Genomic DNA, 288358 nt, shown 5'->3' with positions numbered 1-288358 from the left:
TTTCTTTCATTTTTTCTTCTCCCCGCCCCCCCCCCCCCCCCCCCCCCCCGCCAGTGCTATGCAGATTGTGGGATCTTTGTTCCCTGACCAGGGACTGAACCCAGGCCAACTATAGTGAAAAAACTGAGTCCTAACCACTGGACAACCAGGGAATTCCCCGAATTTATTTCTATATATACTGCTAGGTATTTCTATATATACTGCTTGGCACTTTCATTTGAGAATATACATCTTTCTTTAATTCTAGAAATTTTTAAATTATTATTATCTCATCAAATATTGCTTCTCCATAATTCTTTCCATTATTTAGAGAGAAACACACTCCACATACAGAGTGTGGGCCATCTCAGAAGGTGAGAAAGGCCTCCCTCCATTCTTTTCTTCTGGAACTCCTATTAGATATGCCCAGGGACTTCCCCAGTGGCGCAGTGGTTAAGAATCTGCCTGCCAATGCAGGGGGCATGGGTTCAATCCCTGGGCTGGGAAGATCCCACATGCTGCAGAGCAACTAAGCCTGTGGCCACAACTACTGAAGCCCACGCACCTAAAGCCTGTGCTCCACACCAAGAGAAGCCACCGTGATGAGAAGCCCATGCACTGCAAGGATGAGTAGCCCCTGCTCACAGCAACTAGAGAAAGCCCATGTACAGCAATGAAGACGGAATGCAGCCAATAAATAAATTAATTTTTTAAAAAAAGATATGCCCAAAGCCTCCAAAATGTATCCTTCACATCTTTAACTGATTGTTCATATTTTTCTTTATATTGAATGCTGGGTGAACTCCTTAGCACACTTTTTCAATTTACTAATTCTCTAATTTTTTCTGATCTAGAGTTTGTCCCAGCTATTGATTTTTCTTTCAAGAGCTGTTTTTGTTTCTGCTTGTTTTGTTCCTTTTATGGATATCATTCATGTTTATCCTTTCGAAAAAAATGACATTTATATTGAGAAACTGGAAACCACATGAAGTGGAAGGTATAGAACATTCTAGGCAGAAAAAGCAGCTTTGGGACCTGATCCCCCACCCCCACCCACCCCCCACCCCCCCATCCAAAAACTCTGTCTGCTCCTTAACCAGCATTTATTTTCAACTTGGCCTATCATATAAGCCTAGCTGATAACTCAGCATTTTTTACTAAATCTAGAGGCTTTTGGTGCTATATCTGTGCACTTATTACCTAAATTTGGGGTGTAAATAATTTGATGCACAGAACTCCTGAGTTGCTGACTGGGTCTTGGCCTCACTGAGTAAGTGTACATTCTCTGACATACAGAAGCTTTACTTCCAGTAGGTCAATTGTGCCATATTGCATCCCAGGAATAAATGTGGCTAAGAGCTTGCTGAGCAACAGACTGCATGGTTTTAGTTGGAGTAAGTAACAAAATACAAATTTTAAGTTAATCATGTGCTTTATGGAAAACAATAAAATAATCCTATAAATATAAACAAAACAGTTAAATGTCATCACTTAGAACCATCCTGATTATATGTAAAAGTGCAAACTTGGGCATTAAAAGCATGTGGCAATACTCACTTTCAAAGGTGTCACATACATGCTTCAAATATTCCAAACTATGCTTATACTAATATTTTTTAGAATTTGATTTAATTTGCAACAACAACAAAAAATTTAATCGTGGTTAGAATCTGAATATCCCCAGTTATAAAACTATTGCTGCCACTCCCTAAATTTTGGGTGGTGGTGGAAGTAGATAACCCTGATAGTCTTTTGCTCATGTCATATCACCTTTGATGATGCAGTCATATGTCTCTTCTCTCCCTCTTCTCTTCCTCCTTCTGTCCAAGTACCATTCTTATAGCTGCCTATTTCAAACCAGAGTCTAACATTGTACTTTTGACTGGAAAACTAACACATTCACATCTCTTGCATTATCTGATGCAGTGAGCTTGACCATCATCAGCCTGTTAGATTGTCACTTCTCTAGCTCAGGGTGCTGATGAACAGGTAGGCAAGGCAATCTCCTTGGCACAACTACTGGCTCTGTGCTCACCATTGGCCAACCATGGGGTCGCATTGAATGTTTTCCTTTTATAAACTTAACAGTTTTGCCTTTGTCTAGCATTCACCGTCCTCATTTCTCACAGTGCTTCTAAAGTAAGAAATATTTAGATCAAAAAGGCTGACTAGGGACTTCCCTGGTGGTCCAGTGGTTAAGACTCTGTGCTCCCAATGCAGGGGGCCTGGGTTCGATCCCTGGTCAGGGAACTAGATCCTGCAGGCCGCAATGAAGATCCCATCTGCTGCAACTAAGACCTGGTGCAGCCAAATAAATAAATAATTTTTTTTTTTTAAAAAAGGTCGACTACATTGAGTTTTAAATTTTTAACTCTCTTCTGAAATTCCTTGACAAAGTATAAGTGACGTTAAGTTTTTTACAGTGCAGAAGACGAACAATCATACTTTGGAGCTTGGCTAATTCCAGTAAGCCTTCTTTCTGGATGAGGTAATTCAAATACAGAAGTCACCTTCATGAAAAGAGAAAGCTCTCTCCAACTTCTCCTTAGGAGGAGGTAAGTGCCTTGAACGTGCTGTTCACTTCCTTCAAGAGAACAATGGCCAATATAAGTGGAAATGTTTTTCAACAAAGAACCTGCTGTTTCAATTCAACATCCTGCTTCAATTCACTACCAAATGCCCATATAGAAAGGTTTAATGCCAAGGAAATCTGTGGTCTCATGAGCTAACAGAGCAAATCAATTAATATGAAAGAAACTTCACATTTTAAAATAGTTCTTCCATTTGTTTGAAAGCTAAGTATAGGTACAGATAATTTCAACAAAATTTATTTTAAAATAAGGGCAACCTGTTAAGATAGGTGAGAGTTGTCATTAGCAAACTTCCCATGACCTTTGAGGTTTCCCATGACAGGCCTTCAGGGCTGGCGTGATGTGGTCCCTGGCATCACCTCCAACCACAACCCATGCCTTATGCCACTTGCCAACTTTGTTCTAGTTGTGCCAATTTTCTGTTAGCAACTAGAAATGCCAAGGTATTTCCCATCACTGGCCTTTTGTACATATTTTCTTACCTGCCCAGAATATGCTTCTGTCTCTTCTTATCTTAACTATGAAGACTTCCCTGACCGCCCTATCCAAATTAAGTCATCCACCGTAGTCCCTGTCACAGCACTCTGTTGATTTCCTGCACAGCACTAATCACAGGCTGCAACTTTCTTATTTATTGATGATTGGTAGTCTGTTTCCCCATACTAGAATGGAAGCCCCATGAAGGCAGGGGATCTAATTTGTCTTATGCTCCATCCCTAGACCTTCCATGCCTGGCATAGAATTCTACTAGCCTATGACATCTTCTTGATTTAGAAAACTAACCATTGTGATTCAAACAGTAAGTACACAGATGACTATCTGGATTTCATGCAGAATTGACATAAAATGGAATTTAAGGTATTCTGAAAGCCACAAACTATAGCCTTTTGGTTTGAGGGTTTTGAATTCGTTTTTGTTAATTCTTCAGGATAGCCACTAGAGGGAGATATAGTCAAATACTACACTCAAGTTCTAAGGTTCTTTTTTTCCCCCTTTAGAATTTTGGAAGTCCAGCAGCCCAACCCTCCTCTCAGCTTCCCTGAAAGATGTCCATCCATCTAATTCCTTTTTAAAACAAACCAGAAAAGTTACAATGAGGAGTTCACTACCCCGTGGGGCAGACTACACTACAGCTAGGCACCAACTCATTTAGAAAGTTTTCTTACTGATCTGTGCGTAGCTACCTGCCTTGCCCTCCTCCTTGGCTAGATCATTAAGAAACTGACACTGTCTTGGGCCCCATCTTTGGCCTTATTCAATCCCAGCATGCCTCACACATTTCCCATCCTTGGTCGTGGCTCAAAATGGAAAGTTCTTGTGTTTTCTCTCCTTCGAGCCGCCTCTTCATCCCCGAAGTTTTACACTATACCCCGTTCCACAGGAAATGCACTCCCCAACATTATCAACTTCCCCCATCCCAGGAAATGCCTCCATCCCTTCGCCAGGAAAGCTGGCTCTCCTAAAGGGCTGGTTACCCTGCATCTGCCTCTAGTGAAGGTGCTGGTTCTCTGAAGTCCCCAGGACCATAAGCAGGGTTGGCACTCACTTAGCTGCCAGTGCCACTCTCAAAGCATCACTTCTGCCTTCAGATTTGTGCCATCCTGTTGCTCCACTGTCATCTGTTCATCGACTGGTCAAGCCAACGTAGAAGACTTTGGGGTCTCATTATTACCCAGCACCACCGATTTTGTGTGGCTTTAGCAAGCATGTAGATAACCAGTCCGTCACCCTAACACCTTCACTCCACCCAGACCTGGGACCTTCCATTGGACCTCAAATTTACCCTGATTGTCTCTCCAGCTCACTCAGTACCCCTTTCACCACATGCATCCTTCATTCTCATTAACATGTCCACTGCATTTTCTCCCAGTAGTTCAGACTTGTCGCTTCCTTTCCTATCCAGCCTACACTCCCCCTATTAATTTTCCACCTTTCTACCCTCGTCCAGTTACATTTCGTCCCCAACCTTTCTTACAGCCAAAATCACAGCTGAATAAATCCAACTGTTCTCCTTTTCTGTTCCATACAAATCACTGCTAATGAAGATATCAGTAGCAAATATACTGACAACAACTGTAGGAGGTAGTACTATTACGACCCATGTATTACAAATGTGAAAAATAAAGCCCAGAGGAAATAAGTAAATTGCCCTAGATCACACAGCTAGAAAGCCAGACAGTAGGCCTTAATCAGATGTCTTTAAAGTATAAAAAGTAAAAATTGTTAAGACTACAGGGAGACATTGACAAGTTAATCATTAAAGTGGGAAATTTCAATTTACCTCTCCAAATTATTGATAAGTTAGGCGTTCCAAAACTTAGTAAAGATATACATGCTGAGAACACTTAGCAAGTTTGATTTAGTGGGCATATATGAAACCCTGACCCCAATAATTAGACAGTATATGTGGTAATATTTACCAAACTTGCCAACGAACTAGACCAGTGAGTCAACATTTTTGCTGTCAGGACCTCTTTATACTATTTTTTTAAGAAATTTCTTTCTTTCTTTGTTTTTATTGGCTGTGTTGGGTCTTCGTTGCTGCACGCGGGCTTTCTCTAGTTGCAGAGAGCAGGGGCTACTCTTTGTTGCAGTGCGTGAGCTTCTCAGTGCGGTGGCTTCTCTTGTTGCAGAGCACAGGCTCTAGGCATGCGGGCTTCAGTAGTTGTGGCTCGTGGGCTCTAGAGCGCAGGCTCAGTAGTTGTGGCACATGGGCTTAGTAGCTCTGTGGCATGTGGGACCTTCCCGGCCCAGGGCTCAAACCCGTGTCCCCTGCATTGGCAGGTGGATTCTTTTTTTTTTTTTTTTTAAATAAATTTATTTATTTATTATTTTTGGGGGGTACACCAAGTTCAATCATCTGTTTTTATACACATATCTCCGTATTCCCTCCCTTCCTTGACTCCCCCCATCCTCGAGTCCCCCCCACCCTCCCCGCCCTAGTCCTCTAAGGCATCTTCCATCCTCGAGTTGGACTCCCTTTGTTATACAACAACTTCCCACTAACTATCTGTTTTACAGTTGGTAGTATATATATGTCTGTGCTACTCTCTCGCTTCGTCTCAGTTTCCCCTTCACCCCCCGCCCCCTCCCATACCTCGAGTTCTCCAGTCCATTCTCCGTATCTGCGTCCTTGTTCTTGTCACTGAGTTCATCAGTACCATTTTTAGATTCCGTATATGTGAGTTAGCATACAATATTTGTCTTTCTCTTTCTGGCAGGTGGATTCTTAACCACTGTGTCATCAGGGAAGCCCAGGACCCCTTTATACTATTAAAAATTCCTGAAGACTCCAAAAAACTTTTGTGTGTGGAGGTTATATTAACTGATATTTACTATATTAGAAATTAAAACTGAAAGATGACTTATGTGTTTGTTAGCTTAATAAATAAAATATTTATTTAAATTAACAATAATACCAATGTACGTTAACATAGACAACACTTATGAAAAATAGTTTTTAATTAGTGAGAAAAATGGCATTGTTTCACATTTTAGCAAATTTCTTTCTTGACTGGCTTAATAGAAAACAGCTGGTTGGTGACATCCTCCAAGGGTGGGATAAGAAGGGTGGGAGAGAGGTTCAAGAGGGAGGGGATGTGGGGATATATGTACACATATAGCTAATTCACTTTGTTGTACAGCAGAAACTAACACAACATTGTAAAGCAATTATATTTCAATAAAGATCTGAAAAAAAAGAAAAAGAAAACAGCTGGATTCTCCCAGCAGCTTCCTTTTTCCATTTGTTGTGATAGGTTGTTTTGGTTGAAGTCTGTGAAGAAAGTCCAGCCTCACCCGTGAGAATGAGAAAAGCAGCCCCCGAGGTCCAGCAGGACTTGGTTGTTGCTAGGAACTGGACTGGCATTCACATCCCCATCAGACAGAGTCACTCTGTGACCATGATGGACCGAGAAGAAAACAAAATCATGAACTTGTCTAAGCCATGCAAATGACCAAACATCTCCTTATTCTGGCTGAGTAACCGCTGCTTCTTTACCAACTACAGTGTTGCTCCAGTCGGCCCGTCTGTATTAGTTTCCTGTGGCTACTGAAAGAAATTACCGCAAACTTGGTAACTTAAAAGAACAGAACTTTATTCTCCCCCAGTTCTGGAGTCAGAAGTGCGAAGGCAAGGTGTCGGCAGGGTCGTATTCCATCTAAATGCTCTAGGGGAGAATCCTTCCTCATCTCTTCCAGCTTCTGGAAGCTCCAGGATTCCTTGGCCTGTGGTCATATCATTCCAGTGTCTGCTTCTGCCCTCCCATGACCTTTTCTTTGTGTCTGCCTCAAATATCCCTCTGGCTTTCTCCTCTTCATGGAGTTAGGACCCTCCAGGATAATCCAGGATGATCTCATCTGGAGATCTTTAACTTAACCACAACTGTGTGCAAAGAACTTTTTTTCAAATAAGCTAACACTTACAGGTTCTTGGGTAAGGATGTGGATATACCTTTTAGGGGTCAACCCACTATACATTCTTATAGATAAGATTTATCAAGAAACCCAATCATAGAATTACCCCCACATCTGGACAGTATCTAATCCAGAATAAAGCTCACTTTCTTAAACCCTCCTCCCAAATCATCCAACCAAACCCAAATCTTATGTCTTTTCTAAAACTATCTTACAAAGACTATAGACAATTTCCACTGGTGTATATGCTCCTTCCCTGCAACAAATAATAAACCCAACTTGTTCAATTACAGCTCTGTTTCTTGGCAGGTGTTTGGTTGGAAAGCACTGACACATGGATACATGGCTAAAAAAGGGAGGAGTATTTTAACAGCCCATTCAGATCATTGTGAATGTTCTTCTCTGATACTACACCCAAATTCAATAAGTGATTATTTCTCAAAGATTACCTGACTGTGGAATATGAAACCAAATCAATGAAAATCGCATGCAGCAGGTTCACACCCTGCTACATGAAAATCCATCAGTCTCTTCTGCACTTTGAGTCAATCTTTCGCTCATGCATAATTTTGGACAACATTCATTGATCATTTGGAAAATAATGCTTCACGGAGGTATATATATCTTCCAAGGGTTCTCATTACATTATATAATGAGTATTTTTAAAAATCACACTTGTCGATATCACCAATCCCATTAGAAAAGTCCTTATGTATTAGGAAGCTGTCGTGTTTACAGTGGTGGATATGAGATTTCCTAAATTTGAATTTTCCCTTGAAGTTCAAATGCTATCACTGACAATAATTTTCATAGTTTTTCCTCAAAGTGGCAGGCTTACTACAACCATTTTCAAGAAAATATCTGCCAAATACCCAAGTCTGAATAACCAAGGTTTGTTTGTCAGTTGTTCTCTCCAGTTCAAAAGAAAAAAGAAAAAAAAAGTATTTCATTTAAAAAAAAAAGCTGATTCTGCTTTCAACTTATTCACATAAGTGCTTTTCCACAGGAAACCCATCATACCTTGGAATGTAGCAAAAATGCTTTATGTGTACTTTCCATTTTGTCAAACAGAATAATAAAAAAAAAGATGTGTTCTCAAGGTTTAAGACTTATTAAAAGTGTAACTTTTTTTACTGCTTCATCAAGGACATTCTTAACTGAAACTGACTTTTTTTCCCCCTGCAACTTCATGGCAGTAAAGAATACAATGACTGCTCGTACAGTTTGAGTCACTGCCTGAACTCATGCTAGGGCACCAGCAGTTTTACCCACCACATGCAAAAAGCAACACAGTGAAAACAATCAAATAATGCCCAGTATTGTTATGAAAGTAGTTTTGACGTCATAGTTCTCCTAAAAGGGTCTTGGGAATTCCCAGGAATCTGTAGACTACACTTGAGAACCGCTGAACTAGCGTGTAAAGCAAGTCTCAACAAATTGAAAAGAATAGGTATCAATCATACAAAACAAAATCTCTGCCCACAATGCAATTAAATAAAACTCAATTTATGCACACACACACACAAATGTCGCCTTTGGGAAATTTTAGAACATTTTTTAAACAATCCGTGGTCAAAGGAGAAGTCATCACAGAAATTTTAAAAAACATGCTTAGAACTGAATGATGACAAAAATACAATATGACAAAACTTGTGAGACGCAGCAGAAATGATACTTAAGGAAAATTTGCAGTCTTAAATGCTTATATTAGAAAAGAAGAAAATTAATCACCTAAATACTTACGTTGAAAGCAGCAACAGAATGGGCCCAAAAAACACAGAAAGAAGATAATGATAAGGGTAAGAGGAAAAAATTAAAGAAATAGAAGGAAGAAAGAAATGATAGGGAGGATCAATAAATCCAAAATTTGATTCTTTGAAAAGATACAAACTTCCAAAAAGGGAATTCGCATGCATTGTTGGTGAGATTGTAAACTAGTGCAGCTACTATGGAAAACAGTGTGGAGATTCCTCAAAAAATTAAAAATAGAACTACCATATGACCCAGCAATTTCACTTCTGGATATTTACTAAAGAAAACAAAATCACTGATTATAAAAGGTATATGCACTCCAATGTTCATTGCCGCATTATTTGCCATAGCCAAGATATGGAAGCAACCTAAGTGTCCATCAACAAATGAATAGTAAAGAAGATGTGATACACACACACACGCACACACACACACATATATATACACACAGTGGAATGGTACTCAGCCATAAAAAAGTGAAATCTTACCTCGCTATTTGGAACAATATGGATGGATCCAGAGGGTATTACACTAAGTGAAATGTCAGACAGAGAAAGACAAATACTGTATGATATCACTTATATGTGGAATCTAAAAAATAAAAACACAATCAAAACAAATGAAAACAGACTCAGATACGGAGAACAAATAGGTGGTTGCCAGAAGGGAGAGGAATGAGAGGTGAGGAAATAGGTAAAGGGGATTAAGAGGTACAAACCCCCAGTTATAAAATAAATAAACCACAAGGATGTAATACATGGCATTGGGATTGTGGTCAATAATATTGTAATAACTTTATATGGGGACAGACGGTTACTAGACTTATCCTGGTCATCATTTCATAATGTATACAAATGTCAAATCACTATATAGTATACCTAAAACTAACATAAATTGTTCATCAATTATATTTCAATTTTTTTAAAGGGGAAAAAAGTACAGTTTAAGAAAAAAAATTTTTTTAAAGCTATAAACCAATAAAATAAACAGCAGAATGGAGAGAACAAAGCAAAGAATCAGTAAAATGACAAAATATTTCAATTCTTTCTGATTTTAATTCTTTTGGATAAATGTATTTTTGGGAAATCAGGATCTCTAAGAGCTATTTGCACCCTCATGTTCATTGCAGCATTATTCACAACAGTCAATATACAGAAATAACCTAAATGTCCATTGACAGATGAATGGATAAAGAAAATGTGGTATATACATGCAATGGAATATAATTCAGCCTTAAAAAAGGAAGGAAATCCTGACATATGTGACCACATGGATGAGCGTGGAAGACATTGCTCTAAGCGAAGGGAGCCAGTCACAGAAGGACAAATACTGCATGATTCTGCCTCTGTGAGGTATCTAAAACAGTCAGACTCAGAGAACAATAGCAGAATGGTGGCTGCCAGAGGTCAGGGTGGAGCGGGGTGGCGTAGAGTGGGGGGAGCGGGGAGTGGTTGTTCAGTGGGTATGAAGTTTCAGTTACGCAAGATGAGTCAGTTCTAGAGACGTACTGTATCACATAGTGCCTATAGTTAACAACACTGTATTGTGCACTTTAAAAACATGTTAAAAGGGTAGATCTCATATTGTGTTCTTATCACAAAAAATAGTGGGAGCACAAGGAAACTTTTGGAGGTGATGGCTATGTTTATTACCTTGTGGTGATGGTTTCATGGGTGTATGCATATGTCCAAACTTATCAAACTACGTACATTAAATTTGTGCATTTTTTTGTGTATCAATGATACCTGTATAAAGCTGTTAACTAAAAAACATGAAAGAATAAAACAGGGGCAATCCTACAGACCCTGAAGACATCAAAAGGATAATAAGGGAATACTAAAAACAAACAAACAAAACGAACAAAAAACTCTAAACACCTACATGTGACAACTCAGGTGAAGAATTAATTCCTTGTGGTGGTTAAGAATCCGCCTATTGGCAGGGGACGCGGGTTCAAGCCCTGGTCCGGGAAGATCCCATATGCTGCAAAGCAATTAAGCTCGTGTGCCACAACTACTGAGCCCACGTGCCACAATCACTGAAGCCCAAGACCCTAGAGCCCGCACTCCACAACAAGAAAAGCCACCACACTGAGAAGCCCGCACACCACAATGAAGAGTAGCCCCCGCTCTCTGCAACTAGAGAAAGCCCACCCGCACGCAGCAACAAACACCCAACACAGCCAATAACTAACTAAATAAATAAACAAATTTATTTTTTTAAAAAAAGGATTAATTCCTTGAGGAACACAAACTACAATAACTTACCCAATATCAACTAGATCATTTGAATAGCCCTATAACTATTAAGGAAACTGAATTCATAATTTTACAACTCCCAAAAAAAGAAATCTCCAAGCCCAGATGGCTTCACGGGAGAATTCTCCCAAACAATTACAAAAGAATTAACATCAACTCTACAGACTCTTTTCCAGAAAATAGAAGAGGACACTTCCTAATTCATTTTATGGAGCTCGTGTTACCCTGATACCAAAATCAGTTAAAGATCGTGCAAAAAAAGAAAACTGCAGACAAGCATCTTTCGTTAACTTAGATGCAAAAATCCTCAACAGAATATTAACAAATCCAACTCAACAACGTATAAAAAGAATTATATACCATAACCAAGTGGAATGTATTCCAAGTATGCAAGACTAGTTCAACATTTTTTTTTATACTTTTGTTTTTGTTTTTGAAATTTATTGGCTGTGTTGGGTCTTCGTTGCTGCAGGCAGGCTTTCTCTAGTTGCTGTGAGCGAGGGCTACTCTTTGTTGTGGTGCACAGGCTTCTCACTGCGTTGACTTCTCTCGTTGCAGAGCATGGGCTCTAGGTGCATGGACTTCAGTTGTTGCAGCACATGGGCTCACTCGTTGGGGCTCACGGGCTCTAGAGCACAGGCTCAGTAGTTGTGGTGCACGCGCTTAGTTGCTCTGCGGCAGGTGGGGTCTTCCTGGACCAGGGCTCGAATCCACGTTCCCTGCATTGGCAGGTGGATTCTTAACCACCAGGGAAGTCCCATCGATTTTAAAAACAATCGATGTAAACCACCTATCAACAAGCTGAAGAATAAAAGTACGTGATCAGATTAATAGATGCAGAAAAAAATCATTTGACAAAATTCAATACTGATTTATGATAAAAATAGGAATAGAGGGGAGTTGCCTCAACTTTTTAAGAGCATCTACAAAAAACCCATAGCTAACATTATTGTTTATGATAAAGGAATGAATGCTTTCCAAGATCAGAAACAAGGCAAGATGTCCCTTTCCACCTCTTTTATTCAGCATAGGGCTAGATGTTTACAAATAATGGTTTGTCTTATGTTGATGTATCTTGGAAGTGACAAAACACCCATTGCTGAGATCAAACACTCATAAGTTGTCCAACACGGAGGAGCTGCGGGTGGTAGGTTAAGGTGGCCAAGGAGGAAGAACCTTCCATGAAGCCCACCTCTCCTCCACATCTGTCTGTTCCAAAGGAATATCTCTGGAATGCAAAGTGTACATATCACACCTGAAACCCACAGGTCCCAAGAGGCCCAAACAAGTGTCCAAACAAGTGAAAAAAGGCTACTATAACTTCCTGTACCAGGAGGTTATTGCATCCAGGATTGTGACCACACAAATATCTGGCCCCTCTAAAAGTAAACTTTCTTATTTTCCAGATTTACTATTTCCTTAATAATATGATTTGTAATGTGTTTCAAAGGTGAAATATTCTAGACGCCTCAAATCATTTTTTAAACCAAATTCGATTCAAAAATTAATACATAATCCCCTTGGTTCTTGTCAGCTCGACAGTCCTGCCCAGGATGTACTGCTGAAGAGATGTAGCAGGTCACCTGGTCCTTCCTTAACATTTCTGTGCCTCAGTTTCCTCACCTGTAAAGCCATGATCATAATAATTCTCATCTTGTAGAGATGTGGAAAGGATTACACGAGCTAATTCTGGTGAAGCATTTAAGAGTGCTTGCACCTGGTAGGCCTCCTGAAGAGACGAGAAGTGCTCCTAGCCTCCTGCCCACAGTTACTGGGGAGTCGGTCTTTTTGGAAGGGCAAAGGAGAGACTGCCTTCTATAAACCTCATTCTGCATCCAGAAGTGATGAGTCAACTCCGTAGTTGTTCATCACCATTCACTGAAGGCTGATGAAGGGAGACAGCATTAGGAAATGAAGCCGAGATCACCCACTGACTGCCTGAAACTGCATCCATTTATGTTTTATTCGGCCTGATTTTCTTCACCTGCCTCACCCCCTGAGGCATTTGAGTTTGTGATGTCTGACGTTTTGCTAATCTTCTGCATTAGAAAGTTCCCCACCACTTCAGCTAAACAGCCATGGTTGAACAGCTGAGAGAGAGCAGTCCTCTCAGAGGTAAGGGAATAAAGGAACGATTTTAGCATTTGCCATCACTTTAAGATAAGTCACTTATTTAAAGCTTCCTGTGTGAAACCTCAAGACTAAGTGGAGGAGGGCCAAGGGTGGATTTCAGGGACGTTTCAAGGGTACTTTGGGTTATCTGCTGTCTCCTGTTTGCCCTCCTAATCCTCTCTCCACCTTCCTCACCACGCTCTGCGCCCAGTACGGCATCACCAGGCGGCGTTGCCCTCTGTCTTCCAGTTGAGTTCAGCCAAAGGGTGGGGGTGGGAGACCAGCAGAGATGGAGGGGCAGGAGAACAAGGTTGGGGTGTTTATTTCCCAGCAGGGTCACCTCAAAGGTTTCGGCTCCTGTCAGGTGACCGTGTCCAAACAGCTCTGTCTCTGGGTTCCTGTGACTACGCCCTCGCATGGCCCCTGAAGGTCTAGGAGTGGAAACAGAGCCGGCTGTTACATGCGCTGGGTACCTACTCACAGCTGACACCTTGGTAAATAGTCTCTGTGAAATAATAAGAAATATATACTGGTCTCTGACCCTGGTTCCTGACACAGAGCTCCTAAAATCCTTGTAAATAGGGGTGCTAGGAAAATCTTTTGCTCCAATATTCAGTCTTTAGTCCCAGTTCCTGACCCAGAGCTCCTAAGGCCTTTGTAATTTTCTGGGTGATAGGAATGCTTTTTTGTTCTAATGAGGCAGTGATTGGTGGGCTCCTGGATGGAAGCTGGTCACCAGAAAGCCCAAGTGATGATTAGAAGCTTGGAAATTTCAGCTGCCCTGTTTCCCCAATTCTCTGGCGAGGGGAGAAGGGCTGAAAGTGCAGTTAATAACTGATCATAGCCAAGGGATGACGCCTCCACCACAGTCCCCAAAGTACAGGATTCAGAGAGCTTCTGGGTTGGTGGGCACATCCATGTGCCAGAAGGATGGCACACCCCAACTGCACAGGGACAGAAACCCTTACACTCAGGACCCTTCCAGACCTTGTCCTGTGCATCTCTTCATATGTACCCATTAAAATAGTCTTTTATTTTAATGAATAAATAAATCAATAATAAATCGGCTATGGTAAGTAAACTTTCTCCTGTTTCTAAGAGACACTCTAGCAAGTTACTGAACCCAAGGAGAGGTTTGTGGGAATCTCCAATCTGTAGCCAAGTCAGACAGAAGTTGTACGTAACCTGTGGACCTGCTTCTTGGGATTGGCCTCTGATGTGAGGGGCTCTCTTGTGGGAGTGAGCCCTTTACCTCTAGAGTCTGCAATAACTCCAGTTAGTGTAAGAACTGAATTGGTAGCAGGACATCCAGCTGGTGTCCGAGAATCAGTCATTGCAGGAAGAACCCACGACATGGGGTCAGAAATGTGTGAGAGTGAGGGAAAACACAGTGAGTTTTTCCTAGACATCCTCTTATTAAACTCTCTTCAGATACCTTCCTTTGACATTGACATCTATTTCCTAGCACTGTGTCTGCATATATGTGAGTATATGGCACGTATATATCTAGCTTCACCTTCCTCATCTCTGAACCTAACCCCCAGGTCAAATATGATTGAACCAAGGCCCAGGGTCAGTAAGGATGGTAGATTCAAACCTCAGCCTGAAAACTCTCAAGTGTACAGAGAATACAACTTTTTCTACTTTTCTATAACCCAACTTAATTTCTATTTCAGCCCTAATCCTCCAGGGTTGCGGAAACATAAGCTAAATCAGTTATGGGTTTCCCCTGACAATTAAAATACAATTAATAAGTATAAGAATAGAACTACCCACTAGGAATTTGGGAGGCAAGAAGAGGGACACCTAACAGGGCATCAAAGGAGGGACAAAGGAGTGCCAGGGAAATTCCTAGAGAGTGTGGTGTCAGAGCTGAGACAAAAGGATGAATGGAGTTAGCCAAACAAAGAAAACTGCACGATAGGCGCAGGGCACAACCCAAGCAAAGGCATGGAGGCAAGAGACAGTAGGATGCATAGGAGACTATAAGCAAGTCAATGCTTTGGGAGTGTGAGGTTCAAGACAGGGAGGAGTGACTGATAAAACAGTGACCAGACCTTTTTTTTTTTTAAATTGAAGTATAATTGATTTACAATGTTGTGTTATCTGTTGTACATATATTTATACACACATATACATCTTTAATATTCTTTTCCGTCATGATTTATCATAGGATATTGAATATAGTTTTCTGTGGTATACAGTAGGACCTTGTTGTTTATCTATATATAATAGCTTACATCCATTAATCCCAACCTCCCAATCCATCCCTCCCCTTTGACAACCACAACTATGTCCTCTCTGAAACGGTGACCAGATCTTGAAGGGTTCAGGTTAAAGAGCTTAAACTTCATCTCTTAGATCAGTGGTTCCCAAGGGGGAGGTGCACACACTCCAGGGTGTACACAAGAACATTCACTGGAATACAGGTAGAAAGTGTTAGAACTTCTAGCTTATGCTTTAATTTTTTTTTATTTTTGTGTATGTTCTATAATGTACATAATATATGAGTGCCGTAGAACATATTATATAATAAACAAATATTAGACACACACTGAAGTCTGAATTCAACCAGAATCTGAACTGACTTTGGCTTTGACCAAGTGCCCCTTTGAATGTTTTTTTTTTTTTTTTTTTTTTTTTAACATTTCACTGAAAACTTTTTATTAGCCTTTGAATGGAAATGGGAATTTATTTGCCAGGAAGGATGATGCCATCATATTTCTTCTGGAACCAGTGTATGACCTCCTCCTTGCTGATTCTGTGTTTGGCCCCAGTGCAACCTGTCCTGTGCTTCTTGTCTGCGATGCTGAAACCTGGCCTACCCAGCATCACAAAGAAGTCCAGGCTGTAGATACCTATGCCTAGGTCATATTTGATCCCCAGAGCAATGTGTTCTTGGATCCCAAAGCCAAAGTTTCCAGTATCTGAGAAGTTATTTTTTCTTCACTCATACTCTTGCACCTTTAGACCTTTCTCCAGGATTTCTTCTGCCTTGGCCCCGCAGACTGTGCGGGGGATGGCAATCTTTTCATTTCTCCTAATGCCAAAAGATCTGACAGTGTATCTAGCTTTGGAGAACACAGGGGCCTGGCCTGCAAGCTGCTCCAGCACCTTGGCTGCCCAGGTCAGTCTGTCTCCACTCTCCCCCACGCAGATGCTAAGGCAGAGCTTGCAGATGCGAAGTTCCAGCGTGGGGTTCTCCTTTTCACCTTGATCCTACGCCGTGAAGGGAAACAGGAAGAGTGCATGTCACTTCTGACATCTTGAGCCTCTGTGTATTCAGTGGTCCTGTGAAAGCATAGATTCACCAGCCTCTCTAATCAGTGTAACAGCAACAATCTGACAAGGCATTGATTTGGTCTTGTTAGTGTTAGAATATTTGTTTTCCAAAGTGAGTGAGTTTCTAGATGTAATTTTGAGTAAATTTTCCTTATGTGTTTATAAGTGGAAATTCTACCTGTTGGATAAAATATATATAAATGTATATTTATTATTGCCAGAGTAAAATGCTGCAATTATTAGTGATGTTGTGAAGATATATAGAAATTTTACAGACAAAATCAATTTAAAACTTTCAAATTCTTAAGTAAATAGAGAAATGGATTGCCACTTAATATGAAGATTTAGAAAGAGTGAAGTAGCTGGATAACTTTATGAAGAACCTTATATTCTCCTTTTAATTGAAATGCTGGTTTACTATATTGTGTTAGTTTCAGGTGTGCAGTAAAGTGAGTCAGTTATGTGTCTGTATATATCTATATACTTTTTTCAATTATTTTCTGTTATAGTTTATTACAAGATATTTAGTATAGTTGCCTGTGCTCTGTAGTAAATCCTTGTTGTTTATCTATCTTATAGATATGCTAGTGTGTGTCTGTTAATCCCATACTCCCCATTTACCCCTCCCCCCTTCCCTTGGGTAACCATAAGTTTGTTCTCTATGTTTGTGAGTCTATTTGTGTCTTGTAAATGAGTTCATTTGTATCCTTTTTTTTCTTTAGATTCCACATATAAACAATATCATATGATATTGGTCCTTCTCTGTCTCACTTACTTCACTTAGTGTGATAATCTCTAGGTCCACCCATGTTGCTGCAAATGGCATTATTTCATTCTTTTTTGTAGCTGAGTAACATTCCACATCTTCTTCATCCATTCATCTGTTGATGGACACTTAGTTTGTTTCCATGTCTTGGCTATTGTAAATAGTGCCCCGCTCTGAACGTTGGGGTGCATGTATCTTTTCGAATTAGAGCTTTCGCCTTTTCCAGATATATGCCCAGGATTGGGATTGCTGGATCATATGGCATCTCTATTTTTAGTTTTTTAAGGAAGCTACATACTGTTCTCCATAGTGGCTGTACCAATTTATATTCCCATCAACACTGTAGCAGGGTTCCCTTTTCTCCACACCCTCTCCAACATTTATTATTTGTAGATTTTTTGAAGATGTACATTCTGACTTGTGTGAGGGGATACTTCACTGCAGTTTTGCTTTGCATTTCTCTAATAATTAGTGATGTTGAGCATCTTTTTCATGTGCCTGTTGGCCATCTGTATGTCTTTTTTTTTTTTTAAGAACCTTTATTGAGATAGTTAACAGACAATAAACTGCATTTATTTAGAATGTACAATTTGGTATTTTTTTTCTTATTAGTAATGTATATATGGCAATCCCAATCTCCCAATTTATTCCCCCCAACCCTCCCCGCTTTCCCCCCTTGGTGTCCATATATTTTTTCTCTACATCTGTGTCTCTATTTCTGCCTTGCAAACTGATTGACTTGTACCATTTTTCTATAGTCCACATATATGTGTTAATATACAATATTTGTTTTTCTCTTTCTGACTCACTTCACTCTGTATGACAGTCTCTAGGTCCATCCATGTCTCTACAAATGTCCCAGTTTCATTCCTTTTTACAGCTGAGTAATATTCCATTGTATACATGTATCACATCTTTTTTTATCCTTTCATCTGTTGATGGACATTTCGGATGCTTCCATGTCCTGGCTATTGTAAATAGTGCTGCAATGAACATTGGAGTGCATGTGTCTTTTTGAATTATGGTGTTCTCTGGGTATATGCCCAGTAGCAGGATTGCTGGGTCATATGGTAACTCTATTTTTAGTTTTGCAAGGAACCTCCCTACTGTACTCCATAGCGGCTGTATCAATTTACATTCCCACTAACAATGCAAGAGGGTTCCATTTTCTCCACACCCTCTCCAGCATTTATGGTTTGTAGATTTTCTGATGATGCCCATTCTAAACGGTGTGAGGTGATACCTTATTGTCATTTTGATTTGCATTTGTCTAATAATTAGTGATGTTGAGCAGCTTTTCATGTGCCTCTTGGCCATCCATATGTCTTCTTTGGAGAAATGCCTATTTAGGTCTTCTGCCCATTTTTTGATTGGGTTGTTTGTTTTTTTGATATTGAGCTGGATGAACTGTTTATATATTTTGGAGATTAATCCTTTGTCTGTTGATTTGTTTGCAAATATTTTCTCCCATTCTGAGGGTTGTCTTTTCGTCTTGCTTATAGTTTCCTTTGCTGTGCAGAAGCTTTGAAGTTTCATTAGGTCCCATTTATTTATTTTTGTTTTTATTTCCATTACTCTAGGGGGTGGGTCAAAAAAGATCTTGCTGTGATGTATGTCGAAGAGTGTTCTTCCTATGTGTTCCTCTAGGAGTTTTATAGTGTCTGGCCTTACGTTTACGTCTTTAATCCATTTTGAGTTTATTTTTGTGTATGGTGTTAGGGAGTGTTCTAATTTCATTCTTTTACATGTAGCTGTCCAGTTTTCCCAGCACCACTTATTGAAGAGGCTGCCTTTTCTCCACTGTATATCCTTGCCTCCTTTGTTATAGATTAGTTGACCACAGTTTATCTCTGGGCTTTCTATCCTGTTCCATTGATCTATATTTCTGTTTTTGTGCCAGTACTGTACTGTCTTGATCACTGTAGCCTTGTAGTATAGCCTGAAGTCAGGAAGCCTGATTCCACCAACTCCGTCTTTCCTTCTCAAGATTGCTTTGGCTATTCGGGGTCTTTTGCATTTCCATACAAATCGTAAAATTTCTTGTTCTAGTTCTGTGAAAAATGCCATTGGTAATTTGATAAAGATTGCATGGAATCTGTAAATTGTTTTGGGTAGTATAGTCATTTTCACAATGTTGATCCTTCCAATCCAAGAACATGGTATATCTCTCCATCTGTTTGTGTCTTCTTTGATTTCTTTCATTAGTGTCTTATAGTTTTCTGAGTACAGGTCTTTTACCCCCTTAGTTAGGTTTATTCCTAGGTATTTTATTCTTTTTGTGGCAGTGGTGAATGGGATTGTTTCCTTAATTTCTCTTTCTGATCTTTCATTGTTGGTGTATAGAAATGCAAGAGACTTCTGTTGTATATCTTCTTTAAAAAAACGTCTGTTTAGGTCCTCTGCCCATTTTTTGACTGGGTTGTTTGTTTGGTTTTTTTTGTTATTGACTTGTATGAGCTGTTTGTATATTTTGGAAATTAAGCCCTTGTCAGTTGCATCATTTGCAAATATTTTCTCCTGTAGAAGAAACTTATATTCTTTTTGAGCCAGTATGTTTATAGAACTTTAAAGATTAATAGAATGCAGAATAAAAGGGATTCTATTATATTACAATTCTAATATTTGTAGAAGCACTTGGTGTATGAGCCTGTATTCACAAAACAAAATAACCTGTAACAATTGTATTAAAGTTTTAATTATTTAATTCCATTTTGGCCATGAGATTTTTAAGAAAACAATATTTATTTGGGTGTTCTTTAATCATGTGAAAGCATAATGGCAACTTTGCCACTTCAAAATTTCACTCCTATTTCAAGTACCACAACATCCCTAACATTTTATCTTTAATTTAGACATAATAAAAAAATATAAATAGTTTAAAAGAGAAAACTTTTAGAGAAACATGAAGTACCCCAAACAAATTTTTATTTCATCAATTAAACTTCTACCCTTTTCCATAGATGAAGTAAAAAAAATCTTTTGAGATTTCCCAAGCTATGAATCCTAGGTACAAAGTTTCTTCAAGAACACAATATACTGGAAAATCTTCCCCAGAATTTCAATTGCTGTGCACAAAAAAGGCAGTGCTTTTTTTTTAATATAAATTTATTTATTTATTTATTTATTATTTTATTGGCTGTGTTGGGTCTTTTTTGCTGTGCACGGGCTTTCTTTTTAGTTGCTGTGAGTGGGGGCTACTCTTGGTTGCAGTGCGCGGGCTCCCATTGCCATGGTTTCTCTTGTTGTGGAGCATGGGCTCTAGGTGCATGGGCTTCAGTAGTTGCAGCACATGAGCTCAATAGTTGTGGCTCACGGGCTATAGAGCACAGGCTCAATTGTTGTGGCACATGGGCTTAGTTGCTCTGCGGCATGTGGGATCTTCCTGGAGCAGGGATCGAACCCGTGTCCCCTGCATTGGCAGGTGGATTCTCAACCACTGCGCCACCTAGGAAGCCCAAGGGTAGTGCTTTTATTGAAAGTGTTGCTTTGGTGTTTTGGGTGTTGTATATGCAGACATTTGGCTGTATGGAGAAAATCTGACATCTGTAAGTTTGGCAGCTCTGTGGAATAATAATTAAATCAACTCTTCTGCTCTCCTTGGTGGCTTAGACGTTTTTGGATTTCCCTAAAACTAATAGCCTAGAGAATCTGATTGACAAAACAGTAATAGAATGGAAAATCATTTAGGTGTCATGCACTTATCACTGCACGAAACAAGTAAGGTAAAGGTTAAGAATGATTTAGGAATCACAAACATTCAATGTTTTGTTCACATCCTTTAGTTGTATGTTCAATAAGGTAATTGTATTACAGCGTAATGTAACAGGATTACTGGCCACGCGTTTAGCCGTGAAGGGCCCCTCTCATCATTCTTCAGCTAAAAGCAAGCTATTGAACGTATAAGAGGTTTAGGAGCTCTCTTATCTTTGACTTATTGTAAAAGATGCTAAAATAAGATGAAACAGTGGCCATTACATGTTTTAAAGGCACTTGAACAAAAGATAGCTGTAATAATGTACTCTACAGAAAACAATGGCAATGTAGCAGAGCTTAGTAGCATTTCAGTAGTTGGTTGCAGAGAAAGTGCCTCACCTGCTGGAACCTGGTGAAGAAATAACCAAATTGATGTGCCTTGTGAGTTCAAGTACAGTCTTTCCTGATGATATCTGCTGTAGCAATCCTCCTATAATTCTATTCCAGGTAAGATGCTGAAATTGGCATACATGCAATGACAACTGAGGCACAGATAGAAATTCAAATGCTATTCAATATTTGGTTATTGCAAAAGCCAGTTACAACCCTCCCTTGCCCCATTCTTGGATTCAAGATTCAAGAATTTTTTTCCAAGTGATTGTGTGAAACAATCAATGAATTCTAAAGTATTAGAAGCAAGAACTATAAGGAAGGGCAAGAATCTTGAATCTGTTTCTGAAAATATTCAGAAAATGTCCTCTTTAGGTTATGGGATTGCTTCAGTGAAATTGCATTATCGCAAGCGTCCAAATCTTTAATCCAGAAGTAGAAAGAGAAGATTCATGTTTATGGTAGTTAGCTGATGTTAGAAATGAAGGGGAAAGAAGATTAATAACATTAATACCAGTAGACTTCGGTAAGTTATGCATGTATATTGGAATACCTAGAACAACCACTAAGAAACCTATACAAAGCAATACCTAGAATAACCCCTAAGAAAACTATAAAAACACTGTAAATAAACCAAGAAGGAATCCTGGAAAGTATTCAAATAAGAGAGAAACAGAGAAAACAAGAAGAAACTAGCTCATAAAAAGCTAAAGTATATCAATAATTACCTTAGATGTAAATGGTCTAAGCGCAGCAATTAAAACAAAAGGATTGGCAGCAGGGATTAAAAAGTAATAAGGTAACAATATGCTGTTTACAAGAATCTCATTTCAAATACAATGACATAAATAGGTTGAACATAAAAGGATGGAAAAGGTACATCATGCAAACATTACTCCAAAAACAAAAACAAAAAAGCCATGAGTGGCTATATTAATATCAGATAAAGTAGACATCAGAGCAAAGGAAATTACTAGAGACAAAGAGGGACATTACATAGTGTCCCTCTTATAAAAGGTAATATGATAAATGTTAATCCATCAGGCAAACATTGCAATCCTAAATGTGAATCCACCAAGCATATGAAGCAGACAGTGATAGAGCTGAATGGAGAAATAGGCAATTGCACAGTTATACCTGGGGAACTCAACACTCTATCCTCAACAATTGATAGAACTACTTACACAGAAAATCAGCAAGGCTATAGAAGAACTCAACAACACAATCAACCAACAAAATCTAACATACAACACTGAACAGTAGCAGAACACACGTTTGTCAAGAATCCACAGAACGTTCACCAAGACAGGCCATATCCTTGGCATAAAACAAATCTCAACAAATTTAAAAGAGTTTAAATCAGACAGAGCATGTTCTTTGACCATAATGAAATCAAACTAGATATCAATAATAGAAAGATAACAGGAAAATATCCAAACACTTAGAAATTAAACAACACGCTTATAAATAATACATGGGTAAAATAGGAATTCTCAAGAGAAATGAGAAATACATACAATTGAATGAAAATGTAACATATCAAAACATGTAGGTACAAGGAGAAAATGGCCAAAAAAAAAAAAAAACATGTAGAATTTAGCTAAAGCAGGCTGAGAAGCAGGCTGAGAAGCAATGAAATCAGGAAATTTCTAACACAAAATGCTGTATCGGAAAAAAGAAAAGGCCTCAAATCAGTAAGTTCCCACCTCAAGAAACTAGAAAGAAAAGAGTGAAAAAATAAAATAAATCCGAAGTATAGAGAAGGCAAAAAATGATAAAGATAATAACAGAAATAAATGAAATTTAAAACAGGAAAACAATGGAGAAAATCAATGAATAAAAAAGCTGGAGCTTTGAGAAAAATCAGTAAAATTGATAACTCTTTAGCAAGGCTACCACATATAAAAGAGGGTGAAAAAATGGGTTAACAATATTAGGAATGAAATAGGGAATATCACTACAGATTCTGCAGCTACTAAAAGGATGACAAAGGAATACTTCAAGTTTACATTCATAAATTTGACAATAGGAAAAAAGGGACCAATTGTTTAAAAACTACAAATTTCCAAAACTCAACCAAGAGAAAATAGTCAACTTGTGTAGTCCTGTGGCCATTAAAGAAATTCAACTTATAATTTAAAAGCTCCCAAAAAAGAAAATTTTGGTTCTAGATGGTTTTACTGGAAAATTCAGTCAAATTTTTAAAGATTTAACACCATTTTACATAATCTCTTCCAGAAAAGAGAAGGGAACATGTCCTAACTTATTGTATGAGGCTAGTATTACCCTGATACCAAAACCAAACACAGTGCAAAAAAGAGAAAACCACCAATATTTCACCACATCTCATCGAGACACAAAAATCCCCTCCAAAACATTAACAAACCTAATCCAGCAACGCATAAAAAGAATTATGCAATTTAGGCAAGTGGGATTTATTCCAGGTATGCAAGTCTAATTCTACATTTTTAAAAACAGCCAGTGTAATCCACCAAATCTACAAGCTAAGGAAGGAAAATAACATAATCATATCAGCTGATAGAGGAAAAGCATTTAACACCATCCAACGCGTATCAGAATAAAAACTCTTAGCAAACTAGGAATACAAGGAACTTCCCCAAATTGAAAAAGTGCATTTACCAAAAAATCTATAGGTAATAACATACTGAATGGTTTTTACTGAATGCTTTCCTTCTAAGATCAAGAGGTCCTCTCACTATTTTCATTTGATATAGTACAGAAAGTTCTAGCCAGTGCAGTAAGGCAGAAGGGGGGTGTAGGGAGGGAGGAAATAGAGAAAGGAAAGGTAGGAAGGAAGAGAGGAAGGAAGGGAGGGAGGGGGGAAGGGAGAGGGAAGGAATATATAAAGAACACTCAAAACTCAACAGTAAAAATATAAACAATGCAATTAGAAGAGACAGAGGAGTGAGACGAGAAAGGCAGAAGAAGTCAAGAATGACTCTCAAGTTTCTAGCTTGGGTAAATAGGGGTTACCAGCTGAGACTGAGAATATAAGTTTTCACATCTTAAAGTATATGTTAAGTGTGATTTCATAAATTTAATGCGAGAGAGGATTGCACAGATCAGAACATGGGCTCAAGACTTGAACAAACATTTCATTGAAGAAGATATTCAGAAGGCAAATGAGTGCATGAATAGATATTCAACATCATTGGCCGTTAAAGAAATGCAAATTGAAACCATCATAGATATCACTACACACCTATCAGGATAGCCAAAATAAAATATTGTGACAGCATCAAATGCTGGTGAGGACATGAAGAAATGATCGCTCCTACATTGCTGGTGGGAATGTAAAATGATGCAGCCACTTTGGAAAACAGTTTGGCACTTTCTTATAAAATTAAACATAAAACTACCATTTAACCCAGCAATCACCCTCCTGGGCTTTTATCCCAGAAAAATGAACCTAATGTTCACACAAAAACCTGTATACAAATGTTATAGCAGCTTTATTTGTAATAACCAAAACCTAGAAACAAGCCAGATGCCTTTCAACAGGTTACCAACAAACTGTGGTACCACAGAATCCTACTCAGGGAGAAGAAGGAATGAACTACTGACACATAACTTGGATACATCTCCAGGGATTTTTGTGGGGTGTTATAGCACCGTGTTGGCAATTTATGCTCAAATGGTTCGAGGGAAAATTATTCTTTGCACTATTTTTGCAAGCTTGAAATTATTTCAAAAGAAAAAAAGAGTAACTGGCAGAGCTTAAAGTCTAATTATACATGAGAAAGGCAGGAGTCAAGAATGACTCCCAAATTTCTAGCTTAGGTGACGAGGGTTACCAGTTAAGACTGAGAATATAAGGTATGATGATGAGAATAAAAGGTAGAGATTCCCTTTTAATATTGCATATTCATTTATCAAGGTTATTTTGACAAATTCTTGTATTTTTCAGCTAAATTCTAAAAGTTGCCTGTGGTCAGATGATTTGGTACCAGAAATCCTGAGTCTCATTCCTGGCTCTAAATTTACACAGAGCACTTAATTTCTTCAATACTTGCTTTTTCATTTACAAAGTGGGACTAATAATTCTACTCTGCAAAGTACTTTCCTCAGGAGAGCGTCATAATTTGAGTGCAATTAACTGCTTCTAATTTTCAAACCTAAAATTCTACTTGATGTTCACCTAATAGTAGAAACCCAATGTCCCAAACTGTTTCCTAAAAGTGATTAATTTTTTAAGCCATCAATTCATTTTGAGGTAATTTTATGAAATGGAGATTAAATTGGAACTAACTCATATAAAAATAATATCCTTTACCATTAGCCATAACAAGAGCTTGACATTATCTTAATAGGAAGATTGTGCAACACGAGGAAGTTGGGGGGAGTGATTAAAAACAACAAAAGGTCAATTTCTACATAAAACTCCACAGTTTCCATAATTATTGGTATCCACTCCTCCTGTAAGTTTTCTCAGAAAGCAGCAGATGGAATTATATATTGTCCCAGCATGAAATGATGAACTCAATACAAAGAATACTGGTATACATAATAAGAGATTCTACCTTGGGATATTAGTGTCAGGCTTTAATGCTGAAGACCAGACTTGGAGTCATACCTGAATTTAAATGGGACGGACAAGGAGATAGAGTGTTCAGGTAGACCCTGGGTCCCAATGAGGAGCTTTTATTTGCTCACTGTTAAGCCTCCTCCCCCACCTCTTCTGATTGTCTTTCAGGTTGTTCTTCAGAAGAAGATCAGGAAAGCTGAAGGAGAAAAAATAGTTTTATGTACTCATCATCTCTCCTCACAGAGAAACAGTGATCTTTATAGTACAAGAATTTTTTAAATGTTATCCCCCCCTCCTATTTTAATGTGTCTTTAGTTTGAATAGGCTCATAAAATAATAGTCATAAATTCATGAAATACTCCTATAGTAGCAGAAATGGAAGAAGCAAGTGCTTAGAACACTCCTGAATAAAATTCTACAGTCCCTGTGCAGGATTTAAGGGGCCATAGGTCATAGAATCATTATTTTCTAAATATATGTATATATTATTGAAGCATAAGATACATATAGAAAAGTGCACACATCCTAAGTGTACAAAACGATAAATAATAAAAAGTGACCACATCTATGTAACTAACAATCTGGTCAAGAAATGGTAATCTTGGGAATTCCCTGGTGGTCCAGTAGTTAGGACTCTGCTCTTCCACTGCAAGGGGCAAATGTTCGATCCCTGGTCAGGGAACTAGGATCCCACATGCCATGCGGTGCAGCCAAAAAAACCAAAGAAGAAAAAAATGGTGATCCATGAAAAAACTAAATAATTGGTTAGAATAGTGGTTAATGTTGGGAGCTGTCATCTGCGAGGGGGACGTACCGCTGGAGTTTGAAAATGTTCTTATCTTTATCTGGGTGATGCTTATCTTAACTGTTTCCGCATGTAAAAATCTCCCTGTACATTTCAGATTTGTGCATCTTCTCTACTTAAGTTATAATTCAATAAAAAGTTAAAAAAATTTAAGGATAGTTTCTGCCTGGTTTTGAACTCCATGTAAATGGCATGGCACCACATGTGTTCTTCTGTATCTTACTCAACATTATGTTTTGGAAATTCATCCATGTGGTTGAATATGTTTCAGTTCTTTCATTCTTATTGCCAACAGTGTTAAATTGTAGGGGTATGCCACAGTTTCTTTATCCATTCTACTTTTGGATTGTATTCAATTGGGGGCTAATATGAATAATATTTCTGTACATGTCTTTTGTTATATGTATGTACAGATTTGTGCAGGGCATATACTTAGAAGTGAAATTGCTGGATCTTAGGGTATGTGAATATTCAGTTGGATATGCTGCCAGTTTTACAACATGGTCATTCCAATTTACCTCTCTCTCGTCAATGTGTGCAAGTTCCCACTAGCTCCACATCCTCACCAACAGTTGCTGTGTGTCAGTCTTTGTAATCTTAGTCACTCTGGTAGGACTGTATAGTGCATTGTATTGTTGTTTTCATTTTAATTTCATTGATTTTAAATACTTTTTCATATTTTAGTAGTCATTTTGTGAAATCTGTTCAAATCTTTGCTTATTTTTTAAATAGCTTGCCTATTGATTTGAAAGAGTTCTTTATATATTCTGGATATAAATCTTACAGCTTGCCTTTTCACTTCCTTAATGGTGTCCTTTGGTGAACAGATGTTATTAATGTTGATTTGGTCCAATTTGTTAATCTTTTCCTCCATGGTTAGTGTGCCTTTTGTGTCCTGTTTAAGAAATTCTTTTCATCATGATTATGAAGATTTTTTCCTATATTGCTTTTAGAAGCTTCATAAATTTAAATCTTCAATTTCCTGAAATTTAGTTTTCTATATGATATGATGTAGAGGTCAGATTTCATTTTTTTTTCCATATGAATATCCAGTTGTGCCAGTACTATTTACTGAAAAGATCACCTTTCCTCACTGCTCTGAAATGTCATTTTTGTCATAAATCTGTGTGTGTATCTATTGCTGGTCACACTATTCTGTCCAGTTGGTCCACTTATCTATCCTTGCACACTACTAAGCTGTTTTAATAACTGTAGATTTATAATGTTTTACTCAGTAGCAAGTCCTTCTATTTTGTTCTTCTTTTTAAAAGTTGTCTTAACTATCTTTGGCTCTTTGCATTTCCATATAAATTTCTAAATTAGCCTGTCAAAACAGCAGAACAAGCAAACAGAAAGCTTGCAAAGATTTTTATTGAGGCTGCATGAATATTTAGATCAATTTAAGGAGAATTATATTCTAGTCCATGAACATGGTGTTTTCCTCCATTTACACACTTGAGAGTAAATTGCAGACATGATTTCATTTTACCTCTAAATATTTCAATCTGTATTTTGTAAAAGCAAAGATATTCTCTTATATAACCACAATACACATATCAAAATCAGGAAATATACATTGATATAGTACTATTCTCTAATCTGTATGCATTATTTAAATTTCATTAATGTCTTCACTAATGCCCCCTATAGCAAAAGGCAAAATAAGTTATGTGGTATTTTGTTTGTTTGTTTTTTCTTGTCCAACAGCCAATCCAGAATCATATATTGCATTTATTTGTTATGTCTCTTTAGTCTTCCTTAAGCTGGAACAGTTCCTGAGTCTTCCTTTGTTTTGAAATGTTTAATGATACAGGCCAGTTTTTCTGTAGAATATCCCTGATTTGGTTTTACCTGATATTTCCTCAAGGTTAGAAGTAGGTTATGCATTTGGGCAAGGAAAAACCATGAAAGTAACTTTGTGTTTCTCTTTGTGCACCATATCAGAAGGTACATGATGTCAATTTATTCCTTTGCTGGTAATGTTAATTTTGCCCACTCGGTTGAAGTAGTATCTGCCAGTCTTCTCAACTGTAAAGTTACCTATTTTCCCTGTTCCATCTGTTTTAGGTTCTTTGATGCTATTTCAATGCTATTTTTAAACTATCATTTTCTGATTGTTGATGGTATATAGAAATTTGGTTGATTACAGTAGATTAATCTTATATCCATCAACCTCACTAGACTCTAACTTCTCCGTAATTTGTAATGTTTTAACTCAAATTCTTTTCATTCTAATAATTTATCAGTAGACTATTTATGAATTTTCTATATATACAAGTATGTCAGTTGCATACAATGACAGTTTTTTCCCTTCTGTTCTAAGCCTTATACCTTTTATTTTGTTTCTTGCCTTTTGCACTGGCTAGGACGATATTAAATAGAAATGGTGATAGTGGACATCCTTCTCTTGTTCCCAGCTTCAGAGGGAAAAGTTTTGATATTTTACTCTTTAATACAATATTTGCTGTAGATATTTGGCGAATCACTTGTCAGATTAGGGAAGATCCTTTCTATCCATAGGCACTAGATTTTTTTTTCAGTCGTGAATATATGTAGAATTTTACCAAATGTCTTTTTTTCTCTGTTAAGTTAATAATATTTTGCCTTTTTTCTGTAAACATAGTTAATTACACTGATTAATTTTTTTCAGGCTCTTTATTGGAATATAATTGCTTTACACTCTTGTACCAGTTTTTGAGGTACACCATGATTAATGTTTTAATGTTAAACCAACCTTGCATTTCTGAAATAAATTCAACCTAGTTATACACAATTGTTATGGTATTTGCTAGGTTCTTATACTTAAGACTAAATTGCAGTTATCCCCAAATGGCTTTTAAAAAATCCCAAATATTATTTGGTTTAATTTATGTCCCGTATATGGTCAATTTTAGTAAATGCTTTAGGCTCCCTTTTCCAGATGCTATGGTTATGTAACAAATCACCAAAACTTAATGGCTTAGAACAGTAATAAGCATTTTTATCTCTCATAGTGTCTGTGTCAAGAATTTCAGAGCAGCTCAGCAGACTCAGTTCTGCTCAAGGTCTCTCATGAGGTTTAAGTCTGATTGGTTGGGATTGGAGTTATCTCAAAAGCTTCTTCACTCAGATCGCTGATGCCTAGGCTGGGGAGACTCCAACAACTGGATTCTGGAACACTTGGGGCTCCTCAGACATCACCCTCTAACTCTGTGTGTTGTCTCCAGCACAGCAGCTTTGGTGTGGTAGGGTTTTTTGTATAGGAGCTAAGGGTTCTGAAGGCACGTGTCCCAAGAGAGAGGCAGAGGGAAGCTGCACTGCCTTTTACGATCTAGCCTTAGTAGTCACACAGCATCATCCCACCAAACTACTGGTTACAAAAGCCCACTCAGTTTCAAGGGTTGGGAACATAGGCCCCTTCTCTCAATGGAGGAGTGTCAAGTCACATTGTAAGGAGAACATGTGATATATATTGGTGGGGCCATCTTTAGAAAATGCAACCTGCCAGAGCAGCATCCCACATGTCCCACAGCCAACTTAGAGAGTCATCTCTGCCATTCCATCCTCTTCAGACTATCTCCATTAGGTCCCACCCCTCCTTTCTTATCTCTGCCCCCAATAGCATAGTGTTCATCTTCACTTCATTGTCCTTCATGCATAGCTACATGGTGGAGTCCCACAATCTCTCTCTTAAGGCCCATCTCTCAGATATCCTCCCTAGAGTTTTGGAGGGTGAGGAAGAGCCCCAGTGGGCCTATGAAATGGGTATCACACATCACCCAAGCTAGTGGTCCTGAGAAATGCCAATATCCCCTTGGGACAACTGGACAGACCCCTGAATGCATCTTCATTTCAATGTCTCAAGATGAAATTCTTTCCCCAATGCCTCAAGCATCTCCTCAGTGAGGGCCTCCTCCCAACCAGGATCATGTTAGGAGCTGGTAGCACCATGTTACAGGAAGAGGGAACACACTGTGGAGAGATGCACCTGTAAACTTGTCAGACATGATCCAGAAGACATAGGGGACATGAAAGGATGTTAAGCCAAGACGTATCATGATCCGGTTTGCACTTTAGAAAAATCATCACTATGTTAAAGCAAAACTAGCCTTGTTCCTTACTGCCACGAACAATGCGTGCTCAGTGGCACTGTGCGTACAAAATCACCATTACAATCAATGTATTAGACCCGAGGGAGATTTCTTTGATACGAAGCCTCTTTGAGGGAGAATCATCCAGGCCTTGCTTGTTTACACAAACGCCAGGAAGCACACATTGAAGAAAACCTGCAGTGGAATGGAGTTGGTTTTCCTCAGTTCAGAAGACAGAATTCAGAGCTATAGTGACAAGCACCTCCTCTTCAACCCCTGCCCCCTTCCCCTCTCCACATTGCCTGGCTTGCAGGGTCTCAGTTCTCCTACCAGGGATTGAACCTAGGTCAGGCAGTGAAAGCTGGGTAATCCTAACCACTAGGCACCAGGGTACTCTCCAACCTCCTCCTCTAAAGAATTTACTCCAAATTCAGAGTTAATTTTCACCATCCCAACAGATAAAGGTTAATTTGGTTCCCTAGCTATGAAAAATGGGCACAGCAACATCCGTTGTGAAATACTTGGGTTTGTTAAAAATACCAGGGACACATCCAGCAACAAAATCTGATGAAAAGTCATTACAAAGGTGCTATTTTCACAATCGCCTTTTGTGGAATCCAAAGCAGCAACAGCAATTCCTGGTGAGACTGTCTTTTCCTGCACCATAACCGATGTTGGACAAGGAAACTGTATACCGGATTGATTCAGGAAATCAAAGTAATAGAACTGCCAGCAACAATGCGGCCAAGTGATTAGAAGCCTGGTTGAAAATTTAAACACCCTTTTACTCATTAATCTCCAACCGCTAAAGACAAACAAAAAGCAAAATTAACATGATTGTAAACTAAGCACTTGTGTCCTGTGGCTACTGTGTTGGCCTGCTGAGAGGGAATGAGCTGATCAAAGCCAGCAAGTCCACGGAGAACTGCGGGATTAGTCCTGCTTTGGGGAGCGCACAGCCAGGATCCATTACCCAGCCTGTGTCAGGAACAGGTGAATATCGTAATTAATCTTGGCTTCAATTTGGAGGGAAGCAGGGAACCTACCTACCCTGTCCGCTGAGTTTATATGTTAATCCCCTGAGCTATGGGGAAAAGTTTTTAAATTGGCGTAAAGACTTTTTCTGCCCTTCCGAATGTCTAGAGAAGAAACAGTTGGGAAGGGTTGCTGAGATCCCTAACTTCAGGCAGTTAAGATGCCTCCCAGGAAAGCTGTTGATTGCTACCTTGCTTGGTTTGACGCATCTAAGCGCACAGAGCAACGGCTCTTCCAATGAAGCTAGCAAGATTTTAATGCAAGAAAATACTTGGAGATGCAAAAGGCCTTACCCCACAAACATAAACCATGAAATTCAGATACTTGGAACTGGAGTTGCTCTCAGGGGCAAACTCATCTAATCAACAGGCTCTTGAATTGCTTAAAGTATGTCCAGGACTTTACATATTCTAGACAAAGAAAAATGAACAAGCACCTACCTTGCCCTTCCTTTGCACCAATTCATATATATATATACACACACATATATATTATTAATTTATTTATTGGCTGCGTTTTGTCTTCATTGCTGCACACAGGTTTTCTCTAGTTGTGGAGAGGGGGCTACTTTTCATTGTGGTGTGCAGGCTCCTCATGGTGGTTTCTCCTGTTGCAGAGCACAGGCTATAGGTGCATGGCCTTCAGTAGTTGTGGCACAGGGGCTCAACGGTTGTGGCTCACAGGCTCTAGAGCACAGGCTCAATAGTTGTGGAGCACGGGCTTAGTTGCTCCATGGCATGTGGGATCTTCCTGGGGCAGGGATCGAACCCATGTCCCCTGCATTGGCAGGCAGAATCTTAACCACTGTGCCACGTAGAAAGTCCCACCAATTCATTTTTTTTAAGCAATAAATTGTACAAAGAAAATATCTGCATCAGCAATAGAAATTTCACAGTAGAAACACTGAGGGCTTGCACTAAAATTCAATGCTGAATGAACTGGTAGCAAAATAAAACAGAAAGCAATCCTTCTTCAAGGAGACAGCAAATTATGGATGTAAGCAAAACATGCTAGACGATGCCCTCTGCCACCCCTAACATGGAGTGGTAGAGACCACTCTGTCACAGAGAATTGAAGAAAAGTGGGTTGAGAGGCCTGTTAGGAATTGTAACACTTGGGTGCCCCGCCCTCTTCAACGTCCTTGGTGATAGGCTGAGGCCCCAGTGAGGCATAAACTAATCATCCAAGCATAAAACCTTAAACAGTAAGGTCCTTTTCCCAGAGACACTACACAAATTGATAGAAACGTGGCTTCACTATGACTACCTCCCCTGTTCCACTCTCTCCTCCCCCTGCAATTCAATAACAAAATATGACTACATTTCTGAAATGTCATTGTTGCCAGCTTTTTCTTCCTTTTTATTTCATCTGGATCTGATGTCCTACTATTAAAATTTTGCTTGGGGACCTTAGTTCAGGCTGCTATAACAAGATACCATAGACTTGGTGCCTTAAACCACAGAAATTATTTTCTCACAGTCCTGGAGCCTGGGAAGTCCAAGATTCGGGTACCAGGAGATTTGGTGTCTGGCGAGAGCACTCTTACTAGCTTGCAGGAGGTCAATCTTCTTGTATCCTTGTAAAGCAGAGAGCAAAGAGAAAAGCAATCTTTTCCCTGTTTATTTTTCTAAGGGTACTAATCCCATCATAAGCACTCCACCCTCATGATCTAGTTACCTCCTACAGGTCCCATCTCCAGATACCATCACGATGGGATTAGAGTTCTAACATTTAAATTGGGGAGTGAGGGGCAAAAACAATCAGATCCCATATCAATTTCTGACAGTATCCAACTCCTATTTGTTCAAAACCAACCGAGCAAGATTGGACATAAATTCATGGAGAACAAATTCAAACATATATTTAATTTTTGCTGTTCAAAGTAGGGAAGAAGTGCGTGCATGGTTTCCACCTGTCATGCAACAGGACTTGAGGTGAATTGCACATAGTCATTCAGCTGGAGTTAAGGAGCACTCTTTAATGCGGAAACATACAAGCCAAGGGTCAGGAAGAGAAGATGGCATGGTCTCAGGTCTTCCCCTTATCCTAGAGAGAGGGATGCTTATGGCTAAGTGCTGTGTGTGTTCCAGCAGAGGATGACATGTCCCCTGAGATGATACTTGCTTAGAGTAAAATTGTGAGAGAGCAGCCTTGTTAGAATATGAAAACAGAGACTAGAGCCATCATGACTGAGTTTAGGTGTCAGCTGCCCAATACCTGGGCATCCCAGAGGCCCTTAGGAAGCTGCAGCCCCTTTTGTTAGGGGTAGAAAGCTATCCTGGGAAGCTAAGTTTGGGCAGAGCCCACCCTACTGGCAGAAGGGGAGACCCTAGTCCTTCCTGGCATCATATGTGGGCAACCTTAGTGCTAGTTCCCAAGGTCATTTTGGGATGATCATGCTCTTCCATTCATTTTTCAAAAAGTATTAGTTATAACCTGCTAATGTCCAATGTAAACAATACCATGTTACAACAATCTGCTAGGTAAAAGAAATGCTTAGAGTTAATGGAATATTGTTCAGAGATGGAAACATTTCAGTGAAGTACTTGTATTAAATTCGGGCACATTGGGACTTCCTAGATGGCACAGTGGTTAAGAATCTGCCTGCCAATGCAGAGGACATAGGTTAGATCCCTGCCCCAGGAAGATCCCACATGCCACAGAGCAACTAAGCCTGTGAGTCGCAACTACTGAGCCTGTGTGCTGCAACTACTGAAGCCCGCACTCTGCAACAAGAGAAGCCACTGCAATGAGGAGCCCGCAGACCGCAATGAAGAGTAGCAACCCCCCTTGCCTCGCTGCAACTACAGAAAGCCTGTGTTCAGCAACAAAGACCCAACACAGCCAATAAATAAATAAATGATTTTTTTTAAAAAAATTCAAACACATCAGAGTATTAAGTTACAGGGAGAATGCAAATGGAGGTAGCCTCTCGGGGCAAAAAGATGAAGATACGATGAGATGAAGAAACATATGAGAGAATAATACTTGAAATAAGTTAATTTGACAAATATTTTTTGAACACCTGTCCTGAGTTCTGAGGATGAGCTGGTGAGCAAGACAGATATGGCCCCTACTTGTCCTACAGACAAGTAAACAGCCCAGTATATCTTAAAAAGCTAAAATATTAATTTTTGAAGATTTTTTCCCCTGAATTACTTGTACTAACATTTTAAAACTCTCTCAAGGTGAAATTCCATTTACCTGAATGAACTTAAAAAAAAAAAGAAAGAAAGAAAAGAAAAAGTAGCTGATTGATAAACAGAAGCAATGATAAATTTTAAAGTAGAAATAAATTTTACCTAATTTTTTAAAAAGCTTCAGAGACATTTTTGAATGTTTATTTTGTTCCAGACATATTTTAGGAAAAGATTGTCATACAAAGGCCTATCTGGGGAGAATTTTTAAGCTTCAAAAATAAGAATCTTACAAGTGTCCAAGACTCTTCAGGTAACAACAAAGCAACATTCACCAAGCTTTGAAGGAAATGTTATTATTTAATAGAAATGCATTTTCAAATATGCCAGAACTAAGAAAATGCACCCTCTTTATGAATAAGCTATCTCAAAACACATTCTAGAGCAAGAGATGATCAGAAGAAAAAATTCAAGTATAGGGAGGTTGCAGCTGGAAGAGAGTAGCAATAAGTACTGAAAACATTTCATTTGTAGGAATGAGACTTGATAATTGGTGTAAATACACTTACACCAAAAAGAAAACAGACAAAACATATGAATAGGCAAGGCTCAGAGAAAGAAATACAAATGGCTGGTAAAATATGAAAGATGATCACTTTCACCACTGATCAGAGATATACAAGTTAAAATCACAAAGAAATACCACTTTCCTACCTGTTATATTAATTTTAAAAAGTTTATTTTGAATTCTAACGGAGGAACCAGCTTGACAGATGAACCCTACTCGCCAAAGTTGGGACAATTTTAACATCAGACTAAAATTGTCTAAAGAACTAAAGAATGACTGTAATTGATTGAAAAACACTGACTATACAAGACACCATGAGTCCATATGATAAAAAAAAAAAAAGTAAGCAAAGCAAATAAATAAAAACTTCTCTGAGACTTTCCTGGTGGCGCAGTGGGTAAGATTCCATGCTCCCAACGGGTTCTATCCCTGGTCAGGAAACAAGATCCCACTTGCATGCCACAACTAAGAGTTCGCATGCCACAACTAAGGAGCCCACATGCTGAACTAAGACCCAGTGCAACCAAAAAAATAAATAAATATTTTAAAATTAAATAAAAATAAAAACTTCTTTGCAGGTGACCATTACACCAAGTCCTTACTCTGAAAAGGACAGGAATATTTTTCCTTTGCAATATTAATTGTATCACAGAGTAACCTAATAGTCCTAGTTGATGAGGAAATGCACTTCTTTCAAGAAAAATGCCAGCTATAAATGCAGACAGAATTGGAAAATCACAATTTGCAACCCCTAATCACATAATTAAGCCAAGAATTATCAACGGATGCTAAAACTACTAGGTAAAAGGTTGATAGAGAGCTGGATATTCACCTGGTACCAAAATTATCACCTCACAGATCACTAGTTAGTTCCACGATGATTGTCACCACATAAACCCAGTGTTCAATCTTAATATCACCAACAACAGAATAACCAGAGCTTCATTATGTGACTCCTGGTTACATCATTATGTGGTGCAGTGTTTAGCCTGAATCTAACTAAGCCTTTAGATTCAAATTCCAATAATAGAAAATATAGGGGTTATTGTTAAATGACAATCAGAAAAATCCAGAAATTAGGACATTCTAGGAAACAACTATCCTGGTCTTTGCAATTCAGTGTCATAGGAAAAATAAAAAGCTGGAGAGTGTGAGAGGGAGATAAGAAGGGACAGGAAAAAGAGTATCTGTTCTAGATTAAAATACCCTTCAGAGACCCAACAACCAAATGCAATCATAGTTCTTGATTGGATTCTAATATGAGCAATGTTGCCACAGAGACATTTTGGGGACATGTGGGGGAAACTTGGGTGTGTTGATATTATTGTGGTTCTGCAGGGAAATATTCTTATTTAGATATGCACATCAAAACATTTAGAAGTGAGGTGGTGAGAGGGAATTGGACACAGGCAGTCAAAAGGTATAAACTTCCAGTTATACGATAACTAAGTACTAGGGATATAATGTATAACATGATAAATATAATTAACATTGCTGTACATTATATATGAAAGTTGTTAAGAAAGTAAATCCTAAGAATTCTCATCAAAAGAAAAATATTTTTTTCTATTTCTTTAAATTTGTATCTATATGAGATGATAGATGGTCACTAAACTTATTGTGATAATCACTTCACGATATATGTAAATCAAATCATTATGCTGTACACCTTAAACTTATGCAGTGCTATTTGTCAATTATATCTCAACAAAACTGGAGGAAAAAATATTATGAGTGAAATATTTAGGAGTCACAATCTCTACATTTACTTTAAAAAGCTTCAGTTTAAAAAAAGTGAAACATATGACAAAATGTTAAAATAATTATTAAATCTAAGTGATAGGTATGTGACATTTATTACACTATTCTGTCTACTTTTCTGGACATTTATAATTTTCATAATAAGGATTAAAAAGTATTTTTAATAACTAGCATTTGTGAGGGTTTTTTTTTTTTTTTTTTTTTTTTTTTTTTTTTTTTTTTTTTTTGGCACACGGGCTTAGTTGCTCCGCGGCATGTGGGATCTTCCTGGAGCAGGGATTGAACCCATGTCCTCTGCATTGGCAGGCGGATTCTTAACCACTGCCCCACCCAGGAAGCCCCATTTGTGAGGGTTTAAGGAAATAGACCATCCTATACACATTGTTGGTTAGAGTATAAATTGGTATAAACTTCTTAAGGGACAATTTGGAATATATAAATTTTATTTTATTTATTTATAATTTATTTCTTATTGAAGTTGATTTGACTTACAATGTTGTGTTAATTTCACGTGTACAGCAAAGTGATTCAGTTATACACACATGTATAGATGAGATTCTTTTTTTAGATTATTTTCCCTTACAGGATATAATATCCCTTATTACAAGATATTGACTATAGTTCCCTGTGCTATACAGTAGGTCTTGCTGTTTATCTATTATATATAGTAGTTTGTATCTGCTAATCCCAAACTCCTAATTTCTCTCTCCCCCCTTTCCCTTTTGGTAACCATAAGTTTGTTTTCTATGTCTGTGAGTGTATTTCTATTTTGTAAATAAGTTCATTTGTATAATTTTTTTTTTTTTTTTTTTTTTTTTTTTTTTTTTTTTTTTTTGGGGCACACGGGCTTAGTTGCTCCGTGGCATGTGGGATCTTCCTGGAGCTGGGATCGAACCCGTGACCTCTGCATTGTCAGGCGGATTCTTAACCACTGCGCCACCTAGGAAGCCCTGTATAATTTTTTTAGATTTCACATATAAGCGATATCATATTTGTCTTTCTCTGTCTGATAAATTTTATTTTTAAATATACATATCCTTTGACATAGTAATCCCATAATTAAGAATCTATTAATGACTAGTGATACAAGCATAGAGGATATATGTATAAGGATGTTTGTTATAGCATTATTTATAATATAAACAAATTTCAGACAACAGTGAAATGGTTAACTATAATTTGACAAATATTACATATTATTTATGACAAAGAATACCATATTACTGTTAAAAAGAACAAAGTAGGTGTAAATTTACTATATTGGTTTGCTAGGGCTGCCATAAGAAAGTAACAGACGAGGTGGGAAGCTTAAACAAAGATTTATTTTCTCACAGTTATGGAGAGATCTGAGACAACATGTCAGCAGGGTTGGTTTCTTCTGAGGCCTCGCTCCTTGTCTTGTAAATGGCTGTCTTCTCCTGTGCCTTCACATGGTCTTCCCTCTGTGCCATCTGGGTCCAAGCTTCCTCTTCTTATAAGCACATCAGTCATATTGGAGTAGGGGGCCACACTAATGACCTTATTTAAAGTTAATTATCTCTTTAAAAACCCTATCTCCAAATATAGTCACATTCTTGGGCGCTGGAAACTAGAACTTCAACATATGAAATTTGGGGGACAGAATTCAGTCCATAACATTTACTGACATAGAAAGATGCTCATGATTTTTTAGGTTGAAAAAAAAATCAAGGAACAGGACAACACATGCAATACGATCCTTTTTTTTTTTTTTCCCCAAAATTAAAAAACAATAAAAACAAAACCTCTGGTACATGTTTATATGTGGTGTGGGGTACACGGAAAACATTCTGGAAGGATAGATACCCAGCTGCTAATAATGGTTCCCTCCCTGGGGAGTAAAAATGGAGTTAGGAATGGAAAGACAGATTTCCACTGTTTTTTGCCTTTGTTTTGTTTTGTTTTTAACAAACATGGGTGACATTTGTAATTGGAAAATTTTAGCTTAAAAAATACAGCTACAATGTAGACCACCCACCCCCACCAAAGGAAAACATATTCTTCCTTGAAAGAAATTATTGAAATGGGGGATGGGGACTGGCATTCAATCCCAGGCAGATTAACAAAAACAGGAAAATGGGAAGAAAAACAACTAAAACTGAGATGAACTTCAAATAACAACGTAAAACAATTAAAAAGTATTATTCTGATGTTGACTTTGATAATTACATAAATAAAGGCTTAAAGCTGTCTTTGAAACACTACGATTTCACTGAACTAGGAGAATTAAAAGTAGAGTTTACCTTTCTTCTAAATTACTGCAGCAGGTAAGAGCAAAGCATTCCATACAGAGAAAAATGCAAAACAAAAGCATTCTATAAAAGAAAAAAAGGAAAGAAGGAAATGAAATATTTCAAAATTAAAGAGAAAAATTAAGAGATGAGTTACGGTAATCAATGTAAATCAGAGTTAAATTTGTTGAATCCTGTGTGCCAGGCACTGAGCTAACAGACATCTGTCTGTGCAGACAACAGAATCAGCCTGCAACTCTTTCTGGCTTTTCTGTTTGAAGAGAATTCTATGCAGCTTGTAACAAATATCTTGGTTGGAAACCTTGAGGAAAGGAGACTTTCTGTCTCCCAGTCTGGCAAGATCCCTAAACTGTTGGGGAGATGGGGAGAGGTGGGAAGAATTAGCTCTGTGGTGCTTCTGGGCTGAGCCACAAGCTCTTCCAACGAGCCCTAGACAAAACTTGGAGGCAGCAGAGATCGTCGAGGCCCAGGTGCCAAGAGGACAAGAAGGTACATTTACCAGGGCCAGATGTATACAATCTGCCCTAACGCCCCCAATACCTAAGTATCAAGAAGTGGGAAGGGAGAGACCCAGGATGATCAAGATTCTTTGTCACCCAGCTTGGAGGAAGGAGGGGCTCAGGGTCAAAAATTAAGTTTTAGAAAATTAAGTGATATTTCTTGCATGTATGAACTTTTGGAACGAGATTCACATTGGCTATACGTACTCTTCTCATTTAATTCTCTTACAATCCTATTAACTTCATTTTACAGATGAGGAAAGGATTTTTTAAGATTAATTTCCCTCAGATCACAAAACTAGTAAGTAGCAAAACTAGAATTCGAATTTGGGTTTCCCTCACACTTAAGCCCATGCTAGCTATCACTGTATCCTGCTTGGGATAGGTTTTGCCTTCTCGATACCACCTGCACCCAATCTCTGCTCCCAAATCTTGCTAATTTAAGAGCATACCCTATTCCAGGAAGCCACTATTGAGCCTCCCGGCCCTCAAGCTCAGTTGGCCTGCTTTAGGCCTCCCTGAATCTCCTGACCCCATCTCATCACAGGCCATACTATAGTTTAATGATCTTTGTATATGTTTGTTCTCCTTTACTAGACTGTGAACTCTACAGAGCAGGAATTATGCCTGACACATAGTAGGCGATTTAGTTCTACAACAGAAGATATCACTTATATTTGATTGTTTCCTCACTAAACTCTGAACTTCATAAAATTAAATAATATACATCTGGTTTTATGCACAATTAAATGACAGGAGCTTCACCCAGTGCTTGGCACAGATTAGGCTTTCAATAAATATTTCTGAATGAATGATTCTATCTTCTCTATGATTCTATGTTCTCTATCTAGCGTGAGTCACATTCCAAGAAAAAGCAGCTTCTTGACATTCTTTTCCTTGTAATGACTTAGTGTTTTAAATTGTTTCCACTCTTTAACTTTTTAAAATTTGTCATCATTTTCCCGTCTTCATCCTCCCGTCTTCATCCTCACACTCACACGGAACATGAGCTCCACTATTTGAAAGTGTGCGATTTTGTTTGATTGAGCCTAGTTTTTATCCTCCTACTGCAAACTGCCAGCTTTCCTATCAACCTCCCTCACCTAACTGCTAGAATGCCATAAACCAGGGGATGGTACTTAAGAGGTGAACAGTTAGCTTCCAATTTACAAGCTTGCTTCTCTCCGGGGTAATTGTAAAGTCACAGGGTCCTGGGTGTGACCTTCTCCCGAGTGGGTTGATTAGATTACCTATGACTACAACTGATTAAAAGTGTGGTATAATGGAAGAGTTAAAACAGTATTTGCTAGGCAAGGTTGTGAAGTTTTTTTAAAATCTATGATATAGGCTTTCATAAGAGAACAAGAGAAACAAGGAAAACATGTTCCAAATTACCTTCCGAGTACGTAGCCTGGACTGACAGTCCCACTGACAAAAGAGGGGACCAAACGCTCCTCGGTACCGGTGTTTGCAGCCCGAGCCTGCGCCTCTGTGGGCGGGGCCACCATAGCCTCCTGGGAACCAAAGGGGAGGGGGCGGGGTCGAGGGCGGGTCCAGGCCTCCAGGGGCGGGGCCGCAGCGGGCGAGGGGCAGGCTGGGAAGCGGCGCCATATTGGCGTCGGCCGCGCTGTATTGTCATAAATAGAGCCGGTTTTGTGGTGTTTTCACTACTCGGTTGGATGCCTTGGCCGTAGTGAGAGCGTGAGCGAGCAAGCGAGCTGCAAGCGAGCTGCAAGCGAGCGGAGGAAAGTGGACAGGAGGAGGAGGGAAGAGCAAGAACAGGACTCCAAAGCGAAAGACACTCGCCGGTGAGGGAGGCGCAGGAAGCGATGAAAGAGATGTCTGCGTAAGTGGTGGGGGGCGGCGGTTGGGGGCAAGGCTGAACGAGGTGGGCTGGGGCGGCCGGCCCGGGACCAGGGTTCCGTTCTCTGCCCCTCGCGCCGTGTCCTGAGCTCTCCCGGTGGTCTCCTTCCCAGCTCCCGGCCGGCCGACAAGGGCACCTCCCCTACGCCCGGCGGCTCACCTGGCCACAGCTGCACAGACCTGGGGACTCCAGGAGTCCACGTCTGCCCTCCCTCCGAGGACGCCCCTAGACGAGGTTGCGGCGGGAGAGAGGCGCGTGTGTCTGTGGGAGGAAATTGTCGGTCACTCTCCTGCTCCCAGCACCGTCTGAGCAGGTCTCTGCTCTTGTCTGCATTGGCGCAGATACCATCCCCCTACCTCCCCCTCCTCCCTTCCTGACCGGCTGTCTCCAGGTCTTCTGGAATGAATGACCTATCCCAGCCCATGGGTTTCTCTTTAGGAAAGCCTGTGGTGTTTTCACCCTCCCCTGGTCTCCCCACCTATCCACAGTACATCTGCTGGTCTATACCTCCTGCTCATACTTTGATAAAGTCAGAAACAGTGTCCTTGCTTGGCACGGTTTTGTTGTAGCTGCTTAATTTGGTTTATTAGGAAATAATTTATACACGGAATAATGCAGAGAATAACAAGCATCATTTGTGTAGCCACCATCCATCTCTCCCAAAGCATAACTGTTCAGTATGTGTGTGTGTGTACATACATTTCTTTACTTAAAAGAAACCAAACATACCGAATACATCTGAAGGATTCTCTTACCTGCTTCTCTAGTCCATTCACCTCCCTCCCCAGAGTTTCCCACAGTTCTGAATTTGATGCTTATTGCTGCATGTTTATTTTTTTTATGCTATTGGTACATATGTGTGTGTCCATAATCGGCATTGTTTTATTTTTTTAAGCTTTATATAACTAGTATGACACTTGTCATTCAACAGCTTCTTTAGTGCAACATAGTATTTTTGAGATTTGTCCATGATAGTATTTTCAGCTCTAATTCATATTAACTACTGTATTGTATTCTATTGTAGGGATACACCCTGATTTAGCCCTTTTCCTGTTAGTGATTATTTTGGGTTATTTCTAATGTTTTTTTTAATGTTACAGTGTGACAGTGAACGTTTTTGTACCTGTCTCCTTGTGCACTTGTACTAGACTTGCTCCAGGGTGTTTACCTATAAGTGAAATGGATGAGTGGAAGGGAATGTGGGATTATGTTGCTTGCTTTGTTTTCCAGTCTAGATGAGGGAGGTTCAGAATCATGGATTTGGAATTTTAGTGCTAGTAGGGACCTTGATAGCCAGCTTTTTCAGCATGGAGATAAGTCAGTGGGGCCCAAGATCATAGTTGGTGTCATAGACTTCACTTAGATAATGAAGAAAACAATTAACTAGAGTCACAGAATGTTAGGACTGTAAACTCTGATGCAAGCAAGGGATGTTAATGTAGGATTCTCGGGAACAAATCTAGTTGTGATTTCTTTTTGAAAGCTAGACTATTTCACAATGACCTTCTAATGGGATGTTTTCTTTCTTTGGGGGGTGGGGGCGCACATTGTTTTTACTTAGAGCTTTCTTTCAAGTGGCTGACTGCTTTTCAAAGATTGACTATAGATGGTACTTGACTTAAGTCTGCAGGGTGTAGTGGAGGTGGCCCTGGCCCAGCTCCAATTCAGGCTCTTTGCATTTGAGTTGAGTGGTGTTGGCACAGCTGTCCTGATGCCAAACAGGCTGCTTTTGGCTTGAAAAGACATCCTAACCATGAAAGCTTGAGGCAGTATGAATAGTCCTTCGTCAACATAAGCACAAAATATCCTTTTTTTCTTTAAAAAAAAGGAGGAGAGGGTTCCAACCATTAGTACTAAGTAAACTTTTAAGGTAGCTAAATTAATGAGTGGATTGAGAGATTTAATGTATCAGTGTATGATACTCTAAATTTTTTCTGCTGTTTCATTTTTGTTGAACAGAAACACCGTGCTGGACAGCCAGCGTCAACAAAAGCATTATGGAATCACCTCTCCAATTAGCTTGGCATGTCCTAAAGAAATTGATCATATTTACACACAGAGATTAATTGATGCCATGAAACCATTTGGAGTGTTTGAAGATGAGGAAGAATTGAACCACAGGTATGTCACTTACAAATCCAAAATATTTTATAGTACATTCTTTTATCATTAATTTTATAAACATATATCAAATACCAATTATGTCCCTGCCTAGGGATATAAAAATGACAAAATGAAGAGAAAACTTGGCCCTCCTGGAGTTTATATTTTAGTTGAAGGTTAGAGGATGAAATTAACAATTAGCCAAGTAAATAAAGTAAATACAGTGTTGCACATGACAAGAGCTGCTGAGAAAAATGAAGCTGGGAATGGAGGTTTTAAGGGAAGGCCTCACTGACATTTGAGGGAAATTTTGAAGGTGAGGGAGGAGCTATGTGGATATGAGGGAAGAGCATTCTAGGCAAAAGGCTTGAGGTGGGAATGTACCTGGTATATTTAAGAAATAGCAAAGTAGTCTAGGTATGTGAAGCAGAGTGAATAAGACGGGGAATGTGGGCTTAAAATAAATGAGGTGGGAAGGAGCTTGGAGGGAAAGGTCACTTAGGACATTAAAAGCCATTTATAATGGATTTGGCTTTTACTCTGAATGAGATGGGAAGCTGTTAGGGTTTTGAGCAGAAGATTGACATGATTTACTCATATTTAGCACAGTCACTCTGGCTGCTTTACTGAGAATAGTCTGAAGAGGGGTCAAAGGCAAAAGCAGGGAAACTAGTTAGGAGGCTATTATAATACCCAAGGAAGAAATGATGGTGGCTGAAACTAGGGATGGCAGTGGAAATGATAAGAAGTAGTAGCATTATGGATGTATTTTAAAAGTAGGGTTTAATGACTGGAATGTGAGGGGGTGGGCGGAGAGGGGTCAAGGATGATGCCAAGATTTTTGGTCTCAGCATCTTGAAGGATGGGATTCCATTACTGGGGAAGGCTGAGGGAGAAGCAAGTTTGGACAGATCAGGAATTCAGTTTTTCATGTGTTATCTTTGAGATGCCTAATTCTTTTCTTTCTTTTTTTTTTTTAAATCTGGATTTGGATATGCCGTTGGTTGCAAGTTTGTTTTAATATCAAATTGCTTTTATTAAGTAAATTTTATAAAAATTAGCCAATAAGTAATTTACCTGTTTTTATTATCCAAAAACTCATAACTGTCAATGAGAGAATGCTAACCTCTATTATTACCACACTGAATTGATTTTATTCCATAGTAAGGCCAAGAAAGTTGACAGTTCAGTTGGCCTCTGCAGCCTTATTGAAGGTAATTTTGATTTTTTTATTAGGCTTTTTGAATTTTGAAAATAGCTCAAAGACCAAAATACTATCATCACATTTATCGTCTCTTTGGAACTCTTAGGAACCTAAGAATGCCAAAGAGATGTGCCATGTGTCAACAGATGTGATAGCATTAGCACGTGTATAGTATGCTTTTACTCTAGCACCAACACAAAGGTACTGCCTATATGTTTAATTACTTTTTAAAATACTGTTTGTTTTTGGTGTTTTTTTATTTGTTTGTTTTAATCTAAAGCATGTTATTTTTTGTTATAGGCTGGTTGTTCTTGGTAAACTGAACAATTTAGTAAAAGAATGGATTTCTGAGGTCAGTGAGAGTAAGGTAAGATTCTAAACTAAATTGAATTCATAGTTCATTATGTCCTGGTAATAAGATGCAGAGTTGAGAATAATTGGAAATACATTAAAACTTTTTAGTATACTTGGAAATGAATTGGTCTAGATATTGAGTCCTAAGTAAATGAGGATTTATCCCAGAGGTAGCCAGTGTCTGACTACATTCCACATAAATGTCTTGCTTGACTCACGTGTAGCAGATCAGAATTTAAATATTGAGATTTTACTTTAAAAGCCAGATTTCAGACTTACTGTGAAATACCAGGTCTGGCAGCACTGGGCCTTCCTTTATGCAAGTCAGGAAGAGGGTTGAGTGGAATTGGGCTCCTCCCCTTTGGTGTCTCTTGGTCCCCATTACTGCCTGCTCTCTCTGACACAGCAACTGTCATTTATCAATCAGTTTCTGTGTTTCTTATGTGTATACTTTACTCATTTGCATACCTGCCTGGCCCATGAGACATAGGAGTTTGCAAACCCTAATTTATAATTATACAACTTTTCCGCCTCTGGTAGCTTAATTATTTTTCTTCTAAAATTGATTACATTTTTCTTTCTTAGAGTATTTTTTTTTTATATTTATTTATTTAATTGGCTATGCTGGGTCTTAGTTGCGGCAGGTGGGCTCCTTAGTTGCCACTGACGGGCTCATTACTTTTGGCATGTAACCTCTTAGTTGCAGCATGCATGTGGGATCTAGTGCTCTAACCAGGGATCTAACCCAGGCCCCCTGCATTGGGAGCGTGGAGTCTTAACCACTGTGTCACCAGGAAAGTCCTGACTATTTTGAATGTAATTGAATTCTCATTTGTCTGGGAATCATCACTGTGAATATTATTTTACTGGCTGTAGTAAAATGAGGTAGGGCATGTTCAACTGGGTAATACTGTTTGCCCCTTCACTAAGTGGCTCAAACTGTTGTGTTTTAAATTTTAAGTTTTGTTTTGTTTTTGTTTGTTTGTTTACAGTTTTCCCATCTCTCAACAGCATTCAGCTGAAAGTTAATGGCTCACAGCAGTAGTGTCTGTCAAACCCCTTTCTGCCCATTAGTCTGCATCAGTTTAGAAATTAAATACCTGTTAGAATTCTTTCTTTTACAACTTTTATTATTGTCTTCTGTACCTATGTGTAAAATTGGTTCTTTTAAAAAATGGGCTCTGAATAAGGTTATGAGGGACTGTGCTAAGTCTACAGTCACTGAGTTTAAATAAATGGTCTTTACACTGTTTACTTTTGCTGCCAAATGACTATCTGGCTCGTTTCTGAGTTCACCAGCAGGGTTATCAACAGTTAAGGTGTTCAGTTAGGTTGAATTCTGAGCTGGTGAAATGCTAGTCAGGAGTAATTAAAAAAAAAAAAAAAAATTCATGCTTGTTTCTCTGCTACTAGCCAATCAACTCCTTAAGAAATAAACCTGTCTTATTCACCTGCACAACCTCAGGACAGAGCTCAGGCATTGAATAAATGTCAGGGAACCTGTTGGTTCTGTAAGCAGCCCATAATTGCTATGGGTATGCAAACCAGATACACAACTTGCTAGAATTATTTTAAAATTAGAGTATCAAGCTTTATGACTTCTTGTGTGGTCTTTATATCAACTGATGTGGTTGTGCTAAGGTCTTTGCTCCCATCCATATTCTAGGATATCAAGGGAAGTCAAGTGTTACTATTCACAAAAGAGGCTAAATTACTTTATTGAGAGATATACCTAACCAATTTTCTTACTGTGTGGTTTTTTGCACCTAAAAGAAAAATCCAGTAGAATTTGTTCCAAAGTCAAAAGGGTTTTTTTTGTTTGTTTTTAATTATTTAAATTGCTTTTTCCCCACATTTCATGCATATCAGTGCTTTAATCTGCAAAAACCAGTAGCTGGTTTCCATTTGATTTCTAGGTATAAAACCATTGTTTAAAAATTTGAGGCTTTACGCACAATTTGGCTTTTTTTCTTTAAGCAAAGAAAATAAAATATCTATTTTAAAATTTTTTAATTGGTTTTAATACTTTCCTTTGCATAGATAAGATGGTCATTTTCTGTATCATAATTTCCTTTCATTTATGCATATTTTAGTTTGCAAAATATCTTAAGGGTTTGAGTTAGATCAAAGATCATTTTAATATTCTACACACAGTTGGAATATTTAAACTTTAAACAGTGTAGAATTCCAAATCAAATCATTTTAGTTAAATACTATGGTTTGTGGTGAAAATGTTTTACTCTGTGTTTCAGTTTATTACTTTCTCATAAATCATGAAGGAATTATGCTTTTCAAAGTAGGAAGGTAAACTAAAAAGGCCTTCTCTATTCTTTTGATTCATGTTAGTCATCAATAATTTTATTAACTTTTCTAGCTATAAACTTATTTGTGGTACTCCTGAAACCTTTTCATTAAACAGAGAAAGTAACAAACATAATAACCTGTTATGCAGATACTTTTAATTAGGTTAATTAGCTATTACTCTTTGGAACTTGGACTGGGCATTTTGGGGAAATAGAAGAAATAGACATGGTTCTCACCTTCAAGGAATTTAAATATAGTTGAAGAGACAAAACTAACATACAGGGAAGAAGAAAAGTCAAATATAGTATAAAAGTGGTTAAAGATAATAACAGTAGAGGAGCACATGGTGGGGGCAGGGGAGAGCTTGTTATAAGGAGGTGGATAATCAAAGAAAGCTTCATGAGGGAGGTGGAACTTGAAGTGAACTTTGAAAAATAGATGGTGTTGAGATACCCAGAAAGGATGGCAAGAATTTGAGGCAAGGAAAATGGCAAATGCAGTGGAAAGGAGACTAAGTTATGTAACATGTTGGCAGTTGGAGCTTCAGAAGGGGAGATCAGGAGACAAGGCAAGAAAGATCCTTAAGGGAGCATACTGTGGAAGTCCTTAGGATCCAAGGATCAGTATCTAGAGAATGTGTTGGCAAGTTGTGAGCAGAAGAGTTATGTAATAGAGTTAATTTAAGAACATCAGCCAGTGAATTTTTTACAAAATGGAGTAGGAAATAAAGACTAATGGCAGGAGGGTAACTTATGATACTATTAAATAGCACAGAATGGGAGTGGGTGGGGAGGAAGTGATGTGTGAGAAATATAACCTAAGAATTGGTAAGCCAGGAAGAATACTAATGACTTATAGGTATGGGCAGTAAGGGAAATGAGGAACAGAAATGGAGAAATCAGAAGGGATACCTGGTTTATCATAGGATGAATTTTTTGCTAGGTTTCAGGCATGGATATTGAAGTGGATCAGAAAGTCTGAGTGAAAACATCTGATGGGCAGTTAGGATTGGCTCTAGAGGGAGGTGAAAAGTAGCACAATCAAAAATACGTTAATTAAAGTTGTTAGATTAGCTCTCATAAGGAGGTCATGTCAAGAATGACCCCACTTTCTTACACAAATATTACAGAGCTAGAATCAAGAAATTAAGCATATCTGTCACAAAAACTAAAAGCGAGATAGTATTAGTCAAGAGTATGATAACTGTAGAGAGCTGAAAGTGCATTAATTTGGTAGTTGCAAGTTCCTTGGTGACTATTAAGAGTGATGTAGTGAAATCAGGCAATTGGAGGGGACAAGTAGGGTCAAGTAATAGAAAATCTTTTTCTTAAGATAGAGATGCGTGCATGTATACTGGACACAAAGTTATTTTGTCTTTTGTCTGGGAGTACCTTCATTACTTCAAGCCGCAATTTAAAAAGCTCTGAAGTACTTTTACAAATCTCAGTTCACCAGACTTGACAAATGTAGTATATATCAGTACCATTTAGGCAATTTTTAAAAATTGAGGTATAGTTTATTTGCAATATTATATAAATTCTAGGTGTGCAACATAGTGATTTGCAATTTTTAAAGGTTATATTCCACTTGTAAAATATTGGCTATATTCTCTGTGCTGTACAGTAATATCCTTGCAACTTATTTTATACATAGTTGTTTGTACCTCTTAATCCTCTGCCCCCATCATACCCTTCTCCATTTCCCTCTCTCCACTAGTAACCACTAGTTAGTTCTCTGTATCTGAGTCTATTTTGTTTATGTTATATTCACTAGTTTGTTTTATTTTTTAGATTCTATGTGTAAGTGATATCATATAGCATTTGTCTTTCTCTGACTTATTTCACTAAGCATAATACCCTTGAAATCCACCCACATTGTTGCAAATGGCAAAACTTTTATTTTTTATGGCTGAGTAACATTCCATCCTATATGTATACCACATCTATCTTTATCCATTCATCTGTTGATGGACCCTTAGGTTGCCTCCATGTCTTGGCTATTGTAAATAATGCTGCTGTGAACATTAGGGTGCATATCTCTTTTTGAATTAATGTTTTCATTTTCTTTGGGTATATACCCAGGAGTGTAATTGCCAAATCATACGGTGGTTCTATTTTTAGTTTTTTTAGGAACTTTCCTACTATTTTCTACAGTGATCACACCAATATACATTCCCACTGATAGTCTACAAGGGTTCCCTTTTCTCTGTGTTGTCACCAACATGTATTAGAGCATTTAGGCAATTTTAATGCTAAATAATTTGAACAATTGAATGCCTTTAAAATTGTTTTACTTTATTTTAGAATCTCCCACCTTCTGTTGTGGCTACTGTTGGTGGAAAAATTTTCACTTTTGGCTCCTATAGGCTTGGAGTACACACCAAAGGTAATTGCTTTTCTATGTTTTACTGATAAGAACTTCCAATAACAAACTTTTTTGTTGTTCATAATTAGAAAATACAGAGGAAAAAATTCCCATTTTCTCACTACTCAGCGTTAATCAGTGTTAATATTTTCCTATACTCATCTTTCTTCTGTACATATGTTTGTGTATACAAAAATGTAATACATACTCCATATACTGTTCTTGATAATAAATACTTTGATTTGTAGGAGCTGACATTGATGCACTTTGTGTTGCCCCAAGACATGTGGAGAGATCTGATTTTTTTCAGTCTTTTTTTGAAAAATTGAAACATCAAGATGGCATTAGAAACTTAAGAGTAAGTATCCTCTGGTATTTAATATTTTGAATTTGTTAACAACTTCAAGTCTAGGGCTTATGATGGTTGACATATTTCTTAAGAAATTTCTGTATCTTGTTAAAGTAATAGATAATGACTAAAAACATGGGCTTTTTGGACTATTCTAGGTTATACAGAATCTACCACATATTAGCTCCTGAATTTTGGTCAAGTTACCTATTCTCTGAGTCTCGGTTTCCTTAGCTATGAAATGAAGATCTAGTGGTAACTTTCTTATAAAATTTTTTGGCGGATTGATGAGATAATTTACATAAATCATTAACTATAATATCTGATAAGTGGTTGGTGCATAGCAAACGGTGGCTGCTATTATATATAAGGTTCAATTAGGAACTGTGTGTGTAATTTCAGCACCAGTGATTCATCAGATACTGGCTTTAGTCCCCCAAATACAAGAGTGAACAAGAGATAGTTTATGTGAGGGAGGGATTGGGGGGACTAAACAAACAGGTAGTTTTAATGCTATCTCAAGTGCTTGGATAAGATGAAGCTCAGAGGATTTGTGTTATTTGGGTGTCTGGGAATGGAGAAGGAGGTTAAGAATCTATTAGGTTGGGAAATTCCCTGGTGGCTCAGTGGTTAGGATGCCGAGCTTCCAGTGCAGGGTGAAGGCTCCATCCCTGGTCGGGGAGCTAAGATCCTCACATGCCAGAGCAGCATGGCCAAAAAATTAAAAAAAAAAAAAAAGAAAAAAAAAATTGTTAGGTTGGGGGAATGAAGGAACGCTCAGAGAAACATTTCTACTAAATCCAAACTATATAGATTTTTTTTGATAGATTAGTCATGGGATATGATATTTTAATTTCTAACACTAGTGCTTTCTGTAAATAATGAGTCTTCAGTTTAAGTTCAGCAAATAGTAAATACCCAGATGATAACAGTTATGCCTGCCAGTTTCTGATGAATATTTTTAGAAGGACAATAAGTTAAGTAACTACTGCCATGGACATTTTGTGTATCTTAAATGACACAGTCACAAAGTAGAAGTGCTTGCTTACCTAGAATGAGAAACCAAGAAAATTTTCACTATTTCTACTGAGTTAAAATAAAAATTGGGAGAAAATTATTCATGTTGGCATTTGGGAAGGAGAGAGAAAGGATTACACCTTATTTGTTATAATGGTTTTCTTTTTTTGTAGGCTGTAGAAGATGCCTTTGTGCCTGTTATAAAATTTGAATTTGATGGAATTGAAGTAAGTGTTAAATATTTTCCTGACTTTGCAAACCCATTTTTCTGTATGGGTTTGTTTGTTTTGTAGTTTAAAAATCAGACTTAAATAGGCACGAATTTTAAGGAATGAAATAGTCTAGTCATGGGGAGTCCTTCCTCACCATGAAAAAAGAACCAACCTCCATCCCTACCCCCAAGATTTTTATACACATCCTTCTCATTCCCATAATCTCCTAAAATAATTACATTATTATAGTTTGAGTTGGAGCAGTATTCAGTGTTTATATTATTACAGTCTTATAAATAATGTTCAAAACTGAGCACAAAATGTACTAGGTTACATTCTTTCCTGTGTGGCTTTTGTTTTCTTGGGAGTTAATATTTTGTGTTTTATTTGCTTGATGTTTATACTTTGATTCAAACTCAGTCTCTCCTAGTTGTCTAAATCTCCATTAAACAGATTTGGATTTCTCCGGTGTTCTGTCATTATCATCTTGAAAAAATATCTCACTGATTCTTCTCACCTGTTCCCATCCACACTGATTGTTCTCCGTGACTGATATAAAGCCATCATTCTGACATCTTTCTTCTCTCATCCTGGGATTTCCTTTTGCTTCTCTCTTGAGTTTTCTTCTTTCTTGGTTTACTCTCATTTTAGTGGCACTCGTCCACCAGCTTCCTGAAAAAGAGCACATATTTTTGAGATCTTGCATATTTACAAATGTCTTTATTTTGTTCTCACACCAAATTGATAGTTTGGCTAAGTGTAGAGTTTTCGATGGGAGATAATATTTCTCAGAATTTTGAAGGCCTTGCTTCACTGTCTTCTAGCTTCCGTACTCTGTTGAGGAGTATGAGGCCAGTTTGATTCCCCATCCTTTGTATGTGACCTGTTTTGCCCTTTTGGCCACTTGTGTGATTTTCTTTTCTTTTTTTTTCCTGGTCTTCATAGTTGTGAAACTGATGGTAATACACTTTGTTTTGGTATGTGTCTTTCCAACCAGATGTGCTAAGGCACTCAAGTAGTTCTTTCAATTTGGAAATACCTGTCCTTCAGTTCTTGGAAATTGTATTGAATTCTGTTGTGTTTCCTGCCTTTGTTTTCTGTCCTCTTTCTGGAACTCCTAACATTTGTATGTTGGAGCCCCAGGACTGCCTTTTTTTTTCTTTTTTTTTTAACCTCTTCCTTCCCACTTATGACTACATCATATTTTTGTTCTGCTTTTTGGGGTTTTCTCATCTTTTAAACATTCTCTTTCCATTTCTGCCATCATATTTTTAATTTCTAAGAATACTTTTTCTCTAAATGTTCCTTTTTATTTATGAATTTATTTACAGCCTCCTGTCCTTATTTCCTAGATATAATCTGTTTTATCTCTGCTTCCTTAGATCTGCTGAATCTGTTACCATTTGTCCATCTGCTTTCCAGATTTCATAGTTTTTACTATTGTCTCCTTCTGTTCTCTTTAACCTAGTGGGTATGCCTTTAAAAACAAAATAAAACTAAAACAAAAAAACAAAATTTTGCTGGTGTTTTAGTGGGGTTTCAAGAGGAAGTGATTGTAAATGTGTTGGATCTGCCATCTTTAGAAATTTACTTATCAGGTTTTGATTTTTGTTTTAATGATTGGCAAAATTAAAATGTTTTCCCTTAATTTGAAAATTATTCTCCCAAAACTTTGTAGTGATTTTCCAATGTGATATTACCTGCATAGGCCTTTGGAAGTTTTGGTAGAACTTCCTAAACTAATAATTAGAATTTTTTACATTTTTGAGGTGGGAAGAGGGGAGAATGGACTAGAAGGAGGAAAAGTAATATTTCTCACTCTCTTTTTTTTTTTTTCCATCTTTCCAAAGATTGATTTAGTCTTTGCAAGACTGGCAATACAAACCATATCAGATAATTTAGATCTAAGAGACGATTCTCGACTGAGAAGCCTTGATATAAGGTGCATTCGCAGCCTAAATGGTAAGCTTCTAAAAAGAAATCTCAGATACTTGCTTGAAAATAATTAGACAAATAGAGATTTTTTTTGCAGAACTATTATTAGACATTTTAAGAATTAGACAAACTCAGTTAATGATGTAATTTTCTTTATAAAAGTAATCTGATCACATTTAAGCATTTTAAAACACGAATTTACTTGAAATGTTTATGTTTATAGTAGTGGTTCTCAAATTTACTGGTCTCAGGACCCTTTTACACTCTAAACATTTTTTGAGGATCTTCTGTTTGAGTTATATTTATCAATTTATCATATTAGAAATAAAAACTAAGAAATTTTTAAGGTGTTTACTTACTAGTTCATTTTAAAATAATAATAAACCTATTATAAGTGAATATAAATATATTTTTTGGGTGAGAATGGCTTTTTTTTTTGCATTTTAGCAACTGTTTAATATTTGACTTAATAGAACACAGTGAGGTTCTCGTATCTGCTTTTGCAGTCAATCTCTTGTAAAATTTTGTTTTGATTGAGATATAGGAAGAAGATCTGGCCTCTTAAAGATATGTAATTGGGAAAGGGAGGAGTATTTTATTAGCCTTTTCAGATAATTGTAGGTATTCCTTAATACTATACCAAAACTTGACCAGTGACAGTTTCTTTTTGCTTTTCAACAGCTTTATTGAGGTATAATTACATACCATTAAATCCATCCTTTTTAGGTGTACAGTTCAGTGGTCTTAGTGTATTCACAGAGTTGTGCGTCACAGTCCAGTTTTAGAACATTTTCATCATTCTCAAACGATCCCTCGCGCCCATTTTCAGTCATTCCTCTCTCTAACCTCCAATCCCAGGCAACCACTAACCTACTTTCTATTCTAGATTTGCCTTTTCTCGGCATTTCATACAAATGGGACCATATAATATGTGGTCTTTTGTGTCTGGCTTCTTCTGCTTAGCATAATGTTTGTGAGGTTTATCCATGGTTGTAGCATATATCAGTAGTTTCTTCCTTTTTTTGCTGAATAAAAGTGATCTTTTTAAAGTGTTAATTAGAAATATTGAACCTGAAACTGTATCAGTTAACTTTTTGTACTCTGTTACATTAAAATCTGTTGGTCTGCCTTATTCTTTGAATGGATCTGTAACCCATACATGATTTTGTCCTATCATGCCTTAGTCATTTGGAAAATACTGGCTCATGAGGTTATTTGGATATTCTAAATGTTAACACACATTTCATTATAAAATAATTTTTTAAAAAACACATTCATTAATATCACCAACAATCTCATCAGAAAAGTCTGTCTTGGAAAGCTGTCAAGCTGAGACTGGCAGATACTAGTTGTCCAAAATTCTCATTTTTACTTGAAAGCTCATTTTATTATTGGCAACAGATTTTGTCATTTGTTTTCCTAGAAGTGAGGAGCTCACTTTGTTCATTTTTTAGGAAATGTCTGCTAAATACCCAAGTATGGATAACTGTAGTTGTCTGTCAGTCATTTTTTCAGAAGTAATACTGGTGTTCCTTGAAAAAAGCAGATAGTTCAGGTTACCTTGAAAATGTTCAGACATCACACACGTTTCTTTCCTGTTTTCTAGTTGCAAACTTGTGAAGATAATACTGTCTACTAGTATAGTTTGTTGCCACGGCTTTGTTTCACTGCTAAGATACCAGCAGTTTTACCCACCACTCGTTTCACACCATGAGTACAAATGTTAACACAGTGTAACAGGCAGAGAAAGCATTAATATTATAGAAATAGATTTGACCTAATAGATTCCCAGGAGTCCACTGACAGCACTTTGAGAACCACTGGTTTATAGTATCTTATTTAACTTAATCATTGCATTTTGCTGTATTTCTAGAGTGCAACAGTAAATCACAGTATTTGTGGATAAGGTTTGCATTAAAGCATAACAGTTTTATAACTTGGAGACATTTAATTAACAGTAAAGCCAAATGTGGAAAAAAGCTAAAAAGATATTCAGACTCATCTCTTATTTTAATATTGGATTGTATTACCCATGTGCTTTTTAATTCTTTATAAACAAAGTGATTTCTCTTATATAAGGGCTACATTTAAAGTACATAAAGAAACTAAACCTCATATTTTATTTTCTTTGATATTTTTGGCATTTGAGAGTCAAAGTTAGAAGGGCATTTGAATTAACTGAAATTTGTTCCATAATGAAAAATGAATGCTTTATGTTTTTCAGGGTGTAGAGTTACTGATGAAATTTTGCATTTAGTGCCAAATAAAGAAACTTTCAGACTCACTTTAAGAGCAGTCAAACTATGGGCAAAACGTAAGTATCCCAAGTCTTTTGTTTTACATTTGCATTTTAAAATTATAATTTTCAGTTGCTCATGGTAGAAGCACATATGGGAATTCCTGAACTTATTGGTGCTGTGGGGGATTGAGGTGCAGTAAGTTTTGGAGAAGCAGTTTCTTTTTCAGGTGCGATGCTTACAGTGCTCTGATGTGTGACTCTACCTTCTTCTCCCGTGGGCGAAAACTAAAAGCTGCCGACTTTACATCTTGGGTTTCAGCCAGGGAGTCAGAATGAGTTAGAACTTGAAGAGTAAAAACCTTACGCATCTTCGAGCTCTCTATGGGCAGAACTGTCTTACTCATCTTTGTCTCCCCTTCACCATCAGAGAGTCTGGTGTATAGTAGGTGTTCAGTTAATTTACTAAATTTACTAATTTACATACAGTGATAGTTTTAACCTTTTGTTTTTACCTTACAACACTGTTCTAATAAAGCTGTGAACTGCACTAGTTTGTATATATAGGGTGTAGTTCATAAAAGACCCAGTCCTGAGCTGGCACAGCACATTTTGTATTATTTATAAGTACATTTAAGCAGCACTGCACTTCTGGCACCAGGTTTTACATTCTAAAACAGTGCTTTCCAATCAAACCTTCTGTGATGATGGAAGTAGTTCATATCTGTGCTACCTAATGCAGTAACCATGTGGCTGTTGAGCACTTGAAATGTATACCTGAGGAACTGAATTTTTAAATTTGATTTTAATTAAATTTAAAATTAATATCTAAAAGAAGTGAAAACATATGTCTTCACAAACAGTTGTATACAGATAATCGTAGTATTGGTAGTGTCAAAAAGTGGAAACAACCACAGCATTATTTTGGATTTCTAAAATGCCATGAACAAGATTGTGGTGTCCCCCATTACCTGCCATTTTGCTTTCTGAAGTTTCAATATGGTATATTCATAATGTGGAATATTATTTGGCAGTTAAAAGGAAGTTTTTTTTTTTAAATAAATTTATTTATTTATTTATTGGCTGTGTTTGGTCTTTTTTGCTGTGCGCAGGCTTTCTTTTAGTTGTGGTGAGTGGGGACTACTCTTCGTTGTGGTGCGCGGGCTCCTCAGTGCCGTGGCTTCTCTTGTTGCAGAGCACGGGCTCTAGGCGCGTGGGCTTCAGTAGTTGCAGCACATGGACTCAATAGTTGTGGCTCATGGGCTCTAAAGCGCAGGCTCAATAATTGTGGCGCACGGGCTTAGTTACTCCGTGGCATGTGGGATCTTCCTGGAGCAGGGATCGAACCCGTGTCCCCTGCATTGGCAGGCGGATTCTTAACCACTGCGCCACCTAGGAAGCCCAGGAATGAAGTATTGGTACATATTACAACATAGATGAACATTGAAACCATTATGTTAAGTGAAAGAAGCCAGTCTACATATTATATAATTCCATTTAGGTGAAATGTTCAGAATAGGCATATCTATAGAGGTAGAAAGTAGATTAGTGGGTTGCCTAGGTCTGGGAAGACTGGGAGGAAATAAGAGGTGTGTGGCTGTTAAAGTTTTCTTTTTGGGGTGATGAAAATGTTCCAGAGTTGTTTAAAGTAATGGTTGCACGACTCTGTGAATAGACCAGAACCCACTGAATTTTATTCTTAATTGATGAATCTTAATGGTATGTGATGATAGCTCAGCAAAGCTGTTATCAAAAAAATATATAGCCACATGTGACTTGTGGCTACCATATAGGACAGTACATACCTAAAAAGACTTAAGCAAGTAGAATTGTCCTTGGGCTCAGCTATATTGTGTAGTCAGGGTAAGGTAATTTGCAGTAAAGGGTTATCATGAACAGTTTGTTTTTCCTTATAGATTAAATTAAATGCTGTTTTGTCAATTGTTAGATGCATGTTTTTCACATTTAACATAACTGAAACGATATTTTGTATTTTTTTCTCTTGCTTAATTGGGACAAAATAATTTATAATATATAATGACTGAGGGCATCTAGCTTTGATGAAATATTGTAATGCTTTTTTATAGATTGCTATAAGAAACAATCATTCAAGAAATGAGTAATATCAATAGAGTATTGTATTGGTTTGGCCAAAAAGTTCGTTCAGGTTTTTCCGTAAGATGTTATGAGGAAACCCGAACAAGCTTTTTGACCAACCCAAATACTTCATGGAGAGGTATACGAATTTTTGCACAATACTGCAGTCAGTCCCCAACTTCACGGTTGATTTTTAAAATGCCCATGAACACGATTATGGTAGTCCCCCCTTACCTGCCATTTGCTTTCTGCAGTTTCAATTACCTGCAGTCAACTGCAGTCTGAAAATATTAAATGGAAAATTTCAGAAAGAAGCAATTCATAAATTTTAAATTGCATGGTGTTCTGAATAGTGTGATGAAATCTCTCACTGTCCTGCCCAGGACAGGGATGGTATTGCAGTACTTGTGTTCAAGTAACCCTCACTTAACCTATTAATGGGCCCAAAGTGCAAGAGTAGTGTTGCTGGCAGCTTGGATTTGTCAGAGAAAAGCCTGTAAAGTGCTTCCTTTAAGTGAAAAGGTGAAAGTTCTCAGCTTAATGAGGAAAGAAAAAAACCATATGCTGAGGTTGCTAAGATTTACATAAGAACGAATCTTCTATCATGAAATTGTGAAGGAGGAAAAAGAAATTCGTACTAGTTTCGCTGTCTCACTTCAAACTGCGAAAGTTATGGCCACAGTTAGTGATAAGTACTCAGTTTAGATGGAAAGGGCATTAAATTTGTACAATAAGATATTCTGAGAGGCCATATTCACATGACTTCTATTATAGCATATTGTAATTGTTTTATTTTTACAATTAGTTATTGTTAATTTCTTACTATGCCTAATTTATAAGTTAAGCTTTATCATAAATATATAGGTGTATAAATATATATAGTATTCAGTACCATCCATGTTTCAGGCATCCACTGGAGGTCTTGGAACGTATCCCCCCACCAATAAGGGGGCCTAGTATGCTGTTGAAAAGTTTTTCTTCTCTACTTGTGGACCCTCCAAATAGCTTTCCTCCTCCCTTTCATTTCTCTCTCAACCATAGATATTGAAAGGTGGGAAATTCCAATTTCATATCAGTAGAACCCAGTTAGACAATCAGAACTGAGGCAGGGAACTGAGATGTCTGTATTGGAGGGCAAAGTAGGGGGTAAGATGAGCAGCCTAGGGTTTACTAATAAGAATGTGAGCCTAGCGTGAAGGTCTGTTGATTTTAATGTTTCTATACGGGGAAGGAGTTCTAAGCAAATCTTAGGAGGGAAGTTATACTGTTCCTTACACTTGAATGTCATGGATAGTAGGTCCTCACAATAATTAACAGCTATATTAATTTTCCAGGACGTGGTATTTATTCCAACATGCTGGGATTCCTTGGTGGTGTCTCCTGGGCAATGCTAGTTGCAAGAACTTGCCAATTATATCCAAATGCAGCAGCTTCTACTTTAGTTCATAAGTTCTTCTTAGTTTTTTCCAAGTGGTAAGTATGCATATGCGTATTTTTACTACTTACTAACCTCTGCCGATATGTAAATTTGTTTGGAAATTTAAGAGCTATACTTACACCTTTTCTGTTGTCTTACATTCCTTTTTAAGTTAAATTTAAAAACATCAAATTTTAGGCAGTGATGGGACCCCAGGTGGTGCCTTCTTCTAGAGGGTCTGTAAATGTGGGCCTTTAGCTTGTGAGAGTGGTCTTTGCCAGTTACTAGCTGTATAGAGGTTAAGATCTCATACGTAAAATAATAATGATAACCATAGCTGCTGCAGACACTTTGTTAGGAGTATTCTCAGTAAATGTTAGCTCTTGCTGTTATTATCAGAGTTAAGTCCATGAAAGCAAATGAGAAGGAAAGAAAAAATTCAGGTGTAAATTAGTTACAGCTAATGGGCAAGCAGTATTTGCCCTTTATGAGAACACTGCTTTAAAATAAGCAGCTTTTTCCTTTGTATACTTCCTTCCTTTGTCAGTTTCTTTTTTTTTTTTTTCAGTACCAAATACCCAAAACATTTGGAAGAGTCTAATGATTTTAACATTTCATATAGTTTCTGAAGTGAGGTCTTATGTGAGTTTATTTGCCTATTTCATGTTAGGGAATGGCCAAATCCTGTACTGCTCAAGCAACCAGAAGAAAGCAATTTGAATTTGCCAGTTTGGGATCCTCGGGTATGTGACTTATTATGGCATTTCATTAAAACCTTTTAGGAAAAGGATGATTCTATAAAGTGCAATCGAGTTAAGGATAATTCTTCTTGTTCCTGTTCATGTTCCTTCTGTGTAACTATAGTCCTTTCCCTCCCTCTACTGTGTTTTTTTTGGTGCAGATGATTGGTATCTCCAATGCTGATCTAAATGTTATGTCATTAAAAATCACCTCTATAAGACTTGATGAGTGGGTGTATCAACCAAGATGTCATAATCTATTGTTAAAAACTGTCTTACAAGTAGTTGGTTACTGATAATAAAGTACTGAAATATATAAAAGATGTACTTTGCAGTGCTTTAATGCAGATTCATGGTTCCAGGATAGCATAACTCTCACTCAACTTGCATTTTAATTTGCTTTTAGAGTGAGTACGCATTCCTCTCAGTAACCAAGGGGAAGTTACCTGTTGAGCAGGTGCAGAAAGAGCATTGAGAACCATTGGACAATAATCCTTTTTGCACTTATGATACTGTATTTCCTTGGTTCTAAAAGACCATTGTTTATAAGCTGCACCATCCATTTAACAGGTTTTCCAGGGAAAAATAAACTTCTTCAGAGCTTCCTTTAACTGACTATCAGACATATCTGACTTCAGAAATAAATGTAGTTGGGAAGGGGAAATGTAATTAGAATTGAGGAAATGTAGTATTAAATTTATATTTCATATTCTTCAGACTTTTGGGGAAATGAAGTGAGGACAACTGAAATAGGAGAATAGATCAATTATTCTGCTTCTAATTTCACAGGTAAATCCATCAGATAGGTATCATCTCATGCCCATAATCACCCCTGCCTACCCACAACAGAATTCTACGTATAATGTGTCCACATCAACTCGAACAGTAATGGTAGAAGAATTTAAACAAGGTAAACCTGTTAGCCCTATTGCCCTTTACATAGTCCCACGAGTTTTTGATTGACAACAATTTTATTCTCTATTGCAGTTATGCCTATTATTTCTAAAAGTTCTTTCAAATGTGTATTTTTTCCATAATTGGTTTTGCAAAATATGTGGTAATATTAAGGCCAAAAATGGAGCAGTTGGTTGAAATTGACTTTTGTGTTTAAGAAGGAACGTAATAAATCTATACTTTTTTTACTCAGGAATTTGATTGAGTTAGAGCTTTGGTGGTAGAGTCACACAGGAGCTGATAATATGATGGTCAGTTTTCAAAATCAGTTTCCATCTGTCTCTCTTTCTCTCTCAGGTCTCGCAGTTACAGATGAAATTCTTCAAGGGAAATCAGATTGGTCCAAACTACTTGAGCCACCAAATTTTTTTCAAAAGTATAGGTATTTGAAATTTTTTATTTTGCGTGTGTGTGTGTGTTTAAGGAAGAAGAAAAACTTACAAAGTTAAATACATGATAGGTGACAGTTGTCACTTATATTTCAAGTGAGGTAAAGACTAGGTTAGAAACCCTAGGTGATGAGAAAGTCTCTATATTCTAGTAGTATCTAACCCAGTATTTGTGGGGTTTGGGGTTTGTTGAATTGTTTTTAATTATAAGGTCTAGAATTAATTTTGTGAAAATCAGAGCATGTTTTAATTTTTATAAATGTGTACCTGTATTAGCTCTTTTGTTCATTGAGAGGGAGAAAGAAAAAGTAGTGATGTAAAGTCAGACCCTAACAGTGTTTCTGGGTTTTTTCTTTTCCCCCGATTATTGCTGAAAATTCTTTACAGACATTATATAGTATTGACTGCCAGTGCATCAACAGAAGAAAATCATCTAGAGTGGTAAGACATTTCAAGTTCTCTACCTACTGTGTGATGACAACATATTTATATGGTGCTTTATCATTTCTAAAACACTTTAGTCTCTTTTCAAAATTATTAAATCTTATTGGTGACTGTTGTACTTGACCATGAAGCATCAGTGTTTAAGCAATGCCATCAAATTGTTTCAGAATTGGAAGTGACATGAGACAAGGATATATGTACAGATTTTTGCCTTTTGTCACTTCTCTGAGTCGAATTTAAGCAAAATTGTGAGGCAGTTTGAATGATTCTGATATCTATATATATGTACCTAGCCTATATATACACATATGTGTATTATGAAGTATAGTTGATTTACAATATTAATTTCAATTCATTATTTTTGCAGATTATACCCCATTAGAAGTTATTACAAGATAAGGACTTTAATCCCCTGTGCTGTACAATATATCCTCGTTGCTTATCTATTTTATACATAGTTAAATCTGTTAATCCCATACTCCTAATTCGTCCTGCCCCCCCCACCCCCCGATAGCCGCTTGTTTGTTTTCTGTATCTCTGAGTCTGTTTCTGTCTTGCATGTATGTTCATTTGTATTGTTTTTCAGATTCCACATATAAGTCTTTTCCACGTATTTGTCTTTCTCTGTCTGACTTATTTCACTAAGTATAATATTCTCTAGGTTCATCCACATTGCTACAGATGTCAGAATGTCATTCTGTTTATGGCTGAGTAGTATTCCATTTTGTACACTACAACTTTATCCATTTGCCTCTTGATGGGCACTTCAGTTGCTTCCATGTCTTGGCTGTTATAAACAGTGCTGCTGTGAACATTGGGGTGCATGTATCATTTTGAATTAGTTTTTTTTTCCCAGATATATACCCAGGGGTGGAATTGCTGGATCATATGGTAATTCTGATTTTAGTTTTCTGAGGAACTTCCATACTGTTTGCCATAGTAGCTGTGCCCATTTACATTCCCACCAACAGTGTATAAGAGTTCCCTTTTTTCTGCATCTTCTCCAACATTTGTTATTTGTACACTTTTTGATGACAGCCATTCTGAAAGATATGAGGTGGCATCTCATTGTTATTTTGATTTGCATTTCCCTGATAATTAGTGACTGAGCATCTTTTCATATGCCTGTTAGCCATCTGTCTGTCTTCTTTTGAAAAATGTTTATTCAGGTCTTCTGCCCATTTTTGATTGGGTTGCTTTTTTTGATATTGAGTTGTATGAGTTTCTGTATTCTTTTAATTTAGGAGATGGTGGCATGAAAGGTTTCAGAATCTTAAGCTTCTGCCAACAGATATGAGATATTTTTGGTCAAGGGCTAGTGCATTCTTTCTAGCACATCTGAATTCAGTCCCTCTGCCTCCAGTGTATTTCACTAGCCTAGTTTACTCAGGCAGAAACTATTAGTCCAGTAGAGATGGTTCTGCTTTCCTCAGGTGTGATTTTTGGAAAAGGAAAACATGTTACTCTCCTATTTTTGCTTCAAGGGTTTAATGCTTGTTTCATTGACAATTAAAAAGACCCTGGGAATTCCCTGGTGGTCCAGTGGTTAGGACTTCACGCTTTCACTGCCAAGGGCACAGATTCAATCCCTGGTTGGCCAAAATAAATGAACAAACAAACAAGCAAGAAAAAAAGAGACCCTGAAAAGAATCCTTTCACTAAAACAGTATTGCATTTTTCTGAATTAGGGGTCAGAAAACTGTGGTATGGTCCAAATCCAGTCTGCTGCTTATTTTTATAAAGTTTTATTGGAACACAGTCACACTCATTCATTTATGAATTGTCTGTGGCTGCTTTGCTGCTACATGGCAGAGTTGAGTAGTTGCAACAGAAACGTATGGCCCACAAACCCTAAAATGTTTACTCTGGCCCTTTACAGAAAAAGTTTACCAGCCTCTCATTTAGGTAACACGGAGGAATAACTCAGTGTTTTGTATATCTGCTGTTGAAGCACACATAATTATAACGTGTAAGCTTTTTCAGGTGTTCAGAAATGTAAAAATGTTCTTATAGTTATTCTTTCTAATTCATAAAATCATTAAGTTAATATGATAAGTGACAGCAGTCACATTTCTTAAGTGAGGTAGAAAATAAAGTTGCAGATATCTGATGAAACTTTCTATATTTTAATAGTATCTGGTCTGATTTTAGTGAATTCTTTTTAAAATTTAATATTTAGTATCAATTTTGTAAAGATTAGAGCATGTTTATTTCATGAATTAAGTGCCAATTATTAGCTCTTTTTGTTAACATTATTTAAATAAGATTTGAAAGCAGAAAAAGATTTAGAACCAGATTAAGGAACAGTTTTTGTTCACACTCCAATCATGACTATTTTATGGTCTTAAAAGGCAGGGTATTTTAGATCAGAAATTAAATAGATTACTTCTTCTTGAACAAGGAAGGGGAGGAAATAGAAATTCACTAAGTAACTTCACGTTGACTTGAATGGTATTTTAAACGGGGTCCCTAATATATCGGACTGTATTTTTTTAATGAACCTGTAAAGCATCATAGCTAGCATGCTGTTTGGTTTACTTGGATGTAGCTTCCAAATTTAATATGGAAAAATCTTGTCTCTTGTTTTATTTTAGGGTTGGATTAGTAGAATCTAAAATACGTGTACTTGTTGGAAATTTGGAACGGAATGAATTTATTACTCTTGCCCATGTAAATCCCCAGTCATTCCCAGGAAATAAAGAACATCATAAAGAGTAAGTTAATTCATTTTTAATATTTCTTAAATAATATTATCTGACATATGCATTGTTTAAGATCAGTTGTAAGATTGCTATTTAACAGGCATTGATGGAGGATAATACATTGTATTCTTGAGCACAAGTTGTCATGCATTAAAACTAAGTACATGCTATGTTGGTAGCCTACAGACCCCAACAAAACTCCATCACAATATTTGGGGGATCTTTAAATATATATTTAGTAAGTTATATTCAAAGCATTTAATCCTCTTTATAATAACACAGGATAACTTAACAGTATTCTTGGTGTCAGTTTAAGAATTTGGCTGAACCGTTGAAATTTGTATTTATGCTTCCATAGAGACCAAGTTTTAATTAGCAAATAGCATCTTAAAATTGTAAAACTTAATGGAAATTCTTAAATTTTATTTTATAGCAACAATTACATATCAATGTGGTTCCTTGGAATAATTTTTCGGAGAGTAGAAAATGCAGAAAGTGTTAATATAGACTTGACATATGATATACAGTCATTTACAGATACAGGTAAGATTTTGTCATCATAGAGCTGTGGTGCTCAACCTTGGCTATCACGCAGTATCATCTGCTAGGATCTGGCTGGCTGTATTTTTTAAAGTTCCACAATTAGTTAAATGAAGATGGAACATCTATATTATGAAAATATATTCTGCTATTAAAAAAAGTAAAGGCATGATGAAGCAACTTCCAAGACCTATTGGCGGGCAGGAATGGGGGAGGGTTGCAGACCAGTGTGTATAGTGTGCTACCATTTATATAAATAAGTAAAGAAAGAATATGTGCATGTTTGCTTAAAAATACATAGACTATCTCTGGAAGGATATATAATTTTTTAAAAAAAGAAACTGGCACAACTGGTAGCTTTTAGGTCAGGAAACCAGGTATGTCTACTGGACAGGTGCGAGGCAACTTCACTGTATACTCTTGAACCCTTTGAGTTTTGTTGTTGTTGTTTTAAATATTTATTTATTTATTCGGCTGCCCTGGGTCTTAGTTGCAGTACATGGGATCTTTGTTGCCATGTGCGGGATCTTTAGTTGCGACATGGGAACTCTTAGTTGCAGAATGCATGTGAGATCTAGTTCCCTAACCAGGGATGGAAACTGGGCACCCTGCATTGGGAGCACAGAGTCTTAACCACTGGACCACCAGGGAAGTCCCCTCTTTGAGTTTTGTACCATGTGAATGTATTAACTGTTTTAAAGCAAAAAGAAGTCTAAAGAAACTCTATAGGTGATTCTTGGTGTGCACAGCCAGTGTTTGTAATCACAGTCATAAAGATGACTTACTGTTTACTTTTTTTACATGAAATAAATATCAGTCAGTACAGGCTTGCTGAATATGTTTCAGAATCAGTGAAAAGAGTCTTTCACATCTAGCTCCATAAGAATATCTCTGTAGAATGTCTTAATATATCTGTTATGAACTTGGAGTTGTCTTAATCTGGAATGGTGTACATTCATACTGTTAATATTCTTGGTTAGCTCGTCTGAGTTTTCCAAATTCTTTTGAATTAGCACTCACATTTATCATGAAAATGCAGGTTCCTGTGCATCACCTAGAACTACTGAATCACACGCTCTGGGAGTGGAGCCAGGAGTCTGCACATTGAACAGGCACTCCTGGTGATTCTTTTATAAGCACTCTGGAATGAAAACATAGATATAAATTTTTCCATTCTAATTTGGACTTATTTTTCCAAAAGGAAAGGATTGGGAAGTTCTGTTTATTATAGATTTATTAAATGTTCTTCTCCATATAGAGATACTGAACCCCCAAGCGGTTAAATAATTTACATTTCACAGTAGTTAGTGTGCAAAAGAAACCTCCCATCCCTGTCTGAGTAAGCTTATAATCTAATTTTGTATTCACAATTAACATAGATTAAATAATTTATATGGTAGTTAATAAAACTGATTTTCTTATAGGGAGTGAAAAGTACTAGATTGGGGACCTAGGGCTATGTGAGTTTCAAGGCATTCAAGGCTGTTGAGCCTCATTTACCCACCTGTATAATAAGGATATACTTTTACATGGTTTCTCATGTCTAACATTCTATGATTGGTATAGTAAAAGAAGCTTCATGGAGGAGGAGAGCTTGAATTGCATTCTGGATATTTGGTATTAGGATTAGTTCAGACTTGGGCAAATAATTATGAGAGGAGATTGCCTTTGGGGAAAATAGCAGAAAACCAGATTTGGAAAATGTCTTTTTTCCATACATTTATTTTGTTAATGTGATTTGATTATGGGGAAGTCTTAGAAGTTGGACATAAGAAAACTAGTCAGTACTTGAATAGGATTGTGAAAGTGTTTTGGAAGTATTTGTTCTGTAAAAGGAATGTGTCTTTGTGTAGTGATGTGGAGATATTAAAGGTATATATTTCAGAAAAAGAAAACAGAACCCTTGGTCCAGAAGGAAGTTCCTTATTTTAACATACAGACTCTGTTACAGTGTACAGACAGGCAAACAATATAAACATGCTAAAGGAGGGAATGAAAATTGAAGCAACTCATGTTAAAAAAAAACAACTTCATCACTACCTTCCCGCAGAGATTCTTCAGAAGAAGAAAAAGGTGAGCTTGTACTCTTAACTCTCCAATCTGAGTAGATCTCAGACAAATGATCCTGAGACCAAATATGCATTTTTACAGCACCCACACCTATCGAGAAGAAAGAGACAACTCAATCTAGGACTAAAATCTTACCTTCATTAATCACAAAAGATAATTTGTTTTATACGTACTTCAGAATTGAAACCAGTCATTTTTCTCATTTACTTTTTGAAATTCTAAAAGCTTTTCCCTCTTTCAGCAAAGTCTTTCCGATGTCAGTCGAAGTTCAAATGGACCTCAGTCCAAAAGATCATCGCTGGATAGCAATTGTTTGGATAGCTCCAGAGACACTAATAATGGAACACCTTTTAATTCCTCGGTGTCTACAAACAAGCCTTCCAAGCCTGATAGTCCTCCTTCAGGAGAGACAGAAAGGTCTGTATTTCAGAATTTCCCTTTCAGTCTTCAGTTTATTTGACGATAATGTAAACTTTTCTATACCTTTGCTAAATACCTTTTTTTAAACTGTAAAAATATTTTATTTTGCCAATTACTAGTCAGTTTCTTATCTAGAATTATTTGACAATCTGTGGTAATCCTGTGGGGTGTGGTATAGGTTTTTGAATATGTGGGAGTAGATAAGTACACAGAAATGTGTGGGTTTTCTCTGTTAATTTTTTCTGTTAATTCTCACTGGGTCCTCTTCCTTTCCCCACCCTTTTCTTTTCCTTCAGTGAAATGTTAAAGTAGGAGTACTTGAAAGAAATAATCTTGAATGTTAAGACTGCTTTAAGTACATACTGTTTAAATCATTTAATGATGATATTTTAACACTTTTAACAGAAATAATGCTGAGCCTGCTGCTGTAATTGTGGAAACGCAACTGAGTGTTCCGCCAGCTCAAGGGCTATCTATTCCCGTCATTGGTGCAAGTAGGTGTCTACCCTTTTCTTAGTGATAACTCTACTACATTTGTATTTAATTACTAAAATCTTTCTTTTTTCCTTTTCAGAAGTTGACTCTGCAGTAAAAGCTGTATCACCCCCAACTGTATGTACCATTCCTACTGTAGTAGGACGAAATGTCATTCCTAGAATCACAACACCCCACAGCCCTGCCCAGGGGCAGCCACATCTAAATGGAATGTCAAATATAGCTAAGAATGTTACACCCAAAAGATCCCACTCCCCATCCATCGATGGGTCTTCTAAGAGGTTGAAAGACATAGAAAAGGTAAAATTACAACTTTAGTGGTGATTCAGTAGTTGATTTTTTTCAAAGTAAACTTAAAATAGTGCTAAAGAAACTCACAATTCTTCAGTTATCTTGATGTTCCAGTAGGATTTGACTGTTTAAAAAGAATATTTACCTAAACCCTAATAGGATGATACTAATTGATCATCTTAAATTCAGATTACTAATGTGTCTAAAAATTTGCATGATTGGTCCGAGTTTCTCCATGACTTACATAATGTCATTATTGCTAACTAGTCGTATTTATTGTTATAAAGCTGACCCCTCTGCCCCCAGCAGGCGGTGGTAAAACTGTTCTGTTCGTTATCTAGATAGATGAAGCAAAAAGATCACTCGGTAGACATTAAGGGTGACAGCTGAATTCAGTCTAAATTAACTTCTCTTCCCTCACCAAAGCATGTTTGTAATAGTTTTGATGTTAGCCTGGTCACTAATTAGCTTCTCAGCTTATATAGATTTATATGGTTTTTATAGGTAATAATAGCAACTCATTTTAATGTTTATATTTTAGTTTATTCGACTTGAATCAACATTTAAGGAATCACGTGCTGCTGAAGACAGAAAAAGAAAATCAGTGGTAAGTATATTAATAGTGTGCTTCAAAATATTTACTTTTAAAGACCCATGTATCAGGAATAGTATTCAGAAGTAGACCAGATGATATCTGTCAACTTTTGCTTATGGTTTATTTCATGTAGAAATAAGCATTTGCATATAGGAAAGAAAGTTTTCACTTGTATGTAATTGTTTTTAGGATGCCATTGGAGGAGAATGTATGCCTATTCCAACTATTGATACATCACGCAAAAAGGTAACAGTCTTATTTGTAAGTAAAATACACAGGTAAAAATTCAAAGGTAATCTACAGGTACAAAAAGCTTAATAAGGAAAGCCTAGCACTGGGTGAAGGAGAAGGGTAATAAGATTTTGTCCCTTTCCTCAAAGACCAGCAGTGTAGTTGGAAGTTGGGGATGGAAATAGCAAACAAAGTGTATGATCCTAAATGTATGTACCTCAAAAGTCTAGAAAAGAGGGAGTCATTTAAGAGTTCATGATTTATCCAGGTTTTGTTCAATCTTTGTTTTATATTTATTTTTAAAGAAGCAGTTGAGTTTCAGCACAGTAATTTCTTACCAATAGTTGGTAGTCTTTTGTTGTACACCACAGCTTACTGACAAAATTTAAGTCTGATAGTTGGGGACCATACTTACTAAAATTTAGGAGGAACCAAATCTACTGTTATACAGAATAAGTGCCTTTAAAACATGAGCTAAAAAGCCCCTAAATCTCAATTTAAAAATTTATTTTCAAAGGATGACCATTTAAGCTAATAATATTGTAGATTTTCAAAAAAAAATCGGCTTGAGTAAATCAGAAAAAGTCCTCTCTGAGAGGTTACAGTGAACAAAATGGCTTATTTTTCACCCCCATTAAAGAATAAAGTGTTTTTCATCACAGTCAGCCATCACCCTGCCAGGTTCCCCAGGATGTATTGGCATTTCTAAAGTAAAATAGAAAATGTCTTCATACTTTCCATTATTTGTAGAATTTGTAAAAAAAAAATTTTACCATGAGAGTGGGTTACAGCGAGTAGAGGTGTATAATTATATTATGTATGATAATGGAAGAAAAAATTTGGAGATGCATATTAAAGTATGAAAGTGTGAGATGACATGTCTGTGTTTTGCTTTAAAAGATTTCGAGTATAAAGGGTAAGGGACATAAACCAAGCAAATGTGGTAAAACGTTAATAATGGCCGAGTCTTCATTGTGGCATCTAAGTCTTCATGGTCCTTTCTATTCTCTACTTTCATGTACATCTGAAACTCTCCATGTTTTTTTGAATGGATGTGCATATAATATAATATGTTTAACCAAGGTAACATGAGAGGAGAATTAATTCCTGTAGTCATCCCTTACAAGAAGCTGACATACTGTTTCCATCACACAGCTATCTGTATTTCAGATTTCTCTGTTTCTCAGTTTCTTAGACTTTGCCTTCATTATGTAATCATCTTTAGTGTCTTAAAAGCCCTCATTTAGTTGTCCCTGAATTTTACCATCACTGAAGTTCCCTACTCTGAGTACAAAGTTTCCGAAAAACTTATATCACAAGTTGGGTTATTCTTCTCCATGAATATTACAAAACTAATTGAGGGATATAACTGGATATCAAGTTTTCCTCTGTATCACACTAATTTTTTCACCTTGCACCCCAAGAATTTCCTATTTCATGACTATGCTCTTCCTGTTTCTCTTTACCATTGTCTCACTCTGAGGAGGACTGTTCTTTATGCATTTCTCAGTCTAGAAGTGACAGTTGATTTAACAGAGTCCTCTTTCCTGTTCATACAGTCCTCCCACTTCTACCCTTTCCCTATCCCTCTGCTTTTCACCTCTGTTTTAAAAAAAAGAAAAAAGAAAAAAAGGAGAAAAAAGAAAAAGTCCCCAAAACAATAAGTATCTGTGAACATTGGGAGAAAATATTCGATACATACTTGAGTGTTTAGGAACGTAAAGCATTTGGGGAAAAAACTCAAGTTTTGTGACTGATTTACTCGTTGGAACTTTATAACATGTATTTGTTTTTCCTTCTTTGTTTGTATTTCTTTCTAATAGAGACTGCCCAGTAAAGAACTACCAGATTCATCATCTCCAGTTCCAGCAAATAACATCCGTGTCATCAAAAATTCCATTCGACTGACCCTAAATCGGTAAAAGCAGTGCCTCCTTACTTAAGTGAATATGCAATCATTTAGTGGCATAGATGCAGCCACTCTTTTTAAAATAGAGGTGGCTGTCATACATAAAATAAGGTGAAAGTTATAGTCATCAGCCCAACGACCTTGAAGTGGTTTTTTGAACTCTCACACTTTGACCTGCAGATGCTGTAGCATTCTCTCATTGATTGCTACATACACTTCTCTGAGGATCACCTGCTATCAAATTGTCATCTACAATATTATGGCTTTGCGTTGGAGGTTTTACTGCCTTAACTTTCGATGTTTGTTTCTCTGTTATGGGAACCAGTTCTTGGCTCTTTGGACACTGATAAATCAAGTCCTGAACACACCACACACACACACCCTTTTTTTTTAAGTCTTATGTTGTAATCATTGTATAGAACTGAAAAAGTTGAAAACAAAACAAAAAAAAGTCTTGTAATGTTCCAAATGTTAACATGTTTTCCTTAGCATTGAAGCCATTTTGTGAAACCTGAGATAAATGAATGTGAGGTATCTTTTCTGCTTTCTTCATTTGTGTAGATGTACTTATTGTCTGTTCTGTTGATTTAAATTATTTTTTCTCAGATTGGCACATGGAATATTTAAATTTTTATTTTTTTGTGCCTTTCTATCCAAATGTTGCATAGTTACCAGGGAGGATTAGTCGTTACCAGGGAGGATTAGTCCAGTGATTACATAAGAGTTGGGCACCATAAATTCTCTATATTTTGCCTCCTATGGAGGGCTTTGAAACGCATCTTTATTAAGAATCAAAATATAACCAGGATACTGAAAGTCAGTATATGAATGGTGAAATTGTTACATATCCTATTTCATGCCATTCTTGTTAGTTGACTGGTATTTTTTAATGAGGAGCAACTCATTCCAACATCAAGAATAAGATACCTTTCAGTATGGCAAACTTGTATTTTTGAAGTGTACAGTTAACTTGGCATGATAATTCCTGACCATTACTTACACCCACAACTTCAAATAATTTCTTCATGGACTAGGCATGCAGAAATAAGCAGTAGATTTTAATGAAACCTAAAGGCATTTTTGAATGACATTGTTACCAACCATTAATTGGCTCAGGACCTTTGTAATTTTTATTTAAATATGAGTTGTCTTTTTTTACACTGCTTTTTTCAATGCATTTCTTAATATTTTTTAAGTTTCATGAACGCATGCTCCATTTATTAAAACCCATAACCATGTAATTCTTGTAATATGTTGATTCAGTGTTTTGTAAATGAAGTCGTATGTATTTTCAGAGTATTTTTGTATGTACTGTAAGATACCATCTTTTCAAAGAGAAAACTTTAAAACCTTTACTGTCTCTCTTTAGTCTAATTTTTTAAAATATGAATTATGCTTGAATTACTCTTAAAACAAAAATGTGTAGATTACACAGCCAGGAATGCTGGTATATATTACCTTCTTTGGCTTTCACTCACCATTTAGTAGATTCAGTAGGGAAAACACAAAATGGTACATTTAAATAGTGCAGGGAAAATCCTTGGTTATATAGTTTATAGGACTCGTGGGATGCCATTTAGCCAGTGGAGTAATAGTCCATTTTCTCTTGCAAGCCCTTTACGACTGAGTTGAAGTACTTGAATTCTGATTGTCAGTAGGATCCTTCTTCTCCCACTCCTGCTCCTGACCCCTACATCTCTGAAATAGAAATTCTAGTGTTTGTTTAACTTTTACAAAGGAAAGTAGAGCAAGGAGCAATGGTTGTTCCATTATTCACTTTTTATATAGCAAAAGACAAGAATGAAATCCCATAACCAAGTTGTAGTTTTCTTGGCAAAGATATTTGTTCTCTTAGCTGATCCTTTCTTTATTCAAATATTTTGAAATTTGTTCTATAAAATACTCTGAGCAAAAGTGAATGATTATGAAAGGACTGAATAATTGTCACCTGACTTAAAACATTAATTGAAAACTTCTTTAATAGGGGCTTTAAGAATTCCCCATACATACATCCATGTTTACCCTATTATATATCGATTCCTTGGAGTAACTAGTGGAGCTTGTCTTTAATAAGAAAGCAACAGGCCTAACCTTTGTGTTGTTATAGTCATTTCTCTTGTTTTAAGGGTCCATTCAACATGGGGTTAAGACATAGCCAAGAGTCTGACATTAGATGTCTCAAAGATAAGCATTCTTCAACCTGTTTGGTAACTGGGGAGTTGATGAGGTGCTTTTGAGATGGTCAGTTTGGTCAGAAATGAAGTGTTTTCTATCCTGAACAACAGGTAGAACAGTGAGTACAGTTGATCCTTGAGCAACACAGATTTGAACTAGATGGGTCTGCTGACACATGGATGTTTTTCAGTAAATATAGTACTTACATTTTCATTTTACAGATCTTTAAATTAATTAATTAAACATAGGGAAAAGTTTGATTAGAGATCACAATATGTGGAATCCAAAGAACTAGGGTTTGAGTCCTGATTCTATCCAGACTGTTTCAGCTTCCTGCCCTTGGGGGAGTCATGTATCAATTCCTTTGTTTTTGAGGCAGAAATAGCAGTACAGGTGTTTTCAACTGGGGTGAAGGGGTTGGCACCCCTAACTCCTGCATTGTTCAAGGGTCAACTGCACATTTTGTTACCATGGTAGGAGACCTCCATTGTATGGGTTCCAAGTAAGTAAGAGGTGAAGGAATGGTCTGCAATTGTGTGCTATGTTCAGAGGCACTAGGCAGATGTTTGATTTCAAGCGTAGAGACTATTCCGAGAAGTATAACTAGAAATATATTTTATAAAGTCAAATAACCTGTTCTTCAGTATGTATACACGTGTTCATTTTCACAAGGGTATTAAGTTTTAATCTGCTCATTTTTCAGTGACTAGCTCTGAAGAATAGTATATATCAACAAAACAATTATCTGCTAGTTTAAACCTTAGGGACTTAACTAATTTGAGAGACAAGGATACATGGCTTAAAAGCTTGTAAAATTGGGGCAAGAGGATTTTACAAGACCATGTTTTACAATAAGAGTTTTTGTCTTAAGGTAGCAATTTAGTAACATTAAAATGCTGACTGTCCTACATAGTTGCAATGAAGTGAAGATGAGCAGTGTCAAAATGGGCTAAACTTATTTTCCACTGTGTCCCACAGCTTTGAAATAGAAATTCTTAACTTGCAGATCATGAACTATAAGGAATCCCTTGCAAATGTATATAAGAGGTCTTTGTTCATATGCATTTTTCTGAGGGGAAGTTCATATTTTCATCAGCTTCTCAAAGTGGTCATGACCCTTAAAAAAACACTTAGGAACCACAGCTTTTCAGGACTGAATAATCCCAAACTCTCTAGAAATTTCTTCTTAAGATTTTTCTGTGGTATAGTTCTGAAAATGTAGTATGGCTCTTGACTAGTAAAGTGGGCTAATGAAGGACTCTGGAACACTGAATTTCTCTCCAAATTTCTTTATATATCTCAGATGAAACTTGATCAGTATTTAGGAAAAGGCTTATGATTGGATTTATGCGTCTTCATGTTAACTTAGATTCATTAACAGGGTCACACTTAAGTTCAACAGATTTCAACCTAAGAAAGATCAGAGTAGAATAGCTTAGGATAATCATTAGAAATGGTAAAAAATAGGATTAATCATTAAAGATCCTACTGCTTTGATTTTGGTAGCCTTAAATTTCTTATTCCTCCAAGTTGGGGTTCAGACTAGAACAGACTGAACAGACCAATAAATAGAACTTTAGTGTAAAAAAATTTTTTTAATAAATAAAATTGTGTGCATATTTAAAGAAATGACTACCTATTAAATCTTCCAAAGCTTAGAATTTGGGTAATGATAATAGTGATGAATGTGGTGCAGGTGAGGGAAGAAAACCTGTCGCAGTAATGGTAACTGTTTCCTTAGGATTTTTTAAAAGAACTGTACAAGGTCAGATCCTTCCCAAATTTCCTATTTTTTCTGGAATAATTTTATATTTGAAGTTAGTTGAACATAAGATTATCATCAGGCTTGCTGTGATTTTTAATGTATTGCTGCATTTTTAGCAAGGACCCACATAATTACCTTAAAAAGTGCTTAGGATATCTTTGAGGTAAATGGTGCTACATCACTTCACAGTATTATGTAAAAGGAATACAGCTACTGTTCCTTTTTAGCTAGCTGTTTGTGTAGTTCATATTAATTTTTCCTGCCTTTTATTTGGATTGTCTTAATTTCTTAGTTGTACACACGAGCCTCATTATCTGTCTGGAATAAGTAATCAAATAAACTTGCTTTGATAAATAGGTGTTGATGATTGACTGATATTATTCGGGAGTAACTTAAAAGTACCAGACGTCTTCACATAATTATTTTTTCAAACTGACAGCCAATTTGGTCATTTACCACCCAGACTCTGGCAAATAAAGGTATCCACTACCTGTGTAATACAAAAGCAAGGCTCATACTCAATTTGCTTTACACAGAATATCTGATTAAACATTAGCAAGCAGTAGCATCTGCCTTAAGTGTTGAGGGCAAAATTCTATCACCCTGTGGTCAACATCAGGCAACTGGAATTCTCTACTAATGGTTGGACAGAGGTGCACTTAGCAATCAGATCTTGGAGACTGTCCACAGAACTACAAGCTACAGAGCTTGTCACATTCTTATTAATGAACTGTGACTTGTTTTTAGCCAGTCTACCTATCTTGAATCTAGTACTGAATTCACAAATAAGAACCTGCGTCTACATCAAGATCATTCACAAGCCACTCATGGCACCAGTGGAAACACACAACATTTATTAAGCTAATTAGCAAAGCCTCCTGTATTGATTGAGCTGTGGATAACAGAGGGCTTCTAATAGTCACTTGTGAAGTACACTGATTGGAGTGCCAGCTGACCATCCCTGGAGTGTCAGTTTCTGATTAGGGCAACTCACTGCTCCTAGGATATAACTTTAACACAATTATCACACTATGGTGAATGTGTTAAATTAACATCATAACAGGTTCTTGGTGGATCTGAATGCATTAAGCTATTAAGGGCAAGATAGAATTTGATGCTTTTAAAGCATATATTCTAAAAACTATCAAACCACATCCAGCCAAACTTTATTACTTATCAGTCCTTAAAAAGACACACTTCTAAAGCCTTCCTTGCCAATCTCTGATTACTGACATTTTGAACCTAATGGCCACATAATGACTTCCATGATAAGCTGGCCAGAATCAATCATCCTACTTTCCTAACATGTACTTTTCAATTACTCTAACTTGCATAATAATGTTCAGTTTACCTGCTTACTTTCCCCTGAGAGGTTGTAAGTTGAGAGTAGGAGCCTATATCCAAGAATCTTTATATAGTGGCTACCCAGAAAATACTGAAGAAGAAAATGCATGAGGGCAGTCCAGTGGTTAAGACTTGGCACTTCCCTGGTCAGGGAATTAAGATCCAACATGCTGCGTGGTGTGGCCAAAAATAAATAGGTAAATTTTTTTTAAATGTATGAGTCCTGTTTTGTTGGTTTTGATTTTTTAATTTGAAGAGGATTATGTAGAAGAGAAGCCTGATGAAGGAATTAACAGAAGCAAACAAAACAGTGAAAATCATTAAGGCATGTTTCTTAACTTTTTTACCGTGAAGTTCATTGATACATTTTTCAAACTTTTTCAACTGTAACAGTTAAAAACATTTTATATTGCAAGCCAGCACATGTATACATACATACATGAATATGTATATGTATGTATAATTTATACAAACACCCACACATATATAATTAAAACAAGTTTCACAAAATACTTTCCTACGCAGGTCGATATCTTAAGTGCTAGCTGTGATTTCACTAAAGTGATTTCACAAGCTCTCCTGAGTTGTGATCTACAATTTGATAATAGAAGTTCTCTTCCCAAAAGGTCATCTCAGACTTGGATTGTCTTTCTTTATTCAGCCTGTCTGTTCAAGAATGCAAGCTGTTTTTGCACAGCAAAAGAAACCATAAACAAGACTAGAAGGCAGCCCTCAGAATGGAAAAAAATAGTTGCCAGTGAAACAACTGACAAAAGATTAATCTCCAAAATATACAAGCAGCTCATGCAGCTTAATACCAAAAAAGCAAATAACCCAATCCACAAATGGGCAGAAGACCTAAATAGACATTTCCAAAGAAGACATACAGATGGCCAATAAACACATGAAAAGATGCTCAACATCACTAATCATTAGAGAAATGCAAGTCAAAGCCACAATGAGGTATCACCTCACACCAGTCAGAATGGCCATCATCAAAAAATTTAGAAACAACAAATGTTGGAGAGGGTGTGGAGAAAAGGGAACTCTCCTGCACTGTTGGTGGGAATGTAAATTGGTACAGCCACTATGGAAAACAGTTTGGAGGTTCCTTAAAAAACTACAAATAGAACTACCACATGATCCAGTAATCCCACTCCTGGGCATATACCCAGAGAAAACCATAATCCCAAAAGAAACATGTACCAAAATGTTTATTGCAGCACTATTAACAAGAGTCAGGACATGGAAGCACCCTAAATGCCCATCAACAGATGAATGGATAAAGAAGATGTGGCATATATATACAATGGAATATTATTCAGCTATAAAAAGGGATGAGATGGAGCTATATGTAATGAGGTGGACAGACCTAGAGTCTGTCATACAGAGTGAAGTAAGCCAGAAAGAGAAAAACAAATACTGTATGCTAACTCATATATACGGAATCTAAAAAAAAAAAAAAGTGGTACTGATGAACCCAGTGACAAGACAAGAATAAAGATGCAGATGCAGAGAATGGACTGGAGGACACAAGGTTGGGGGGGGGGGTTGAAGGGGAAGCTGGGACGAAGTGAGAGAGTAGCATAGACATATATATACTACCAACTGTAAAATAGCCAGCGGGAAGTTGCTGTATAACAAAGGGAGATCAACTCGATGATGGATGATGCCTTAGAGGGCTGGGACGGGGAGGGTTGGGGGGGAGGTCGAGGGAGGGAGGGAATATGGGGATATGTGTATAAATACAGCTGATTGACTTTGGTGTACCTCAAAAACTGGTACAAGAGTGTAAAGCAATTATATTTCAATAAAAAAATACATTAAAAAAAAAAAAAAGAATGCAAGCTGCTACAGCAAATGGTACTGAAAGGCCAGTAGGATGAAGCATGTGGGAGAAGTACATGAAGTATAGCTACTCCTTTCTCCCAAGGAAAAATGTTACCCCAAAACCTTAACATCTTTGCATTAACTGATAATAAAGAAAAAAAATTGTGAAAGCTAAACAATCAACAATCCACAAGAATTGGGACAACTGGATCGTATTTATCTTAGTATTGGTTAGTTGACCTCAGCTGGTCAAGGGGTGTCATCGATCGCTGGAGGATGGACTGGGGATGGACTGAAGAATAACAGGCTTACCTTATTAACCAAGAGTCACTGGAGTGAGATGTATGAATTACTCATGTAGAAAATTCTATTGTACACACACAGCTCTCATATACTATCCCAACATGGTCCAGGAACTCAAGAATATGAGAGAATTTGGGGTCCAACAGTAAAGGTATTACTATCTCCTGTGGAATTCTAGACCATAATTATAAATGTTTAATAATTCCTAAGTGTTTAGGAGGTGCCTTTTAAAACATTATGGCACTTAATCTTTACAATGATCCTAATAGGGTAGCACTGTTGTCCTTATTTTACAAATGAGAAAATTGAGGCTTAGAGTTTATGTGACCAGCTCCAAATTGCATAACTACTAACTGGCAGACTCAGGAAGTATTCTGATTCAGAGTCGCGCTCAATGGTATCTCCCATTTATGAAAGAACTTAGATGCAGGTGTGGATCAAGTTCCTGCCACCCAGCATTCTTCTGTGCAGTCTGGCACTTTTGAGGGAAAGCTGGCCAGCAGCAGCAACAGTCATCTGTGCCAGGCTGCAGGGGGCACTGTGGCCTCCTGCAGGGAGCCCCGGGCTAAGATGGGAAAACCCGGCTCTGCCCAGGCTCTGCCACCCACGTCTGTGTACTTTCAACAGACACTCAACCCCGCTGTGTTTTTCTCCCACCTGAAACACTTGCCCTTCAAACCTCATCAGGAAGCTGTGACATGAAAATATTCCAAAAGAATGGCAGATTCTACAAATAGGATGGGCAAACAGGACTGTTAAACTCCCAGAATAACCGCTGTGTAGCATTCCTTAGCCATCAGTCTAAGAGCAGGAAGAAAAGGGATCCAAGAGGAATATTGCCAAGAAAAGGAACATAGTGAAAAGATATTAACACTTCTGTCAGAGTTTGAGAACAACCAAATAATTTTTTAAATGACACATTAGTTTCAGGGAAATCAAAAAGCTATATAAAAAGGAAATGTATTCATAGTATATCACATGGCTCAGCTATAAGTATTCATAGTCATAATAATGTAAGTAGATAATATTGAACTAGCCCCAAATTGTAACTATACTGAGAAGGAGGGGTAGAAGGAGGGGGGGAGAATAGGGTATGAGAGTGAAACTTTCTGACTTTTAAACTAGTATATCCACTATCTGACCGGTCAGAGAATGTTGTAGACTTTGGAACAGATAGATCTCTGCTCCAGCTCTCACTGCTTATGAGACCTTGGGTTCCAGGTTGCTAATCTGTAAAGTGAGACTATCAATACCTATTTCACCGGAGGAGCATCAAGAAGTGGTTTAGAGGCTCTGCAGCTGGACTGCCTAGGCTGTGACTCCAGCTCCTACTGACTGACAGAAGTTGTGGAAATTACTTAATTTCTCTGTGCCTTGGTTTTCTCTTCTGAAAATGGTGGTTATGATAACAGAATCTACCTCAAAGAGTTACTAAATGGATTAAAAGAGAGATCCTGAAGCTCCTGGCACATAGCGAAGTTCAATAAGTAACTGAGGCATTAGAGGGTTACACAAAACACTGCATCATGCACTATGCATGGTGCTTGACCCTGAGTGGGCACACACTTCTCCTAAACACACATCTGAAGAGTCAGGGAAGAAGCCAGAGTCTCCCCAGCCAGACTGAAGTACTAGATCTCTACCTCCCATGCAATGATGTAGAGATAAGTGGCCCTTGCCTTGCCACCAAACCCCTCTCTAAACATACCTCCTGGAAGAGTTGTTTTATTTGGAGAAGGTATACAAGACTCATTTAATTCTCACAGTTTCACTGTCTTGTTCTTTGTTGTGCAAGGTTAACAACAGGTTAGGCTGTGATAAGAATGTCTATCAAGGCTGTCTGCCAGCCAGGAATCATGGAGCATCTAGCAGGGTAACTGTACCACCAGCCTGCAGTAGATACTCTCTGGCTTAAGTAAACATCCTCTGATTTCAGGTGGGACTACACGTGTGAAGCCTGCCACGCATGGAGAGATGGCCACAGGAATGATCCAAAGCCACACCCATCCCCAAAGGTACGTATACCTCTTTACTCCTGCCCCTCCTGGGAGTGAGACAATACTGTCAACCCAGATCCCAAGTCACTTCCTGCCAGGGGCTCACGGCAATTCAAAGAACTTCTAAGTGCAGGTTCTTTCCAAATAGATTGGTTTCTTGAAACTCACAAGAAGTCAAACACCAGAAAAGAGGGGATTTCTGAAAGCCACCCACTAGGATGGCAACTGGTACTTGGTAGTTTCAAATATTAAGAAAAGAAAAAAAAAATTGGCGTTGATTAGGCAGTATCTAATCTCCCTGAGCACAGGAAGTGAAGGCGATTGAGCCTGATTTGCAGGAGGCCCTGAGGATGTACAAAGCAGCCACTCCTCTAGCAAAGCCCACTCACCGCCTGCAGAGACGCCTGCTTTTCCTGCCTCCAGCTGAGCACACCAGAGGGAAAGCACCATTAAATTCCCTGTGAGCTCAGAGCCCATGAGCTGCACCAAGGTCACCGGGTGAAGGGGATGGGGAAGGAGGGAAGAAAGGATGAGATCAGTTTGACAGGCTAAGTTGTTGGTGTCAGTGGGAGACAATAGCCATGAAGCCATTCATTCCACAAATGTTTACAGAGTCCCAACATGCACCAGGCATTGACTTGGGCACCCAGGACACAAACAAGAATGGAACTTGTCCCTGCACTGAAGGACCCCCTCAGACTTGTAGGAGGTTGACTGACATCTTGGTTCTGCCACACTGTGGGAGCACAGCAGAGGGACTCCTTAATTCTGCTTTGGTCAGGGATGGTGTTAGGGAAGAATAACCTTAGGGTTGAACGTCGTAGGACAATTATTAGCTTTCCAGCAGACAAAGAGTGGGGGGACGTGGGAGGGTAAAAAGCAATGCAGAGGAAATCACACGTGCAAAGGCTGGAGGTTCTGGAAATTAGATGTAGTAGGGCTGTGTGAAAGGAGTACGGGATGCACTTGGGGAAGAGGTGTCAGAAGAGGCTAGACATGTCAGCAGAGTCCCACTACCTGTGCATGGGAGAGGGGGAGAGAGAGGCAGGGAGACGGCAAGCTTCCTGCTATGATCTAGCTAAGAGAAGGGGAGAGCAGAAACCACAGCAACGGAAAGGGGACATATTTCGAGAGGTTTCTGGGGTGGAATGGATGGGATCTGGTGACAAACTGGATTAGGGAAAGAGTAGAGGACAGTTCCCACTTCCTTGGGTTGGAAGATATTTTTCTGTCATTAATCAATTCCTAGAATACAGGGGCAGTGTTGGGGTAAGAAGGTCAGGAATTAGATTTGGCAGTGTTGAATTTGAGCTGCCTCAAGCTCATCCCCATGGAGACGTGCAGTAGACAGTGGGAAATACAGACACACCTCATCTTATTGCACTTTGCAGATATTGTGTTTTTTACAAATTGAAGGTTTATGGCAACCCTGCCTCAAGCAAGTCTATCAGCACCATTTTTCCAACAGCATTTGCTCACTTCCTGTCTCAGTCTCACATTTTGGTAATTCTCACAATATTTCAAACCCTCCACCAGCAAAAAGATTTCAACTCACTGAAGGCTCAGATGATGGTTAGCATTTGTTAGCAATAAAGTATTTTAAAAGCAAGGTATATGCTTTTTTTAGACATAATACTGTTGCACACTTAATAGACTAGAGTATAAATATCTTTCATATGCACTGGGAAACCAAAAATTTTTGTGTGACTCACTTTATTGCGGTGGTCTGGAACCGAACCTGCAATACCCCCGAGGTGTACCAGTACTGGGCTAGAACCCAGGATAGAGGCCTTGGCTGGAGGTTCAGATTTCACAGCTTGGCAGGGCTGGCTTTACAGACATTTGTTAGTGGGGAACCAGCCTCATGAGGGATTCTCCTACTAGAGAAATGGAACGGCTTCTCTGACTGGTCAGCTTGGGGAAGGAACTAAGGAAGTGCAGCCAGACCCTGGGGGCTCACCCTCTCTGGATCTATGCCGCTGTGCACTGAGTGGTCCCCTGGGACTGCAGTGGGGTGGTCCATAGAGTGGCTACTTGGAGCAGGCCCAAAGCCACAGTCTCCAATCAGCATTTTCAGTAATAAAGTGAAGGTTTTGATCCCCATCTGTCTTCTACAAACTCACGAGGGAGAAGGCATTGTCTATGGAAACCACTGCTAAACTCCCATCACTACTAGTATCTGTGTTGCTTGCTGTACTTTTCTCTCCTCTGCATTCCAAGCAGGTGGTCAGGCCTGTTAGTGGAAACTTCATTCCTGAGATGTTTTTGCAGGGTGAGAGAACAATCATTGGTAGCCTGTGCGTGGTGTTCCTGGAGCCAGGGTTTTGAGGGCTGCCAGAGGAGAGAGAAGAGAGTCAACCCTGACCTGGGAAGAGGGAAAATATCAGCAGGTCCCTGAGGACTGGGATCCAGATACTGCCCTGTGTCAGCTGACTGGGGAGGTGACAATTCCTCAATGAGGGCAGTCGGTCAGGGTCGTTGGGAAGGCTGGACCCCAGGCCCAGAAGCCCTCGCTTTACCAAGGATTCCTTTGCTCCAAGCAGCAAGGCCACTGGCCCTGAGGAACCATGGGCCCAGACCAGGGAACATCTCAGCAATTATCAGCCAGAACCAAAGACCAATGGCTTTGCCTAGAGGGGCCTCCCAGGAGGAGCGAAACTTGGCACACCCCTGGGCGGAAGGCGGAACATTTACCAAGATTTATTTCCTGCCAGCACAGGAGAATCGGGGCTCATTGTCAGACTGAAGTGGATTTAAGCAAAGTCAAGAAGCGTGATTTCCTTCACTTCAGAGTTAGAAGACTAAGATTCACAGCTCTGACAATAGTTGTCAGAACACAACGGTGCTCGGAGGACTGAATGTGGGGTTCAGAGGGAGTGAAGCCAAGGAGTGTGGGCAAAAGCCTGGACAATCTCAGATTTAGAGGTAAGTGAAGAAAGAGGGGCTGAAAAGGTGAAATCAGCAAGGCAAGAGATGCTAAAGAGAAACATTAATAGCATTAAATACTGCACAAGTCCACTAAGACAAGAATTGAAAGGTAGCCGTGTGATCTGGCATTTAGAACGACCTTAGAGCAGTGCTGTGGAGGTGGACTAAATGCAAGGAATAAAGGTCACATTCTCAAGAAGAGCAGCAGGGGAAGGAGGGAGAAATCAGGGTCATGGATTGAAGTGGAAGGTTTTTTTTTTTTCTTTAAGGCTTGTGCCCATTTATTTATTTATTTATTTATTTTATTGGCTGTGTTGGGTCTTTTTTGCTGTGCGCGGGCTTTCTTTTTAGTTGCAGTGGGTGGGGGCTACTCTTCACTGTGGTGCATGGGCTCCTCAATGCCAATGGATTCTCTTGTTGTGGAGCACGGGCTCTAGGCATGTGGGCTTCAGTAGTTGCAGCACATGGGCTCAATAGTTGTGGCTCACAGGCTCAATAGTTGTGGCGCATGGGCTTAGTTGCTCCGCGGCATGTGGGATCTTCCCGGAGCAGGGATCAAAAACCCGTGTGTCCCCTGCATTGGCAGGCGGATTCTTAACCACAGCGCCACCTAGGAAGCCCCAGGAAGGTTTATTTTTAACAAGAGATTTCTGAAGCTGCCTTAAGTTTGAGGAGAAGGAGCCAATGGAACAGTGGTGGCTACTTGATAGAGCTGGATCCAGCGGACAGGACCATTTGTACATGTTGAGGAACTAGCCCAAGCAGGGAACAGGAATCTGGAAAGGAGGGCAGAAGGTAGCAGGCAGCTTCTAAGATGGTCCTCAGTGATCTCTGCCTCCTGGTATTCATGCCATTGTGTAATCCCCTCCCCTTAAGTGGGGGCTGGACTTACTGACTCACTTCTAACAAACAGAAGGCAGCAGAAGGGATGGTAAGCCACTTCTGATAGTAGGTATAAAGAGACTATGGCGTCCACCTTGGGCACTCTTGTCTTGCGGTCCCTCGGATCACTCCCCCACCCCACCCCCACCCCACCCCCACCGCCCGCCCCATGTGTAAGGCAGCCCTGTGCAAAGGCCACATCAGTGACCCTAGAAGAGGACCCTTCAGTGCCAGCCAACAGCTTGACTGCACTCTCATGAGAGACCTTGAAGGAAAGGCACCCCACTAAACCACAGCCAGAGTCCACAAACTGTAAGACAATAAATGTTTGTTCCTTTAAGCCACTAAGTTTTGAATGCAGCAATAGATAACCACTAAGAAGCAGACATGTTTGCGTGCAGGGAAGGCAAAGATTGGAGGGAGCCTGCGCCTGAAAGCCTTCCATTCTTTGTGCTGAGAGCAACTTGAAAAAAAGAATGAAGATTTGGCGTGGCTACAGTGGAAGATGGGACACTTAGCTGGCTAAGGATGCATGAAAGAATGGACCAGTGCTCTTAAGAGCCCCACGGAGACTGCTGTTAAAGAAAAAAAATCAAAGCTACTGCAATATGCAGTTAAGGAATTGTTGTCCAGCTACCTTGACAATGCAATAGAAGAGAAAGAGGTTGTTGAAACGACCGGGACTGGGAATTTATAAGATGATGGAGTAGAAAGCCAAAGAAGCAAATCAGCTGGAGATGCTAGCAAGAGATGGGCTACAGTGATGGAACGACAGGAGGGGAACAAGAGGTGGTTAGAAAGTCACAACTGGATGGGTAGAGAATGGTAGGTAGCCTCAATGAAGCTGATGAGCTGGTTAATGAGTTTAAGAATGAGAGGAACCGAAAGGCCCTAGGCCTGTGCTGGGAGGGGAGCAGTGCCTTCTGCCAATTCCTCCAGTCTGATGCAAGCCAACCTGAGCTCCCTCCACCCCATCACCATGAATGCCATCCTTCAGCCACAAAGTATTCCTGTGGTCCTGTTCTTCTCATGTTGGCCTGGGTTGCCCTTCCTTCCACCCCCATCTTTTCCCTACAGATTCCTCTTCAACCCTCAAACTCCAACTCATGTTCTGCATCCTAAGTGGGGTCCTCACAAATGTCTCCCATCTGAATTATTGCCTTCCCACCCCCAGCCCAGTTCTGCACCCATTACAGCCTTGAGTTTGCCATACGTTATCATTAGGTTGATAGGGTTTTCTGTTTTCTCCATTGGAAAATACATCCTTAGAGGGTAGCCAGTGTGAGCCAGGATTTTTAGGTAGCTGGTCTTTCCAGAGGAGTGGCTGATTTGTAGTCAGTGCTCAGTACTGAACTGGATAAAGTAGTAAAATTAAAATAATAAAGCTGAAGACGCTGAGCAGCCAGTAAGTCTGCCTCAGGAACTCTGAGATGAAAACGGCAGCGGGAGAGAGCGCTTCGTCCATTGTGCATCTGCTAGCACTCACAACAGCTGTGCCAGGGGGATCTTCCACATTTGGAAAACTAAGGCTCAGAGGTTCGGACCTGGCCATCACTTGTGTCTTCACTCCTCCTTAGGCTCTCATCCAGTATCAAGACTAAAATCCATCACTATGCTGATAACTCCCAGAATTCCTCTGCAGACCAGAGTGCCCCCGTGCTGGACTCTAGGCACAGCTCCCACTGCCTCTGCCACATCTCTAACAGGCCTTTCAAACTCACATAGTCACAGACTGTGGATTCCTCCCCAAGACATGCTGCTCCCATAGCCACCTTCATCCTAACAAAGGGAGACTCCACTCTACCAGTTAGGACGAATGAATGTTGACTCCCGCTCTTTCACACGCCCTCGCCCAGTGGTCTTATAGGCACTTCCTGTCACCTCCACCATCCACTCTCCTGATCCAGCACCTGCCACCTGGATTATTGCAAGCCGCTCCTTACTACCCACCAGTTTCCCGCCTGCCGCCTTCAGCCCAGTCCCGGCCCAGCAGCAGTTTCTTTTCTAATGTAAATCCCATCATTTTGCTCTCCTGCTTAAAACGCTTAAAACCTCTGGTAGCGCCCCATCTCAGATCCTCAGATGACCTACCAGGCCCTGCCAGATCTGGTCTCCTGTCAATCATTGCTTTGATTTTTAAAATAGCTTTTTCAGATATAATTCACATAACATACAGTTTGCCTACTTACAGTGCACAACGGTGTGGCTTTTAGCACGTTCCCAGAGTCATGCAGCCATCATCTCAATGATTGTCACAACACTTTCACCATTTCAAAAAGAAACTGCATCCCCTAGCCATCACTCCCCAATCTTCCCTTCTCTCCCAGCCCCAGGCAAGCTGCTTTCTGTCTCCATAGATTTCCCTTTTGCAGATATTGCCTTGAAATCTGAGTTTCTCTCTTCCTCTGAAACCCCCTTTGCCCCGCCTCCTCCCTCTTCCTCTCCTACCCCAGCCAACACCTTGGTCTCCTGGTGCTCCCTGAACAATCCCTTCTCAGGGCCTTTGCACTGCAGTTCCCTCCACCTGAACCCCACAGTCCCCAGATCTCTGCACGGCCACAATTCATGTCTCTGCTCAAATGCCACCTTCTCAGGAAAGGAAGTCTTCCCTGACCTCCATGCAAAACAGCACTCCTATCATTCCCTTACCTCCACACCCTACTTACTTTCTCCATGTCACTAATCATTATATATAATATATATAATTTTTACAATGTATATAAATATCACACATAATATACATAATTTATATAATATATAAAATATATATGATATTAAGTATACATGTGTGTTGTTCCTTTTTTAATTGCCTGTATCTCCCTGCCACCCATGGAATATAAGGCTCCAGAGGGAGGGGGTTACCACTTTTGTACCCTTAGTGTCTTGAGCAGCACCTGAAATATACTCTATACATATTGCCAAATGAACAGCAGAAACAGGACTTGAACACGAGTCTACTGGACTCCAGAACCTGTACCCTCAGTCATTGTATTCTGCAGACCTTAGAAAATGGGAAAGATCTGGACAGTGGCAAGAGGTAGACAGATCTGTGCTCAGTGTGGCGGCTGCTGAGGTACGTTACCCAGGTCTCCCCTCAGGATGGGTGTTCTTTACGCCAGCTGCGGGGAGCGTTGGCAGCCGGCAGCTCACAACTGCATCCTCAGGGCTGGCCCTGGCTTAAAGAGAGCCACCTCCCCCAAGGCCACTCTGCCCCTTTCCAGAGCAGCCTGTACCCAATGGTCAATATGGGGGTATAAAGCCTGCCCCAGGCTCCAGTTGTAAAGGGCCATCCTAGCTCTGGAGCTCCTTGTGACATCAAGTGAAGCCTTTGTTGGGACAGCATCAAAGTTCAACTTTTCTCATCCTGTCCTCCCTTTCCTCCTCCCATAAGTGTTGATCTTGAGTTCAGTCCTCAATAAACTTGGTGCAGGCAAATCTCTGTTGCAGAGCCTGCTTCCTGGGGAGCTCAACCTGTGATGCTCAGAATAAATCATCCAATGACTTTGCAGAAAGGTCAAAGGATCTTTGGGAAATTGGACACAGAACAAATAAGCTGGGCCTCTGAAAGCAGTGCCAGCAACTAGATGAACCAATCCTACCTGTGTTTACATGAACCTGTCTCATCACGTCTCTTTTAACAAAATAACGTGGAAAGGAAGCGAATGTGGTGTGCGTGGCTCACGACCACCGCTGCGGCTCAGGAGCATCCCTCACGTGAAAGCAGCTCCCTCTCTTAGCCAAGCAGACCTCAGCTTGGGTCCCTGTACGTGCCGTGACCTCACCCTGCTGAGCCAAATCTGCAGCAACTCATGAGTCATCGGGCTCAATCATGATTTCCTCTTAGCTACGTACCCCGCCCCCACACCAGGGACAGTGGTTATCTCCACCTCCCGCTTCTGGAGCCCAGCTGCTGAGTGGGAGAGAAGAGGGGAGGGGAAAAGGAGTCAGTCGAGAAATGACAACCCCAAGGGGGCAGCAATATCCCTGCCTGAAGTCTAGAGCGGAACAGGCAAAATTATTAAAATCATACTTGCCTGTCCGTCTTTTAGTTGAATAAGAAATTAGAAGGTGGTCTCCTCTCTCCGTGTGGGAGCAGCTTGAGGGCAGGCATCCGTTATCACAGGTAATAATACAGCCATTCATAAGACCATGGGTCATCCTAAGGCCACTGCTCATACAGAGACTATGCCAAGCTCTGTTCTGAGCCCTTGACATTTACTCACTCGTTGCATCCTCTTAACAACACTTTGAGGTGGGTATCAATATTATCACCCTCATTTTGCAGATGAGGAGACTGAAGCACAGGAAGCTTAAGAAAGGGTAGGAAACTTACTAAGGCCACACAGGTTACAAGTGAGTTTGGCCACTGTACTTACTACGCTACTGGTGTGTATAATTCAGGGCCGACGGCAGTGCTGGGGTTTGGTGGGGTACGCTGCCCCGGGGGCCCTTCTCACAGCTAACCACGCACCCCTCAGGAGCAAGTAGAGGTGAGTGGCCCCCCAGAAACCTGGGTTTAAGAGAACACGGGTTAAGAAGTGCAGGGGCTTCCCTCCAAGCCCCCTTCTTCCTGCCTAGTGTAGGGGCTGCGAACATCTCTCCATGGCTTGATTCATGGTGTCTGCTTTCTCTTTGATGCGTTCATTCTTTCCAGATTTTTTACTTTCTTTCCATTTGCTCACAAAGGAAGGCCTGCTGGGGCGGAAACATCACGCACGCGTTAAAGGAGAACAATGGGTGCTGTCAGCCGAGGAAGCCTCGAGTGTGGTGGCTGTATTGTGGTTCCAGAGCTTCCTCCAGGCAAGATCTGATCTTACAAGACACCCAGCAGGGCCGCTGGAGACGCTCATCACTTCCTCCCTCAACAAAGGTGCTAATAAAATAAACTTTTCCTCTCACAGGCCAGTTGGCCGCTGTGTTGCTTACAACAAGATCTTTATGGACTCTGCTTCTTTACTCACCTTTCAGAGTATTATTTTCCTTGTGCTCACAAGCCTCAGCCCCTCCCAACACACATACAACAGCTTAGCTATGTTTTCCCTTGGGCACCTCTGGGTCGTGTTCCTTATTCCCAAGTTCCCTTCCTGGACCAAAAACAGTGCTGATCTCCTTAGGGTCCACATTTCGGAGCTGTGAGAATGTCTAGGTTTAGCTAGGCCAGTGTTTCCCAAGCTGTTTTCCTTATTACCCCCTAAAGAGCCTTGTCAGATATTTTTTTCCTAATGGCCCTTCTTCCCGTGACATTAGGGTATACCAGCATATCTCAGGGCCACGAACCATTGCAACAGCTGAGACCTTTTCACATTCCTGTGCCTCTCCCCACCACTCCGTCTAGGAAACACCTCGGGGACAATACTGCCTGTGGAGAATACATGAGCTGGAATCAGCGAGCGAGCTCCCAGCCTGGCACTTTACTCCTTTCGGTGGAGATTGCCGACATTCTGCCCCAGCACTGCATTTCTTGCTCCTGGTTGTAAATAAACTCCCGTCTACCTCTCACAGTCAAATCCTGAGTCTGAAGCAATTTCACTCCTAGGTAATTACCCAAGAGAAATGAGTCGCTGTGTCCACCAAAAGACCAGGACAAGAATATTCATAGCAGCTTTAATCTTAACAGCCCCAAACTGGACACAATCTAAGTGCTCTTTAATAAGAGAATAGATAAATAAATTAGGATACATTCTTACAATGGACTATGACCAGCAACAAAAAGGAACAAACGACTGCTATACATAACATGGATAAACTGCAAAAACAATGTAAGTGAAAGAAAAGAGACACAAAAGAGTGTATACGGTATGCCTCCATATCTATGAGGTTCGAGAACAGGCAAAGTCAGCCCAGGGTGATATTCAGAATAGTATTGATAGTTACCTCTGGGATAACTTAGAAGGAAATTTCCTCCTCTGTCTTGATCTGAGTGACTGTTACATAGGCGTACTCAGGTTAAAATGGGTGTACGTATAGAAAAATAAAAATTCTAGCTATACACTTAAGATTTGCGCACTTATCTCTATAAATTATACCTTAACATTTTAAACAGGTCCTTGAAAGCGCCTAAAAAATAAGCAAGCGAAGGGGCCTGGTTAAGACGCAGCTCACAGGGTCCCATTCAGAGCCCTCCTCTGTGGAGCGGGGCTGGGAAGCTGAGCCTTATCCCGCCCACCCCCGGGATACGTCTGGTGCAGGTGCTGGCATTACCTCTAAGACCCGCCGGTCAAGAGGTTTCATTCATTCGTTTACTTTTGGTTTGGGGGGTTTTGTTCGTTTACGTTTTGGCCACGCCCCGTTGTATGTGGGATCTTCATTCCCCGACCAGGGAGTGAACCCGGGCCCCCTGCATTGGAAGGGTGGTGTCGTCACCACTGGACCGCTAGGGAAATCCCCTGGTCAAGAGTTTTCACAGAAGGTATTTACTGCCTCCCCGTAATGTCTTGGTACCTGTTCCCATTCCATAAATCTAAAGACCTTGGAGTGAATGGAACAAAGGCAGCAAAATGTTTCCTGAAAGGCTGTGAGAAATGCAACAGAAATAGACCCCTATGTCCTATCAACTTAAATTGAATCAACATGAAGGCAAACTTGCCCCTAGGAATGAAGGCTATGATGTTCGAGGCAAGGAGAAAAGGCAAAGAAAGAGACCCTTTAGACTAAACAGTTTTTGATTGCTGCAGTTGAGTACTCTGGTTGCATCCCACCCTAAATCACTGTATGTGGAAGGCAGAGAATCAATCATATCTGTACCTGAGTACTAGCTCCTCCGGTCAAACTGTGTGACTTTGGGTGAATTACTTAACAGCTCTCATCTTCAGTTCCTTCTCTGTAAGATGGGAATAACAGAATGTACTTCATGGGGTTGTTGTAAGGATTAAAAGAGAGAAAGAATCTAAGGAAATTTTACCATACGTACCATATGCAGGGAAGGAAAACAAAAATCTTTTCCCTCTACCCTCTTAGGTTCTCTACCTGGGCCCTGTAAATTAGAGTGACAAAAGACAGATTAACGAGAAACAAACAGAAGTTTATTAACATGTGCATTGCACATACACACGGGAGTACCCAGTGATGGGTAACTCAAAGGGGTGGTTACAACTTGGGCTGTGTGGCGTCTTAACAAAAGAACAACACACGTTCAGAAGTGACAAGAAAAGGAAAAGGACTTTGATTTCTAGGGCAGCAAGTTGTGGGAAGGCGAATACATGTGGGAACTAATGAAAAACAAAGTCTTGTTAGTAAAATTTGTTATGTAGATGCCTCTCGTGCCATCTCTGAGTTGATAGGGGTCCAGAAGTATTTCCAGCGATTCACTTCTGTCCTTTCTGGTACAGAGAGGGAAAGTGACACTTTTATGCACTTCTATCCTGCTTTTAGGCAAACAGGGAGAGGACAGAGTGCTTTTCTTATATTTGCTGCTTCTCAGTTGCCTTCAGGTCAAAATAATCCTTATACCAAAGTGGCATATTTGGGGGTGGCATATTCTGCTACCACTCATACGCTCGACATGCAGAAGGAGCTTGTGGCTTTCTCCAATCTGTCCTGAAATTAAGTTGTTTGCACTTAGCTTCAGCTCCTCATTCACACATCCAATATTTATTGGGCACCTATTTTGTGCCAAATACTGCAGGGGCGAGGGCTGGAGGGTTGGAGGAGACATAGACACTCACAGTAGATGGAGTGGGTAGAACAACCCGGGAGGACAGGAACTGGGGATAGCCTGCACAGTGTAGGCAACCCCCTTCCCCAGTCTCCGGAGAGGAGGGATGGTGTCTCAAGTTCCCCCAAGCTGAGTTTAGCAGGATAAAGGGAAGTTGCCAGAAAGGCAAGCAAACGGACAAAGGCCTGGGGTGAACGGGGGATATGGCTGTGTAAACTTTCTGGGTTCTCTTTCATGGGGTGCACTGATTTGAAAACCAGCACCTAGGGAGAGATTGCCATGTGCAGGCACTGGGTGAGATGCTGCGAGGAATATGAGGCTAAGTCAGTCCGTGCTCTCAGGAGACGCGTTGTCTGAATCAAGCCCTCCCCAAACCACTACAGTAATAGAAAGCAGAGGATTGAATTACACACATAATCTGTATCACTTACGTTGTGAACCAACTGCTAGTCCGCAGAGGGGAGGGCTGAGGTCTTGGGTGCTCTTGCTATTTGGCCGCTGGACCTGATAACAGTCTCTGACCATGGAAGTAGCTGGCAAGCATGCTGACGGGCCCAGTCCAACTACCTCTATTCCCCTCAAGTTGCAGCATTTATGAGATTCTGCTTTTTGAGGTCAATTGCCAGGAAACATTCATGAGTGTCAGAAACCATACTCCACTTCTTTTCAGTATCTTTTCCCAGCTATCTCAGGCAGAATCCAAAGGCCACCATGTCACTTGGTCATAAATTCTACCTTTTCAAGAAAACTTATGCTGCTCTATGAAACTGGGCAACTTCTCCAGGGCTGTGAGATGTGGTTCATGCTCAGGGGCATACTAGTAACTGTTTAATGTCGGCTATGCAAGGAAAAAAAAGCCCTGACTTGTTCACCAATTTCTCTGGTGTAAATACTCCCACCACGACCAATTTCAAACTACCAGTGCTATGCCACTGAGTGTGGAGTTGGGAAGAGATGCACATAATCAGCTCTGCAAGCGGAAAGGAGCCTGCTCCAGCTCACCACTGCTCTCGGTGGCCCCTGAAGGATGACTTACTAGGATGATCTGTAAATATAACCTCAGTGACGAATAATGGCATATTCTTAAAAGCCCAAAAGCACTGTTTGAAACACCTTGGGGCACTAGAGTGACCTGCTCTCTCAGAGCTGGGTCCACGGTTCTATTCGTCTCCGGATCAGGCTGCCTTCCACATCAGCTCCCATCATTTTTCTGTGCAGTCACCTCCTACCCACCCATCCTTCCATTCTCCGTTTGAATCCTTTCCTCAAGGAAGTCTTCCCAACACCCCAGCCCCCACCTAGCTCCTCCTACCATGAGTTCTCAAAGCCCTACCCACGTCTCCTTCCTGGACTCATCACAGTTTAATATTAAATGTTGTTGGCATGATTACTTGATTTCTATCCCTCTCCTTCTAGACTAAATTCCCAAAAGGCAGAGCCTGGTCACCATTGATCCCTCCCCTAGCACATGATAGGAGCTCAGAATATACTTATGGGACAATGAAGTAGATGATGTGAAGAAGAGCCTAAACCAAGAACACCAACACAGGGCAGAGGCAGAACTCCCTTTCAGGATGGCCCCATGGCATTCTCTCCACCTTCAGTCAGTCGCAAGGTTTTCAGCTTCAGTGTCAATTTAGCCCCAGGGTCATCCTCATCCAGTAGAGAAAAAAACTGTCCAGCTCTGATGAGAAGGCCTTCTAGCTATGGGCTACCACTAGCCTTACGTGGCTTGTGGGCAAGTGAGACAAAGATCTCCACTCTGTCCAGATGCAGCCAGCCCCAAGGATCCCTGGATTTGCTACAGGATGCTCTTTGGTGAAGAAAAATGCTCATTTTCCTCAGAGTACACAGCTTGGTGGGCAGCACTGGAACTGAATTTCAGCACTTAGTCCAGCACCTTTGTGCATCACACAAACTGCAGAGGTATGCATAGAAGCGCTGCTGGTTCGGCATTCCCAGGAGCCAGCCTTGCCAAGACCTAGGAACAGAGAGTTGCAGGCAGAGGGAACAGCAGTGCAAAGTCCCCGAGGCAGGGCTGAGCTCAGGAACTGAGAAATAAGAGAAAGTCAGAGAGGGCAGCAGGGGCCAGAAGGGGAAGGACTTTGAGTTAAGTGAAGAGCTTGTATTTTAAGTGTTTTTTGAATGGAAGTCATAAAATTTGATAAAACAAGAATTTTAACTCTTATTATCATGACCTATTGCCCATGAATGGGAACAGACCCTGAGGGAATGGTCCCCTTATTATACACAGGTCCCCTCCCAGGTCACACAAGACCTGAGCCAAATTATGTTATGAACCTTCCTTCCTCCACCTCCCGCTCCAGGGAAAAGCAGATTACGATAGCAGCAAGATGACCTTAAAGGGGCGGACCTTTATTGTTACATGTAACTATCCCCTTTCCCTTCCTTTGGAATTGTTTCTTTCCCTAATCCAAACATGTGATTTGAATGAGGGCTGCCATGTTCTTATAGGCCCTGCTCTTGGCCTGAGGTGGAAATTTGGCCCTAATTAAACCAGCAGAATTCTTCTCTAGGATTTTTAAAATATGGACCACAGAGACCTGAATAACTCCTTTCTGGTGCATTTGTTTTCCTTCTTTGGGGGTGAGCACTTATTACAAAACTATGCTTAGGTATAAAGGATACGTGGTAATAAAAGGAAAGGACACAGTCCTGCCTCCATGGAGGTTACAGTCTAGTCTCAAACATTTGATTGTGAAATTACAATGGGGACAGTTACTACAAAGAAGAGGCTGGTGGTACTTTGAGGCTGGGGGATTGACCTTCACGGTCAAAGCTGACTTCCCCCAGAAAGTGATGACTGAGCTGAAATCTAGGCATTGGGAATGGCATGTGAGAAGACAGTGGCAGGAGAGAGTGTGGTGAGCATAGGGAGACAGGACGGCATGACTTGAGAAGAGGGAGAAGACTGGAGTGCGGCCTGATGCCAGATGAGGATAGACCGTGTTTGGTTTTAGTTATAGAGACCCGTAATAAGTGTGGCTTCCGTAAGATAGACATTTATCACTTCTCACCTAAAAGTTGCCTGTAGATAGAAAGTAGGCATCTTTATCCCAGGCTCCTTCCACCATTTTCTCTGCCATATTTAGTGCTGGTTTCCATCTTCAAGTTCTCCTCATATTCTCAAGATGACCGCTCCAGCACTAGCTATCACATCCACATTCTAGGCAGAAGGAGGGAGGCATAAGGGCAAAAATGGCAAAACTTCCAGCTGAGTCAGCCTTTTGTAAAGGACTTTCCCTAGAAGCTCAACTTAATTACTTCTGCATACCTCTCATTGCCCATCCCTGACTGCAAAGGGAAGCTGAAAAATGTAGTCTTTTCAGCCAAATACGTTGCCACTTCCAACAACATGGGGTCTTTGTTACCAAGAAAGAAGGGGAAAGTTTCAAATGCCTTTGAGATACCCAAGAGTAGATGACAGGTAGGCAATTGGATACATAGGCCCAGAGCTTGGAAAACGCTCTGTGTTGGAGAATAAATATGGGAACCCTCCACGTAGAGATGGCGGTTAAACTGTGAGGATCTCTGAGAAAGGAAGGAAGAGGACCTAGGATAGAGCCTCAAGGGACTCCAGCGTTTGATGGCCAGGTAGGAGGCTAAGCGTGTCAAGAAGACAGCGGAAGAGAGGGATGGAAGCTGGGAAATGTGACGCTGTGGCACCACCGTGGTGGGGATGACCCCCATCTGCAGGGAGAGAAAAGAAAGCATCCTCATAGAGAGTTAGCCAGAGAGAAGGATTGTGGGAGGAGGAGGCAGGATAAGGGATGGTTTCCCTGGTTCCCTCATATCTGATAACCTGCCCTTCCTGTGATTGAGCTGTTGAGCCATCTTTCTGTTATATGAGCCTTCCAATAAATCCCCTCTGGTCAAAGTGATTGTGAGTCTGTCCCTTTATAGTTTATTGATACAGGCCAGTTGAGGCCTTAGGAAAATAACTCCATCTACTGTATCACATGAAAAGAGGAAGCAGCTGCTAATTGTAGATGAGCCTCGGTCTTTTTGGCACATTTATTGGGCCCACTTTGGGATGAGTCCTAAATCTGTGTTCTCAAGGTCAGGCCTGGTATCTTCCTAGTGTGTGGCTCATAAAAGCTCCATCTGTTTGAATGAAAAAAAATGTTTGTGAAATGTGAACCACCACGGCACACTGATTGCACTTGTTCAAATCCTCTTGGAACCATTGGCTTGGTCAGAGTTGGGTTCATTTAGTCATTCACTTGGTCAGAGTTGGGTTTAATTGTTCACTTCCCTTCTTTTCCTCCTCCACTCAGTCATGCTCTCAATGACCGCAAAGCAGGACTATATCATACATTTTCCAGCTTCTGTGACAAGTAGATCCAATGGCGAAAGAGAAACAAACAAGGATAAAGGTTCATTGCTGATGGTTGTGTTTCTGACCATGATATGTATCTAAAGGGCAGGGCCAGCCTATGTCTCAATGAAAAAAAAGTGTTGTTTTCAAGGTGATGAATCAATTATCTACATAATGATTCAATAAGCAGAATTTCTTAACCAAGCTCTCTATCCATGTACCTGAGAGAAATAGCAAAACCAGATCTGGCCAAGTGGCAGAAGGAATTTTAAGTAGTAGACAAAGGGCCAATAAAACTATTGTTCATTTTTTGATGAGGGGTGGTGAATGGTTTAAGTAGAGAGGACTAACTGGTAAACCATATCCTATTTCCATGGGACTTTGAGTTCCCTAGGTACTAGTATAAACAATGATATGAAACACACACATAGTCTCTACTCAGGCAACTAACTAAACCAGCTAACTGTGGCCCATTGCTGGCCATAAGCTTCTCCAAAGCTCCTTTTCTAATCCTACCAATTATACACAACAACCAACACATAAACCAATAACTTTACCAGTTTTGGAAATAAATACGGAAAATAGTGCTCAGTCCTCATCCTTTTCTCCACGGGAGGTCTTGGAGATGGTCATTTTGACTCAAACCAGTCTCAGCACCTAAAATAACACCTATCCTTGTCAACTCTCTTGAGAAGGAACGAGGCAACTGGGATGAAACAGGAGACGTGAGTATTTTATTCAGAAAAGGTGATATACAGTAAATTTCATACTGAAACGTTTTTATTCTAGGAAAAATTGGTCATGAACAAATACTAGATTTCTCATAGGCTCAAGGTTTAATTGAACTAGTGGGTAATTGCCCACAAGAGATTATCTGGTCTTGAGAAGTCATATCACCGTGCTCCAAGCTTGGGTGTTTGCAAAGTTTATGGCATTAAACCGTTTTTGGTTTCCCCTTAAAGGGATATGAAGCTGTTGTTTGTTCTAGATCAGCCATGGAATTAAAGAAAACTCAGCTACCTCTGAAGAAGCCAACTTACTCCTTGAGTCACCCTGAATAATTTTCACTTATGTCATTAGTAATTGGAGGGGGGAAAATCTTCTAATGTGCAACTTTTAAGAGCCTAAGTCATTCCCTCCTAGAAAATTAAGAGTTTAGTGATTCATACCAACTCTTCTAGGCCAAAAACACACCTCTGATTATATGACTAGGTAGTCCCTTATGTACTACCTACTTGATCCCCTGGGGGGCACAGGCTGGGCCTCCACCCAAACTGTCTCCCTCCATCCATCCTACTTGTTAGGGTGCTCAAAACTTGTTGGCCCCTCCTCCATTTATATGAAAACTCTCCTCAGGAGAGCAGTGTCTTTACCTTAATCTGTTTTGGTTTTGTTTTTTTGTTTGTTTTGGGTTTGTTTTTTTTTTTTTTTGGCTGCAAGGCTTGTGGGATCTTAGTTCCCAACCAAGGATGGAACCCATGCCCTCAGCAGTGAAAGCATGGAGTCCTGTCCTAACCACTGGACCACCAGGGAATTCCATACCTTAATCTGACTTACAGAGGGGAGCAGAGGAGGGCAGGCTTTCTTTGGTTAAGATTTCCACTCATACTTCCTACTAAATATAAAATCACTGCCTCAATCTACTTTTTTCTCCTGGGGTCCCCAAATCATTGTTGGAAGGAAGTTTGGAAAATATCTCAAAGATGGGATGAGAGGCAGTATTGCATCAGTTAAGGGCACAGATCCTGGGCTGTATCGGGATCTGCTACGTACTAGTTGGGTGACCCTGGGAAAATTATTTTAACCTCTCGGTGCCTCAGTTTCCACATCTGCAAAATGGGGATAATAATGTTACCCACTTTGTGCATCTAAAGTATTAACGATGAGAATGATGATAATCTCTCTCCATTCTTCTTCTCTGATCTATGGAGAATGACTTCTTTTCAGTTCTCTAAAACTTTCTCTCCCTTGACATGAGCCTTCTAGAATGCTATTCTCTCTTCTTGGGACAACCCTTCCCCACAACTTCCCACTTCCCCCTTCATCTAACACACTCAGGTTTTACCTTAGATATTACTTTTTCCTGGAAACTGTCCCTGATCAACTACCCCCAAGTCTGGGGTGAGTGTCTGTAAAAATATTCCAACCACACCCCACAATTCTCCTATTCAGCACCTATCACATGGAATTATTAGTGCCAGATTAGACTACATTCCCTGAGGACCGGCACTGTGTCTAACTTATCTGAGGACTGAGTACATAGTTTTGATAAATATTTGCTGAATTAAGGAATGAACCCATAGATAGATGGATGAGGGTTAGACAAAAGCTTACTAATACCAAAGTATGGAAATTCCTATAGACATTTCAATGGAGAGGGTATGAGAACAGAATTACCCAGAGAAGAGACCTTTGCCATCAAATACAGATTTACTGCCTAGATGTTACTTCCTTGTCTTTTAAAAGCTGATGGCGCTTGATGCCAACAGCTCAAAAACCATTTATTATTTCATTTAACTTTATCTCCACAGATGTAGTAATAATATGTTGTCAGGATAACAATACCAAGAACTTTCTTTTAGGTATTTCTTGTTTGATTTTAGCAGAGGACAAACAGGAAGGAAAAACAGGAATTGAATCCCCTAGCATGTAGTCATGTGTCTCTGTTTCTCAGAGCCTCGGTTACAGTGAAGAGGGGAATGACATTTAGATATGAAGCTAGTGACTTTGGGTCTCAGCCTCTGGTTAAATAGGGTATTTCCATTTTGTAATCACTGCTCTAAAAATTGTAAGAGTGTGTCGTCATTCTGCTGAACAGAACTCCAGCCCAAAGGAATTTCCCTGGGAGCCCTGCTTCAGCCATCTCCCTGGCCCCTGGGAAGTGTTTGTTTGATTTCTGTCCAGTTCTGAAGGTGAGGTCATCATCATCATGCTTGCTATTCAGGGCACTGTCCCATGCAAAGAGAAGCAAAAGGTAGGAGATGGACATGGTGCCCATCCAGGAGCGAGCAGAGGGGAGCCAAGGGCACACAGAGCCAGGAAGGGAGCGAGGCTTTGCGCATGGAATAGGCGACTAGACAGGCCAAGGAGTGCATGAGGGAGCAGAAGAGGTGGCCAAATGGACAAGTTAACAGTGAAGCAAAGGAGGCAAATGAGGCAGGAGTGTGTCAGAGAAGCAGGGCAGACTGAATGCCTTTGTAGGGAGGAGGGGCTGAGCTATATGAGAGAGGGAAGGCGGAGGGCCAAAGGAGTGAAGTGCAGTGACAGACTGGAAGAAATCAAGATCAAGATGGAGCAGGGAATTTTGGGTTCAAAGAACTCCTCTTCTTCCAAGACCCAGGGATCAAGACAGAGACATATTTTCAGGCGAGAAGATAGAAGTCCAAGGAGTTCATCCTGGAGATAATAGTCCTGAGATCAAATGCCTGCACTGTGACTTACAAGAAGTTAGAGGCCTCCTTAAGCTCTGTTTTCATCATCTGTAAAACAGGGCTATCGATACTCACCTTGCAGATGAAGCGTACAGATTGCACCCGCCTAGTGCTTGTGGCTGCTGCAGGAATGATAGTAGCTCTGATTATTTTGTTACTCATCTCAGGAAAGCATGAGGCAAGGATATCTGCAGAAGGGAAATAGGGAGAGAAAGGTTCAGGGCCTTGGGGGAAGTGAGTTGCCATGGGAATAAGACAGAGACACAATTAGAAGGTGACTAGAAGGCAGGCCAAAAGGCAGTGAGGGCCTGCTGAGGTCAGAGCGCAAGAACTTGGGGCAGTCCGTTGGCAACGCTGGAACTTGAACTAGTAGGGCTCAGCAGCCTGGGAGCGGGATCATCATTTTCAGGGTGTGTACATTTCCATGACATAGGCTTGAGATTCGTGTTGTTGAAGGAAATGGATGGTTGTTTTAGTTTTAGGGAAGCTGGTCTTTTGATCAGGATTTGCACAATAAAGCACCAGTTCAGGGCCTGTGATTCTCCTGTAGTGTTGAGGCCACTATAGGAAGGACTCCCTGTTTCTCACACAGCAGAGCTGGAACCAGGTTTTCACTATTGTTTTAGTTAGAGCCACTGTCTTAACAGCCTTTGCCTGTGTGTTGGTGGTGGAGCGGAAGGTACTAAAGAAGGAAGAGCCAGGTATGTGCTGAACAATGGTTTATGGGGGAGACCAAACTGCAACATGCCTTTGAGATGGTACCTCATACTGTTTGCTGAGCACTTCATTTTTATTTATTCATTTTTATTTTTTTGGCCACACCACAGGTGGCACCAGTGATCAAACCGTGCCCCCTGCAGCAGAAGAGTGGATTCTTAACCACTGGCCCACCAGGGAAGTTCCAAGCATTTCATTTCGACAACCTGAGTTGTCAGTGACCTGCAGTGAAACACGTACCCTAGAGCAGGATTTCTCAACATCAGCACTATTGATATTGGGGACCAGTTTTTTGTCGTGGGGGGCTGTCCAGTGCATTGTAGGACGCTTAGCAGTACCCCTGGCCTCTACCAACTAGATGCCAGTAGCAGCCCTCCCCCAGCCCAACCCTTTAATGACCATCAAAAATGGCTCCAGACATTGCCAGATGTCTCTTGGGGGAAATGTAGCCACAGTTGGGAATCTCTACCCTAGAAGGACAGGGATAATCCTGGAAGGAAAACACTCCAGTATCTACATTTCATCACAGTGCTCTCAGCTGTGGGGATCTGTCTCCCCTCCCAGCAGGTCTCCAAGAATCTTCTTCCTCATTATCAACCCCCCTCATTGTTGCATCACTTATCTGGCAAGGCAGAGCTAAAAGATTATAAAAAAGTAAACTGAAAAGCAAGAGCTACCGAAATAAAGAGGCATTTCATCAGAAGCAGTCCCAGTTTTACAGAGCCTGAATCCTATACAACTTGGGAAGCCCATTTTATGAACACTAATGCCAAATTATAAACACAAAATCACAAGGGTCCCTCTCAGGGCTTTGAAAGAGGCTGGGGCTAAGCAAGGGGCCGCGGACCTCAGGCTTTGTTAGTTTCACCATGAACCCGCCTCTACACATCATGCAAACCTGATTCTTTACTCAATTTTCTTCTCTTGCTAGACTTTTTCCCCCTAGAATACTACCTTGAATAACCCCACATATGACATCCAATGTGTTTTTCTCCTGTAAACAGATACTTAAGACACTATCCCTTTTGCTTCTTTTTTTTTAAGTTATTGAAGGTGAAACCATACTGCTTTCTGCAAAAGAGGTGCAAAGTAGACCTGAGAGTAAGTAAAAGAAACTATCTAGATCTTAATTTCCTAGGCTATGTGGAAAATGAAATCATTCTACTTATTAAAATAGCCTTTCTTCAAATTCTTGTGACTTACTAAAAATGACCATTTTCAGTTGATTCCATTTTGGTTTTGGTCAGAGTTTCTTCTGAACTGAGTTTCACTGACAACTTCAGTGACATTTATCCCTCACTTCCCTTTTTTCTTTTTCTTTTTTTTTTTTTTTCTGATGCCCTCTGGGACTGAGGCTAAGGGATGTGCTGCTCTTGTTGACACAATAGCTTTTCTCTTTGGATAGGATTGGCTGAGACCCAGTGCTCCAACAATGGCAATAAATCATGTTTTCCTTTTCAAAGCACTCATATTAACTCTCATTAGTGTTATGTATAAGAACCTCTTGTGAGTGCAACACAAACCAGGCTTACTTGGGAACCCAACAATAAATAAGCCCCTCTCCTCACCCAGAAGAGGCTCATGGTCTGGTAGGAATGACACATAAGTATATATAAACAATGACAATGACAGTGGTAATGGCAATGTTCCTACACTGTTCAGGCACTTTACAAATATTAACTCACAACACTATATGTATCACATGTTGCCCAATATTTTGTCTGAGGCCATATGAATTACAGCTGTGGTGGAGAGCAGCCAGGAAAGCTTCGTGGAGCAGAAGGGATTTTAACTGAACTCTTGAAATCGCTGTGTTTTATACAGGCAGAGATGCTCCAGAGTATCAAATAGACACTTATTTCTTATCACCTCACACAGTATCTGAGCCTACCTATAATAATGTTTTTAAAAAGGCAGCCACAATAAAATTGTTAGAACACAAAGACCACATTATGGAGAAGAGAGAGCTGTATGAGAGAACCTATATCTACTAGGACTATTGCTTAGAATTGAGGTAAAATCTAAATGTCTTGGCAACTTAGGTATAACAGGTTTTATAACTTCAACTTCTTTCTCAAACACAGACATGCATGCTTGCTCTAACTTCTAAGAAAATCGACAGGATGAATCTTTATCTGAGGAGGATAAAAGGCAGTAGAAATTGTTTTTCACAGATACAGAAAGGTCTTTCAGGCATTTGTTTCTTATGCTTAAACTATCGTCCTGTGATGGCTTTTCTGTGAGAAACTGAGAAGCTGCGATCCAAGAATGCACCTTTCTGCCCTAATTCTAACCAGATCCAGGGAGAGAGCTTAGAGGAGTGCTTTCCAAACTTGATCCCAAATATCTAGGGCTCCTAATTCAGTCGGCCAGCTTAGGGCGCGAGATTCTGCATTTCCAACAGTCATGAGAGGCAAGGGCTCAGAACAGGAGTTTTCAAACGTAAGCATCAGAATCACACACGGACGGCTGGGCCACAGCTCCTGAGTTTCTGATATAGAAGTTCGGGGGTGGAGCTCCATGGTTTGCATTTCTTTTTTTTTTTTTTTTAAACCACTTTATGGAGAATCATCGACATACAAAAAGCTATATACACTTACATACACTTGAAGAATGTGCAAATAAACATGCATCCGTGGAGCCATCACCATAATCTACGCCATAAACACATCCATCATCTCGAAAAGCTTCCTCCTGCCCTCCTAGTATTAATTTTTTTTGGTAACAGGAGTTTGCAGGCCTAACAAATTCCCCAGGTGAGACTCATGCTGTTATCACCCCCCCACCCCTCAAGCCAAACCACCACCATCACCACATTTTAAGAACCACTGGCTTAGAACAAGCCTCATGAAGGTGAATGTCCTCCTGGGCTTGGCCGGAAAGTTGCGGGGATAGAGAATTCAAGACGAAACAACCAAGATGGGCCTTTCCAAGCAGGTGTCTCATGAGCGTAAGTGAAAAGGGATCCACACACGTTCGATAATGAAGATAAGGATAGCTAGCATTTGTCGACATTGTCTCTGTGCACCAAACTAAGGGGTTTAACTCACATTATGTCACTCGGCATCCGGCATGGGCAGCAGAATTGGTGTTTGATGTGCCGCTGAGGAGCCGGCCCCGTGTGTGTGCCAAGAGGTAGTGTCTCGGTGCTGTGTGGCTGTGGTCTGCAGAGGTACTTGCAAGCACGGCCATATGGGCCCTCAGGAAACACCTTTAGACGCGGACAAGCAGCCACTGGAGGCCTGAGTTCTGCTTCACAGGCCTTGCAGGAAACAACCAAAAGAATTTGGGGGCAGGTGTTACCAATCAGCTGTCTCAACCACAGAAGTACCTGAATATAGAACCGAGTTAATCAGCCCTGGGACGTATCAGAAGCACCTGAATGCCTAAGACCCACCTGGAGAGAGACCCTTTTTAAAGCTCCTCAGCCAGGATTAAGAACTACTGGTATAGGTTTGATGTGGGGCAAGACCAGTGGGGGAGGGGGAGGGCGAAAGCCAAACTTACCAACAAAACACCTTTTCTTAGGATGGATCTCTTGAGTGTTTGCCAAATTGACCAAGTTGGTTTCTTGCTGCTCTTTAGAGCAGCGGTCCTCCAATTTCAGGACAAATCAGAATCACCTGGAGGGTTTGTGAAAGCAGTTTACTGGGCCCACCCCCAGAGCTTCTCATCCAGCAAATCTAGGGTGTATTTCTAACACAGTCCCCAGTGAGGCTGATTCTACGAGTTCCAGAAGCTGGGTTGCTGTCTCTCACCCTCAGAGGCAAGTCCTCGAAGGCCGCTCTTGCTGTCAGCCATCAGCAAGCCAGGTCCTCCAGCCTTCTCTCCACCAGACAGCCCTGTCCTCTCCACCGCCCTGAGGCACACCAGTCAGCACTGGTCTCCCCTCCTAGAGGGAAGGACACCAACAGAGAAGGGAGTGAGGGGGAGAGTGGGGGGGGGAGTCGAGGGAGGGACGGAATACGGGGATATGTGTATACAAACAGATGATTGAACTTGGGGTACCCCCAAAAAAATAATAAATAAATTAATTAATTAAAAAAAAAAGAGAGGGGGGGGGTGAGGGCTGGGGTGGGGGGGTGGGCGGAGGGCAATGTTCTCAACCCAGGATGCACTCCGGAAAATGCCCCGGCCCGGGCTTCACCTCCAGGAATTCTTATTTAATTGGTCTGGGATGGGAACTAGGCAGCAGTTTTGGAGTGAAATACATAAACAAAAAAATGCAGACAAATCTTAAGTGTGCAGCTCAGCAAATCATCGAAAGCATGTATGTATTTTTATTTGTAGAAGCATCATTGAGGAAAACACACACTCAGGCACCTACACACAAACATCACCAGCAGCTCAGAAGCCCTTCTTGTACCCTCCCTGTAAAATCTACTCATTCCCACTTCTCCAAAACTGGTGTCCTGGCTTCTAACACCACTGAGATTTAAGATTCTTCTGATTTTCCTAATTGTATGATATCTCATGTTTGGAGGAAAATATTTTATGTCAGTTTCCTTTCATTGACCGTTCGATTTGTGAGGTTCGTCCATGCGATGAATTTTGCAAACATTTGCAGCCGTATTTTGCAAACTTACAACACTGGTCGGTATTACATTATACATGATACACCACAGTTTATTAGTCTATTCTACTGCTGATGGGCGTTTGAGTTGTTTGCAGTTTGAGCAATCGCAAATACTACTGCTGCAAACATCCTTGCACGTCTCTTGATGCACCTGTGTACTCACTTCTCTTGGGTATAAACCTAGGAGTGGAAATGCGGGATCACAGGGAGGTATTGATTCAACTTCCATAGATGCTGCCAAACTGCTTTCCAAGGTGGGTGTACCAATTTGCACTCCATTAGTAATGCTTGTGAGTTAGTAATGCTTGGCCCACATCCCAGCAGGAGAGCCGTATTTGTATACGCGTGCCGGGCTCTGCTGTGCATCAGGTGTTGAGAGCCGCTGGTGCCATCGTCCGTGATACACTTTGGAAATGGCATAGAATCTCACATATGGCAGGAGTAATGGGGGTAGAGGGGAAATCGTGTGACGTTTTCACAACCACCCAAGACGCAGACAGGACAGATATTTTTATTCCCATTTTGCTAACGAGTTCACTGAGACTCAAAGTTCATTGACTTGACAGAAGTAACACAGCTATGCAGTGACAGTCATGACTAAAACTCAGGACGCGATTTCCAACCATTTGTATATTCCAGCATACGGCATAACATGATTCATCAGAGGTCTAACGTATAGAGACGTGGGGCAAACCAGACACCAAGTTACCTTCTCTACTGTCTCCTGTCCCAGGGTTTAGGAAAGAAGAGAAAGCAGAATGCCTCAGACTTTCCCCATGACTGAAGTCTCTGGCCATTGTTGTGAGAAGTACACAGATTCTTCCTCTAGGCAGGGATGTGAGACACTACATGTGCCCCTTCAGTGCCTGGGAAATTCCACGAGCAGAAGTGTATCTGGTGAGCCCAGGAGCAAGATGGCCTAAACTTCCCTCAGATAGACTGGGCTCTGACTCAGCCCTTCTCTGTCCTCGCTGGGTAACCTTGGACAAGAAACTCAATCTCTCTGAATCTCAATTTCCTCTTTAATAAGATGGGAACCTTAACGTATATCTCATGTTTTAAGGAATGAATAGCACATATAAAAACCTAACACATATTAGCAGTTGATACAATGTTCCATGTGGAGCCCCTTAGCCCTGAATCTTCCATTCTTCCCCCTCTACTGGATCTTCTCCGTCAATGTACAAACGTGGTTGTTTCGTCTACATACGAAAACCTCTCTCAACCCTACGTCCTCCTCTAGCTTGAGCCCCAGTTCTCTCTTCCCTTTATAACTAACGGCCTTCGAAGCAACGTTAGTCCTCACTGGCCGTAATCCTTCCCCTTCCTTTCTTCTTGAACGTTTCCAGCAAGACTTTCACTCCCACCACTCCACTGACGGGATCTTTCAAGTTCACCAATGACTCTGACTTTGGAGGATTCCCAGTCCTCATCATACTCACTCTGTCAGCAATGGTCAAGTCTCCCTGCTCGCTGGGTCTTCTTCCCTTGGCTTCCAGGACAGACACCGTGCTTCTCCTACTCTCCTCCTGGCTCTCGACTGGCCCTTCTGTCTTTCAGCTTGTTTTTCTTCTTCTTCCCAGTCATAAACACCAGACCACTCCAGGGCCCATGTCTCGGACTTCTCTCCTCCATCTACTGTCATTCCCTCAGAAACTTCATCATCTCTTGGCTTTAAGTACCATCTCTTCATTGGTGGTCCTCTAGAGTTAAACTCCAGCCCCAACCCCGCCCCTGAATTCCAAACTCATATATCTGTCTGCCTGCCTGCTTGGGCCCCTCTCTTGTCTAACAGGGATCTGGGGTGTAAATTCCCACAACTGAATTCCTGATCTCCTTCCCTGAAGCCTTCTGTCTCAATTCACAGCAACTGCCTTTTTCTAGTTGCTCAAGTCAAAAACCTTGACATTCTGTTTGACTCCTTTCTCTTCCTCACACCCACAACCAACCCATTAGCAAATCTTTTTGATGGTATTTTCAAAATATACCCAGAATCACCCTACTCCTCATCATCTCTATTACTATTCCCCTGGTCTAGGGTATGGGTACATTCTCCTCTTCCTGGGGTTATTGCCATAGTCTCCTAATTGGTTTCACCCTTGTCCTTCACTGCTTATTCTCAACATAGCAGCAAGTGATCCTGTTAAAATGCAAATCAGATCATGTCACTCCTAGGCTTAAACCAAACAGTGGCTTCTCATCTTCCTCAGAGTACATCAAAGTGCTTAAGAAGGCCCTCCACGGTCCCCCATCCACACACCCACACCTTTCTGACCTCATCTGGCCTTTCCTGTACTCATCTGTTTCTGAGTCAGTCACACTGGCCTGCCTGTTGATCCCTGAACTTGCCAGGCATGCTTCTGCCTCTGGCCTCTGCGTTTGCTTTTGTCTACGCTGAGAATGCTTCTGCCTCAGATATCCTCATGCCTCTTTCCACCTCCTACTAGGTCTCTCTTTAAATGCCACCTCCTCAGGGAAGGCTTCCCTGACCACCCTACACTGTACTGTACTCGTCTTTATTTTCTCCCTAGCACTTCTCACCACCAACCCCCCCCCCCCGCCACCAACACACACATGACTGTGGTTGCCATTGTCTTGTTTATTGCGTTTTCTCCCCATAGAATGTACAGGGGAGAAATCCTGTACATAGGATGACATAGGGCAGCATTTCTGTCATTTCAGTTTACTCCAATTTCTCCAGCCCGTGGAGCAGTTCTCACTTATAAAACAAGCTCAGTAAATATTGATTTAATGAATGAAATAGTCCCTACTCACAAATGAAAAACAAAACAAACAGCCTTGGTGAAAGAGATCCTGGGGGAAATCCCCAAGAGTTCTTTGGCCTGAAGAAATACGACTTATTTGAAGGGGGAAATGGTTTTGGTTTTCCCCTTTATTTCTGAAAGTTCTATGTAACAAAGGCTAGCCATGCCTATCCCTGTAATCCCTTTCTAATCTTTTTTTTTTAAATTTATTTATTGGCTGCATTGGGTCTTCTTGCTGCACATGGGTTTTCTCTAGTTGCGGCGACCCGGTGCTATTCTTCATTGCGGTACGCGGGGTTCTCTTCTTGCTGAGGACCACAGGCTCTAGGCATGCGGGCATCAATAGTTGCAGCACGAAGGCTCAGTAGTTGTGGCCCGAGGGCTCTAGAGCACAGGCTCAGTAGTTGCGGCACATGGGCTTAGTTGCTCCGCGGCATGTGGGATCTTTCTGGGGCAGGGATCGAACCTGTGTCTCCTGCATTGGCAGGCAGATTCTAAATCACTGTGCCACCAGGGAAGCCCTCCCTTTCTAATCTTTAATATGCCTTCATGAGAACACAAAAGAGAAAGGAGCGTAGGAGGCTGGGGGAGGGGCAAGGAAAGGGGGAGGAGAGGAGAGGAAGGCAAATGAAGGGTAGAGGCCTCTGAGGAACACATGATCCACAGGAGCTGGACTTGCCCTGAGTCTTTTCTGCCTCACCTGGGCCCTGAAGCAGGTTTCCTGACTGTCTCTTCTCTCTAGTCCCTCCCCTGATCATCACTTCCCCTAACCAAAGAATCCTTCTGGCTGGTTGCATCACTAATGGAGTTTCTTTGCAGTTGTACCACAGCCTCTCCATTTAAAATTTCCATCATAGAATGGTGTGTGTTAGGAAGGAATACAGAGCTATTTGCAGGCTGCATAATACCATTTCTGCCATTAGAGGGGGGAGAGGGTATAAGGGATGCTCACTGCCCCACTGCCTGATAGGGAGTGGATGATTTGCTTTCCTTAACTGCACACCTGAGTGCTAACAGAATGGCCAACTGCAGTTCTCCAGCAGGACCAGCTGGCACAGGCAGATGAAGCAGCCACTCCCCGGGCAGGATCTGAGGCTCACCAAAGACTGGTGTGCCACTCACCTGCCGCAGCATTTGCCCTGCTCTGGTGAGGATGGCTCGTCCCTGATTGGGGTGATGTGTCTCTAGGGCTCACCTATCGAAGCCGCAGATGTGCTGCGGAAGACAGAGTCCAACCCCAGAGAGTCGCTTACACTTGCCAGGGCAAGAGTGCAAAGCAAGGCCTACAAAATATGTGTTTAAATATTTAAAAGTTATAAATCAAGCCAACAAACTGTTAACCCTAGAACGGACTTTTGCAAAGACCATTCTACCTTGGACCCCATACAAAGAAAAGGCCAAAATCTTATTAGAAGTTATTTTCATAAGTCCCTGCTGTGTTTTATTTTGTATCATGTCATTTTAAAGCCTATTACGTTTCAGTGTAATATTTTATCTGCTAAAAAAGTTTGGCATAAATGTTATAAGGTAGAGTAATGTTTCTGTACTAATTTATTCTTAGGAAACAGTCTGTTCCAAGTTTCTGGTGACCACATGTATAGCACGTTTTCTTTTTTAAGAACTTTTATTGAGATACAGTTAACAGACAATAAATAGCATATATTTAGAGTGTACAGTTTGGTATCCCAATCTCCCAGTTCATTCCCCTCAACCCTCGCCGCTTTCCCCACTTGGTGTCCATATATTTGTTCTCTACCTCTGTGTCTCTATTTCTGCCTTGCATTTCCTCTTTCATAGTTGTTAGCATTTGCCTTATGTATTGAGATGTTCCTATATTGGGTGCATATATATTTATAATTGTTCTCTCCTCTTCTTGGATGGATCCCTTGATCTTTATGTAATATCCTTTCTTGTCTCTTGTAACATTTTTTATTTTAAAGTCTATTTTATCTGATATGTGTATTGCTACTCCAGCTTTCTTTTGATTTCCATTTGCATGGAATGTCTTTTTCCATCCCCTCACTTTCAGTCTGTATGTGTCCCTAGGTCTGAAGTGGGTCTCTTGGAGACAGCATATATATGGGTCTTGTTTTTGTATCCATTCAGCCAGTCTGTGTCTTTTGGTTGGTGCATTTAGTCCATTTATATTCAAGGTAATTATCCGTATGTATGTTCCTATTACCATTTTCTTAATTGTTTTGTTGTTGTTTTTGTAGGTCCTTTTCTTCTCTTATGTTTCCCACTTAGAGAAGTTCCTTTAGCACTTGTTGTAGGCTGGTTTGGTGGTGCTGAATTCTCTTAGCTGTTGCTTGTCTGTAAAGCTTTGATTTCTCTGTTGAATCTGAATGAGATCCTTGCTGGGTAGAGTATTCTTGGTTGTAGGTTCTTCCCTTTCATCACTTGAAATATATCATGCCACTCCCTTCTGGCTTGCAGAGTTTCTGCTGAGAAATCAGCTGTTAACCTGATGGGAGTTCCCTTGTATGTTATTTGTCATGTTTCCCTTGTTGCTTTTAATAACTTTTCTCTGTCTTTAATTTTTGTCAACTTGACTGATGTATGTCTTGGTATGTTTCTCCTTGGGAGTATCCTGCCTGGGACTCTCTGTGCTTCCTGGACTTGGGGAGCTATTTCCTTTCCCATGTTAGGGAAGTTTTCAACTAGAATCTCTTCCAGTATTTTCTCAGGTCTTTTCTCTCTCTTGTCTCCTTCTGGGACCCCTATAATGCGAATGTTGGTGCATTTAACATTGTCCCAGAGGTATCTTAGGCTGTCTTCAGTTCTTTTCATTCTTTTTTCTTTATTCTTTTGCGCATCAGTGATTATCACCATTCTGTCTTCCAGGTCACTTATTTGCCCTTCTGTCTCTGTTAATCTGCTATTGGTTCCTTCTAGTGTATTTTTCATTTCAGTTATTGTGTTGCATATCTCTGTTTGTTTGCTCTTTAATTCTTCTAGGTCTTTGGTAAACTTGTCGATCTTTGCATCCAGTCTTTTTTCAAAGTCCTGGATCATCTTCACCATCATTATTCTGAATTCTTTTTCTGGAAGGGTGCCTATCTCCTCTTCATTTAGTTGTTTTTCTGGGGTTTTATCCTGTCCCTTCATCTGGTACAAAGTCCTCTGCTTTTTCATTTTATCTGTCTTTCTGTGGCTGTGGTTTTCAGTTCTGCAAGATGAAATACTGCTGATACTGCTTGATACTGCTGTCTGCCCTCTTGTGGAGGAAGCTATCTAGGAGGCTTGTGGGTGCTTCCTGATGGGAGGGACTGATGGTGGGTAGGGCTGGGTGGGCGGAGTTCAGAAGGCTTTAATCCGATTTGGTGGGCGGAGCTCAGTAAAACTTTAATCTGCTTGTCTGCTAATGGGTAGGGCTGTGTTCACACCTTGTTGGTTGTTTGGCCTGAGGCCACCTAGTGCTGGAGCCCGCAGGCTCTTTGGTGGGGCTAATGGCGGACTCTGGGAGGGCTCATGCCAATAAGCACTTCCCAGAACCCCTGCTGCCAGTGTCCCGTCTCCTCAGTGAGCCACAGCTGCCCCCCACCTCTGCAGGCAACCCTCCAACACTAGCAGGTAGGTGTGGTTCTGTCTCCTATGGGGTCACTGCTCCTTCCCCCTGGGTCCTGGTGAGCACATTTTTTTGTGTGCCCTCCAAGAGTGGAGTCTCTGTTTCCCCCAGTCCTGTGGAGGTCCTGCAATCAAATCCTGCTGGCTTTCAGAGTCTGATTCTCTGGGGATTCCTCCTCCTGTTGCTGGACTCCCAGGTTGGGAAGCCTGATATGGGGCTCAGAACCCTCACTTTAGTGGGTGGACTTCTGCAGTATAACTGTTCTCCAGCTTGTGAGTCACCCACCCAGCATTTATGGGATTTGATTTTAACATGATTGCACCCCTCCTACCATCTCATTGTGGCTTCTCCTTTGTCTCTGGATGTGAGGTGTCTTTTTTGGTGAGTTCCAGTGTCTTTCTCCACATGTATAGCACTTTTGATCATCATACTTTCTCTTGTCTAGGCCAGTTATCTCATCTATCTAATCATCTCCTAATAAGTCTTTATATTGTCATTTCACTTACCTTTTAACACCAAAAACATGGGTAGATTTTCATTACCTTGAAATTGTTGATTAATTGACTCCTAATTATAGTATCCAAAGTTTAGACTTTTAAGAGCTGGCTCTTTAATAGAATCGGTGTGTGTGTGTATACATGTGTGTGTGTCTTTAAAAAGTAACTTACATATCTAAATTACCAAGAGCCAATTTAAAATAAACTTTATCATCAATCCTAATTTTTTTCCTTCAACAGCAGATTTGAATCTTAATATAAATTAAATGTACCTTAGTAACAATATGTTTTTATTTATGGAATTTGATTAATGTTACAGGAAAACAAATACATTAAAAGGGAAAACAAATACCAAGAGGCCTATGAGATCCTTAGCAAAATGGCCAACCACTCTCTTTCAAGTCCACTTATTTTTGGTTTTCCAGATATGTGGGCATATGACAAATGGTTTAGGATATAGGAAGAGTATGGGACTAGCTGGGGGAAACATCATTAAGAAGTCTCTGATGGTAGCATTTCTATGATATCAGGGTTGGAAATGATTTAATTGAAAAAAGTAAGATGTAAGTAAGGGTTAAGTCAATGGTTATAAAAACTCTCTGAAGACCTGCTCTCAGAGAATATGGTCTCTGAGAGTAGTGATAGACAGTAGGGAGAGACCACCAACTGGTCCAGCAAGACAATCTCCCATCCTGAGAATCAGAGTGTGGTCTGTTACCTTTGTAGACCTCCATTAATCTAAAGTGTGAGTCCCCAGGAAATTAAAGTGTTGTCACTAAGGGAAGGTTAGGACAATTGAATCCTGGTCATCTTACTAGATGAGGATTTAAATACCTAGCACTAAAATAATTAGGAACTGCCAAAAATAAGGCAAACTCTTGAAGAGAAGAAGAGTCTGTTGTTTCTGCCCTAAAATGTGTTTAGAGCTATCTCTGAAGCCTTCAGCTTCTAGTACTGGCTTTGCAGGTGACTAAGTGACATGCTATCCTTTATTTTCCCATCTTGGGTACCAGCATCCTTCCATCCCAGGCTGCTGTTAGCTCACACTGCACTTTGTTCAAAATAGGAAAATGTGCTCCAGAGAGACAGACAGAGCCCTGTACCCAAGACATATGGCCTGGAGGGGGGGGCACAGGCTACTTACATCTGTCACAACCTCACAAGCATAGGTGACTGTCCTTCTCCATTGGTTTTCAAACAAGCGTTGTTCCCCTTAAGAAACTCTCCTCCTGGACACCCTTCAGTGACTACCACAAAGCTTGATTCCCACCCTTCAATAAGTTCAATAGGCGGGTTCCAAGTGCCTAAATCTGAGGGACAGTTTTGTTCCTCATTTTAGTAGGCTCCTCAGGAACATGGGCCCTGCTGATCACTCTCCTCTTAAAATGCTCTTTGCCCAGTCTCTGTGGCACCTCACACTCCTAATCCCGCTCCCCTACTCTCTGGCCTCTCCTGTGTTTCTTTTTTTCTCTTTTTTTCAATTTGTTAAAAGATTTATTTATTTATCTATTTATTTATTTATTTATTTAATTGGCTGCGTTGGGTCTTCATTGCTGCATGTGGGCTTTCTGTAGTTGTGGAGAGCAGGGGCTACTCTGCGTTGTGGTGTGCAGTGGCTTCTCTTGTTGCGGAGCAGGGGCTCTAGGTGCACGGGCTTCAGTAGTTGCAACACACAGGCTTAAGTAGTTGTGGCTCACAGGCTCCACAGCACAGGCTCGGTAGTTGTGGCACACAGGCTTCGTTGCTCCGAGGCATGTGGGATCTTCCTGGACCAGGGCTCAAACCCATGTCCCCTGCATTGTCAGGTGGATTCTTAACCACTATGCCACTGGAAAGCCCTCCTCTCAGTTTCTTTGGCTGGGGTTTCCTCCTTGAAACCACACTTAAATGTGAGCCTCGGTCCTGACCTTCCCCCCTTCCCATTCTAGACTCTCATTGGTGCCAATGACCTCAAATACTATTCCCACAGGCAGGGAAAACCTGTTCCTCCCCAAGAAAGAATGGTACTGGAGCCCACCTTCCTGCCTGTCTCTCCACAACTTACCACGCTCCTCCGAAGAGCGACTAAAGGAGCTGATTGGGAAGGTTGGGGAAACGCTGCACTAGCTCTAATGACCACGCTGCTGGGTCTGACAATCTCCCCAGCAGGTCAGGAGGCAGGCAGCTGGGGTGAGGACGTCCAGTTCAGGGGGAGGTGTGAGGAAACCCAGCAGTGGCTGCAGATTCCCAGCTGCATTTTCCAATCCAACTTTATCAGCAATAAAGTTGATATACTGATCCCTAGCAGTGTCCTGATCCTCCTTCTCAGTTGGTGCTGAACTCAGAGGGTGATTTGATTTGTTTCCTCCCCACCCCCAAACTGTGGCCTACAGAAAGCTTAAGGAAGAGGCACAATGATAGAGCTTTGGAGATTTAAGATATGTCCAGAGAGAGCAATGCTTCAGGTATGGCAGTGATAGGTGGTGTCAATACTTTAGTCAGCACAGGGCTTTCAGGTCCTCAACTGCTTTAAGACACAGTAGTTTAATGAGACTGGTGTCACACGACCTTGGCAGACCCAGGCCTTTGCAACCTCAGTGTACACAGGCATTGCAGGCTTTTGCAACTTCTAGATTTCAGCAGGTACATCCAACATGGGGATTAGATGGGTCTTTCTGTCACTTAAAACATGCAGAGTTTCAGTGAACAAATTATTTAGGCATTAGTGGTTGGGAAAATTTCTTGCTGCTTCTGCCATATCTCTTAGCTAGGAACAGCCCAAAGAAAGCTAAGTTTCACGTGAAACTTCCTGTAAACGGAGCTAAGCTCCACCTGGGCGAGAGCTGTGGTTCTCAAATACTAACATTCATTAGATTCACCTAGCAAACTTGTTAAAATAGTTTCCTGGGCTCCCACCACCTGGTTCAGTAGATCTGGGGAAGGCCTATGAATTTGCATTTTCTAACAAGTTCCCAGGTGATGCTGCTGGCCTGAGGACCAGCTAAGCACAGGGATAGGATATACTAGTTGTGCAGTTCTAGCTTTAGGTGCATTGTTATCTGCCTCAAATTCTCTTCCTCTTTACATTATGTTGAACTGAATCCAGTTTTAGAGCCAAGTAGTAAACTGTGGTAGAATTAACCTCCTGATTCTTCAATGACTTATCTGCAGACTCCTGGAATCACCCTCAAACCCCACCATGTGGATCAAAGTCCTCTCTAGCTTTATTGCTTAAGCCTGGCCGTGGCTTTGGTCAAAGACTCAGATTTGGACGTTCAGCCACAGAGGGCTTTTCACCAATGAACAGATAAAGGAAAAGGGGCCCTTATTTTATAGACAGCAGGGCTTCTTTTTGGACGTTAATGAAAATATTAGTAAACCAAAAACTAGGATGGAGTAGCAAGAGGCCTAATGCCAGGAACATACTGTCTCTAGGAATCAAGGAGGAGCTGAATTGGTTTAGAAACTAACGAAAAGATTCTCTCCTTGACCAAACTCTAGTCTGGCTCTTCTGAACTCTCTTCTCAACTAGGCCCTGACTTTTAGGCTTTCATATTCATCTCTGCTTTGTCCAACATTAGCAAGAACCCTGCTAAGTCAGTTTAACCCCAACCTCAATTTCTGACCCCCCTCAATATCTGATCAGGTTCCTCATCCTCCACCATCCCTGAGGTGATGTCTGATCACCATGGCCTGCCTTCAGCAAGAATCCTGCTAGGGTGGTTTAGCCAAAAATCCCCACCCCCACTTACCCCTGATATTTCAGTAAATTTCCATCCACTGACTCCCTCTCCCTGCTCCTTGGCTATAAATTCTCACTCTTCCTTGTTGTGTTCAAAGTTGAGCCCATTATCTCTCCCCTACTGCAAAACCCCATTGGTTCCTACAACTACCACAAGGGTCCTGAATAAAGTCTGCCTACAGTTCTTTAGTAAGAGTCATGGGTAACTTTTTCTCTAACAAAACTTTGATCTTGAAATCAGAATGAGAACAGGCAGATAGAGAAAGATAAAGGAGCCAGGCTGTATCAGCCAGAGACACACATTGGATGTTTGCAGCCAGTGTCCATTCTGAGTGACCAGTTCTGGGTCTTTCCACCACTGCCACGTAGGGAAAAGGATTTCCTTAAGAGACAGGTTTTGATGACGGAGGCCAGCTAGTTCAACATAAAAGACGAAAGAAGATATGCTTGGACCTAACTGTTCTTAAGGAAGGTATTACAAACCATTCTGTTTGTTTGTTTTGGTTATTACTAGACCAGAAAGGGTGATGGGATCCAAAGAACTCTAACAGAGGGAGGTGAGATTTCAGAGAATAGACTGGAATAATCTGCACCTGCCAGCACCAACAAGGAGTGCAGTTCCAGGAAGCTCTTGAGAAGTGCTCTCTTAAAAGGTCAGAGAAGGAGTCAACAGTAAGTTTAACTGGGGAATCACCCTTTAAAGACTGCGACAGTTATACCAGGTAGTCACGCAACTGTGGCCAGATTTGAGCAGGGACATCTGGGAAGATGTGCATAGAATGCTGCTAGCATTACCAGTGAGTTTTGAGCTGGCTCAATTATTAGAAGAGAATGCAGGCATGGTGTGTGCCTTGAGGGAACATACCCAGGAAACTTTTGAAGGGGGAATTTCAGGGAAGGCACAGGAAGGTGAGATGAGCTGCAGATGAAACAGGCACGACAGTGGCAGATAGAATCCAGGCCTTAGAGTCCAGGCCTTAGATATTGGTCCAGTAGGACAACACCATCCATGAAAGATCACCCACCCAGGAAGAAAGAAAGGAGGACAAGATCTGTGTCAACAGCCACGATTCTGGCAGACTCAAGACTTCCTAACTTCAGATGGCTCACTGGGTGGACCCCACAGGACAGAATGCAAGGAGTGTATCGGAAAAGCAAATGTCTGGACTCAAAAGCACAGAGAAATAAAGAGGAAAACACTAATCAGTACAGCAAACAGTGTTGGCTGATGTGATAAAGAAGGAAATGATCAACTCAAGAAGCAGGTTAAAATGTTAAAAATGTGGCAAAGTCTTCCTGCAAAGAGAAATGGAACAAGAGAGGCAAACAGATGATCAAAGACATGAGCCACTTAACAGAGAAAGAGGACATAGGGAAAGTCTCTGCTGCCTTTCACCCAAGAGAAAGGCAGTGTTCTGTGGACTAGCATACGGCAGAGGTGGTTGCCCTCACCAGCCCCAGGGAAGAGCCTCAGAACCACCACCACAAACAAATGTGTACTGAGGACCTTGTGTGTGCCGGGGACTGTTCTAGGCCCTGGAAGTACAGCAGTGAACAGAGAGCTCTGCCCTCATGGAACACATATTCAATGGCAGCTTTAGTTGAGGAATCCACTGTGAGTGATTCTCGAGATTAAGCAAGTGACACAACTTCTTTAGGAGGCCTGAGATATTCCAAGCAAGAGGCTGTGGCTCATAAGGGCTCATAAAAGCTGACAGTAAAATATTCAGGGATTTTGTAAGCTGCAACTTTGGTAGCTTGAAACCTTCCACAGTGGGAGTATTTATACCAAGGAAATTGGCAAGTGCTATCAATCAGGGCTTTTTTTTCTTACAGAGAGCCAGTTTACCAGAACACCACTGCAATAGGACTGCTCATGAGAGGAAATGTGGCTGTGTCCTTGGTGTGACAGGGACACAGGGGAAATAGAAATTAAGAGGTTTTAAATGGGCAAGAAAGGAGCCTCCAATAAATCCTGGAGCGTCATTAAAAATTTCTAAATTTTGCAAGAGGCTGGGAAGGTTTCAATTTCCAGATATGATACGGTAAATCTAGGCCATAATTAACTTCTTAATGAAAGACTTCTCTCAACATCATGTAAAGTTCACAGGTCAAGAACTAGAGAAAAGTGATATATAGATTGAGAGGCATTCAGACAAGGCTGACATCAGTAAGATTTTCTCTTTCGTGTTTTCTCAGTCTTCCCTCCTCCCTTCAGAACCTGCTGGACTTCGGCCTGGGTCTTCAGTTGGTACCAGTACTATGTGTGTGTTCTGGGATTCCAAGAACTTTATTTTGATTGAAGTAGACATTCGTCTTAATTTTTAGGTGCCCATCATCTAAACCTCTTCCCCCTCTTTAAGTGTCTTGGTGGGAGGCAGAGTCTATCTCCTTTTATAGAAGCAGAAAATGCTACTTACCTTCCCAGCTTCCTTGAAGCCATAAGGCAAGGGTGCAGCCATGTGACCAGGCTTATTCTGTGAGACCCACCCACTCTGGACTTTGAATCAGGAGTCAGTGATACACAGACCCATGCCCAACAGAGAACTCCCCAAGTCTGTGGGTCCACAGCTCAGCTGCTGACAACAGTGCCTTCTCAGGACCAGTTCATAGGTAGCATCAGGTTTTCCGGTCTTCCCTGTGATTCCCCCAACTGCCCGAAGAACTACCAACACATTCCTTCTCTGCTTAAATCAGGCAGAGTTGGTTTCTGCAGCTCAAAACCTAGAATCGAGACTGATACAACTGGTCTAAATGCCAGGCAGGGCCAGCAGATTTGCTCCTGTTTTCTAAGTTTCTTGGGTGTGGGGCTGGTGCTGGGAAATCTATGTCCTGTTAACACTTTGGACTCTAAAAGTAGAGCATATAAGAGACTTTGCCTGAAACCGCTGAGGGAACCCCACTCTTCCCAGGCACTGAGTGAGACCCCTGGGCTGAGGCTGAACAGGATGAGAGTTTGTGTAGAAGATAACCATGGACCTGACTGTCTGTGCTCCTTACCTTACAAGAGCAAGGAGATTTGATTTGGGAGCTTTTATTCCTCCTTGGGGATATAATATTGTGTTTCATAACATCTAACAAACTATCAAGAAAGGGGAAGAAAATGCCAACTAAAGTTTGGCACAACACTTGTCACTTAAAATGTTAATCTTATACTTTCTTAACAAGCTCTTGTAGACTTAGACATAGATCTTTATCATATGTTGTTCTCATGCATATATTAAAATGGAGAATATGAGCAAAATAACAAAGTATTCTTAGAAGCTGTTTATATTCAGAATCCAAATATTCTGAATCATGTTTCTTTTCAAAGTTGGAAAAGAGCTTCTGTTGAATATCCTTTTGCTTTTTCCCCCAAAAGATAGTTCACATAAGTCTATAAGCAGACTCTGAATACAGATTTTTTTTCTTTTTCATATTCTTTTCCATTATAGGTTATTATAAGATTTTGAGTATAGTTCCTTGTGCTGTACAGTAGGTCCTTGTCGTTTATCTATTTTATATATATTAGTGTGTATATGTTAATCCCAACCTCCTAATTTATCTCCCCCTAACCCTCTGCCCCACTATCCCCTTTGGTAACCATAAGTTTGTTTTCCATGTCTGTGAGTCTTTTTCTGTTTTGTAAGTAAGTTCATTTGTATCATTTTGTTAGATTCCACATATAAGTGATATCATATTTGTCTTTCTCTGTCTGACTTACTTCATATAATCTCCAGGTCTATCCATGTTCCTGCAAATGCCATTATTTCATTCTTTGTAGGGCTAATATTCATTCATATATATTTACATACATACACACACACACACACACACACACACACACTACATCTTCTTTATTCATTCATCTGTCGATGGATATTCAGGTTGCTTCCCTGTATTGGCTACTGTAAATAGTGCTCTATGGACATTGGGGTGCATGTATCTTTCCAAAGTATGGTTTTCTCTGGATATATGCCTAGGAGTGAGACTGCTGGATCATATGGTAATTCTATTTTTACTTTTTTAAGGAACCCCCATGCTGTTCTCCATAGTGACTGCACCAATTCACATTCCTACCAACAGTGTAGGAGGGTTCGCTTTTCTCCCCACCCTCTCCAGCATTTGTTACTTGTAGACTTTTTAGTGATGGCCATTCTGACTAGCGTGAGGTGATATCTCATTATAGATTTGATTTACATTTTTCTATTATAATATTGAGCATCTTTTTATATGCCTGTTGGCCATCTGTATGTCTTCTTTAGAGAAATGTGTACTTAGGTCTTCTACCCATTTTTTTTTATTGGGTTGTTTGTTTTGTTTTGTTTTGATATTGAGCTTTATGGGCCGTTTGTATATTTTGGAAATTAATTCCTTGTTGGTTGCACTGTTGGCAAATATTTTCTCCCAGTCTGTAGGTTGTCTTTTCATTTTGCCTACGGTTTCCTTTGTTGTGCAAAAGCTTTTAAGTTTAACTGAATCTAAATACAACTTAATTTTACTAGATTAAATCCAGATTTTTAAAAAATATAAGACCTTCATTTTGGATGACATTCCAAAAGGTATTTTTTTAAACTTTTTACTTTGAAATAATTTTGGACTCACAATAACTTGCAAAAATAGTACAAAGTGTTTCCATTACCCAGCTTCTCTCAATGTTCTGGATCACTTTTAAAAAATAACATATCATTCATATACCATAGATTTCACCTTTAAAAGTGTACATTCAATGGTTTTTAGCATATTCACAAAGTTGTGCAACCATCACCACTACCTGTTTCGGAACATTTCCATCATCCCCCTGTATCCATTAGCAGTCACTCCCCAATCCATTCCTCCCACTCTCCCAGCCGCTGCAACCACCAATCTACCTTCTGTCTCTATGACTGAACCACTTTTTAACTCAGAGTGGCCTGAATGATCTCAGATGGTCACCGTCTGTTTCCTCAAGAGCACTGCTGAGGGAGCATACACTCCGCTCTATCTGCTGGGTTTTATTCCAAGCTGCTGACACCCAGTCTGCCAGTTTTGGTGCACATGGCAGGCAATAACACCTCCATCATAACAGCTGCTTGACTGAGGAGATTGTGATATGATTCCCAATTTTAGAGAGGTTAAAATGTGGGGAAAGGGTGGGGGGGAGTCGAGGGAGGGAGGGAATACAGGGATATGTGTATAAAAACAGATGATTGAACTTGGTGTACCCCCCAAAAAATAATAAATAAAATTTTTTTTTTAAAAGTGGGGAAAAATTCACATCCTAGAGTCAATGAGATTCTGTAATGAAAGAAAGTTGAGACATTTCAATTTTATTGGCGTTGTATCATTGTCAAACATCATATTATCATATGTTCATATTGTCATGTGATCCCATTGCATATCTTTTGGTAGACCAGTTGGACAATACAGCTGAGCAGATCCAAAGAGCAAAGAGGATAGTGATGAGTTTTCACCCTAGGGTGCAGTGGGCATTGAAAACTCTATTAAATAACTGTTCTGCTTCCATTTCAGAGCCTTCTTAGAGCAAAAGTTAAACTACCCACCAGTGGTTGAAGGAGGGACTCCAAGGAGCAGTGGATGGTAGGGGGCAGAGTGTGGAAGTTAGTCTCATAAAGGGGAGAGCAGGACAACAGGTTTCCAGTTCTCACCTCAGGTAGTCCCCTGCCAGGACAGCAGAGTGTCCCCTCTTGCAGTTTCTCCAGACCTTACTATCCACGTGCTGGTTATTTTCTGCCTGCCCATTCCCACCCTTTTCTGCCCTGCTTTGTACCTGGGCAGGCTGACTACTTAACAGACCACATTCCCTGGTCGTTATAGTCCTCTGGTTTCCTGTGGGTTTGGTCAATGGGAGGGAGTTTAGACAGTGGGAAGAATGAGTAGGCTGGATATTTCTTCCCCCCACCCCCCAGCCCATCCCTACCTCTGGCAGTCAAAGGCACACTTTGGGCACTTATTCCTTCCCTCTGACACATTCCTTTTGGGCAACGCCTCTGCCTCAGCTACAGCTCTCCTGAGTTCTGGTACGAACTCCCTCCTCTTGTCCCTAGAACTAGAACTTCCCTGTATGTAGATCCTGGATGCTTCTACATCCCTTGTTTGTACCCTTAACCTTGCCCACACCGCTGCAAATAATCCCTTTGCTATATTCGCTTCAATTATCTCTTTAAGTACACTATTTGTTTCCTGCTGAAACACTCAATCCTTCCTCCAGGGGCAGTGACTCACTGATGGCTTGGGTGCTTCTTTCTCCTCTCCTCTCTTTCTCTCTGGATCTGCGCCCCCTGCAGCAGGCATCCCAGCTCTCTCCTACATGATACAATCTTACTGGGGCAGGCTCTGCTTCTGCAATAGGGAGATGAGCAGTGGGGGCCAAGAGGATAAACTCAGGGGGAAGATATTAAAAAGCCCAGTTTTGTCTACAGATCAAAACTATACTCTATAATCTAGCTTAACCAATAAAAAAAAAGTTAAGATTTTGTTCCCTAAGGTCTATTTCTCAGTTGGTTCTGAACTCAGAAGGTAGGGGGCATTATTCATTGGTCCCCTTAAATCCCAACAACCACTCTCAGATGTATATCTCCAGTTTCAGACCCACACAGACAGCTGTCCTGTCATTTTGCAAGCTGCTCAGAATGATCATATACACATCACAGTCACGCTCTTCCTCTTTCTACCCCAACCTCTTCCAATGTTCCCTATTTCATTCCATCATACCACTCTCCACCCAGCTGCTCATGCTGAAAGTCATTCTTGACACCTTCTTCTCAACCTAACATACATAAATTTTCAAATACTGTAGATCCTGTCTATGAACAGATCATTACTCCATCCAACTCTCTCCATCAACACTGCTACAACCTTGGTACAAGCCACCGTTAACTCTTCCCTGGACCATAGTAATAGCTTTTCTTAAAGTTTGAGGGAGAAACAAACTAAAGAGACAAAAATTGGTCCATTTTCTAAAGTCTCAGATGTATCACGAAGTATCCAGAAGTCCAAAATAACAGCTAAGAAACATTCATTCTAATATAGAATGAATTCTAGTCTTTTTTTCTAATAAGTGACATTTTTAAATGAAAGTGACTAACTGATATCTAAGGGCCTTAAAACAACAAAAAAATAAGTGTCCCAGAGTTTGGCGCCGCGGGAACCATGAAGGGTGGTGTTTTGTATTTGCTCTACATTTGCAAGTGCTCCCTAGGATAGACCTGAGTCAAATCTGGTGTTCATCAGTAGCATCACTGTTCTAAGAAATACATGATGAGGGGGACACCTTTGACCCAAAGATCCTCTGCCAGAGTTCAGTGCTGTTGTAGGTTGACTTGTGTACCTCCAAGAGGTATGTTCAAGTCCTAACCCACAGTGCCAATGAATGCAATCTTATTCAGAAATAGGGTCAATGCAAATATATTTAGTTAAGATGAGGTCATACTGAATTAGGGTATGACTGGTGTCCTTATAAGAAGAGAATAAGCACAAACACAGATGCAGAGGGAAGACAGCCATATGAAGATAAAGGCAGAGTTTGGAGTTATGCTGTCACAAGCCAAGGAACACATAGGGCTACCAGAAGCTGGAGGAGGCAAAGAAGTATCTTCTCTCAGAGACTTTGGAGGGAGCATGGCTCTACGACAGGTTGATTTCACATTTCTGGCCTCTAGAAGGAGAGAGAATAAACTCTGCTATTTTCAGCAACCCAGTTTGTGGTACTTTGTTACAGAAGCCCTAGGAAACTAATAAGCCAGCCTTTAGGAACTTAGCCCTCTACAGCAGGGGTGGGCAAACTTGGCTCATTGACTGTTTTTATTTGGCCAATGAGCTAAGAACTTTTTTTTCCAGAAGAACATTTGCAATCAATTTGAGGGTAGGAAGTATTAACTTTGAACTTCAATTAAGTGAAATGCTGTCTCCTAAAAAAGAATTCAATTTTTCTCATTAGCAGACCTGTATTACAAAAAATACTCAATTATTATTATGTTTGTAACATCATCATTTTGAAATGTGCAGGAATTTGTTTTCTCTTATGATGTGAATACCTACATAATATTTATGATTTTGCCTCTTGGCCTGCAAAGCCTAAAATATTTTCTATTTGGCCTTTTATAGAAAAAATTTGCTAAACTCTGCCCTGGAGGAATCTCAGCATCACCTTCTCACTTAGCCAAGAAAATTTCTAAGCCATCAGTGAAAACATTTTAATTATGATAAAGAGGCTTGATTTTTAAAAAAATTAATTAATTTATTTATTTACTGGCTGCATGGGTCTTCGTTGCTGCCTGCAGGCTTTCTTTAGTTGTGGCGAGCAGGGGCTCCTCTGCATTGTGATGCGCGGGCTTCTCATTGCAGTAGCTTTTCTTGTTGCGGAGTCCGGGCTCTAGGCTCATTGGCTTCAGTAGTTGTGGAATGTGGGCTCAATAGTTGTGGCTCGCGGGCTCTAGAGCACAGGTTCAGTAGTTGTGGCGCACCGGCTTAGTTGCTCCGAGGCACGTGGGATCTTCCCAGACCAGGGAACCACTGCGAAACCAGGGCAGTCCCCCAAGAGGCTTGATTTTTGTCTGTTTTCATTTTACATAAACTTTTTTCCCTTGTTACTTTTTTTAATAACAACTTTATTGAGATACAATTCACACACTATACAATTCACCCACCTAAAGTGTACAGTTCAACGGTTTTGAGTATATTGACAGTTTTGCAATCATCACCACAATCAATTTTGGAACATTTTCAGTGCCCCATAAAGAAATTTCATATTCATTGTACCAATTAGCAATTAGTTCCTATGTTGCACTAGCCCCACACCCTCCAGCCCCAGACAACCAGTAATCTGCTTTCTGTATTTCTATGCATTTGTCTTTTCTGGACATTGCATACACATTTTCCACGTTACTTTTCTACATTTGCTTTGGTTGATCTTCATCTTTATTCATTTTCTTTCCATCCTTTAAACCAAGAACAAGAAGAATTAAGACCAGAGGTGTGAGCCATAAAAAGCTTTTACTTCTCTGACATCCATCTTTCCCATCCTGATATTTAGCTCACACATACAGTCCCACTGGCTACATGTTCCATGTAGACTAAAAATGTCCTGGACTTTTCCTTACAGAAACGTTACATGACTGAATGTCCTGAGGTCAGGAAACTGGAACTCAGTCCACAAGGATCCTAAACCTCCCAGCTTGTAGCTTTTTGAGCTGCTGAATTGTGACATGTCAGGAATCACCCCAAATATATGTCATAGTTTGTTGGTAATATGAATCTCTGAAATAGGAAGAAAAAGGGGTAAAAAAGAAAATTACTTATACAAATTGCCTTTGAGAAATACAACATAATCTTTAAACATTTCATATTAACTAAAATGAAGTTCTTTCAGAGTCAACATTTTTTAAAAATATCACTTGGCCTCACCAATTAATTATTTGCTTTAATTATCAGTAACAGATCCTCTGACTGGAAACCACCAGTTCACCTTGCTCATTATAGCAATTAGCTATAATGACTTCTAATGGCCCTAGGGTTCTTTCCTTACTTATTAAAGAGCCATAGCATTTAAACCACCTCATCTGTTGTTCTGGCTATGTACTGCTGCAAAACAAACCACCCTAAAGCTCACTGGCTTAAAATGACAACAATCATTATTATCTCTCGTGGTTTCTGTGGGTCAAGAATTCAGGAAGAGCTCCACTGGGTGGTTCTGCCTTAGGATCTCTCATGCAGTTGAAGTCATTTAATGGCAGGAGCTGGAAGAGTGAGCATTGGGAGGGCTTGGGATGGCCAGGCATCTCTCTCCATGTCAGAAGGCCTCTCTATGTGGTCTGTCTGCAGGGCTAGCTTGTGCTTCCTCATAGCATGCTGGTCTCAGGGTGGTACTGCTTCTTACAGATTCTGATGCGGGGCCCAGCAAACCAGGTAGACTCTGTACCACATTTTATGACCTACCCTGGAAAGTCACATAATATCACTTCTGCCATAGTTTACTGGTCAACCAGTCACTAAGGTTTGGCCCAGATTCAGAGAGAGGGGCCACAGAATTCACCTCTTATGGGAGGTCTAAGAATTTGCAGAAAGATCTTAAAGCTGCCATCATCTATGCAAAAGACAATTTTGGGTTTATGCAATAATTACTCCAGTGAGGGACATTATTTCTCTCTTCCTTTTACTTCCTTGTACTTTTTTTTACCCCCCTCTTTCACAATCCCCTTAAAATGTTTACAAATTAAAGATTTCAGCTCCACATATTTTGCTTGGTACTCCTGTGCTCTGCAGACAGATTAATTCTTGCGCCAGGCCCAAATATTTCCGGCTGTTCTGTTCTGCTCTGCCTACTTCCTGTTTGGTTGACTTTTATTTCCTGTATTCTTTGTCAAGGGCTTTGTCAAAATTGTAAACTTCCATTTTGGCCTAGGCACTGTATTCTATTTCTGAATCTGCCAGTGGTCTTGAGCAATAGTATGCATACAGTAACTGCAAGTATAATACAGGAAGTGAAAATTAAAATACTATGTCTTAACTTAGTATTGATAGAATTAAATACCCACTTTAAGGAAATAAATATTTTAGTGGAGACTATTTTCCAGAAGCTCAGACCTCAAAGAGTCAGTTCACCTTCTCAGGCGTGAAATGCTCTGAGCCGTTGGTTGGACCATTGACGATCTAGCCCCAAAGATCTTACTTCCAAGGGATTACAAGGCTAGGTAGAATTCTTTCTTTTAGGGACAGTTCTATAGCTCTTATATTGTTTTGGACTGGAAACAATGGGAACCTCAATTCAACTGGCTTAAACCATAAGAGAATATTTATTATAACAAGATATCTTATGGTTCCAACTCAGCAGCTAACCATGTCATCAAAAACTCAGATTCCCTCTAAATCTTTCTGCTATAACATCTTCAGTATGTCAGCTTTATTTTTAACTCATGGTCTTAAAATGGTTTCTGTAGTTCACTTGTCATTTGCAGACACAACAAAGTCCAGTGAATTCCTAGGTGTCTCTTTTTATTATGAATGAAAAAAAATTATTCCAGAATCTCCCTAGCAAATTTCCCATCCCGGTACATTGCTCAGAAGTGTTATTATTTGCCCGTTCCTAAAGCACTCTCTGGCTCAAGAATGGGATTACCATGATTGGTTAAAAATGTACTTGGCATTTGTAACACTGCGAATTACCCAAACAAAATCAAGATTCTGCTAAAAACGGGGAAGAGAAGAAAATGATAGATGGGGAGCCTTTTTTTTTTTTTTTTTTTGATGGGGAGCCTTTTAATACTTGGATTTAATGTAATACAAAGGGAGAAATTCCCCTCCCATGGAATTCCTAGATCATTAAATGGCACCACAATTAATACACTTGCTCAAAGCAGAAACCTGGCAGTTCTCTTTACCTATGTCTCCCAATTATCTCTTCCCCAAAGCCACTGCCTTAATTCAAGCACTTGTCTTCTCTCCTCTCCATTGTTACCATTATTTTCCTTACTAGACATCTGCCTCTAGTCTTCCATTTCCCCCAATCCATCTTCCACAGTGTTGAGAGGCTGAGCTTTCTCTCATGGATTATCAGGGTATTCTCACTGGAGCGCGAATGCTAAAAATGGAGTGAAATGCCACTTTCACTGTCCACTTCCTCCAACATGAGTTGGTGAAATGTATTTTGTGGCTGCAGATCTATGAAACACTTCTGGTGTGAGGGTGTTCAAGAGACAGGTGGGGAAGCAACAGAGGAAATGGGATGGCATCTGTTGCTATCACAGCCTAACGATGGTTTGGAGTCACAGTAGAAAGGGTTAGAGCCAAAAGGTAAAGATACTGTATTCATGGCAGATTCTGTGAGACCTCAGGCACAAGGAGTCCATTCTGAGGCCTAAGTGACAAAGTGTGATATAGTGTTGGACAGAAGGGAAGGTCTTCTGAGCTCAGCAAAGCAGGAAAGAATATTTCATGATCTACTGTACTCTGTCCCTCCTGCTTCAATGATATACCAAGATCATATCAAAAGTCTAAGGCAACATGGATGGACCTAGAGATTATCACACTAAGTGAAGTAAGTCAGAAAGAGAAAGATAAATACCATATGATATCACTTACATGTGGAATGTAAATATGGCACAAATGAGCCTATCTATGAAGCAGAAACAGACTTACAGAGAGAACAGACTTGTGGTTACCAAGTATGGGGTGCGGGAGGGACGGACCAGGAGTTCGGGGTTAGTAGACGCAAACTATTACATATAGAATGGATGGATAACGAGGTCCTACTTTATAGCACAGGGAACTATGTTCAATATCCTGGGATAAACCGTAATGGAAAAGAGTATGAAAAAGAATGTATATGTGTGTATAACTGAGTCACTTTGCTGTAAGCAGAAATTAACACAACATTGTAAATCAACTGTATGTCAATTAAAAAATAAATTTAAAAAAGTCTAAGGCAAAAAACATATTCGAAATATACCCAGTAATATTTAAAAAATTTTATGATTTTTAATATTTATCTGTAATGTTTCATAAGTACTAAATAAAAACAAATGTGTATATGTTTACTATGAAAAAGTTCCACCTGGAATATCCAAAATTAGGTTTAATACAGTTTGAACCTCATTAGAGATTTTGATAGTTTGCTGTAAATGTTAGATGAAATATTAATAGATTATTATTAAATGAAAATTATACTTTCTTCAACCTCAATTGTTAGATAACAAAATACAAGTCTTTCTTATGCAATAATTTCAGAAGCCCAACCTTCTGCTCATAATTTCCTATTTTTACAACTTTCTCACTCCATGGTCACACAAATCTGTTTTTTACCCTCAATAAGACCTACAAACCTTGGAACTATTCCCAGTTTTCTAGGACATCCATTCTCCAGCCAGCTTCCTTCCTTAAAGAGCTTAGTATAAAAACTATGTAGCAACGCAAGACAATGTGGATAGTATAAATATCAAGTGGGAAAAAAGGCTATGTGTGCATGGTATTCATGGTTATAGCTCTATAAAATATGTAATAAAAGTCATCTGAGGATATACTCCAAACCAATACTCTTGGATATATTTTTCCCAGGGTTGGAGGTGAAGTCATTTTAACTGATTCTCATTTTCTCTGCTCTAATTTTTTACCATAATCAAGTAATAGCAGAAGAAATAAATCAAAGCCTGCATATGAGAAAGTCCTGGAAGCAAACACATACACACACTCACACATGCACATAGGTGATATTTGTATTAGTGAGATAGAATAATAGGCCATTTTTCTTCTTTTCTACAACTTTCTCTAATGTTGTGTATATATATATATATAAATTTTTTTTTTTGGCCACACTGCACAGCATGTGGGATCTTAGTTCTCCAACCAGGGATCAAACCCACACCCCCTGCAATGCAAACACAGAGTCTTAACTGCTGGACTGCCAGGGAAGTCCCCTATATGTATAATATATTTTTGATGGAATTTTAAAATAAAAATTTAAGGACTTTGCATACTATTGAAGAATTTGTTAGCTGGTTGGCTCAACTTGCTTCTATGATATTAATCCATGATTTTGGTATCTGTCTTAATATAATCACTATTATGCTTCTCTGCAAGCATGGTTACTTACCTCTTTGGGGAGGGAGAGCTGAAGCCTTGTGTGTGTGTCTCTTTCTTTCTTTTTAATAGTATCTAATGTCTAGTGGTAATAAATTGTTACTCATATCAATACTGGAGTGATGCAATGCATAACAATTTATATTTCATTGGATATTTACTGAGCATCCCCATACTCAGGGCACTGCACTGACCACTGTAGGGAATAAACAATGAATATGACAGTCAATGCCTTTAAGCAAAAAAGTTAAAGGACTGATTTTTACTTTTCCCTTGGAGTTCAACTGAGGACTTTTGGGAAAAGAGCATGAGGATCTTTTTTTTTTTTTTAATTGAGGTATAGTGGATGTACAATATTACATAATGAGTCTTAAAAGATACAGAGCCTGTGAATGCTAACTACTACATATGTTAGCATTTTTTTGTAAGATTATGGCTACTAACAAATATTTTTGTATTGTTTTATATCTTAGGTCAGATATGGGAATGCAATGTGACATACAGGAAAAAGATCCAAGCTACGAGTTTGGAGGTCTAGTTTCAAGTTTCAACTCAGCAACTAACTAGCTGTATGACGAGGGTATAGTACTAAAATTTTCTGTGCCTCAGGTTTTTCATGTGTAAAATGAGGTGAGAATGTTCTATAGGGTTCCTTCTAACCTTAAAATTTAACTCTCCTCTGTTGAGGCATCAGAAACACCACATGACTTTAAGGTGATGATGACTTTATTACCAGTTCTGAAAAATGCTAATTCTAACCCTGTGCAAGTAATCATTGCATCACATGCTTGTGAAACACCAGCTATTATTACTACCATTACAGAAACCAAGTTAGTATACTGTGTCATACTTCTAAGCAGTGCTATACACATCAAACTAGCATATACAGAACTATAGGACCTACACACTGTAAAGATTAAAAAGAGAGAGGTGCTTTACAAATAAATGTTTTATAACTGCTTTTTAGAGTTTTCACGTACTAAGATTTCATTTCTCTGGGTGTTCACAAACCTCACGTTTCAGTTCCCTAAATGAAAGTAGGTGAGTCGGACAGATTTCCTCAGAGCTCTATGTTCTTACTTTAGGGACTGGTGTTGGATAGGAGGGAGAACAGGCAAAACTGATGATGGCAGGATCTGGGTTTGCTGCCACACTCCAAATGATTTATGCATTTTTAAAGTTAACCTATGTATTTCCATTTTCCTAACAGCAATTCCTGCTGTGTCAGCAGTTTTCTAGATTAGAAATCTGGGACTTTTTTTGACTCCTGGTTCTTAATTCCCTATATCCAGTTGGTCACCAAGGTTTATCACTTCTCTTTGTAATATCTCTTGTTTTTCTTCCTCTTCTTTTTTTTTACTTCATATCCACACTCAATGTCCTGGTCTGTTTCAGGCTCATATTTGTTTCACTGCCATAACCCCTTAACGGAGGCTTTCTATGCTACCAGTCTGATTTTCCTGAAACACTGCCCTCATCATGGCACGCTCTGGTTTAAGAACTTGGAATATTTCTCCAATGCCTATGAGACGAAACTAAACTACTTCTCCTGACATTCTAACCCCTCCATTACCAGGTTTTAACCTTATTTCCCTCTGTTTCCTAACACATACTCATATTTATTATTATAATGCTAGCTGCTATAACAAAGAAATCCAAATTCAATAAATGAGAAAAGAAAGAAATTCATTTCTCAGTTTAATGTCTGAGTTCCATGCTGCTCTATGCAATCACACAGGTTCTTTCCATCTTGTTTCTCAATCCTAACCTCTAGGATATCATCCTCATTATTAGAACTGAATCTGGATGAAAGGACATCTTCTCATTAGCTTGAGGGAAGGCAAAAAAAAAAAAAAAAAAAAAAGAAGCAGGCTCACCATCTGAAAAGCTCTGCCTAGGAATGGGTGGCCATATATTTCTACTCAAGGGAAGCTGGGAGACAGAGTTTAGTTGGGCAACCATATATCAAGCTACAATTAATACAGAAAAAGAGTAGAAGTCAGCTAGCACTGTCTGCTGCACACCCTCCGCTTTCAATTGTCCTGGTCTCTCCAACAAGCAGTTTTTCTTTCTCTCCTTCCCTTCTCTCGACTTAGCCAAATGACATCCACCCTAGTTAAGTATTACCTCCTCTTGTCAGTATTGCAAACATTTTCAAAGAATGCTTCAGTATGCTGAAGAAAGTGGAAATGGTTCCAGGAGTCTTCAAAACTGATTCGTAGTCCTTATCTTTTATGACGTGTTTTTCCCCTTACATTTGTCTTTGACAACCTCTTAATACATGGAAGTTAAGTAAGGGAGCCAGGCACATGACCAGCTGACTGGAATTTGGTGTGGTAAACCAGCTGATAGATAAATCTACTGGCTATTATGTTGTACAGGGAAGTAACGGCCTATCTGGCCAGGGAAACCTGTAAAGGCTTCCTGTAAGCTAAGTCTTAAAGGACAAGGAGGAATGAACCAAGTGAAGAAGTGGTGGGGGGCGGGGGGGGGTGGGCAATATGGGGTTGGGGGAGTGGGAGGTATAAACTATTGGGTGTAAGATAGGCTCAAGGATGTAATGTATAACACAGGGAATATAGCTAATATTTTGTAATAACTGTAAATAGAAAGTAACCTTTCAAAATTGTATAAAAAATTTTTAATCTATTACACTGTAAAAAAAAATTTAAAAAAAATAAAATGAAAAAGAGAATACCAAGGGGGAAAAACCCAAAACTAAAGAAATGTGTGTTAGGACACAGAGAGGAGCGAGGTGGTGAGCAAGGTCTCAAGGTAGGGCTGTGCTGGTTGTGTGGCCCTGGTGGGGAAAGGTATTCAAAAATCTTTTCAAATATTTTTAAAAATTGAGGTATAACATACATAAAGTAGACAAATCTTTATACACCAGTATAGCTCAATTAACTTGTAAATATATGTAACCCATGTCAAAGATAAACAAAGCCAGACATTAGTTAGAGTGATAGATTCTATTCAGTAGGGAAGACAGCCCAGCATAAGCTGACTTCAACTTTCATTTGTGCAGAGGTAACTGGGCATTTTCAGGGGAAAATGAGGGAATAGGGAAGGAAATGAGCAGCATGACGGGAGTGGAAATTTGTAAAAAGTGGGAAGGGTAGTTGGTCAATGTATTTAGGCCATCCAGGTTTGTTAACTGGCACTTATTAAAGTGAGGCTCCCATCCTCTCACAGAGACTGGGAGTTAGGGGCCCTGACTTTAGGTGTTGGCTGGAAAAAACAATAAATTCTTTCGGCAACCTTGAGTTTTCTCAAGCAGGAACCTATGGGGGCTGAAGTTGTCATCTTAGGGATGTAGCTTTGATCTGTTAGAAACTTTGCTAGTGTTTATTCAAATCTCAGAGCAAGAGGGGGTTGGCAAAACCATTTGTGCTGGGAGTCTTCAGTTCTTATAGGTCAAGGTTGAAGCCTAATTGAGAATAGGGCTCAGAGGAGCCTGACAAGAGTGTGGTCAAGGAGACAGCCTTTATCACTCACCACCCAGATGTGGAATGTTTCTAGCAGCTCAGAAGGCTCCCTCAGGGCCACTTCTCGTCAATTTCCACCCTTAAAGATAGCTAATATTTTGCCCTCCATCACAATAATTAGTTTTATCTGTTTTTGAACTTGATATAGATGGATTCATACAGTATATACTCTATTGTATATGACACCCACATTATGTGGCAATAGCACAGTCTTTTTCATAATTGGGGAGAAATCTATGTTATGAATATACTGCAATTTATTTATCCATTCGGCTGATGATGAACACTTGAGTTGTCTTCCTGTTGCTGGATAACACAAATAAAGGCTCCCTTAAATATTCTTATCTGTTTTTTGGTAGATACAAGCCCTTATTTCTGTTTGGAATACACCCAAGAATAGTACTGCTGGCTCATTGAGTATTTATATTTTAGGTTTAGTAGATACTGCCAATTTTCCAAGGTTGTTGTACCAATTTATATTCCCACAAAAAATTTTAAGAGAATTCCATATTCCCACCAACACTTGGTATTATCCTTCTAATTTCAGTCATTCTGATGAGGTGTAACAACATTTCATTGTGTTTTTTTATACACATTTTCCTGATGACTAGTGATGCATCTTTTTATATGCTTATTGGTCATTTGGCTATCCTCCTTTGTAAAATGCCTATCAGTCTTTTGCCCACTTAAAAAAAGTGGGCTATCTTTTTTTTATTGATTTGTGAAGTGGATATAAGTGTACCAGTTGGGTGCTCTGGGAAGCAGATGCCAATACAAAATGAGTAATGCAAGAGATTTACTGGGGATAACACCTATGAAAAACAAAGGCGAGAGAAAGAAGGAGTAGATAGGGCAAGTTCAGATGCAGGTCTACCACTTGTGAAAAGAAAGGGGGAAGGAAGGAGAAGTGGATAGGAACAGAATTATATTGGGGTGCATCTATGATGAAGTCTCAGCCAGCCCCATAGGGAGCTCTGACACAAACACTGCCGATAGCAACGTCTTGTGCTGCCAGAGATAGCAAGCCTTTGTACCACTACTGAGCTTATAATTGGCCAGGTGCTTCCAATGAAACACACAGCCTTGGCTTGAAAGCTGGGGTAGACCCTCTCTAAAAGGGAGGTCTGAGCAGAGTATCTTCATGGATGCCACAGATTTCTTTATCAGATGTATGTATTGCAGGTATCTTTTCCCAGTATGTGGCCTGCCTTTTCATTATCTTGGTGGCATTTTTAGTTAATTTCAATTAAGTCCAATTTATCTATTTTTTCTTTGCTAGTTAGCTCTTTTTGTGTAATGTTCAACAAGTCTTTGCCTATCCCAAGGTTATGAAGGTATCCTCCTGTATTTTCTTCTAGAAGTTTTATTATTTTAATTTTCAATGGAGGTCTATGATCCACTTAAAATATTTTAGGTATGGCATAAGTTTGGGGTCAGGTTTCATTATTTTCCATATTGATGAAATATATGTCCCAGCACCAGCTAATGAAAAGACCTCCTTTTCTCCCATAGAACTGTAGTGCAGACTGTTGTAACAAGTGACTGTATATGTATGGGTCTGTTTCTGGATTTTCTAATCCAGCCCATTGTTCTATTTGTCTAAAATTGTGCCAGTATCACACTATCAATTTCTGTCGTTTTATAATAAATTTGGATATCTGTTAATGTACATTCTCCATCTTTATTTTTCAATATTGGCTTGGCTATTCTAGGACCTTGGTATTTCTCTATATATTTAAAAATCACCTTGTTAATAAAAAATTTGCTGGGGTTTTGATTGGGATCCATTAAATTTGGAGAGAACTGACACTTAAACAATATTGAGTCTTTCAAACTACAAACATGGCATGTCTGTGGGAAGGAGCATTCTAGGCAGAGAGGAAAGCATGAACAAGGGCAAAAAGACAAGAAATGGCATGGCTTATGGAATATGAAAAGCTATAAAGCAGTTCAGTGAGTTGTGGAGTGCAGAAGATGAGGCTAAAAAAGGGACAGAGGCCAGACTATGGGGGAACTTGTCGGCCATGTCCAAGTTTGGATCTAAGTCTAATGGATGGCCTTAAAGCACAAGAGTGGTATGGTCTGATGTGCATTCATCCAGAGGATTCAGGCATCAATGGGTCTGAACATGACTGAATGGCTTTCCAAATGGGACAAAAGTATAAACAGGCATAATAGTTAGAAGTCCATTCCACTAGTTCAGGTGAGATATGATGAAGATTTGAACAAGGACAATGGTAGTTAAGATGGAAAAACAATGGATTCATACCCGATTGGTAAAACTGGCAGGACTTAGTGATTGGACATTGTGGGTTAGATGGGGGATGATTAGAGAGAGAGTCAAAGATGGCTCCCAACTTTCTAATTTGTGTCTGGGTAGATGATGGGTACAAGGAATATGGGAATAAGAGGAAACTCGGAAGAGAAGATGTTGTGTTGGTTGAGCCTGGGATGTCTATGAGTCTCCTAATAGATAACTGGATATACAGTAACCATGGAAAGATCCAGGCTGGATATATGATCCTGGGACCATAGGTAAAATCATGGGAATGGGTGACATCATCCAGGGAGTGTGTGTGAGCCGAGAGGTACTTGGCATCACTCCTTCATATTCCCATTCAGACTTAAATTTTCCTAGTTCATCTTCTTTTTCAAAAATAAACCCATTGATATCCCCTTGGTTAAAAATCATATAAGAGGGGCTTCCTAGGTGGTGCAGTGGTTAAGAATCTGAATCTGCCTGCCAGTGCAGGGGACATGGGTTCGATCCCTGCTCCAGGAAGATCCCACGTGCCGTGGAACAACGAAGCCCATGCACCACAACTATTGAGCCTGAGCTTTAGAGCCCATGAGCCACAACTATTGAGCCCATGTGCCACAACTACTGAAGCCCACACACCTAGAGCCCATGCTCTGCAACAAGAGAAGCCATGGCAATGAGAAACCCGCGCACCACAACAAAGAGCAGCCCCTGCTCATTACAACTAGAGAAAGCCCGTGCACAGCAACGAAGACCCAACACAGCCAATAAATAAATAATAAATAAAATTATATTTAAAAAAACCATATAAGAGATACTGTGTACTGGTCTGACGTATTTAGGACCACAAATTTCAAATGATCATTCAGTACAGCCAGACACATCTAATGTTCCACTCTCACAGAACACATTTTCAGCTTATCCTCTTCCTCGTTTGCCCTCCACTCTCAACTGAACATAACCTCATACTTCACAAAAAAGAAAAAAAAAAAAAGGCAGTTTGACTGACTTCGTCATCTCCATACCATCAGGTCTACCAGGTTCTGCTTTCCTTCTTGTTACCACAGAGGAAGTGTTCCCATTCCAATCTCTGGCCAATCCTATAACCTGTACTCTAATTTTATCCTTTCTCCCTTACTCATGACTCCCTTCCTCTCAATCATCACCAATTTCTCCTTCACTAGTGAGTCAGTCTTACCTTTTACAAACATGCCTTAATCTCACCTTCTATAAACAAAACAAAACTTCAGTACCAGAGACTGCTAGTGATTACTCACATCCAATTTCTTCTCTGCTTCCAGGGCACATGACTAAATTCCATTTCTCAAATTATATGTCTCAGCCCCTCTGTGGAGGCCATATGGGAAGTAGACTGTGATGAGACGTAATGTATTTTATGGGTCTGGCCCATAAAAATCTCCCATTCATGATTCTCTACCCTCTTTCCTTTTCCAAAGTGACTTTGAAGGCCACATGTTGATGCTACAAGATAGAAGGCATCTAAGCTCCTGGATTACCTCTGAAAGAAAGCCACTCAACTCACACTGGACTCTGACTCAAGCGATAAATAAACTTTGTGTTAATCTGTTGAGATGGAAGTTGTAGTGCTAGCCCTTAGCCTAACACAACCCCACATCTCCCTCCAGCTATTGCCCCATTTCTGTTTCCTTTAACAGTCTTCAAAGTTGTGTATACTCATTGTTTCCATCCTTCTCTTCTTAACCTCCTCCAATTCAGCGTTCATGCCCACCATTCCACTCACATGGCTTTCATCAAGGTCATTAATAACCTTCACCTCGCCAAATCCAAGGTCGTTTCTTTCTCATCTTTTGTAATCTCCAGCATCATTCAACACAGCTGATCACTTCCATTCTTTTTGAGACAGTCTCTCAGTTTTCCTCCTCTTTCACTGACGCTCCTTCTTTTCTACCAGCTTTCTTGGTTCTTCTGAATTTTTTTTCCTCTCTGCTTTTTTTTTTTTTTTTTTAAATGAAATGCTGCTGACTCATGCACCTTTATTTCTAACTTTGACCTCTTCCCTTAGCTTAGTTCTATATATTCAACTACCTACTCAGATGTCTAATAGGCATCTGTAACTTAAGTCTAAAACACAACTCCTGGTTTTCCCTCTCAAACCTTTCTCTCACCAGCCTTCCTTTTTCACCTGATTGCTCAGACCAAAAATGTAAGTTATCCCTGATTCCCTTTTTTCCCCTTCCACCTGCATTCAATCCATCAGCAAGTCCTTCAGGCTCTATCACCCAAATCTTACTGAATATGACCCCTTTTCACCATCCCCTCTGCTAAAACACAAGTCCGAACCACTTTTACTTCTCCCTTGGACAACTGCAACAGCTTCTCTGCCACTGTGCCTTCACTCTTGCCCCTGGTTAGCATACAGTGCTCCTAAAGTTTAACACATCAGCCAGAGCAAACATCTCAAAATGTAATCATAAATCAATCACATGCTTAAAACTCTCCAGTAGGTTCCTGTGTGCAACTGGAATAAAATCTATCCTCCTTACCATATGCCTACAAAGCCCTATGTGATCTTGCCCCTGCTTGTCTCCTCAACCTCATTCAGTTTGGTCTGGTCCCACTGACATTTCAGTCCTTGAAATTAGCTCTTTCCTGTCTCAAGGACTTCGTACTTGGTGTTCTTCCCACTGAAATGCTCTTTCCCTGAATCTTTCTGTGGGTATCTCTTTCATATTCCTCAGGACTCCGCTCAAATGTCAGCTTCTCAGAGTACCCCTCTTCCTCACTTTCCATTACCTTATTTTCCTTACAGCAATAAACAAAATAGTTTAATAATAGTATTTTAGATCTTATTTGCTAACACGCTTCATGTCTTTCATGTGAGACAAAGCTGCATGAAGTCAGAGATTTTGTCTTTATTTTTTATTTTTATTTTTAAAAATTCATTTATTTATTTATTGGCTGTGTTGGGTCTTCATTGCTGCACGCAGGCTTTCTCTAGTTACGGCGAGTGGGGATACTCGCATGGGCTCCTCATTGCCATGGCTTCTCTTGTTGCGGAGCACGGGCTCTAGGCACATGGGCTTCAGTAGTTGCGGCACATGGGCTCGATAGTTGTGGCTCACAGGCTCTAAAGCGCAGGCTCAACAGTTGTGGCACATGGGCTTAGTTGTTCCTCAGCATGTGGGATCTTCCTGGAGCAGGGATCAAACCTGTATCCCCTGCATTGGCGGGCAGATTCTTAACCACTGCGCCACCTAGGAAGCCCTGTCTTTATTTATTTACTTGTTTTTTTAATTGAGGAATAGTTGATTGTCTTGTTATTAGTGTTTGTGCCACAATCTAAATAGCATCTGGCACAGAATAGATATTTTTGGACTGAATAAACAGTATCAACAACTGCAAGCCCTTGAGGAATAATACCATGTGTTAGTCATTATAGTCCTCACCAACTAGCTGCCAATAATCTCTACAGTAATAAACTATTTCTCCCCAGTGTAAGTCCTAAAAAAATAAAAACTACTACTCACATTTGTTGTTTTTAGTCCATCCATCCATCACCTTGTCTTGTAATCTTCCTTTTTTTTCTAATTAAACTTATCCTGCACAAGGGAAATATTTTCACTTTTTAGATGTGGACTGCATCTTTGAAAAAAGGGTTCAGCAAGTTTTTAAAATAGTGAAAGGATTTTCAAAAAAGCCTTTAAAAAAGTGAGATAAAACATAAATCTATAGCTTATTCATGTGACAAATAAAAAAATCCCTAGAAGTAAATACAAATATGCCATCCTATTAGTTAGGAGGTTTAAATAAGTGAGTCTTTGAAAAATAAAATGCATTCAAAATTCTGTAGTGTTACTAAATCTCGTAAGATCCAGCTTGTGATTGCATAGATTGGAGTGGTTTTAGGACTAGTCTGGGTTCCTGCAACTGGGACAGATTCTGTTTGGCTCAGAACTCTTCAGTAAGAAACGTTATTGTGGCCTATTAAGAAGCACCTAAAACCAATCAGTTTCTGGAGGTGAAATATAGACAAACACTTGAAAAATATTTTCCATTCCTATTTGTCTCTCATCCTCCTAATGAACTCTTAAACATTTATGCTTAGTTCATTCATATAGCTCTGACATTTGGGGTTAAAAGAGTATATATACAAGTCTAAAATAATTAAATTAAAAAATCTGCCTACTGCCAAAAAGAACAGAGAACATTACCTCCTCCCTTTTCATTTAGCAATTCTTTTAGAAAAATAGAAACTATGATTTCTCCCTTTGAAATGTATGTACACCTTTGAAAAAGCTAAATAAGCTTCTTGCCAGTTTTGCATCCCCTTAAATCTTTCTTGAGGGCCTTGGAGCTATCTCTTTGAAATGTGAACATCAAGGAGGATGGTGCCCCATCTCGCTGTGTCTGTGGGAGTTTTAAACCTTGGCTTTTGGCTCCAAGATGTAACTTCCTATTATTTTTCCTTGGAAGAAGGACAACAGGTATGTAGGTGATTGCATCTGTCCGATTATACAAAGGAGTGATTTCTCTTTGCAATCTCTTTAGTGCCACACAGTATGGTTTAATGCTCACTCTACGATAAAACTGTTGCATTCTTTTCTACCTTCCTATATTTTGTGGATAGGACGTTTTGGGGGTGGCAGGAGAGTTTATTTTTAATTATTTCCCCAGCTGGGTCCTGCACTTTTGACACCCGGATGGCTGCTATTTCCCACTGCCCCTCCATACTTATTTTAGGCAGTAAGGGACAGTGGAAAGACCATGGAGCTTTGGAGTCTGACGACCTCGAGTTTAAGCTGTTCCTTTCTTTTCACTAGCATTGTTCACAAGTATGAACAAGTTACTGAACTTCCCCGACCTCTGCCTCATCTACAAAATGAGGATAATAATACGTATACGGTAACTAAACGGACACAGAAGGTTCTCTACACATGAAGGAAACCAAGTTAACTGAGATTCCTTCAGCATACTAAACGTTCGTCATCCTTTCCTCGTGGGCATCCGTCAAATCCCAAGGCGGTGTCCACTTCATCAGTCTTGAGCACACTGTGTAATGAGGCCAGCGAACTCACAAGGTGGACCCTACGAGTTTAAAAAGTTTTAGTTTGTAAAGTACGTTAACACAGCCCTCGCAAATGAGATGATGCAAAAGGAGAAGATCAGAGTGCGGGGGTCACCGCATGCAAATACCGGCGCTACCAGCGCGCACAGGCCGCGGCAGCTTCCGCACTTCCCCTCGAGGGCGCTTCGGGACGCCCGCGCTGCGCCGGCGCGGGGGCGGAGATTTGCATGTGCGAAGTCAGGAAGAAGGGGAACCACCCAAAGAAAACCCCAGCTGTCCTTCCCCCAGCCCTGGAGGGCCGGCCCCGCTTGCCGCCCGGCCCGCCCCCAAGTGTTCGCGGGCGGCCGGCCCTCTAGACGTCACCGCACCCTCCCACCTGCTCCTGAACTTTCAGCCACGCGCCCAAGAACATCCTGGAGGAGGGGGATTTCTCCGGAGCCGGCGGCTTTCGCACGCTCGGGGCCCTCACCTCCCGGCTCCCAGCGTGCTCCGCGCTCCCAAGGGTCCCGGACTCCCGCTTCCCCAACGGGGGTCCCAAGCCCACGGGGCCTCCAGGAGGGGGGCGGGGGCGGGGCATGGGCGGGGCATGGGCGGGGCGGGGCAAGGGCCACCGACGGCCGACGCAAGCGCGCCGGTCGCGGGACGCTCCGCCCCCGCCCCTCCCCGGGGGAGCGGCGGTGAGGCGCAGACGTCAGCAGCGGGAAGTCCCGCTCCCGCCGGGCCGCCGGCACTTTCGGGCCGACCTGCCCTCAGCTGTAGCCGCGCTCCGCCTCCTGGCTCCTGCAGCCTGGACGGGCGACACCGGGTGACCGGAGCGCGAGAATTAAGCGGGTGGGAAGGTGTGAGCCGCAAACCCCGAGGAGGGCGGGAAGGAGGAGGAGGAGGCCCCGGGGGTGGTCAGGGGGACTGGGGATCCCGCCGGCAGAGGTCCCTCGGCTGCCGGACTGACTGACGGACTGATCGACTGCAGCGGCCTCCGGTCCGAACGCTCCGAACGGGGCGGCGCGGTGAGCGGAGCCATGGCCTCGGGTGAGTGTTCTCGGCGCGGGCTGCCAAGGGCCGTGCGCGGGCCCAGCCCGGACGGCGGGGAGAGAAGGAGCGCGTTCGAGGGTCTTGCTGCTCAGGGTTTCGAGCTCTCAGTTGTGACTCATTCTGTCTTGAAAATTGCCTCTGGCAAACTGTCAACCTTTTTAAAAAGTGACCTGGTTCAGGGTTTGCGTGCGAAATCAAAGTCACGCTCTGTAATTTGATGCCATTATAATAGCCAGAACCTTAGAACTTCCCAAAGACTTGGTTTTTGGATTAGGGAAGTAATAAGAATCTAAATAAAGGAGGACGAAGAGTTCTCGTATTTAAAAATTGACCTAAATTGAAATGGTGGTTTTACTTGTTAGAACAGAATGAGGAACCTTCCGACCTCAAGAGAGCTCTGTCTTTTTTAGTTTAGTTTAATTTAGTTTGATTTCATTGCCAAGAGGTAATCGCTGTCGTGCTGACAGTTGGACAGAATGCGGTGCGTCTTTAAAAATCACCAGTGGTATTTTAACAGGTCTTAAGTGGAAATGTTCCTTCAACAAATTGGATCATTTTTACTGTAAAGTGTGTACTTTCTGATTTATGGAGCAGAAGTCGAGTTTTGTTTTCCTTTGTTGGAAAGAGGGTTTTTAGAATCCCCGTGTTTTAAAATGTGGGTAGGAATAAACTAAACTTTCCATCACTTATGTGAATACTCATTTTTAGTCAGTAAACGCGTGGATCTCTTGCTTTGGGAGAAACCAGTTTACCAAGATAGTGCTTAAAGGGTGAGGGAGCCTCACATGCAGCCACGGTCTAGGTCTGCCTGTAACCTAAGGGAGGTAAATCAAGTACACTGCATTCGAATGGGACCTTTACAGGAGTCTGGCAAGGTTCGTGGGGGCGCTTTCCCGGCAGAGGGAGCAGCGTGAGCAGAGGCAGGGAGGCCTAAAAGTGTGGATGAACGCTGTGCTTGGAGGCTGAAGAGCGAGGCTTGTTTATGCTTGACCCGCATCCTCCCAACTCCCTGGTTCAGTGACCCTCAGTAGAAGGTTGATGACTAGCAGAGAAGAGGAAGTCGAAAGCATAAAGGACTTTTTTTAAAAAAAGGGTTGAAGAAAATAAAGCCATAGCTACTGCTGTAGGCTGAAAAGGAAATTGAGGTGGTTCACATGACATTTGATTTCAGTTTGTCTGTGGTTTTCATGTGAGAATACAAATGTAGTTTAAAATATTTCAACTTTCTCTTTAGCCACTTCAGTGACCATAAACTTTCAGATAATCTTGTAAATTCATAAATTCAAACCGTGTTTAGATTAAAAGTGCAAAGTGACTTGAAATACTTGGTTAATTTATTGATTATCAGAAAGATTTTGTATGAAAGTTAAAGAATAGCCAGCATTATAAGTAAAAAAAAAAAATCAGCCTTCTGGTAATTTAACCAAACTTTGTTGATACATGGCATGAATGTAAAACTCCTAATTCATTTAAAAGAGAAAGGAAAGAATTAGCTCTTTATATAGAATAAGACCCACATCATTTAAAGATATGATACAGTTTAAACTTGTTTAATGACAGGATATTTTGTCCTGTTGTGAGGACTGATTTCCTAAATTGAAGGGGAAAAAATTTAAAAGAATGGAAAGTTGTAGGGTAATTATCTTCTTTTTTCCCCCTTCTGTTTTCTGGAGTTGCATTAAAATGGCACTATTTAAAATATAACAAGTTATTTAAATTGTAATTCAGTTGTTTGAAAACTGCTAAGGAAGAATCTGGGTGTACTTTCCTTAATCACTAGTGAAGGCCTTAGAGAAAAAGATTCACAAAATTATAAACGCCTTTCCTGTTTTGAAACAGTAATTTAACTGAAAGAGTAACAAAAACAAAAACTTTTGCTTAGCTTACTATTGTCTAGTTTAGTAGTAAAGTAGTATAAAACCTCAAAAAGTATTTTTATTGATTACCAAGCATTTAAGACCATTTCTTCATTTCTCACCGGATGTCATATGTAAATAGGTGTCTGTAGTTGAATATATGATCTGTATAACATGAAAGTAACAGATCATAATCTCATAAATAAAATTATATAAGTACCATGAATAAGTGGGACTTTAATATATGTATGATTCTAAATTTTGTTCAGTCAAATTATATTATTTAGGATTTCACATCTCAACTTCTATTAAGCTGTCTTTATTGCTTTTTAAAAAAAATTACACCTTGATTCCACAATTACTTAGGACAGGCATTAAGAAAAATGTTCTCAGTCCTATCCAAGGTATGCATAGACAGTCATTACTCTTGTATATTTATGATTCTATCCTGTTTCATGTAAAAAAAATTAGCTATTTTTTGTCCGAATTTAATGTTTCTCATTGTTCCAGTAGAAGGTAACAATGTTCCTGTGTGTGCATAACTCTGTTTACTGATAAATAGTACTGTCTTTGGTAGAATATGTTTTAAAATTTAGATAATTTATTTTACTTACAATTTTTAAAATTACTATTTTTAAAATTGGAGTATCGTTGATTTACAGTATTGTTTAGTTTCACATGTATAGCATAGTGATTTTTTTGCAGATTATATTCCATTATAGGTTATTACAAAATATTGGGTATAATTCCCTGTGTTGTACAGTAAATCCTTGTTGCTTACCTATTTTATGTATAGAATATTCACAGTTTTCTTCAGTATAGTTCTGCTACGTCACATAATAGGAAGTGTACGAAGAAATTGTGTTTGTAAATGCACTACTTACCAACTTTGTAGTGTAAATTTCAGGAGATCTGTTTTTCTTGAGTAAGGGGGAAAATCAGTGTATGACACAACTTAATCTTTAATGATAAAACTGGAAGCTGGAATTGATAGGTAAAAACAGTGATTTATTTTTTTAAGTAGAAGACTGAACACATGAACATGAAGGCAGCTTCAGAAGTGCAACACATGAAAATATAGAGATTACAGTAGTATAAAAGAATTAAGGTGATATATGATAGACATAGAGTGAAAGGAATGAACGAGTGAAATGATTAGGGAGGAATCAGATGATGAGTCATAATTGGGAACATCTGGGGTGTGTGTAGTATCTTTCTCATATATAATTTGAGGGACTCAGAAGTTCCTTTTGTTCCATCTTTTCCTCATCTGTGTTTTCTGCAAATGATTGTGTTTGTAGGCACATGACCCAAATAATTGCATGGGATATACTTATAGTAAAAAATTATTTGTTTAATTTGTATTTAAATGGTCATCCTATAATTTTTATTTTTAAACCTGGCAGTCTTAAGACAGATGATTTGGCCCTCCCATCTATTTTTAATTTAGTTTCTCTACTGTTTTCACCCTGGAAGTTAAAATTTTTTTTCAAGATTTATTCTTCCACCCCACACCCCAACAGCAGTGAAATCTCTAGTAGTAGAATCTCTTTGCCAAAATTTTTTACATCCTTTATTTACCTTGTGGTGCATACATAGTCAAATACTCATCTGCAAATTCCTTTACTTGGATTCTTTTTTTTTTATATATACATTTATTTATTTATTTATTTATTTATTTATTTATTTGTTTATTTTATTTATTGGCTGCGTTGGGTCTTCGTTGCTGCACACCGGCTTTCTCTAGTTTCTGCGAGCGGGGGCTACTCTTCATTGTGGTATGCAGGTTCCTCACTGTAGTGGCTTCTCTTGTTGTGGAGCACGGGCCCTAAGCACGTGGGCTTCAATAGTTGCGGCACATGGGCTCAGTAGCTGTGGCTCACGGGCTCTAGAGCACAGGCTCAATAGTTGTGGCACACAGGCTTAGTTGCTCCATGGCATGTGGGATCTTCCCAAGGCAGGGCTGGAACCCATGTCCCCTGCATTGACAGGCGGATTCTTTACCACCTAGGAAGTCTTACGTGGATTCTTTTAAAGCCCAGATGAGAGAGTCAGCCTGATATATTGGAGTAAACCTGGACTTTAGTCCATGATGGACCTCAGTTGGCTTTTATTCCACTCTGCCACTGTGATTTGAAAATGGGTAAAACTACTGCCAAGTCTTAATAGGAGCAAATGAGGTAACGCATGCCCATAAATGTTAGTTTTCTTCTGTACTGGAGCTGTTTTGGGACTCAGGCCTCTAAGAAACAGGAGCTACTAGAAACACTTGCACTTAATATTGTCTAAGTATCCTGATGATTCTAGAGTTTTATGAAACCTTAAGGTTTCATAAAAATAAACTAGACCAGATGCTAGATAAAAAATATATCTTTCAAAAATATGTAAGCATGCCCATTTACTTTTAAATAATTTGAAGTGGTTTTGTATATATTTAAACTAGGGGAATAGAAGTTGACAGTGATGTTTGGAGGCTGTCTCCTTTGTGCACTTAAATGACAGTAAGCATTCTGAAGGAAAAAGTAAATAAAAAATTGCTTAGTAAATAAACCACGTGTCCTTTTGCTAATTTGATTGATACAACTTATCCTTCATTTGATTTCTTTTGCACCTTCTATGTTAGTCTGTTTCTGCCGTTATGGGAATAGGCTTGAGTTTTCTTTGCCCTTTTGTTAATTGGATGCAATTCTATCTATGCAGGAAATGGTAACTCTAAATTTTTATTGTAATTGGGAAGAAATGGAAAAACTCACCTGTGTCCTAAGGTAAAGAAGGTCATCAACATAATTCAGTTGGGTTCCTAGGTTTGAGAAAAGAAGAATAGGTCTTTTCTTTTTCTCCGAAGTGAGTAGAGGTGATATTTGGAAAAGTATATATTGGTAGCTCCATTTGCTCCTTTGGGTCTCAGGTAATCTGTTATCCAGTACTCAGTGAATGAGATGCAGTCGCTTGTCAGTTATTCAGAACTGTGGTGTTGACACATTGGCATGCTGTCTTTTAAGAAATGTTACTGATGATAGTTAAAATGTTAATTTTGTAAAAGATTTATTTTAAATAAATCAGTGCAATTGAAGGCTATCTCTATAATAGTGCTTTTTTTCTCTTGCTTGCATTTGGGTAAGCTTTTTAGAGTGGGAGAGAGTTACAGGCAGTCACAATTCCTCCACCTAGTCTGTCCATCACCCAGCTCATCCTTGTACATGAATTTTGGGGTTGCTTCTCCAGATATGTGTGTTGTTTCCACTTCTTTATGTTTTAGGGCAATAGTTCTTAATCAGGATTGTGTTCAAATTGCTTGGCAGATTTTTTTCCAAAACAGGTCCGGGCTTTAGATGGATTTCTGTTTCTATTCAGGAGATCTCAGGTGGGGTCAGGGCATGTACGTTTTTTGAAAAAGCTACCTAGGTGATTCTCATATACAGCCCTAATATGAACTTTGTTCCAGGACTTTCATTGGATCTAAGTACTCACTTTCCTGTACCAAGATGCATTATTTTCTTAAACTAAGTTGCATTTATTTTAGCCTATTTGCTGTATCAGTTATTGTGACTTTATCCCCAGCCGCTTTTATGCTTGTTGTTCTTTGAATTTGACCCCCCTGGGATCCCAGCTGTCATATTTGCTAATGTCATTCATGATTTCTTTTTCTTATAACTTCATATAATTTTGAACTTTAGTTTTATCAACAGTACACTGGGATAATTCCTTTTCTGTTTTTATGAGGTTAAAGTTAAGATCAAATGAGAAATATATACTAAAGTTCCTTTAAACAGCATTTTAATTACTATAATTAACATTTCTTTCATTGTGCAATTAATGCTGGTTCCCAGTGCTAGCTATAAGGTTTTAGTTAATAATGTGTCTGTCTGAGAATTGATCATCCACTTTTAACTTATTGCAATGTACTTTCTTTTTTTTCCTTTTTTTTCCAATGTACTTTCTTTTTTTAATCTTAAACACTCAAATAGCACTTTTTCTTGCCTAAGTGCAAATAAGAACATAAATATATCTCGCAAACATTTTGGCTGTATTTCAAATGTTATTCAGGTCTGTCTTAGCGTTTTACAGTACTGTTAAAAATTTAGGGGTCAATCCCAGCTTTGCAAAATATTAGTTAAAGAAAGTACAGTAATCAACTTGTTTTAGAACCAATTTTGAAGACATTTCTATGATTTTCAAAACTGTAGTGGTTTGAGATAATCTAAATTTAGAGCACTCATTTTCTCTACAGTTCCCTGATTTGTGTTTTGCCATCTTCCACTCCATAGGTGATTGCATTTCACCACTTTTTATCTTCAGGAAGGATGGCACTTCAAAACAGCATACTTAGGAAAAAAGTAAACTGATACACTGTACTGATGCATGATATTATAAGTGATTTATAGCTTGGAAGTTTTTTTAAATTATAAAAACGGATAAAGAAATTACTATATGAATAGGTATGAGAAGTATGAAGGTGTAGTGATTTTTGTACTTACAAAGCACTGTTTTTTTCCATAGTAGTGGAACCTAATAAGGAAAATCTGAATAATTATTAATATAGTCTTTCAATGTTTGCATAATTTACACAAACAAAAAGATCTTTAGATTTTCATTCATTCATTCCACAGATATTTACTGAATATCTGTGCGAGGAACTGATGAGTAAGCCACAATTTCTGCCTTTAGATAGCTTGAAGAAATAAAACAAGTTGCTTGAAGAAATAGAACAAGTAGGTTTTTTTCAAGAAGAAATAAAACAGTGAGTCTTCCCTAACTTACAGTTATTTGCAATAATTGCCATAAATAAAACGCTGTGGTAGTTTAGAGGAGGGGAAGATTATTTCCAGCTGGGGAAATGGAGAATATTACCATAAACTCTTAAAAGTTGTTAGACTTTTTACCAATAAAGAGCTTCTACAGTAGAAAGAATAGAGTTCAAGGGTTTTTTAAATACTTGATGTTATATGATAACTAGCATTTGTCACTTTTAGAATTTAAAAATCTTTTTAAAATGTTTTATTCAGTCTTTCAACAATTGCTGTTCTGTTCTCTTGTCTACAGACTTTTTCTTAAACACACTTTCTAGTTTAAGGAAGTGTTGTGTAACCAATGACATATCTGAATGCTCTCTTTAAGCCTAGCACTTTTATTCACACTCCTCCCTCAAAAATTAGCCACTTACCATTAGTGATGTCATTCTATGTCAACTTCCCACTAAGACACCTTTAAATAAGCAGTGGGCAGGGATTGATCTGACCTTTAGTTCAACCACATAGATGATTTAAGATATTACTTAAAAAATACAGTTGAGTATTTTGAACTTTTTTTTGAGAGGAAAATGTACTTTCTTTTAAATACTCCTACAAGGATATAGAAGAATGTGAAATATTTGAAACTGAAATGTGAATTTGATTATTTGAAATATACAGGGATATATAAAGATGTGAAATTTTTTGTCTTTTTTTAAATTAATTTTTATTGGAGTATAGTTGATTTACAATGTTGTGTTAGTTTCTCCTGTACAACAAAGTGAATCATATATATACACACATATATATACACATATATTCACTCTTTTTTAGCTTCTTTTCTCATATAAGTCATTACAGGGTATTGGGTAGAGTTCCCTGTGCTATGCAGTAGGTCCTTATTAGTTATCTATTTTATATATAGTAGTGTATATATGTCATTCCCAGTCTCCCAGTTTATCCCTCCCAAGGATGTGAAATTGAAATACTCATCTGCATGCCTTACATTTTTCAGTAAAATTGAAATAAGTATTATTAACTTGATTATGTTAGTCAGTTTTCCGTGGCTCTTTGTCTTTTGAATAAGCAAATAGGTAGTAAATTCAAGCGCAAGGAGTCTAAACCAAACAGAATAAAATTAAAGATAGCAGTACTACTTTACTTAGTAAACCAAAGTAGAAAATATGGAGCCATCAGTGATTCTTTACTTTCTCTTAACTTTAATGTTCATTCAGTCACCAAGTACTGTCAATTTTATCTTGTAAATAATCCTTCATTCCTATTATCACTACCAAATTTCAGACATATCCTCATCATTGCCCACATTACTGTAACAGCCTCTAAACTGATCACCTTGCTTTCTCTTTTCTTTTTAATCTGTCCACTGCCACCAGAATTCTTACTCTAAAATGTCAATCTAATCATGTGATTCCCCTGCATAAAACTATTCATTGATTCTCTACCACTCATAGAATGAAATCCAGATATCCAGATGTATACTGGCTTTGGTTCCCTTCCTGAGGGTGGGAATGTACTTCACTTCCATTGGGGCTGTATTATGATTCTTTAGCTCTTTTTTTCTGTGCTACCACCTATGGACACACTCTTCCCTTTCCTTAGAATGCCTGCCTTTCTCCCTTCCCCCTCCTACCTCCCCACCCTTTTGCTTCTGTAACTTTTTTTCTCCTTTGATATAATTAGACTTTCCCTACTCTTTTGCTCTTCTTATCATTTTATGCAGAATTTTGTTAGCATAAACAAAATTTTGTTTTGTTCCTTCCTCTTTAGTCTAATAATGTGTGTTGTTTACCTCACTGTTGCGTAAGACGCTTGAAAGTAGCAGTTGTTATACTGTCATGGTATCACTATAAATCATTGTTTTCAAGAAAGCATCCAAAATAATAATAGACCATTTAATGAATATTTATTATATACCTGACACTTGATAAGAACCTAACACATGTTATCTCTAATACTCACAACAACCCTATGTGGTAGGTACTATTGTTATTATCTCCATTTTATAGAGTAGGAAACTTAAGAGATATAATATTTCCAGCATCTTCAGTGTTAAGATGTGGCTGAGTAGGATTCAGAAGCCCTCTCTCTTCCCCATACTGCATAGATAAGACCCACTGTGTTACCCTTTCTGAAGATTTGCTTGTATCCTAACAGGATAAGCCTTTAGTCAAAGAAATGGATATATAATTGTGGGAATTTAGAAATCACTGAACTGATTGAGGGAGGGGTTTTTTGGGGGGGTTTTGGGTTTTGGTTTGGGGTTTTTTTTAGTGGAAGACATCTTTATACTCCTGAAATAAAGATACATTGCTAAGTACTCTATTTGTAAACACACTTGAGTGTCTTTATTAAACCATCGTTTTGATGATTTTAATAATAAGAGGGGGTAAAAGTACATATGTTTTAGATAGCTTTATTGGCATATAACTAATGGATAATAAATTGCACATGTTTAAAGTATGCAATTTGATAACTTTTGACATATTTATACAATTTTGAGGTCATCACCACAACCAAGTAATTAACATGTCCGTCATCCCCCAAAGTTCCCCATCCACTCCACACCCCTGTGCTTATTAGGCAACCAGTGATCTGCTTTCTTTCATTATAGATTAGTTTACATATTCTAGAGTTTTATATAAACGGAATCATAACAGTGTGTGCACTTTTGCTCTGGCTTCGTTCACTCAGCATATTTATTTTCAGATTCATGCATGTTGTTTGTGTGTCAGTATTCATTCTAAAGATATATGTTTTGAATTACATTTGTTATGGAAAGTAAATGATTGTTTTCTTTCCCTCTGTTGTGTCTTATACTTTAGATGGGACTGACTGAAAATTCTTTTGAGCCTAAAGTCCCTTCTGGAACTTGTTTTGCTGTACTGTGTATAAGTCCTTTAAGATTCCAATGGAGATATAAAAAACTTAGCATTTCCTTCTACAAGTAGTTAAAATACATTTTCATTTTCAATGAATACTCTTTTAGTCTACTGTTAAGTCTAATGTAAAATCAAGCAAAGTCACTTTTGGAATGTAATATTGTACTTCTGAAGACTATCTTCTTGACCCTTCTGGGAGAATTTCGGGGGAAAACCCTCTGCTTGGTCTCAGGTAAGTAGGTATTTCTGAAGTGGTTATCACAGAACTTCATGCTGGCATTAGTTACAGATATTAAACGATAAAGGGCCAACCAGTAAATATGATTTGAATGACTTGTGTTTGCACTGTACGGGAGCTCAATTTGAATGAGAGAAAAGTGTCTTTACGACCCAATCTTGGATAATTACATTTCAACTTTGTTATTTAATATTGAGAGGGAAAATTTTTTAGTCTACTGTTTTATAAAAAACAAAATGGTTAAAACCCATTATTATTTCTATTGTAATCTCACCCTCCCCCCCTTTTAAAATTTTCAGGTGGGTATAACCCATGTATAGAGATAATTGAACAACCCAGGCAGAGGGGAATGCGTTTTAGATACAAATGTGAAGGGCGATCAGCAGGCAGCATTCCAGGGGAGCACAGCACAGACAACAGCCGAACATACCCATCTATCCAGGTAACAGACCATTCTCCTGTGTGTGTCTGCCTCTCCGTTCCTTCATATTTTAGCTACAGCAATTACATTAAAGACCCAGCTTCTTCACAGTGATCTCCACCAGCTTTTCTTTTCTTTTTTTTTTTCCCTTTTTTGCTTTTTAATTGATCTATACTGGATAGAATTCTAGAGACATTTCTAAAGTACGGTATGGATTCTTCATCCCTGCAGATAGTCACACATTGTGTGTTAATCTAAGTAGAGTGATCCCCAGTGCTTAGTGTACATTGGCAGCTTTTGGGTGATGATCCCTTTCCTGGAACAAAAAGCTAATGAGGAAAAAGCATTCTCTCCTTCCATAGGTGAGCAGAATTGTTCTGTATATTAAAAACATGCATTTGGGAACTCAATTAGAATTCTTCCTGCAGTCACTTGGCTAATCTAGGGGCTATGGAAAAAGAGAACATTTTTGTCTTTTTCCCCCTTACCTTTATTGCCTATGTCTGATAACTCTGGGTTGCATTGGCTGATTTGAAATATTGTCACTTTTTAAGTATAGTTTTTTTTCATATTAGCATAAAATTTGAAAGTAGTTTGTGATCCAAAATGGCTTTGGTAATATACTATATTTATAAACTATACTATATATTTTATTCTTATATACTACATTTCCTTCAGTTTTTAGTGATTTTTTAATTCTTTAAATGCCAATTTAATGTTTCAGCAGCAGATCTTAATTCACTTTTTTTTTCTTTTTTTAAATTTATTTGTTTATTTATTGGCAGTGTTGGGTCTTTGTTGCTGCACACGGGCTTTCTCTAGCTGCTGCGAGTGGGGGCCACTCTTCATTGTGGTGCGCGGGCTCCTCATTGTAGTGGCTTCTCTTGTTGTGGAGCACGGGCTCCGGGTGCGTGGGCTTCAGTAGTTGCGGCATGTGGGATCAATAGTTGTGGCTCACGGGCTCTAGAGCACAGGCTCAATAGTTGTGGCTCACGGGCTCTAGAGCACAGGCTCAATAGTTGTGGCGCACGGGCCCAGCTGCTCCGTGACATGTGGAATCCTCCCAGAGCAGGGCTCGAACTTGTGTCCCCTGCATTGGCAGGCAGATTCCCAACCACTGTGCCACCTAGGAAGTCCATTAATTCACTGTTTTATAACTGGATTATTTACAAAGTTTACTGCACTTAAAGGAAATGCTAAGTTATATAACAAGCCAATGGCAAAATTACATATTGAATTCCACATTCCAATCATTTATCAGATTTTTTGTTAGCAATATGGATTTATCTGTCTTTTTATATAATATAAAAATGGGAGAGATGCTCATAAAAGGTAAATAAGAAAACAGTAATCTTCTCCTTTAAGAGCGATTTTTAACTCTTCTCTATAATTCAGCTTATTCTCTACATTCTCTTAAACATTTCTAAGATCTATATTCTTACCATTCCGGTATGTTCTAAACAACTTTGCAGCTTGAGTTCTACATTAGCCTACTTTACACTTTCTTTTTTTCTTGGCTGCACCACACGGCTTGTGAGATCTTAGTTACCTGACAAGGGATCAAACCTGTGTCCCCTGCAATGGAAGTGCAGAATCCTAACCACTGGGCCACCAGGGAATTCCCAACCTTACACTTTTAAGTTGTTACCTTCTCTTTTATTCATAAAAGCAATGAATACTTTCAGGTTACTGTTCAAATTAAGTTGAAATTCACAATTATGGATTTTAATGCCCTTTTACCTGTGAAGCCACCCATTTTTACTCAACTGCCTTGCTCCCTTGTGGGCTGGTTTTTATACTCCCTGCTTTGTGCTTGTAAATTTGCTAGCTTCCAAACTAAATATTAGCTCCTCCCCACATGCTTGCTTCCTCTCGTCATTCTCAGTGTTCTGTGTGAATACTCAATTTTGAAAAACTCAGCTTGATTTATTGCCTGTTATACGGTGAACACTTGGGATATGCTTACTGATTAACAAATATTTTTGTGAAATGAAATGTAATGTACTAAGTAAAGTGATCATACTTGTGTGCTATCATTTCTATTGTGGTTTAAATACATGCTTTGAAGGGATGTTTATGGTATGACAGTGAATATAAGAGCATAGCATTCAGTGACTCAGCGTCTTAGAATTTCCCCATGCTCTATGATAATATTTTGGCATAATTTTACTTGTTTTCAAAGGAAAATAAGCAAAATCAGATGATAATACCAGTTGAAATTAGGGCACAAAATAATATGCCAAGGAACTGAGAGGTAAATTTTTCTCTACTGGTATTTTCTGTAAAGTTTCATCCAAACTGCGGTTGCCAGTCAGTTGGACTTTATTTATCCAGTGTTAACTGTATTATATAAATTGAATTCTCATTTTGTAGATCAGTTCTTAAGGAGACATATTTATAATTTACATATATTTAATTTCCCCCCTTTTCAGATTAAGAACTACTATGGAAAAGGAAAAGTGAGAATTACATTAGTAACAAAGAATGACCCATATAAACCTCATCCTCATGATTTAGTAGGAAAAGACTGCAGAGATGGCTACTATGAAGCAGAATTTGGACAAGAACGCAGACCTTTGTTGTAAGTACACAGTCACAGGCGTTTTTAGGAATAGGATAAGCATAGGATGCTCTTGTTTCCTATCCATGTTCCTCTGTTATTTTTTAGCAGAATAAACTAATTCCTCCCTGTACTTCTATTTACTGTAGCATGCATTTACATTTTCTTACTGTTTGCATTATAACTACCCTTTCATTCTTTTTTTTTTAAATTTTATTTATTTATTTATTATTTTTGGGGGGGTACACCAAGTTCAATCATCTGTTTTTATACACATATTCCCGTATTCCCTCCCTCCCTCAACTCCCCCCCACCCTCCCCATCCCAGTCCTCTAAGGCATTATCCATCCTCGAGTTGAACTCCCTTCGTTATACAGCAACTTCCCACTGGCTATCTATTTTACAGTTGGTAGTATATATATGTCTATGCTACTCTCTCACTTCGTCTCAGCTTCCCCTTCACCCCCTGCCCCGCCAAACCTTGAGTTCTCCAGTCCATTCTCTGTATCTGCGTCCTTGTTCTTGTCTTGTCACTGAGTTCATCAGTACCATTTTTAGATTCCGTATATGTGAGTTAGCATACAATATTTGTCTTTCTCTTTCTGACTTACTTCACTCTGTATAACAGACTCTAGGTCTATCCACCTCATGACATTTAGCTCCATCTCATCCCTTTTTATAGCTGAGTAATATTCCATTGTATATATATGCCACATCTTCTTTATCTATTCATTTGTTGATGGGCATTTAGGTTGCTCCCATTAGTTATATGCCAATAAAGCTATCGGATTACGGTTTTCTTTGGGTATATGCCCAGTAGTGGGATTACTGGATCATATGGTAGTTCTATTTGTAGTTTTTTAAGGAACCTCCAAATTGTTTTCCATAGTGGCTGTACCAATTTACATTCCCACCAACAGTGCAGGAGAGTTCCCTTTTCTCCACACCCTCTCCAACATTTGTTGTTTCCAGATTTTGTGATGATGGCTATTCTGACCGGTGTGAGGTGATACCTCATTGTGGCTTTGACTTGCATTTCTCTGATGATGAGTGATGTTGAGCATCTTTTCATGTGTTTGTTGGCCATCTGTATGTCTTCTTTGGAGAAATGTCTGTTTAGGTCTTCTGCCCATTTGTGGATTGGGTTATTTGCTTTTTTGGTATTAAGCTGTATGAGCTGCTTGTATATTTTGGAGATTAATCCTTTGTCTGTTGTTTCATAGGCAACTATTTTTTCTCATTCTGAGGGTTGCCTTCTAGTCTTGTTTATGGTTTCTTTCGCTGTGCAAAAGCTTTTAAGTTTCATGAGGTCCCATTTGTTTATTCTTGATTTTATTTCCATGATTCTAGGAGGTGGGTCAAAAAGGATCTTGCTTTGATGGATGTCATAGAGTGTTCTGCCTATGTTTTCCTCTATGAGTTTTATAGTGTCTGGCCTTACATGTAGGTCTTTCATCCATTTTGAGTTTATTTTTGTGTATGGTGTTAGGAAGTGTTCTAATTTCATTCTTTTACATGTTGCTGTCCAATTTTCCCAGCACCACTTATTGAAGAGGCTGTCTTTTTTCCATTGTATATTCTTGCCTCCTTTGTCAAAGATAAGGTGCCCATGTGTGTTTGGGCTTACTTCTGAGTTCTCTATTCTATTCCATTGATCTTCCTTTCTATTTTTGTGCCAGTACCATACTGTCTTGATCACTATGGCCTTGTACCCTTTCATTCTTTATTAGTAGACAAGGCTCATGATGGTAGCAGAAATACTTCTTTATTGTAACTAAAAGTAAACAAACTTATTTTATGTTGCGGTTTTCTTTCGTAGTTTGAACAATTTATGAAAGATTTTCTTTCATAAATTTTTACTCTCTTTTCATTCACAGTTAACTTAAAAATTTCCAGATGTGAGAAAATCAACTGGAAAACTGGAATTATTATTTGAAAAGGCCAGTTATAAAACTAACACACAACAATAGTTCTAAGATTTAAAAAAAGTATTTGTGTTTGAGGCTGCTGGTTGGGTCCATTCATCCTATTGGTGAGAGTGTAAATAAATACAGTCTTTCTGTTAGGCACTTGAACTCTATACAGCAAAAGCCTGAAAAATGTGAATGTCTCTTGAGCTTCTAATTCTACTTCTAGGAATTTATCCTGAGGAAATAATTTCTAATTAAGCATGTTCAGAAACTTAGCTATAACGGTGTTCATTAAAGCTTTGTTTGTAATGGCAAAAAGTTAGAATCCATCCAGATAATAAACAAAGGGGGATTAGTTACATAAACTGGTACATCCATGTAGTGTAGCCTTAAAAATAACAGTGGAAATATGTCTTTGTATAGAAAGATATTCCCAATGTTTAGATAAATAAAATAGGGCTTTAAAAAATGTGTGAAAAATAATTTTTTTTAATTTTTATTTTATATTGGAGTATCATTGATTAACAATGTTGTGTTAGTTTCAGGTGTACGTGGCAAATAATTTTTTCAAAAATAAATGTGTACATATACATGGTAGTATAAACACTAAGGTGTTAGTAGTTGTCTCTGGGTGGGAAGAATTATGGAGTTTTATGTTCTTTTAACTTGTGTTTATTTTAGAATTCATTAAACTAATTGCAACAGGAAAAGATTAATAGCCTCCTTAAATACTAGTAGTAACCATTTAGAAAGTATACTTTTAAAATATTTCTCTTTCAGTAACAGCACAAAACGTGAGCTATCTAGTTATACAAACTTGGCAAGAAATATTTCCTATTTGTATTATTTGATCTCCCAATAGCATTTTACATTGTAGATTACTGCTTTATTGAAACATTATTATTCCTGATTTCTGATTTAGTGAGAACAAACTCTCCTGTTTTACTTCTTACTTCTCCTGCTGTTCTTTCTCAGTCTTAGTTACAGGAATTTAAATTTTTGGACTACCTTAATTACATCCAGTGATGCCCAGTAATGCCTGTTAGGGCCATCCTACCTTTCCCCTCAATCCAAGATCCTGTTAAGGATTATACATTGTATTTAGGTGTCATGCTTATTTAGTCTCCTTTAATTTAGAATGGTTTCTTGGCCTTTGTTGGTCTTTCACGACATTAACATTTTTGAAGAGTTGAGGTTGTTTTGAAGAATGTTGTTTGGTGTGGATTAGTCTGAATGGTTGCTCATGATTGTGTCCATGTTACCATGAATACTAATTTCATGGTAACATGAAATATTTTGGATGAGAAATCTACAGAGGTGATGCTATTTTGTTCTCAAAATAATGCTTCAGGAGATGCGATACTAGTTTCTTCCCCCATTGGTGATATTAATTGGCATTCTATTGTAAAGAAAAACTTTTCCATCTTCCCCTACCTCAGTTGCAAAAAATACCACTATAGACTCATGGATTCTTATATACAATGTATTATAATTGAATGCTAGTCCATTACTAGCATTATTTTGATTTTCAAATTGACCCAGATTTGACCAATGTAAGCCCCTTCAGACTGTTTCCTGTGTCTTTTTGACATGTCCCCATCTTTCTTTGAGCACTTCTTTACTTTTTGACACAGCAAAGTGTTTAAAACTTACTTGTACTTTTCTTGCCCCAGCTTTGAACTCTTCAGTTTTTTTCTAAGGATCCCTGGTTCCTTTCAGTGGGGGATGGTAATAAGTGTGATTGCCTTTTTGACATGTTCTCTTAAATATGTCAAAAGCACCCCAAATAGAATATGTCCCAAACTATGATCTTACCCTGAAAATATATACCTCTTTCCTCTCAAAATTGGTCTTCCAATGTACCTTGCTTTACTGATTGCTGTAAAAGCCTCAAACATAGGTGTCATCCTTGGCACTTCCTCACAGAGGTGCACACATTGAATTCACTAATAGGTACCCCCTAAATAGGTCTTGAATCTATCCACTTCTTTCAGTGACTCCATCACCATCATACTAATTGATCAACTCTCTCCCATCAGTTAGGTTCCCATGACATCATGTGTATCTCCTTTATAAAACTTATCATGATTTCAGTTTAGCATTTTGGTGTGTGATTACTTTGTATCTATCCATTTCACTAGACTAGAGATCGGCAAACTTTTTCTGTAAAGCACCAGATAGTAAATATTTTAGGCTTTGTAGGCTCTGTGGTCTCTGCTGCAACTGCTCAACTCTGCTGTTGTAGCATGAAAGCACCTGTAGACAATATGCCAACAAATCAGTTTGTCTTTGTTCCAGTAAAACTTTATTTACAAGAACAGGTGGTGGGCCAGATTTAGCCCATGGGCTATAGTTTGCCAACCCCTGCTCTAGATTGTAAGCTCCATGAGAGGAGGGATTGTATACTCCCATTACTTGCCAGAGTGTTTGGTACATAGTAGGAACCCCAGAACTTGTTGAATGACTATGAATGAATAATTGATTCAGATAATCTCTGTGATCCTTGGCTTCCTCATGTCAGAATTTCAGTGTGTGAATAGCAGTCAAATATGATTATTCAGATGAAACTATCAAGTAGTGTATAAATATATTAAAATGAAGAGTCCTTTAAAATCTTTTGTCAAAGAAAAAGTGAGAACCAACCTAAGAATCCTTCAAGGAAGTGGAATACTTTTGAGGAAGAGAATTACAGTTTCAGGGTTTCAGGAAAGGATTACAAGTTCAATATTTATTTTTTAATTATTGGAGGCAGAAGAAGGAAATGTTAAAGATATTTTAGGTGCTAACAAAATCACAAGCATGGTAAATGTGAAGAGCATGAACAGTAAGACAACAGAGCATGGAGGGGGCAAACAAAGCAAGCGACCTCCTGTTGCAAAGGGCCATGTCCAGTTTGAACAGATAGTAATGTTGTTATAACCAAGTTTTGCTTCCTTATTCACACCCACCCAACTTCAGTGATGTCATGGTTTTTCCATGTGGGAACAAGTATGACTGGTGGTGGTAGGGGAGTTCCCCCCACCATCATATGTACTACACATATGCAAATTAGTAATATTTGTAGCTGTTGAGAAATTTTCCATAAATGACATTTTGAAACTTTTGTTAAATATTATTGTTAGTATTAAATATCTTTCTAATGAAAAAATATATAGTTTGATGCTTTCTTATGATGAATGATTATTATAACTTCATATGATAAGGCAAAAAAATATATTCCACCGTTGGTAGCAGTGAAGTCATTTGAAGTCAAAAACCAGATGTCCGTGGAGTGGAGAGGCTGAGGTGTAACAGGAGTAGCAGGCACTGTAGCAAACTGGAGAGCCCTGCAGAAATGGGGCCGCAGGTTCTTAACTCTAGTCAGGAGTTTCTGTGTCAGTCTACTGTTGCCAGACCTTTAAAATGTTCAAGAGAAGCCAAAAATCCAGAATGTTTATATGCAGTTACCTGATTTTTAAATGTTGGTAGTCTGTGCACATTTTTTTAAAATATAGTCAACACTTTTATGAGCTTAGCAAAACTATACCTGTAGGTGTCAGCCTGTGGGTATCTTTTTACAACTTATTTGCTTTACATTATCAAATGTACAGATTCTATTGATTTGATTATGAATTTGGGAGGTGAATTTCAGCTTTTTGGTGTTGCTTTCCTATTAATCTTCGTCTACTCTGGTATATTTGATGCAGAAATATTAGTAAGATGTAACCATAAAATACTGTATGTAAAAGTGAGATAGCATATACTACTTTTCTTTTAACATTTCTCTTAGAAATATAACCCCATTTTTTATGCTTACATCTTTATCATAGCAATTGGAAATATATTTCATGCTTTTAAGATCTCCATCTAACATTATGATGACTCTTCAGTGTTGGATATATGCTTAATTTTTGCAGTACTCTTTAATAAAACCTCATTTATGTGTCCTTGTGTTTGGCTGTAAGGAAGTTTGAAAGTTCTGTGTTTTCATTCTAGTTTTCAAAATTTGGGTATACGATGTGTAAAAAAAAAAGAAGTGAAAGAAGCTATTATTTCAAGAATAAGGGCAGGAATCAATCCTTTCAATGGTAAGTATGTTTGATTTAATTATTTCTATTATTTGGATGTTGACTTGTTTGTGTTAAGTGATTTTTATTTGTATCTTGTGTTTTAAAAGCTGTCTTAAGTTTTGTGTTCACTTATATACTTGTCTTACACCTGTATCTGAGGAATGAAGTATATTTAAAATGCTTCAGTGTTGAAAAAAAAATTTCTTATGCAGACAAGGCTTTCTACTATAAGTGAAGAGTGTCATTGTTTTCTATAAGAAAACCTTTTCAAAAATATCCTGATTCTCTTTGAATGTGGCCTTCCTTTTGCCACTCAAGCAGACAATATATACTCCCCTCTCTGAATACTGAGTAGGCACTGTGGTTATAAGGTATTGGAGTGCATTTAACTCAAAGGCATATTCAACAGTGAAACTTAAATTAATCCCACTGTGGAAGTAATATAGAAATAGTAGAGGATATACAAAATACCTTCATAGTGTATTTGTGTGTACAACTATATATTTACTGTTCAGTGGATTTTGTTGGGGCTGGCACTGTCTGGTGTAGCATCTGGTAGTTGTGTCACAACTGCTACAGAATAGGTGAGGGCTATATTTCTTGAACAGAAAAATGACTACCAAGCTGACATCCTACACTACAGTAGTCTCCATTGTAAAGTCATCTGCAGCCACTTAAATATGCAAAATTCAGGTATTGAACAACTATAATTTTTGCAAAGAATAGATTTCTTTGTCATATTTAAGATATCCTTACATTGTTGGTTTGTGTTTTTCCTGGATGTTTAAAAATAATTTAAGAGATATAATGATAATTTAAGGAATATGCTCATAGACAAGTAGTGTTTTTATGAATTACAAGGTCTGCATCTCTTTTCTCTAGGTCTTTGTTTTTCATACTATTTAGTATATTGCAAAAAGCAGAAGTCCCCTTCTTCCTATTCAGTATTACTCACTGTAAGAGACTACTGTTAAATTTGATGTAAATTTTTCTAGAATTTCCTTTATACATGTGTCATATATAGATATATACACATGTATTTTTTATATAGACGAAGTCATGTTACACTTCCTAATCTACTGCTTCTTTCTTTTCACTCAGGAATATATCTTAAACATCTTTCTATAATTAGTACTTATAAATCTATTTTACTTTTTAACAGTATTCTGTGGTTTGGGTAGGCTTTAATTTGTTTATATAGTCATTTATTAATAAACATTTAAGTTCTTTTTTAAAGTAAATAAATTTGTTTATTTTGGCTGCGTTGGGTCTTCATTGCTGTGCATGGGCTTTCTCTAATTGCGGCGAGCAGGGGCTATTCTTTGCGGTACTTGGGCTTCTCATTTTTATAGCTTCTCTTGTGGAGCACAGGCTCTAGGTGCGTGGGCTTCAGTAGTTGCAGCACGTGGGCTCAATAGTTGTGGCTTGCAGGCTCTAGAGTACAGGCTCAATAGTTGTGGTGCATGGGCTTAGTTGCTCTGCAGCATGTGGGATCTTCCTGGACCAGGGCTCAAACCCATGTCCCCTGCATTTGCAGGTGGATTCTTAACCACTGTGCCACCAGGGAAGTCCCTTAGTTATTTTCAATTTACTAAAAAAACTCCATTGAATATATACTTTGAACTCTTGTGTGATTTTTTTTCCTTAAATTTTCTATGCTTTCATTTACTTATTTATAAAACGGAGATAATAATAGTACCTACCTCATAGGTTATTATAAGAATTAAATGAGGGACTTACCTAGTGGTCCAGTGGTTAGAATCTGCCTTCAAATGCAGGGGATGTGGGTTTGATCCCTGGTCGGGGAACTAAGATCCCACGTGCTGCAGGGCAGCTAAGCCTGCACATGGCAACTAAGACCCGACAGCCAAATAAATAAATAAATAAATATTTTTTAAAAAAAGAATTAAAGTAAAATATGTAAAACACTTATGCACTAGGAACTGTTCTAAGTGCTATATGAGTATATGTTATTAACATCATGCCTTGTTTTGGATTGGTAAAAACAAAAATCAAACCGCCCCCCCCCCACCGAAAACTTCCACAGATGGCCCATCTGCCTTTTGACTCCTGCATTTTCCTTTTTAATGCCCTTTCCGCTGGAGTCAGGCGATCTGGATTTGAATTCCAGTCTGCCACTTGTATATGCTACATGAGTTGGGAAAGTTAAGTAACCGAAGCTTTGGTTTTCTCTTCTGTAAAGCAGCGTTGTAATGATTAAATAGTCTACATAAAGTACTTAACATTTACTCCTGGGCATACAAATAATACTTAATAAGTGGTTGCTATTATTTATAATCTCCTTGTTTTCTACTACATTATCCCTGTTGCATGCTATGCCTAGACTTGATGGCCTCTTTAAAAGTTGGCCTTTTAATTTAACAGTGAATCAAAACTTTAAGTGAGCATACTCTTGACCCAGAAATTGTCCACTTTTGAAAATTATCCTAAGGAAATAATACCTGGTGGAGCTAGGATTTGAAAACAGGTAGCCTGTCTCTCAGGTGCATGGCTTTATCTCAACCGTGCTTGTTGTATTAACTCTTGTATTAACTCCCCGCCCCCGCCCCCCCCATTAGAATAATCTTAGAACAGTACTTTAGCAATTATTGTGATTAAAAAGTTGCAATGGCTCCTTAAATAGTTTAAAAACTAAATGGCCCTGAATTAGAAATCTTCCACATGTAGCTCCAACATATCTTTCCTGCCTTCTCTTCCACTGTCCCTCTTCATGAACCAGCCTCTATTCCAGGAAAACTGTTTCATTCATCTACCCTGACCATCTCTCAGTCTTCTCTGTTCTTCTCACTACGATTGTAGGAATGTAAGCTTACATCATTTTTAGCCTGGATCATTGTTGATAGCCTCTAAACTTGTGTTCTGCCTTTATTCTTGATCACCCTCCAAGCAGTTTATACACGCTACATCCAAAAAGATTTCTGAAACCAGTATGAATCATTTCAGAACTCTCCTTATTATCCTTCAGTGGCTTTACATCATCTTCACCAGTGACTCTCAGTTTGAATGTGTGTAGAAATCCCTTTGTACTTGCTAAAAATGTAGAATCCAGGCCATATTTTCCCTAATTTGATAGGTCTGGTGTGGGGCCTTGGACTCTGCATTTTAAGAAGGCTCTAGATCCATGTTTCTTACCTGCAAATCACAGTAGGAAATAGATTTTATTTCTCTACTCAGTACATACACATGCACACATACACACATAGATAAAAAACAATATTCTTACTACATGCAGTATACTCTCTAATCCATTCCTTTCCATTAGATTGTTTTTTTTTTTAAGAAAATGCATGTCCAACACAGTAAATTAATTTTATGACCAATGGGTCCTAAACTCTTAGTACATGCAGTATGCTCCCTACTCAATTCTATTCTATTCTATTCCATTCCATTCCTTTTTTTTGTTAAGAAAATGCTTAATTAACCCACTAAATAAATTTTATGACCATTGGGTCTCAGACTACAATTTGAAAAATCTCTGCTCTAGATGATTCTAATGCGGTGATCCATGGACCACACTTTGAGATACTCTGATAAGTATATCAGAGTATCTGATATACTTGCTAGACTCAGTTTCTCAGGCATGACATTTAAAACCCTTCATAATCTGATCCTTGTTTTCCATTCCAGCATCATCTCTAGCTATCATCCTCTACTTCAACTTCCTGTCCATCCTTCCTCTAACACTGAGTGCACACATGCCATCTGAACTCTTTGCCATTCTGAATTATTTGCCATGTTAGAAAAGCCATACTTTTTCTTGCTACCATGTTCTTATAGGTGCAGTTCCTTGCATGAAATGCCTTCATCTACATGGTGAATTCTTTCTGCTCATCCCTTAAGTTTAAGGGATGCATTCTTTCAAGCTTTCCGTGACCTCAGAGTGAAGTATTCTATCTGTTTTCCCAAAGTGCTGTACATATTTCTAATACGGTTTGCTAGGACTTCCTCGGTGGCACAGTGGTAAAGAATCTGCCTGCCGATGCAGGGGACACGGGTTCGAGCCCTGCCCTGAGAAGATTCCACATGCCATGGAGCAACTAAGCCTGTGTACCACAACTATTGAGCCTTTGCTCTAGAGCCCGTGAGCCACAACTACTGAGCCCATGTGCCGCAATTATTGAAGCCCACGCGCCTAGGGCCTGTGCTCCACAACGAGAGAAGCCACTACAATGAGGAGCCTGCACACCACAGTGAAGTGTAGCCCCCGCTTGCAGCAACTAGAGAAAGACTATGTGCAGCAACAAAGACCCAATGCAGCCAATAAATAAATAAATAAATTTATTTTAAAAAAATATGGTTTGTTATAAATTTATTTACATGTTTCTCCCTCACTAAATTGTGAGACCCTGAAAGGTAGGGACTGTCTTCTGTGCATCTCTGGCACTTAGACCAGTGTCAGATACATGGAAGAGGCTTAATTAAAATTTGTTGACAGAATAAATGAACAGATGAATGAACATACCTTGTTTGTACTTGTCTACCAAAAATATTCAAATTGTTTTCCTTACCTGAAATGCCCTAGAAGCCTTTTCAGTTTCCTCAAGCCTGAAGTCATATCCTCTTAATTATACCATTCACTTAGCGATTGATCACGAAATCTTTATAACAACTATTAGGTCATTTAATTCTTCAGCAGTTGTCTTCTGAGATGAATTTCATGCTTATTGTGGACAGAGTCTCTGATGGAACTTATTTATATTTCACTTTGGCACCTCAGCAGTGTATTTGTATCACTGTTATATTAGATATCTATCTTCACAGCTAAGTGTTTCAGGTAATGTGTTTTCTACCTGTATACAGTAGGTTACCCACCTTAACTACTTATGCATTCATTTCTTTGACAGATTTTACCTTATTTAATCCTTACAGCTCATTCTAGGTGCTCAGGATAAGTCACTGAACAGAACAGACAGAAATTCCTTTCAATAACTTATATTCTAATAGAGACCAACAGTTAACAATTAAATTTACTAAACAAGTATATAATTTATTAGACAACTAAAAGTGCTAAGGGCAAAAAACAGCAGTGTAAAGAGCCAGGAATCTGTACTTAGGGGGATGGGTTATAAATTTAAGAAGAATGGTTAGAGTAGGCCTCATATTCTATTCTGATGTGGTTTTCGTAATAGGAATAATTATTTTGTGTTTTATTGTTTTCCTAGAATATTGAAATAAAGCCTAAAATGTGCATTTCTGATATTAGGCAAAACATGTAATCATCTAATCCCCCTGAAAAAAACTCAAAACCCTAAAAACTAATTAAAATAATCTGAACTCAGCTATAGAATTACTCTTGATTGTTCTATGTTATTTTCAGGATGTACTAGTAAATTCTACCACTTATGTAGGAATTTGTCAGAGCTGAACTGACACTTTTTTATAGATGTATCACGTAACACAGGAAAATTCTACTCATAAAGAATTACAAGATACTAGCTGACTTTGTGTTATATATTTATGATGCATAGAAACAATGGAATTGGAAATGTTTAGTAGAATAGGATCTACAAATTCTGGTCTATAGACTATCTCATTATGACAGTCTGTTCCCTAAAGATCAAATATGTAAAAATACAAAGACTATTAAGAATTATTTTTACTTTAGCATGTATCTAGGATGTTTTAAGGTGAGTCCTTATCTTTCTTGCCATTAGTTCTTTAAAACATGAACTGTCTTTTGCAGATAGGGACATACAACAGTCAAGTAGTATTAAACTTGAGGCTTCATGTAAAATACCTGTTCAAAGTATCTACTATGTGCTGAAGTCTGAATTGGGTGAGGAATTTAATTAAGGACTCCAGTATCAAATTTTAACAGTGTCCATTTAGGTGGCACCAAAAAAATGTCATTTAGATTTCATAGGATACTCTTACTGCAAAAGCAAGGAAGAAAATTTTAATTATCATTTTCTAGCTATGTATTTAATAACGTAAGAAATTCTAATACTCAGTAATTAAAATCCATAAGATTTTTACAATAAAGCATTTGCAATTCTGTTTTATTAGTCACTTTACTACTTTCCCACATACAGAGGACACTGAGTTGTTATGAGACCAAAAGACTGTTTTGCAGTTGAGTTTGGGGGGATTATTTTATATTATAGTCTGAAAGGGAATACAGTTTAAAAAGACAGGTAGTCTCTAACAGATTATCTAACAGATTCCTCACCACTTAAAACTTAAAGCTTAAACATCAAGAAGAAAAAAAAAGCTCTTGTGTACTTCATTATCCTTTCTTCACTGCAGTCATTTTAGAAAGCCTTCTCTATTACCTTATGCAGAACTTGGGGCATTTCTTTTATGCCTTCACTGCTCCTTGAACATACTCCCATTATAATACTTTTCATGTTACATTATTTAATTTTAGTTTATGTATCTGTTTGTCATCCAGACACTAATCTCACTAAGGGCAGGCACTGTCTTTTCATATCTCTGTCTGGCATTTGTTTTAGTGTATAGCACGTAATAGCCCAATAAATATATTGAAAGATTAATTAATGATAGACTGCTGTGACCATTTACGTTTTGCCTGGCACATAAGCACTTAAAACTTAGCTTTTACTATATTAAACTATATGTTTTAAGTAACAGAAATTAAATGAATTATAACTAAACTTTGTTTTTTTTCCTTAAATGAGACATAGCTGTTAAAATTGTTAATCTATATACTGTACATTTTTGCCCTGTTAATTACTTTTCAATTTTATTAATATTTAGCAACAATTAGGATTTTAGGAAAGTCACATCTCTAGAGTTAGTTGGTGCTATAATTGATTTAAAAATTTTAATCCCTACTTTCAAAAGAAATAAATCATGATAGGACTTCCTAGGTGGCGCAGTGGGTAAGAATCCACCTGCCAATGCAGGGGACATGGGTTCGATCCCTGCCCCAGGAAGATACCACATGCTGTGGAGCAACTAAGCTGGTGTGCCACAACTATTGAGCCTGTGCTCTAGAGCCCCTGAGCCACAACTATTGAGCCCATGTGCCACAACTACTGAAGCCCACGCACCTAGAGCCTGTGCTCTACAACAAGAGAGGCCACCGCAATGAGAAGCCCGCGCACCACAATGAAGAGTAGCCCCCGCTTGCCGCAACTAGAGAAAGCCCGTGTGCAGCAACGAAGACCCAACACAGCCAATAAAATAAACAAACAAACAAATAAATAAATAATGGTTAAGATGGTAAATTTAAAAAAAAGCATGATCATATCTTTTTGATAAAAATGAAATTCTTCGTCAAGGAAGGGAGGGAATACGGGGATATGTGTATAAAAACAGTTGATTGAACCTGGTGTACCCCCCAAAAAAAAAAAAAATGAAATTCTTATTGCATATATACTGCTGTTAGGACTAAGGACATTTATTTCCAAAGATAGATTAAGGAGAATAATTGTTACCTTGTATGTATCCTTTTGATCAAGTATAAAGGGAAATTTTAAACTAGTTTAAGAGAATTTGATTGGTCTCATGCTTTCTTTTGCTAGGTTTTACAACTATCGTTTTCACATTGCAGAATATTTAAAATAAGGCATTTTGTATTATGCTATGTATATATTTAAAAGCCTACAGCAAGTATTATCTAAGTGGAGGAGACATCAGAAGCATTCACTTTGAAGTTAAGAATGAGAAAAGGATGTGCACTCCTGCCACTTCTATTCAACATTGTGGTGGAGATTGCAGCCAGTGCACACAGAGACCTGATTAGAAATGAGGAAATGAAACTAATTATTGAAAGCTGTTATTTACAGTGAAAACTCAAAGGAATGTACAAATTATTAGTAAAATGTTTAAAAGAATGAATGCATGTAAAATTAACATACAAAAGTCAGTTGCATTTCTGTACATCAGGAGCAAATAATTAAAGGAAATATTGTCAAAAAATATAAAATGTCTAGCAACAGATCTAAGAAATGATGATCAAGATTTCTTCAGAGAAAATTATAAAATTTCATTATGAGATCATAGAGAACACCTAAATAGATAGGAGAGGTATATCGTGTTCTTTAATGTCAGTATTATAAAGATAGCATTTTTTCCCAAATTGATATACAGGTACAGTGAAATTCCAGACAATCTCCCAACAAGATTTTTCACTGAATATGATAAGATGATTCTGAACAGGAAAAGGAGGATAATTTATAGAAGAGGAACGGTGATGAGAAACTGACATCAAATATTAGGGTTTATTATGAAGTAGTACTAATTAAGTAGTATTGGGGTAACAATAGACAGATTGACCAGTGGAGTAAAATTGAGAGTCCAGAAACAGACTTAAGAATATATGAAACTTTAGTAAATGACAGTGGTAGCATGTCAGATCAAGAGAAAGGGAGGGGGACTTCCTAGGTGGCGCAGTGGTTAAGAATCCACCTGCCAATGCAGGAGACACGGATTCGATCCCTACCTCAGGAAGATCCCACATGCCATGGAGCAACTAAGCCCGTGAGCCACAACTATTGAGCCTGTGTGCCACAACTACTGAAGCCTGAGTGCCTAGAGCCCATGCTCCACAACAAGAGAAGCCACCGCAATGAGAAGCCCATGCACCACATTGAAGAGTGGCCCTCACTCGCCACAGCTACAGAAAGCCTATGTGCAGCAATGAAGACTTAATGCAGCCAATAAATAAATAAACAAACACATTTATTTAAAAAAGAAAGAGAGGAAATATTTGATAAGTGAAGCTGGAAAAAAATGGTTAAGTTGGATTCCCTACCTCTCGCCATATATAAAAATCAGCTTTCAAATAGGTTAAAGACTTTAAATCAGCACTTTAAAAACTCTTAGTATAAAATATTGGTAAGTAGATTTTGGTCCTTGGCTTATACAGAAAGACAAGACACAAAGTGTTTTCTATAAAACAGTTGATAAATTTGATGATGTTTAACTTTTCAGGTTGTATTTTTCAGTTCTAGAATTTTTTGTTTGGTTCCTTTTCTAATAGTTTCAAGTACTCTACTAAACTCAGTATTGTCTTTAACTCCTTAAATATATTATATACTTAAATATATTAAGTAGTTATTTTAAATTGTGTCTGAAAACTTCATTGTTTGGAATCTTTGTGGTCTGTTTCTATAGTTTGTTGTTTTTCTTTTCTTTAAAAAAAAAAATTACTTTGTCTTTTCTTGTGCCTGCTTATTTAAAATAGAATACCAGTCATCCTATGTGAAAAGTTGTTTAGGTCTAGGGTGTTATCTTCCTTCAGAAGACAACACTCTTGTGGTAGGTGGCTAGTCACACTAGCAGTCCCAGATCATCTAAAATTAGTGAATGATTTAGATTATTTGAAGCTGGGCTTTTATCCCTATGAGGTCTGGTATCTTTCCATCCAGTTCACCCTTACTCCTAGGGTATAGCTCCTCCAGAGCCCCAACCAGAGCACTGGGCATTTATCAGATTCTCCATCCTTGGCAGGCCATGAAAACTCTTTTTTTTTGCCTATAGTCTATTGAGAGTTCATCTCAATTTCTCCTCCTCTTAGCTACCTCTTACAAAATTGGCAAGCTATATCTGAGAAAAAAAAGAGGCCTCTTGTTTTGAACTTACCTCTCTGGGTTTCTGTGATATTGTGATTTATAATAAATATATGTTCATTTCCATTCCTGGTTTATTAACCAGTTTATTTTTCTTTTATGTGCTATTTTAAAAGATTTTAAATAAACTTTTCTTGAGGTCTCATTTATATACAGTAGGATCCACCCCAATATATGTAACACCACCACAAGCAAGATAAGGAATATTTCTACTACCACCACTATTACTACAAAATTTCCTTGTCCACTTCCCAGTCAATTCCCTCTCCTCTCTCTGGCTCCAGTCAGCTATTAATTTGCTTTCTGTTGCCATCAATTAATCTTTTCCAGAATTTTCATATAAATGGAAGCATGTGGTATATCTTATATCTGGTTCCTTTTGCTCACATAATATTTTCAAGATACATATATGTTTGTGTATATATCCATAGTTCTTTTTTATTGTATAGCTGTCACAATTAGTTTATCCATTCACATAGGTTTGTTTTTAAACTTGTCAGAGCACTTAACTACTAATTTATTTTCATGTATATTGATTACTCATCTTTGGAATTAAGAAACAATGTCGTGAACTCTATAGTGTTGTAAAAAATGATTTTGAAGAGGTAGATCTCTCATTGCCTACCTAATTGTGCCAGTAGAGTGTGCTGCTGTGGCAAAGGTGTTTGTATCATAACATTTGACCTTTTTAGTTGTACAAATATGTTTTTGTAGGCTCTTTGAAATGCTAGGCTTAAGGATGCTGATAATGGAATAATTTTTAATGTAATAGCTACTGTGTATAGTTTAAATAAAAACAGTCAAAAGTACATTGCCATTTTTTATTAGTTATTTCTAACTGTAAGACTAAAGAATTTAGGTTTTAACTATTTTCAAATTTAGTATTTCATATTTCAACACTTTCTGAAAAATAATAATTTTCATGTAATTTAATATGTGTATTTCGTGCTTTTTAAAAATATTGGCTGTGTTAGTTATGGTTGATTGCTACACCTTATAGTATTCTTTGAAAAGCCAGTAATATTTTCCTTTCGAACTGGATTTCTTTTAAATAGCAGTTTAACAAACTGTCATTATATTATATTCTGTCATAAAGAATGTTAAAAAAAATTTTTTTTCAGAAAATTTTCCCACTGTAGGTTTTTTCTTTGTTTTTTTAAGCAAACCTAGTTTGCACATAAAATTTCTTATGGAAAATAGCTGACTTACCACATCTAGTATACTCTTGGTATTTAATCCCTAAAATATTGATACAAGTTTTAGTAGATATTCCTGTGTATGTCATGTCATTTTTATGCAAAACATATGTAAAATTTTCTAATAGAGTTCAGTTTTTAAGAGTATAGGCTCTGGATTCAATAGCCTGAGTTTGAATTCTTCTCTGCCACTTCTTAGCTGTGAAATGTTGGACAAGTAATTTCATTTCTTTAAAATCAGTTCCTCATCTGTAAAATGGAGTAATTCTTCTACAGATTTTGGAAATAATTTACAGAGTCCTTAATACATGACTGGACTAAATACATGTTTGTTGAATGAATGAATGAATGAATGAATGCCTGTTCTCTGTTGTGTATAACCTGCAACCATTTTTGTAAAAATTTGATTTATGTCAGTTTTGGATTCTGCTGTAAATTCCAGACGACTGGGGTAGTTACTTCCTGACCATGGTCATAACAATGAATTATGTTGGATAGTGACTATATAATGAAAAGGATAAAAGGCAGTTTTGAGATTGTGTACCTACCATTCTGTTTTTGTTAGTACAGATTTGGATGCTACTAAAGGTTATTAGCTGTATTGGGCAGGGAGGAGGACTTAGCAGGATTTTAGTTCTTTGTGACTATTCTGTATTCTTAAAATAAATTTATACTATTCAGTTCCTGAACAACAGCTGCTTGATATTGAAGATTGCGACCTCAATGTGGTGAGATTATGTTTTCAAGTTTTCCTCCCTGACGAACATGGTAATTTGACAACTGCTCTACCTCCTGTGGTCTCTAACCCAATTTATGACAATCGTAAGTAATTTATTTTCTTCTATTTATAGACTTAACTTTTTTAAAATGTTTTTTTAAGTATTTTGGTAATTAGAAAAAGAGTATGTTCATTATAGGGACAATTCAAACAGTACGGAGATGTTATCTGTCTGTATTAGACAACAAGGAGGGTAAACCTCCTATATATCTCATCCTCCAAAGATATTTCTCCAGTTGCTTCTTCATGTGTATACATACCTCATCTCATCATCATCATCATCATTCACACAATATATTTTTGGCAACTTTTCGAAAAATCGTCACTGATTTTTTTTAACTTTTTTTTTTTCTCTTAACAATATATCTTGACCCTCTTTCCTTTCAGGTACCTTATTCTTTTCAGTAGCTGCATATTTCCTTATATGGCTGTATCATAATTTTACTATTACCCTATTATAAGACATTTGGTTTGTTTCCCTCTCAATTTTTTTCTTTTTGCTTTAGCAAATTGTACTGCAATAAATATCCTGTATGTGCATATCTTGTGCAAATGTCTCTAGCTTAAATTTGTTGAAGTAGAAATGTTGGCAAGTGAAAGATCAAAGGATATGGATATTTATAGTTTTGAAAGATTATGAAATTGCCCTCAAATATTTGTGTGTATGTATATACTCTTATATATGCACCCATCAGTGGTGTATGACTATACCAATTTTGCATGTAGAAGGATAGTGGGTTACATAGAGCTATAAAGGTAAATCAGAGTATCCTCATCATGGAGAGTTTTGAATGCCAGGGAATTATTGGAATAATGTTGACCAGATAATAGGAAGCATGAGAACTGCATTGCCATAGGGTTATGGTCATGATTTAAAAAGATAAATCTTATGACAGTGTATAGGATGGATAGGAAGAATCAGAATTTAGAAGCAAGGAGATTTAATTAAGAACATATAATTGCCTAGAAATGAAGTAAGAAGGCTCTAAACCAGGGCAATTCCCTTAAGAAAGGAAAGGCACAGATGTGGATAATTAAGGTATTGTGTCCTTAATTTATTTATACACTAAAGCTTTTATCTGTCATGTAAGTTGTTTTCCTAAAATTCTCATTCAAAAAGGAATAAAACATATTACTAAGGTATCACCCCATTAAAAAAATCCTTTATATTTAGGTGCTCCTAATACTGCAGAATTAAGGATTTGTCGTGTAAACAAGAACTGTGGAAGTGTCAGAGGAGGAGATGAAATATTTCTACTCTGTGACAAAGTTCAGAAAGGTATTTTTTTTTTAATTTTATTTATCATTATTTTTTGGGGGATACACCAAGTTCAATCATCTGTTTTTATACACATATCCCTGTATTCCATCCCTCCCTCAACTCCCCCCCCACCCTCCCTCGAGTCCCCCCCACCCTCCCCATCCCAGTCCTCTAAGGCATCTTCCGTCAGAAAGGTATTTTTTTGTTTTTGTTTTTGTTTATTTCATTGAATTCAGAATATATTTTAGATTGATAGATCATACATTTTACTTTGTTTTCCCACTTGTTACTTGCTTTCATATTCACTAGATGACATAGAAGTTCGGTTTGTGTTGAATGATTGGGAAGCAAAAGGTATCTTTTCACAAGCTGATGTACACCGTCAAGTAGCCATTGTTTTCAAGACTCCACCATATTGCAAAGCTATAACAGAACCAGTAACAGTAAAAATGCAGTTGCGGAGACCTTCTGACCAGGAAGTTAGTGAATCTATGGATTTTAGATATCTTCCAGATGAAAAAGGTATGACTTTTTTATGGTAGTGTTGTATGTATTTCTTAAAGTTAGTCCTGCTAGAAGCATTTTCTTGTAAGATACATTTGAATAGTTATGTTTATTCATAATTTACGTTTCTTTTCCTGAAAGGTTTTGGTTGATTTCTGACTGATCTTTGTGCTTTTTGAATTTCTTTCTTAGGAAAGGTATCTGGAATATTATGAAAGTATATATACTGTTTATCAAAATTTGTTTTATATTTGAGACTCTGTTTTGGTCCTATTGTGCCCTCTTGATAGATGGCAAACGTGCCACTCAGAAAGTAGTCTCCATTTTGGTCCTTATCTGCCCTTAGTGCATTAATTGACATTGGTGACTTGTAGGTATTATAAGAAAACAAGATGAATATTATAAACTATTATTTACTAAGAGAAAAATATCCTTTATTACTGACTGGGGATGTACTTTGTGACACTTACAAATCCATATTATGTACATTTATTTGAAGCATTTTCTATATAGGAATAAAACATCTATATATTTAGTAAAGGAGAGGAAGCATAATCCCATGATGACTCACACGTTTTCTCGGTCTCTTTCTAACCAGATACATATGGCAATAAAGCAAAGAAACAAAAAACAAATCTACTTTTCCACAAACTATGGCAGGATTGTGGTAAGAATATTTTAGATTGATTTGTATTTAAGTAAATTTGTTTTTTTTTGTTTTGCTTTATTCAGTTTTTCAAATTTTATCTGATATACTGTTGTTTTTCAAATTACATTTAATAATGGAAAAAATTTATCACAGGACCTAATTTTCCTGAAAGACCTAGACCTAGTCTGCTAGGATCAACTGCAGAAGGAAGATACATCAAAAAAGGTATTTTATTCCCTATAGAGTATTCCTTGTGATCACAGAGACCAGTGCTCTGCACAGTATATTGGAATTCCATTCTTAGGAGTGAAAACTGCCTCTTTGATTTATTCCACTTCCTACATATTTTTTCATGGCTATGAATATCGAATGAATTGATCTCAGCTTCCAAAAGTCCTGTTGGCAACTATGATTATGTTTTGGGGATTTATTGTTTGAGAAATTACATTTCATTCATATGGTGGTAATTTTACTAATTATAGTGTGTCATAGAAGAAATGGTTTAGATCTGGTGAGTTGCCTTTCTTTCTTTCTTTCTAAGTTTTACTGGAACACAGCTCATTTGATTGCATATTGCCTATGCTGCTTTTCTTGTACTATAGCAGCAGAGTTGAGTAGTACCAGTAGAAGCTTTAATGACCTACAAAGCCTAAAATACTTACTATCTGGCCCTTTATGGGGAAAAAAGTTGCCAATTTCTGGTTTAGATCATTTGACCAGGGTTAATTAGAAGTGTTTTTTTTCTTTTTACATTCTTAAATTGGTGCTTTTTCTTGGTTTAATATGTACAGCAGTCATATAACATGTAAATTAATACAGACTCCATTTTTATCTGACTGGGAATTTTGTAGTACCTTAGAGTGAGTTATATCTTAATATAGCTTAGAATTTATGTAGATTTTTTCAGTCATCCCTAATGAATGTTTCCCCCATCCCTCCATTTTCTGCAAAAAGAGTAGAATATGAAATGATTTTGAATATTTAGAGGCCCATTAACTGACATTCTGATATTTATCTCACATTTCAAAAATACCTCAGAAGCTAGATTTCCACATTCAACTGGAATGAAATTTTCTGTGTCAAAATACCTTACCAAAATTATTTTATGGGTATTTGTAAAACAATTGATATGAAAGAATTCAATTTTGGACTCATGTAATAATTTTAGTGCTATTTAACATTTTTATTTGGAGTGTTACATCGGCTTCCTTAAAAGTTTTTTTTATTAGTGTTTATGTGATTTTAATTTAAAAGTAATGCTGTTTATAATTTTGTTCATTTCAGTTTTGTAAAAATACATTTCCTCCTCCACAGAACCAAACTTGTTTTCTCATGGTGCGGTTTTGACAGAAACATCCAGGCCAGTTTCAAGTCAAGCGGAATCCTACTATTCCGCATCTGCATCCATCTCAAGTGCATTGCCACATCATGCTTCAGCCATACCCTCCATGGTACCTCAGCCTTCTTCAAGCTGGTCATCAGTGGCCCATCCCATCTCACGCTCAATCAATACAAATTCACTGAGTAGTTTTTCAACAGGGACACTTCCCTCTAACTCACAAGTTATCCCACCATTCCTGGAAAGTCCTGTTGTGAATGATTTGAATGCATCTAATGCTTGCATTTATAACAATACTAATGACATAGGCAGAATGGAAGCATCATCCGTGTCAACAGCTAACTTATATGGTATTTCTGATGCCAGCATGCTGCCTAATTGCCGTGTGAACATGGTAACGCCCAATAATGACAGCATGAGGGAGACTGATAATCCGAGACTTGTGAGTATGAATCTTGAAAATCCTTCCTGTAATTCAGTGTTAGACCCAAGAGACTTCAGACAGCTCCATCAGATGTCCTCTTCCAGTATGTCTGCAGTCGCCAGTTCTAGTACTAGTGGTTTTGTTTCACAATCAGAGGCATTTGAGGGATCTGACTTTAATTGTGCAGATAACAGTATGATAAATGAGTCAGGACCATCAAATGGTACTAATCCAAACAGTCATAGTTTTGTTCAAAATAGTCAGTATTCAGGTATTGGCGCTATGCAGAATGAACAATTGAGTGACTCATTTGCACTTGAATTTTTTCAAGTTAACTTGTAAGATATAAATTGGTAATTCGAGAATTAAATCCCTTTAAAGGTAACCCATCTTGATGTTACATTTATAAATGCAACATTATATATTTCTCTGACTGAGAATATACCACAGTATATCGTGGACCCTTGAACAACACCGGTTTGAACTGTGTGGGCGGGTCCACTTTTACACAGATTTTCTTCACTAAATATGTAGTGCAGTACAACACGATTTGAGGTTGGTTTAATTCATGGATGAGAACCATGGAGACAGAGGACCAACTGTACAGTGTTAAACACAGATTTTTCACTGCACAGAGCGTCAGCACCCCAACCCCTGTGTTGTTCAAGGGTCAACTGTAAATTTTAACTTTAGGTATGTAGGAGATTCCTCTTCCAGGTAATCTTGGCTTGGGAGCTTCTTGTTTTTCTGACAGAGAATTTGTTGGGATATAAAAGATGAATGCTCAGTGCTTGAAGCTGCAGCTAAAAGAGAAGGATGAACTCATTTCCCAACCTCAGGAAGAGTTAGAAAAAGTCCAGCATTTACAGGAGACTTCTGCTTCAAAAGTAGATGACTCCATATAGACTGAACTCCTAGCTATGATGCATTGTGGAATCCTACATACAAAGAAAATTTATGTAAACCAATGTATGATGACATGTTAATATTGAATAAAATCAATTTTTCCATTAAAAACACAACCAACTTTGGGTATGTAGAAAACAAAGTTGGAAACAGTCGTAAAAGGAAAATTCCAAAATAGAAATTTATATGCTTTTTTATATTTCTTTTATAATGTATTAGTGCATTCTTAGTTAAATGAATTAACTGATATTTGCTTTTAAGCAAGTTTAAGGTAAAACCTGTAATGGCTATGTCATTGGAAAAATTAATACCTTATTATTTTTGAGGCCCATGGGCCAAGGTGACCCCTAAGGGGTTTTCTGAGGCTTTTTGGAGTTTCTTAGGTTTCCGTGTAAATCAAGATTTCTTTAAAATGCTAAGTTGGACAGAAGGAGTTAAAGTAAGCTTTCAGGGTATGGGAGTTCTCTATATTTTGTACTATTTAGATCCATACCACTAAAATTGCTCATGATTTTAGCTTTATATCCATGTTTTTAAGAGGAAGCAGTTTCCTGGGACCTTTCTCCTTTGTGTGTCCAAACTCACTGTGATCTCATCCAATTTCATGCTGTCAACTCCAGATTTTACCCCTAGCTTAGACTCACTCCCTGAACTCCAGACTTAGAGCTTATGTGTGTATGTAAAACTGCTTATTTGACATGTCTACATAGAAATCTAATTAAAGCTCAAACTCAGCATATTGAGAGCTGAGTTCTGGATCTTCCCTTCCAAACGTGCTTATCCTTCAGTCTTCTTCAACTCAATAAATGGCAATGCCATGTTTCTAGTTGCTCAGGTCCAAAACAATGGAGTCATCTTTGCTTCTTTTCTTTCACCTCCCATATCCAATCCATCAGCAAATCTGATAGGCCCTGCCTTCAAAATATATCCAAAGCTGAACCTCTTTTAACCTCTGCAGTTAATATCCTGTTCCAGACCACCATCATCTCTTGCATAGGTTGAATTATAGCCTCCAAAAACTCTTTACATCTTTGAGCTCCTGCAGTCTGTTCTCCCTAAAGTAGCCACAGTGATTAATTTTAAAACAAATCAAATCATATTTACTTGCTCAAAACCATCCAGTGGCTCCCCATCTCACTTAAAGACCAAAGTCCTTAAAATGAGCAGGCCCACATTCCCTCTCCTGCTCACATCCACTACCATTTTCCCCTTCTCATTCAGATCTGATTTTACCAAGTGTTGGTTTATATTTGTTTTCCTATACTGGAATATAAGCTCCATAAGGGCAAACTTTTGTGTTTTTGTTGAATCCCATATTTGTAGCACAGCGTCTGCTTCATATTAAGCACTTAGTAAATATTTATTGAACATTCACAGTACTACTAATAGAACTTCAGTTTTTGAAAGAAAGAATAGCTTTAATTATTGGGTTTTATGATTTTAAGAGTTTTGCTTCATGTGACATTTAGTTTATTATATCAGAATCATGTACATTCAGGTTGATGATTAATAATGACGACCCAAATTGTCTGAAAGCAAAGTAATCCCAGTGGCAAAATGATTGTAGACTTTGCACAATAATCTTAATTGTGATAGAATTGTCATGATGCTAAGTAGCTTACTAAAGACCTACTTTATTTTACAACTAGAACCTACCATAAATGTCGAACATATTCCTAGCTAGAAACAATATGTCTTTTCACTTATATAGTATCCAATCAAACCATAAGTTTACTGGAGTGAGTAAAACTAGTCAATTTCATCAACATGGGGAATGTGTGAGTGTCATAAAAATTAAAATTCTGAGTTGAATGATACTGGAAATGAGAGCAAGATAAGACTTGGGATCAGGATAGTTTGGAAAGAAAAAGATTAAAGACACCTAACTATCATTAATATTTCTCAGAAATTGTGATTTCAAAATGAAATACTGTTGTATAACTTTAAAAATCATAAGCATAAAAAAATCGTAAGCATATAACATAGTTTAGTAGAACGTACCAGGGAGATAAAACCTGAAGCCATAATTTCTTTCCTGTTCAAAATATGAACCCGGGATATCTCCAGATAGTGGCTTATAGATGGTGAACTTTTTTTTTTTTAATACAGAATCCTATAATTTTGTATTAACTAGCACTTACCAGCTTAAACACTGTTAGGATATCTAAATGGATATTTTTAAATTAAACAACTGACCTGTAGGTTTTTTTCTGTGTAAGTTGAATTAAGGTCCTGCTAAATTTGTGTTCAGAGCATTTCCAATGCATTTTTCAGGTGCTATTTACTGATCATAGATTTTATTTTATAATTTTAAAAAATTGGCAACCTGCTTCTTATTCTCTAAATGTATTTATACTTTCATCTGTTCTAATATCACCCCACTTTTGGTTTTGAGGAAAGCATGACCTCTTGCTTTCTAAGCTCTGCTTGTATACTGGATCCCTATTCCTTTCTCTCCCATCCTGTTTCTGTATCCTCATATCACCATTTAGTGCCTTTCTTATATAAACATGGTAGCCTAAAAGAGAAAGGATCAACACCTTTCCTACCACTGTCATGCTCCTTCCCTTCACATCCAGACTTATGAAATGCTTTCAGCCTCCATTTCCTCACTCCCCCAGTCATTCTTTAGCCTATCAGTCTTTCTTTTTGATCTCCTGCTATTTTCCTATGATATTCTAGGGAAAAGTGACCAACGACACCCTCTCTTGTCAAATGTAGTGTCTTTTTATCAGTCTTCACTCTGCTTGACCTATCCATAACCTATCCTCTTGACCATTCCCTCCTTGGATACTCCTGAGGTTGACTTTCTTTCCAGAGTCTCAACCCCAGCGCTCAGATGGTGCTATTTTCCCCCCTGGGTGACCTCATTACTGCTCAGGAGAAAGCTTTAGCTTTCTCTCACGATACCTGAATATCTTTATCAACTGGCTGCTCCTGTTGCATTCTCAACTTTCATTAATGGCATTACCAGTTTACCCTGCCACCCAAGATATTTAATAGGAACCTCAAAATCACATTTTATTCTTTTTCGTCCTCACGCTCAAAGAGTTATCAAGTCCTTTTGGGTCTGCCTGCTAAAAATCTCTTGCATTTGTCCCTTCTTCATTCCTGCCGCTTTCTTAGTTTAGGCCTTCATTCTTTTTCCCTCACAAGAATCTTTTCCATGTTGCTCCAGTTAAAAATAACACCCTGTTCGTCCATATACTGTACTACATAGGTAGCATTCCTTGGGAAAAAAACTTTCTGAGGCCACTAGGCCTCCATGCCTTTAACATGTTGTTTACTCTGCCTCTGCTCTTTACAACCATAGCAAATAGCCTTTAAGACCGGGCTTCTCCTCTGTGAAGCGTGATCCTTCCTCCCTAGCTGAGGTACAGCTTTGTACATACTCCTATTGCAGAACTCCTCTCAGTGAATTATACAGTTATATAAAGTTTATCTCATTTATCTTTGGGATTCCATCACTTAGCACAATCCCTGGCATAGTTGGTGCTGAATAAATGGTAGTATAATAGAGAGGGAAGGGTGAAAATGACATAGGTGTGATTATAAAAAATGTGGACAAGGATATGGTTTTTAAAGGGAAAGGTATTTAACCTGGAAGAAAAACCAGTGATGCCAAGATTACCAAGCTTGTGAAATGCTTTACCCTCTGCCTCCTGCAGTGTCAACCGTATTAGGTAGAAATTTCACAGTTATTAGGACTGTTTCATATCTCTGAACTTACTGCTTCTCTCTCTACTCTGTGTGGCAGATTTAATCTCAGTTCTCCTGTGGTGCATTTTCTCAGCACCTTACCCTTGCACAGAAACTCCAATATTCATGTAATCAATCACATTTTTGAATGTAGCAAAGCACCATGTTAGGGGCTAGAAATCACAAAGAGGTGAATGAGACAAAAGTCTTGCTCTCAAAGATGTCAGTCTTTTTCTTTTGCGAGGTAACATACAGTAAAGTACAAGTGGACTGATTTTAAATTTACAGGTTGATGAATTTTTACATATGTAAATAATCATTTCCATCTCCCCAGAAGTTTCCTTCATGCCCCTTTCCAATCTCTCTACTCCTCAAAACCACTATTCTGATTTCTGTCATCAGAACCTACTATCTTCATGGCCTTTTACATTGGTAACTGGGCTTCCCTACTTAAAACCTTAGTGAACAAAAACAGGTGGTTGTCAATTTCTAACCTAATGCTTCAGAAAAACTAATTACACTGTCCTTGTTAAGAAAGACTTAGAATTGGTGGTCTAGGCTGCCTAGTAGCACCAAATAATTTCTTATATCATAAATTGATTTATTGAGGGATTTAAAAAATTACTATGTGCTGTTAAATAGAATGGAGAAATGGAATGAGTAAGCAATTTTTAGTCAGAACATCTGGTTTGAATCTTCAGCTCTGCCACTTAGAAGTTATGTAATATTTAGCAGATCACACTTTCTATGGGCCTGTCTCTTAAGATATAAAATGGAGATAATTCCCAGCCTACTTACCTCACAAGGTGTGTTGTATTAAATAAAATAATGCATAACACTGTAAATTGTATAGTGCAAATCAAATATTGTTAGTAAACCAACATATGCATATATCCTGTGGCCCTGCTAATCTCTAATCCAAACACTCGCAGAGTGACAAATCACTATGGATTAGATTCTGTGGTAAGACCCCTGGGATGACTTTCTCTTTAGAGTGGCTAGCTATTGCCCAGATCTGGGGGACTTCCATTTGGCCATATTCTTTCCAGGACATTTCCTATTGTATAGTGAAGATAAGGTCAATTAATAACTTCCAGTTCTGAAATTCTGTGACTCTTAATTTCTTTGCCAAAATTGACTATGAATTGGGAGTATCATGACTATCTTTCTAAAAAGAGGTCTCAGGGTTTCCCAGGTGGCACAGTGGTTAAGAATTTGCCTGCAAATACAGGGGACACGGGTTCAGTCCCTGGTTCGGGAAGATCCCACATGCCATGGAGCAAACTAAGCCCATGTGCCATAACTACTGAGCCAATCTGCCACGACTACTGAAGCCTGCATGCCTAGAGCCTGTGCTCCTCAACAAGAGAACCCACCACCACTAGAGAAAGTCTGTGCGAAGCAACTAGGACCCAGTGCAGCAAAAAGTAAATTAATTAATTAAAAAAATAAAGCTCTCTCCAAATGAAAACACACACACACACAATGTTTAAAAAAAAAAAAAAAGTATCATAGCTAATGGAGCGGCCACTGAAAGATTTATGATCTGTTTTGTTTCTGGAGATTGAGTATGAGAGGGGAAAAATTAGGGTGTTTTTTGCATCACATATAATAGAAAATTTCACGCTATTTAACATTTAACATATCCAGGAGTGGGTAGCAAATCAGAGATAAATGTATGAGTTGTCTGTATCCAGTTTTATGCCTTTGTTTATGTAAGACTTTGTCAAATTAATATTTTAACTAATACATCTTAGCAGAGTTTAAAGTACAAACTTATCAGTCAGTAAAGTCAAATCTCAAAAGTAATCATGTCTCCACTACTTTCACTACACAGATACAATTTTTAAACAATTATTTCTTCTAAATGTTTTTGCTATTCTAAACGTCTGCGGCTTTATTAGAAAAAAATACCTGTTAGTAATTATCTGTTTAAAGGGAGTAGCATTGATCATCGTCTTTATTCTTCCATCTCTTATTTCTACAATTTCAGTTTACAATTGGACTCAAAAATTTAAAGAATCACCAAAAATTCATTAAACACCTATGTGTGAACAGTCATACACAGTAATTAGCACAAAATGTTGGTGCTTCAGTAAATCAAGTTTTCAGGAATATCAGCAGATAAAATAGAAACTCTTGTTAAGATATCAGACATTCATCTTGCCTATTTTTCTTCTTAAACTTTAATCAAAACATTACAGCTTTGCATAAAATGTAGTGAAAAATAAGTTGGAGTGTTTGGGGATCCATTTGTGGAATTCAGTTTCAGGAGATTTTGTTGGTAACACACTTGATTTTATTGGATAATTAGCTAAAAATATTGGTCACTGGTGAACAGCTCAGATAGCTTTGAGATGGAAAGGAAAACACAGTTTTGGGGTAATGGGCATTCTTAAATGCATGGTTGAGAGCAGATGAACCCTTTTCGAGATGACTTCCATTTTAAAAGAATGTACTTAAAAATACTGTTGACTGTGATGAATCCAGATCCCTGTAGAAAGGCACTGTTTTATTTTTTTTAACTGTTCTGAGTATTTGTATATGCTTCTTAATGACTGAGATGAATTTTGAAGCACTGAAAAGCATTTTTAAAAGTTCTCAGTGTTCCCTAGTCAGTGTTCTATTATTTAATGTTAAGTTTGATACTTAAAAGATGAAACCATTTTTAGAATGTCAAAATGTCTTTTGTACAGAATATTTTATTACCTTTGTAATATCTTGTATAGTGATTTTTTTCTTGATAATATAATAAATGGAAAAAATTCTAAAACCCTTAAAAAATTTTGTTGCTATTTGACTTTAAAAATATCAAGATTTTTCTTATATTTATAGCATCCTTCTTACAGAGAAAAGCAGTTTTTGTTGCTTGGAAACATTAGACATTTTTATGGAATATATACTTGCATGTGTTACTGTCCTTTTAAAATGATAATTTTTGTAGATTACGGAAATGCCTTTTAAAAAGATTTTCATTTTTTGCCTTCCTATTTCCTGCCTCTCTCCCTTCTTGAACAATTTCAGCACAAAAGTCATTTGCTTATTCTGAGCAAGGTACAGGTATGTATTGCCACAGGGGGCAAAGGTGGTGGCCCCGTGTGGGATTACACTGTGGAGCCTGGGAACATTTGAGGGTAGTAGGGAGGGGAGTCTCAGTGATCTGGAATAAGGATGCAGCAGTAGGAGACTGGTTATTTATAAGGGAGAATGATTTATTAAGTAAAATATTAAGGCTAATGGGAGCCAGATTTCCCACTGTCAGGAAGGAATTATAAGTATGGAAAGGAGAAAACCAGAAGGCTGGAACTGGAAGTGCGGGCATAAACTCATCCTGAAAAGGATAAATATGTAGGTGTGTGCGCATGTGTGCATGCCATGCGAGGGCTTGGGAGCAGCGATGCCACAACAGCAGTGAGCACACCCGGTGCCCAGATCTTTTTTCTATCATTTTCCATGAAAAGGAACCAGTTCTTAGAGAAATAGCCCATTCCAGGGCTGGTGCAGGTGAAATACAAGACAAGCCTGAAATGTCTTTGTATCAGAAAGTAAGAACATGCTCCAAGAATGATGGGGATATGGCAAAAGGACAAAGGAGCCAGCTTGAAGGGGCACCCACTGGTCAAGTGAACACTTAGAAAGCAAAATAAATGTTAGTAACAAATTATAAATCATCAAATAAAGTAGGAAGCCATAAATCCACAAGGGAAAGCTCTACCTTTCAGTGTAATGCCAACCAGTAAATGTAAAGGGAATGGTAGAATTACAAAATCATTTGACAATCATGGTGATTGATTGAGGTGAAAATCTTTAATAAATGCTAAAACTAGTGAATGAAAGTTTGATGGTCTCCCTACAAGATACTTATTAAAGGGAAAAAATAACTATAAAAGTGGAGGAGCTTGGCACACATACCTTCATTTAATGATCAAAACCTAATCATCAGTCACTGCAGCAATCAAACTCGTGTGACATCTGAGAAGATGCAAGAAGATACTCTCCCTTCTGTGGTATTCTTGCTAGAAAGGTACAAACTGAACTTAATTATAAGGAAACATCAGGCAAGCCCAAATGAGGAACAGTGTACAAAACAACTGGCCTGAAATCCTCAAAAACATTAAAATAATGAAAGTCAAGGAAAGACACACTGTTTCAGATTGGTGAAGATTAAAGAGATATAATTAAATACAAAGTATCATCCCTTGACTATGAAGGACATTGTTGGGACAACTGGTGAAACTGGAGCAGGGTCTGTGGATTCATAATAGTAATATTAGTGTTAATTTCCTGATTTTGATAGTTACATTGTGATGAAGTAGAAGAATGTCCTTTTTTGTCAGAATTTGTCCTTGTTTGTAGGAATTACACACTTATGTATTTGGGATGATACATTTCAGGGAAAAACATTCTTTGCATTTTTCTTGCAAGTTTGAAATTATTTCAAAATGAAAAAATTAAATTGAAAAATATAAAATATGTGTTCTCTATAATAATAAAGGGTACCATTTTAAAAAACCAACTCAGGAAAGCTTACACCAAAGTTCATTCTCTTCTATGGACTTAAAAATCAAAGAATAAAGCCCCCAAAGAAAGGATTTATCTAAGTAAGATGCTTTTCTCTTTGGAAATAGAAATTGAACTTCTAAATTGATGTCACATAACTTGTAAAGGAAACCAGTTATCTTACTTGGCAAATTTTTTCATTTTACCAATTTTTTTTTTAACTTTTCCAGGTATTCAGTGTTTTTCCTAAACTAAGCCACAGACTATTTACATTTAAACAGAGCTATAGGAGATCACAAAACTATAAATATTTTTATATAGGCAAAAGTTAAACTATATAGTACTCTCATCACAATGTTTTCAGTTCTGCTTAAGCAAAGACCTAATTTTAACAACCTGTCTCATATGAATATTTGGAGTAAGTATTTACAGCTAATGTTTACTTTTGAAATTTTATATAATCCCAGCAATAGAAATTTAAGAAACAAGTCTTCTAATTTAAGTCTGCTAAGGAGATTCTTAATTCTTCCATTTGCAGATCCACTAAAATCAAAGCTGAGCCAAAAAGAAACAAGCAAAAGACTATTTTTCCAAATTATTCAAACCTCTTGTAGGAGAATTTCCTCAGAAACTGAGAAACATTCACACAAATGTTTTTACCTTTTTAATCAGAGATTTATTTCTATTATTCCTTTCTCATTTTCTGGACTTGAAAATAGTGAAAAAGTTATTTGCTATTATTCACATATGAAATTTCTTCATGTCAGTTAAACCAATTTTGTTATTCCTAAGGTGAATGATACAACTTAGTATCTCTGAAGCATGTTTAATGCAGAGATGGGAAACTGAGTAACCCAATACTATCCAAGTTACATGTGTTCCAAAATAAGCTCAGAAAGTTGAATCAGGGTGATGGAAATTGCACTTAAATCTGAAATTTTAATGAGACTCCTTTCTGAAACTTTTCTCTTAATGATCCATCCATTTTCTTTAGGTTGTGCTTATTTAATGTTTTTCCTTTTCATAGTACAAATGGTAATCATATGAGCTCACATGAAATTTACTTGGGCTATTTTTTGGTAAGCTTGATTTGCTATCTAAATTCCAAAAGTCAATTCTCATGGTTATGTGCATCAAAATGACATTCTTGGGTGCTTCCTTCATATAGCAGGTACTCAATACTAAGTTTATTAGAAAGGACCCTAGAGACCAAGAAACTTCCATCCTAGTCCTAGGTATGGAAATAACTAACAATTTTAGATAAATCAGTTAACTTCTATTCTTTGGTTTTCATATTTATAAAGTGGAGATGATAATACCCTATCTACCTGATGAAGATGTTTGAAATTGGATAATATATTGAAGCACTCTGGAATAATACCAGCTTCCCTTTGTTTAGCAATGTCAGTTTTTCAAAATCTTATCCCTGGGATTGAAGTCATTGAAGGCACTTGTGTCTCCTTATTTAAAAGATTTATGAAAATTTCTTACCATGGTATACCTCAATTCCTAAGGTTTCACTTTCTCTCCCCCAGCAAATGTACTGACAATTTTAGATTGTCAAAATAGTAACTTGGAGTCATTAAGATTTGTGACAAATCATACCAAAAAGTACTTCTATTGGTAGTAGCTTAGTTGAAGCTTACTGGGAAAAACAGTAACGCTGTCAGATTTGCATTTGGTATCTTAGAATATTACAAGGATACTGTGCTGCATAAATCTAGATGTAACTTTTGTCAAGATCATTTAAAAAATTTTAAACATTATTTTAAAAGTGGTATCTATCTTGTGGAGGGAAATTTTGCTGAAAGAAATTACAGCTTCTCAAGAGTATCAGAGAATGTATCCTGTTTGTGTACCTCTCTAAATGAATGGTTTCATTATTCATAGTTTGGCTTGTTGGGGGTTGGAGAAGGAAGAAGAAAAATCATAAGACATCCTAAGAACAATTCAGCACAAAATATACACATACATAGATCCTGAGATGTTACAACAAATTAAAAAATATATAGATCAACATGATCCAAGTGGTTTCCAAGACACTGTTATGGTGGGTAAAAACAGTCGTTTTACAGTGTATGCTGAATGGACGTCCACATTGTGCCGGAAAAACCCTACTCTTTGTTTCCAATTGAAAGCTAGTCATCCAGAGCAGGGGGCCAATCAACATCTACAGACTAGAAGGAGGAAAACAAGTCATTAAAACATTATTGTTCTAGTAAGCACTTGCTGGTAATGCTGTATAAATTTAGTAGTTTTAATATAATACAACAGAAGAAACTGCATTGGAAGGAAAGAGCCATTGAACACCACAATTTAAAATCCATTCTAGGACCTGGGATTCTTGGGCCTGAGGTCTGTTCCTGAATGCACTGAATATTTGGCTACTCAGCCAATTTTTAATTGTACCTTTTGATCAGTATGAGAAGAGTGTATTTAAATGTTTAAAATGTTATTTATGGGAAAAGTAGCAAATAAATTAATGCAGGAGGCAACACCAATTTCCCTCAGAACTCTCAGCCACTTTTAGTCTTCTGACTATTTTCATTTTCCCATCTTGCATTTAACAGCTCTCAAGTAGTCTTTATACTTATAATCTTGTTTGCAGCTTAGCAATTAAATGTGAAATAAACAGTTATGAAAGATCACCTGGAACTAGAAAAGGATTAGAGATCTTTGCATATCACTTAAGCAGAATTTTTGTTTCTTTTAAAATTGAATTTACCTATTTCTATTCATCCTGGTTTTGCTCTTCTAGAACAAAACCTTGATCTTTAAGTCCTAATGGAATTACAGTAGCAGACTATTTGTCTCCACATAAATAATCATGTCCCAAGCATTAGAAGTATGAAATTACCCTAGAGGGCCTAATTTAGAAGTTAAAACAAAAAAATTTTTTTAAATAAAAATAAAAAACTGCCATATCCATGTTGTGAAGTGTAAAACTTGAAATGATTTGCTAAAAATTATTTTTAAAATTAATTTATGAGTCACTACCAGATTTGGAAATTTTTATTAGAAAAGCCCAAATAAGTATTTCGTGTGTGTGTGTGTGTGTGTGTATCTTTTACAAATGCCAAGAAATACTTTGGTTTCATTTCGGAATATAGCCATAAACCAAACACCCATATATAAATTAATGGGTGGTTTCTCAACCCTGAAAACCAAACATTACTGATCAAATTCTTGTATGTGCTGAGGGCAGGGGAAGGCAGGCATATGTGTAGGGTTTTAAAAGTTCTACAGGTGATTGCAATGGACAGTCGGGACTGAGAAACTCTGGCCTTTGGTTCTTTGACACTCCTAAGCTTTCCTAAGAATTAAGGTCAAAGAAGATGAATGCATTTGGGAATTTTTTTTAACAGAAGATCTGATAGTCTTACTAAGAAGACTCCCTGCAACCTTGAAGGTGCTATCACTGGTTGTACTGCAATAGGTGTATAAAATCTAATCTGAGAGCACTCAAGAGAAGTGCTGGTAAGGTAATAATGTTCCAGTGGTCATTTGATTACCATGGCTGTTTTCACACTAGGCAATTATACCCACTTTTTATTTATACTGAGATTCTTCCCAAGTGCAAAAATTCTTTTTTGGGGGTGGGAGGGGTGGGGAGAGGGGCGGGGAGGAGCTGTTCTTAATCGGATATTCACTAAAGCGTGCAACTTGTGACAATACCTATTGATGCTCAAATGAGAAAAATATTTATGGAGAATTGCGTGAAAGATCCATTTATTCCATTCTTCTAATTACTTAAGAATGTAATCTGATTTCAATTCAGACTATAAGAGCAGAGAATTTCTCTTGTACCATATAGAACCCTTATAGAATGATTTTATTTATGAACAATTGGCTTATCCCCTTTTCTATCCCTATCCTGAATATATGTTTCTGAATAGGCTGCCTTAAATTCTTTATAAAATTGAGTCCAAAGGACATATGAAGGGCACTTACAACTTCATTTCCTTGCTTGGTTTAAGGGTTTAGATCTCATGTCATATGTAAAGCACAGTTAGTAAATTAGCTATATATTTGCAAGGATCATAAATGAGATCTTGTGTTTTTTTAAAAAAAAAATCTTAAGATAGTCCCTCCCTGCGATACAATGCTACTGTGAGATTTTGACCATTTTCAAATACCTGTCAAAGTGAATACTACTATTTGACTTAATGCTAAAAAAGCATAACCTTGGCTGAATTCAGTGTACAAACAGGCATTTCCACAATAAAATGGTTTACCTCAACGTCCAGCTCAAGAATGTCTGCAGTCACATCCATCAGAGAGCCAATGTTTGGCTTGGTTCTTCCAAAGTCTCCATGTACAAACTCTTTAATGTAACTGGAGTTTGTTTAAGGAAAAAATGAAGATAACCATGCAATACCAACTGTTTGATGAGATTTGACAGGTTGAAGGGGAAATGACAAACAGAAACAGAAATGTTACAAAAGGGAGTTTATTTCTGAGCTGTGACTTGGGATGTATGACTTAGAAAATATGGCTGTGGCAATAAATAAATTAAGCTATGGCAAACTGGTTCCTACCAACCTGGCAGCCAACACTGGGACCTGGGGCCTATGCTTACATCAAACTTACTGAAAGTCATGACTGCTTTTGGCTCATCTCCAAGTGATATGGATTTTCCAAATTAACTGTAGTTTAATGCTTTAAAAAAAGAACCTCAGCTATTTTCTTTTTTGCCACAAATTCTATTTTGTCATCTTTTTGATCTCATCATTTTTCAATAATGACAGCAGGCATCTGCCAAATGGTAGGTTTTCCAAGGGTCACTCACAGAGTAACCTCAATGATGGCTTTCCTTGTAACATGACCCACTGACAAAATAGCAACAGGATGGGAGAGACAATGAACGTACTAATTTAGACTTGATGAAAGCCCTTCAGAAGGATTATCAAAGGACCTAAATTCTAGTTGTTTGCAGCTCTTGCATGGTTAGCAATTGAGCTAATTCTTTTTTTGTGTATTTTCCTCATAGATCTTCAAATTTTCAAATTTCAAAGTCAATGACTAATCCTAGAACTATTCAGATTACCTTAATACTCCTTATACAGAAACTCTACTATAATCTTAACAGTATTTTATCTGAAAGATATGTTTCTGCCAGCATTCAGTAAACGCTCATTTAGCATTATGTTGTGTCTACAAACCAGCACTTAGTATAAAAATTTAATATAATTTGAATATAAAAAAGTTTATTCTCAGATGACAAAAACAATAATATTCTGATATTATGTCCTCCTCACTTTCTGATAGTTTGTTCACTGTACTTTCACCAAATGTTTTGACTCAAGCATAAGGCATATAGTTATCTAGTAACTGTCTTCTTTGCTAAACTCATAATTACTCAAAAATTGTCCCTTTTCTCTCACTTCCTTAGAGAGTGCTACTTCTGAGTAGCGATGATGAGGGGAGATGAACAAAAAGCACCAGAATAACCAGTTAAAGGGTCCAGAATGGTTTTTATTCATAGCCAGAGGGATGAGGTATAAGTCAAATCAACTAGTTCAATATACTGAGCAATATATTAGAAAAATTCACATACTTCTGTGTATAACCACATAGTATCTAAAGTTTTACCAAATAGTCCTTGCTAATGCCTTAAGTACATGTACACGTCTGGTTCTAAAAATATGTTGATGAGATTGAAAAGACATTAGCTTCTCCATAAGACCACTGCATTTCTTCCTAGCACACCAAAATGAAGGCTGAAATTAGGTAAAAATATATGTTTTTTAAATCTGTGATTTCTTTGAAAGTCCATCTCATATTCAATGTACAATAGGCAAATGTGCTCCATGCCCATTGGTCTAAATAGATCCTCACTTGATCCAAACTGCAAAAATTTAGGAGATTTTAGGAGTAAATAACCTGTACCTGTTTCAGCTTAGTCACTCCTGGGGTGGAGTCAGGAAAGAAGAGGGGAAAGAAGGTTGATGGGAAAGGAGAGGCAGATTCATTACAGCAATATAGTGAGAACGCTATTTGGTGATTAAAACTTGACATCCCCTCCCCATTATATCCAATAAGTATGTCATTAGTTTGGTACTAATTAGAAGTTTCATGCTTCATGTTATTTGATCACAAAATAATATAAAACCAAGAAACAAACAAAAACTAGGAGCACCTTTGAAAAATAAACTAAGACTATGGCAGCTCCCTGATGTATTTTAACCAGCAACTAATATCTGATACAAAACCACACAAAGCAGAGGAGGTTATGAACAAGTGGTCAAACTGGGACTATTCTCTTGTTCTGTGTCAGTGGCCAAATAACGCGAAGGTCTGCGTATAAAGTAGGGCCACTCCCATCTACCATCCCTGTTTCATCATCTGGAGCAAATGCTTGAAATGCTGAAAGGACCCAGATGTGGTCATGAATATGTGACTTGCAAAATGTGTAAAGACGTGAATCAATGAATGATTCAATGAAAAGTGTTCCCTGAGCACTTACTATGCCCTCAGCACCTCAGCACTGTGTGAGACACTAAATATTTTAAGGTTCACATTGACATTGAATTGGCTGCTGCCTCGTAGTTTAAAATGTCATTTTGAAAAACACAAATTTAATGTGTCAAAACAGCCCAGACCAAAAAAAAAAAAAAGATTCTTCTCCAACCCAACCTGAACCATTTCGAGATAAGGTTGAACCTCTTGTCTAGGGCAGCACGAACTCTCCCAATAAGATTCTGATTAGATCAGTGAGAGGATGAAAGGATACGTTCCAGCCTGAGTCTTCAGATAGAGGCGGAAATGGTGCTCATCCAAATAGCGTGTCTCCATAGAGTGAATGATGCGAGTTCTCACAGCCAGGGGCCTCCGGTGAAGGACCCGTAAAGGTGTTTTCTGGTCAATCTTTAAGTCCTAGGGAAGGATGTGATAACCATGTGTCAGTTTTGCTCCCCAGTGAAGCCAGTCTTAGCACCTCCTTTGTCATCCATGGCTCGCTATAGATGTTTTCCTAGGGACCCCATCCATCACTGTCAGAATAGAAACTAACTCATACTATAATAAATTGTATACTGTAAGGTTTGAACTCTGTGGGACTTCCTATAACCTAGTCTACAATTACTCATTTTGTGGGCCCCCATATGCCATTTTTAAAAAAAAAGGCTTTGAGGTAAATGATACCGAAGCTCTCTTTTGCTCTAATATTAACAAATTGATTGGACCCTGGAGTCTCTTTAAACAGAGCTCTTCTAGAAGATAATGTTCTTTTTTCTTTTCTTCTTAACCCAACAGAGTGGTCTAATAATGGGGATTTCAGGCTGAGGTGAGAAATGGTGTTTGGAGAAGGTGGGACATTAGCATCACCTGTGTACCTGGGCAGTATCCATGTTTTAGGGAGAACCATATACCTACTCACAAGGTTATTTTTTTGGTTATACAAAAGGATATATCTGGAAAATTAACAGCTGCATCACTGTCTATTTGGTGTTTCAAAATATAATTACAAGTAAGTACAATAAGCCAGGACCTATCAATATTTGTTAGTCCAGTTCAAGTCACTTGAGAATGATGCTGCATGTTTTTTTACAACTCAGGTTTTTAAGGACAAAGACTAGTTTTTCTCACAATTAGAGATTTCCTTTTATGTCACAAGATATAAATTAAGAAATAGAGGTTAATACTGTAAAAGGCCAACTAATTCCAAGTTTTAAATATAGATAGATACTGGGTATAACCAGCAATGTAGGTTCATAAGAATTTTGAATCCTCTGCAATTTCTTGTTGGAACAACACTTTCCTGATTTACATGATTAGTGAGTTGCCTGAAGAAAGATTTCTGTCTGGTCTTCCCATTACCAAGTTCTCCACCAAGAAAGAAGAGCAGGTTCTGACAAAGACTGCGCTTGAAATGGTATGACTGCTTTTATCAGAGTAGTGAGTCAATGGCTCCTCCTAACTCGTGGGTTTTACGATTCCATAATTCTCTTATTTTAGAAGCACTTTGTTCTGATGAGATAAGTTGTCCCCATAACATTTAACATTACTCTGGCCAAAAAGACCAAAAAAGGGACAAGGCTGAATTATTATAAAATCTATAAAGATATGGCCTCCACTTTAGAGCACAGAACCAGCTGGCCTTTAAAGGAGTGACTAGCTAAGGTGTGCCCTTCCTCTCTGTTTTCCTTTACCTTGAGTCACCCCCAGGACTCTGACCCAGGAGCAGTCAATGGAGGTACAACTGAGCTAGTAGATGCACCATTGCTTCCAATATAACACTCAGATCCACACACACTTATGTATCTTTTCTGGTTTGCTTGTTTTTAGCAAACGAAAGGAAACCATTTACTCTTAACATGTGCTCTGCTATCCCCAACAATGAATTTTCAGAAACACACATAAACACACAGAAGCGATTTTTTCCTTAAAAGTAGGTTGCCCTTAAAAAAAGAGGAGATAGGTAGTAAATTTGAAGTGACCTTTTCTCAGAATGCAGCAGTAACTTAGTTTTTATTTTTTGATGCCAACAGAAATATCTGAAAAATGTTTTAACCCTAACATTTTAAAAAAATCATTAGATGTCAACTAGTCTCATCAGTCCACTTGGGCTGAGGTCCATTAAAACAGATACTTTCACTATCTAGTGTGTACCTATAACAATCATCTTGCAGTATTATTTCTGAATTAGCTCTATGGCTACTCCCAAACTGTGAATCTATTTTTAAAATGAGCTTTTATTTTCCCCACAGCATTCTAAATGAGCTATACACATGGGATAGAATAGAGGTTTAGAAATTTGTTTTGCAATCTTAAAGATATCTGTCTATAGTATAACTATCATCCTAAAGACCCTAGACAATAGGGCCAAAAGCTAAAGGGCCTTGGATTTGGAATCACAGAACCTGAGAGGTAGAAGGCCCACTGGGGATCATCTAGTTCATCCCACATTTTATAGATGAACTTCTCTAAGCAGGTGAATGACATGTATGTTTTCACCAAAACACTCATAATATAAACATTATTATGCACCTTGCTTTTTTCCCATAATGTCATGGGTGTTCCTACAAGTCACAGATGTAGACCTATCTCTATCTTTTCTTCCAATAGTTTTAGGCATATATATACACAATAACAAAACTAACAAAATGAAATGGGATCACATGCTGTTTTAGTTTTTTTAAACAGCTGTATAATATTCCAGTATGTTCTCCCATTTCCTTATTGAAGGAAATTCACTTTGCTTCCAGTTTTGTTGTTGATTTTGTCACTCTGAACAAAGCCAACAAACATCCTTCTGCACATATCCTCATGCACTGGAGTTTTATTTCTTCAGGACGGATTGCCAGTAGTAGAAGTACTGGATAGAAGACCAGTATATTTTTTATTTTTACAGTCACTGCCACATTGTTTTCCAAAAAGGTTGAAACACTTATATTCCTACTGAAAATGTACATTTCTACTGAAAGTGTATGTAACTAGCCTTCTCCCCCCTCCAACCAACAGGCATTCTTAGTCTCAGAAGAATAAAGTGATGTCTTACTGTTACTTCAGTCTGGAGGTAGAACATCTTTTCAAATGATTCTTGGCCATTCTTGGCCTTTTTCATCTGTCTGTTCAAATATTTTGTCCATTTTTCTCTATTGGATATTTGTGTTTTTCATAAGTATAAATCCTATTTATGGTATTTTTTTGCCATACACTTTGTTTTCTATGTAGTCATATATGTGTATATATAAGCACACACATGTGTGTATGTTTAAATCACAATATATCATCCTCTGTGTATTCTTACAGCTTGTTTTTTTAGCATTCATCAGGAACATTTTCCTTCGTCAATGAATATTCATCTGCCGTATACTTTCTAACCACTGGCTAGTAATAGTCCACCATACAGATAAGCCACAAGATTAAGCCAGTCCCCTCTAGATTATAACAAAACATTGCCCATTTAAACAATGTTGTGATAACTATTTACATCTTTGTGCCCATTTATGCTCATTCCTTGCATGTGAAAGTAAGTTATCTTTACAGGAAGAGGTGGGGGCAGGTGGGAAAAATATGCAAATGAACACGGACACCCTCTACAGCAACATGCTCATGTGAAGGAAAATCTAGCATGTGCCAAAATATTTATGCTCTACATATATCAACCTGATGTATTTATTTACAACATGTTTTATCTATGCACTTAATCTGAGCATCAATTCTACTTGATAAGTTCTATTTTCTATTTCCTTTTTGCAGATGGTCAAATATAATAATAGCATTGCTGAGCGTTTTCTATGGGCCAGATCCTATTCTAAGTGCTTTGTATGACTAAACCTGTTTAATTCTTCTAATTTTACAGATGAAGAAACTGAAGCATAAAGAGGCTAAGTAACTTATTCAAAATCAGAAAACTAAGAAATGCAGAACCAGGATTTGCACCCAGGTGATCTGTACTTGGAGTCAGACTCTTAATCACTAGCAACACTGCCTCTCAAACAGGTTAGATGAATTGCCCAGTCATTTAACTAGTAAATGGCAGAGCCAGGATTTAGAATCAGGTCTCACAGTCCCCAAAGCCTATGTGCTGTGACTTGTTGGTGATAAATGAGAAGACAAAGGACTCTTTCATAGGCAGTAGAAAAATAAAAGAATTAGAGCACTGAATTACCTTTATGTCATCAAGGAATTCAATGTCCTTTCTCTGTATTGCTTTATTTGTCCATATTAAGGCACTATAGGTCTTGGTCTTTTCTTCTTCACCTTCTTTCATATGTCCTATTGCCTCTCTATACAAAAACAATGAAAGAAAGTTTGTCTGAATATATAAAATACAGACAAGTCTTGCCCCAAACTTCCTTTTCTTTAAAAATACCTTCATTGAGATATAATTTACATACAATTCCCCTGTTTAACTGAATGATTCAATGATTTTTAGTAACTTTACAGAGTTGTGCAGCTATTACCACAATCTAATTTTAGAATAATTTCATCACCCCAGAAGAGAAACTACACACCTATATGCAATCACTTCTCATTCCCCATTTCCCCCAGCCCTTGGCAAAAAAGTCACTAGTTGATTTTTTGTCTCTATAGATTTCCCTACTCTGAACATTTCATATATTAAAATGTGAATATTGTAAAATATAACGTGGTATTTGATGTCTGGCTTCTTTCACTTTCTAACGTTTTCAAGGTTCATCCATGTTGTAGCATGTATCTGTACTTCATTCCTTTTTATTACTAAATGATATTTCACTGTATGGATATACCACACTCACACTTTGTTTATCCATAGACATTTGGGTTGTTTCTACTTTTTTGCTACTATGAGTAATGCTACTATAAATATTCATGCAGAAGTCTCTGTGTGGATGTACATTTCCATTTCTCATGGGTATATATCTAGAAGTGGAACTGCTAGGTCATATGGTTACTCTATATTTAACCCTTTTGAGAAACTGTTTTCCAAAGTGATATCACTTACAATCCCACAGCAATGTATGAGGGATCCAATTTCTCCATATCCTTGCCAACACCTGTTATTTTCTGTCTTTTTGTGAAGTGAGATTTCATTATGGTTTTGATTTGCATTCCCCTAATGACTAATGATGTCAAGCATTTTTTCATGTATTCACTGATTATTTGTATATCCTCTTTGGAGAAATGTTCACTTAATGATCTCTCCATTTTTAATTGAGTTCTTTTCTTATTATTGACTTGTAGGAGTTCTTTTTATTCTTGATACAAATCCCTTATCAGATAAATAAATGATCTACAACCAAAACTCCCCTCTTGAAAACATCTCCAGTGAGCCTACCCTTACCTTGTGACAAGCTGCAAGTCACGGACTTGGATTTTGTTAGAAGAGTTATTAATTTTCTGTAGTATTAGAAAAAGAAAAACAATTAGCAACTCTAGTTCAGTTACAGAGTTGCATAAACATGACAATTTCCATGTCATGAAGTGGTTTACCTGCTGAAGTTCCTTAATTTCTTGTGAAGTGAAATGTATTCTATGAGGATTCACCAGCTCAATTGCAAAGGGCCTTCCTGGCAGCACACACCCCGTCATGAAACAGAAACGTGTTGATGGAGTTAACATTTGGGCTAATGCAAGAGGGTTAGGAGGTGTGAAAAAACGAGTTGAGCTCTAGAGGACTGAAAGTTTAGTGACATGACTACATCTGGGGGAGGGAAGAATGTGTGAAAAGAATCAAGGGGCTTTTGGGGGGCTGCTAAACCCCAGAACAGGCAATATGTGAAAATGACTGCTTTCCCAAAAGTCCATGAAAAAGCCTGTGTTAATTACAAAATCAAATCCAAACAGTCACTAACTGACTTGGTTACACTAACGTAACGTTGTCACATGCAGCAATGCCCAGGTATACCAAGTTGAAATACATTCCCCTAGCCTAGTGAAATGAAAAGCTGAGATTCCATGAGAAGAAGGGACTATAAATCTTGAATAGCCTAGGATTACTCTCATCATCCTTCTTGTAATGCAAAAATGTAAAATGAGAGAAATGAAGGCTAAGAGAGCAGAAGCACTTTTTAAATGAAGCCGTCCATTTTGAAAACTGTACTGGTACTGAAATGTTATTAAAAGGAACAATTAATAATCAAACTTTTGGGAAGAATCAGGCACCTCTTTGTTAATGCACACAAAAGTCCCTTATAACCTACAGGTATGCAATAAAGATGGCCTCTGAAGAAATGATCCCTGTTAAAACATAACCATATAATTTACAAGGGTAGCTCCATAATCCACAAGGCTCCCCAACATGGAGAAGCTCTGGGCTCTGCCAACTTTGATTTTGACTAAGTGACTACAAAAAGGCTGCTGTCTGAAAAGGGTGATAATCTGAAAGTTAGTTCTAGTTAAGTGAGGTTGTCACAATCTTACCATTTCCTAATGTTCTCACATCTACATCTTCTCTTCCAGAGGATGAAAAATTAAAGCCTTTGGAAAGCAGATAAAGAAGAAGAAAAAAATCAGAGACATAATAGTCCTAAGACTTTCATTCCCATCCTTTGGTAGAAACCCAATTTGTCTTAAACAATCTACAGGAGACTCCCAAGGAAGAGTCATCATCACACCTCTAATCCCAACCTCTACTAAAAAACAACAATGATAATAATAACTACTATTTATTGAGCACTTATTACATGCCAGGCACTGAGCTAAAACTTTGCATACATTACTTCATTTAATCCTTATTATAACCTTATGAGGTACCAAGCTTCTGAAAAGTTAAGTACTTTTCCAAGGTAACATGATTAAATGGCAAAGCTAGATGTTTCTGATGTCAAAGCCAGAGCTTACTTATCATCCCAGTCCACCTTCCCATGGGAAAGCCAAAGGCAGAGTGCTGTTTGGAGGAAGTCCCCACTACAACCCTGGCTACAAACTTATGGTGAAAAATCTATCTTTCTTTTTTTCCTTAAAACAAAAGAAAACAAAATAAAAACATTGCTTGAGAATTAAACTCTGTAAAAGGAAGGGGGGAAAAAAGGTTTGACTCTAAAAGCAAATTCATTATATAAGCAAACCCAAGCTGGAACCACAATAAAACTAGTATATATTTTAAGATAGATGGATCATCACAGACTAAAAGCTGCAAATATTGGAATGGGAAAGTGGTTAATATGGGGGGGGGGGAGTGGCAGGAGGTGATTTCACGACAACTTTCTTAGATACAGAACTAACTGATGATTTCACCACACCAAACATTACCATGAGCAGCCATTATCCTAAGTACGTCATATATGTTAACACTATGAGGTAGATACTACCTTTATCCCCATTTTACTTCTAAGGATGGTGAGACAGAGACAGGATAAGTAATTTGCCTAAGATCACATCACTGGTAAGCGGTAGGGTCTGGTGGTCTATCTCCAGAGTCTCTTAATCACTGTCTATACTGCACCACCACAAAGACACTGGAAGAGCTCAGACTCATGCCAACTGGGACAAGCAAAACCAATCAGTCATCTTGGACCAGGGATTGGGAAAGACTAGGATGCTTTGGAAACCCTGGTCAACCCATAGTTCAGCCACTTTGGAGAGCACAAGATGAGGAAGGACAAGATTGCTGGGAAGGACAGACAGGAAAGGTAGATGGGAAGGAGGGTGTATACCATTTTGACAGCCATTTTTCTCCCAGGAAAGAATGTATATGCAAAGATCCCATGTAGATTTTAGAAAAAGGAAAGCGAAAATGCTTGAAAAGTGCTATAAAAACTACACTGAAGATTAGCTCTCCTTTCTAGGATGTTTAGCTGTGAAGAAAGTAAGATTTCACCCTTCCTTCACCCTTAAGAAATTCCTTTAGCAAGTCAAGGCCAACACTTATTGGAAACATGGGCTCCAAGCTGTTGTCTGTCACATACTGCTAGGGTGAAGTGGGCTCTTCTCTGCCCCATGTGGCCCAAAACCGTGGGTCTCAGAGAGGACCAATCTGGGACTGGTAGGTAATGCCTGGATATTCAAGATTGACCTAGAACTCAAGCTGCTAGTTAGGCTCAGAGGTCTGGGTAACTTGTGCTGTGTTAACACCTGGAGACTAGCCAAGCAGGCAGCCATGAGGGGCACAAGGTCAGGCTCTTCTCCAGGTGGAGAATCTATACCAGGCAGGTAGTTGGATTCTGTCCCAAAGAACTCTCCATTCTGTGTCTATACTCCATTGTCAAGCAGGTAGTAAACCTATAGCAACATCAGTAGCTTCTAGTCAGAGTCAACAGACTCAAGAGTAGCGCTAACTAGGGATGGATGGCTACATGGAGAGTTCAAAATGGCACCTGGGGAGCTGAAAGATACTCCCTGGGGGGGCTGTCATTTGTCTTATACCTGCCCACCTCCACCTCCAATCCAGTCATAATGTTGGGGAACCAGGGCCCAACAGTGACTGAGCCATAACCTATGACTGATAGGGGTGAAGGGAATGAACAGGACACAAAGGCATAGATTGACCAGTGACCACTCAATCAGACCAGAAATCTCATACTCATAAATTAGCCCATAAAACTTCCCACAAATTCCAGCCCATCAACAAGAAAGAAGTACAGAAAACTAGGCTCTTGAGAAGTCCAAAGAAACATTAAATTCAGATTAAGGGAGAAGGGGTATTTATTATATCTTTTAGAAAAATGTTACAAATGTGGACTTTACATTGAGAAATACTTTGGGTGGCAAACTTTAAAAATTTATTTGTGTGCAATTATGAATAGATGACAAAAAAGGAAAAGGAGTCATTGCGTTAAGTATGAGGAAATATATGTTTAAAATTTAGTTGATTTTTCTAAACTTACATTACTCCTTGCCTTAACCCCCAATCCTACGAGTTCTACAGACTTCTGCTCAATGGAACAGATATTTCAAACAAACAACAGCAACAAAACCAAAGGCAAGAATGATTAGGAACTGTAAGGGGTTTGATAGTCTGTAGTGGCCCTCATACCTGGGGGCAGACAGACAATGGAACTGAAGGATGGGCAGAGGCCAGATGATGACGGTCTCAGAATATCAAGTTATATAGTTTGGACTTTACCCCATAGCTAGTCATTGACCAGTTTTCAGCACAGAACTGACCATGACAAATATTTATTCAATAAGTGAAGTAATAAATGTATTAGGAAAACATTTCTTAGACACATTGATTTTGAGAGTGTGTCAAAGTTTTACTTATTAACTAGAGAACTGGGAAATAGAGAATATGATATGCCTGTATGAAGTGACTAAGAAACAAGTCTGTATCTCCCACTGAGGGGAAGAAACCTTTATAGAAGTATCTAGGCTGCTTCATGCAATACTGGTTTATTTTCATAGAGCTGTAAAACCATAGAGGTTCAACAGTCAGAACTATTTTCCCAGAGTTGTCAGATGTGAATCACAGAAGTAACAAGTAATGTATCTGAGAAGCACAAGTTTAGCAAATTGATGCTATTAATCAGGCATTTCGAAAAACAAGGTTTTGTTTCATGACAAGGAGCCAGTTAGCACAGAAGCCCAGAGGTCTGCTTTTTCTCAAGAGGCTCAATAAATTTCCTCGGTACACAATTACGGATGCTAAACACACAGTTTGCTTTATTTTCAGTTTGGGGACAATATTTTTCCTCCTCAAATAGAAAAAGACTACAAATTACCTTCATGAAAGACTGCAAGGGAGAAACATATAGCTGTTTCAGAGCCCCGGAACGGCCCTCTTGGTAATGGGGGCTTCCTTGGGACCCAAATACTCAGAACTAAATCTTGAATCTTCTTACAGAAAGGGAATAAGGTAGCCCCCCAAAAGAGTTTGAAAGAGACTTTTAATGCTAACTTTTATTTTCACTTTCACTGTATAAGTCTTACGAGATAACAAGGGTGTAAATATTAAATTAAGGAAGTAAAAGCTCGTGGCAATAGCCCTGAGTTTTTACTGCTAAGATTTTGGAAAATATTAGGTTGCTAAGTTACTTTCTTCTCCATTCAGTAAACAACTCTTAAAGGCCCTTTTTAAAAGGGCCTGCCTACTTGATAGGCAACAAATTATAAGAGGGATATCGTTTTTGAAGTGCTTCTCTTTCCTCTTAACAAGCAGAGAACTGGAAGGGATAGCCATATCTCATTTCAGTCACCTGCTTGCCATTCCTAAAGCAGGCTTGTCTTAAGGTTTGTCAGAGAAAAAGATGGATGTCTAGCTGGTCCTTCAGAAAAGGCATTTCAATTATGCTAGGAAACCCACCCCAAAGAGTATGATATACTTACTCACTGCCTACAGTTTTTCCTGATGTACAACATGATTTCCTGTGATTGAAATCTTAGTCTCTTTCCTCTCATCTAATCCTAGGTGAAATCACAAGGTTTTTTGCTCCTTTGACCTGATAGGCCTATTGAGACAAAAAAAGCATATGCCTGACAGGATCTGACTCACCGCACAAACCTGTACTCAATACCTAGGAAATTAAAACAACACAACTGGTAGCTGTTGATCTATTTTCTCTAGGCCTGAACTTTATTCTAGGACATTTTAACCATTAAGATGGAAGCCAGGCATTTGCCAGTGATTATTCTTAAACAAGCATTAGATGTGGAAGTTGTATTTTAATTTCTTCATACTCCCCAAAAGAGGCTGAGGCTCAAGGTGTCCCAAGGTCAGAGCTTAAGTGCCTTCATTTAAAGTAGTTTCCATTGCTTTTAATTTGCCCAGGAAAAGGCAGTAATCTTGAGAGAGGAGAGAAATCCTAGGGCACCTTGGCTCAAATCCAGACCAGGGCATAGGAGCTCAGGACATAGTGATCCCCATTCATAGGAAGCTGCCAGTCAAGGGGCCCTGACTTGGTGATGGCTTACAAAATATAGAAATCTTTCCTGCCACCTCTAAGAAGTCTATTCATAAATGACAATGTATTTAAAATATGAATATTATAACACTTACTCTCTGCTTTGAACACTGTCAAAAGATGGTCTGAAATTAATTCTTCCACTGAAGACTCCAGCTTCCTTTCTCCATCAATTATCCAAGGAGTTTGTGGTAGATTCCTGGAGTATTTATTATATCTCCCTGCCAAAGAAATATAAAGGTTACCTGGATGGAATGGTGTGATACACACTAGGATAAAAAGAAAAGCAACAACTATTTATTGAGTGCCAATATCCTAGGTGCCATGATATAAAACAAGGCTTAGCCTTCAACTAACTTACAATCTAATTTGGAGAGTCAGCACATACACATAATTCAATGAAAAAAATTAAGGTAGGAATAGAAGAGATGGCTAAAGACACAATATGAATCGTCAAATGAGTTCTAAAGGAATGCTCAATAAACTTATTAATCTTTTTGGCTGACTGAACAAGTTACAATATTATGGAACACAACAAGGATCATTTAAAAAAAGAGCAACTACTGCTTTTACGCCTGATTAATAATACTCTAAGTGTAATAGTCATCGGTGATAATGTATTCCAAAGAGTTCAAATACAGGAAATTTTGAAGTTTTTGTAAGTAAAAAGAAAAAGAAAAAACCCTAACAGAATGACTCACTGTTTTATGAATAAAGCTACACCAAGGCAGGTAGCTTTTACTACCCCAGGGCACGGTATTCTACTCAAGACTAAAGAGCGATTTCACTTCAGCTATTACTATGAAACAGCTGTAGCTTTCAAAACAAAAAGTGTCTTGGGAAAGTCAATGCAACAATTTCTTTTTCCAGGCAGAAGCCAGTGTTTAGTCATTTTGCAGATAATAAAATTTTTTTTTTTCAGGATGGATTTCATGTTATAAAACTTCCTGTCCCTTCTCCTGACCAGTTTCCATACATCTACCCATATTTCTACTTGGCCATCTCTGATGAAAACTATTAAAACCTGGGAAGTGTCATTTCCCTTTGGTGTGGCACTTTAAATAACAAATCTCCTGAGCGATCCTTAAGAATGCCTATAGAACCTAAAATAAACTTGGCTATCAGCTGTAGTTCTCAAAAGAGTTAACTAATCAGAAACTGATAACAGTAAGAAGGAAATACAGGATGAATCAATTGAGTTTTTCAGAAAGGAGAGAAAATTGACAGTGTAAGTATATTCCGGACTAAATATTTTACCAGCCACAAAAACAGCACCGTGAGCACATTCAATTTCAAGAACACTGCATACAGCCTTTGGTGAGTTTGGAGGACAAGGAAACTGCCTGCAAAACAAAATAAATTTTATAGCTACTGTTCTCCAGACATGATACTGAACCACATAACTAAGATGAATCAGCACTGTCTGAGTTACACAGAGCCTGAGTCTCTCAAGGACTAAGCCTCTCCCTAATTTTAAGTTTTGGAAACATAAGGGTCTTTTAGGCCTCTGGAGTACCACTTTTAATACATGAGAGTGGCACTAAGTAAATCAGGGCTCTACTAATACCATTCACACTCAAGTGGCCTCATGTTTCCAAATGACAGTTTCTAACATCAGCCTTGAGATTTGGGGGGAAAATCCATATATACGTAGTGGAAGCTTCTCCAGGTTCATTTTGCTAACCATGAACACTTGCTGCTGTCTAACAAAATCCTCAGTCATTTGGGTAAAGCTAGTGTGCAGTCAGAGACTGGCCACATGAGCATGTCCCACCTGTGGGGAGGGAACTCCATGATTTTTCTCTTTTTTTCCTTTTCATTTCAACTATGACCTTGGGAATCAGACCACAGAGCCAGTAAAAGTGGAATATGGTAGACTCTGTCCTCTAGCTAAGAAACTTCAATCCAGTTGAGGACAGACAAAAAAAAGAGCAATGTTTGGCTTTATTTTCTCTGTCCACCACCTGAGAACTTCCAAAGCCATGAACTGAAGTCTACCTATAAATGACTAGTGGACTTAATCCAAAATGATTGTCTTGAAATTTTCATTCACTGTTCCAAGATATCTTAACAAAGAAATCACTTAGAAACTCAGGAACTATTGCTTGTAGAGAGTAACTGTCTTTACTTTCCAAAATTTAATAGGGAACTCCCTGATAGTCCAGTGGTTAGGACTCCACGCTTCAGCTGCAGGGGGCACAGGTTCAATCCCTGGTTAGGGAACTAAGACCCCACATGCCACGCAGCATGGCCCTCCCCGCCAAAATTTAATAAAAATATTTCCATTCTGAGACTCATGTTTAGTCAATAAAATATATGAAACCTTCCTCATAACTTCATTGTTTGAAATTGTTTGAAATTTATTCAAGGATATTCTGGAAGGATAAATATGATAATATTTTATTAAATAAAATGAACACACAATTAAAATCTAAGATTTATTGTAATTCAGCATATTTTAACAAGAAAGGAAACTCGTGAGCCCTTTTCTCCCTCTTCTGGAGATGTACAATAATAGGAAATCCAGGATGAGGGATGTGATGGGGCCAGCAGTAGACTGGAGAATCAGGAAACCTGCTCTGCATCCGCTCTCTATTGCCCAGTTGAAATCTTAGGCAAGTCAACTCCCTCTTTGGACCTCAATATTCTCTTCTAAAAGATAAAGAAGTTGGACATGATTCATAAATTCAAATATTAATTTGACAAACATTTATTGAACACTACTACGTGTCAGATCCTGAGCCACGGACTGGGGATATAATGAAGTATTCAGACACAATCCTGGTCCCTAAAATACATCCAGTCTTATTTTAGAGATAATCCAGATTATTTCTAAAATTCCCTTTATTCTAAAATTCCATGATTATTTCTTGTTTCTGTACTTCTACTTACTTGCGGAAATCCTCTTCTTTTATCTTATTCAAAGCTTTCATAACTGCCATTCTAGTGAATACTGACTATATAGGGTAAAATGAAAAGAAAAGACATTTTATCATCTATATAAGAAAACATCAGAGTTGAAACACAGAACATGGTTGGAGAAATCATATCATTTTAAACCATACTTAAAAGGAAGAAATACTTAACAGCTTCAAGAAAATAAATAAAGCACAGTGTTCATACTGTCAGTTCTGTGATTGGGTTACCCCTACAACCCTTCTCTTCAATCGAGCCTACGTCTATAATACCAGGTGGATCTAGCAGAATGTCTTTTTCACTGCACTATCCCATTACCCTCAAAATGTGGTATTCTTCAAATACAAAAATTATGACATTGCAGGAAATGTGCTCTGAATATTTCTTCCTAGACCTCAAAAGAAATTTAGCCTGATCCATCTATCTTTTCTTCCCTACATCCCTTCAGAGGCCACAGTACACAATTTAGGAGTTGGCTGCGAGGGTAAGGGGTAAAACAGAGTGAACCACCCTGAGCTGGCATTTAGCAATTCAACATCACTCACCAGTCACTCACCACCAGACAAAATAAACAAATCCACTTCTGGGGTTTTTGTTTTTTCTTTTGTTTTTTTGTTTGTTTGTTTTTTTAAGCTCTTTATTGGAATATATTTGCTTTACACTCTTGTACCAGTTTTTGAGGTACACAAAAGTGAATCAGCTGTGTTTATACATATATCCCCATATCCCTTCCCTCCCATGACTCCCTCCCCCGCATCCACTCTGGGTTTTTTTTTTTTTTTTTTTTTCTTGGCGCACGGGCTTAGTTGCTCCGCGGCATGTGGGATCTTCCTGGAGCAGGGCTTGAACCCGTGTCCCCTGCATTGGCAGGTGGATTCTTAACCACTGCGCCACCTAGGAAGCCCCCACTCTGGGTTTTTTAAAATAAGAAAAGCCAAACCTCATGATAGACATACTAGAACTAATTAGTGCACATATATGTGGTCACTATGATAAATCACAATTACTTCTTCTGTTATAAGAAATTATACTTGACTGAAAGGAGGAATAATGTAGGTATCTAAACAGTTTATCATCAAAAGAAATGATTTTCTAAACCATATTTAGGACACCCCAAGGTGTCGTAGGGTTAGAATTGAAAATTAAGTGCCTGTTTGTTAAGATATGAAATCTTAGGCCTGAAAGGATCTCAAAGATCACTCAAATTATTCCCAGCCATAAGGCAGGAAAACTACATTTAAGACTATAACAACACCTACTGGCAAAATGGCGTGGTGTCTATGATAGTTTGACAAGAATTTCCTTACTCTATTATTTGATGCTGGTCTTTATATACTTCCTCAAAGATGTTAAAAAATAAAACTAGATCTTCAATATAAATATGGCTTACAGATCATTTGGGCAGAGCTTCCCAATTGGTATGGCAAAGCAGTGAGCTACAGTTGTGCCCAGATCCCTCTAGTTCACAAGGGCTGAGGGGCAGAGCTTCGAACAATGAGAACCCCCAGGCCTATTGCTCACAACTTAGAGCAACTTCATCTGTTAAACTCAGGGTGCTGGCCAAACATGGTAATGTTCTAGGTGTACCATGAACATCTAGGTGTACCATGATGTGAGAAAAGGAGGGAAGCAGTGTTTTAGGCTTGGTCTGCATTTCTGATTATTTCCACACAGGGCATTTGGCAAATGTTAAAAAAAAACTCCCAAGTCTCCCCTCCCACCCCAGGTTCTAAAAGGTCTAGTAATTTGTCAGACCAAGAGGAAAGACCAAAATATGTATCTTTGGCAATAAACTTATATTCTTTTAAACAACCACAACAGCAAAATGGATGTCAGAAAAAATTGGAATGCCTGAGTCTACACAAAACCAGCTAAGTAACTGGGGTGTGAAAGCTTGCCAATATCGTGCCATGCCATTACATCCTGGCATAATAGAAACTAAAAGTACATGCTAACTAATTATTCTTATTAACGTGAAGACCAGCTAGCATCAGACAGTAAAGGAGAGTTTAAATAAAATACCTTTTTGCAAATGTAGCCTGAAATAGGCTCTACTAATTCAGGACTGTCCTAAAATAAAATAACTTACTTTGGATTATATTTTAAAAATACCGACTTCTAGAAAATAAATATTAGACAAAAGTTTGGAATGGTGATGATACCAAACATCATTCCCAGATGATGTAATCTTGGGGAAATAATCCAGACACTGACACAAGCATGAGAATGTCTGTGTTATGACTTCCGAGCCAAAGGCAAAGGTGTTGAGTTGAAAAAGTGAAAATAAATGTAGCAAATGGAAATATTTAAAGACTGACTCTTAGTATAATAGATTGCCAACATTTCTAATGCATATCCTTTTTGTTATTAATTTGAATATTCAACTCAGACAAAACTCACTAAAGAGTAAGAAGCAGGAATCCTTACCTGTTTGTTTTTGGCTGGCTTGAAACAATCTGGGCATATCGCACGTCTAAGTAAAATTCAAGGTAATATAAAAGATTAATGAGTTTATTTTGGAGTAGATAAAATTCAAATATATTTTATATAACAAGGCTGCTAAACTCAGCATATCAGAAGCAGACAAAATGAATCCCTATATGAGCTGCATTGGTTTGCCTAGACTTATATCAGAGAGCACACTTTAAACCTACTAAGACATGGCAAGTTCTGATAGGCTCATTAGAAAGAAGAGCAATACTATTTTCATGAAAATCAAAAAGTATTAACAATGTTGCACAATTGGCATTGTGTTTAGGTTGTAACTTACAGGAAGTGGCAATCCTCAACTGTTTCTGGGTGAGCAAAGACCACACTCACTTCAAACAAGCTCTAAAAATTATAAAGACAGTTTAAAAATGAGCAAAAGGAAGCTAACATCTAACAACTTATGAATGGAAACAGAAATTAACTCTCAAAGATTGGCTAGAAAAAGGGTGACAAGGAAAACTGGAAATACTACTGTTTTCAGATCGGCTTGTTCACAGGGCAGCTATAAAGGTAACAGCCTTTTTTTTTTTTTACTTCTAAAACTCAATCACTGGTGATTCTACAAAAAAACAAGTTTAAGACAAATTTTAAAATAAATTTGTATGATGTTTTTTGTACATGTATATAAATTAGGCATGAAGATGAATGAGAAATTCAGGGTTGGGAAATGAAGAATTACTCCTGTCATACTATGGATTAGAATTACTAGCAAAGCAAAAAGCATTTTATGCACATGGTTAAAAACTCTGTGTGAGGCTTTTTTTAAGTGCGCCAACTTCTTAATGGATTTGACTTTTTTAAAAAAGATCTTAAAATTTTTGTTTTATTAAAAAAGTGAAACATAATAAATTATAAAATAATCGAACAGAATGGGTTTTCAATCCCACTCCACTGAGGTAGAACCAGTAACAGTTTGGCGTGTTTCTTTCTAGCCATTTTTATGAATATAAACATAAATGTATATACTTCTTGGTATATTAAACAGACTTGGAAAATTGCTTAATTTAATTACTATTATGTCATGAACATCTTTTCAACTCTAGGGACTGTTGGTCATTAAGTTGTAGTTAAGTTTTTCTGTTTTTAAAAAATGCTACAATTAACATCCCTGTACACAAAAAAGCACAATTTCATACTCTATATACATTTACCTCCATGGAGATTATACAAAATTCTACACTGAGAAAAATATATAAATGTCATACCACACAAAAATTTTTTCCTTTTTTATTGAGGTCTATATTTACTGATTGCATTGGACTGTCAGCAAGCCTATTAACGATTCTATAATCACAATAGTAAATAGCTAATTTTTTGCTCGTCTAATTTACAAAATAAAATTAAAATTACAACACATTCCTTTTACTGAAGAAAACTTTATTCATCCTGAATCTATTAGAACATTACTACATCTTTTGTTTTCTATTTTCTGTTCTCACTGATTCAACATGTAAAGTTATCTGTGCTTCAAACTGAAATTTGAGGTAAAAATATTTTGCATCAATGACTTCTCTAATTTCCAAAGTACTTACATCACCTCATTTCCTCTTCATACTATCTGTGAAGTGGTTTTATTCTCTATTCTTTCAGTATTCAGTTTAAAGGACAGAGTTTATTCTTACTAACAGAGGGAAACAGGGCTATATAATTCACAATGAGGAAAATTTTTAAATTACTTAGCTTTGAAAGATGGTTTTGTGATTTTACTTGAATAGGGGTGTGTCTGATATTCAGGGAATTTCCCTCAAGCAAAATGATGAAGCAATGAGGCCATACTATTAAAATCTAATCTGAGCTGGGACTATGTCCTCTTTACATGTCTGGAAACCTATTGAACTCTTCCTGAAAATTCAATCTATTTCAAAGGCTGAGGCAAGGACTGCCCTGGAATAGGGGAGATGGTAAGTGTTCTGGTTTCAAAGGCAGAGTGCTTAAAATTAAACAGAGGGACCTGAGATACCAACAAGGCGGGATAGATTGAGCCCATGCTCACTGTAGTTGAATAGGGTCTGTCTGCATATTTGAAAACAAGATTAGCCACAGATAACCAAAATTAAATAGTCTAGAGTTGACTCCACCCTTGTTCATAGTTATTTATGTATAGCTTTGTATCAGTAAATCTGTCTAAACTATAAATATACTAAAGGCATAGACTCACTTCTAACCTTTTAAGGTCAATTAGGGTACTCTGCACCTGTTACACTCATAACACTCATAAGTGTCTTGGATCACAAAGAAATCTTAAAAAAAAAAAGAAGAAGAAGGAAAGAAAGAAAGAGAAAAAGAGAAAGAGAAAGAAAGAAAGAAAGAAAGAAAGAAAGAAAGAAAGAAAGAAAGAAAGAAAGAAAGAAAGAAAGAAAAAGAAAGAAAGAAAGAAAGAGAAAGGAAGGAAGGAAGGAAGAAAGAAAGGAAAAAAGAAAGGAAAAAAAGAAGGAAGAAAGAAGGAAAAACTTCAACCTCAATTTATGACTGTTAGAAATCAACATTTTAAAAGCGTAAAAATCCTTCATTGGATTACTGAAAGAGAAGATTCTTTTGGGTAACCAAAACTCTGCCATATAATGAAGTAAAACTAGTAAAACCAGAGAATAAAATTAACAATGCTGATGACCCAATACCTTTCCATCAATGGGAACACCCAGTTCCTCTGAAAACAGGGGGTGAGTTATCCATTTGTAGGCTTCTTTTAGCTGAACTATATCATTTCTTCCCAGCGACAGACTCTGCTTTCTGAATAACATAAAAATTAATTCACTGACATGAAAAACTTCATTTTCATGAAGGCAAGAATTTATGTGGTTATTAAAAAGTATGTATTGAGTGCCTACTATGTCCCAGGCACTATTTTACACATTAGAGAGAAAGCAGAGACCAAAGCAGACAAAAATTTCTCAATTCATCGACCTATATTCTAGTAGAATCAAGAAACTGTTTTTTTTTCTTCAAATGGCATATAAGACAGTTTTTGAAGCTTCAAAGACAAAAGCATACAAATGAGGTTTTTCTGGGATAGAATGGCCAGATTCCAGGATTTATATATACAAGGGTGAGTCAAAAATTATCCACAGTCTGGCTGTAGAATTTACAGAAGTTTTAATATAACTGGAGTGAGGATAATATTTGACTCACCCTCGTACATCAGAAGATGGAAAGGTGGAATAGAGAGGATTATTTATTGCTCAGAAACTATGAACTGTGTATTACAATAATCTCACCCAGACCAAAAATGTTTGCCTCTATTCTCTTCCTTATAATGCGGGCTTACTTTTGGGAAATCAATGTAAAAGCTGTACTTCTCTTTACTGGTAAAGAAGAAGTACTAAATCCTAAAGTATCAGTGTTCTAAAAGGCGCATCAATTTAACAACACACAAATATCTCAATAAGCACTTTAGAGTCCCCCAAAATCTACTCATGAGACAATAAATAGGTTTGGGGAAGTCCCAGTTATGATTTCTAGCTTTTAGTTTGTAACCTAAAGTTGACATAGAAAGGAACTGAAGTAAAAGGAAAGAAAAACATGGTACAGTAATAAACAGTTCTACTCTGCAATATCATTATTAAACAGGCCCATATCACTCAAATAATTAAAACTTCAAATCAGTCCTATAGCTATTTACGGGACTGTTTTTAACAAAAGAGATGTTTAGGCCAACTTGTGAATCATTTCTTTTAATGTCCAATTTTCACTAATAGAAAGGACAGTGTAGTCAATATCCATTGTAACTTAATTTTTCAAGACCAAAAGACAGTACGAACTACAGGTAGAAAACAAAAATAATTTAGCTAATGGCCAAATTTAATTGAATACACACACACACACACACATAAAGACCACTATTCCTCTAAAAATGCAAATTAAGAAATAGTTGATCTACCCATTCTTATCCAGCTGATAATAACCGGTTAAACAGAATGCTTTCATATGCTTTGGGATTGTGGTTTAACAATGAAATACTCTGATAAACCCTACATCTGACAAAAAAAATTAAATTACTTCTTTATACTTAAGAACTTATTTAAACACTAAGTGAGTTTCATAAACTGTTTCTAGTTCTCTGAATATCAGAAACATTTTAGGAATTTTCAAAGACTATTTTGATATTGTATCAACAGTTTAACTAATGATATTTGCATAAAATAGCATCACAGTTGAAAAGTAAAAAATTAAGGTATGGGCACAAATTTTAAAGAATAAAAAGGTGAAAACAGAAAACACAAGAATGGAAAACCCTTTAAAAATTGTTTACTCTAGAGAGTACAAAGCAGTGTAGCCAAAGCCAATCCTAAAAATGGATTAAAACATTTATTATGTATTTAAGAAAACTATTCTAAGCCCTTCATGTCTTTGAAATACATTTAAAGCACCTTAGTCCAATTTAAAAACTTCCACTACAGGTATTTTTTTCCTTCCAGATTAAAGAGCTATAGGAAAGGGTTAACCGACATTTTGGAAACCTTAACATCACATGTAAGGCAAAAATACAATACTTAAAACGCTTGATTTTCAATCCTGCAAGTTGAATGTGGCTAATCAATTTTCTAATATAATTTAGGGTGAGTGTTTTCACAGAGGTCCTTAGCTCATGACTGATGATCCTTTAGAGGAATCAGTAGTCATTAAGGTAAATTCAATACCAACTTAATACTTAGTAACTGCGTTTCCCTCTTTCCTCTCTGTTAGATAACTAATGATGAGGATATCAATTACAACCACTTTTGTTATAAATACAACAGGATAACCATTCTAAAGCAAAAATGAACCAAAGCATTTAATACATTTTTTCCTAAATTCCTCAAATATTTAATGGCAATTCACCCATAACCTTTTGATATTAGAATGAACTAGGGACACTGAGAGAAAAGACTAGTATTCTATATTTTTCCTGTTCTAGTGTCCCTGTATCAATTAGGATCTTTTGGAAGAACTAAGCTTAGTTTAAAATCCTTCACTAAGAAATAACAGCATGCAATGTGGATGGAAACTGGAAACATTTAAAAAATAGCATGCTCTGACTATGTTAACAAATTTCTCAAACACAGGATCAAATTTTATGATGCCAGAATCACAAGCATTTGAGACTAATCTAACATAACCTAACAGAACCCCCAAACCTTTGATAAATGTGTTATTACCCTTTTAAAAATGCTGATGTAAAATACAACACACACACAAAAGCCAAATCAATTAATTTTTTGTAAAACACCAAGTATGAAATTCTGATACAGAAATTTATACTTCTCTCTGTGGTTTTCTTTCCAGAGTATACAGGAAACTCCAGTAGTCACGTGGCCCTTTTCATATTGTTATAAATTTTTTAGTTTCAAAACCCAGAAAGCTCTAGGAAATTAAAGATTTTTTTCCTTACCTCAGTTGGCAACCAAACTCTGACTTGAACATGTGAGGCTACTTAGACTTTGTTTATCAAATTTAGTGTGAATATTCGTGCCAAAGGTTTCAGATAAAGGATTGGGGACCTATGTTTTCTATGTCTTATTTATGTATAAACTCACTGTTGTTCTGCCTTAACTAGGACTTTACTATGTATCTTTTATAGCATAATTAGTTTTAAATTTAGTTTCTTTAAGACCAGTATAAAATGTGTTCATTTAAAATAAGTTGCCAAACTATATTATATAAGTGCCTAATGCATATAAAATATGCACTCACATTCATGATAAATCTACCAAAAAACAAATGTCTGCTTTAATAGACTACTAATATGCTGTGTAAATAAACCAATTAAACAATGTTAACACCTAAATATATACAATAAAAATTTTCTCTTTGTGCCAATTTCTCTAGTTGCTAGTGAACTCACTCTAAAAGAGGCAGTAGTAGTAAAAGTACTTTAAGAATCAGGTAGCTTATATTTAAATGGTAGTAAAAATTCCCTACCTAAATTACTTACCCCATTTCTTGTTTTACCAGCAACCATGCAGCATGCTGTAGGCAATTTAGTCACACCCAGAAAGAAGAGAAAAGGGAAAAAATGTTCATTGAAATTTGGTTCCAATATCATTACTCAAGTACTTAAGTAATTTGCCAATCAAACTCCCCTTTTTAGGAGAGGAGTTACTGTTCAGAAATGTGGCAATAACCTCAATCTCACTTAAAATCAGAAGTAAGATGCAGTGCTGGCTTGCGGTGGCCTATGAATTAAACAGGGGTATCCCCCTCCTCACCACAGATTTCTATTTCTCATTAATGAGTTACAAGTGTTTCTTAACATGGATAGCTTACATTTTTTTCTTAAAATATCTTACTATTTCATAGGGGAAAGCCCAAAGTGATTCAGTACATACTATGTTCCCAAAACATAGAATTGAAGGACTCAGTTTTTTGTTTTTGTTTTTTTTAATTGGGCTAACATTTTTAACTCTAATTAATGATATCCCCATGTAAGTGTTTAGGGAGTAAAGTGTGCTAATGTCTATAACTCACTTTGAAATACAACAAAAACTAAGCTGGGCTGATAAATTGATAGGTATCTAATAAAGCAAATATAGAAAATCACAAGTATAGAATCTAGGTGGGTACATGGGTGGTCACTGTACAATTCTTTCAACTTTAATATAGGTTTGAAAATTCTCATAATAAAATGCTAGAGAAAATGTTCTGGGAAGGATTAGTAAAAAACAAAAAATTGCTAAAATGAAAACAATAACATTCACAATCATGGTCGTTATGAGACTAAGTGAAATTCATATAAAATGCTTTGCATAGAGAATGTGTGACGCTAAGATTTTTCAGTTTGCCATTAGATTCCCATAGCTTTCACCTTAAAGAAAGGTAATACATGGCCTGCCTTGTATATATGGCATTTTGTGAACATGACAGAAGCATACATGTGTAAGTCAATAAAATACCATATGTAGTCTCTGCTTCTACATGTCACAAAAACAGCCAGTCACATCCACTTCAAGACCTGGAGAGAGAGAGAGCCAGCGAGAGATACAGAGAGACAAAAAGAGAGAGACAGAGACAAAGAGAAAGAGACTGGGGTGGGGGAGGAGGGTGCAGAGAAAGAGACAAAGAGAGAGCTTTTGTTGTTCATGTGTAGAACCCTGCCCTTTTAAACTTCAAATGGCTGGTGGTAGGATCATTTGGAAACATTACTTTGTACAGACATGAGCCAAGCAGAATAAATTAATCACTAGCTAGGTAAGAACTAGAACTGTTCCCAGTGCCTAAATGTCTCATCAGTACCTTCCGGTCTGTTAGTTTGTTTACTTTGCAAGCTCAAACTAATACCATTTATAGTGCTGCAAGACCCCTTCCTTCTTGCCTTCCATTTTCTCAAGCGCTCTTTGAAAGTGTAAGGGCGTGGCGTGATACACAAATTACAAGTCAGAAGACCTGGCTTTAGGCTTTACCAGATTTCTGGCACTCAATTTCCTAATGTGTAAAATAAGAGAGTTAGACTAAGATGATTGTAATTTAAACTTTTCTGGATGGCTAAAGGTCATCATTAATGGACATTAGTTAGTATACTGTTTTGTAACAGAGGCTATTCAGACTTACAGGACTTTGAGATCATAGAAAAAAATAATGGTCTTCTAAAGTTGAAACCTTGTAGTCAATGTTACCCCACCTTCCTTCAGCCTCCATACTTTAAGAGATCAATAAATACTTGTTTCCTCATCTATAAAAAGGATATTAATACTCCCCTTGCAGAGATATTATAAGGATTTAGTGAAACTATGTATGTAAAGAACGAAATAAGATTCCCAGCATGTACTTAATAAATGGTAACTATTTTTGTCATTTTTAAATTAAAACCTTATCTGTAATTCACAAGTAATAAAATTATTATCCCTTTAAAGATTTATGACTTGATCCCTTTCCCTCACATCCCAAACTACTCTGCTATAGGTAGTTCTGGAATCTTCCTCATCAATGAAACCCTCATGGGTATCTGAGCTATAGAGAACTATTTGTCCTTTCTTTTTTAAAGGGAACTCAGTCTCTTCTGTCCTTTTTTAGTGATCTTTTTCTCTCCTCTTTTGAGGTAAACTCTGTTCTCTATGGTCACTTCCAGATGATGCCATCAAGTCTGTAATCTATCCTGCCATCCTCTGATTTATAAAGTAGGGTAGAACTGGAGGTTGCCAAGGGAAACCAGATTACCATGTGTAACATGTAAAATTAAATCAAATGTCTTCAGTACCTGAGATTTGTTAAAGGGTTTTTCCTTCCTAATCCTCTGCAGGCTCCCGACTCAAGCATGCCAGCAGGTTGGACTGAACTAATCACACAGCAGGGGCTGGAAGGCTGAATCCCAAAGTAGTCAATGTTGCTCAATTATTCAATTTTTACCACGTGCTAATAATGCCCTGGACCTACTTCTGCTGAGGATAAAGAAGTACATTTCTCCCTTTCAGGTCACCACGATAATTTTAATAAATGTTCTATCCCTTAGTCAATAGAAAAAATTCATTCTCTAGAGTAAGCAATTTAATTCTTTCTCCCCAACAGAACCAAATGGCATTAAAGTTATCAAGTTTAATCAAATTTGATACCAAAGGCAGCATGACATCTGAAAATTCAGGAACCACAGAATTTAATCCTGGACTCAGCTTTGCTAAATGGGGCAGCTGAATAACATGCTTGCTAAAGTCCTTGTACACTCTAGCCACACACAGACATACATACATACAGACAGACAGACACACACACTCAAGTATATACCTGTATACACACATCATGGAAACTCTATGGCTGGGAATGGCTTTTAAGCTTAGAGTTTTGAGCTGGGCGTGCATCCAGCACCAAACAATGAGAGTGGGTTACAGTAAAGCCAGGGATTGAGGCTGATTCAAGCAGAGGTGGCAGGAAGGAAGGAAGAGAGAGGGGGGGAGGCATTAAAAATGGCATGTTGTCACATACGGATCAATGGAATAGAAGAGAGAGCCCAGAAATAAACCCACACACCTATGATCAATTAACCTTCAACAAAGGAGACAAGAATATAAAATGGGAAAAAGACAGCATCTTTAGCAAGTGGTGCTGGGAAAGTTGGACAGCTACATGTAAATAAACGAAGAACATACCCTCACACCATGCACAGAAATAAACTCAAAATGGCTTAAAGACTTAAACATAAGACATGACACCATAAAACTCCTAGAAGAGAGCATAGGCAAAACATTCTCTGACATACATTGTACCAATATTTTCTTAGGTATGTCTCCCAAGGCAATAGAAATAAAAACAAGAATGAACAAATGGGACCTAACCAAACTTACAAGCTTTTGCACAGCAAAGGAAACCATAAAACAACAACAACAACAACAACAAAACCTCCCCAAAACCATAAAGAATGGGAGAAAATATTTGAAAATGATGCAACCGACAAGGGCTTAGTCTCCAAAACATACAAACAGCTCATACAACTCAACAACAAAAAACAAACAACCCCATCGAAAAATGGGCAGAAGACTTTAATAGACATTTCTCCAAAAAAGATATACAGATGGCCTGTAGGCACATGAAACGTCACTAATTATTAGATAAATGCAAATCAAAACTACAGTGAGGTACTACTCACACCAGTCAGAATGGCCATCATTAAAAAGTCTACAAATAACAAATGCTGGAGAGGGTGTGGAGAAAAGAGAACCCTCCTACACTGTTGGTGGGAATGTAATTTGTAGTGTTGGAGAACAGTATGGTGGTTCCTCAGAAAACTAAAAATAGAGTTACCATATGATTCAGCAATCCCACTCCTGGGCATATAACCAGACAAAACTATAATACAAAAAAGGTATATGCACCCTTATGTTCATAGCAGCACTGTTCACAATAGCCAAAACATGGAAACAACCTAAATGTCTATCAACAGATGAATGGATAAAGAAGATGTGGTACATATATACAATGGACTACTACTCAGACATAAAAAAGAATGAAATAATGCCATTTGCAGCAACGTGGATGCAACTAGAGATTATCATACTAAGTGAAGTAAGTCAGAAAGAGAAAGACAAATATCATATGATATCACTTATATGTGGAATCCAAAATACAGCACAAATGAACCTATCTACAAAACAGAAACAGACTCACAGACATAGAGAACAGACTTGTGGTTGCCAAAAGGGAGGGGAGGAGGGAGGGGAATAGACTGGGAGTTTGGGGTTGGCCCATGCACACTATTACATTTAGAATGGATAAACAAGATCCTACTGTATAGCACAGGAAACTATATCCAATCTCCTGGGATAAATTATAATGGAAATGAATATATTAAAAAAAGAATGTATATATGTGTATAACTGAGTCACTTTGATGTACAGCAGAGACTGGCACAACATTGTAAATCAACTATACTTCAATAAAAACAAAGGCATGTTGGGGAACTACAATTCAGTAGAGTTGGAGCTTGGGGTATGTATGTGTGTGCATAAATGACTAGAGATGAAACTGGAAAGGTCAGCAGATTTTGAGTGCCAAGCTAGGGCATGAATCCAAAGACTGAAACCATAACATGAAGTGCCATGTTATGTATATACAAATTCCCATGACAGCACAAAGAAGTAACAGCATTTGATCTTCTATAATTCGTCAAGTCACAACATAACCATCATCTTCCACTATCGTTTTTCTCATGTGGCAGCTTAAAAGAAAAATAAACTATTTCTTGTACAAAAATATTTCTTTATCATACATGGGAAAATACAGTGTGAGACAGGCATATGTTCAGAAAAATGCCAGAATGACTTGTAAAAAAAGACAATCTACTTTTCTCATATTTGTTGCCAATCTGGCCCTTACAGATACCTGTCTGTAATTCCTGACAAAGGGAAACAAACACTAGACTAAAAGGCAGGCTCTGAATATTGTGTGATCACTTTGCAAGGTGGCTTATCTCTCTGAGCCTTGGTTTCTCAACTATAAGATAAAGGAAAAAAAAAAAAGATAAAGGGGCTCAACACTTCATTATTTGGAGTACCTCCTATGTGATGATATCTTTGCTGAGAAAACAGAAATGAAAGACTAGTCTCTGCCCATAAGGGAACTCAGGAACCAGGAGAGAAAAAAGGTAAGTAAAATAATAATAAAACAGTAATAAGGATTAATAATATTAATAAAAATAAAAATATAGAGTGGTGGGGGCTGTGACAGTGACATATTTTGAGGAGACATTTAGGGCATCCTCAGCTCAATCTTGGCATTAAAGTTATCAAGAATTGACACCTAGTCTGAGCTCTGAAGAATCAGGTATTGAGAATTAACTGGGTGAAGAGTGGGGAAAGTACATTCCAAAAAGAGGAAATTGTTGTGCAAAGGCCACAGAGCGTCAGGAAAGCTCTGGGAACTATAGGTTAGTGGTCCCTAAAGAGCTGAGGATGTGTGGCTGCAAAGTGCAGAGGAGGAAGCAGGATTAAGATTATAGAACTAGTGTACGCATGCTAAGGGGTTTAGATTTTACATGTAAGGCAATATGGTACCACAGAAGGATTTTAAGCAATGGAGTAGCATGGTCATATTTGTCTTCAGGAATGCTCACTGTGGTTGCAGTGGAATTAGAGGAAGAAGATGAGAACTAAGGGAAATGAAGACATTTGGTAAACTAAAGCAGTAATTCAAGTAAGAAATAATATATATGGCAGTGGTGGTAGGAATGGAAAGGAGGCAGCTTTAAGAGATAATGAAGACGCAGACCAGCAGGACTTGGTGATGAACAGCGATGTTGGGGTTTCTAAATTACCACTAATGCCCTTAAAACTCTAAAGTCTTTTGAATCCTACACATCTCTTGGACTCATTTATAATAACAAGGATAATACAAATATAGACTTGTACCAACAGGGAAATGACAATAGGTGTGTTGGCACCTAGAGGTATTGCCCCCTGCTCCTTCTTCTTTTCCCAACACACACATACACACACACACATACACACACGTATTTTTCTTGCACACAAGAAACTCTTATTCCCTCTTCCCACCCAGCAAAACTGCCTAAGATTCTCTTCTCCTCCTCCCAACCCTGCAGTCTGCAACACTTTGAACATCTGCCTCACCAGGGCCTGCTCCTCACCTTGTGTCAGGTTTGGTGTCAGGCATGGTGGCAGAAAGAGAGGTAGGGAGAACACACTCCTAGAACCACTCTAGACTCTGCCACTTAGCTACCCTCGTGTCGCCTCACCACCATCACCTCCCTGCCACTCTTCTTTTTGTCAGAATCTCCGATGTCAGACCTGTGATGTAATGACTAACACACTGAGTCTGGATGTCTCTTTTGATAAATAAAAATTCTATTAGCCATGTTTAAAAACTCACCCCAATCCTCTACATTATCTTCCTCTACAGGGTTGAAAAAAAAGAAAATGAAGCCAGACATAAGACCTTCTCATTCCAGCTTTTCCTACTACTATTGGCAATAAAAAAATCTTTAGATAGCATTAAAAAGGTTGAACATTTTATTTCTGACAAGGCAAGAGGAGAAAAGCAAGGACAAATTAGCAAAGACAGAATGAATCTGCAGAGCCAAATTATGTGCAGCTCTACTGACCCAGTTTCCAAGAGAATTACTATTTCTATTTTGTGAGTTTTAAGAAGAATTTCTATTGCATTTTCCAATACTCTAGATGCTGATGTTTGCCTACCTCTGAAGGATTTGACTAGAAATAATCACAAGAGGAAATTCCATGGGGGTGGGAAGCTAGGGTAGGAGTGGAGGTAGAGAGAAAGAACAGAAAAGACAGAACAGCTGCAGTGAATGAAAGGCTCTGGGACAGACATAAATAAAGACAGATATGGTTCAATCTTATCCTTCAGTGTCATATACTAATGAGGAGATAACCTGGCAACTGAATTTCAGGTAATTCTAAAGTTCAAAACATCAGTGAAACAAAGACATCTCAACAAATATCTGTTAGCAACTGAGTGGCTAAGAGTACAAGTGTGTTTCCTCCTAGAATTTGATTTTAGAGAACTAGCATCTTCACTGAAATACTGGTTAACATGAAGTGAACTTGCAGATTCAAGAGGCTTCGATGTATCAACTAGCTCAATTTCAATAGTCATGAATATGATTTTACTTTAAAACAACTAACAAGAAAAACAGCTTTTAAAAGCAAATTTTAACTTTTGGAATACCAAGGAGACAAACTAATTGTTAATTGCTGAGAGCCTACTAATTGTTGAAAAAGCTCTCTTCAATAAATAACTCAAGAACTCTATAAAGACTATTATTTTTAAGTTATTTGAAATTATCACAGGAAAATTACAAGACTGGAATCATTCCATGTGTTGAACTTGATCTGCACTAAATGTATTCTTAGGGATAAGGATTTCTTTATTGCATTTTTAAAAATTAATTTTTAGATATTACTTTTTAAATGTACTAAAAGAATATTATAAAAAAATCAGACTACCAGCTTCAAGATAGTGGAAAAAAGCCCTTTCTGGCCACTTCTCTGGAAAATCATCGCAAAATAAGGAGAATGAGAAACAGGAAAAGAATCCATCTACAATGAAACAAGAAAATACTCATCACCCCAGCTCTTGATATATGACAGAAAGGGAATGCAGGAGTGCAAAGTAGCAGAGCCCAGGAAGCTGATCCCTCAGTCTTGGCAAAGGCAGATACTTGCTCCTCCAACCCCAGCAAAGCTGAGGACCAGAAGCCTAAGACAATAGAGGGTGAAACATGAGCTAAAAAGAAGAGGAATAGCTGAAGGCTTGTAGAGAGAATGGATAGACCCCCACCCCCCTCCCTGACACCAAACAATAGGAGATTTATATTCTGGAAAACTGAAGTAGAGCTGTCTACACTAAGGAGCCCCTGGCAAGAGGAGAGCTGAAGTGAAGCCCTGCAAGGAAAACAGGAGGTGTCAGGGAGAGCTTACAGTCTAAACAGAGACCTGCAGCCCCCTTTTCTATCCTGCTCTGGATATTCAGGCTGCCAAGCTTATACCTTTCTGGATGGGAGATTAGAGGATTCTTCTTTAGATAAACTGGATGGTTTTTGAGGGAAATTTTTCAGATAATGTCATATGGTCCTTCAATATAAAAAGTCAGTTTATTACCTGTTCTCTTCCAATAAAACCCAGTCAACAAGTACCACCATCCCAATCCATACACATATAACTTTCAATCACCTTTTAATGTTCTATGCTTAAATGAATGGAAAGAGATCACTAGTCATTTGAAGAAAATATGACATGAAAGGAAGAAACCAAAACATCAAACACAAGTGGAAAGAATAATGCACGAATTCCCATGTACCCTTCAAGCCAGCTTCAAGTTATCAACATTTTGCCAAACATGTTTTATCTATCTCTATTACTCTTTTTCTTTTTAAGAGGGAGGTGGGCTGGAGTTATTAAAAGAAAATCTCGAATAATTTCCCTGTGAGTACCTCCCAATGGAAACATTTTAAAAAGTGATATTCTTTGCTGTCATTTAAACTTACAGTGAAACATTTCTGATGTTGGTTTAAAAACATGTAAGGGAGTACATAGTTTCTCAAAATTATTTTGGGGCTGGAGAAGGGTACATAAGCAAAAAAGTTTGAAAAGCATTTACTGAACCTTAGCATAAACAAACACCATTAGAAATGAAAAAGGGACTAGAACCACATGTGCAGAGAAGGTTGTTGTTTTTCTCATTTTCTGCTCTTCTTTTTAGATAACATGTTGAAAAGTATAGAATATACTGTTATTTACTGTGGAATGTAATTTTCTCTCTCTCTATGTATATTATCTCAACCTCAAAGGTTTTGTGTTTTTTTCCAGCAAAGAAAAGTATGAGGGTCCCTGAGGAGTGGAGGAGAAGGAAAGACCTCCTTCCTCCCACTTCCCATTTCTTCCTCTGATCTTTTTTTTTTAGATTAATTATTTTATTTATTTATTTTTGGCTGTGTTGGGTATTCGTTGCTGTGTGCAGGCTTTCTCTAGTTGTGGCAAGTGGGGGCTACGCTTCGTTGTGGTGCATGGGTGTCTTATTGCGGTGGCTTCTCTTGTTGCAGAGCACGGGCTCTAGGCACACGGGCTTCAGTAGTTGTGGCTCATGGGCTCTAGAGTTGTGGCGTGTTGGCTCAGTAGGTGTGGCGCACAGGCTTAGTTGCTCCATAGCATGTGGGATCTTCCCTGACCAGGGCTTGAACCCATGTTCCCTTCATTGGCAGGTGGATTCTCAACCACTGCGCCACCAGGGAAGTCCCTACTATGATCATTGGATAGATATAATTTGCCACTGCTGCTGCTGGGAACCTGGGTAAGACATGCTGGATATGGTTCAGAGTGACCACAGTCAATGACAACATTGTGTGTCCATGTGTGGTAAGCATATATTAGTAGACAGAACAGACACAAATCCCTGCCCTTATAAAATTTATAGTCAAGAAACAGAAAACAAGCAAAACAAATAAATCACATGCTATTTTATGTGATAAATGCAATGAGAAATGATAAATACAGTGGAGAAAAGTAAAATAGGAAAGAGGAATGGAAGAAGAGCAATTTGCAATTTTAAACAGGGTAGTAAGGGAAAGCCTCACTGAAAAGAAAAAAGGATATGAAGGAGGTGAGGGAATAAACCATACATATATCTGGGGGAGAAATATCTTAGGCAAAAGGAATAGCAACACAAAGACCCTGGGGCAGAAGTGTGCCTGTTGGGTCCAGTGTGGTTGGAACAGTCAGGGAAAAGAACAAGTATCAAGTGATGAAGTCAAAGAACTAAGGTGTAGTGGTAGGGCAGGGCCAGTGATAGGGTAGGCCCTTGTAGGCAATTAAAGGACTTTGAGGGACTTCCCTGGTGGCACAGTGGTTAAGAATCCGCCTGCCAATGCAGGGAACACAGGGTCAATCCCTGGTCCAGGGAGATCCCACATGCTGTGGATCAACCAAACTCATGTGCCCCAATTACTGAGCCTGTGCTCTAGAGACCGTGAGCCACAACTACCGAGTCCAAGTGCCAAAACTACTGAAGCCTGCGAGCCTAGAGCCCAAACTCCGCAGCAAGAGAAGCCACCACGATGAGAAGCCCATGCACCACAACAGAGAGTAACCCCCACTTGCCACAACTAGAGAAAAAGCCTGTGTGCAGCAACAAAGACCCAACGCAGCCAAGGAAGGAAGGAAGGAAGGAAGGAAGGAAGGAAGGAAGGAAGGAAGGAAGGAAGGAAGGAAAAATTTTTAAAAATGCAGCTACCTCCAACCCTCACTCAATACTCTTTATCCTGTTCTACATTTAAAAGAATAAATAAATAAAATAGAGGAGACATAGGAGGGGTAAGCAAAGGAAGGACATGAACTGATTTACTTTTTAAAGTGGTAGGGGACAAGCATGGAAGCAGGGACAGCTTTTAGGAAGCTACTATAAAAATCCAAGCAATTGCTCAACCTACCTCTAGCTAAAAGAAATGCTTTTGACAGGCACAGCAAGGAGAAGGATTAGGGTCTTTTCTAGTCTTTGATCTCAATGCCTTCAAACTAACCTTTGCTCAACAGTCCTTGGCCCATTTACTTAAAGAATAAGTTGAGACTATACCAGCTAAAACCCTGTCCAAACCGGTCTTGGCTTGTAACCCTATGCCTCACACTGTGCTAGATTATTCCCTTCCAAAAATGGAGCCCCCAGTGCACAGGTGGCAGGCAGGAGGTACGAGACCCAAGCATCTCATCTGTGCCCTCCAGTATGTCTCCACAGGCACTGGCCTTCAGAGCCGAAGGCTTCCGGACAGTCCTCATGGATAAGAAGATCAAATAGTCCAGCTTGATGGAATTGGGGAAGAGGGTATATTGAGGACAGACAGCTGGCATACATAACTGCAGGCCCCAGAAAAGTACTGACCATGGGATTCAGTGGCCAGGACCCTGTACATAGCAGCCTCAATCTAGGGACTTTTCTGAATTCCTACTTTGGATACAATATGGATTTCAAGAAATTCAATGCAACCGTCAGAGGATGGGGCTGGCCTTTGATAGCAGCTTCCCTGGGGGAGCCTCCCACATGGAGCTCAGGAACTCTATGCTTTTCATCTAGGCCTACCATCAGAAGTCTGCCAGTTCACATATCTGAGTCACTTCTGTAAACTTGGCCTGTGGACAAAATCAGCCACAAAGAAGACCCAAAATACCAAGTGGGTCAGTTCTTCCATCTACACTAGGGTTCTGCTCACAAGCATACAGGAAGAGACACACAATAAGTATGTAAAAAACAAAGATGCAGTAAATACGTATGTGTACATAAAGACACAGATATATATATATATATATATATATATATATATATAAACACCTACACAGCAGAATATTATATTCAAAGAAGATTTCAAGAAACATAACTGATAAGTACATGCATTTTCAAAAAGATTAAATTGTTAAATCTAGATAAATGGTTCAAACAGTTTAGTTTCAGGACTTTTTGCAGTATTAAACATTTTTGAGAACTCAATATAGCTTTTGTTTATGCTGGTTATATCTACCAATATTTATAATATTAGCAATGAAAACTATAAATTTTTAAAAAATTAATTCATCTAAATTAATGACAAAGTAATAAATCTACTACATGCTAACATAAATAACATTTTTTAAAATACCAGATTTTTCAAACAAAATAATTTAGTGAGAAGAATGGCAATGCAGTACATTTTTGCAATTTCCTTAGTATACATCTTAATAAAAGATAGCTGGATTTTCATATCTGCTTCTACATTCAATTTGCTGCAATAGTACATATCACATAGCCTCTGGAAACTCCACTGTATACTCTTGAGAGGATGAGAATGAAAAAGGCAAATAATTATATATTACTATGAAAATACTTTCGGCCTTATGAACCTCTTGCAAGGACCCCTAGTAGTCCCTACACTACACTCTTGAGAACTACTGATGTGACTAAAATGAACAATTTTGAAGGAACATACAAATAACTAAAATCTGACTCAAGATGAATGAACAAAACCATGTAGATCAATAACCTTCAACAGAATAAATTGAAAAAGTAATAAAGATCTCCCCTTAATACTCCCTAAAATGGGTTTTTAAGTGTAGTCTACCAGAACTTCAAGAAACAGAAACAGATTACTCCTGGGTTTCCCTGGTGGCGCAGTAGTTAAGAATCTGCCTGCCAATGCAGGGGACACAGGTTTCAGCCCTGGTCCGGGAAAATCCCACATGCCACGGAGCAACTAAGCCCGAGTGCCACAACTACTGAGCTTGCACTCTAGAGCCTGCGAGCCACAACTACTGAAGCCCACGCACCTAGAGCCCATGCTCTGCAACAAGAGAAGCCACCGCAATGAGAAGCCCGCACACCACAACGAAGAGTAGCCCCCACTCTCCGCAACCAGAGAAAACCCACGCGCGTCAATGAAGATCCAACACAGCCAATAAATAAATAAATTTATAAAAAAAAAAAAACCCAGATTACTCCTTTGTTGCTAAACTTTTCCAAACATAAGAATAAAAAGCCTGGTAATTAAATCCAAAAGGCTTATATAATCTAATATCCAAACCATAATCTAATATGTAACCTAACTGCATAATTTAATACCCAAACTAAAGGTAGCATAAAAATGGTAGATAATAGGCTACTCTTATTTACATATATACATACATGTACATATATGCATACATATGTATGCATATATGTAAAGATCCTACATAAAATATTAATGTCAAATTTTTACATAAATAAAATGGCTAAAAATGTTATTTCAGGAAAACAAAAAAGTTCAACATAAGAAAATCAATTCATTCACTTGACTATAATAATAGTTAAAAAGAGAAAAATATAATGACTGCAACTATCCATTTCTGATTTAAAAAACTTCCTAAATTTGGAATAGAAGCAAACTTCCTTAAATAGAGAAAGAGTATGTATCAGAAAAAGAGTTAACAATGTAATTAATACTTAAACTTTAGAAACATTGCTATTATTGAGGATCAAGAAGAGTCACTAGAGTCACTAGTATTACCACTATGTAACATGTTTTGGAGGTCCTTGTCAAGTCTATAAGATAAATACACATACATACATACTCACATATACAATAAACATATACATAAATAGTAAAAAAGAGTAAAAAAATGATCATTATTTGCAAATAAGGTAATGGCATATTTAGATAATCAACTGAAAAACCACTAGCATTAATAATACAGACTAGAAAGTTGGGCAGTTACAAGATAAATATCAAGACACACAAATATACAAACATACACACATTACTTTCCTCGTAACCAAACAGAAAATGTTATGGGAAAAAAAAAACCCTACTCAGATTGCAATTAAAATAAAAAATGAAAACATGTTTAAAAAAAAACACATAGGAATTAATTTATGAAATGTAAGATGAGAACCATAGACAAAATGACAGGCCGAAAGAAATAAAATAGACAAAGGATCAATAAACATAGGCCCAAAGAGCTCTTACAAATCAATTTTAAAGAACCAAATGACCAAATAAAAAGGAACCCCAATGGTTAATAAACACGCAGAAGAGATGTGGGGGCTTCACTGGTGGCGCAGTGGTTAAGAATCCACCTGCCAATGCAGGGGACATGGGTTCGAGCCCTGGGCCGGGAAGATCCCACATGCTGCAGAGCAACTAAGCCCGAGCACCACAACTACTCAGCCTGAGCTCTAGAGCCCACGAGCCACAACTATATAGCCTATGCGGCACAACTACTGAAGCCCTCGTGCCTAGAGCCCATGCTCTGCAACAAGAGAAACCATCACAATGAGAAGCCCATGAACCGCAATGAAGAGTAGCCCCCAGTCTCCGCAACTAGAGAAAGCCTGCACAGCAATGAAGACCCAACACAGCCAACAAATAAATACATAAAAAACCCCCAAAACAAAAAAAACCCAAGAGATGTGAAAGCTCACTTGAAAATCAAGTAAGTGTAAATTAAAACTTGTGTGTAGTTTAGAATATAAAAGAGTATGATATACCCAGTTTGGGCAAGGGTACAGGCTGTAATACACTATTGTAAACTGGTAACATCTTATAGGAGGGCAATTGGAAGTAATTATCACAATTTTAATCAGTTCAAAGAGAAGAGTTGGCCATTTTAAATATAAACCTCACTCCCCATAAATACAATAGCTAACTTTAGTGTTATGATGACAGAATGAATGTTTTTGATCTTATTTTTAAAGAAAAATCTTTCTCCAAGGTAATGAATTTTATTATAATTTGAAAAATAGCTTATGTGTCAAGGTATTAATATTGGAGGCTTTCTAAATTTATTAAAGCAGTGTCCTGAAAACTTCAAACAACATCTTTCCAAATAAATGAGAAAATCCTCTGATCTGGTAAGGTTTAGTGTGCCTGCCACTTTTTCTTTCCAGGGACTTGCCTAAGTAGTGTCAGAAGCCGGGTGGGAAGCAGGTCAAAATGTAACCTGGAAAAAGCATGGGATTCTGAAATAGAAAGCACTGGGTTCAAGTTTTCTTCCTACTTAGCAGCAAATAATTTGCGGCAATTAAATGCCCTTTTGGTGCTTGTTTCCTCATCTATAAAACAGGGAAAATGCTGTTTCTTGCATAATTGGAAGTTTCAGTGAGATAGTCTACCAAAATGTTAATTGTTGTTTTCATAACACAGCTCTCCTAACTCTGTTTAGCAATGCACATTAAACAGAAAAGGGGATTTCCTCAAGCCTTGTCCCTTCCAAGCTTTCAGTTCTAATTTTAGTCTAAAAGTTTAAGGAAGGTGATTTGCTGTGAATTTAGGAATGGAACAGCATCCACACTGGGCCAGTTTCTAGCCATGAATGCTAGTTAGCAGGTATGCAAGACATAAAAGCAAATGATCAAGGCAGATCAAACCATACACCCAACAACAAAATGCAGTAAGACACTGGGGAAAGGAGAAAGGCAGGGGCCCTTGGACCTTATATTTTGTCCAGTTTAAATCCTGCCAATATCTTTACTAGGACACCTTGATGTAGTACTTGGAAGGAAGGAAGGGAGGGAGCAATGGAAGAGAGGAAGGTAAGGGAGAGGCAAAGGGGGAGAAAGAGATGGAGACAATGAGAGAAAAAGAAAGAAAAAGGAACCACAGTTTCCTAAGAATAATTTGGCAAAGACTATCTAACGGCAAGATCTAATGCAAAGCTTTGGTGGCTGGGAAATTTCAAGTGCACTTCTAGAGAATGGCAATGTGATGAGTTATTCATATACCACCACTAATTTATACAATATGATATAAAAATAGAAGCTAAAATAACTTAACAAAGAGAAAAGGCCTAAATTTATGAGATGTCAAAAGTGATTATTAAATACACTCATGAGTCTAACAGGTAATGAATTTTTTCTACCCTTTTCTTTCATCTACCACTCCTCCATTACATAACCTTAAAACGTGCAAATAGGGACTTCCCTGGTGGTGCAGTGGTTGGGAGTCTGCCTGCTAATGAAGGGGACGTGGGTTCCAGCCCTGGTCCAGGAGGACCCCATGCGCCTCGGAGCAACTGGGCCTGTGCACCACAACTACTAAGCCTGTGTGCTGCAGCTATTGGGGCCCACGCGCCTCGAGCCTGTGCTCTGCAACAAGAGAAGCCACCGCAATGAGAAGCCTGCGCATTGCAACAAAGAGAAGCCCCTTGGTCGCTGCAACTAGAGAAAGCTTGTGCACAGCAACAAAGACCCAACACAGCCAATAAATAAATTAATTAAAACAAAACAACGACAACAAAAAAGTGCAAACATTGTAAGGGTCACTATTGGGTATGAATGCTACTATTAACTGCCAAAAAAGAATATAAACTCTACCATAAATAATTTTTTTGCATATTTTCTCTTCATATTTTCCATATAATTAATTTGTAAAATGAAAACTAAATTGATAGATTTCCCTTAGGGTTGTTATAGTATAAAAAAGTATTTCTAACCTCACAGATGAAAGAAACAAGACAGTATACTTTGTTCTTGGTGATTTGTTTAATGTAGTAAATAAAAATAATGTAACTATAACAAAAATTAAAATGAGACAAATGCAAAAATTATATTTTAAAAGTAAGCAAATGTATTTGGACTTCTGGGTAAAGAGAGAAGATCAAACATACAAAAGTATGTACTTTTGCTAATCCTCTAAAACAACAAGTAATGAGATTTGTTGAAAGAGTATAAAATCCACCACAATGCGAACAGTGGGAGTATAGTTGGAAATCTGGAAGTTGGAAAGCAGACAGAGGAGTAGTAAAGGACAGAGGACACACACACACACACACACACACACACACACACACACACACACACACAGCTGAATCCTAAACTGGCAGCATGGGAAACTGATACTCCACAACCAGCAAAAGTTTGAGTAAAAACCACTATGGAATTCTGAAAGTGGGGGTAGGAGGAGCAAAATAAGGAAGATTAAATGAAAATCTGTTTGAAAAAAGAGGTAGATCTTCAAATCCCCCACACCACTTCATTCAGTCAGGTAGGTGAATGCTCCACCTTAACTCCTGTAAAAGACTAGTTATTTTTTCTGGAGAAGGTAAAATGAGGGTCCTTTCAATGCGGGTCATGAGTCACATGAAGGACAATGGCACTAGATGGCAACTTGGATCTAAAGGAAATGAGAAGCACTAGAAATGATAAATTTGTGGTAAATATAATAGGTAGGCATATTATTTTCATCTCTTCTTTAAAAGATATTTTTAGGGCAAAAATTATAGCACAGTATTGTAGGGTTAAAATGTATAGACATAACAGATATACAACAATTGCACTAGAAACAGTAAAATAGAAATATAATGTTGTAAGATTACAATATTTACCTGATTGAGTTAAGACAAAGATGCTTATTACAGCCCCTAGAGCAAAGGTTGGCAAAATTTTTCCATAAAAGACCAGATAGTACATATCTTATGCTTTGCTGGACATATGCATCTAGCACACCTAATCAACTCTGCTATCGTAGAGCAAAAGAAGAAAAGCCTAAAATAAACTAAGCTCCCAACTTCAGGAAAAAGAAGAACAATTAAAGTCATAATAAGTAGAAGGGAGAAAATAATAAAGAACAGAAATTAATGAAATATATTAATTGTGCCCTTAGCAGCAGCACTCGGCGGCGTCTGGGTCCTGCCGTCTAAGTGGTGCTTCCTGTGGGGACCTGCGGGGACCTGGTGCTGCTGACTGGCTGGGAGGGGTGGGGACAGCGCATGCCGACTCCCCTCCCCGTGCTGCTGCCACCACTGCCTTCCCTTCCCGGCCCAGGCGGCCTCCCTGGTCCAGGGGCACAGGGTCTTGGTTCCTGCATATTTTTTCTCAGTCTTTTACCTCATTTGACCATGTATTTTTTAAGCAACTTGCCTTTCTCAAGCCATTCTAAAGTCTTTAAACCAGCTATTTGTCTTAGAAAAATGAACCTGTTTCCTGCACTCATAAAAAAAGAAATATAAAATAAACATATACAGAATAAATCAGTGAAACTAAATGCCCATTCTTTGAAAAGATCAATAACATTGGTAAATCTCTAGCTGTACAGATCACAGGGAAAAAAGAGAAGACACAAATCACCATTTTCATGGAATAAAACATTAAACCATAAGAAGAGAATATTATGAAAAACTTTATGACAATGTATCTGACAACTTAGATGAAACAAATTTTTCCTCAAAAGATACAAATTACCAAAACTGACACAAGAAGCAATAGGAAACTTGAATAACCCACTATCAACTAAAGAAACTGAATTTGTGAAAAAACAAACAAACAAAAAAAGATCAAATATCCTAAGGAATCTACAACAAAACTATTAGAACTATTTTTAAAATTTTAGCAAGATTGCAGGTTACAAGTGTACAAAAATCAACTATATTTCTACAGATCAGCAATGAAAAATTGGAAAATGCAATAAAACTCCAATTCCACTTACAAGGGCACCCAAAACAATGACATTAGGGACAAGTTATTTAAAATATGTGTGAAATATGTACACTGATAACGATAAACTATTGTTGAAAGAAATTAAAGATCAAAATAAATGAAAAAATATACCACATTTATGGATTGAAAAATTCAATATTTTTGTCAAGATGTCAAGATGTCTTGACAAATAATTGTCAAGATGTCAATTCTTGTCAAATTCATCTATAAATTCAATGCAATCCCAGTGAAAATTTAAGCAACTTTTTTTTTAAAGAAATTAACAAGCTGATTCCAAAATCTGTATGGAAATGCAAAGGACCTAGAATAGCCAAAGCATATTTTAAAAAGTTCAAAGATTTATGCTATATGTTTTCAAGACATACTATAGTGCCACAGTAATCAAGACAGTGTAGAATTGATATAAGGATGGGCAAATATGTCAATGAAATAGAATAGGGAGTAAAAAATTCACATACACATACAACATGTGGTCAGTTTATTTTTGACAAAGATAGCAAGAAAATCAATGGGAAAAGTCTTTTCATCAGATGGTACTGGAAAAAAAACTTATCAACCTTTACCTCACAGTATATCAAAATTTAACTTCAGATGGATCATACATCTAAATGTAAAAGTAAGAAAATTTTAGAATAAAACATAGGAGAAAATCTTTGCAACCTTACAGTATACAAACGTTTGTTAGCCAAGACACAAATAACATGAGCTATAAGAATAAAAAGCTCGTGAATTAATCAAAAGTAAAAACCTCTCCTCTTTGACAGATATCATTAAGAAAATTAAAGAGCAAACCACAGTGTGGGAGAAAATATTGGCAGTATATATATAATAAAGATTTGTATATGAAACATATTAAGAACTCTTACAACTCAATGAAGACAAACCCAATTTTTTTAAATGCACAAAATATTTGACAAAGTCAAATGTGAAGAGACTTTACAAAGATATATGAATGGCAAGTAAGTGTATGAAAAGATGTTCAATATCATTAGTCATTAGGAAAACAAGTATAAAACCTCTACACAACTACTAGAATGGCTCAAATGAAAGGGAATGACAACACCAAGTGTTGACAAGGATGTGAAGCAACTGGAACGCTCATATACTGCTGGTGGAATATAAACTTAAATTGGTAAATCCACTTAGGAAAATCGTTTGGCAGTTTCTCTTAAGATTAAATACATACCTACCCTATGACCCAGATATTCCACTTCAAGGTGTTTACCCAAGAAAAATGAAAACACACATCCAGACAAAAAACTGTCCATAAAACTCATAGCAGCTTTACTCAAAATAGCCAAATACTGGGACAACAGATATATCTATCAAATGGTGAATGGATAAACAAATTGTTGTATATTCATGCAATGGAACTCTGCTAAGCAGGGAAAAGGAATTAATTTACTGATATATAAACAACATGGATAGATCTCAAAATCATTATGCTATACCAAAGAAGCCAGATGGAAAGGAACACATAATGTATGATTCCATTTATATGAAATTCTAAACAAACTAACTAATCTATAATATCTGAAAGTAGATCAGTAGTTTGCTGGAGCTGGGAGTGGAAGCAATGCAACTGGCACAAGAAAACTTTTAAAGTGTTGGAAATGTTTTATATCTTGATTTTGGTGATGGTTACTTGGGTATATGCATCTGTCAAAATGCAACAAATCGTATCCTTTAAATGGGTATGGTTTATTGTTCATAGTTAAAACTCATAAGTTTAAACACACACATACAAGGAGATATCGTTAATACCCACTGAAATACTAAAATTAAAAAGACTCAATACTAAAAGTCAGTGATGATACAACATAACTGCAACTCTCATACACTGTTGGTGGGAATGTAAACTAGTACAATTCTGAAAATAGTTTGGCATAATCTGGTTACTCAAAGAAATGTATTCTTTATGACTCAGCAATTCCACTCATAGGCATATACCACACATAATCTCCTGCATATGTGCACTAGGATAAGCTACAAGAATGTTGATGGTTTCACTGTTGAAAGTAGCTAAAAACTAGAAATGACCTCAATATCCATTAACAGTACATGTAGTATGAATAAACTGCTCTATATTTGTGCAACTGAATATATACGGCAATGAAAACAAATTACAGCTCCACATAGCAATATGAATGAATCTCTTAAAAGTAACATCAAATGAAAGAAGCCAGACATAAAGATTTATCATGTTATGATTCCATTTTATGTAAAGTTCCAAGATCAGGCTGATTTCAACTCTAGCTTTAGGAGTAAAGACAATGGTTACCTGTGAGAAGGAAGGGGTTAAACAATGATGAATATAAAAACAAAAAATTGCTAAAAAATAAAATGAAAACATTTCTATTCCAAGATAGATTTCAACTTCAAGGACTTACATCATGTAATCTGTGTTTCCTATGAGGCAATTACTTAAAATGTGAGAAATACGAAAGACAAAACAAACTGGAAAAAGACTACCTAAGATGTCCAACAAGCTATCCAACAGACATACTATACCTCAAGCTCTGGAAAAAACATCTCTATGCTAATTGAATGTTGTTTATCTGAACACTCACTCTGATTCATTACACTATACCTGTAGTGAGTATGATTAAAAGCCCTTCAAGACACATGTGGTGCATCTCAATCTTATTTGCAAAATAACTCAGGTTACACTATGGATAAAAATGTTATCCAACAGAAGTGGATACATGAATACATGTCTGCATTAAAAAAAATCTCTTGGAATAACAATTTAGCAGTCCTGGTTACTGATTTACTCAATAGGGCTTGAGTGTACATGCCCATTTTCTTTATAAGGAGAGAATTTTACTTTGATAGATATGCTTTCAGAAATATGACCCACAGTCTCACTAAAATCACTCTCTCATGGTTTCTAATATGAATTTATAGTTATAAAACCAAATGAATACTGTATTATCAATATATATAACACTCCAGCTTCACAGAAAATTTAAAGCCTAGATGTGAACTGAATTCTAAATAGAAACTATTTTATGATTCTTTTTTTTAATTGAGGTAAAATTGGTATATAACACTATATAAATTTCAGGTATACAACATTATAATTCAACATCTGTATACACTACAAAGTGATCACTACCAAAAGTCTAGTTACCGTCCATCAACATACAATTGACACCCTTCACCCATTTCATCCACCCTGCAACCCTCTTTCCCTCTGATAACAACCAATCCGTTCTCTGTATCTGAGTTTGTTTTTGTTTTGCTTTATTTGTTTGCTTTTTAAGTTCCACATATGAGTAAAATCATAGTTTTTTTTTTTGAAATCATACAGTTTTGTCTTTCTCTGACTTATTTCGCTTAGCATAATATCCTCAAGATTCATTCACATTGTTGCAAGTGCCAAGATTTCATTCTTTTTATGGCTGCATAATATTCCATTGTATATATACACCACATCTTCTTTATCCATTCATCCTTCAATGAACAACTAGGTTGTTTCCGTATCTTGGCTATTGCAAATAAGGTGAATGAATATAGGGGTGCATATATCTTTTCAAATTAGTATTTTTGTATTCTTTGGATAAATGTCCAGAAGTGGAATAGCTGGATCATATTATAGTTCTAGTCTTAATTTCTTTTTTTAAATTAATTAATTAGTTTATGGCTGTGTCAGGTCTTAGTTGCAGCATGCAGGATATTTCATTGTGGCACACAGGCTCTTCGTTGTGGTGTGTGGGTTTCTCTCTAGTTGTGATGCGTGGGCTTCAGAATGCATGGGCTCTGTAGTTGCAGCATGCAGGCCCAGTTGCCCAGTGGCACATGGGATCTTGGTTCCCCCACCAGGGATCAAACCCACATCCTCTGCATTGCAAGACAGATTCTTTTTTTTAATATATATTTAAAGTGTACAGTTTTATTTTTTTTTCTTATTAGTAATGTACATATGGCAATCCCAATCTCCCAATTCATTCCCCCCAACCCCCCCACTTTCCCTACTTGGTGTCCATATGTTTGTTCTCTACATTTGTGACAAGATGGATTCTTAACCACTGGACCACCAGGGAAGTCCCTATTCTTAATTTCTTGAGGAATCCCCATACTGTGTTCCATAGTAGCTGCACGAATTTATATTCTCACTAACAGTGTACAAGAGTTCCCCTTTTTCCACATTCTCTCCAACACTTGCAATTTGTCTCATTTATAAAAACCATTCTAATACGTGTGATATGATCCTTTATAAAAGAATAAAAGGGCTATCTGTGTTGACACTAATGCATCTATTTCATTATTTCATTTCCTTTTTTGTACTACATGACCACATCTAAATAAAACCCATTTTATTTTTCCCCACCCAAGTTAGCTCCCCTCACATTGTATCTGCCCAGATACTCACAATAACATTTTAACAACGACCTGAGAGATAAACTGAGATTCCACCAGAGAAAAGAATCAAGAGTTTAAATCATATCAATACTTCAACAGTAACTTATATGAATAGTTTTTTTTTTATTAAATTCCCACCCTGGCTGCACTGCATGGCTTGCGTGATCTTAGTTCTTTGACCAGGGATCGAGCCTGGGCCACAGCAATGAGACCACCTAGTCATAACCACTAGACCACCAGGGAATTCCCTGAATAGCTTTTAAATGATAAGAAAAATAATATATGACTCTTTAATTTGCTATATATATATATATAAATTTTTCAGTAAAAATTTTATATAATTATATATTTTTTAATTAAAAAATTGCCCTCTTCCTTCTGCCAGTGCCTGCTCTGAGCACTCTTGCCAGAGTTTCTACAACTCTATTGTTATAGAGACAGCCATACACCCATCTGATCTCCAGCCCACTAACTGTTAAACCAAAAGCTACAAGCAATAAAAAGGAAGTACCACTGTGAAATGACAATCCAATGCTCAACTAAGTCTTCCATATGACAGTTTTACAAACAATGAGTGTCCAAATTGGTTGACAAATATTTATCACATTTAAAAAATCAGATAACTCAGCATAATAAAAATAATGGCAAGGAAAAAGAGACCTAGTTTTTCTCTGGAAAAAAAAAAAATCTCAGATATCATTTCCTTGAATAGTATTTACTCTAGAAAATAGATTCCACTAGTATTGATCCTGTATTAATACTGGTAAGGAAAAACAAAGTTTTATTTAAAAGGAAAGATTTGTAAAGATAACATTCAACATTTTAAGCAGCACAACCTAATTTTTTTAAAAAAGCAGGAGCGGCTGCAGCACTCCTACTAATCAACACTACTTAACTGACAAACCTTGTCTAAAACAATTTCACTAATGCTTCTTTTTTTTTTTTAAAGATAATAAAGTACCCGTACTAGTTCTCAAGAAAGAGGTTTCTGAGAAGTCAATAATGAAGTTGGGTTTGTCTGACTTCAGGGTGGCACCAGTTCCCGCTTCTTGGACATTTGGACATACACATGACAAAAGGGCATGGCTGAAAGCCTAACTGACACGCCCGCCTCTAATTATTAAGGGAATAACATAATAATTCATCATCACACACACCTACCAATCATCCTGAGATCAAAGGAAATCAGAAGTAGCACCTCACAAAAATGACTGGAAATTCCTCTATTTTAAGATTATCTGCTGTAATAAGATATTTGATTCAAAACCTCTTGTGTACCTATTCCAGTCATCTGATAACAAAACTTAAACACAAGTGTGGTGGAAAAGTGCTGGAAAAATATAATTTTAATTGTACTCTCAAAGTTGTAATTTTAGAGAATCACCAAATAAACTGGTGGTTTATCATCTTGTTTGTTAAATTATTAGTCGTTAAAATATTACAAGAGCTCTGGTTCCATATATATTTTATGTATAAATATATTCTTTCTCTTTCGCTCTCTCTCTCTCCCTCTCTCTCTCTCTCTCTCTCTCTATATATATATATATATATTTTTTTTTTTACCAAGAATCCTTTCCCTAACTTTGAAGATACTGTACCATTTGAGTGTGAAGGTCAAAACCTAGACTAAGTCCCTCCTATAAACACAGATACACAATTACCCACTTCTGATATTTATCTGACCAAATTACATTCTAGGCAGTAGGTAGGACATAGCAATAATCAAAAGCATATACTTCGGAGCTGGATACATGAGCTTTAAATCCTAGCTCTGTTATTTATTAGCAATGTTACCTTGAGTTTCAATTTCATCATCTGTAAAATAGAGATAATAACACCACCTACTTCAAGGGTTGTTATGATGAAATGAGACAGCACAGGCAGTATGCTGTCCTAAAAATACTCAATAAATGATAGTAGCTACTGCCCCTAGTTTTCCCAAGAAAGGAGTTATATCTTGCTGCTCCTAAAACATAAGCACACATTGTGGTGGTGTGGCTATTTCACATACAAACTATCACTTTATATACATATTATATATATATATATATAAATTATTATGAATGATTTTTCAAAAGTAATAACTTAGTTAAGAATTACTAAGTCTAAAACACAGTGGTGATCTCAGCAAAAAGGGTAATTGAGATGACTTCTCTATGTAAGAAGAGAAACCCAAATCTGAAATAGGCAGAGTCTAATTTAGAAGTTCCCTTTTTCTAAAACTTAGTCCACTAGGCCATACAGTCCTAAAACTGAATGAAAAAAAAAGAAAGCTTGACAAGCAACTCAACAGTTGGTAAGTAGCAATGTGATAATATGTTGCATTTGATGGGGAAATAGAAAAAGGATTTGCTTCATCTTGCATTCCTATTAATTCTGTTATATAACCATTTCTCACTATAAATTTTAAAGATGCAAAATGTGACAATTCATGAGAATAAGACCATATGAATTAAAACAATAAACTTTAAAATTTTAAGGCTGCCTCATGTTCTTAACACACCCTGCTACCTCTCAACCACCCACACTGGTGGGTTAGCCATAGCAACCTTTTCTTTCTTGCTGCCTCCTCTACCTACACTTAGCTGGTTCAGGCCAAGAAAAAAGCAAAGTTAGGAAGTAAACACATGCATCTTCAAGCATTCAAACATATGTCTGAATACTCTGCCAAGTGCATTCCTGAATCCAGTATACATTATATTATTGTGGTGGCTTTTAGAATGAGCCTTGCTCCTAGTCCTATTTCACCATGGCATCTCCTTCCCGGGAATATGATTTGTTCTTCCTTGCTACCAGGCTCAGTGATTTCAGGAAAGGGTTCTTGCTTTATTTGTTGGCCTCTCTGCACCTGTACCCTCTAATAGAGAGTTATTAAACCTATTCAATACCTGCTCTCACTCCCTGACAGCTGGACTAACCAGGTCTTGGGTTCTATACAGACCTTGACTAATCACATTACTCATCATTTCTCCCTTGGAACACACATCCCAATTGTAGACTGAGTAACAGAATCCTGAACTGCTCTCATGTCTAGTCCCATGTTCCCCCTGATGCAACAGCTTTGCCTGGATTTTATCCAAAGTTTCCCACTCGCTGCTCCTGAGGTGGGGCCAGTAAGCCAAACTCACAGTACAATATTGCCACCTACTGGACAATACTAGTAAAAATGAACCTAAAAGAATAGGACTTTAAACGTTAACTTTTTTTTCCCATTTTATTTATTTAATTTTTGAGGTACACCAAGTTCAATCATCTGTTTTTATACACATATCCCCATATTCCCTCCCTCCCTCGACTCCCCACCACCCTCCCCGTCCCAGTCCTCTAAGGCATCATCCATCCTCGAGTTGAACTGCCTTTGTTATACAGCAACTTCCCACTGGCTATCTATTTTACAGTTGGTAGTATATATATGTTTATGCTACTCTCTCACTTCGTCTCAGCTTCCCCTTCATCCCCCGCCCCCCCAAACCTCAAGTCCCCCCCCAAACCTCGAGTTCTCCAGTCCATTCTCTGCACCTGCGTCCTTGTTCTTGTCACTGAGTTCATCAGTACCATTTTTAGATTCCGTATATGTGAGTTAGCATACAATATTTGTCTTTCTCTTTCTGACTTACTTCACTCTGTATGACAGACTCTAGGTCTATCCACCTCATTACATATAGCTCCATCTCATTCCTTTTTATAGCTGAGTAATATTCCATTGTATATATATGCCACATCTTCTTTATCCATTCATTTGTTGATGGGCATTTAGGTTGCTTCCATATCCTGGCTATTGTAAATAGTGCTGCAATAAACATGATGGTACATGTTTCTTTGGGGATTATGGTTTTCTTTGGGTATACGCCCAGGAGTGGGATTACTGGATGATATGGTAGCTCTATTTGTAGTTTTTTAAGGAACCTCCAAACTGTTTTCCATAGTGGCTGTACCAACTTACATTCCCACCAACAGTGCAGGAGAGTTCCCTTTTCTCCACACCCTCTCCAACATTTGTTGTTTCTAGATTTTGTGATGATGGCCATTTTGATCAGTGTGAGGTTAAATGGACCTAATTGGAATGCTCATTTCCCATAAACAGAAGTTTAGCCTAATATTAATATAAGCCTGGGTTTTTCATTCTATGGTAATTTTAGTGTGGCAGTAATTTAATGTGGTGTGGAAGTTTAGAGGAATCACTCTAACCAACTATATGGTGCACAACTTCCTTATCTATATCTCTGCCAAGTAGTTGCCCAGCCTTGGCTTAAACATTCTGGTGACAGAAAACTCACCATTTGAAAACAGTCTATCCTGTTCTTGATAATCCTCCTTATAGCTGGAAATTACTCTATCTCTCCAGAAGAAAACCCCTCAAATATTTAAGCAGAGCAAATTCATCCCACTAAATCATCTGTTCTCCAAATTAAATAACCCAAGTTCCTCTGGCAGCAGCTCCTGTAACCAGGAGTCAGCTGTCTCCACCATTCTAAATGCACTCACGTATATGTGTGTTTCTATTGCTGCTATAACAAATTCCCACAAATTTAGTGGTTTAAAACACACATTTATTATCTTACACTTCTTTAGGTCAGAAGCCTGACATTGGTCTCACTGGGTCAATGGGGCCATATTCTTTTCTGGAGGCTCTAGGCTAGGAGGACATGTTTCCTTGCCTTTTCTAGCTTTCAGATTCTACTCATTTTCCTTGGCTCATGGCTCCCTCCCACTATCTTCAAAGTAAGCAACATTGCATCTCTCTGACCATTCTTCCACAATCACCTTTTTCTCTGACCATCACCTCAGCCAGGAAGGGTACTTTTAAGGACTCCCATGATTAGGTTGAGCCCACCGAGATAATTAAGGACAATCTCTTTATCTCAGCACCCTCAATCTTAATTACATTGGCCAAGCCCCTTTTTTTAAATTTAAGATATATTCACAAGTTTGGAGTATTAGTACATGGACTACAACAAAATGCCTTCTCACTGGTATTTGTTCCTCCTAAAGTAGAACATTCCATCTGAATATGGTACTCCAGGAATGGATAGCACCAAGTAAAGAAGAACTGTCACCTTCACCTTTTCAGATACTATACTTCTAATATCTGGACTAAAATCCAAAGCGCTTATCTAATCACACCCATAATTCTCATTATACTAACTAAAACCCCTAAACCTTGGCTATAAACAGTTCTTTTTTTGTTTAATTTTTATTGGAGTACAGTTGATTTACAGTGTTGTGTTAGTTTCAGGTGTATAGCAAAGGGAATCAGTTATATATACACACATATCCCTCTTTTTTAGATTCTTTTCCCATATAGGCCATTACAGAGTATTAAGTAGAGTTCCCTGTGCTCTACAGTAGGTCCTTATTAGTTATCTATTTTATATATAGCAGTGTGTATATGTCAATCCCAATCTTCCAATTAAACACAGCTCTTAAGCCACTCCTGCCTCATCCTTTACTTGGCAGTTGTTTTTCTAAACCCACGTATAAGAATGTATGTTCAATCCTGTTTAATTTTATCTTGTTAGATTTTCCCTATTCTTGAGATCTTTCTGGATCTCAATTCTAACAATTAACCTATTTGCTATATTCTCAACTCTGTGTCTTATACACCTATAGCGAGTGTTCCTTATCATCACATGTTCCAGCATCACTGACAGAAATCATGAACAGGTGTGAAAAGAGTCCTGCAGCACATCAGAAATCTCCCTGAAGTTCAGTGATTCTTGAATTTCAATATGTACACAACTTGTCGAGGAGTTTCTATGCCCCATCTCTAGAGATTATGATTTAGGAGGTCTGAGACAAGGCCTACCAATGTTTTCAACACCTTTCCTAAAGTGAGTTTCAAGTGGTTGATCTGCAGAGCACCTTTGGAAAAACATTGTCCCATCTGATAACCAGTCATTGATCAGCTCCTTTTGGGTATTACCAAAATCCACCCAACTGTCTTCACATCCTCCTCACATTTCCTGCCACTTTTTAGGAAATTACCATGAGGAAAGAAACCTGATCAAAGGACCAGCTGAATTCCAGTCATACTGGTGCTCCTGCACTTCCCTGTTCTACCAGCCCTGCTAGCCTCTAAAGGGAAGAAATGATACAGACATGATTTGTCCTTAGAAAACCTGTTCAGTGCATTGACAATTGAGTTTTCCTTATCCTCACTGCCCACAATTTACTCTTTAGTTCCTGATCTAGAATCTTGCCAAGCTTTCAGAGTCAAGCTCACCAGCTGGTAGTTAACAGAACCAACTTTTAACTTTGGAAAACTGGAACTGCCCTTAACTGTCTCCAGTCATTTGGAGAATTTGTGCTTTTTTTTGAGAATCTGCTTTTAAAAGCTCTCAAAGATCATGGAGGCTGCAAATTCTTTCTGAATCTATTCTGGAATGTAATTCATCCAGACGTGAACACCTGAACCCATTTGGAAATGCTTGACCATGTGGAACTTTCATTCTCTTTTACCAATGACCATTCTACCCTTTTCAGTTGAAGGTCATTTTCCTTGACAAGCAGAATAGGATTTCCAGAGCTCTGCTTTCTCTATATCATCCACCAGCAGTACCATCAGTTCCAAAAAGCAGATCTAGCCCTTTTTTCATCTCTTTCTTGCTCTAAACATAACTTTAAGCACCCCAAGTCTTCCTTAGCAATTTTTGCAAGCCTGTACTTAGAGATTTTATTTTCCAGTTCCCATTATTATAGATCTAAGCCTCCTTCCACATTTGTCTTAATTTGACTTCACCTTTCCTGTATTTTTTTTTTTTTTTTTTTGAAATTGATCTCAGGTTGGCAAAAAAACTTTAACTGTTGGCGTTGGATGAAACACCACATACGGTACATTAGGCTAGTCCTACTACTTTTGAAATTTTCCAAAGTAAAAAGTCATACAAATATATAAATACAAATGTTTATATAAATACAGAGAGAGAAAAGGGGAGAGAAGAAAGATGGTCTCCATTTCTTCTTCATTGGGATGTATTTTTCTCCCTAAACTTTCTTTCTCATGGGTTGGGACAATTTGTTTTGGTTTTTTGTTTGTTTGTTTCTGTTTTTTTTTTTTTTTCCTCACACTGCATGGTTTGTGGGATCTCAGTTCCCTGACTAGGGATTGAACCTGGGCCACAGCAGTGAAACTGCTGAGTCCTAATCACTTGACTGCCAGGGAACTCCCAGGGAAAATTTGGTTTTAACTAATTGCACTTTCTCTGAACCTCCCAATCCTTTTATCTTCCAGCCCAGACGTCTATGCCATTTTTCTTTGACCGTCTCTTCTTTTGGACTATTTGAAGTCTACATATCAAAAGTTTAGTATATATTCTAATTATGCCTAGTTCTCCCTTCCTATCAGGAACACAAATTTTAAAAGGTTATTAATTTTTCACTTAGGGGTAGATTAGTTCCCCCATTATCCTTTCGGACAGTGGTTCTCAAAGTGTGGTCCTTGTACCAGCAGCACCAACAACACCCAGGAGCTTGTTAGAAACACAAATTCATGGGTCCCACTGAGCAACTGTATCAGAATCCCTGGGGATGAGGTCTAGGGAACTCTCCAGTTGACAAACCACAACGCAGAAGAAACATGGCAGTAGAAAAGCACAAAATTTTTCTTCAAAATACAAGAACACTCTGAAGACGTGTAGTTTTTTTAAATTGGGATGAGTAACATATAAGTTAACTAGTTTGAAAAGCAATTTATATCCAGCTTGGCTTATATAACATATCTCAACTCTCAAGAAGTAAGAAAAGATGGCAGTAAAAGTAAGTAACAAAACATAATAATAAAAGAAAATGACAAAGTGAACCATAAGCACAATTTGCTGAAAATGTGTTGTGAAAATAGTATATTGCATATAAAACTGCAAACTTGTGAACAGTTATTATTATTAAGAAATTAATTGGTAAAAATATATTACTCATTAATACAAAGGAAAATGAGTCACAACACACTAAACTATGGAAATGTATTACTTCCCCAATCATTGGAATAATCATATATTTCTGCTAAATAGTTTAGTGACTAAAATCAGTTACAAAAAGCAAGAAGAGTTTGTGTAGAATAACTATTTTTTAAAACAGCATCTATTTCTAATACAAAATATAAATACTTCATAAGCATTCAACAAATATTGTTAATATTATTAAAATCATCACATATGTGGTAAAAATGGACAATACAAATTTTAATGTAAAAATATAAACTTTGAGGTGAAGAGTTTGGTAGTAAGATATATAACCACACTTAGAAAATATATTTCTTTTCCTACTTTTGTTAAACACTGAAACTTTTTGTGAGTCACTTAGCTTTTGGAAGTCTGTTTTTCTCTACCAAAATTAGACCCTGGAGATGACCTATCTGTGAGAAATGCACTGATGATTGACTAGAAATGACTTTTTGTTTATAAACCTCAGTATATCATCATCACCCTGTTTACGCTTCCATTTGCCCCGTTATCTTGTCATCAACAGAGATACTACTTAAAATCACTCTCCTCTTTTTCACTTCCCAGCTCTACTCTATCATTTATCCAGCCTAAACAAGCCTTAAGTCAGTCTTTAGACTTTTAGGGGCTAATAAACATACTCACCCAAAGAAAGTGATGGTATAAGATGCAAGGTGATGCTTTGGGATTCTTGGGGAAAAGATACCTCATATGTACAAATGGATGTGTTTAAAACTCATTATAATTTGAGATTACAGAGGTCATTCTCCCTGTACTACATTTAACAGTATTAACAAAGATAGTTCTGTGTTTTCACATCAGTTTCTACATACAAGAATGTTACAATAATGACTACTGTTGTTTTTTTACTTACCAAAGGAAAAAAGTTAAAATAAATACAAGGCTATTTCTGTCCCCTTTTCCATTGACTAAAAGAGGTGCCACCTTTTCATATTTTACTCTGGAAAAGAGAAGGCTCATCAAAATTAAAATGACCTTAGCCTAGGACCATTATAAAACACATACATCTGCCCCAAAAGATCTCTGAAGTCGTGGTCAAATCTCTTTTTCTGACCAACATTCCTCATACAGAGATAATATTCAATGAATGTTGCTATTAAATAAGGACCTTTAAAAAAGATGCAGTCCTGTGATGAATAAACTAACTTGAACCAATAATTCCTTTTTTCATCCATTCACTCAACATTATTGAGCAGCTATAATAATGCAATGCTTTCAGTCATTCAATACGTACATAAAATGTGAAAATATAATATAGTAAGGAATATTTACACTTCCCTATTTTTTTAGAAATTTCTATTGTGTACTTCACATATAGTTTTATGCATGTAAATGACCTTACCTCTCTTACAGATAGCTGTGGTGGGAAGGAGACTGACAATACCAAGTTGGTGAATTCAAACCCAGAGGCCTCAACCTTTTGGCACACCTAAAAAAGTATTATATAAAAAGTATTTTTTATTACATAAAAAAGTATTATATAAATTCCCAGGAATTGCTGAAAATTTTACACTAATCTTCAAAACATGAATTTTTGGTCCAGGAGATGACACTGCAAAACTTCAAAAGTTTTACCTTTGAGTAGGAAACTCTCACAAACATCCTGAAATCAAATATTTTCCAACTATGGCCCTGAAGACTGATATCACAAGGTGTCAAAAGAGCCAGGACTCACCTGCAGAACAATCTGTTGAATTTCAAAATACTTTTCTATTAAGTCACCTGATAATTCAGAAAAGATTTTAAACAAAATAATAGGCACTTTTGACACCTGGAAACAAAAACCAATCCCAACTTCAACCATGTACCTTCCATAAGACTGTAACACTTATCTTTTCTAGACACTAAAAAATAAGTTTTCTCTAACTCCTTAGCTATGTTAAACAGCAAAGGGAAAACTGCTGTATTTTTGTTCAATTGAACAGCATTCATAACTGAAATACATGGATACATATTTCATTAATTTTCAGACATGTTGTTAAGAAGGTACTTTGAGAATAGCATGCTTTTGTTAAAAAAAAACTAAGAAAACATTCTAACGACCCATTTGTGTGAAACAAGTTGAAATGAAGGGCATTGTTCCATTGGATATAAGAATTCTAGGCCTTAGAATTGAAAATCTTTACACATTGCACAATATTGGAAAAGAGTTTACCTTTTTAATGAACTCTTTTTCACAGAAATCTTGAAGAATTCCTAGGCATACATTGCATACATTTAAACTTGCATTCTTGGAAGCAATGCTTCCATCTTCAATAACCAAGATCTTTCTCTCTCCATTTTGACTCAGATTATTCATCCTATCAATCCCATCTTCTAGTTCTTGTAGTCGAATTTTCTTGGGAGGTGGGTTTGGAACTTCTGAAACTAATTCATCTTTTTCGGTTTCCAGAAACTTTTGTAGTTCATTGAGCAAATCCTGGAAAGTTAATTAAAAAAAAAAAAGTAATGACCCTTTGACAATGTCCTTAAGTGTAAGATGGAGGGTGAAAATTGATATATCACAGACTTATAAAATGTTGATTTGTATCAATTCTGGAGCAATCAATTAATTTTATTAGCCAGCACTGGCTCTCAGGAGAATTTGAAAGAGAATTATCTAACCCTTGTAATGTATGTGTGAATAATTTTTCAAAAGAGTTTCACACATCAATGAAGCTAAAATCCTAAATGTGAGATGGAAAGCCTCCATTAACAAATTTATCAATTTGGCTTGTAGTTCTGTTGTGAGGGTCATTTACTTGCTAATTTCAGCAAAACAAACAAAAGCAAAAACAAAAAACAACCAACTTCAATTCTAATTATTAAAAAATAGAAATGCAAACTGAATTTCCATCTATGCTAGGTTATTTAATAATCTCACAACCACTAAAATCTCATATGTACAATACTTAATATGAAATCTGAAAAATTAGACAGATTAGAAGTCTGTTAAGTAAAAATAATTTCAAGGCAATTTACTAAACAAACAAACAGATGCTGGCAATGCTGAAATTTGGCATCATAATTATAAACCATTTATAGGCATTAATTGAAAAAAGCCCTCTACTACACTCTGGTTTGCCTAATTTCTGTCATTCTTTGTTTTGGAATGTAAAAAGTGGCATTCTTTTCAAACCATTCTCATATTTTAGACATTCCACTCAATCTAAATACTCAGAGGACTTTTCTTCTGTTTTGTCTAAATTAGGCAGGTTTTATTATTCAGTTTTTGAATAAATATCCTTTTGAAATTCACTCATGTTACAATTTACTGACTCTAAAGAGAAAAATCTTTCATTCAAATAAATTTAATTCATTTTATTAAGATATGAGCTCTCCTATTAAATCTTTAACAGAGAAAAGCGTACTCATACACATATACACATACATGCATATTATGGCCCACACAAATATGTTTATTATTACCTAAGACCTATATTGTCAATATAATATAGTACAGATACATGTATGTGTACATATATCACATGAATAGAAAGTACCAAAATATATTTACCCAAAAAAAGTCCTCAGATGTTTTCATGTTTATTTACATAAAATGATACAAAAGGTGGTAACACTGTCTCTTTATATAATATATATTTTAAAACTTACAACATATGCATAAAATAATAGATTATAATGCACCTGAAAAAAGTTGTAAGGAAAGTTACACAAACACAATCTTATTACTTTATAGTCATTATGTGTATAAATGAATATAGATACATATATTAATCATCATAGCATATGTACCATTTCCAGTTTTCAAAGTGTTTTCACATACTTTATTAGATATTGTCCCTTAAAATCCTGTGAGGTGGATGTTATCATCATTCCCATTTACAGAGGAGAAAACTGAAGCTGGAAAGTGATGGAACTGGGATTCAAATCCATGTCTTCTAGCTCCGAATTCTAGGCTTTGGATTCAGAAAGACAGTTCATATCCTAGCTTGCTCACTTAATAGCTGTGTAACTTTGGGCAGGTTGCTTAACCTCTCTGTGCCTCAGTTTCTTCATCTGAAAATAGAGACAATTATAGTATGTACTTACCTAATAGGTTATTATGAGGATTATATGAGAGCTTGACATATAATAATGCTACATGAATACTGGATATAATTATTATTTCTAAAATAGTAGAAACAACTAATACATAGAAGAAATGACTGCTATGGCTAACTCCGGGGCAATTTTTTTAAATTATAAGAAACTGGGTTCATGTGTGTGTGTGTGTGTGTGTGTGTGTGTGTGTATTCATACTGTTTGCATAAGTACATATTTACATATATATAATTACTATCTGCCTCTGAAAAGAACATCACTATTAGAATAAAATATATTTCACAAAATGTTATATATTTTATATAAAATATTCCATTAAATGTCAAAGCTCTCTGTATATTACCATAAATGTCAAAGACCTCAGTATATTATTTTTGTTATTAATAGTAGTAAATGATGATATGCATTTTCTTCTAGAGAGTTGCAAATGCCTATTTGTAAATACAAGTGGTAATATATTAAAACAGAAAAACAAAAAAAGGCAACCGAACACGCAATGTTTCCACCTCTAGCACTAATGTGTGATATTCTGTCTAGTATTCTTTAGGAAAGGTCTATACAAACATTAAATACATCAGGGAATTGCTCCACAAAGATCCCTCTACATTAAATGTTAGATATAATCACTTAAGAAGGAACTTACATTTTATATGGTAACAGCAATTCCAAAATTACCATTATTGGTAACTATTTTATTATAGTTTTTAAAAAATTTAATGAAGAGTTATGAATAGATACTTGCCCCCAAATACATAGGTATTGATTTAAAAATAGAGACCCTTTCTTGAAAGGAAGGAAGGAAGGAAGGGAGGAAGGGAGGAAGGGAGGGAGGGAGGGAGGGAGAGAGAGAGAGAGAAAGAGAAAGAGAAAGAAAGAAAGAAAGAAAGAAAGAAAGAAAGAAAGAAAGGAAGAAAGGAAGAAAGGAAGGAAGGAAAAGAAATACCTTGTAGGGAAGTTTGTATGGTGCATGAAAATCCACACCACAGAATCTGAAGATACACCTTGGACAGGTACCAGTACTGAGCAACAACTGGGCCACATGCTTGTTTTCCACAGTCAGCGGAAGCATTTTAAATAACTACAACTAGAAAAAAAGAAAAAGTAAAACTAATGAGTATCTTTTGTGTTTTACTTTCACAGACAAATATAAGGTCACCTTTAAGGATAAAAATCTTTAAGGATAAAACATTTATATTTGAGGGATTTCCCTGGTGATCGGTAGTAAAGAATTTGCCTTCCAATGCAGGGGATGAGGGTTTGATCCCTGGTCAGGGAACTAAGATCCCACATGCCACAGGGCAACTAAGCCCATGTGTCACAACTACTGAGCTCACTCACCTCAACTAGAAGGCCTGCGTACCACAAAACTATAGAGCCCATGTGCCCTGGAGCCTGCGCACCACAACTAGAGAAGAAAAAACCCACACTCCACAACTAGAGAGAAACCTGCATGCTGCAACCAAAGATCCCGCATGCTGCAACTAAGACTCAATGCAGCCAAAAAAAAAAAATTATATTTGAAAATCACCATTTGGTACTCTCCAATAATGTCCCTTTCATTATATCCATACTGAAACATAAACTTATTAGAAGGGTCAGGTAAAAGTTTCTAATTGTCAAGGACTTTAACATTCTAGATTATGATAAAGTCCATCAACATAACTAAATCAATCAAAAGAAATAAAATTAATAAAAAATGGTTGTCTCTAAAGAGGGTAATGAAAACAAGAATAGAATGTAATTTTGCTTTTCATTTTGTACCATTTAGTATTGTTTGAGAATACAGCATAGTAAATTCAATACTTTCCTCTTAGAAATAAAAAATGAGTTTGCTAGAAAAAATAATCAGAATCAGTCTACATTGTGTAATACTTGACTGACCTTAATGATAGTTAAGCAGTCAAGTATTCAAAACAAAATGATCAGTAGATTCAAAAACATCACTTTTACTTTGATGAAATAATAACTAAATAACAACCAACTATCTGCAAAATGAGAAAAATCCGCTCCTTTCATACACAAGTAAAAACTCCAACAAAAACATATTAGGGACTTCCCAGTGATTAAGAATTCACCTACCATACAGGGGACATGGGTTTGATCCCTGGGCTGGGAAGATCCCACACGCGGCAGAGCAACTAAGCCCGTTCACCACAACTACTGAGCCTGTGCTCAACTGCCCGCCAGCTGCAACTATTGAGCCCACATGGCACAACCACTAAAGCCTGCACGCCTAGAGCCCATGCTCCACAAGAGAAGCCATTGCACTGAGAAGCCTGCATACCACAACAAGGAGTAACCCCAGCTCACCACAAGTAGAGAAAGCCCACTGGCAGCAAGGAAGACCCAACACAGCCAATAAATAATTTTTTTAATTAAATACAAAGTATTTTAGAGTAATTATTGCTTAAAACAAGTTGCTACTTTTTTGCTATTTCAACAAACACTTAGAAATAAATACTACATAAAGAATGGGCTCTTGTTGCCAGGAAGGTGGGGGTAATAAAAATTAAATTACGTAATCATTCTGTCTGGGGGGAAAAAGGTCTTCTGATTAATGAATCAGCTCATATTGCTTTAAAATGAGGAACTGGTGATATTTTATAAAACCATGATTGCATGGTAATGGTACTGAGGTCATATAGATAAAAGACTGTGGCACCTTTAATTTGTGCAGTTTCATAATTCAAATGAACTTGCTTAATATCTGTGGGAGGGTAAAGCTCTTAGCAACTGCTTACTATGAAGATGTGACTCTTAGAATTAGTTGGTGTTTTCTAACCCTTTAAAACCCACTACTTACTTGCAAGTTTCTGTTTGTGGCCACTTACCAAGAGTAGATCCTTGACACAAAATAGATAATTCTATGTAACTCATAACCATAAAAATAAGTTCAGCAGGCAGGATTACAGAAAACAGATTGCCTGTGGCTGGGTTCTAATTCAGGTGAATATGTGAGTTGGCAGGTAGGGGAAGGGAAGAAAACCAGGCTTGTCTGGATACACCAGTGAGAATTTTCAGACACCCAGATTGGGAAACACTGATTTAGGGTTGCTTAACTAAATCCAAGCTCCAGAAAGTACAGAATATGTGGAGAACACCCTCTACATAATGAAGCTCTGTGTGATCATTATTATTTACAAATGATCTGAATCCCTTCCTCCAGCCCATTTAATCTAACAGTTTGATGCTGAGAAGGGGTTGGGATTCTTTGAGGAACTGATTATCAGCATTTAAAGTGTATCCCTGACTGCATTCCCCTCACAGAGAAACTGTTTCTCTCTCGCCTTTTATCTTTTCTCCTCTTTTCCATTAGCTAAGGCCAAGGATTTCATGTAATTGAGAATTAACCTTTAACTCAGAAAGAGAAACAAATAAACCCTTCTAATAAATAAATCCATGAGCGAGCGCTTAAGAAGGACAGTTTGTATCGAAGATTTCCCTGGAGACTTAAATAGTTATTACAATGTATGCTTTTTTCCCCCTTTGGCTTAAAGACGATGTTTGTTTCTCCGTAGGTTCACTAGCATAAAGGTATCACTCTAGTCAATAAATGCCACATCATAACCTCCTGGAGCTAAAAAGTTACCAAACCTGTTCAGAATTAGGAAATCTTCTGTCTTAAGTAATTTGAAGAGGTCTTAATAAAGCAAAACAAAACCTTCTTCCGTAATTATCCTAGTAATCGAATGGACTTACAAACCTCTCAAAATCATTTTCACCTAGCAACAATCTAGCGACTTCCTAAGCGCGTTAACATTATTAGGAGAAAATACGTTATGCCTTAAATCTGGTTGTTTCATCTTGATGTACAGCGCTGAAATGACAGGATTTCATAAGACATCAGAAATCAGTTGATCCATACCAGATTTATTATCTTTGAAAGCAAGCCCGGAGAAATGCACCCCGTACTGTAAGGTTTTCATTGTCGGTTGCCTTTAAGATAATTGCTTTTCGTTTACGTGTTTACTTTACACAAAGAACTGGAATATATCACTGCAACAGAACCTCCTCCCAGGTGTCCTACGGGGACTGCTCCACAAACCAATGGTAACTAGCCCCGTCTCTCGTTTACGAGAGAAGAGGATGGTTTTTCTTTTCAACTCTCAGACAATTACAGAAACTATTTATTGCTAATAGGCCAGGAGCAGACAAAATAACCAGGCTGAGTCTCACATCCCGGGATCTTTTAAAACTCATTTTCATACAGAAGAGTGTCATTCGTCTTGTGGGGTGGGGGTGGGGTGTGGATTTTTAAAGGAGGCTTTCATAACTTCATCGCACCACCACTCAGCAATGGAATCTACTCTAGATTTCTGGAAAGTTCATCCCCAGGTCTAACCTCGAGTCTTTCCTCTGGCCAACCAGTCAAGTCCCAAAAAAACTTCCCACTCACCCCTCCTGGCTAACAAAGACTCTCCCACAGGAAAGAAACGATCTCCTCCATCCACACCTCTCCGGCACCCAGTCCGCACCCCCTCACCTCAGACCTCCCTGCCTCACCTTCTCCCACCTCGCCGGAGCCTGAGATTTAACCCCTTCCAGCCCTCAGAGGGAACGGGGAAGACTAAAGACAACGCACCTATTGAGTCTAGCAATTCTGTTCCCCGAGGAAACGAGAGCTTTAGAACGAAAGTACCAGCTCCCTCACGCGAAGATTGAGTGAACGCTCCCCTGCTTCTCTGCAGGGAAATCAGTCAAGATGCCTGTCGGGCCGCCACGCACCCCGCATCCCTCGCAGATGGAAGGCTGCGTGGGGCATTACTCCCGGCCGGTGCTGGAGTCGTCGCAGGGAAGCCTCCTTGGGACTCTGACGTCTAGGACATTGTAGACGCCGCCAGAAACATCGATGAGCCCTTACCCTCTGTTTACAATGGAAATTCTTCCTAGGGCAAACAAAAAGAGAGCGTTTCTTCCCATGGGTTAGTGGCATCCTCCTAGGCTGTAATCCCGGCCAGCAAAGCACCACAAGCTACAGCCTGACTGCAGGGGAGGGCCGGGTGGAGGGCTCGGCACTCTGCATGTTGTGCCTGGCGCCCAAGCGGCTGGTGTCGCGGGGCCTGGAGAGTCCCAGAGCAGAGCGGGAGCCTAGAGGAGGCGGAGATGGCGTCCCAGCCGCCGCCTCCCCCGAAACCCTGGGAGACCCGCCGGATTCCGGGGGCCGGGCCGGGACCAGGACCCGGCCCCACTTTCCAGTGAGTGTGCAATTTTTCAGGCCGCGAGTTTTGTGGGCCGGAGCGGGGACTTGGCAGGAGGCGGTTGAGGCCGTTGTCGGGTGTTAGGTGTCCCCACCCCCTCTCAACCGGCCCCCACCCCCACCCCTAGCCTTAAGGGGCTCGAAGTGCTGCCGGGGCGCCTGCAAGCGGAATTTCGGTGTCAGACAGTTGTTTCTGACTCGGCCGCTCCCGGTAGCGACGTTTTCCGGGGGCGGGGTGGGGGGGGGTGGGGCGTCTGGACGCCGGTACTTGGAAGAAAGGGTCCGGTACCTGTCCCTTCTGTTTTCGGGACACCCTGACTGAACTGCTCGACTCTTCCCCCCGCCACCCCCACCTTAGAGGGTTAGACTTGGATCCGTAGCAGGTGAGAGAGGCATTTCCCCAGCCCCGGCTCCTTAGAGAGCAAAGTCTCTCTAAAGCTTTTAATCATCTCTAGACAAGTTGGTGAAAGCCCGAAAGGTCACTTTTACGCAACTGCAACTCAGGCCTGTGTACTCTGCGTTCTTTTCCAGCATAACTCAGCAATGTTTCGGATAAAGGTTTGGAAAAGCAACTTGAAAGCGGGAGTTCAAAACTGAGGCCTATGAGTGGCCTTAGTGTGCTAGATAGAAAGACTTAGGCTTTCTAAGGCCTGTGGGGTTTTGTTTGGTTTTAATCAGGGTTAAATGGACCTACAACTCGAAAAGGGTAAAATAGAATAAAAGAGAAGATTATCACAGTCTTGTGTGTTTTGTGTTGGGTGGATCTGGACATCTTTTTTTTTAAATTTTTTATGTTGGAGAATAGTTGATTAACAATGTTGTGTTAGGTTCAGGTGTACAGCAAAGTAATTTAGTTATACATGTACATGTATTTATTCTTTTTCAAATTCTTTTCCCATTTAGGTTATTATAGACTATTAAGCAGCGTTCCCTGTACTATACAGTATGTCCTTGTTGGTTATCTGTTTTAAACATGGCAGTGTGTACATGTCAATCCCAATCTCCCAGTCTAGTCCTCCTCCCCACTCTTCCCCTGTTGGTAACCATAAGTTCTGTTCTCCAAGTCTGTGGATCTGGACATCTTACTTCAGGTGGTGAGACTCGAATGTCAGGTCGCCTACTATGGGAGGTTTACTTACACAGAAATCCCCACCATACTGGAATGTATTTCTGCTGTGTTCTGAAGTCTTATAATCTTTTATTAAGATGTTTGAACACAATTGCTACTTTTTTTAGCAATGATAGGTACATAAGTAATAAGCTTTAATTATGCTGTTAAGCTGGGATGACACTTTCTGCTACCTTTTTTTATGAGTGGTTTTACTTTCTTTAAAAATTCAGACTGCTCTTTAGAAGAGAGAGGTTTTATTCTTGCATCTGTTAAAGTTCTGTTTATGTAAAATTAACCATTTTCCCACTTTTTAAGAAAATGTGAATTATTTTAAATACCTAGAGAGTGGTAGAGAGTAAGATGATAAATACTTATGTATTAGCTCCCAGCTTTAAGAAATATTTTTTTAATTAATTAATTTGGTTGCACTGGGTCTTAATTGCAGCAGGTGGGCTCCTTAGTTGCAACTCACCTGCTCTTAAGTTGCGGCTTGCCAGCTCCTTAGTTGTGGCATGCATGTGGGATCTAGTTCCCTGACCAGGGTTCTAACCCGGGCACCCTGCATTGGGAGCTTGGAGTCTTAACCACTGCACCATCAGGGAAGTCCCAGCTTTAAGAAATGTTAACATTTTGCCAGATTTGCCTCAGATCTTTTAAGAAATAAAAATTAGAGCAACAGTTAAACCCTCCCGTTCTTCTTCCCTACAGTAACTACTGTTCCTATTTGGTTTTTAGTGTACACGATGTTTTTTTGTTTTTGTTTTTTTTATTGGCTGTGTTGGGTCTCTGTTGCTGCGTGTAGGCTTTCTCTAGTTGCAGAGAGTGGGGACTACTGTTTGTTGTGGTGCTTGGGCTTCTCAGTGCAGTGGCTTCACTTGTTACACAGCGTGGGCACTAGGCACTCGGGTTCAGTAGTTGTGGCACATGGCTTAGTTGCTCCTCGGCACATGGGATCTTCCCAGCCCAGGGCTTGCGCCCATGTCCTGTGCATTGGCAGGTGGCTTCTTAACCACTGCACCACCAGGGAAGTCCATACACAGTGTTTTTATACTTCAGTATTTAGCTTTGTGTGTACATTACATATGTGTATATGTATATATTATTGTTGATATATTTTTAAATTTTTTTTTAAAATTTTTTGGCTGTATTGGGTCTTCATTGCTGCTCTCGGGCTTTCTGTAGTTGCTGCAAGCGGGGGCTACTCAATGCTGTGGTGCGTGGCCTTCTCATTGAGGCTGCCTCTCCTGTTGTGGAGCACAGGCTCTAGTTGCGTGGGCTTCAGTAGTTGTGGCACGTGGACTCAGTAGTTGTGGCTCCCGGGCTCCACAGCGCAAGCTCAGGAGTTGTGATTCACAGCTTTAGTTGCTCCGCAGCATGTGGGATCTTCCCGGACCAGGGCTTGAACCCATGTCCCCTGCATTGGCAGGCAGATTCTTAACTACTGCGCCACCAGGGAAGCCCTATTTTTAAACTTTATGTAATTATATTCAAATTGTATGTGTAATTTGCAAAGTATTTTTCCACTAAGTATTATTTATTTTGAGATTTATCTTGTTCGTTCATGTAACTGTACTGGCATACCTGGCAGATATTGCAGGTTGGATTCCAGGCCACTGCAATAAATCAAATATTGCAATAAAGTGAGTCACGAGTTCTTTGATTTCCCAGTGGGTATATAAGTTATGTTTACACTCTACTGTAGTCTATTAAGTGTGCAATAGCATTTTGTCTAAAGAAAAGATGTACATACCTTAAAGATACTTTATTGCTGAAAAAAATATGCTAACCATCATCTAAGCCATCATCAGCCAGTTGTACTCTTTTTTGTTGGTGGAGAGTCTTGCCTCTCTGTTGACTCATTGGAGATGGTTGCTGAAGGCTGGGGTGAATGTGGCCATTTCTTAAAATAAGACAACAATGAAGTTTGCCGCATTGGTTGACTCTTCCTTTCTCGAACATTTCTCTGTAGCATGCAGTACTGTTTGATAGCATTTTACCCACAGTAGAACTTCTTTCATAATTGGAGTAAATCCTCTCAAACCCTGATGCTGCTTTATCAACTAAATTTACATAATAAATTTGCTGTCATTTCATCAGTCTTCATGTCATCTTCATCAGGAGTGGATGCCGTCTCAAGAAACCACTTTCTCTGCTTATCCATAAGAAGCAGCTCATCATCCATTAAAGTCTTATCATGAGGCTCCACTTCTGTTTTTAGTTTTCTTGCTATTTCTACCACATCTGCAGTTACTTCCTTCACTGGAGTCTTGAACCCCCGCAAAGGCATCCATGAAGATTGGAATCAACGTCTTCCAAACTCCTGTTAAAGTTGGTACTCTGAACTCGTCCCATGTATCACAAATGTTCTTAATGGCATCTACAATTGTGAATCCTTTCAGAAGGAGTTTCAATTTACTTTGCCCAAGTCCATCAGAGAAATCACTATCTATGGCAGCTGTAGCCTTATGAAATTTATTTCTTAGATAATAAGACTTAAAAGTCAAAATGACTCCTTGATCCATGGGCTGCAGAATATTGTGTTAGCAGGCACGAAAACAACATTAATCTCATTGTACACCTCCATCAGCTCTTGGGTGACCAGTTACATTGTCAATGAGCAGTAACATTTTGAAAGGAATCTTTTTTTCTGAGCATTAGGTCTCAACAGTGGGCTTAAAATATTTGGTAAACCATATTGTAAACAGATGTGCCGTTGTGCAGGCTTTGTTGTTCCACTGATAGAGCCCAGGTAGAGTAGATTTAGCATAATTCCTAAGGGCCTTAGAATTTTCAGAATGGTAAATGCGCATTGGCTTTACCTTCTAGTCACCAACTGCATTAGCCCCTAAGAAGAAAGTCAGCTTGTCCTTTAAGGCTTTGAAGCCTGGCATTGACTTCCCTCTAGCTATGAAAGTCCTAGGTAGCATCTTCTTCCTATAAAAAGCTATTTTGTCTGTATTGAAAATCTGTTTTTTAGCATAGCCACCTTCATTAATTATCTTAGCTAGATCTTCTGGATAACTTGCTGGAGCTTCTACATCAGCATTTGCAGCACTCTTATGTTATGAAGACAGCTTCTTTCCTTAAACCTCATGAACCAACCTCTGCTAGCTTCAAACTTTTGTTCTGCAGCTTCCTCACCTCTCAGCCTTCACAGAATTGAAAAGATTTAGGGCCTTGCTCTGGATTAAATTTTGGCTTAAGGGAATGTTAATGGCTTTGATCTAGCTAGACCACTAAAGGGTTCGGTCTAGCTAGACCACTAAAACTTTCATCATATCAGCAATATCAGCAATATTTTAGCAATAACGCTGTTTCACTTTATCATCTGTGTATTCACTGGAGTAGCACTTTTAATATCCGTCAAGAACTTTTCCTTTGCATTCACAACTTGGCTAGCTAGTGCAAGAGGCCTAGCCTTTGACCTATTCTGACTTTTGACATGCCTTCCTCTCTAAGCTTAATCATTTCTAGCTTTTGATTTAAAGTTAGAGACGTGTGACTCTTCCTTTCACTTGAACACTTAGAGGCCATTGTAGGGTTATTAATTGGCCTAATTTCAACATTCTTGTGTCTCAGGGATTAAGGGAATACTGAGAAGAGAGAGAGAGAGACATGGGAGGAAAGACTGGTCGGTGGAGCAGTCATAACACACATGTTTATTTTGACAGTTTGCTGTCTTATACAGGTGCAGTTCATTTTGTCCTAAAACAACTAGAGTAGTAACATAAAAGATCACTGATCACTGTAACGAATATAATAATAGTGAAAAAGTTTGAAATATTGTGAGAATTACCAAAACATGACACAGAGACACGAAGTGAGCAAATGCTGTTCAAAAAATGGTGCCAATAGATTGGCTTGACACAGGGTTGCAACAAACCTTCAGTCTTTAAAAAAAAAAAACACACTCTCTGCAAAGCACAATAAAGCAAAGCATTATAAAAATGAGGTATGCCTGTAGTTCGTTTTAATTGCCATATGATATTCTGTTATATAAAAGCAAACTATTTGTTCTATTGTAGCTATTAGAATATTAGTTGTTAAATATCCAAAGCTACTGCAGTGAACATTCTTGTGTCTTTCTTCTTGTGTACATTTTTTTCCAAGTGGTTTTCTGCAAAGAGAGTCACAAGGCGGAAGGGTATGCCCTTATTTTCGAGTACTACACCAAGGTGCACCTCGAAGTGGTTGTATACCAATTTTTACATTTTCACTAGCAAGGTATTCTGTTTCTCTACATTTTTTCCAACACTTGATGTTATTTTGTAGTACTGTATTTGCCAGCCTAATGGATGTGAAATGGTATTTAATTTGCACTTCTCTGATCAGTAATAAAATTGAGGATCTTTTTGAATGTTTATTAGCCATTTGAAATTTTTTTTGTTGATAATCTTTGCCCACTTTTATGTTGGCTTTATCTTTGCTTATCAGTTTGTAGGAGTACTCTATTGTTTGTACTGATCCTATTTTGTTTTTATCTTTCAATTTATAACTTGTCTTATTGCTTTATTTACATTCATATTCATTTTTGTTGTACAGATATTTTAATTTTAATATAGCCAAATTTTTCATATTTTATTATTTGTGCTTTTTCTGTCTTGGTTAAGAAACCCTTTCTACCTCAAATCAGGAAAATTTTTCTCTGCATTTTCTTTTAACTGTTCTTTTCCCATTCATATCTTTAATCTACCTGGAACTGACTTTGTTGTACAAAAATTAATGTGAAATAGGGAGTTGAATTTTTTTCCGTGTGGATAGCTTATTGTCCTAGCACCATTTATTGAGTAGTTTATTCCATACTACTTTACAGTGCCATCTATAAAATATCAAGTTTTCCTAAATGTGTGCTTCTGTTTAGAGTATGATATGTTCTATTTCTCTATTTATCTATTCTTATGCTAACACCATACTGTCCTTATAATAAGTTTTGGTATTTGGTATGTCAGAATCCTCCACACATTGCTATTCTTCATAATTGCCTTTGTTACACTTAGCCTTTATAAAAAGACTTATTGGGATTTTTATTGGAACTTTATATTTCATTGGAACTTTTACGTAAAGATCAAGTAAATCTTTTCATCCATGAATATTGTGTAAGGTGCAGTTGGTGAGAATTTTGACCTTTTTTGCCTTAAGTAATGTTTTGTAATTGTTTCCATAAAGTCCTTTCCCATCTTTTATAAGATATAGATATTATATCCAGCATAATTTTAGACTCTTAATTTGTTCTGAGGGTTTGGCTGAAATTCTTTTCAGTCCCATGTTGACAATCCTGTCATTTACAAATAAGCCAGCATAAATAGCCAACATCCTTGTATTGGTCCCGACTTTCATTGGAATGCATCTCAAGTCTCACTATAGATTATGATGTTTGCTTTTTGTTTTTGATAGATATCCTATCAAACTTCTATCTCTCTGCCTTGCTCAGATTTTTATTATAAAGGGGTATTAAATTTTATAACTTTTCTGCATTTGTTGGGATAATTATGTATTTTTATTTTAATATGAAAATGTGGTTTATTACATCAGTGTTGACTCATCCTTACATTTGTGGATGAACTCTGCTTAATTTTGATTTTTTTAAAAACATACAATGCTGAAATCTAATATTTTAAGATCTTTGCATATGTGTTCCTAATTGGCCTATAATTTTCTTTCTTTGTATTATGCCTTTCTGGTTTTGTATCAGAGTTTTATACTACAGAAAATTTTCTGTTGAGTCTAGTTTATATTCCTTTATAGACTGTCTCCTCCTTAGCAGCCTTTAAGGTTTTACCTGATATCTTGGTCCTCTACAGCTTTATAAGGCTTTATCTGGGTTCAGACATTCAGATATATATATGTACATGTATATATTTTCCTCCTGCTCAGCAGCTACAGTGTTCACGCTCAGTACCCACAGTGTTCAATCTGAGGATTCATATCTTTCTTTCATTCAGGAAAACTCTCACCAATCCTATCTTTAAATATTGTCTGAGCACTGTTCTTTCCCATCTCTTCTTCTGAAACTACTATTAAACATATCAGGAATAGTTCTGCTACAAATAACAATATCTGACTTTCTGTGCTTTGGACTATAGAGACATTTATTGTTTAGTTGACAAGAAGTCTAGAGATTTGCTAACTCAACATTGTCATCAAGGGACCTACATTTTTCTTGGCTTCCTTTTTCTCTGTCACCTTTCTGACAGTTTCTGTCATCTCTGTCTTACTCTTGCTTCTTCTAAAGGAATCTTTTTTTTTTCCTCTGGCTGCTTGCAAGATTTTCCTTTTTTTTTTTTTTCTCAGTAGTTATACTTTGCTGGGCTTCAATATATTTTTCATTATATTATTTTTGGTGGGATTCATAGAGATACTTGAATCTGACTTGATGTCTTTCATTGATTTCAGAAAAGGCTCAACCATTATCTCTTTAAATATCATTTCTACCCATCATCTTTTGATTTCTCTGACTCCAGTTATGTATATGCTCTATATTTCACTATACACTCCATATCTTACACTCTTTTCTGTATGTATCCTTTAGTTACTCATGCTTCATTCTGGGTATTTTCTTCTGAACTCTCTTCTAGTTCACCAGTATTTTTCTTTCGGTGTGTCTAATCTGATATTAAACAAATCAGTTATTGAGTTCATAGTTTCAGGTATTTTTTTGTTTGTTTGTTTTAGAATTTCCATTTGGTCCTGCTTTATAGTTCTTATTCTCTGCTGAAAATCTCAATCTTGCCTTTTTTCCCCTTGAATATATGTAGCATAGTTGTTTAAAGTCTCTGCCTGGACTTCCTAGGTGGCACAGTAGGTAAGAATCCGCCTGCCAATGCAGGGGACATGGGTTCAATCCCTGCCCCAGGAAGATACCACATGCTGCGGAGCAACTAAGCCTGTGTGCCACAATTATTGAGCCTGTGCTCCAGAGCCCATGAGCCACGACTATTGAGCCCATGTGCCGCAACTACTGAACCCCACACGCCTAGAGCCTGTGCTCTACAACAAGAGAGGCGACCGCAATGAGAAGCCTGCGCACCACAACGAAGACTAGCCCCCACTCGCTGCAACTAGAGAAAGCCCGTGTGCAGCAATGAAGACCCAACACAGCCAATTAAATAAATAAATAAATAAAATAAAAAATAAATAAATTTATAAAAAAAAAACTGAAGTCTCTGCCTGATAACTCCATTATCTGTATCCGTATAGATCATTTCATATTGTCTGATGTCACTTTTTTTTTTTAACATGTGGTTTTGTCTTCATAGAGGCTCAATTATTTTTTAGTGAGAGCTGGACATTGTATGCAGATAATTTAAGGTGATTTGAGGCCTAGGATGGTCTCTTCCTCGAGAGAGTTTTACTTTTGACAGGCACTTTGGGCCACTAGCAGTCTAGGATCATATTAATAATTTCAAATTTGAGCCAACTCGAAATTGTGGTTTCCAGTTTCTGCCAGGGCTAGTCTATTTCTTGTTAACCTTTTCCCCCTTACATCTGGCATATGGCCATTTAAGGTCCCAGTCTGAAGTGTGGGCATTTAACTTTTCCCTCCTTTGGGGCTCCTGAACTCTAGTTTTTGTCTCCTTAGCCCAGAGAGTCTATTAAAAGCACTGCTCAGCTTCTCATCCTGTCAGCCATCTCTTCTGGAATTGGCTCTCTTCCCTTGAGAAACATCTAAAATGGGCTCTGTTTTCTCTTACTTCTGGATCTTGACTCTCTAATTCCTCAGTGTCTTGTTCTCTCATGTTTTAAACAGATAATTTTATATTTTCTCTAGCTTTTCTAATTGTTTTCTGTGAGAGGGTTGATCTGATTACCTAGAATACCATTACTTGAAGTAGAATTCCCTGAGTTCTATATTTCTAATCTGTTTCTTAGTGTTCAACAACTAATTTTCTTTTTGTCTCATAATTACAAGATGCCTTGTGGCTGTGGGTGTTGTATATAAGATTTCTAATGAAATTTTTTTCATATTTAATGGTTTTCTTCAATTTTTATTTCACAGATGTTATTGCTACAGTTATCTCTTTGACTTTTTTAATCATCATTCAGTCTCATGAGTTCTTATTCTGCTTATCTCTTTGACCATTTTAAACATATTTAGAATATTTGTTGAGCTGTTGTATGAAATTAGTTGTTTTTTGTTAGTTTTGTAAGTTTGGTGTCTTACTGTTTTTATTTCTTCTTGTGTGTAGTATTTTTGATATGTCCATTTTGAGTAGGAATTTTGGGGTTGTTTTGTCTCCTCTTTCTCTTCTACATTCAGCGCTCTCTGGTAGGTTTCCTCTTGCTTGTACCTCCCTCTCAGTACCCACTCTCCATCTGAGAATCTGGTATAAAAATGGTGGTTTAGATTAAGGATATCACAGCTTAAGTCATGGAGTCAGTTGTTAACTTGTTTCATTTCCTGAGTTTGAAGCTTTATCAGAACCTTCCCCCATTCTTAGTTTTGTAACTTTCTAAAAATCCTTAACTGTTGTGAGCAAATTTTATAATCTCTTTGACCACTGTCAGCAAATTTTATGAGGCAAGGTGGCACTTCCCAGTCCCCAGCCTCAAGCAATGAACTGGTTTCATTTGAGTGGAGCACTTACACTCAGAGCTGCTTCTTCCAAACCTGAATACACTACAGTATTTGGTAGTCCGCTGACCCTTTTTAAAGTCTTTTGGTTGTTGTTTGTTTCTTTTTAGATGAGCAAATTCTTTGAAAGGAAATTTTTAAAAATTTATTTATTTAGGCTGTGTTGGGTCTTAGTTGTGGCACACCAGCTCTTCACTGCAGCATGTGGGCTTCTTTCTAGTTTTGGCGTGCAGGTTTTATCTTCTCAGTTGTGGCACTTGGGCTCCAGGGCACGTGGGCTTTGTAGTTTGCAGCACACGGCTCTCTAGTTGAGGCACGCAGGCTCAGTAGTTGTGGCATGCAGGCTTGGTTGCCCCGCAGTATGTGGGATCTTAGTTCCTGGACCAGGGATCGAACCCTTGTCCCCTGCACTGCAGGACGGATTCTTTACCACTGGACCACCAGGGAAGTCACCCTTTTAAAGGTTAAAAGACTTTGTTTTAATGTCTTTTTGTGATGTGATACAATCTGAGGCAAACAACTTCGCTCATAAATTGTGCTTGCCAAAATCTTTAGATCAAACCTTTAGATGCATACTTTGGTTTACCTGGAAATATAAAGGATAGGGGTACAAGTTAAAAAACATTTGTGGGAAACATAAATCCAGAATGTGGGACATTCTAGAAGAAAACTGGCTGGACTCTTCAAAATGTCCAGGACATTATTGTTCTGTTCAGATGAGAATAAGGACACAACCAACCAAATGCAATGTGTGAGACTTAATTGAATTTTTGTTTCAAAAAAACAACCTGAAAAGACATTTTGACTTTTACAACTCAATGATAAAAAGACAAATAACTTAATTTTTTAAATGGGCAAAGTCTGTGAACAAACATTTCTCCAAGGAAGATCTAAAACTGGCCAATCAGCAAATGAAAAGATCTTAACATCATTAACCATTGGGGAAATGCAAATCAAACCCACAGTGACAGACTTCCTAGGTGGCACAGTGGGTAAGAATCTGCCTGCCAATGCAGGGGACATGGGTTCGATCCCTGCCCAAGGAAGATACCACATGCCATGGAGCAACTAAGCCTGTGAGCCACAGCTACTGAGCCCATGTACTGCAACTACTGAAGCCCACGCACCTAGAGCCCGTGCTCTACAACAAGAGAGGCCACCGCAATGACAAGTCCATGCACCACAACGAAGAGTAGCCCCCGCTCACCGCAACTAGAGAAAGCCCGTGTGCAGCAACGAAGACCCAACACAGCCAATAAAATTAATTAATTAATTTAAAAAACCCACAGTGACGTACCATTTCACACCCACTAGGATGGCTATAGTAAAAGAGACAGATAATAAGTGTTGGCAAAAGAGAAATTTGAAACCCTCATGCACTGCTGGTGGGAATGTAAAATGGTACAGTTGCTTTGGAAAACAATTTGGCGGTTCTTCAAAGGTTAAACAGAGTTACCATATGACCCAGCAGTATCACTCCCAAGAAACGTGAAAACATATGTTCACACAAAAATTTGTACATAATGTTCATAAAAGCATTAATCATAATAGTGCAAAAGTGGAAACAACCCAAATGTTTTATCAACTGAAGTATGGATAAATATAACTCAGTAGTAAAAAGGAATGAGGTGGGGACTTCCCTGATGGCTCAGTGGTTAAGAATCCGCCTGCCAATGCAGGGAACACGGGTTCAAGCCCTAGTTTGAGAAGATCCCACATGCCACGGAGCAACTCAGCCCATGTACAACAGCTACTGAGCCTGTACTCTAGAGCCTGAGAGCCACAACTACTGAAGCCCGCACGCCCAGAGCCTGTGCTCCACAACAGGAGAAGCCACTGCAATGAGAAGCCCATACACCACAATGAAGAATAGTTGCCACTCTCCACAACTGGAGAAAGCCCATGCACAGCAACAAAAACCCAAATAATACAATTAATTAATTAATTAAATTTTTTTAAAAAAGGAATGAGGTGCTGATACATACTACAACATAGGTGAACCTTCAAAACATTAAGTGAGAGAAGCAAGTCACAAGATACTACATATTGTATGTTTCATTTACAGTAGATCCTCATTATTTGCAGATTCAGTATTTGCAGACTGCTACTCAATGAAATTTATTTGTAACTGTAAAATTAGTACTTGAGGCATTTTCATGATCTTTTCAGACACACATAGAGCAGTCAAAAATCTGAGTCATCTCTCAGCTGAGGTTGAAGAAAAAGCAACATTCTGGCTTCTCTTTTCGGCTCTCATACTATAAACAGGTGTCCTTTCCAAAATCTTTTAAGTGCCAGCCACATTTTTCACATTTTTGTTGATGATTTCACTGTCTTAAAATGGCCCCTAAGCATAGTGCTGAAGGGCTGTCTAGTGTTCCTGGGAAGGCCTTATGAAGGAAATATTAGCAATTGGATAAACTCATGTTCAGATGTGGGTTATGTTGCTTTTGGCCATGAGTTCATTGTTAATGAGTCAACAATGTAATGAAAGTACCTTTATACAGAAACATACATAAAAGAAGTATAGGTATTGATCAGTAGATGAAAATGTTGTGAGCAGAGACTTGAAGGAACCTGACGCTTTGTTTCCTTCAGGAGCAGTGATTCGGTATTTGCTGATTCAGTGTTTGCAGCTTTATAGAACATAACTATTGCAAATAACAAGAATCAGCTATATAGGAAATGTCCAAAGTAGGCAAATCTATAGAGACAGTAGATTAGTGATTACCCAGGATTGGAGGACAATAAGAAATGGGGAGCGACTGCTAATGAATATGGGATTTCTATTTGGGGTGATGAAAGTGTCCTGAAATTGCATGTGGTGATAGTTTTACCACTCTGTGAATATATGAAAAACTGTTGCTTCTTACACTTTAAATGGGTAAATTTTATGGTATGTGAATTTTACCTCAATAAAGCTGTTTAGACAAAGGTATTTGAGAGTAATAGATATGTTTTGAATATCAATTGTGTAATGGATAATATGGAATTATTAAATTTCAAAGATCGGAAAACAGTATTATGGTTTTGTATGAAATATCTTTATTCTTAGGAAATGCCTGCTGAGGTATTTAGGAGTAATTTATTAGGTCTACAAGTTGATTTCAAATAGTTCAAGAATTTTTAAAAGACTAGAGAGTGAGAAAGAGAAAGCAAATGTGGCAAAATGATAGCAGCTGTTGAATCTAGATAGAATATATGTGGATATTCACCGTACTTTTTTTGAAGTGTTTTTGTTTTTTCCTGTTTCAAACTTTTTAAGATAAAAAATTGGGTAGGGAAGACTTTGCACATTCAGCACTGAGAATAAATCGTTTGTTCTTCTGAGTCATAGGCTTCTTTAGTTCTTATTATGCTTGTTGTAACAGAAAGCAAGACTGTACATGCACACTGAATGCACTTGTGTATGCCAGAAACAGCACTAAAACTAAAGAAGAGGGAATTCCCTGACAGTCCAGTGGTTAGGATTTCTCACTCTTATTGCAGAAGGCCTGGGTTCAATCCTTGATCTGGGAACTAAAATCCCACAAGATGAGCAGAGCAGTCAAAAAAAGAAAAAAAACACAAAAGAGTAAGAGGAATGCTCTTTATTTTTTGATTACCAAATGTTTAAATTTAATTCCCTATACTTTTTAAAATACATTTTTAATTTTTATTTATTTATATTTTTTATAAATTTATTTATTTATTGGCTGCATTGGGTCTTCGTTGCTACACACTGGCTTCCTCTAGTTGCAGCGAGCAGGGGCTACTCTTCATTGTGGTGCACGGGCTACTCATTGTGACAGTTTCTTTTGTTGCAGAGCATGGGCTCTAGGCACGCAGGCTTCAGTAGTTGTGGCACACGGGCTCAGTAGTTGGGGCTCACGGGCTTAGTTGCTCTGCGGCATGTGGGATCTTCCAGGGGCAGGGATTGAACCTGTGTCCCCTGCATTGGTGGGCGGATTCTTAACCACTGTGCCACCTAGGAAGTCCCTTTATACTTTCTAAAGTTACATATTCATCACAATTTATGAAACAATGCAAAGATATATGGAGAAAAATCTGTATTAATAGTCTGTGTGATGTATGTATATTAAATATTTACTAATGAAAGACTCCAGCATAGTGTTTGTACCATTACCTATTTATTTGCTAAGCACTATAGTAGGTAATGGGGAAACAAAAACTCCTGTGCCTTTGAGAAGCAGCTTAGATAATGAAGCTAGTTGAGTAGCACTTTTGACAGACTCTTGAAGCATGGCTGGAGTTCAGACATCCTCCAATAGGAGATACTGATAAATTACCCATACCTAATGTTAGACCCTGAAAAGATACATCTAGATATAAGGGCATAAAAGAAGTAGACGGGCCCTTATAGGAACAGAAGCCCAGCTTCAAATCATCAAATCCTGAAGTTAAATTAAGAACATCATGAATTGATAGTAGCTTTAGCAGCCTGCCTGAACCAAACTAGAGGATAGTTCAGAAAACAATATCCAGGTACATACTACTATATATAAAATAGATGAACAACAAGGACCTACTGTATAGCACAGGGAACTAATGTATATAGCATAGAAAACTATATTCAATGTCTTGTAATAACCTAAAATAGAAAATATTCTGAAAAAGAATACATATATTCAGTTTTATATACATATGTATATATCTGAATCACTTTGCTGTACACCTGCAACTAGCACAAAGTAGTAAATCAACTACATTTCAATTAAAAAAAAAAACAATATCTAGAATGAAACATCTGGAGAAAGAGAACATCATCCAGGATCTCAAATTATTGCTACAATAATTATTGATGCACAGCAAAATAAAAAAGCCAGACCCAGGAGGACATTATATAACATAAATGGCAGCTGAGTAAGCATCTAGAAAAACAGATTCATAGGGACTCTAGGTATTGGAGTTACCAAAAAGACTTTAAATTATCTTTAATATGTTGAGGGAAATAAAAGAAAAGATGAATTTTGGCAGAGAATTGGGAACTATTAAAAAAGGAAAGGAATTTCTAGAACAAAAAATACAGTAACCAAAATTGAGAACTCGGTGGGTTTAGAAACAGATTAGACAGCACTACAGAGAGAATTAGTGATTTAGAGCAGTGCTACTCCAAGTGTGTTCTGTGGCTACTGAGAGTCTATGGGCTGGCTGCTATTTTTCAAACCATGTAGTAGCAGTCCACAACAAGGTAGGAAATTTGTATCAGAATGTAGAACAACATTGACCCTGAGCACACCATTTCGCTCAACTGACGTTTTCTTTTTTTTAAATTTTTATTGGAGTATTGTTGATCTACAATGTTGTGTTAGTTTCAGGTGTACAGAAAAGTGCATCAGTTATACATATACATATATCCACTCTTTTTTAGAGTCTTCCCATGTCGGCCATTACAGAGTATTGAATAGAGTTCCCTGTGCTATACAGTAGGTCCTTATTAGTTATCTATTTTATATATAATAGTGTATGTGTGTGTCAGTCCCAATCTTCCAATTTATCCCTCTCCCCCTCAACTGGCATTTTCTTGATAGCAAAACTTTCTCTGTAAAGAAACAATTTGTTAATTTTACATTATAATGCAAATGCCTTATCTTGCGGATTGGCCCCTTGAGTAGCAGTGACCTAGAGAATAGTTGAGAAGAAAATATCCAGGAGGAAGCACAAAGAGACAAAAGGACTGAAAATACAGAAAGGAAGGGAAGAGATTTAGAAGATGAAGTAAGGTATAGTTTACAAATAGAAAAGATAAATACTGCTTTAGCACTTGAAGCAGTGCTTCTCAAACTATTTGTGATGATGGCCAATACTTTTTATAAAATGCAGTAAAAATATCATAGCAGTGTCAAACTATTTAAACACAATCTTGTTTTCTATACTTTTCTTATTATAGATTGGTATAAAATGGTTCATAAACTAGCACTGGTCCACAGACCACATTTGAAGTAGCATCATACTAAAGAAATTAAATTCATAATGAAAATCCTTCCCAGTAGGAGAATTCCAAGCCCATAATTCACTGGTAAACTTTACAAACCTTTAAGGAAGAAATAATTAACTTTTCTCGAATATAGAAAAGATTGAACTACTCCCCCAACTCTTTTTAAGAGGCCAGTTCAACCTTGATATCCAAACCTGACAAAGATGTTAACAATAAAAGCATATCAGGGGACATCCCTGGTGGCACAGTGGTTAAAAATCCACCTGCCAGTGCAGGGGACATGGATTCAATCCCTGGTCCAGGGAGATTCCACATGCTGCGGAGCAGCTAAGCCTGTGCACCACAGCTACTGAGGATGCCCGCTAGAGCCTGCAAGCCACAACTACTGAGCCTGCATGCCACAACTACTGAAGCCCAAGTGCCTAGAGCCCATGCTCCACAGCAAGAGAAGCCATCACAATGAGAAGCCTGCGCACTGCAACAAAGACCCAATGCAGCCAATAAATTAATTAATTAATTTTAAAAAAGCATATTAGGACAGTCTAACTCCAACATAGATATAAAAAAATCTTCAGTAAAATATTGGCAAACCAAATTCAGAAATATATTGCAGCCTACTTGGTTTTACTTCAGGAATGCAGATTGGCTTTAACATTTGAAAATTAATGTAATTCATCATAGTAAGACAATAAAGGAAAAAATTCATGTAATCATCTTGATAAATGCTAAGGAATCATTTGATAAAGTTCAGCATTCATTCGTGGTAAAAAAAAAAACTCTTTTCAAAAAGAAATAGAGAAAGGGACTTGCTAGGTGGAGCAGTGGTTAAGAATCCGCCTGCCAATGCACGGGACACGGGTTCAAGCCCTGCTCTGGGAAGATCCCACATGCCACGGAGCAGCTCAGCCCATGTGCTACAACTACTGAGCCTGTGCTCTAGAGCCCGTGAGCCACAACTGTTGAGCCCGTGTGCCGCAACTATTGAAACCCACACGCCTAGAGCCTGTGCTCCACAACAAAAGAAGCCACTACAATGAGGAGCCCATGCACCACAATGAAGAGTAACCCCCACTCACATCAACTAGAGAAAGCCCGTGTGTAGCAACGAAGACCCAATGCAGCCAATAAATAAAATAAATAAATAAATTTATAAAAAAAAAAAAGAAATAGAGAAGGCACTACTAAACCTACAACAAACCTTCAACAAACATGATAATTATTGGTGACATCTTAAAAGTTTTCCCTCTGAGATTAGGAATGAGACTAGGATGCCTTCTATCATCCCTTCTATTCAAGATTGTACTGCAAGTCCTAGATGCAATACCTTAATAATCAAAGCTGTAAGAATTGAAAAAAGGAAGAAATAGCCTATTGTTATTCACATGCAATATGACCTCAGATCCCTAAGATTCTAGAAAATACAAAAGAAGAATCCAAAATAAGGTTGCTAGATATAAGGGCCATATTTTTTTAATCAATTATTTCTATATTACAGTAACAAAGTGAAATTCTAGAAAGACACTGTTTACAATAGTATCAAAAAAATGAAGTGTATAGAAATAAGTCTAAAGAAAGACCTCTACACAGTAAACTATAAAACATTGAGACTCAGTGGTTATTTCAAAAAACCATTATTGACCTACCCCCTAGAATAATGGAAATAAAAACAAAAATAAATAAATGGGACCTATTGAAATTTCAAAGCTTCTGCACAGCAAAGGAAACTATAAGCAAGACGAAAAGACAACCCTCAGAATGGGAGAAAATACTTGCAAACGAATCAACAGACAAAGGATTAATCTCCAAAATATATAAACAGTTCATCCAGCTCAATATCAAAAAAAATAAACAACCCAATCAAAAAATGGGCAGAAGACCTAAACAAGCATTTTTCCAAAGAAGACATACAATGGCCAAGAGGCACATGAAAAGCTGCTCAACATGGGGGGGACTCGAGGGGTGGGAGTCAAGGAAGGGAGAGAATACGGGGATATGTGTATAAAAACAGATGATTGAACCTGGTGTACCCCCCCAAAAAAAAAAAAAAAAGGCTGCTCAACGTCACTAGTTATTAGAGAAATCAAATCAAAACTACAATGAGGTATCACCTCATACCGGTTAGAATGGGCATCATCAGAAAATCGACAGACAGTAAATGCTGGAGAGGGTGTGGAGAAAAGGGAACGTTCTTGCATTGCTGGTGGGAATGTAAATTGATACAGTCACTATGGAGAACAGTATGGAGGTACCTTGCAAAACTAAAAATAGAACTACCATATGACCCACCAATCCCACTGCTGGGCATATACCCAGAGAACACCATAATTCAAAAAGACACATGCACTCCAGTGTTCATGGCAGCACTATTTACAATAGCCAGGACATGGCAGCAACCTAAATGTCCATCAACAGATGAATGGATAAAGAAAATGTGGTACATACATACAATGGAATTTTACTCAGCTGTAAAAAGCAATGAAACTGGAACATTTGTAGAGACATGGATGGACCTAGAGACTGTCATACAGAGTGAAGTGAGTCAGAAAGAGAAAAACAAATATTGTATATTAACACATATATGTGGACTATAGAAAAATGGTACAAATCAGTCAGTTTGCAAGGCAGAAATAGAGACACAGATGTAGAGAACAAACATATGGACACCAAGTGGGGAAAGGGGGAGGGTTGGGGGGGTAACGAATTGGGAGACTGGGATGCCATATTGTATGCTGTAAATATATGCAGTTTATTGTAAAAAATAAAAAATAAGAATCTTTAAAAAAAAAACCATTATTGACAAAAATCTTTAAAAGATGTAAGTAAATGGAACATATGTCATATTTGTGCGTTGAAACTCTCAGTATAATGGAGGTGTCGACTACCTCAAATTAATCTACGAATTTAATGTAATTGCAAACCAGAATCTCAATCTCAATAGGAGAGAGCAGTATAGAACTTCAAGCTCTGATTCTAAAATATACGTGGACATTCAAAGGGTCAAATAGCCAAGATGAAGAATATTGTAGGAAGATTTGTTTTACTGGATATTAAGACCTATTATAAAACTATAGTAATTAAAATAGTGCCTTTTAGGTATAAGGATGGACAGATACTGAGTTGTAACTTACCCTGAGAAAATGGACACGTGTCTTAAAAAGAAACTGCAGATTGAAGATACTACTAATAATGCAGCACAAATAAACAAGAAAATAGAGTTCAGCCAGCCATTTTATCCATTTTGTCTTAACACAGATTCTAAGCATCTGGATATTAGAGACTATTCCTTACTCTTAAGACATCTTTAGTAGAATCTGTCATAACACTAGGTATATAGAAAATGTTTAATAGTTACTTTGAATGAATTTATTGTGTGCTTAAGTTGCAATTTTGAATCTTTTTTTGGTTTTAGATCTGCTGATTTGGGTCCTACTTTATTGACAAGACCTGGACAACCAACACTTACCAGAGTGCCACCACCTATTCTTCCAAGGCCATCACAGCAGACAGGAAGCAGTAATGTGAACACTTTCAGACCTGCTTACAGTTCATTTTCTTCTGGATATGGTGCCTATGGAAATTCATTTTATGGAAGCTATAGCCCTTATAGTTATGGATATAATGGGTTGGGCTATAACCGCCTTCGTATAGATGATCTTCCACCTAGTAGATTTGTTCAGCAAGCTGAAGAAAGCAGCAGAGGTGCATTTCAGTCCATTGAAAGTATTGTACATGCGTTTGCTTCTGTCAGCATGATGATGGATGCTACCTTTTCAGCTGTCTATAACAGTTTCAGGGCTGTATTGGATGTAGCAAACCACTTTTCCCGATTAAAAATACACTTCACAAAGGTTTTTTCAGCTTTTGCATTAGTTAGGACTATAAGGTATCTTTATAGACGGTTACAATGGATGATAGGTTTAAGAAGAGGCTCTGAGAATGAGGACCTGTGGGCAGAAAGTGAAGGAACTGTGGCTTGCCTTGGTGCTGAGGACAGAGCAGCTAACTCAGCAAAATCTTGGCCAATATTCTTGTTCTTTGCTGTTATCCTTGGTGGTCCTTACCTCATCTGGAAACTGCTGTCTACTCACAGTGATGAAGTAACAGGTAAGAGTAATAGAATGGGTTCAGAAACCATACAACAATCTCAAATTTTAAGAATAGATTAAATTAGCTTTCTTTATATTCATTTGTATTTAATATTTTGATCCAGTTACATTTTTAGTTGGGATCTTCAAAATTGGAAGAGGAACATGTAGCAAAAACAGGCTTGTTGATTTATTCTGTGTTAGTTCAGTTGAACAACACACATAACTGCTGTTCACAAGGTACTAAACTTGATGCTATGGAAGATACAAAGATAACATAGGGCATAATCCTCTTATCTTTCTAAAACTTACTGGGAGAGAGGTGGGCAAGACACATAAATAGATAATTGTTATGAGGCATAAAGAGTGTAAGGAATATGACAGTTGGGGAGAAACTTAAGACTTATTGAGCCTTTTTTTTTTATTTTTATTTATTTATTTATTTTTTTATTGAGCCTTTTTTATACACAAGAGACTGTGCTAAGTATTTGGTGTATTTTTACTCATTTAATTTTTACAACAGTCCTAAGAGGAATTATCCTCATTTTACAAGTGATAAAACTGAGGTTCAGAGAAGTCACTTGCTCAAGGCCATATCTTTAATAAGCTAGAACCAGAAACAAAATGAGGCATCTTTGACTGTTAAGCCTCTACTCTGTCAACTGGTGCAGAATATTATCTCAATTTAGAAGTGAAGCTGACATTTTTTGACTATTCGTATCCAGAAAGAAGTAGCATCTAAGTTAGATTTTGGAAAGATAGTTGTCATTCCATCAGTTACATAGGAAAAAAACAAGACCGTGTAGCAGATGAAATAGCTTGAACAGAAGTATATATGCAGGAATTGTGAGATTTATTCATCAGCTGTCCTGTAGTGATAGAAAGATACTAAGAAGTAAGGCTGAGGGCTTCCTAGGTGGCACAGTGGTTAAGAATCCGCCCGCCAATGCAGAGGTCATGGGTTCGATCCCAGCTCCAGGAAGATCCCACATGCCGCGGAGCAACTAAGCCCGTGTGCCAAAAAAGAAAAAAAAAAAAAAAAAAGAAGAAGTAAGGCTGAGAAATTAGATTGGAGCCCAGTAATAGAAGATCTTAATTTCCATGACAAGACTTAATCTTCATTTAGTAAGAAAAGGATGGTTTTTTGGTTGTCTGTTTTTTGTTTTTTTTTTTTAAAGCAGGGCTGTGACACACATATAAACAGTGCTATAAAGAGACCTTTCTCAAGTGTTTAAAAGAGGTCAATGCAGGTTAACACAGGTTGAAATTGGATGGTAAGATTAATAAACAAATTTGGGTTATATTTACCGTTGTATTCCCCAAAGCTAACAACCTGACCAGCATATTAAAGGGGCTTAATAAATATTTATTTAGAGACATCACTTATGATGCTTCTGCATTTGAATGGATGAGAAATAATGAAGACCTAAACTAGGGTATGTGAATAGCAGCAAAGATATAATAAATCCAACAGATTTAGGTACTAGCTAGATGCAGTACATAAAGGGAAAGGAGGAATCAAAATGCCCTAGACCTTTAAAATTGAGTTGTTAGAGGGAAAATGTTTTAGTTGTTAACGCAACAAGTATTTATTGAGTGCCTACTACATGCCAGACACAGTTCTAGGATCTAGGGATATAACAGTGAGTAAAACAGATTTTAAAAATCCCTGCCCTTGTGACTAGTGGGTAGAGACAGCAATAAACAACTAAGTCAAATATAAAATGTCAGAAACTAATAAGTGCCATAGGAAAAAAATAAAACAGGGAAGAGTGTTGTAGCGTGCCAGTGGTAGGAAATGTGGTTACAGAGCTACACACAGGGAAGGCCCCTCTGAAGGAGATAAAGGGAGTAAGCTATATGAAGGAACTGAGGCATAGGGAACAGCAGAACTACAAAGTGATTTAAGTGGCAGTGTGCCTGGCATGTCACATGAATGACAAGGAGGCCAGTGTGAAAGGAGCAAAGTCAGAGTACCAGGAGATGAAGGAGCGAAGAGTACAGTATGTAGATGGTATAAGCCTTGTAAACATTTTTAAGAACTTTGGCTTTTATACTGAAATGGGAAACCATGGCAGAGTTTTGAGCAAAAGAGTGATATGATCTGACTTAGGTTTTAAAAATATGTGTATCTTTTTCCTGAGAGTGATTTTTAGGTAGAGCTAGGGCCAAAGAGACCAGTCTGGAGAATCAAGAGGCCATTATAGTAATTCAAGCGGGAAGTGATGGTGGCTTGGCTCTGGGTAGCAGTGATGCAGGTTCTGGGATGGGTCACATTCTGAATATGAATTTGAAGGTAAAGTCAATAAAATAAGTACAAAGAAATCACATGAAACAGCTGGTTTGTGAATGATTATCATTCATTTCGTTAGAGCTGTATTGAGTTTGATTGTACCAATGGGACATTCAAATGGAACTTGAGAAAGTTTCAGAAAGCAGTTTAAAAGGTAGGAAAGGATCTTAGGAAAGAAGTGAAAATGAAAGATATAAGAGTCATCCACATAAAAGTGAGAATTGAAATAGTGTAAGTGGATGATATTACAATGGTAGAGAGAAAAGAGGGATTAAGATGAAAGTCAGGAAGAGTGGAAGTAGAACTATGTTAATCCTGTGTTATAGAAGTGGAAGTGAAGGGAGGAAATGTCAAGAAGGGAAAGAAGGATGATGCCTAGTGTCAGGTGCTATAGTAAGATAAGACCAAGAACTGAAAAAAGATCATCAGATTTGGCAATTGGAGGTCATCAGCTCCAGCAAGTAATTTTAGTAAAGTGGAGGAGACAGAAACTATGGAGGAGGACAAAGGGTATGTAAAGTAAGAAGTAAGAAGATATGAAAAGAAAAGATTAACAATGAATGGAGGAAGAAAAATTAATAGCCTACTTGGGTAAGAGCAAGTTGATGTAGTTTTCAGTTTTTTGTTGTGTTTTGTCTTTATGAAGTGAAATCTGGGAATGTTTTTAGGCTGAAAGAAAGGAGACTGTAGAGAAGGAGTGGTTGTCGAGGAGGGAGAAACAGAGAGGAGTCAAAAGATGAAGCCTCCTGTAAGAGGTAGAAGATATGTTCCAAGGCAGGTGAAAAAGGAGGGGCGATTTTTTATCTGAGGCCAAAGAGGGAGCCACAATGGTTAATGATACTAGGAGATTTTTGAAGAAAAGCGGAATTGAGGAAGCTTAGGCCCTATGACTTTGTAGCTGCTTAGGACAAGGGTCAGCAAACTATGGCCTGTCAGCCAGATCTGGCTTGCTCCTGTCTTTGTACAGCCCAGAATGGTTTTTCAGTTTTCAATATGTAGTTGGAAAAAAATATAAAAGAATACAATTTGTGACATGTTAAAATTACATGTAATTCAGATATCTGTGTCCACTTAGTAAAGTTTTATTAGAACACAGCCACATTCATTCATGTACATATTGTTATGGCTGTTTTTGTACTGAAAGACCAGAGTTGAGTAGTTTGTAGCAGAGACCCTATCTATCTCGGCACTCTCATTGCTTTGCGCTTGTTCTGCACACTGCAAATCTCAGTAACATAACTTGACAGTATGTTGCATGCCACATGTATTGTTATACTGCCATATATATTTTTTGTTATGAGTGCATGCATGCCACACAAGAAAAGAAGAGTGAAGTGGACTTTGAATGTCACACTTCTAAGACACAGTATAGTCTGGATTATTTTGTAAACCATTGCATTTATACAGTGACAACATAGCTATGTTAAAGGGGTACAATATATTGGGCTGGCCAAAAAATGCCCTCGGTTTTTAAGTAAAAATAAAAGACACATTTTTCATTTTCACCAAGAACTTTATTGAACAACTTATTCACCCTTTTGTTCCACTACCTTCTGCCTTTTTTCAGGCAACTTCATAATTCCATCTTCCCAAAACTTTTTATCTTTTTGAGCAAAGAACTGTTCCAGGTGTCTTTTACAGCCTTCCAGGGAATTGAAATTTTTTCCATGAGAAGAATTTTGTAAAGACCGAAATAAATGGAAATCCGAAGGTGCAATGTCTGGTGAATATGGTGGATGAATCAGAACTTCCCAGCCAAGCTGTAACAGTTTTTGCCTGGTCATCAAAGAAACATGCAGTCTTGCATTATCCTGATGGAAGATTATGCGTTTTCTGTTGACTAATTCCAGACGCTTTTTGTCGAGTGCTGCTTTCAGTTGGTCTAATTGGGAGCAGTAGTTGTTCGAATTAATCATTTCCGGAAGGAGCTCATAGTAGAGGGCTCCCTTCCAATCCCAGTATATGCACAACATCACCTTCTTAGGATGAAGCCTGGCCTTTGGTGAGGTTGGTAGTGGTTCATTTTGCTTGCCCCACGATCTCTTGCATTCCACATTATTGTACAGTATCCACTTTTCATCACCCGTCACAATTTGTTTTGAAAAACAGAACGTTTCTGTTACATTTAAGTAGAGAATTGCATGTGAAAATAGTCAAGAAGGTTTTTTCCACTTAACTTATGTGGAACCCAAACATCAAAGCAGTTAACATAACCAAGCTGGTACAAGTGATTTTCAGTGCTTGATTTGGGTATTTTGAGTATGTTAGCTATCTCCCATGTGGAATAACATTGATTATTCTCAGTTAATGTCTCAATTTGATCACTATCAACTTCAACTGGTCTACCCGACCGTGGAGCATCATCCAGCAAGAAATCTCTAGCACAAAACTTTGCAAACCACTTTTGACACATTTGATCAGTCACAATGTCTTCTCCATACAGTGCACAAATTTTTTTTTCCTTTTAGTTACATCTTTACCTTTCTTGAAATAATAAAGCATAATATGCTCAAAATGTTGCTATTTTTCTTCCATCTTCAGTTTTAAAATTAGTACATAAAAATTCACCAATTTTGATAATTTTTTTTTTTAATGCATGCTGATATGTGAGCTGTCACAATACAATCTAACAAAATTGTTTTGAATGAAGTTAAAGATAACTAAGCGCTACTAGAGCCATCTTATGGAAAAAAACGAACAAACTCTTTGGCCAATCCAATACATCAACATTACCAGACTGAGCACTCATCACAGTATTCCCAACTCACAGGAAGTCAACAGTCAGAAAAATTAGAAAATTTAAAATGAAATAGCTCATAGCAGAATTTGCTTGCCCAAAAGCGGGGGGGAAGAGAGCAAAAGAAGAAAAAATAAGCCTGCAACCAAAATAAGTCTCTGAGAGGCTCATTTGTCAGATTAGCAAAGAAATTTATCAGCGGTTATTGCAACAGCCAAGGAAATGTGTCCAGAGAAAGTAAACTTATTTAAGACTGTTAACCTTTCAGGGAGGGCAGTTTCTTGAAGACTGTTTGAAACAATATCACTGGTCATTTTAAAACAAAGCAGTTGAGTTCAAATGGATTTACTTGGCTCATGATGACCCAATAGATATTGATACTGCTTAGTGGTTTATTGGAAGAGTCAGTGTTGAATTTGAAGTGACTGAAAATGTAGCCTCTGTGAATAGTCTGCATGGCACAACTACAGACAAGAATATTTCAAAGAACTTGGAAATAACACTAATCCAGCACAACCTGAAGTTAAATCTGCAAAGATATGTTGTGACTGATGGTGGTAAAAATTTGTGTGGAACAGAAAATGGCTTGGGTGGACAAAATTTACAGAGATTTGAAAATATAAAGCTTTAAAGCCTTGTATTCATTGTATTCTTCACCAGCAGGTACATTGCAGAAAATATTTGACTTTATCATTTGTTATTGAATTAGTAATGTGAAAGGTGAACTTCAGTCACCCTTGTGAACATAACTATTATCAGTTCTGTGAATTTTTGTCAGAAGTAGAAGCTGAAAATCCTGACTTGCCCTACTACACAGCAGTTAGATGGCTGAGCAGTCAATGGTTAAGTTTTATTAACCGTTTCTGTTTCTGAGGGATCAAGGCCAAGACTGAAATTTTTCTGAGAAACAAGAACCACCATCAGCCACTCTTCAAAAACACTTAATGGCTTTGGAAATCAGATTTTGCTGCAGACTTGATTAGCTTCTTAATGACTTCAACCTAAAACTATAAGGCAAAATAGCACTTATATTGTGAAACTTACATTGGAGTAAAGCTATTTTGACAACAACTAAAATTGTTTGAGTCACAAATAATGTCACACTGCTTTATACACCCCTCCCCTCAGGTTGTCAAAAGTTAAAGAAATAAGATTTCCATTCCCACATAAATTTGCAGCAGATATACTTTTCAAGCTCAAATACAATTCAGAAGTGTTTTTGGACCTCTATGTAAGTGCAAAGGAAATGCCCATATTTCAAAATCCATTTAACTACCATTGAGGAGCTTCCATTTAATCTTCATTTGGAAGTGATTAATTTCTAATGTAATGACCTGTTAAAGGTTAATATCAAAGGAATTTAACAAAATTCTACTCTGTTCATCTTCTTAGGATGAATATGCTCAATTAAAACCACATGTACAGTGGATTGATATCAGAATTTGGCAATACATATCTATGTGAAAAAACATTTTCAAAATGAAATACCTCAAATCTCATTACAAATGAGCATTAACGGATGAATATTTGCAATTGATATCGATGATAGAAAACACCACCTTTGAACCCCAAATTAAGTGAAACGTTATCCTAACCCAAAAAGACTCCATTCTTTGTAGTAGACCTATATTACAAAAAAAGAACTCAATTATATTTTGAATTTTTCATAAAATTTATGGAAAATTTATTTCTGTCATTATGTAAGAAACTACACAACATGTTCAATTTTGCCTCATGGCCTACAAAGCCTAAAATAGTTACCATCAAAAATCTTCTTGCTCTACAAAAAAAAATTGCTGACCCCGGCTTAAAGTAAGGGAACTAGAATTTGGAGCTTAAAGAAAGGGAAAAATTTATAATAGATATTGCAATAAACATATTGTTGATTTTACATAGTGTTAATTGTGGAATTTACTTTGGAGGGGGGGACTTTTCTCTTGGCAAATAAGATTATACAGTTTGCATACCATAGCCACTGAAATATCTTTTTTCTTTCTTTTTTTTTAAGTTTTACTAACCTAATCTTAATTCTTAATTTGCTTTATAGACAATACCAACTGGGCAAGTGGTGAGGATGACCATGTAGTTGCTAGAGCAGAATATGATTTTGTTGCTGTATCTGAAGAAGAAATTTCTTTCCGTGCTGGTGATATGCTAAACTTAGCTCTCAAAGGTAACAAAACATGAATAAATTGGAATATCTGTGCATTTTTAGAATTTGTAAATGTAGTATTAAAAACTGCATTAAAGGATCTTGGTCACTGTTAGTTAAATTCAGAAGTAGTTACTAGGATTTCTCTTTATGTCAGTGTAGACCTTCCAAATCTGGGGGAATGGGAGAGAAATGTCCCAATAGAGTTGTTCCAATAATATTTCACTGAGATAAGGAGAGATTTTGTTTATATAATCCAGCAGTCCCCAACTTTTTTATTGTACCACAGACTGGGTGGAGGCGGGAGGGATAGTTCAGGTGGTAATGCAAGCAGATGGGGAGTGGCAGATGAAGCTTTGTGCACTTGCCCGCCACTCACCTTCTACTCTGCAGCCCTGGTTCAGTTCCTAACAGGGTTGGGGACCCCTGATATAATCTCTTCTAAACTCAGAACACTTGAATTCCATACTCTGTTAATCACCACCTGAAAACATGGGGTAAGCACTAAATGTAGCAAGTCTAATAAACCCAAGTAATTGTCCGGCATCATCTAAGCATCCTTATTAGTCTTTTATTGCTGGGACTAGTATTGCTTTCTTTTTTACTTGAATAATGTTTACTTTAGAAACTTTAACGTGAATATTTAGGAATTACTGTCATGAAGTATTAACATTAAACCTCAGCAAGAAATGTATAGACATTCAGGTTAATTTTCAGACCAGGTCACCATCCAGGCAAAATGGCCTTTTCCTCCACCTTTCCCCAGTAATGATGATCAGAATTTTTGTGAATTTACAAAAAAAATATTCTTTTCTGTATTTGTGGGGATTCAGGTTTGCTACGAAAAGTCACATTTTGTTGGTAAAGATACTGGTAACAATAATAACAGCTGTCATTTATAGGCTGCTTAATATGTAGTAGGGGGAATTCCCTGGTGGTCCAGTGGTTAAGATTCCACGCTCTCACTGCCAAGGGCCCAGGTTCAATCCCTGGTTGGGGAACTAAGATCCCGCAAGCCGTGGAGCAGCCAAAAAAAAGAAGAAGAAAAAATATGTACTAGGCCTGTACTTTACGTATTTCATTTAAACCTTATAATAATGCTGTAAAGTGAATACTGTTATTATCCTGCTCCTGGTTTACACATGAGGGAACTGAGACTCAGAATGAGTATCACATAGATGTGGTGGAGCTGGACTATGAACCTAGGTTTATTTGACTTCAGAACCTGTATTTTTAACTACTTCGGCCGTTTTCCATGTAATCTATTAAAACTTTAGCCTTTTATTGGTATTAGTCACTCTTTTCATAAGGGAAAAATACCTTCAATGTTCAGATCATTAGTTTAATGTGTAAATAATTGAAAAATTTGAATCATATTTGTTAAATCTCTGCCTCATCTCATCTCATCTCACACAAAACTTAGGCTTCTAAGAAAAAGCTGCTCGGGGAAAGGTGGTTCTCTTATTTTCAGATGGATTGGATGATGATGTTGAAAAACTTGAACAAAAATCTGATGAACTTAGAAAAGAAGCATGTTTAATTTATATGCTTGGCCAAAAAAGAAGGAGAAGAAGAAAGAAGAAACTAAGTAGCACCTACAATCCTGCCCAAGTTACAGTCAATAAACATAACCGCGAAGAGTGTCTGAGCTGTAAGGGGACTTGGCTGCTCCCTCACCCAGCCAGTTTTCACATCCCTTGCAGATCCTAAGTGCCACAGGTCACCACACTGAATATCATTCTGCTGCTTAATATGTGTATTGTCTCTGCAACGTGGCCTGTGAATGAGAGCCAATTCCATTGAGAGTTCAACTAAAAACAGAGCATCTGTTCCAGTCTCAGAAGAAAAAATAGAGATGCAGTGATGCACCTCCCGTTGTACTTTAGGATGAGAAGATTTTTAATGGTTGTCTTGACTGATGGAGATTTTTGTCTTGCCATCTGTTTTTAGAACCTAACACCTAGATAGGGTGCATCACAATCCTATTTCAGAAACGTACAAGAATTCAAACTAGCTTGGTAAAGTGTTACCAAGTTATCTAGCACTGCTTTCACTTTTCATGAATGGCTAATAATTGGTAATTTGCTTATAATTTAAAAAATCTGTAATCAGCATATCAAGACACTTTCCAATAAGGTGCTAGCTCCTGCTACTTTCTGCCTATAGAGTTTGTATATAGACTTTTGAACAGTGTGTTCAGTGTAGTAATTATGTAAAAACAATTACTTAGAGAATATGGAAGTTTTGTTGTAATTCCTTTCTACATGGGAAGATAGAGTCTATTTTACCAAAAAAAAAATTGTCTACTACTGTTTGAAATTTGTAATTTCAAATTGGTAATTCATAGAGGAAGGAAATTATTCTTCAAACAAGCCTGTCAGTTTTTAGATATCACATAAATGCAATACTGTATAAGAAAATTTTAACTTTAAAAATAGCAAGTTTTAATGTTAATAGTAAAAGAGTTGATGCTGTAGGGTTTTAGCGATCCAAAGAAAATTGATATCATCTAATATGAAATCACAGAAATCCATTTTGTTGTTGTTGGTTTTGGTTTCCCACATTTCAAGTTTTATTGGGTTTTCTGAGGTTTTCAGGGGGAAAAAACGGAGAATTTTCTAATGTCAGAAAAGAAACATGTAATAAGAAACAAAGAGGGGAAATTGCTAAACGGTTATAACAAAAGATTGTCATTTGTCATCACTCTAGAATTTTGATGGGAAATTTTTCAACACAAAGATTGATTCTACCCTACTAAGGCAAAGCACAATATTTATCGCAAACAGAATTTTCCTTAAAATAAATCTTGTGGGTTAATTGTAAAAATGCAAAAAAAATAAAAAATAAAAAATAATAAAATAAAATGTAAATTTAATTTAGGAATTATATTCCTGTTTCTCTCCTAGTGAAAATAATAACTTACTATTTTAGATTTCAAAAGAATTATTTGTTTTTAAGATTTATTATTAGAGGAGAATACAGATAATTAGTTTTAATAAATCTAAATAAAGAATAAAGAAGATAAAATGTGGTTTCCTTCAACTACATTATAATATTCCAGAAAAATTTTATATCTTATTCTTCAACTAATAGTACCTTTTAACACTTTGGCTTTGTTTCTTTGTTTCCTCCACTGCTCAAGTAAAATATGTTTGGGCATTTAGAACAAAATCAGTCATAGACATGGTTAATTTAAGTTTTTTTTCTTTTATTGTAGAGCATTAAACATGAAAATGTCATATTTGTGCCTAAATTATAATGTTGAACTAAAACTTAACAGTTAAACAGCATTTTAAAGACATGGCTAAAATAGGTGGAAGAATATCAAAATACAAAATTGAATATTTAAATAATCTTTCCTACTTTAAGCTCAGAGTATTGCCTTTAACTTTTTATTATGTGGCCATAGGTAACTGAGGTCTTCAATTTTTGCCCGCCTTGGATTAAAATTAACATTCATTGTCCTTCAGGATTATACATCACGATCATATAGAATGAATTTTATATTTTGGCCAAAAGTATATGAAGAAAGCTGTCTTATGTAAATGTATATATTTATTTTCTATACTTACCCCTAACTTATCCTATTGAGAAGTAATGAGCTATTCATTCCTTAAATTTCAATTTAAAATATGAAAGGCATTGATGTTAATTTTCATCTTTTGATAGAACTGAATCTTTTTCTCTATGAATGCACCAACTGATATAAACTTCATGTTTTTCAAGGCTGAAAAAATATTTAGTAAATATAAAATTAAAAGTATAAGTTATAAGAAGGGATCCTAGAATTAAGCCTACTCATCTTGATTTTGAATATTCATGTACAGTATTTGTTTATGTACTTTATTATCTAAGTGTAACACAGATTTTACTTAACATTTTACTATCAATATTCTGTTGGACCCTCAAAGTATGTGATAATTACAAGGCTGTCTTTTCTTCCATCAGAACAGCAACCCAGAGTGCGTGGTTGGCTTCTGGCCAGTCTTGATGGTCAAACAACAGGACTTATACCTGCTAATTATGTCAAAATTCTCGGTAAAAGAAGAGGTAGAAAAACAGTGGAATCCAGTAAAATTTCCAAGCAGCAACAGTCTTTTACCAACACAACACTAATTAAAGGAGCCACAGCTGCTGATTCTTTGGATGAACAGGAAGCTGCCTTTGAATCTGTTTTTGTTGAAACTAATAAGGTTCCAGTTGCACCTGATTCCACTGGGAAAAATGGAGATAAACAAGATCTTTGATAATTTTCATGTTTGCCTGCAGTTGAACTTCAAAGTCCTTTTTAAAAATTTCTTCTTACAAAGAAATTAATCTACAATCTAATGAAAACATTTGTTAATGGCTATTCCAGATGTTTTGCTGCTAGAAATTATTAAAGTTGTACACTAGTATGTTGGTCTAGTGACCTGGTTACATTTTACGAGTTGTTATTGGACCATGAGGATTTTGTTTCACCTAGATTTTAAGATTATGGAGACTATCATTTTCATCTTATTTAAAACTGTTTATTGAAAGAATAAGATTCATGAACTGTAGAATACACAGTTTCCTACAGTAGGGATCACTAACGCATTTTAAAATCTAGATTAATTGACTTGGAATCCTCAGAAATTGAGTGATAATGTATAAATATAAGAACAGGCAAAAAGGCTAATTTTTCTACAACTTTAATTAAACTGAATAATAAAAATTTTCTGATGTTTATTACATCCAGTATTGGGTTTGCTTTAGGCAGTAGTAATATGTTTTCACCCACTGACAATTGATACTTTTATCTTTTATTGTATTTTTTTAAATTTTATCTTAGAAAAGTCACTAGAAGCATTATGAAGGAAATGGTCCCAGGGTATATTTAGCCCTAATAGTTTTCCCTGCTAGTAAAAAGGCTATAATTTATCTGTCTTACAGATTATTTCCATTTCTTCAGAGGCTCATATAACTTTTTATCCCTTTACAGTGGTGACTAGTTTTCATCCTGGGTGAATCAGAATACATATATGAAAGATTGACTTTGTTTTCCTCCAGCCAAGACTCAAGTCCTTTGAATTTCCAACTCAGTTCTAGCAGTAATGATTTTAAATGTCTTCATAGATTTTCTGCTTCTACCTAGTATAATTACTATTAAAAATTCCATATTCAGGCTGTTCTTTAAACATTGAGAGTGTGTCACATTGGGTACACATGGTACACATTTCTTTTAGGTTTGGTTTTTACTACTGAGACTATAAATAAAATGCTGACTTGCCATTTAGAATATGATAATGCTATTTAACTTGTATTTTGTTTAATAATGATTTTAAATGCAGTTAAATTTCAGTACACTGAATATTTCCCCACAAAATTGGAAAATTCATATACTTGCTATGATCATACTACAAAAATAATACTATCAGGAATATAGGGTACAAAAATACATTTGCAGATATTTTTGAAAACTTGGAATTATTTGATAAGGACTTTGATTTAGTATTTTTATCTTTCTTCTTATAGACTTTATGTTCAAAAAGTGAGTAATTCTAGAACGGTTCAAACTAAAACATTAGGAACCAAGTATGTGTATAATCAACATAGGATTTTACTAAAGGCTTCTTGGGAATATCTCTTTTGAGACAATATAATAAGTAATATATCGTTTTAAAATACAAATGTTGACCCCATGCAGAAAAACATAATAAGATAGTAAAATCTGTTTATCTTAGGCATGTTTTTCTAACACCGAATTCTTCAAACCTTCAAGTTGAGGAGATTGTTACTTATATATTATTTTCCATTTGTGTTCTACAATTAGAGATTTTGCTTTGTTTGTTAGAAATTAATTTATGGAAATTTTGTTCTTGAAACAAATTTTTGATAAATTATTAAATTTGGCATTGAGACATCTAAATTAAATACTAGAAGTGAAGTAGAGGTGAAATGTTAAGTTGGCGCTATTTAGATTAGAAAAGGTGGGTCTTAAGATAGTACTTGTGATTGCTATAAAGATGTATAGGGAGAAGAGTATAGCACAGAATGAATGATAAAAACAGTTTGACTTAGGACATCCCTGGTGGTCCAGTGATTAAGACTCCTAGTGGGCTCCATCCCTGGTCGGGGAACTAAGATCCCACATGCCTCACGGCATGACCAGAAAAAACAAACAAACAAACATAAAAACAATTTGGCTTTTCTTAGGGTGTTTTGGTTTTTTGGGGGGGTTTGTTTTTGTTTTTGGTTAAGAATGCTAAATTGCAATGTACATTATCTGATTGGTAACTGTGTCTGAAAATTCCTTTTCTATTAAGAATCTAGAAAAGGGATTTTAGGACTAGAATAAGAGAAATATTGTAACCTTTTTTATCATGACATTTTAGTATAATTTTTTAGATGATTAGATGTACTATTTAAGGCACCAATATTGTTATTTTTAGGAACTTATTTAAGGATTGCTTCTTTACAGAAATTACTAACTGAAACTAAAACATTTTCAATTAAATAAAATAATAAATCACAAGTTACAACAAAAAAACAGGTTTCATTTAAATTTTTTGTCCAGTTGTAGTTTATCAATGTAGAAAGGAAATGGTAAGAGGACTATACATTTTCATGTTTTAACATTTTATTTAGGTACTTGATTTAGTCTGTCAGTGTGTCATAATTATACATTTACTTGAATACTGCTGTCATTTATCTTGTGCTTTCTTTAATAGAAAAAAGAATAGATATTAAATGCAGTTAAAATTTTATTTTTAATAGATCGAAGTTACTCTTACTGGACAAATAAAAATATATTAAACTTGATTGACATTTTTTGAAGACAAACTGTTAACTCTTTCTGCAGGATTGCAATTAATATAAAAGTCTCTGTATTTTTCTTCCTATCATTGTGTATATTAACTACTACAAACCAATGTGTCTGTTCTATTTCCTTGTGATTTAAAGAAAATATTGAATTTACATTTATATAAAAATTATCTAGAAGGTGAGTTAAATAAAAATAAGACCTCAAATCTAGGTTTTAGGAGACCTAGATTCCAATCTGGACACCACTACTTACTTGCTGTAGGATTTACTTGCTGTAAGATTTACTTACTGTAAGATTATTTTTGTTTCCTCATTGATAGCATTGGAGATAGCTGCTGCATCTGCCTAACATGAGAGTGCTTTTTTTAAAATGTGGCACACAATCAAAAGTAAGAGATCATGGCAACTATGTATTTGTAATTTTTTCCATGTATATTTAAACTTCTTATATCCTGTCAAAATGTCACAAGGCATGTCAATCTAAAATTTCAGATTCACACATAATTAAAAATTAAAATTAGTTCACTTGTACTTATAACTTTGCCCAAAATGTAATTTTAAATTATTTTGCTGAATATTAGCCTAAAAAAATGCAGTGGAATATTTGTTCAACACAAAGAAATTTTGTTTTTTAAGCATTGCCTTGAAGTGTCCTTTCATATTATATGCTGTTTTTATTTAGCTTAGCTTATCTGGGGCAATGAACTGTTTCTTTTAAAGACAAATCCAATGGGATACTTACTATATTATGCCCTATGGATAGTTTTTCACATTTGAAGAAGTAATGTTTTAGTCTAACTTAACTGTGTTTTGCTCCGCATATAAATTGTTTCATTTAAGGATTTCATGTGCTCAGAATTGACTCAATCATTGATTATACTCTTTATTAATGACCCCAGTATCATTGGTCTAGAAAACCTACACTTTTGTTCTGCTTCATTTTACTTTAATAGTTTTTCTTTATCTCCTGCCTACAATTCCATACTCCCCACTCTCTACTATATTTAATGTTTATCATTCCAAGCCATCTTCCAAATGTTTTATATATTTCTTTGAAAAACTATATAATAACATTTATTTTGTATAACTTTTCAATTTTATATAAATGATATTATGGTATAAATTTTATTTTGCTTCTTTCATAAAATATTAGGTTTTTAAGAACTATTCATATTAGTGTATATAACATGCTTCTGACTCATGCATATTCTATTGTATTCACATACCATAGCTTAGCTTATCTTTTCCTCTAATCATAGATGCTCAGGTTTTTTCCAGCTGTTCCCACTTCTCCAAGCTTGTGCATTTCTTCCTGTGACCCTGCCCTCTAGTTTCTTTGGTATATATGTCCTAGAGTAGAATGGCTGGGGTTTTGAGTATATGCATATTTAATTTCAGTAAGTAATGCTAGATTGTTGTCAGGAATGATTATACCAATTTGCACTTACACCAGCAGGACATGAGGATTTCATTTTCTCTACATCTTCAGCAGTACTTGATATTTTCTGATTTTTTAAAATCTGATATGTGTGAAATTGTATTTTGTCTTAATCTACATTATCTGAGTACTAATAAGTCTAAGCATATGCTTTTTAGTCATTCTGGTTTTCCATTCTATGGATTGCCTATACTTATAATTTGCCTATTTTTCTATTAGATTTTTCTCTTTCTTGCTGAGTATAGTACAAGAAATTCTTTATATACTCTAGATAATGAACACTTCCTTATCAGATTCAGATGTGGGAAATAACTTAGGCTTGTTATTTATTAATTCTTGTCTTTGATGACCTTCATGGAATAGAAATTTTTAATTTTGCCCCCAGTTGTTTATATTTTAGGTCTTATTCTATCCGTGTTATAGTTTTACCATTTACATTTAATTTAATTGGAGTTTATTTTTGGATATAGTATGAGGTATGAATCCAACTTTTTCTCCAGCTAATCATTAAGGGAAAAGGGTTATTAACAAAACCACTTTATCTCTCTCTCTCTCTCTCTCTCAGAGAATTATCTTGGATTTACTTTCTCCTTAGCCCTATTTCCTTGAAATAGTGGGTTAAGATAAAGAATGCCA

The 288358-nt window shown here is 38.0% G+C and overlaps 4 protein-coding genes, 1 long non-coding RNA gene, 1 other non-coding gene and 1 pseudogene across 17 annotated transcripts; 4 read left to right on the top strand and 3 right to left on the bottom strand.

Annotated features, from left to right (window-relative positions):
- Window positions 1-15799: 15799 nt before the first annotated feature.
- On the bottom strand, window positions 15800-27464 carry LOC130857670 (60S ribosomal protein L11-like; annotated as a pseudogene).
- Window positions 27465-38436: 10972 nt separating this feature from the next.
- LOC130857784 (uncharacterized) lies at window positions 38437-41413 on the bottom strand. The gene is made up of 3 exons (XR_009054861.1): window positions 41327-41413; window positions 39423-39494; window positions 38437-38679 (listed from the first exon to the last, which is right to left on the bottom strand). It is a non-coding gene; the product is annotated as an uncharacterized LOC130857784 (long non-coding RNA).
- A 109-nt stretch (window positions 41414-41522) lies between these two features.
- On the top strand, window positions 41523-71602 carry PAPOLG (poly(A) polymerase gamma). Of its 3 annotated transcripts, XM_057742019.1 has the most exons (23): window positions 41539-41777; window positions 43755-43916; window positions 45403-45469; window positions 50064-50145; window positions 50373-50482; window positions 51664-51717; window positions 53553-53664; window positions 55862-55951; window positions 59305-59443; window positions 60058-60130; window positions 60917-61037; window positions 61379-61463; window positions 61858-61911; window positions 64509-64628; window positions 65050-65159; window positions 67108-67229; window positions 67468-67643; window positions 68052-68140; window positions 68221-68441; window positions 68974-69039; window positions 69217-69273; window positions 71082-71176; window positions 71348-71602. In XM_057742019.1, the coding sequence occupies exons 1-23, from the start codon at window positions 41761-41763 to the stop codon at window positions 71559-71561; spliced, it is 2436 nt and encodes an 811-aa protein (XP_057598002.1). In that variant the 5' UTR covers window positions 41539-41760; the 3' UTR covers window positions 71562-71602. The 3 variants fall into 3 exon arrangements, 2 of the variants coding, with proteins under 2 accessions (XP_057598003.1, XP_057598002.1); XM_057742020.1 differs by having other exon boundaries at window positions 41523-41777; window positions 71082-71602; XR_009054725.1 differs by lacking the exons at window positions 65050-65159; window positions 68052-68140; window positions 68221-68441; ... (2 more) ...; window positions 71082-71176; window positions 71348-71602.
- A 69063-nt stretch (window positions 71603-140665) lies between these two features.
- On the top strand, window positions 140666-182820 carry REL (REL proto-oncogene, NF-kB subunit). Of its 2 annotated transcripts, XM_057741099.1 has the most exons (10): window positions 140666-141031; window positions 151058-151200; window positions 153612-153760; window positions 159625-159716; window positions 171133-171273; window positions 172404-172508; window positions 172800-173012; window positions 173593-173661; window positions 173797-173868; window positions 174958-182820. In XM_057741099.1, exons 1-10 carry the CDS (start codon window positions 141022-141024, stop codon window positions 175746-175748), a joined length of 1785 nt encoding a protein of 594 aa, XP_057597082.1. In that variant the 5' UTR covers window positions 140666-141021; the 3' UTR covers window positions 175749-182820. The 2 variants fall into 2 exon arrangements, with proteins under 2 accessions (XP_057597082.1, XP_057597083.1); XM_057741100.1 differs by lacking the exon at window positions 173593-173661.
- Window positions 182821-182963: 143 nt separating this feature from the next.
- PUS10 (pseudouridine synthase 10) lies at window positions 182964-252503 on the bottom strand. Of its 9 annotated transcripts, none has more exons than XM_057740606.1 (18): window positions 252275-252503; window positions 248357-248497; window positions 245525-245788; window positions 244712-244798; window positions 213096-213130; window positions 209803-209914; window positions 207465-207526; window positions 207122-207167; window positions 204671-204735; window positions 203036-203121; window positions 201874-201999; window positions 197361-197417; window positions 196431-196507; window positions 196282-196337; window positions 195127-195244; window positions 191245-191387; window positions 188747-188846; window positions 182964-186688 (listed from the first exon to the last, which is right to left on the bottom strand). In XM_057740606.1, the coding sequence occupies exons 2-18, from the start codon at window positions 248480-248482 to the stop codon at window positions 186650-186652; spliced, it is 1599 nt and encodes a 532-aa protein (XP_057596589.1). In that variant the 5' UTR covers window positions 248483-248497; window positions 252275-252503; the 3' UTR covers window positions 182964-186649. The 9 variants fall into 9 exon arrangements, with proteins under 9 accessions (XP_057596589.1, XP_057596584.1, XP_057596586.1 ...); XM_057740601.1 differs by lacking the exon at window positions 252275-252503 and adding an exon at window positions 251996-252233; XM_057740603.1 differs by lacking the exon at window positions 252275-252503 and adding an exon at window positions 251917-251966.
- TRNAL-CAG (transfer RNA leucine (anticodon CAG)) lies at window positions 203929-204001 on the top strand. Its single transcript has one exon. It is a non-coding gene; the product is annotated as a tRNA-Leu (tRNA).
- On the top strand, window positions 252238-284637 carry PEX13 (peroxisomal biogenesis factor 13). The gene is made up of 4 exons (XM_057740610.1): window positions 252238-252608; window positions 271641-272335; window positions 279394-279519; window positions 283447-284637. The coding sequence occupies exons 1-4, from the start codon at window positions 252517-252519 to the stop codon at window positions 283743-283745; spliced, it is 1212 nt and encodes a 403-aa protein (XP_057596593.1). The 5' UTR covers window positions 252238-252516; the 3' UTR covers window positions 283746-284637.
- The last annotated feature ends 3721 nt before the right edge of the window (window positions 284638-288358 follow it).

This window comes from Hippopotamus amphibius, chromosome 7 (assembly GCF_030028045.1).
Source record: "Hippopotamus amphibius kiboko isolate mHipAmp2 chromosome 7, mHipAmp2.hap2, whole genome shotgun sequence".
Lineage (NCBI taxonomy): Eukaryota > Metazoa > Chordata > Mammalia > Artiodactyla > Hippopotamidae > Hippopotamus > Hippopotamus amphibius.
This window is presented reverse-complemented; position numbering and strand designations above follow the sequence as displayed.

Bases quoted from the DNA above. Each gene is read 5' to 3' on its own strand.
- PAPOLG (XM_057742019.1), top strand. The intron at 50,146-50,372 runs GTAATTGCTTTT...TTTGATTTGTAG, and splicing joins GCTTGGAGTACACACCAAAG to GAGCTGACATTGATGCACTT. The intron at 51,718-53,552 runs GTAAGTGTTAAA...ATCTTTCCAAAG, and splicing joins TTGAATTTGATGGAATTGAA to ATTGATTTAGTCTTTGCAAG.
- REL (XM_057741099.1), top strand. The intron at 153,761-159,624 runs GTAAGTACACAG...TTTTCATTCTAG, and splicing joins CAAGAACGCAGACCTTTGTT to TTTTCAAAATTTGGGTATAC. The intron at 173,013-173,592 runs GTATGACTTTTT...CTTTCTAACCAG, and splicing joins ATATCTTCCAGATGAAAAAG to ATACATATGGCAATAAAGCA.
- PUS10 (XM_057740606.1), bottom strand. From the start codon at position 248,482: ATGCTTCCGCTGACTGTGGAAAACAAGCATGTGGCCCAGTTGTTGCTC. The intron at 203,122-204,670 runs GTAAGTAGAAGT...TTTGTTTTGCAG, and splicing joins AAAGAAGAGGATTTCCGCAA to GCAGTTTCCTTGTCCTCCAA. The intron at 186,689-188,746 runs GTAAACCATTTT...TCCTCCTTCTAG, and splicing joins TTCTTGAGCTGGACGTTGAG to TCTGTAGATGTTGATTGGCC.
- PEX13 (XM_057740610.1), top strand. From the start codon at position 252,517: ATGGCGTCCCAGCCGCCGCCTCCCCCGAAACCCTGGGAGACCCGCCGG. The intron at 272,336-279,393 runs GTAAGAGTAATA...TTTGCTTTATAG, and splicing joins TCACAGTGATGAAGTAACAG to ACAATACCAACTGGGCAAGT. The intron at 279,520-283,446 runs GTAACAAAACAT...TTCTTCCATCAG, and splicing joins GCTAAACTTAGCTCTCAAAG to AACAGCAACCCAGAGTGCGT.